Raw genomic sequence first — 288358 nt, 5'->3', positions numbered from 1 at the left:
ATGTAAATAAATGTAGCTGAAGATGGAAACAGATAAAAAGTAGACTGGTGGATGGGTGGGTGAGGAGAGAAAGAAGCAGTGAAAGGTGAGGATTCTTAAATTTACAGGTGCCTTTTTTTAGTTGAAGGGGGGGTAACCCCATAATTTTTTTTTTAAGATCTCAGATTTTTCTACAAACCTGGGGCTTTTCAGGTTTTCAAAAAGATGTGTCTTGTCTTTTCATTTCCCCAGTCTCTGGATTTAAGTATCTACAGGTGAGGACACATTAAAAATTAGATATATTGATATTGGTGGGTGATATTACCATTCCTAGCACGTGTCCATATAATGCTGAGGACTGGGAAGATATGACAAGCAATGGAAATATTGCACTAGAAGAATGTGAAGCATGCCTTCTATTGAAGTCTTCTTATTTTACATCTTTGATGACTGAACTGTCAGAAGTTCAAATGAAGTTATAAAAATGTCATGCTTTGAAATAATTGCTGGAGCCCTGGAAACTGTGTATGTTTAAAAAAATGTGAAATGTACTACAGCCAATAGTAATCTTATCTGGAATAAAATGTTCAACTGTACTGAGTTAGGATGTCCAAGATGAATCCCCTTAATGATTGGAATTTGGAAACGGTCGCATATTTACAACCATCTTGTTCTTCTCATGCAAAGAAGCAGCAAAAAGCCTCTAGCAAGGTAGAAATGATGGTTTTTAGTCCATCATGACAGGTACTCTGCTCAGAACACCTGAGAATTAAGTACCATCTGTGTTCACTGCATGCCAGTTAAAACAATTTTTTCCATCTCACTTATAACATTCCCAAGTGATTCTCATGTTCAGAGAAGAAATTATACTCAAGATTATAGCCTGAGAGCTGCCTTGCTATGTATTAGGCTGTGTGGCCATTAATTATAGTAACGTTGTGACACATCATATTTGCATTTATACGTGAAGCCTGCTTGAGGAAGACAAGAAGAAAAAAATCTATGAAAAGGCTAAATAGAAAAGACAGAATTCAGATCCAACTGAAACAATCTTCATTCTCTGAATGGATAGAAACAATGCCTTATTTTTAATCTTTTTAGATCCACCAGTGGCTTTTGATTATTTTATGTATGTATGTATATGTACATGTATTTACTTCATTTATACCCCACCTTTCCCTTCACTGGAGACCCAGCAAGCTTCTATGGCAGAATGGGAATTTGAAGCAGGGTCTCCGAGATTCCTAGATCCTGGTTCTAACCACTACAGCACACTGGGTCTATTGCTACAACAGACTATATTATTATGGCACATTGAAAAGGGAGTGGGCGGTAATCTGGGACCGTTGTACAGTGGCTTGGATCTCTTTAGCCACATCAAACACAAAGACTTTCCATTGGAAACAGAGAATCATTTGGATGGAAACTTCAGTGTGGTTTGTCTGGGCTCAATTCTTTCACATTTGTGTAAAGCTGTTTAACTTCCTTCATTTATATCCCACCTTTCTCTCCAGCGGGGCCCAAAGTAGCTGGTGTCATTCTTCATGTTATCCTCACAGCAACCCTGTGAAGAAGGTTAGGCTCCAAGTGTGTGATGTTGAGAAAGATGATGTTCTAGAGGGGCATACGATTGATTTTCCATGTTCAGGTGGAGTTTGATTATCTTTGGTGGATCTACATATCCTTTTCCTCTGTGAACTCCCACACCAGTTGCTCTTCTTAGAGTAGTTCTTTGTGTCTCTGTTCCCCCATTACCTAACACAAGCTCCTACTACAACAGCACCATTTCCACTCAATCCTCCTGCATTTACACAATGCATATGTGGTCGGGGTCTGTGAGTCTGAAGCAATTTTATCCATGCCAACACCACCCTTTGTTCTGAGGCTTTTGTGCCCTGTGGCAAGATGTTTCATCAGCACCCCACATAACAACAGCTGTGACACAGGAAAATATAAGGTGCTCTGTATAGCTGCCATGAGGACATCCATTCATCCTAATGATAGTTGGTGTGAGGGTTGATTTGCCTTGGCATGTGCGTCTGTCTCTCAATAGGTCATCACTCAAGGACTGTCAGCTCAAGTACAAACAGTGCCTCCCTTGAAAAGGACTGCTTTTGACATCCGCTCTGGTGACACAAAAGCTCTGTTATATTTCATCTTCTGTGGACGTTTCACACAGGACAAGTGATCCCTTGATGCTGCAGTCAACACGATGCAATGACCCTGAATATGTGAACTCACCTTGAATCTCTCCTTAGACATGAATTCCAGGCGGTAGCAGCTTTTCTGGACGAATTAACCTGGAGTTAAGAAGGGTATAGTGTGGTCAGAGCACTTTCCCAAGGGGTTGTGTGATCTGAGCCTGTCCCACTCTTTAAGCGTATCATTTTTTGTTTTTTGCGGGGCGGGGGGGGGGATGTAGGTGAAAGCAAAACCGTGTCAATCTGTGGCCATCCACCGCGACGACATCGGGTTTCTAATGAAATCGAAGCTAATGGAGACGTCAGTTAAGCGTTGGGAGCGTGTGTGGGTGCGCGCGCACGAGCATATGGGGGGGGGTTACAAACCCAGCTGTCATCCCGGCCCCCTTTCACCCTTCCCTGCAATTACAATCACCGGGCGAGCTCACGCAGGCACATCCCCACAATGACAGCCGAGGTTTCCCCGCTGCACTGACGGCTTGTGGGGGAAGAGGGACTAGACAAGGCGCGAGGGGCGGGCGGCTGAGTGGGAAGGAGGCGGGAAGGAGCAAGCAGGATCGCTGCCGGGCGGAATACTAATCAGGCAGGTTCCCCGTCCGCAGCCAGCCAGCCGCCTGCCTCCGCTGCAGAAGCGCGCCCGGACGCACTTCGGCGAGCTCGCCCACCTCCACGCGCAGCCGAGGGAAGCCCCTCGCGCCGGCGGAAGACGCTCGGCCAGGAACTCCCACGCGCGCGTCCTCCTTCACCTTCCCGCCCGCCTGCCGCGCGCGCCTCTGCTCTCCCGCAGTTGTCCTTTCATGGCCCTCCGCACAGCCCTTCCCGGGAGCCTGCCTTGCCCCACCTGTCGCTACCTGCGGGCTGCCGCCGCCTCGTCGCCCAACTTCAAGGGCGCTCGCTCCGCCGCTCCCCGGCGCATCTCCTCAGAGAGGCTCTGAAGAGAAGGCGAGCGAGAGCGAGGGAGCCGCCGTCCATCCCGCGGAGCCCATGGCCGCGTTCTTGGGCAGGCTAACTTCTCCCTGTCTGCCCCCTCTGCTTCCCAGCGGAGCGCTTCTCCTCGTCCTCCTCCTCGCAGCCGGGGACTGGCAGCTGCGGCAGGAGCAACAGCAGGGCCAAGGGAGCGACGACTTGTGAACGCCCCGCGGGTCAGCCTTCTCTCCGGGCGCCCTGGCGAGGGGGGAGCCCGGCGCCTCTCTTCGCGCCCTCTGGTTGTCAACTTGGCACGAGCCAATGCAGATGCAGCCCGCATTTTAGCGGGGCTCTTTCAGACAGCCGGGCAGTTGGGCTGGCTTCGGATGGTGGGCTGTCTCTGCGCGCCGGGCGCCTTTGCGGGAGACCCTCGGGGATCCAGCCCCGGCGCTTCCGGAGCCTTGTCTCGATAGCCAAATAATCTCCTTCGGCGGCGGCTCTCCCGGGTGTCATGCAGTCCCTCATCTCTCCTGTGACCAAGGCGATTCTGGTGGCTTTGTTCATCTTCGCCATCCTCCTCATCCTCTATGTGATTCTGTGGTACATCTGCCGAGACGTGGATTGCGATCATGGAATCTGATTTGGGATGCTGGGCAAAGGCTTAAGGGACGCTTTCTTATTGACATCTAGAACTGTACGGGCGGACAGAACAGGGGGGAGCGCAAAAGGAAGGAGAAGGAGGGGGGCACATAGCGGCAAGAAATCTTCTGGAACCCCTCGAGGAAAACTACCATCCGATCTAGCCCGAGACTGACCTTCAGAAATCAGGGTGACCCGGTGAGTCTCTCCATTTCTTGTTTGCAAATGGGGAAGGGGACAGAGACAAAAGTTCTTATGCCAGGTTCAACGATTAATGTGCCAGCAGCAACATCAGCCCCTCCACCCACCCCTAACGATTAAGAAGATCGTTAATATGTCTGTTCTCCCAGAAAGGACTGCAGTGCCAGGTTGTTTTGACTGCCTTGCCCAGCTGCTCCGTAGTAGCTACTGCAATACTCGTTTTTGTTTGTGTGAAAAGGGGGAAGTGGACCTCTTCCTCTCCCAGTATGGTCCAGTATGCTTTCCTTGCAGTTTTAAATCTGGAGAACATTAAAGGTAGCTGTGGCCGCTACTCACACTGCTGGGTCCTACGCTGGATTCTCTTTCCTTAAACATGAGTGTTATGAGTTCAAAGCAACACGAAAGTTGATAATAAAGAGTGTTAGTTCTGTCCTCACCCACCCCTTAAACCTTACCTTTAAACTGTCCTGGATGTGTGGTGTTTGAAAGAGCACGAGGCTGCCTGTTACCAAGGGCTGTCAGGTTGCCTTTGCAGCTCCCAAATTGGTATGCAGGAGGTAACTGCAATGATAAACAGACCATAAAGGTAAGCCCGTGTGACAGAAGGAACAAATATTTTACTAATTCAAAAGATGCAAAATCAAGTATTAGACATCATATATATGCACTATTAGAAGGGCAACAAAACACATTTAAAGGTAGTAAACATTTTGGAATGATACTGCTCCCCATATGTTTCTTCCTGCATAGATTTGCATTTTTAAATGTCCTTTGAAGTTTTTGGGGTTTCTGTGTGTGTGTCTGTGTGATCAAGATATTTGAAATAATGGGGGGGAGCGTGATATACCACATGCATCTGTTGGATAATAACTAAGATTTTGTATTTAAAAGAAAACGCGCTTCCTCAAGCTATACTGCTAGTCGGTGCAGTTCTATTCTACTTAAAAAGGTGGGAATTTTGATATTGAATTCAGTGGGAAGTGGATTACACCCACTGTTTTCTGCTGTGTGGAGTCAGTGAATTTGTTGTCATATCATAAGTACTGGTAACACTACAAGAAACATATCTTGCTGGACTACACTGCAAGGCAAATATGGGCATCTGATTGTGGCAATATATATATCTTTATGACCTCTCTTGTTCTAGTTTCCTGTAAAAGGAGGAGGAGGGAACATAAGCTGCAAAATAACTAAATGGAAATGATCAAAACGAGAATTCTTTCTGAAAGGGGGGAGGGAGGCAACAAACCTATTATTTCTGTGACTGACAAGATTTAGGAACAAGAGTAGGGATCATGACATGTATGTCTCTTACTTGGTGCATATGCTGTGTGTGAAAGAAGCTATCCCCTTCTTACACAGCATGTATGGCAGTGAAGGAGAATGCTTGGGTTGGGAGCAAGAGATGAATCAATTTTATTTTAAACTTCCCTAGGGTATCCATGTAGTCAAAGTGCAATTCTGTGATTTGAAATGACATTTCATTGCATTGCCTCAAGGTGCCCCTGGAGCCTTGTTTATATGGGCCTGAAAAGGAAAAACAACCACAACAGACATCCTTTTGAAGTGATCTCCCATTTGGTTTTGCTCTTGCTCAGATTGCACCTCAAAGGTCTCCTGGTCTGTCTGGCTGATCAGTCTTACACATCTTACCAACTATAATGTGATTATAGACAGAGCCATCAGTGTTTACATGCTCAGCAACTACATTGTTAAATCTGTTTATCTTTCTCCTCTTCCCAGCTGAAATGCCTGGCCCTCAAGACTATGAGCGAGTAAAAGGTCACAAGCAAAGGTCTATAACAACTAGCCCACCTTATAGTGAAAACCTACAGATGCAGAGTCCTATGCAGAGTACCACACGACTCCCTCCAAATGGCAACAGCCTTCAGCAAGGAAAACACAATTTATTTATGAGATCTCTCAGACATTGTGCTTATCTGTTTCATAACAAATTGAGACATAGTCCACCGGGAACTCCTCCAGTACGATCCTGCAGACTTCAGTCATTTTCGAAACAAGCAGGAGCTGCAGGAGAGTATGGTGGTGCTTTTGAACAGTTCCTGTTCATTTCAACTAGGGTTGTACTGGATGACTTACCTGTGGATCGCACCCTTGGTGTTAAATCCCACTATGGATGATAGCCGGGCCAGCACTTTTACAGTGCCGTCCTAAGAACACTTTTCCAGGAGTAAGCTGCATTTCCCCTTCAATAGACCTGACTAGGATTATAAGCAGATTTTTGGTATCTCACTGCTGATTTTTGGTAATTAACTACTGCTGTTGCTGTAAGGCTACTGTGAAACGCTCAGAAAAGCTCTAGGAACAAACAACATTTTTCCTTTGAGCCTCTATGAATGATCTCATGGAAGCCTACATAGCGCTTTTTGTACTCATTCCTTATGAATATACACTTAGTTTAATATCTATGGAAATGTTATTTGAGAAAAAAAATCACTCATGTGGTTTTCTCATTTTCTGACATCTTTCTAAAAATACAGTTAGCAAGAATTCTGCATTGGTCATATAACTTTTGCAGTAGGTGACATGAAATCCTTTTAGACTAAGCCTTAATTTTCAGGGTAGGAAGGAAATGAATACGTGCTGCAGATTTGATGAAGGTGTTCTATAGAAACATTTTCTTCATGATTTCTTGCAGTGTGATATAGCAGAAGAATGGCATAATCCTAAGAAGAGTTACACTTTTCTAAGTCAATTGAAGTCAGTGGGCTTAGAATATTTTAATTCTGTTTATGATTGCACTGGAAGCATGTACCTTCAGCCAGGAAGACTTGAGTCCCCAGGTGGGGCTTGGCGATCTGGAAGCTTGGTTAATCTCTAGATGACAGAAACCAGAGAAAAATGGCTGCCTTCAAGGACGGACTCCGTGGCATTACACCCCACTGAGCACCCTCTTCTCCCCAAAGCCTGTCCTCTCCCTGCTCCACCTCCAAAATCTCCAAGAATTTCTCAACCCAGAGTTGGCAATCCTAGTGCAGCCTTATATATTTATCAGCTCTGAAACTCTTCCACAATGGTCAATAAAGATGTCACACCTGAAAAATGTAACGAGGTCTTCAAAATGTTAAGCATTTTAACATGCCTTTCTCATGTACATATAGTGTTGCTGGACCCTACAGCTATGGGCTTATACTAGTAGTGCTCACTGTACACTAATCAAAGTCATGATGAGTCGCAGATCATTTTGCATTGTAAATATCAAAATACTCATTGATTTTAATGGAACAGAACTGCAGTCTCAGTGGAGTACACTGTATTTCCATTTCTTTTGTTTTGTTTGATGAAGAGGTAGATATATTTGGGGATCACAACTGGGATCATAGGGGAAAATGGACTGATGTTCAGGTCTTCTTAATATGTTTAAAAGTTCAAGACTACATTAAATGCTTTTCTTTTCTGATCTCTGCCATAGAATGTATAGGGAAAGGTCATAAATGCTGAAAATAATTTTATTACAGAGGTTTGCTAGGGAGCTTTCTGTCTTTAGATTGGTGAAAAAACCTTTAAAATATCGTTTCTGCCTGTTTAGAATACTTTTATTACTCTTTTTTCAGTGTTTTTGTAGGTGTGTGTACAAACACATGTGAATACCTAATTTCTATCAGTTATGAAAAGTTATGGAATAGGGAGTTTATCTTTCTTGGAAATGTAATTTCAAAGGAGGTGATTCCCAATTTATGTTGGTGTAATCCTGGAATTTCATCTTTTGTAAGATGTTGCTGAATCAAGTTCTAATCATGATACTTCTGACATTTTGGAAAGCTTTAGAGACATTTTGAAAATACTCATTTTGGAAACCTTACAGTGAACCAAATAATGAATGGGTTTGAAAGATGAAGAAATGTGAATACACATGCACACACAAATAGTATAATTGTGTCTGTGTCTGTGTATTTATATATTTTAAATAATTGTGTTCATTAAATTCACTTTCTTCTGGACTGAAGCGTTTGGGTTTTCCACACATTTTGTTGTTGTTGTTGTTGGTTCTGACCTCATGCTTCTTTGATGTATCCCCATTTTTTGCCTTCAGTTTTTGCTCCCTCCTCCCCGCATTTTCCCCCCAGTTCTTTTGAGACTACTTGACCATTTGTACCCTGATTTTTTTAATGGAAGCCTATTTTGAGTCTTTTTTCCTCAAGTGTAATGTTTATTTAGTTTTTTCCCCCATCCACAACCAACTCACTTTGCGATGATTGGACATTTGTCATTTTTGAACCTCTCCCTCACTTCATTTTCTCCCCTCTTAGTTTTATTTTAAACCTTTTTTTTAATCATCAATTTCATATCAATATAATAACCTGCCATTGTAATAAGAGGAGCATCAAGTTCTCTGAATTCCCAGCTGTTATTTTTAAAAAAGTCTCTAGCCTTCCATTGCAGAGATATGCCTTTTTCCTTATATCTCTGCAATGGTAGGGGCTAAAGACTTACTTTTTAAAAAAATGGAATCTGGGGATTCAGAGAACCTGCTGCACATATTATTACAATGGTAGATTGGTATAGTGATATGAAATTGAGAATTTTAAAAACTGCAAAAGACCTGGTGGCCCAGAGGTGGGATGGCCACTTCTAGCACCAGAAAAAGCAGCATAGTTTGAAAAGTGCATAGCCACTGCTGCTCTCGCTTGAGTCTTGACAGGGGTCAGTTTGCCTTGCCAGTTCCAGCCTCCACCTCCTGTCTCTGGATCAGGCTGGGCAAGGCTTTCCAGTTTGGATCAGGGAAAGGGGCTTAGTTACGGGGTGTAGAGCTGCTCCCCTTTTAAGCTTCCCCATGCAAAGACTGGCAGTGTATTAATTTTTTATCTTTAAAAAATAAGCCCTTATATTGCTATATTGATAGAAACACGGCCACTGACGATGACAGCTCCCTCTTTTGAAAATCTTGTTTATTTAAAGCACGTGAGGTAGAAAATAAACCATCTATACAACTATAAAAATGCAAAGGGAGGGCAGACATATGGAAGAACCATACCCAAACCAATCTGAAAGTTTGTCGATTGACTGTTAAGAAAATCAGGAATAAGTTGAGCGTGCAGGAAAACTCTTTCTTTGCTGTGACTTTATATAATGCTTCCATTTATATAAACGAGGAAATAATTTTAAAATGTTGAAATAGTTCATGAAGATGAAAATGAAACAATTTGTAGAATATTCAGATTCTAAAGAAAAATATGCAGAAAGTTGGTCACAAGGACCAAAAATGGACACTTCCCTTTATAAATCAATAAAAATCAACTTTGTATTGCAAATATGCACATAGGATTGAGTGATAAACCTGCATAATTAAAATTACTAAGGATTTTTACATGGTTCTCTTTAAGTACAATCCTAAACTGAGTTATACCCTTTAAAATCCATTGAATGTTTAGAAGGATGTAACTTTACTTCAGGTTGCACTGAAAATTTCCTTTGGCTTGACGTTCAGGATTATTTCTAACCTTCTTCTATACACAAATGCCCTGAACCAGTAAGGGGCATCAACATAAGTAAACTGACTTCCACATGCATAGCCAGTGCAAATGCAGATTCATGCCTGGATATGCATCTTAACCTCATTACAGTACTTATCTAGGCCCTGCTGAATTGGTTGAATGAGCTGTTTGATGTGGAGGAGAATCCTTGTCCAGGGCCACCAGTTGCACATGGTTAGTTGCCCATAGTTACAGTTGCACAGGGCCCAAGATATGTTCATACCAAGATGGTGATAATTTATGTAGGATTTTGGAATGGTATTAAAATATGTCATGCAACATTCCCCCATGGGTCAGTAATGACTTGGTGCTTGCACAAGGGACTACCCTTTACCTTACCTTTTTTACCTTCACCTTACCTATGATGACAGAAAATTATCAAGATAGCTTTAGTTTCATTACCAGGATTCAGAGGTATTAGTTGGCTGGTTTGCAGCACGATTATCAATGCATAGGAGAGAAATCCTGATTTTGTTTCATCTGGAAGCTGTAATGATTTTAGGATTAAAGATGTAAGGAGATCATAAAAAGGTTGGGAGAACAGAGAAAAAAATCACATCCTAAAATGGTATTTCACTTTTTTTCCCATTATGTTTGTGACCCAGATAGAATCAGGTCTGGAAAGATCTCTGCCTCTAACAGGAAGCTGCAGCATTGCTCTGGAATTGGTGGTGGGTTTTTAAGTAGTCATACCAGGAAGGCATGTATCCCAGTCTTGCCTCTCTGGATGGAAGTGCTGGGGGGGGGGGGCGTTTAAAAGGTATCTATCCTGTTCTGGAGGTGTGTGCCCTGGTGGGGATGGATGGCTTCCTGTTTCTCCTGGACTTGGCAGGGTTCTGGTGAAGGCCTCACTGAGGTTCAGGTAGTTCTGGGTTCTCTGAAATCAAGGAAGAAGGCAGGGCTCAAACACTTCAGGGACAAAAGGTGAAGGATCTTCACTGTTCAAGTGAGCTCCTTCTCTTGAGGTTCATGCACCATCCTCTGTATCTTCTGACCCCACCACTAAGAGAGGTTCAGGCTGCTGGAAAATGACATGTTGCACTGGGAAATGAGATAGGGGGGATTCAGGGCTTAATTTATGAACGGAAGCCTTACGAGAGTAGGGGCTTTCATTAAATCCCGTTCCTGATCTAGAGCAATTTAGCATCCCTGTAGGTAATGTGACTGTGAGCCTCAGACCCAGAGACTGAAGTGAATATACAGTAGAGAGAATGTATGCTGGCCTATCTCTTTACCCTCAAAAAGTAACCAACTGGATATGCTGTTTCAGGCATCCAATCCTAACAAACCTAATGGTGCACTTCAGTATAACAAACATATTGTCAGATGGATAGCTGTGTTAGTCTATAGCAGTAGAAAAGAGCAAGACTCCAGTAGCACCTATAAGACTAACAAAATTTGTGGTAGGTATGAACTTTCGTGAGTCACAGATACAGCTAGAATGTGAGTCCATATTATCAGGTGTGTAGCCATGTTGGTCTGCAGTCGAAGAGCAAGATCTGGGTCCAATAGCACCTCAAGTATCCTGTACCACAAACACGTACACCCCATTGACAATGTTTGATCACGGTATGGGCTAAGCTAAATTTTATTTAACTTCACACGTTTAAACTGCCTTGTATTGGGCTCATAACATTTTTAGCATGGGTTCCCTAGGAGGTTACCCAGTGGATTCACTAATGTGTGAGCAGAAGTAGGAGTAGTAATTAGAGATGGGCACGATCCAAAAAAAATTAACGATCCAGCTGATCGTGGATTGGCGGTGGCGACGATCCCAAATTAATGATCCACACCGATCATCTCCCATTCCTGAACCGTGGATCGTGGATGCCAAAGCGGGGCATGCTGGTATTCCCAGCTATGTGGGAAGGTGGGTTGTGGCGGTGGCCGACTCTCTCAGTCTCTCTCTCTCCCTCTCCAAAGGCTAGCAAGTAGCAAGCAAGAGCTCTGTCCCACTCCACTACTCGCAGAAAGTGAAACCCAGCCTGGGAGCCCATGGCATGGGTCCCATTCAGCAACACAGGAGGTCTGTGTTTGGCCATCAGAGCTGCCTATCAGGGTTTGCAGGGATGACATTGGAGTGCCCGTGGCTACAGAACACCCCCTTGCCCCTCTCTCCCCTGGGTGTCTTCTCCCAACTTGTGACTGCTTTGCTGCCCCGTGGTTGGAAGGAAGCCCTGCTGATCAAGGAAAGCTGGGCTTCCATTTGGGTTTCCAGGGCGACAGAAGGAGGGCAAATGGAGCTCAGGCATTCCCCTGGCTCCATTGTCAGGGGAATAGATTGCTGGCGCCTGAGTGTCTGGATCCCCGATCCGAGCCCGATTGCCCCGATCCAGGCCTCTCCCGACCGCTGGATGGTTGGCCGTGGACAATCATGATCTGCCGGGTCACGATCGCGCGATCGCCATTATCGTGGGGTTTTTTTGATCGTAATGTGGATCGTGCCCATCTCTAGTAGTAATACAAACATACCTCCTTTTCCCTTGCTGTTCTCTTCCTCTGATGTGGACTTATCTTCTTACTCGATTCCAGGGCAGTCCATAACACTTGTCTACACATCAGAATTGTGCTGAGAGATGTGCAAGTTCAGCGATAATGTTGAACACCAAGACCCCACCCCCCAGAACTTCGACTGGTCAACCTACAGTGCCTGGCTTTGTCAGCCTCCCACCCACCCCCCTCAGCAATCCAGAGATTCCTCAGGGTAGTTGCCAATTGAATTAGGCTGAAGTACCTAACCTCATCAGTTCTCTCAAAGTCCTATCACACCTGCCTTAGGGCTTCCTGTGTTACTTCTAATTTAACACCAAAAAAACAAAGTAGAAGTATAAGAAATTCCATTGTAGATGAGCTGAGAGACTGGGGCAGAGAAGAGTAGAAAAATTTCAGATGTAGAGTACAAAACAAATACTATTGAAAATGTTTGGGAATAGTTTAAGCAACATAAAAAAAAGCTCAGATCATCAATAGACTTTTATTGCTCTATTAAATGAAGACTTTGAGTTTTGGTATTTAATAGATTTTTTAAATAATAAACCTGAACATATTTATTAATTTCCTTTGGTATGAACAGCAGTTTCAGGGATCCTTCTTATAATGTGCAAAGTGCCCCTTAGATCTCTGGAAGTTAGATATAAAGCCGATACGTACATAATTCAGAACATTCAATTCATTCTTCAGTCCTATTATGGGTCATTCAGTAAGCCCCACTTAATAAACACTTGACAAATATATTTGACAAATGGATTGACTATACCTACAGTAGTCATTGTAAGGTCTCCATTAATTATGGTCTTCAGGGAAAATAAATTGACACAATTAACTAACTTGTAGAACAGATTTGTTTTTTAAAAAAAGACTCTTAAATTAATGCACTTAGGAGATAACGAGTTATCACTACCACCCTTATAAGATAAGTATATAGAACAGGGATTAAACTAAGTTGACAATCAGTTTCTGTCTTAATGACTTGTTTTTATTTCATACAGTAATACTATTCTATTAAGCCTAGTGGGAATTTCAGCTAAGTGGGAGGTTAATAGAACCATGTATTGGTATAGATAAAATACAATGCTGTGAGCATACAGAAAGCCATTTGCTGGCCTAGTTTTATAACAACTGAAGTCAGTGTTGAAGAATGTGCATTTAGCCACCAATTGCTACAGGAAATCACAACTCTGCCTCACCCAGTGATCTGCTGAAATTATATTGAGAACACAGATGGAATTAGGAAGTAGTGGATACTTTTTCTTAGGAGCCATAAAGAAGATTTCCCCCTCAATTGCTATTCCCTCCAAGATACGAAGGACTATGAAAATGGTTAAAGTGAGCTAGGAGATACATTCAGTAGTAAAATACCAGCACTTGCATCCTGTGCAATATTTTTGCTTATTTAAATTGCTTGTTGTACCCAGTAGGTCCAGTGCAGCGTATCTACTGAAAGGAAGAATCTCTCTCTCTCTCTCTCTTTCTAAAAACACACATACTATAGAAACTCTCTCTCTCTGTAGACAAGAGCGGTAGAACTATGACAGGGCAAATAAAAGTGTTTTGGATGTGATACACCGGACAGCTGTCTGTAACATAACATCTACAAGGAAATGAAATGACAGCTTTTGAAAGCTGTACAAATATGTTAAAAAGGTTTCATAGGCGTCTTGGTACATTCAGACATCCACTCCACATGCATTTTGCTCTTTGTCTGAAAGGATCAAACAATATTTCTCAAGAACTGCAATATTCTGCAATAACAGCAAAAAACATGGACAATTCTAGCCTCTTGTAAATGGAGTTCAAAGTGCTGTTTTCCAGTGCTTTTTTTGCTCTTCCTTCCTGTGGTGGGAGATTTCCCAGAGAAATCACACTTTAGATTACTTTCACGTGAGATAGCACAGGAATTTTTATTTATTAATTATATATTTATATCCTGCTTTCCTTCCAAATGGGGAACCCAGATCATCATACAACATCACTATCTTCTCCCCCATTTTATTCTCAGATCAACAATCCTGTGAGGTAGGTTATGACGAGAGAGAATAGCAGGCCCAAGAAAAGCTCTTATGGAAGAGATATTTATAGAACAGGGTCTCCAGGATTCTGATCTGAAGCTGTAAACACTATTCTCTGCTGGTTCTCATGGAATCTTAGGCTGTCTTTGAAGATCTGCATATTTACATTTGCAGGCAGAAAGCAGCAGTCAATCAGCATTGAAGGTGTTGTCCGCAGAAATTAGCACAGATCCAGGATGCAACAGACTAGAAAAAATACTTATCCACTTTTGCCATCTCTCTAGTTCCAGCTTACAAGACATTTACAAACTATTCTTTTTCATTTTATTTTCAGATACATTCTGAAATATGGTGGACAATAAGGACAAAAGTTAGTTTATGGGCTTAAGTAGTCCTATATCCTAAACAGGATGCAGATTGAAAAAGGAGTAATCCCACAATGCATTTCCGTCTCCTGTAGAAGCCATTTTGGGTTTAGCGTCACCTCTTGTGGAAGCCATTTTGGGGTGGCACTCATCACCTCATCTCAAAATTCAAAAGGTGCCCACAAACTCAAAAAAGTTGCAGAACCGTGGAGTAGACTGTGCCAAGTTGTTGGAACACAGTGGTGCTGATCTAAACTTACTTGACTTCAGTAAAAACTGTGGCTTCCTGTCAATTGTGCATGTCCCCATCTGCAAAATGCTTTGCCCCTTGCGAGGCCCAAATGTGCAACAAGGTACTGAACCCAAACAGCACATGAAAGCCAGTAAATTAAGAATCACAACATATTAAAACTTCCGAATGCTAATAATGAAATAGACAAGTTTTGTGCTTTTGGAATAATTCTCTGAGTTTGCCTCCACTAGAATCATGAAAAGCAAGTCTACCTGCCAATATTTGTATATCTTACTCCGTTTTTTTCAGTTGAGGTGTTTCTTCCCTTGATTCCCCCCCCCCCAAATGCTCTAGTATACTTTCTTTTAGTATTTTCTGTCACATATGAATGCTGGTACTCACTTTCTAGTATCCCAATCCTCTTCTCTTCACACACCAGTGCTTCCCTTCAGTTGTTAACTGAGAGCCAAACTACAAGTGACGTCTTACACAGGTTGGACACTAGTCGGCTTCCCTCAAGTTTTGATGGGAAATGTAGGCATCCTGGTCTTGCAGCTGTAATGAGAGCCAAGCTGTAAAACCAGGGCGCCTACATTTCCCATCAAAACTTGAGGGAAGCCGACTAGTGTCCAACCTGTGTAAGACGTCACTTGTAGTTTGGCTCTGAATCTGAAGGTCTCCACAGGCAGTTTCCAACCACAACCAACCAGGGATCTCTTCATTCTGCAAAGTCACCTCCCTGTTTGGCTGGGTAGGGGAAATCTTCTGTCTTTAGAAGATCTATCCCCTTCTGTGGCCCATTTGGGATTCTGGACCTACTTCCCAAACCTCCTTGCCAACTTTCCCCAGTTGTTCTGCTGGCATAAAAACTGCTCTATCTCCATGTCTCAATGCTTCACACATGATTCCACTCTGCTAGGACTGAAAATAGATCCTCCTCTTTTCAGTTCATGCTACCCAATTAGATCCCTTCAAGTAGCTGTCACTCACAGCTCTCTGATTCTGTGAGGGATTAATCCTTCAAAAACATGCTGCTGTGTGTACAGCACTTCCAGGCTTTTTAAAGTATGCTGTCCATCACAGGCCCACTTGAGCCATGGCTTCCTTCATGTTTGTGCCACCACCAGTCACCTTGTATCCTGTGGTGATGCTGCCCTCACCCACCCCTACCCAGTCCAGTAATTCCGTCTTGATGGTGGCAGCAATGTTCTCCACCATGTGCACGTTGTTGAGAACCTCAGCATGGAGCAAAACCTTGCAGTAGCCACCCCAGCAGTTTCCCATCAGGCCCTGCCTGATGCTGATCATCCCACCCCCCACCCTGAAGTTCATCGGGTCACCACCAGTGCACAGTAAGTGAGAGGTATGCATGCTGCAACTGAGGGAAGGTCCAGATGTCCAATGTGAAGCGCACAGTTTTCCTGGCAGCATGAGAAAACTGTGCCTTCACCTGCTCCTTGGCAGCCCTCTAAAGGGAACACACCATGGTCCTGCTCACATGTTCCTTTACTATAGAGAAAGGCTGCTCATCTATGGTCATCTTCTTGGCAATCTTCTGATCCTAGATGCCCTCTAAATTCCTCCTCTTGGCACAGTAGTGCCATGTGCACAAAACATCTTTGACAGAGATGCTTGGTGTTCTTTCACTACAGGCATCCAGAGGCGAGAGCACCAGAGGAGGTCATGAGATGACCTCCCCTTGTGGCTTGCTGGCAGCCGTGTGGTGCCAGTCTCTCTCTCCCCCCAAAGAAGCACCATCTGGTGGTGCTTCTTCATGTGGTTCCTCGGGTTGGTCATCAGTAGATCATTCACATCCTTCCCTTGACTGACCCGGACCCTACTGTGCTTGCATTGTGCATACTGGGGGTCCTGCGTCTTCTGGAAATGCTCCCTGATATTGAAGGATGAGGGGGGGCACACTGCGGGCACCCCAGGAGATGCCTATTGTGAGGCACTCAGGCGAGACACACCATGTCTAGGCTGGGCAGAAGAAGATGGCTGAGGATGAAGGGGTAGGGATGTGGGGGTCACCACTTCCACAATCTCTTCCTCTTCCTCCACCATACTTTCCTCATGCCTCACCCTGAAAGACCTGCTGCTGGCCTCAGAGGAAACTGGAGAAGGCTCATCAATGTTGGGCCCCTCCACCAGTTCCTCCAGCATCCTCCCTGAGGTGAGCACAAGGGATGGAAAAGTCACATCCCCTAAGCCCACCCCAAAAGACTCCTGATGGTGCTCCTCCTCTTCCTGCTGGGTTTCAGCAGCTGGAGGAGTCGTCGTCTCAGCAGCAGACTCCTGCCTTAGGCACCTGTGGTGGAGGTGGCTCTCCTGCAGCTGCCTCAGGAAAGAGGACCTTGCGAACCCTCTTGCTGTCACCAAAAGCCAGGCTACTGAATGGCAGCCGTGCTCTGGCAGGCCTCCTTCACACAGGTGGGAGAGCTGAAGCCCTTCCCCTCCTCTCCTCTCCCTTCTACTCCTCTAGTCTTATCCCTCTCCTTACCCCCAGGGCCCCTCTCAGGTCTCCTGTCACTTATTTTTTTGCCCCCTGGAACCTACACAAACTGGAAACTAACCCTATTAAATAGTTAAATTACCAAACCACTTCTTAATTCCTACACAAGTCTATTGAGGGTGGGGGGAACTCTTTTTGGTTCCTAAAACTTACCAATTAAGTTTTACTTTACAAAATCTATAACTAGCTTATCTCAAAAACACTTTTTAAAAGTCCACACTTCACAACTCTCAAGATATCCAAAAAGTACACCCAGGCACCACTAGGTAATTTAAGCTAAACTGAACCAAGCACCCCAGCAAATATCCCTCACATCCTTTGAAGAACAACAACCCTGAACCTACAAGAATTGAACACCAAACTATACTTGCGGCAACAGAAAACAATCCAGAAAAAAAACACCAAGCAAAAACACTATAAAGAAATGGCATCCCAAGCCCCAACAACAGGGGAAAACACACACACAACAAACAGCAAAACCAGGTGAATTTAATACAATTAACTGGAACTATAACACCAAACAAATCACCCACAACAGGATAAAACAAAAAGACTGCCCTGCAGAAGAATGAACAGTAACCAACTTCAAACCAACCCCCAACACACAAAAGCCCAACCAAAGCACCTCTCCCATACAGCAAAAAAAGAATTTTTAAAATGCAAATTAAAAAAAAAACTTTTTCCCTTAACCCCCAAAACCTATCCCTCCCAGACACCAGGCCAACCCCTCCCCCCGCCAATAGAGGAAAAAACCGAGTGAGTCTACAACTCTCAAACCAGACAGCAACAAAAGTCCTCCAGGTGCAGCAGCAGCGGAATTCCTCCAAGAGCAGGTTTCAGCAGGCAGCAGCATGAAGGAATTCACTGGGTAGCACAATCCAGTCACAGTCCACATCAAGTTCAAAGCAGGCCAGGCCAGGCACAGACCAGATCCCTGAAAGATAGTCCACAGCTAGCAGCAGGCAGGGTCTCAGATCTCTCTAGGCAGCCAGAGCACACAAAATGGAGACTACTCTGAGACAAGCTTGCCTATTTAACTCCTTGAAGGGTAGTTTTAAAAAGGCACTCTTCTTCTAGAGAATTCCATTGGCCAGAAAAGGAAAGCTCCTGTAATGACTGGTCACTCCCCCTCCCTTCCTCCTGTCTCTGCCTCACTCACCTCTCCCTTCTCCTCCTTTTCACCAGTGTTTCTTTGCTGTTCTTAGTAGAGCAGGGGTGGGCAAATTGCGGCCCGCGGGCCACATGTGGCCCGCTACAGAGCCACATGTGGCCCGCCAAGGCAGTCACCTACCGGGCGCCAGGCACCGAAAGAGCAACGCTGTGCAGCTTTTCTCCCTCACACAATAAATAAATTGAATAAAACTACCACTATTTTATTTAAGTTATATTTATTGATTTTTATGATACAATTTATACCTTTTCTGAAATGCAAAGTTAACTAATGAATGCAATCATTTTAAAAGGTGCGGCCCTCCACTAACCTCCGCTCCCACAAAGTGGCACCCGAGCCAAAACAATTGCCCACCCCTGTAGTAGAGGAACAGTAAAGGAACTACCCAGTTGCTATGACTGAAGTTTACCCAATTAACTCAAATTAATTCAGTAAACTTGAGTTTGGGAATACTGAATCTAATTCCGAATTCTATTTGAGTTCAGTAATACTGAATTTTACTAAATTGGGTAACATTCAGTATTTTTAAAAGAATACTGAACCTGCATTGCACATCCCTACTTTGAAATCTCATTAATTTCAATGGTACAGTGTGAAGCACAAGTCTATTGCATTGATGGTGATGGCCCATAAAAGTGCTTAATGGTAGTTGGATTACTTGTTGACATTTTGAATACTGAAGGAGACCTATGGATAATTGTTGGGTAATTTATATTTGGATCTCTATTTGGTCACAGGAAGATGACAGAGGAATTTAAGATTTTGTATTATTTTTTGTTTTAGTGATAAACTGAATTATTCAAGCAGCATTCCTCTGAGCATGGAAGTATGCGCCATTTGTCCTCCCCCCCCCCATTTTAAAATAAAGTAGCTTCATTAACATTCTCAGCATATGCATGATTATATAACTACTGCTGTTGTGATAAGTTTAAGGGAAATTGTTACTGCGGATTCCTCTGCTGAAATTGATGTCCATTATGAGGTATATTTTAAGAAAGAAGAATACATGACTGAAAAGTATACTGTCTTGATGCTGAATGCTTGCACTGGCTGAAGTGTGTCTTTACTGGCATAGGATTTTTCATTACTATAACATAATTAAGCTTCATTAATAAAGGAGTTGCTATTAACCATTTTAAGTATTTATTTACTAGTTCAGCAAATCTTATGAAAGATACTTGCAGTGCAGGAATCTTATGGAGCGTTTGAAGATATGCATATTAATATTTGCCGATGGGAAGTAGCAGTCAGACAGCATTGGGTTTTACTGGGACATTTGGTTACTGCTGCCACCTCTTACAGCTCAGTACACTGCTTCTCAATATAGATTAGGTAGAATATAAATAAAAATAAATGGTAAATCATGAGAAATAAGGCATCATAATTTATCTACATCTACAGAACTCTGATTTCAGAAATATTCTATACTAAAATAGTTTTTATTGGAGTTACATGCATCCTTCTTGCAGCTGATTTGTTGAGTGCTAGTATTAAATCCATCCTTTTAATTCCATACATAGAATCCCCATTGATTTAAATGAGAGTTTTGTGCATTATGTGCTTATAGGTGTTAACCCTAGATAAAAATATTCACTTGAAGTTTTCCAATTCACTCCTCACCCACACTTTGAACAACATGTAAACATGCAATGAGTTGATGTAATACAATGCAACAAAGTAAATAAACAATAAATAATCTTTCTTGCTCACCATCTAGAACACAAGTATCATACATAACACATAACCTGACTAGGGTGTTGTTTTGATGAGCCAGCATTTGGAATAAACATACAATGAGTGTATGTGTCACAGGTGGGGCTAGCCCAAGCAGGGTGGTTCAAGTCCAAACCTTAAGGCCAAAGTCAAAGGGGAGTTCCAAGAGCAAAAGCCAAGTCAAACCAGTGGTCAGAGCACAAGATAAAGCCAGGAGTGAGTCCAGATTCCAGAGTCCAAGAGCAAGGTCAGGCACAGTCCAAGGTCAGTCACCAATAGCATCAGGTCCAAAAGCAGGCGCAGGCAAGGTCCGCAGACCACAGAGTGGTTGCAGGCAATAGAGACATTGCTTCCACACCCAGCAGTTCCTCCAGACTGGCTCTTATAGCCAGGCATGGTTTTCAGCCAGCTGCTGGGGCTCCATCCTGATGCTACTCATCGTCACTCTCCAGCAGCTGGCGTTGGCTCAAGAGGCGAGCACTGCGCCGTCTCTCCTGCAGTTCCAGTCTCTGGCGCTGCCTGCGGCGTTCCTTGGGCGTGGGTGAACCTGGGGGGGTGGAGGCTGTTGGCTGCGCTGCACCTGTAGAAGTCCCTGGCTGAGCTTCCCCTGTGGTATTGGAGCTAGAGGGTGCTGGTGTCTCAGCTGCTGGCTGCAAGCTCTGATCAGCCAGCAGCTGTTGCTCCTGATTGCTGGCTTCTGCTGAATCAGGGCTAGGGCTGGCTACACAGGGCTCCTCTTCTCCTGAGGAGTCCTGGCTGGCTACACAAGGCTTCTCTCCTCCAGAGGAGACCTCACTCTCGGACTGGGCCATGACACCGTGTGTATGAGGATGTATAGCATAATATGCAACTTCTCACATCAAGACAACTGTTGGGCTGTTTTTTGTTTACCAAAGCAATGGCCTACATGCATGAACCCTACATCTTCACCCCCTCATGGCATGAGCATATTGCCCATCGTATTGATGACCGTTATGCTAATTTGAAATAAAAAGTGGTTTATGTTACATCTATAACTGGCACAATGGTGCAGCTGTTCCAGTGAGACTATTCTAGAAATGTTCGTGTTTGGGCTTTCTTTTCAGTTCTTAATGTTTTGTTTTCTGTCTTGATAATGCTCCTCACAGTTGTCATGTAACATCTGTCTGAATCTCCAATGCTGATAGAGTATTGTCATATTTTCAGAAATCAATAAGCTGTTTCTGAAATCAGTGACTTTTGAATCAGAGTTTTGGGCTTGCAGTGAAATGTACTTAAGAGTCAAATGAATGAACTTAAGAGTAGTCATGGGCACGAACAGGAAAAAAAACCCGAACAGACTGTTCGGTGTTCGTTCCCGACGACTAACATGAACAGACGAATGGAACCGAACATGTCCCATTAACGAACGTGTTCGGTGTTCGGCGGCACCAGAGCAGCCCCCTTAGCACTTAGAGAGCCCATATTCACAGGGAATGTGCTGCAGGCTCTTCTACAGCCACCACCCAAGTTTGGTCAAGATTGCAGTATGGATCTCAGAGTTATACATTCCCAAATTCGACGCCCCCAGGAAACTCCCAATCAACACAAATGGAGCCACCCTCCCCAGTTCACTGGTGCCCCATATGGTGGTCCTGAAGGTGTGTCGCCTCCCCTCTTGGAGACAGGGGGTCTGGCCACTTGCTGGCGGCACTCCCCATGTGCCCACCCGCCATGCCTGCGGGTGGGAGGCAGACAAAGCATCTGCTTGTGCAGCAAGGTGGGTGAAGACTGCAGCCACTGGGCCTGGTGAGCATTGGGAGGTGGTGGTGTGCCGCCTCCCCTCAGGGGGTGGGGGGTCTGGCTGCTCGCCAGTGGCACCCCCATGTGCCTGCCTGCCAGGCCTCTGGGTCAGAGGCAGACAAAGCATCGCTTGTGCAGCAAGGTGGTTCATGACTGCGGCTGCCGGGTGATCAGGGAGCGGAGGCCCCAGAAGTTCCAGGCATGGCGATGATCCTGCGAGGGGGACGGGAAGACCCCGAATCACAGAAATGAGGCGACGGGGTGGTGCAAGTATTGGGGAAGGGACTCATGGCAGTACCCGAGAGGGAGAGGAAGAAAGAAGGAACACGAAGTGGTCAGGGTGGGAGAGGGGAACCCAGAGGTTCCGGCCGTGTCGACAAGCCACACCTGGAAGATCCTGCGAGGGGGACTGGAAGACTCCAAATCGGCGGCTGCAGGCATCAACCACCTCGCTACCATCACGGAAATGAGGGGACGGGGTGGTGCAAGTGTTGGGGAAGGGACTCATGTCAGTACCCAAGAGGGGAAGGAGGAAAGAGGGAACACGAAATGGTCAGGGTGGGAGAGGGGAACCCAGAGGTTCCGGCCGTGTCGACAAGCCACACCTGGAAGATCCTGCGAGGGGGACTGGAAGACCCCGAATCAGCAGCTGCAGGCATCACCCACCTCGCTGCCATCACAGAAATGAGGGGACGGGTTGGTTCAAGTGTTGGGGAAGGGATTCGTGTCAGTACCCAAGAGGGGGAGGAGGAAAGAGGGAACACGAAGTGGTCAGGGTGGGAGAGGGGGACCCAGGGGTTCTGGGCGCGGTGATAAGCCACACCTGGAAAATCCTGCGACAGGGCCTGGAAGACCCCAATCCATCAACAGCTGTTGGCATCAACCACCTCCCTGCCATCACGGAAAGGAGGGGACAGGGTGGTGCAAGCAGTGGGGAAGGGACTCCTGTCAGTACCTGGGAGGGAGAGGTATGGACTGGGAACTGGAAAGCTCCCAAGCGAGAGGTAGTTGGGAGGGGTCGGAGGGGTCCCAGAGAGGGAGGGGAAGAAATAGGGCAGTGGCAGCAGCTGCCATCGCCCACCTTCCTGCCTTTGCGGAAAAGACGGGAATTGTGCGACACATTCCCACCTGGCTCAAAGGGGTCCAGTCAGTCCTGTTGACAGAGTAGCCCCCATGCTGTGCAACCATGCCGTATCCCTATACAATACAATCATCTGCATGAACACAGTCAAGCTGTCCCTCATGACCAAGGAGGGAGCAGTAGCAAGTTAGTCCCTCATAAAGCGGGGGCTGACATGACCCGCCATCCTGCATTTGGGGAAAGAAGGGGATGGGCAGGACAGGCGACATTGCTTGGATGGGTCAGAGTGGTTCCAGAGAGGGAGAGACAGAAACGGGACAGCAGCAGTAGGAACTGACATAGGCCATCTTCCTGCCTTTGCGGGAAGGACATGAGTCGAGGGACTCATTCCCCCCTGCTCAGAGGGCACAGCGTTTGCAATGGATAGGGGCACTGTGCAGCTCAACTACATGTTCAACAGCTCCTGAGCTGTTGCGCAAGTGCCCAAAGGAGGCTGCCGCCAGCATCACCCACTTTCCTGCCTTCGCAGAAAGGAGGTGTCATGAATGGCTGTGCCAGGAAGGCCTATCAAGGTCTCAGAAGCTTGTTAGCAGTGGGAGTGGACCTGGCTAAGCCTGATCCAAATGTTCCAGCCCTCATTCGAGATACCCGCAGGACTCAACGGGCAAGGGTGCATGGCGACAGTATGGAGAACCAAGGGGTGAAATGTTTTAGTAGCCTGCGGAACCCCATGCACTCCACGATGGATATGGGCAAGCCATGTAGGGCAATCGTCTCTGCCAAGACGCGAAGGCTCACTTCCTGAGCCCTCAACCTCGACGTTCTAAGCAGCGCTGTTGCAGACTCCGAGGGGACAACCTTGTTATGCACAAACTTGTGCCTTAGGTGTCCCTCTTGCCAATCACAATAAGAGGCACACACACCACGGAGTCCTGCAGAATGAAGCAATATATGATTGTTTAATTTAAACAATGGAGGAGCCCCTTTTTCACAGGAGTAGGTGGTCTCCTTGTGTCCAGAGCTCATCAAAATTACAATAGAAACACAGGCAATTAATACTTTCAGATAATCATAACAATATTACAATATTCTAATATTTGATATCTTACTGGCTCGTAACATATCTAGGGTCAGTTCTGATTTGAAGATGCAATTCTGGGCTGGCCCCTCTATTTGGGGGAATTCCAGTCTTTACAGTTTTTTTTCCTCTGCCCTCATTTTGGAAGGACACTGTCTAACCTTTTACCTACTTTCTTCTGGGCATAATACTTTCAAGGGCGCCAATGAGTCTCAATCTGGTGCCTTGATATCTTCTGATAACTGAAATCTGTGGATAGGAAGGGATGTTTTCCTATTCGTGCCCTTTTCCCCACTTTCTTCTCAGCTTTAAGGAAGATAATACCACAGGTGGCCAAAACCAGCTTGCTGCATCAAATCAGTTTTCTACAAAAGGCTCTCTGGTACTGATTTCTATAGGAATCTATAGAATAATATAACATATAATATAAGTGCAGCCCTAAAAGCAGTATATCAGTTCTTACAGAGTTTCAAGTCTTCTTGTTTCAAGTGTCAAATTCTTACAGGTTACATTACAAGTACTACTTTGGCTCCTGAGCATAGAAAAAGTGTAAAGCATGTAATACTGAAAAAGCATAGGTTTAATATATAAAAATAAGTATATAAAAAACCTCCAAATCTATATCCATCAACCTCCATGAGCGCAGCCTGCCCGAGCGCCAGCGTCACCCTCAGGGCAAGATGACCTTCCCATTGATCCCCACTCAGAAGAGCTGGTCGCCCCCTTTCTCCCCCCAGTGGATGTTTCACTGGGCGAGGACGGAGACCACAGGCTTGGGTGGTGCGTCTTCAGGTGATGAGTCAGGACCATTGACAGGTGCTTCTTTTTTTTTTGCCTCTGCACCTGGACATCACAAGCACAGCACCGCACCACACAGGGGTCATTAGGAAGGGCCTGAAGGTGCCTTCACATGGAGGCGTTAAAACATGGACCACTAACTGTCCCAGGGGAAGGAGGACGAATGGTTACAGGCTGCCCTGCGGGCTGGCCACGGACGACGGGGTGAGGGGTGGACTGCAGGTGGGGACACCACCAAGAGTTTGGGATGGGGATGGGAAGGATCTTTCATAAAACACAAACCATTCCTCCAGGGATCCGTCACCCACCCCCTCCTCAAAATGTTGAGAGAGATCCTCTCCCCCCAAGTGGAAAGACCTCTTTGGCCTCCTCCACAGCCCCCACAGGTGAATTTGGAGGAGCGGGAGGACTCTCTGCTGCCCCTGAGCCACACCCAGTACTGCTTTCCACAAGTAAACCAGGAGGACTGCCTTCGCACTTCACCCCACGTCCACCCTTGGCAGCCAACGCAACAGGAAGACTCATTGTGCCAACAAACTAGAATTAAGGAGGACAGAAACAGAGAGAACACTGTGAGCCCATAGCCAAGGTGCCCAGTGAGCTTGGCCCCAGGGCCTGGCAGCAGCCCTGGAACCAGAGGAAATGGGCTGAGCACTAGCCCAGCACTCCCAGAGACCTGACTAGATCAGGCAGTGATAATAATGTGAGCCCTCAGCCGAGGGCCGAGAAACCTGACCAGGCACTAATAATCAGGGTGATCCCTCAGCCAAGGTGCCCACTGAGCTTTGCCCCAGTGCCTGGCAGCAGCCCTGGAACCGGAGGCTGGGGCTAGAGCACTAGCCCAGTACACCCTGGCCACCAGATAAGGCACTGTCTGATACTGATAGTAATAATAATCAGGGTGAGCCCTCAGCCGAGGTGCCCACTGAGCTTGGCCACAGGGCCTGGCAGCAGCCCTGGAACCAGAGGGAGGGGGCAGAGCCCTAGCCCAACACTCCCAGAGACCTGACCAGATCAGGCACTAATAATCAGTGTGAGCCCTCAGCTGAGGTGCCCGCTGAGCTTTGTCCCTGGGCCTGGCAGCAGCCCTCGAACCAGAGGGAGGGGGTACAGCCCTAGTCCAACACTCCCAGAGACCTTACCAGATCAGGCACTAATAATCAGGGTGAGCCCTCAGCCAAGCCCTCAGGCTGAGGCTAGAGCACTAGCCCAGCACACCCAAAAGCCTGACCACCAGATCAGGCACTGTCTGATACTGATAGTAATAGTAATAGTAATAGTAATAGTAATAGTAATAGTAATAGTAATAGTAATAGTAATAGTAATAGTAATAGTAATAGTAATAGTAATAGTAATAGTAATAGTAATCAGGGTGAGCCCTCAGCCGAGGTGCCCACTGAGCTTGGCCCCAGGGCCTGGCAGCAGCCCTGGAACCAGAGGGGATAGCTCCCTATCCCACCCACCACACACAAAAAAAGCCCAGCTCCAATGCACTCTCCCACTCTCTCTTCCAAAACACTATTAACAGCTCTCCCACTCCACTACTTGCTGAAAGTGAAACCAGAATTTGGAGCGCAGTGCCCTTTTATAAGCTGAGGACTCATTGAGAAATGCAGGAGGCCTGTGGTTGGCAGTCAGAACTGCCTAACAGGGTTTGCAGGGATGAGATTGGAGTTCCCATGGGCACAGAACAACCCCCTCCTCCCTCCCTCCCCACTGGTGTCTGCTCCCACGTTACAATTGTAACCAATTTGCAGCTCCAAGCTTGGAAGGAAGACCTGCCCATCAAGCTAAGTTGGACTTTGATTGGGGTGTCTGGGGCGACAGAGGGAGTGCAGACAGAGTTCAGGCACTCCCCCCCTCTGTTGCCGAGGCAATTGATTGAAGGCGCCCCAAACGGCGGCCAAGCGCAACGAACAAGGCTTGCGCTGACCGCCTGTTCGGCTGGAATGGTGCATCACGAATGGTCCGTTCGTGAGCAGCCAAGCGGCCTGTTCCTTGTTTTTTTCCATTCGTAATGCTGTTCATGCCCATGTCTACTTAAGAGTCAAACTAGATATGATGGTGATAGACCCATGTGTCAGAATCAGCTCACTCCTAGATCTCCGTAAAGCAGGAAACCTTTCAAAGAGCTTTAAGGTCTTCTCTAAAGGGAAAAAAGCATAGAGGTAGAAGTGGTTTTTGGAGGGAAAGCAGTGGTGGGGAGGGGGAAGGGGAAGGTTTGACCATGACTCTCGCCAATACATACCCCAGATCATTTATAGAAATGTACCACAACCTAACTTTGGTCATATTCTGCCATAATGTGCAGCCTTAAAAGATTTCCATTATAGACATTTTAAAATCAAAGTGTATTTTCACTGGAAATATTAAAAGGCCTATTCCCCTATATGTAATGGGTTGGTGACTTGATTGTATAATGAGATGGGAAACCTAGTCACAATGAATAAGGTTAGGATTGGGTCACACAAAGTCAAATCGATGCTCAGAAAGAGTTTATAGATAAGGTCTAAGGCATGTTACTAACTGTTAGTCAAAGTCTCTTATATGGTTGTTACAGAGCTGTAGGAGATAATTATAAATCATTATGTGCACTGAAAATTGCTGCAGAAATTATTACTAATACTTGTAACATTTTCATGCAGCAACTTGTGTTAAGACCTTTTCACTGTTAAGGGGCAAAGACTTACTGATTTGCATTTTTAATAGAAACTCATGTATAGAATGTATTATTAAAATTTGAAGACAAGAAATGTTTGACAGTATCTGTGACCTTGCATCCTCTAGCATTTTACATGGAAACAACAGATGGTAGTTCTGAATGCTTAGAACTGCATGAGTGAGCAAGGTTAGGATAGATGAAATGCTAATAAAATTTATAAATCCAGAAGCATATAGAAGGTTGCAACTATTTTATTAAAAAAGAAACTGCCCATTAATAGCAGTGGCCAGATAGCCCATTTTACCTGACAGTCAGCCATAGAACCTGTTTTTCAAAGTGGAGCTCAGACCTAGGCCAAACTCTAATTAGACTCTTATTTTTGGATCTCATATTACATGACACATCAGCCAGCACTGAAAGGTAGACTATATGGCATTGTTGCAGTACTTGAGCAGATTCTTGAAACTCCCCAACCGTTCATTCTACACGATGTTCCATTAGCTCATTATGTATCCTCCTGCCATCAGATGGGGGAAGCTGAAGTTCCTCCCCTTGGTAGTTTTGTAGCTGGGCTATGTTGTTCAGGAGATCTCTAAATAAAGCCCATTCCTTTTAAGCATTAAACATTGTTTTGCTTGATGGTCAACATGCTTTGATGAGAAAGATGCTTCCTGAGAAGTATGCAGCCAAGCATAAGGAGCCTGTGATTCTGTGGAACCCAATCTGGGAATCTCAGAGCCAAGCTACAAATGATGCCTTACACAGGTTGGACACTTGTCAGCTTACCTCAAGTTTTGATGGGAAATGTAGGCATCCTGGTTTTACAGCTTGGCTCTCCATTACAGCTGCAAGACCAGGATGCCTACATTTCCCATCAAAACTTGAGGGAAGCTATTTGCTATTTAATGTTTATTGTTATTGTCTCCGTTCTATAATTAATAAAAGTTGTTGATTTTTTTTTTAAAAAAGGCAAAAAAACCCAAAACTTGAGGGAAGCTGACAAGTGTCCAACCTGTGTCAGGTGTCACTTGTAGCTTGGCTCTCAGTCAAAATCAGACCATGCTGGACAAGAATTAAAGCTTTTAAAAAGCAGCCAGCAACCTGAAATTAACACGTGTGCATGGCAGAAGGCCACTGAAGTCTTGAGGCCCATTTTGCTTCTTCCCGCGTAGAACCATCAGGACAAAGATAAGAAATTATACAATACTCAATCAGTGATCCCCAACCCAAGATGTAATTCCACTACAAAAGGATTAAAATTAGCTGTAGGAGTAGAAATAAGTTGATTTGATCTGATCTGACAAGAAAAGTAGTTGTGGCCTGTTTTCTAACCAAGTTCTGAGTATGTAATGATTGTTTTGCTGTCCCTCTTTCCCTTCCACTTCAGGCAAAATGGATACTGCTGCTATGATTTGACACCTGGGCTGTTTCCACACGGCTTACCTTGTTCCGGAAAACAGCGAAATGTCGCACGAAACCGCGCGAGAAGACACTGTTATTGCGCAAAATCACACAAGAAGACGCTGTTATCACATGAGAAGACGCAATAACAGCGTCTTTGTGCGCAATTTCGCTGTTTTCCAGAATAAGGTAAGCTGTGTGGAAACGGCCCTGGATCAATCCAGGCAGTAGGTACAGCAGTGCGGTGATGCATGTGTTGCTGTAGTTTTAGAGTATAAAGTTAAAAGAGTTCCTTTTCGCTTACTGTTGGCTCTGTGTGTACAGGTCAGAAAGAGAGAAACAGCAGACCTCAATCAGGGCAATGGGTCTCCCTGTAGAATGTGGTTGGTCACTGATTGACAAAGGGGAAAAGTAATTTTTGTTATCGTTGGTGACTGGCCACAGACGCACAGGTGTTTGTTGTCTTTTTCATATTAATCCTACACGGGTATTTATTGTGACCCTGCAAGGGAGCTTGTTAACAACTCATCACAATTTTTTATGCAAGGAAAACACCATGGATTATGCAAAGGCCGAGCTTTTAAAGTGCTAAGTGGAAGTGGCACCTATGATTTTCAAACGGGGTGCTCCTAACAGGCTCTGAGGACAGCAGCACCTATATGGGTCATGCAGAGAGTATCAAAAGCTATACCTCCACTAGTTGGTGAATGGGAACATGCCTAGGCTGGCTAATCATCATGTAGGTGGACATACATCTAGCAATTATCACCATATTTTCACCCTCCCTTTCAAGTAGCTTAGAGAAACATATATGATTCTCACTTCCTCCACTTTATCCTATTCTGCGAAGTATGTTAGGCTACTAAAGAATAAGTGGCCCAACATTGCCCACTGAGGTTTTTTTTTAGCAAGTGAGAAATTGAACCTAAGACTTTTTGGTTCTAGTCTGACATTCTAATCATGCTACCTTGAGATTATCTAATGCGTGTACCAGATCAATAAACATATGGCTTGTTTTCTAATCTGACTCTAAGTGGCGGTAAGTGCTTGTCCTCTCTCTTCTGTTTTAGGCACAATTATCTTGACAGTGCAGCAATTCCAGCCAACTCTAGGAATCAGTGTAGATCCCATCTCTTTATGTATGTTGATGAACAGGTGAAACTAAGTGGTATGCCTTTTACAGCACAATCCTATGGAGAGTAACTCTCGTCTAAGCCCCTTGACTTCAAGAGGCTTAGACTGGAGTAACTCACCATAGGATTACACTGTTAGTCTGGAACTCCAGTCAGATATTGGAATATTAGAATGTAAAACAAAAAAAATATGTTAGCTAGAGAAGTATCTTTATGAAGGAGGAAAAGAAAGAACATGAGTTGGAGATATATATTGACAATTATATTAAAATACTGGTTCTATGGCTACTTATGGTAGTTTAGGATTGCCCCTAACTCCATCTTTAGGGGATATTTGCATAGTCTTATTAATTTGTGCACCTTGATCCTAAAGAATGTTAATTTTTTACTTTCATAGGGCTGAACATTTTTGGAGGCGGAATTTACAGATCACTTTTCTAATAATAGTTTATATTGATGGTTGTTGTGGGTTTTCCAGGCTGTATTGCTCGTGACACTGAGAGATCTCTGTCTTTTGGTGCTACACCTCTGAAGATGCCAGCCACAGCTGCTGGCGAAACGTCAGGAACTACAATGCCAAGACCACGGCAATACAGCCCGGAAAACCCACAACAACCATCGTTCTCAGGCTGTGAAAGCCTTCGACAATACAATAGTTTATATCACTAATTCTTAATTTTTAGTCTATTCCTTACTTATTTAAAATATTTATATACCCATCTTTTCCCAGGCATCTTAAGATCGGGGGTTGGGGTGGGGAATAACAACAAAAACAATACAATACAGTTTAATAAAACAAGCATTAAAACAATACATTAAACACAAGACTAAAAACAACTCAGTAGGGTATTCCTTCTTTTCCCAGCCTCAGGCTGCCCCCAAAGTAATCTGAAGTGGCTCTATTTTGCATCCTCACTAGAAAGCCAGGACGATTGGGGTCACCTCCTGAACTCTTCTGGGAGACTGTTCCAGAGGCATGGGGTCAGCCACTAAATAACTGGAAGCCGAGATCATGGCAGAACATGCCTTAGATAATGGAGGAGCTGTTACCAGTTGGTGGGAAGAGTAGAGCTGCTGCATAGAAGCCATCATCAACGGAAGCCCTTAGCCACTATGCCCTGTTTGTTGGCCCTACAGGACAACTGGTTGGCTGCTGTGTGAAACAGGCTGCTGGACTAAATAGACTACTACTCTGATCCCGCAGGGCTCTTATGTTCTCATGTCTACAAATAGAGTAGAATAAATCGGTAGAATATTGAGGTGGTAAAATCAGCTTGGGGATGGGGAAAATCACACTTTTAATGTTCCTACATTAAATGTTTATTTAAAATTTAAAATATCATTCAATGTTCCTATATATATATATATATATATATATATATATATATATATATATATGAGAAGGAGCTCCCTTCTAATAGGTCACCAGCACCATCTTTCGCCCTGATGCTCTTGTTTTCTGTTTGCAGGGAACTTTTTTTTAATTAAACATTTTATTCTCTCACCAATTGGTCTGCAGTAGTCCAGTCCATTCTACCACCTCATTCCCACCTCATTCTGCTCCTAAATGAAGTGAGAATTAGCTGACAGAATGCCCATGGCACAGTTTACGTACAGCAGCTAAGACAAAATATTCAGGCTTTATGTATACAAAACAATTCCAAAAGGAAATGCATATTTTGGTCTAATCAGCTGACCAGCATGTCAGTAGCTACTTTTTATATGCAATCATGAATAGGCCTTAGTCTCAAGTGGCAAGAGTCTTCAAACTAAAAGTTCAGCTCGTGAACTGAATTGACTTCGGCATCCTTAGGAAGCAGCTGGTGACCTGTATGTGTGGGGGTTGCCTAGCAATCCTACACTGCTGTGTAAAAACTTGAAATGGGTTAGAATGATTTACAGGAGGAGAAAATGAAATGCTAATTTTCTCCAGAAGAGGCTGGCGTCTGATCAGATTAGAAACAATGTTACTTCACAACACCTTTTTTTAAAGAGAAAAACCTGACACTTTATAACACACTATAAAATAAGGATCATCTGTACAAAGTGAAGACGGTTTCCTTTTTTTAAAAAAAATCTTTTCAGATATCAGTATGTACCAAGAATATATTTTTCTACAAAACCTAACAGATATATTCTGGTTTGCTAAATTATGAGTAAAACATATCAGGTCTTTTTTCATTGTGTTCTCCGCAAAACAGATGAAGATGCATACAAAACAAACAGATAGACCAAAAAAACCCCAAATCCTCATGTTGATGAGAATGTATTTTATGACCAAGGCCATTTTCACACTACTAACCTGCTTCCATGATGTTGCGAAATGTCACGCAAAAAACGCGGAAGATAGTGTCTTCTTGTGAGAGTTTTGTGTGATGTCGCGCAAAACTCTCTTAAGAAGATGCTATCTTCTGTGTTTTTTGCATGACATTTCGCAACATCACGGAAGCAGGTTAGTAGTGTGAAACTAGCCCTGATCAATGCACCTTTAACTTGACAAACAACAGATTATCAATTGGGCTGCATAGTGAATGTTCAACGTTAATTTAGTGGTCAGACTGTTTAACAGTAAGTCATTCTCCGGTGCATCAAACAGGGATCTGGACTAAGGAGACATCTTAAAAGTTCTGTTCAGGGATTATCATTATAATGAATCTAATTCTTAACATGATCAAATATGTGGATACATAAATCCAGAGACTAGAGTCAGGGACAGACAAGAAAGATCTTTCTATAAACCTGAGAAAAGCCTCAGGTTTGCAGAAAATATGAAATCATGGAAATAATATATGATATTATTGATGATAGAAACGGTACCTTTAAGAAATCAATGATTTCAGTGGCTGTTGCTAAACAACGACAACAGTATTGGCAATCTTCCAGTTTTGGTTTCTGCCAGTAAAAAGTGGAGGGAGAGGGCAGAGTCCTTTCCAGGGCTGTTTTGATCTTTGACAGAGGACTCATTGGGGCCAGGCTTGGCAGCAACCACTGGGCAACATGATACCATGTGACTTGCATGAGTCACCCAGGCCTGGCTTCATGCTACAGTTCAACAGCAGCTATGCTATGATAACCAGTGTGGTGTAGTAGTTACCCTTGCAGGGTAGGATCTGGGAGACCCAGCCTTGAATCATCATTCTGTTTTAGAAGCTCACTGGGTGGCATGAGCCAGTTACTCTTTCTTGGCCTCACAGAGTTGTTATGAGAATAAAATGGAGGAGAGGAGACTATGTAAGCTGATTTGGGTCTCCTTTGAGGATAAAGGTGGGGTATAAATGAAATAAACGCAAATATAACCAGGGGTCATTTCGTAGAAAAAGAGCCGGAGGAACTCCTTAGCATAACTCATTAGCACATGCCACACCCCTTGACATCACCAGAAATGTGTCATTAGCATAACTGATTTGTATATGCCACACCCCCTGACACCACCTATCCTGGCTGTTTTGGACCCAATCCTGGCCAATCAGGGCCGAAATTGGGCCCAAAATGGCAAAAAGGGGCTGAAAATGGCTGAAAAGGGGCCCAACATGGTCAGGATCGAGCCGCTGCTGAGTGGGAGAGTGGTCCACCACCCGTCAGAGGCCCAATCCAGGCTGCTTTGGACCCAATCCAGGCCAAAACAGGCCCAAATGTCTGAGAGTCAGGTGGGCAGGGCCACCTGACATGTGACCTCTTTGGGGAACTGCTGGAACTGCGTTCCTGCATGTTCCTCCTCAAAATGAGCCCTGAATATAACTAAAGATGGGAGGCAGATAAAATGGCTTTATTGGTGGGTGGGTAAATGAAGAAAGGTTAGGTATGAAGTTGCCAGGATAAGGCGAAAGAGGAAATTATGTGGGGAGAAGGATACAGTTGAAAGTGAGGTGCCCCCCACAAATCCTTGTGGGTTCCCTACTGCACAAATGGGCCCAGCCCAGCAGTTGTTGTAACTGCAGAGTTTTCTCAGGGAAGAGGTTGCCAGGGGGAGGGAAGGAAAAGGTGAAGATGTATGTGTGTGGGGCGGTGGGGGGGAGTGATAAAGGATGGTTGCTTGGTGAGTGGGAAGGAGAGAAGCAGCAGCAAAAGAGATGAGGCTATGAGGGCCTTTCAGGAAAGAGAAATAAGAATTAGTGGAGGAGGGGGAAATGAGATGCCCCCCTGTCGCAAGTTCTTGCAAATCTTCTGTTGTATAATATAGAACAGCCATATATCCTGACCTCACCTCCTTGGGGGGGATATGCAGTACATCAGTGAGACAAATATAGCAATAAAATTAATAAATATATAACAGGACAATTAGTAGGAATATTATATCCTCTAACCTTTACAGTGGTTTTAAGTGTCAATTGAAGAGGACAGTCTTTAGAAAATTTTAAATTAATCATATAATGAAGGCCTGTAAACACTTACTCAAGTCTGTTTGTTTACAGTACTTGTTACGTACATTCCAATAATGTTCAAAGCAGCTTGGAAATAACAAAATAAGAATAAAATATAACAACAGTGAATTGGATAATATGGTCACATGAGCAACCATATTATCTTCTTCCAGCAGCCCCACAAACACTCCTTAAAATACTCTGGTGAGGTTCAGGGGGAAATCATAAACAAAATGTACCATGGCACAGGAGGCTGCAGTGAAAAGGAGGTACTGGGGAAAGCAAAGATTGGTAATTTTAGTAAACTATGTAAAACTTTTTGTTCCAAAGGATTTTTTCATGTTGATTCTGAGTTACTGGTTCTGTCTGCTGGGCTGTGAGCTGTCAGTGTTGAGATGTTTGATTGACAGTTTTTGCCTGTTTGTTCTGGTGCGATTATGTGAACAATCCTGAACTTTGGAAGGCATGAGATATGCATACTTAAAAATTAAGAAGTAATGTTTTGTTTAGATTAAATATTTTTATTTACAGTTTTATATTCGGTTGTGGTGTGGTAATGGATCATCACCGATTCGGTTTTGTTTTCTCGGCCATGTTGGACGCTCCTCTTCGCAGGTCCGAGAGGAAGCGCCCAAGCAGCCTGACCGGGCGGCTGATCTGCAAAGATTAGCCCCCAGGACTCCCAGGGAGGGAGTCAGGGTCCGGGACGCTGCGGGAAGAGCCCTCTGGCAAATCGATGCAGGGGGTAAATTGCCCATTTGTCCCCATGGAGGCCGGCAGATGTGCGCGGCACCTTGCGTGCTGCCGGGCCACGGAAAACGGCAAAGAACAGGACTAGGCGGAAGACTGTAAGTAAGCGAATCCCTTCTGTTATTATAAGCGTATGCGAAGGAGTGGTGGGATCTGAAGTTAAGAAGACTCGGATTTCTTCCCCCTCGCTGCGTTTCAGAAGGTTGGTGGTCCCCCCCCCTAAAATGGCAGCGAAAAAGCAGAGTCCCGCTTCGGGCAAGTCAATTTCGACTGCCCTGCAGGGAAAAGGGGAGTCGCTCGAGGATTTGGTGAAAAGGTCGGTCATCGAAGCCATAAAACCCTTTGTTGACAAGCTGAATGAAACAGATCAAAGGGTGGGCTTAATTGAGAGTGATGTGAAAGCCATTAAGGAAGTAGCGGGGGGGGGGCAGAGAAGTCTGCTCGGGAAAATGCATCACTCATGAGAGCAACGAACAAGGAGCTAAAGCTGGTGGAAAACCAGCTGATTGGGCTGCAAGTGGAACGAACACAGACTATTTTGCGTCTCCAGAATGTTAAAGAGGAGGAAAACGAGGATCTAAGGGAGCTTGCCTCGGAATTATTGGCGACACCCACGAGGGCAACTAAGGAAGAGGTAAAAAGCGCCATTTTGGAAGTCCGTTGGGCTTCTTCAAAATATGCAATGAAGCGGCAGCTGCCTCGCGAGATTTTTATTGAGTTTTCATCTAGGAGGGTCTGGGACACTATCCTATTTAACTCATATAATGCGGATTTGGACTTTCTGGGAAACAAAGTCAAGATACTGAAGGACGTTCCATTTCTAGTTCGGAAAAGAAGATTTAAGTATAAAAAGCTCGCAGCTCTCCTGAGGGAACGAGGGATAAAGTATAAATGGCTATTTCCGGAAGGAATTTGGTTCAATTATAAAGATCAAGCTTACAAGATAAATTCAGAAGATCAGCTAAGGGATTTTGTGGACAAAAATCAAGAATTTGGGCAAGACACCAAGCAAAAAGAAGAAGATTTGAAGCCTGAAGGGAGGGGGGAGGCAACGAGCGCAGTGGCTGCAGCTGCTCAGAGAGAACTGCGTCTGAGGCCTAGGGGGGGGAAGAAAATTTAATTTGGGCTGTAATTTGTATTTTGTAAGGTCAACCACTCCATCATTACTTTATGAAGGTTTAAATTTTTTAACTATGGCAGTATGAAGGGAAAACATTGTAGTGTAGTGTTTATTGTTTGCATGTTACCTCCCCCCCTTTCCCAGCCCCCCTTCCCTTTTTCTTTCTTCTTTTCCCTTTCCCCTTCCCTTGTACTTTTGTAGTTTTTTTTTTGTAGGTTTTTGCCTTAGATATTAAAAAATAAAAAAAAATTCAAAAAAAAAAAAGTAATGGATCATCACCAAAACTGAATGTGTTATCTGGGAGAAGACAGAGATAGGCAACACACACACGAGAGAGAAGTGTTAGCAGGTGGAATGTAGAAGCGGCAGAGATGAGTAGCAGTGAAAGCAAGTATCAGGAAAGGAGGAAGAAAGGAAAAAGACATAGGAGAGAAGGAGGGGTCCCCCACGACCCAGTGATTAGCACCATTGTTTTTCTTGGAATTTATCAGCCACGCTCTTGGCTAGGGTAGAGGTCTTCAACTCATGGATCAGGATCCTCAGCTGGTTATGAAGCTCTATCTGCTGGGTCACAGGCCCCTGTATAGCTGCCTTGTTTGTTGCTTTGACCTGTTGCTAAGGTGTATGGATAGAAGACAAGGGGGTGGATCCAGCTCAAAAATTCAACTTGGTCTAGAGCTCTCGAACAAGCAGAAATGGAAGAAAAATACTATGGTGACCACTTGTGCTGTATTAAACTTATTGCATCCCCATTTACATTTCCACTTGTGCAAGATATTGCGCAACTCAGAGCCTTGCTACAAGTGACATTTTACACGTGAAGGATAAAGGATCATTTTCGCAAGTCTTTCTGGGAACTGAAGTTCCTCTCCCCCACCCCTTTTCCTTTCGTTCCTTCCCCTCACTGCCTGAAGAGACAGAGAAAGCCTGCAGCAACAGCAACTTTTGCAAATCGTTCCTCCAGTCACAAGCCTGCTCTCAATCATCTTTGGGGCAGGCAGCTGCAACTTTCTCAGCTTTCTCCGGAGCATTCCCCCCACCCAGCAAGACGATTTGCAAAAGCTAATGTTGCCGTAGGCTCTCTCTGTCTCTTCAGGCAGCAAGGGGAAGGAACAGAAGGAAAAGGGGTGGGGGAGAGGAACTTCAGTTCCCAGAAAGACTTGCGAAAATGATCCTTTATCCTTCACGTGTAAAATGTCACTTGTAGCAAGGCTCTCAGTTATGGGCATGAGCATATGAAGCATTGTTATACTGAATCAGGCCACTGGTCCATCCAAATCAGAATAGTCTACTCAGGCTGATAGTGGGGATGCTGGGGGTTAATATGGGCCCTTCTGCACGCTGAGCAGATGCTCTACCACTGAGCCATGGCCCCTCCTCACAGCATGATCATATATATGGAGGAAAGTGCATTAGATCTTCCAAAGCAGAACTGTCCTAAATCTGTTTATGTTTCTGCTTGCACTTTGCTAGATCTTAACCAAGGGCACCACTCCCTATACTTCTCTTTGAATGCATATTGAGAGGAGCAGTAGATCAGCAAGACGAGTCACTCAGGTGTGGGAAGGAATCCATTTTAACAAAATCACATCTGGAAAGTTCAGCTCCTCCTTATCCTGTCTTGTGATACTGAAACCAGAAATTATGTTTGCAGCTCTATGGATCCCTGCTGCCACCTGCAGGTTACAGGTGGGTCCTGAGTGTGGGGAGGTTAGAGGATTCTTGTATCCAAAGAATCTTTCCTTTGTTTATGCACTCAAGATTACTATTTTTTAAGTTGTTCCATTGTTTGATCAGCTGTATAAGAATATAACTCTAACACAATAAAACTTACTACAAAATAAAGTCAATATTAGGATGGAGTCAATATTTCTGAGAAATTGTTTTTATCCAGTTAGATTTTGATTTGACAAGGTAGATTTACTACTGTTGTAAAAATACAAATTAGCAATGCTTTTTTTAAAAAAAGGTACTAGTACTCAAACATATATCTGTACTGATTTCTACCAGTTCCCCTCTTGGGACTAAGGCAGCTCCTCCGAAGGTACTGGTACTCGGTATCAGTGAATACTACCACACAAGAAAAGCCCTACACATTCAAATATTTCAAAATATTAGTGGTTAGTAAAAATGTAACATGGTCTTCGGAGTTCTGCTCCTTTAATCATAACTGCAACTGGAAACTTAGTCTGACAACACTTTTATTCAGCTGTTCCATTGTTTGATCGGCTGTATAGGGATATCGGTAACTCACTGAATAAAGGAATAAAGGTAATTGAAAATTTACAGCAAGATACAGACAGCAAGATACTTTCAAGGTCTCTTTAAGGTAAAGAAAATGTATTACAGGTATTTCATAATGCAGTTTGGAAACAACTAACCTCACCAAACATCACTGTGGGAGAGAGTTTTAAAAAATTACAACATATACCTAAATCTTGCTATGGAAATACATGCTTCCCATAGTGAATATTTGCAGTTATCTTCAACATGTTCCCCTAATATTACAGATTATTCCTTAGATGGGTACAAATCAAGGGCTGATAGGGAGGCCAAAACTGTCCTGGAAAAAAGCCACTCCTCCTCTGCCACACCCTCCCCACCCCTTCACCTGATGGAGGGCTGAAGAGTCAGCATAAGGGTACAGAGGTACCACCCTGCTGCTCTTCACCAGCCCTACTCTGTCTGAGCACATAGGTTGCACGGCAACATAGGGTGCCACCATGCTCCAGCTATAGGTTCTCTTCACAGCCCCTGGCTGCTGGCTGGCAAGCACTGCTGGAGATGGAAGAAAGCACAATGGCTGAGCAGGACCTTGCTTTGCTGCAGTGCTTCCAGCCTAGGCTCACCAGCTTCAGCAGTGCTGCCTGATTCTAGAAACGGTGGCATGTCCTCTGGTCCCACCTGGCCCTATCACTCAACAACAAACCTGAGACAGCGCATCAGGAAAGCTTAGGGGAACAGGGAAGAGTTATCAATATTACGTGCTGAAATCAATAAGAATAAGAGCCTCGTGGTGCAGAGTGGTAAGCTGCAGTACTGTAGCCCAAGCTCTGCTCATGACCTGAGTTCGATCCTGGCGGAAGCTGGGTTCAGGTAACCAGCTCAAGGTTGACTCAGCCTTCCATCCTCCCAAGGTCAGTAAAATGAGTACCCAGTTTTCTGGGGGTAAAGTGTAGATGACTGGGGAAGGCAATGGCAAACCACCCCGTGAAAAGTCTGTCAAGAAAACATCGTGATGCGACATCCCCCCCATGGGTCAGTAATGACTCGGTGCTTGCACAGGGGACTACCTTTACCCTTTTAATCAATAAGAATGTTTTTGACAAAGTAGTTTTATTCCCCCCCCCCTTACACCCCTTCTCCACATATTCCATTGAAAATAATCTTATTGCTATTGGCATGTTTGGCTTTGAGGTAGACTATGATAAGAATAAATTGCCCAAAGTAGCAACCACACACTTAAGTACTGACATCTCACATCCAATGTAAAGAAACGAGGGGATTATTTCATCCCATTTTTTTCTATAAGCAGCATCCAAAAGCCTAAATAGTTAGTGTTTCTCTTTACTGAGGCAAAATTTGCAATATTCCCCGATCGTCTAACAACGCTGTGAATCATTAAAGAAGAACAGGTTGGAATGACTTGGATGTCAGAATAAAATCACAATCAGCATAGCTGCCTTTGTTGTCGGCTTCAGTTTGTTCTCGGTGATTCACATACGAACTGGTTTCCCTTGTTCTGCTTGCCTACAGATTAGATAGCTACTGTTGGGTTTGGAAGTTCTTCCTGTTCCATTTGGGCCTTGATTCTAAGCATACATACTAAGAAGTCACATTTAAATCAACAAAGTTTGCTGCTGAATAAAGATACTTAAGCTTGGCCTGCAAGTTGTTATGACAGAAAGAAATTTGGCAAGCTTGATGCAGAAGTGTAGTTGCCCATTTGTGCCAGCCATCCCCATCAGCTGCTGCACATGGGTCCCTTTTCACCTTCTGTCAACGTTATTCCCCTTAATTTCCCCCCTTAAATTCACATATCTTATGTGATATATTATTAAAACAATATAAGGAAATGGACTCCAGAAAACATCTGGAGTGCTATGCATTTTGACTGGCCTTGGTAGCTGCCAAAATTTGCAGCTGTCAAAAATCACAGACAAGAACCCTCCCCTTGACCCCATCCTCAGAGAAAAGGAGTCTAAATGGCTCCAAAGCCCAGTACAACAGCAAGGAAGAACCCCTATTCTTCTTCCATGCTGTGTTTGGCAAATCAAAACATAACATCACTTTACTTGTTGACCTCAGGAAAAAAATGAAGTTTCAAATATTGCTATATGTAAAATAATCACACACACACACACACACAAATTAAGGTCTCTCTTGCAGCATTAAAAGCCCTAAGGATATATGCAGTTTGGGCAATCTAATGAGAGAAATCCTTTTCAGGATATTCCAGGCAAGCCTGATGTCGTCAAATCTCAGATACTCAACAGGGTTGGCCTTGGTTAGTAATTGGATGGAAGACCTCCAGCAAAGACCAGGGTTGCAGAGGCAGGCAATGGCAAACCACCTCAGTTAGTCTCTTGCCTTGAAAAGGCCAGCAGGGGCCACCCTAAGCCAGCTATGATTTGACAGCACTTTCCACCACAAATGAGAGAAAAAGAATCAGATCTCTGTGGCAGCTGTGCAGATATCTCAGAATGTAAAACCATGGAATAACTAGATAGGAAACAAGGGAATAGGTGCTAAGTGGGACCATTATCCAGTGCACTGATCAAGAATAGGATTTGGAGGTTATTAAGGGAAAAGCATTGAAACTATCAGGCCATTCTACTGCAGCAATAAAAAAAGACAAACAAGATAATAGGCTACAGAGGAAGAGACAGCATACAGAGTAAAGCAGTTATATTATGTGAGCAGGAACACTGGGGAGAACATTTTTCTCCTCTAAATACTCCAGCAGGAAGCTAAATTGACACGGCACTAACAGCTATCATGGAATCATATACTGAGCTCAAGGAATGTGCTAATTTACATATAATCAACATCATTTGTGTAACATAACATTTATTGGCACCCACTAGATGTTAAGTTACAGCTGGTTAAAATATTGTGGTTTTGGACGTTTAAGAGCCAGGGCACAGTTCATGACGTTGGAGGACTGAGTGAAGGCCACCCTCAAATCATTTGCATATTTCAGTAACTTAGCATAAACAAGATACTTGCTGCTCTTAACCCCTCAACAGAAATCATGACAGTTCCCAAATGGGGCCTGTGTTACCATGCTAGACAAGGCAGCAAGTATTTTCCAGTTCACCTGCACCAACCCCATCATCTTTGGTTGCTCAGATACAAATATTAAACTCAAACATTGAGCTTCCAGTTCTTTTCTGCATCACAGAGTGCTCCACATCTGCATGGCATCCCTTGGCTCATAGGAAAAAAATACCGTTCATGTATCTGAAAAGCTCTGTATGAATCACAGAGACCCTGTTTTGTGGTTTCCTTAACTATACCTATGTGGAATATTCTCTATAGCAGTTGCTATCAGGGGGAAAACTGGGGAGTTGAAATGGCCCAGGAGCAAGCCAATCCCCAAGGGGCTTCAAGTCATGTGATGGCCGAGTAAAAGGAACCAACTGGTGACCTGAGATCAAGGACAGCCTGTCCACCAGGTGCCCCTAGAGCACTAGTGCTGCAAGTGAGCTAAACAGCCTTGCTGCCTCCCCACCCCACCCCAGCATTAGGGTCTGCTCCAGGAGGCACTGGCTCCTTCCCTCCCTCTAGTGTCTGTGTAGGGATCTGACCCCTTCTTACCTCCACCATGTCTCACCTGACTATGGTGGGGTGGTGAGGGGGGCCAGTGGTAGCTTCTTGCTGTCATGGCAGGGGGTGGGGGGAGAACTGGTGCTGTCTTCCTGCTTCCTCATGACTTGGCAGTGGATAGGGTGATGATGAAGTTGGATGCCATCTTCCCGCCTCCCCTGCAGCACAGGGTGGTAGTGGTGGTTTGAGTGCCCAGAATTCTTGGGATGGCCCTGGCTGAGAATGATAATTGTTGTTGCTGAATGGTCCAAGTCAAAGTGGGCCCTGCAGTTCTGGCCCAGGGGGAACTTCCCAGTAAGTTAAATGGTCCACCCTCCCTGGTTGCCATACCCATAGCATTCTTGTAACAGCATTGCTGAATTGTAGGCAGTAGGTGTTTTGTTTAAAGTAATCAGTAATCTTAAAATACATTCATTGGTATGCATGTGATAAACTAGTGAGTTGATTGTGCAGAAATAAGCAGAGATAATATGCAAAATTTACCTCCCAGCATGGGTAAATCTTTATGCCCATAAATCAAAACAGGTTATTACAGAGCTCTCAAGGCACTAAAAATCCTGGGTAGCAACAGAAGATAATTAAAGGGTGAAGGCTTCAAAATTAATTGCAAGGCCTCTTTCTCCCTGAAGTGTCAAAAATAAATAAAAAATGTAAAATGAGACAGTGTTGGAAAAAATACATGGAAATGGTGTTGATGGATACAGTTAGTGAACAGGGCATGAAGTCCCACGACAGATTCTGAAACCCCTTTTTCTACTACATAGCTACCAGATGTTCTCCAAATAATTCTAAAATATTAAATAAAACAACAGTTCACCTCCATCTGGATTTTTATGCATATTCTTATTAATCACCACACAAAATGACTTGTATGCTAAATGATTGTGCAAAGAAATTACACTATATTATATATATAACATTTCAGGAATCTTTAATAGAAAAGTAATATTAGCCAATATTCATTGCATTTTCATACTACATGTCTATGCAGTGTTATAAATCCATGGACTTAGAAGGCTGTAAATCTGCTAATAGGAAATTCCTATCAGATCTGGATAGTCCAGGCAAGCCTGATCTCACCTGATCTCAAAAGCTAAGCAGGGTTAACCTTGGTTATTAATTGGATAGAAGACCTCCTAGGAAGACTAGGGTAGCTGTACAGAAGTAGGCAATGGCAAACCACCTCTATTAGTCTGTTACCTTGAAAACCTCAGAAGGGGTCGCCATAATTCAATGATGACTTGATGGCAGTATCCACCTCCACCACCTGTCAATGTATTTGATCAATCAGAGCTCCACACAGTCAAGAGTTAGTTGTTTTCAAAGATAAGAAAATATTCAATTTTATTCCAAAGTAAGCATAAGCTGATGCAGTTCCACTGCTAGAGCATATTTTTCAGTTAACCATTTCATCCAGAATAGATGTAAGCACTGATTTTGCTATAGAAAATTGTTTGACTTTATAAGAAAAAACAAATAGGAACTTGAAGCAGTGGTACCCTGGCCTGTGTATAGGGCATTTTAAACAGGTTAAGAAGTCCAGAATTGTGGAAAAGAAAAATAATCTTGTCAGTTGTTTAATTATGTTCGTTTTCCCATTTAGTGAAATTAACTCTGCAGCCAATGTTTTTATATCTATACTGCTTTCAAGGTTATCTACTCAAACTGATTTAGCATCATAGAATACTGTCCAAGCATTCTGGAGTTAGATCTCAACTAGACATGGGCACGAACCGCATTACGAACCAAAAAATCCCATGAACTGCCTGATAGTCTGTTCACGATCCGGCAGTTCGTGGGGGTCCATGGCCAACAAACCAGCGTTCGTTGGAAGCCTGGTTCGTTGTGTTCGCCCGCGGTTCGTGAAGCCATACAGTCAGGCACCATCAATCAATTCCCTTGGAAACGGAGCTGGGGGAATGCCTGAACTCTGTCTGCACTCCTTCTGTCACCCTGGAAATCCGAATCGAAGCCCAGCTTACCTTGATCGGCAGGTCTTTCTTCCAACCATGGAGCTGCAAATTGGTTACAATTGGTTACATGGGAGAAGACACCCGGGGGGAGGGAGGGGGGTGTTCTGTAGCCATGGGCACTCCAATCTCATCCCTGCAAACCCTGATAGGCAGTTCTGATGGCCAACTCCTTGTACACTGGGCCAACGTCAACTGGTGGCTCTAATTGTATCGAGTGGGAGTTTCTTGGGGGCCTTGGATTTGAGAGGGTATAACTCCAAAATCCCTATTGCAATCTTGACCAAACTTGGGTGCTGGCTGGAGGAGAGCCTGCTAAGCGCTCCCTGTGAATATGGGATCTCTAAGTGCAACGGGGGCCATTCCGACACCCATGAACCACGAACCACGAACCGGTTCGGTAACAGGAAATGTTCGTTACGGTTCGTTTGTTCGGGTGCGGTGGCAGCACCGAACCACGAACTGCAGGTTCTTTAATATTTTTTGGTTCGTGCCTGTCACGGGCTGGGCAAGCCCAAGCAGGGTGGTTCAAGCCCAAAGTCCAAGAGCAAGGTCAGGTACAATCCAAGGTCATTTACTGGTAGTGTCAGGTCCAAAAGCAGGCATGGGCAAGGAACAGAGTGGTTGCAGACAGTAGACACATTGCTTCCACGGCCAACAGTTCCTCCAGACTGGCTCTTATAGCCAGGCGTGGTTTTCAGCCAGCTGCTGGGGCTCCATCCTGATGCTACTCATCCTCACTCTCCAGCAGCTGGCGTTGGCTCAAGAGGCGTGCACTGCGCCGTCTCTCCTGCAGTTCCAGTCTCTGGCGCTGCCTGCGGCATTCCTTGGGTGTGGGTGAACCTGGGGGGGTGGAGGCTCTTGGCTGCGCTGCACCTGTAGAAGTCCCTGGCTGAGCTTCCCCTGTGGTGTTGGAGCTAGAGGGTGCTGGTGTCTCAGCTGCTGGCTGCAAGCTCTGATCAGCCAGCAGCTGTTGCTCCTGATTGCTGGCTTCTGCTGAATCAGGGCTAGGGCTGGCTACACAGGGCTCCTCTTCTCCTGAGGAGTCCTGGCTGGCTACACAAGGCTCCTCTTCTCCAGAGGAGACCTCACTCTCAGACTGGGCCATGACAGTGCCCATGTCTAAACTCAATACCTTTTTCCACTAGCAGTTTTCAGGTGCTCCACATAAAAGGCAATGCAAAATTTAAGGTAAAGAACTGGCTTTTCCATATACAATGGGAGAGTTAAGAAATCATAGAAAAGAGTTGAAAACAGAACTGTATTTAAATAAAAGTGAGGTAGAAGGCAACCCTGAAGGCAAGACACATTGTTAAATAATTGAGTAAAAGTTTATTTCTTTTTTTTTTTTAAGTCTACGCCATTTATGGCACAAGCTAACTACATTTTACGTGGTGATTTTTTGTATTGCTGGATTTTATTGGCTTCTGTTTGGCTTAGCTGGACCGTAAAGCATATTTGTACCTGGTTATCAGCTCCCTCCATAGTTCTCATGCTGAAATGAATTTTGCAACAGTTAGGTTATCTCTGAAATTTTATAACGGCAGTTACTAATTCCTGCATTCTTTTTGATACTCTTATCTTTCTGGCAGAAAGTGTGCCACTGTACATCTGTGTAGCAATTTTGCTTGTTTCTTTATATATTTTTTCTCATTTAGAACCTTGTTGTGAGTAACTCTTGCAATTTTGTCAGATATTACGGGGGTGGGGGCTCACATTTTGAAACTTGGAGTAAGAAGCCTTGATGTTGGATCTATTCACATATCATTTTGGGGGGAAACTGATCTCATTTCACCCTAGCTTGATTTTCAACACCGCACCTACACCACTTCCTATGCATTCTTGATGAAAATACAAGATCAAGGCAGTTAAAATTAACAAGTCTCAAATGTGCACTGATTTCTTGATGAGGCAGTGTGTATTCTGTGATTCCACGCAAACATGCAACTGGGTGTAGAAATCAGCATCATATGAATCCTTATAACATAAAATAAACTAGTCCTATCACACTTAAGATTGAAAAGGTAGAATTTAAACTTTGTCCGCACCCGCCTAAGCAGAGAAAACATTTCAGTATGATTTCCAAATGGCAGGGTGCAATCTTCCACGGTCCATGTTCTTGAACTTCTCCATCCTTCGTAGAAACACAATCAGTTCTGGAAAATGAGCAAATATTAGTTGGCTTAATTTGCATAACATACAAAATGCAGCATCAAACTTTTCTTAGCTCTGACTGGGAGTTTTGCTTTGTTTTTCTTATCCTTCCTAGGATCATGATTCTTAGGAACTTATTCGTAAATTAGTTCAGTGCAACTATTCTCTAAAGACTTTACAGTGGAATCCTGGGTGGGTGGGTGGAGCTGAAAGTGCTTAGGAAGCCAATGAGTCCCCATGACAGTGTATCTACCCACTATGCCAGTGCAGATTCGACTTATGTTGGTGGTTCTCTTTGGCGCTGCTGCACCTGGGTTCTTCACCTGTGCTCAGCTGCCATAGCCAAGTACATCTGTGGCATAAATCTTTGTACCAGTGAGCCGGGGGGGGGCACGGGGGGGGCATGAGTTAGTTGGTTCCCTAAGCCATTTCAGGTTTGGGAATGCCCCCTGCAATGGCAGAAAGTTATGCTACAAAAAATGATGCCGTAGTCCATAGGTGCCCATTGTAAGAGAAAAATTGTCTCCCCCACACACCCCATGCCTGGCTCTGCCCATGTGGCCCAGTGGAGCATAAGATGCTGACTACCATAGTGACTAATCCACTCATGCCCCCAGGGCGCCTGAACCCACTCCCCAGCACCCAATCATTCCAACGCCCACCCTATATAACCTCTGGCTGGGGAGACCATGAACCCAGGTAAGTCAGGACACAGCCGGAGGTTCTGCCTGAGAGCCCTCTACCACTGGAAATTAGAACATGAGGCGGGAGAGTGTGTACACAGTTGTGGGGCAAGGGTGCACAGAGGGAACTTTGCAAAAATTGGGGTGTACCTTGCACTCACACATGGGAGGAGAGCTAAGTCTAGAACGTCTAACAACTAACACCTAAGTTCCTTTACAGGTCACCCATCTCCTGAATCCTGGCTCAAGGAGGGCCAAGGACATAATGACAGGTAAGAAGGAGCTGAGGAGTTGGCTGCCCTGGCTTGCTTGTTCACACTGGTATCCCCTCTCCCCTTGCCACTCCCCCAAACTCTGACCTCTGAGATTGAGGCTCACTGGGAGGGGGCATGGCCCCTGCTCACAAGCTGGTATGGCCCATGCCTACCAAAGAGGCAGTTGCCCAGGGAGCAGTGCTCAACATAGCTGTTTCAAGAGGGGACTTCTAGCAACCCATGTCAGAGGTCTATTCAGAATCCCTCAGCCAGGCTCCCCTCTTGGGCAGAGGAGAGAGTGTGGCTGTGGGTTGGGGTGACTGGGTGCTCACTCTGGTAACTCCCTTGCGATGATGGGCGTGCAACCCAATGACTGTCTCCTTCACAAGCAGCTCCAAGAAGCCATGGCAGCAACAGAGCATCCAGATGCTGATGAGAAGCACTTTCTCACCAGAGAGGTATCCATCATCTGGTTGCTGGCAGTACCTGTGACGATGCTGCTGCTGTCTCTGCTCCCAACTGTGGAGATTCTCCCAGGACATGGCATTCGTGGCTGTGGCTTACATGAAGCCAGGCCCCTCGCCACCCATCTCCATTTCCCTTTCAGCAGTTTGCGACCTGTCAGGGAGGCTGAAGAGCATGGCTCCTCTAGCCCCCAGTAATCCTTCTTGACTGCCATTCAAGCCCAGACCATGCAGCTGTTCCCCAGGCAACCCACAACTGATCCTCGCTCCTGAGAAAGCAACATGAGGTATCTCCTGGACCCAACTGCTGTGCAAACAGGCGCCGCTGCCTTCCCGGGCAAGGGAACTTGGCAACACACATCCAGACATCCTCTTCACTTTTGGCAGTTCAATAAAGTCTGTGTCAAACAACAACCTGCTCCCTGTCTGTTTGCTTGCCTGTGCATGACTGTAGCCCCCCCCCCCTTCACTTTTCCCTCGTGCTGCCCTTTCACACATCCTGGAGGAGAATCTCTGGTTCTGGGCTGGTAAGGATGAGGTGGCCCTAAAGAGGTTCCAGGTGCCTTCACACTTTTGTGTGGCTCCAGCCTCACTTAGCTTTCCTCCCACACCGCTCCCCTTCAAATTCACTGCGGGCAGCAGGGTGAGACTTAGAGTGTTGCCTGTGTGTGTCTGGCCAGGGGCTGCCATAGAGTACTTTCATTCTCTAATAGTGCTGCTGGCATCTGATAAGCCAGGCAGAAGACTGCTGCATGCTGGGGGTAAGGTTGATGTGGTGTGTGTGTGTGTGTGTGTGTGTGTGTGTGTGTGTGTGTGTGTGTGTGTGTGTGTGTGTGTGTGTGTGTGTGTGTGTGTGTGGAGCAAAATCCTGGGATCTCAGGGGCTGCTACCCCTCAAGGCCAGACCATTCTCCTTAGACTTCAGGAATTTTGCTCTGAGGATGGGGTGATGGTCCCCAAAGCAGTTTCTCTGGTCTTGGGGAACTCCATTCCATTCTGGGGGCCATCATTCCACTCTAGGTGCTGTCATCTGAGCATCAGGGCATGACTCTCAATGACCACCCTGCATTTTCCTTGCATCTTTTTGATGCAGTAATGTGTTTCAGTGGAGCCACTGCAAGTTGATGGGTATTTGTGCCTTCAAGCCTCTCCCATTGTTTTCAATGGGCATTCTCATCATTCATTTAAGAACCACCACTCCAGCTTGTCTCTAATGAGCTGCCTCTCCAAGACTTGGGCGGCAGGGGGGGGGGGGCTGATCCTGAGTGCCAGGGGCTGTGGGTGTGACCCTTGCTGAGTCCCATTGTCTTTCTGATCTTACTTTTCATGGAGGGGGTGCATGTTTCTCAGAGGAGTAATGTGGAGGGGGAGTTTGCAAGCAAGAAGTGCTTCAGCTGCCAGCCTGGCCTTTGTCAGAAATGAGGGTTGGGTGAGTGGGTGGACAGGTGGCCTGTCTACACAATCAGTCTAAACCCCCCTCCCTCCACGGGGCAGAGCTTCTGTCAAGGAAGATGACTCTGTTGGGGTGTGGCAAGCCTGATCACTGGAGTCTTTCTGCCCTGTGCACTCACTCTCTGCAGGGCAAGGGAATAGCATTGGCAGCTGGCAATGGCAAATGCAGTCTGGCTCATGGAGTGGCTATGCCTTTGCCTACCACTCACAGTGCTGTCAACTGCAGCTCCTCTGCAATTGGTGGATTCTGCCAGCATTACCAGGACAACTAGGAAGCATTCTCTCCTGGCCATGCCTGGCCGAGCTTACCATGCCAGTGTTATGTGCTTGTGAATGTCCTTTGGGAGGGAACAAGTGGCTCCAGGGTTCCATGGGCACCTGCACGATGGCGAGGAAGCAAGGTTTAGAATTGCACTGTTAGGGTATCATCTGTGTATATCATATGGGAAGAAGGAAATTGTATTCTAGTTGGTTTGGTCTTATTGCCATATAGGGTCACCAGTCTCCAGGTGGGGCCCTGGAATTCTCCTGTAATTACAACTAAATTGCAGACTGCAGAGATCAGTTCCCCTAGAGGAAATGGAAACTTCTGAGGGCATTTCTTGGAGGAACAAAAGTCCTAGAATGACATCACATTCTGTCTGAGCTCTCTTTTCTCCCGAAACTCCACCCTCCCCTGGCACTATCCCCAAATATCCAGCAGTTTCTCAAGCCAGAGCTGGCATGTTCAGTGCATATTTTCCTTGTAATTAATAATGGAATAATTATCTCCTTGTAATTATAAACAACAACAACATCTTATTATATCTTTTTTTGTAAAATGCAGCCTGGGGTATCATGAGGAATAGCACCAGCTCCAAGATCTTCCCTTTCAGGATCCTGTAAGCTCTTATATGCTGGAGCAGGCTCATTCACCCTCTCCATTTTCTGATACATGTAATTGCTCTCAACATCCCATGCTTTTGGAGTATAGACAGTCCTGATCACGATTTTTTAGGTTTTTCATTGGGGGGGGGGTACTTATTTGTTTAAAATGTTATACCTGGGGTGCCATTTCCCTTGGGTGATGTGGCACACCCTGGGGTGGTGCGGTGCACTCCCGCACCCACAGAAGCTCGATTTGGGCTGAAATGCACCCTGTAGTGGGCTCGTTTCAGGCCAATCCAGTTCACAGGAGTGCTTCCAGCTGCCCCTTGACCCGACACGTTGACATCACTGCCTGGAAGTGATGTCATCACACAAGCCGGGACACAGGGCACAGCAAGGTAGGTGCTGGGCTCCCAATCTCCCGCCGGGGGAGTCAAGGGACTTGGCAACCCTAGTTACACCTCACTTTCCTCCATTTAAAAACAAATACAATGGAACCACAGCAACCTTGGCTTTTAGAACGTAACAACATGAGAATATGTGCAGAGAAACCATTGTACAACTAATATTGCAATAGGCTTACCGGCCTTCCAATGGGGGATCTCTTACTCCCTGCCTTGGCCTCCTACCACCTCTCACCTGGACAGTGGGTGGGAGGGGGGAGGCCTGGGAACAGGGCTGGAAACTAGTGTGGAATGCTTCCGTGTTGTGCTGGGAATGACATCATTTCTGACACAATGTGGAAACTGCAGGTTGTGATGGGGGCTGATTCAGTAAAAATCAGCCCCATTGGGGCAAAATCCCACCGGCAAGACCCCACCAGTAAGACCCCCAATAACGCCCATCCCATTTTCAGTCCTGGAAACCTTATGATGCAATCCTATGTGTGTTTAATCAGAAGGAAGGCCTTCTATATTCAATAGGATTTTCTCACACAAAGCAAGTGTTTATAGTGCTGTAGCCTGAAAAATGGTTGGGATTTTTTTGAGCAGGGAAGCTTATATTGGGAAGAAGCACCAGCCCTTCCCCTAAAATAGATTATTTGTTCACTTGGATCTTTATTTCCCTTATTTTGAAAACTTCTCAGAAGCAATATTCTTTTTAGGGAGGGGCTTGCCTGCTAACAGTGATGAATTAAACAAAGAGCGGAATGACAACTAGCTGAGGAAGAATGTAGGAGGCAGGTAGGAAGGGGCTGTGGTGGACCTCAGCTGATAGAGCACTGCCCCATTTGCCTTACTGGACCGGCCTCTGCTGCCTGTATTTGCTTTATTTTCAAACAGGAAAATATGTTAGTTCACATTGATTTAAACCCACAAAATTGTATTTAAACCTGGATCATTCTAGTCTGGAGATATGAAAAAAAGCAAAAAGTAATTTTATAAAAGAGGCTTTTACTCAGAGTTAAGCCTCTTTACAAGTCATTTTAAAAAAATCTAAACCCCAGTGCAATTTTTAAAAAATTTCCAGAGTTCATTTCAGAGCATATTTATTTAAGATGCATTGTATAGGTTGCTGAGCTATGGTGTCTCACTTATATAATTTATTGAGCAAAGGAAGGTATCATTATACAGCCATTCCTAAGGTCAGATCAACAGGATGTCAACAAGAGTTACTTCTTGCAGTGATGCAAGCTTGTAAGTAGCTACTCTTAGTGCTGCATCAGTATAGCAAAGAAGTTTTAAAAATATGCAGTGCAGGAATTATGAGACTCAATAACTTCAAATGCTGTAGATCAGTGAAACTGGAGCACCTTAGTATAAAGAAGTTTTCGTTTTGATTTTGATGGATAACATCAATTCTAATCTACATATCTGTATACACGGGATTGCATTCAAAACCTGCACCCATTCTTTAAATAATAATGTTCAGTGTCAGATCAATTTAGCAAACTCTAGGATTAGAACCTGGGCCATTCAAATGTTTGTTAACTCTATGGCTGCTACAGACATGTAACAGCAACCAGTCATTTCATGGATACCATTATGCCTATAACAGACCTGGTGAATGTATTTCCAAAGGCCCAGGCCCAGTTTCTAGCACCCATAGTTTAGAAGGTTGGTAAAAACCATCGTCTGAGTTCTGGAAAGCTGTTATCAGAGAACTTAGCCCTGGCCAGGAGAAGCCAATGGTCTAATTCAGTATACCTTTAATTTAGGTCCACCTCAGCTAGAATTTCCAGATTTTTCCCATTGCCATGCCCGGCGCCTAATGGTAAGTTCCACAGAGCTGGCACCTGCAAGTTTCCACATTGTGTCAGAAATGATGTCATTCCCAGCACAACACGGAAGCATTCCACACTAGTTTCCAGCCCTGTTCCCAGGCCTCCCCCCTCCCACCCACTGTCCAGGTGAGAAGTGGTAGGAGGCCGAGGCTGGGAGTAAGAGATCCCCCATTGGAAGGCCGGTAAGCCTATTGCAATATTAGTTGTACAATGGTTTCTCTGTACATATTCTCATGTTACTTTCTAAAAGCCAAGGTTGCTGTGGCTCCATTGTATTTGTTTTTAAATGGAGGAAAGTGAGGTGTAACTAGGGTTGCAGGAAATGGCAGCTTTGGATTGCAGAATCTATGGCATCACATCCCTGCTCAGCTCCCTCTCCTCCCCAATCTCCATCTTCCTCAGGCACCATCCCGAAATTTCCCAAGCTGGAGTTGGCAATCCTAGTGTGGAACCAGGCCATGTAGGTATATGGTAACTCTGCTATTTTGTGTCCGATTTGCTAGAGTTCAGGGACACATTCTTTGGAAATCCAATTAATGTAAATAATATGAAATATAGCAACTAAAGTGCCCTAAGGTATCTGTGAGATGCATTTAATGCTTTTTCTCTAAGAAATGAGACATACATATCCTTCTCCCATTTGTAATTGAGCTTGATTTTAAATGTACCTTGGGAAATGATTCAGGTAGCAGAGGGGTGCTTAATAAATGAATGCCTATTTCATTTTCTGATATTTCTTTTATTTTCTGGTATCTCTTTATCTACGGGTAGCAATAGCAATATGTTCTATAGCTCCTTTCATTTTGACAGCAATTAGAAGTGCAGGAAATAGTGTGAAGGAGGCTCTGAAATATTTTAATGAAGGATCTGAAAGTCTTACACCTTTATTTGTAGAACTATTACATGAGAAGTTCTTGCTTGTAAAATAAATATTTCTCTGTTGTGTCCTCCAGTGGGGATGGGATTTTATGGCTTCCCTGTTGCTGGTGCTACTGCAGATAAAGCACAGATTTCCTTGCAGTTTCCCTGTCCCAATCTCCTGGAAGTGGTCTCCCTCCTCTTTGGGCCACAAGGGATTTCGCAATTTTTAAAAAATGGCACAAGAATACCGTTATATTGCTACATCACTGTGACCAGTGGGTTTTTTTGGTGCTGGTATTCATATATAAAGTTGCAATGATTTCCACCAATCCCCCCCCCCAGGACTTCAGAAAGCCCCCCCCCCAAGGTGTTGGTACACATTACCAGGGAGCATCACAAGAAAAAAAACCTGGCTGTAACTATAGAAGGTACACAAATGTACCATAATGCTATAGGAGGTACACAAATGCTATAGGAGGTACACAAATGTACCATAATGCTATACGAGATACACAAATGTACCATAATGTAGGGAAAAAACTGCTTTCCCCAAGCTTTGAACGCAGGGCACATCACTCATGCAGAACAGGTCTGCGTGTATGGGTGTGAGGGGGCAATTTCTTCTAATTTTCTCCTTCTGGTGCTGCCTCCTATGCCACACACCACACAGTGGCACAGAGGGTCCTAATCTTCAGAAGCAGCTTTTCAGGAGTTCAGGGGGTTGCAGCGCCATCAGCATTTTGATGGGAAAGTGTATGTTGTCAAAGGTCACTTCCAGATTGGTGCTGTTTTCCTTGTCAGCCCTTGTCCAAAATGTTCCTGTAGAACATCAGAGAAAGAATGCAGGAAAAATGTCAGCGAATGAGGATAAGTTCACAGAAAACTCTGTGGAAACTCTGCATGCATGCCTCTACATTTGCAACAGCGATGAATGGAAAACAGAGAATCTTGCAGTGTGAATGAGAGAATGGGTTTTGCAGCAAAATCAAAAAGAGTCCAGTAGCACCTTTAAGACTAACCAATTTTATTTTAGCATAAGCTTTCGATAATCAAGTTCTCTTCGTCAGATGCCTGATACAGAGACTGGTCAAACACAGAAGAGCAAGAGAGGGAAGAGGCAATTGGGGGGGAGGGGGAGGGAGCAATCAAAACATTCCTTTGCTAGTATATGTAAACATCTCCTTTTGGTGTGTGTATCAGTTGGCTTCAAAGGAGTTTGCCCTGTTAGTTTGTAGAAGCCAAACAGCTAGACCATCCAGCGTTATTAATACATTAGTGTAGATGTAACTATCAAATTAGCCAGATTAAGGACAAGGCCTATTAACACTTTATGTACAGGCTTTATGTACACCACATCCAATGTTTGTTCGAGTACAGCAATCAGTGGGGTTAATCCGAATTAACTGACCTGCAATAACAAACCAGACAGTATGTACTAACACGAAGAGGCAGCTTGGAATATTATTGGAATTTCGTTCTGCAGCCCTAATAGTATGCAAGTCTTCTTTCTCGCTCGTGCCCATTCTGCCTTCAGAACAATATCTACGGAACTGGAAACCGGGGGGAAAACCCGAGCGTCTGTTGCTGACAGCTCGCCCAGCGGAATGCGCACATGCCCAGAAGGGAGCAGAGCGGCAAGAGAGGAGAGGCAGCCGGGGCGGGCGCTCTCTTGTTCCGCTGGGTGTGGCGGCCGAGCCTGGAGCTCCGAGGCGCGTGGCTTCGGAGGCGTGCCCTTCCTCGTGTTGGGGGGCGGTGGCCGGGCTCCTTTTCCGCGCCCACGAAGAGAGCAAGGAGGCTATGGTAGTGGCGGCGGCGGCTACGGTAGCAGCAGCAAAAGAACCGGAGACTGCCAGGCAGCCATGTCGCTATTGTCTCTGCTTCTGCCTGCCCTGCGCGTCTATTATATCGGCTTTCGTGTCGTGCTGCATCAGTTACTCCGCCGTTTCCGCCCGGGCTGCCCTTTCAAGCCAGGTTAGTGGGTTTCGCGCCAGGGGCTGCGGCGACAGTGGGCGCATCTCTGCCTAGCGCGGAACTTGGGTGCGCCTATGCCTCGCCACCCGCCGTGGGGTTAGCGTGTGATCTGTAGGAGGCAAAAAGGGGAAATGCGGCCATCAGGACTCCGGGCTCGTCTATTTCTTTTGCCTCCTCCCGCCCAGCAGAGAGGACTGAAAATGCCGTTGTGCCGCTCAGCCCGACTCTGCTTTCCTGAAAGAAGGCAGGCTGAGCAAAACGTACCCCAGGGCTTCAGTTCTTCGCTAGGAATCACCCAGAGGGAACTTCCCTTCCTCGGCCCTCGTATTGCAGAGCAAAGGCAAAGTTAGGCCACGTTGTCAGCGGTGCCAAACTCCGCTCTGCAGGCGCTGCCCGCTGCCTTGGCCTCCCGAAGGCGTTCTGCTCCTCAGCAAACGTACACACGCCCCCTTTCGAGTTTTCTGCTCCTGGGCAAGAAACTCCAATTACTTTCCTGCAGGAACTGCGCTGCCAGTTCACTCTCGTTGGTACGTGGACGTTGTGTGTACATCTAACACTAAAATGGGGTGCTGGACCCCTAAGCCCTGCCTAGTCCTCCTAAAGAGCTGCATCTGACGAAAAGAGCTCGAAAGCTTATGCTACAATAAAGTCGGTTAGTTTTAAAGGTGCTACTGGACTCTTTACTATTTTGCAACTACAGACTAACACGGCTAACTCCGCTGGACCTAAAGAGCTGATGTCTCTTAGGGCTTGCCCTTTGTGTATACCAAAAAGGAAGCAGTTGACATCCTTAAACTTCTACTGTGTATGTAAATCCAAACGAGTTTTATAGCTAAGTAAGGTTTTAGCCCTAATACATCTTTTGGGGGAGAACAGCACTCTACCTTCCTTGGTACTGATAGAGGGCCTTCCTCTGCCTCTGCAGGTTTGGGTACAGCTGTGGCTGGCACATCCATGCATGCTGTTTAATGCCCAGCCTGAAGTGGCTGACTTTCACTATGACCCAGGCTTGAAAAGAACTGCAGGTTAGGATTTCTTCATAGTCGCCCAGGACTATGTAAATAATTTAACGGCACTTTCCTACTTAATATTACAAGCTGAAGTTAAACTTTCCTAGTTCATGAAATCCGGTCTAGGGTAGAAGAGAGAAAGCATGGGTTGCAGTTAATGTCTGCGTGGAGGTTTTTTGTCTCCTTGCCTTTTCTGTTGCTTACATAGGATCTATGCAGTACCATGCATGGCTTCTGATTTGTCATTTTGGATGTTTTAATGAGCCCCTCCCACACACCTTGATCATCTAGGACTGGACAAAGAGCCCTTTATCTTCATTTGGATGCTCTTCAGGATGCTCTTCAGGTTTTCATTACTGGCTTCCTTCCAGGCTTATCTAGTCCCTTGCCCTGTGGTGTGATTTCTTGTGAAAGCATACAGAGTTGCAGAGACATGACAGGATAGCTATGCTTTTTCATATGTCTGCCCATTGACATAAAAAGTAGAGGTGGGATTGTGTTACTCATTTAATATGAAAAAGGAGCATGTTAGTGAGAGGAGCTAAATCTTCATTTGCTTGATCTCTTCCACGCTGTCACTCCAGGCAGTTTTCTCATATCATACTGCACTTTTGATAGTCAAGCTATGTGGGAAAAAAATTCCTTGAGATATCAACATGGGGAGGATGGAACATCCTATTTTTATACTTTAAGAAGACTTCTCCCACTTTAACCATGACTGTGGTGGGCACATGAATAATGCACATGGCCTATGTTCAAAATAGCATATATTTGCCTTTTATCTTGAGATTTCTAGTTACTTTCCAAGTAAGGAAGTTTATGGATACTCATAGAGTAAGGCCAGCAGTGTCTTTCCTCATGTGAGATTGATCCACATATTAGTAGAACTTCTAGTTGTTATTCCTGACTGTCAGCATCTTGAGTGGCATTTGGGATGGGCACCTTGATCTAAATAACTATTGAGAAATATGCCCTCCTGAAAGCTTCCAAGCCATTATTAGCTAGGTGCGTTCTGCTTTCTTCTGTGACAGTTCCACTTTTATGCCTTCTTGAGTAATTTTATAGTAGTAAATATTTAACATGAATAATAATGACAATAATGATGATGATAATAATAATAATAAAAATTTCTAACCCACCCTTCCTGCAAGCGGGCTCAGGGCAAGGTACAACAGTTATAAAAATTACAATACAGTATAAAACAAGAGTTCATATCATAAAATCAACAATTAAACAGATATTAACTGTCCCAAGATGGGGTCAGTGCTAGGTTCCTGCCCATCAACATACAGGGGGAGGTAAGCAGACAGATAATGTACTGCAACCCATACGTGAGTCAGCTAATGAGTGGACACTACATAGCCCCGTGCTGTACCCATACGTCAGGCAGCCGGCCAGTGGACGCTGTATAACCCCACACTTCTAAATATATTTAGAAATGTTTTGAGAGATTTTGAAACTAGGGAATGACCCTTTTTATTGGTTTAGGGAAAATTAACATTTGGAGGAAAACTGAATAAATGCAACACTTAAACTGACTGTCATGGTTTGAGAACTTGAAATGTGTCCAGAAACAGGATCTAAGATGGCTTGAGCGAGTGTGGCAACGATGTCGGGATGAAGAGGCAAGATCATGAAAGCCTATGAGGTGGCAGTGAAGGCTGTGAAGAAGGATTTTTACACAGCCTCCATCGCGTTAGCTAGCTCTCGCTTGGCAAAACTTTTTAATGTGGTTCGATCATTGGTCTCCGTTATCAGGGAGGATGCCAAATTTTGAATTCAGATATTAGCTGTGAAGCCTTTGGGAGCTTCTTTGCTGATAACATTTTGTCTCTCCGCCGCGACTTGCCAGCCATGATTGATACAGTAAATGAGCTAGAGACTCCTTGGCCATCTTCTGGGCCGATACTTGATCATTTCAGACCACTCTCTGGGGATGAGATTGACATGACCCTGCGAGCAGTGAGGCCCATCACGTGCCCCTTGGACCCATGCCCGTCATGGCTGGTGAAGGCCAGTGCTGATGGGCTATGGTCCTCCTTGGAGGCCATTGTTAACTTATCTTTGGACTCCAGGGCTTTTCCCGGGGCACTAAAGGAAGCCGTGGTGAGGCCTTTCTTGAAGAAATCATCCTTGGACTCCTCTGACTCAGTCAATTACCTTGCCCTGTTTCTGGGCAAGGTGATGGAGCAGGCAGTGGTGGAACAGCTGCAGGGTTTCCTGAAGGATACCTCAGCCCTAGATCCCTTCCAGTCCAGGTTCCACCCAGGACATGAAACAGAGACATTGCTGGTTGCCCTCACAGATGATCTTTGCAGGCATCTGGATTGAGGTGGTTCAGCGCTGCTGATATTATTGGATCTTTAAGCAGCGTTCGATAATGTTGATACTTTTGACCCACCGCCTTGCCAGTGTGGGGATACGAGGGACTGCCTTGCAGTGGCTTGTCTCTTTTCTCCACGGTCGGGTGTTTAGGTTCAGGACTCTGGCTCCCAACCCTTGATGGGGCACCACTTGTACCAGTTCTGAGGGTTAAGAGCTTTGAGGTGATTCTGGATGCCTCCTTGAAAATGGAGGCGCAGGTGGCAGCGGTTACCAGGTCCTCTTTTTTCCATCTACGGCAGACCAGGTAACTTGTCACTTACCTTTCAACCTGCGACTTAACTGCAGTGATTCAGTCAGTGGTCATCTCCAGACTGGATTACTGTAACTCACTCTACGCAGAGGTGTCCTTGAGCCTGACCCGGAGATTACGGCTGGTCCAAAATGCAGCTACACATGTTATTCAAGAGGGCCAAGTGGGATTCATATAACACCTGTACTACGCCAGCTGCATTGGTTGCCAGTGGAGTATTGGGTCAGATCCAAGGTTCTGTGTTAACCTACAAAGCCCTATGTGGATTGGGACAAGCATATCTGTGGGACCTCCTCTCCCTATATATTCCCCGGATGATGCTCCAATCAGGAGAGAAACAGCCTACTTGATCCTGGCTCTGACCTGGCGGAACTTTCTGTCTATGGAGACCAGGGCCCGGCCAGATTTGTTATCCTTTTGCTGGGCCTGTAAGACAGAGATATTCCACCAGGCATATGGTTGAGGCTGAGCCAAACCTCCACCAGCATGGTAGAGAGGGAAGAAAATGATCTGAACCCTCCCAATTAGGTTGTCCATCATCCTGTTTCCACATTGCTTAATATTGACATCTCTCGCTTCTGTTTTAATTAATTGTCTATAATGTTGATGGAATTTAAATGTTTTAAATTGTTTTTATGAAAATGTGATATTTATTGTGGCTTTTAAATGATGTGATCCGCCCTGAGCCTGCTTGTGGGGAGGGCAGAATAAAAATCTAAAATAATTTTAAAGAAGTATAACTGGTATTTTTTAAATATAAAATAATTACTAGAAATAAACCTAATACCCTAAACTAACTAAATATATCTTCACTTTTGCTAGCTGGCAAAGTAAGAGAAAATAGTTGACTATAGATGTCATGGAGTTAGCAGTCAGTAAGAGTAACAACAGGTAAATTTGAGTCCAGTTTCAGAGAATGGCAAATAAAAATATGGTTAATAATTACATTTCTTAACAGTACTGAACTGTGTATCAGCAGGTGTCATTGTAAACAAAATTAGCTGTCCTGAACCTATATTTATTGTGATTTGTTCCAGTAAATAGTATCTTAGGAATATTAGCATAACTGAAATTCGTTTCTTCATTCAGAAGGAGGATCTGATTCTTTTGATTCTAAACTTTTAATTCATATTCCCTTTTTGTACATAGTCGGTTTGAATTAGATTAACAAATGCACACCTTTCAATATCACTTTACTTCCCTGTGTCTTTACTTCCCTCATCAATATTGTACTTTGAATTAATCTCTCTTATTATAATATAATTATAAGCAGCATTCCAAACATTTTTATTTTTCAGTCTTCAATCAGAAATCTCACAGAAAGAAGGAGCAAAAAGCTAAGAAACCTATAGATAAAGTCATTCTGAGTATCAAAACAGAGTGAGAGCATAAAAAAATCCTCCCTGTTAAAAGGGAGGGTGGATTACTTTATGGAGACTGGAATTGGGCTCATTTGCTGAAAGCCTAACTAGATAATATGTTAGGAGTTTCCAGTGCTTTTAAAAAGTCTCACCACATGTGCAGCAATACACCTATGTTTTCACAACAGGCCACATAGTGCCCCGAGGTAGTTTTCAATTGGGTATGTGGAACAGGAGGAGGCCTAACCGCCCCCCTCCACCTCACAATGGTCCTGCTCCAAAACAGGCCCTCACACTCCTAATAAGAGATTTCTTTTGCTATTTCTCATGTCAGGTTGTGTGGAAGAAATTTTATTTCTTCTGAGTATGCTTAGAATTGAAACTGCCCAGTAGTGATGATGGCAGTGCAGTGAAGAGTTTAAATACAAAATTTCATAAAGTACATAAAATTCATAAAGTACATAGTTTCATAAAGTGCTGAATTCAAACCAAACCTTTGTGCTTGGATGCATAAACTGCCTTTATTCTGTACAAATATTGATGAATAAACTGCCTTTATTCTGTACTAATATTCCTGCTGTGATGCATTTTGACTAACTTGTTTTATGTCAGGCTTAGAGTTTTGTATGTTTTCTAGAAGATTTCAGCTACTTTCCTTATGTATTAAGAGAAACAAATGGCAGATCTTTTGTTGAGTCGAGCCTATAAAACATGTCCGTGTGACTGGATTCATAGAATTCTTTCTCTTTCATTTTAGATAATGTTTGTACTGTTTGGTGTAGTCTTAGAGTAGGAGCTAATCATTGATCTCACTGGGACTTAAATCTTCATCAAATATATTTAGAGTTTCAGCTGTAAAGTTTTTGCGTCACTCTTTGTTGAATTTTTTTTTAAAACCCTGCTTCTTGACAACTGTTCTGTTAAAACCCTGATCCAGGCCTTTCTTTAGTTATTTTATACCACTTTACCACTAACGTCACTTGGCTGGAGAGTTGTGAACCTCCTCACCATCCACACTATATCGGATCCACTGTCAACTTTAGGTGCATAAGGTAAAGTGGATTTCTTTTATACGTGTTTTTAAAAATATATATATACACACAGGGCTCCTTAATCCTGTACCAGAGACCATAGCAGATACAAATCAAGACTTCTTTTCTGGGGTCTTGCAAAGTGTGTAGTGGATTATGTGGATAACTCAAATGGTTAAGTAGTTGGTCTGTGAATCAGCACTCTGCTAGTTCGACTGCCACGAACTCTGTACCCAAGGCTATGTAGCCTTGGGTAAACCGCTCCCCTCAGCCCCAGCTTCCCAGCTGCATTGTGGGGATGATAACAGCACTGATTTTGTTCACTGCTTTGAGTGTGGCCCTAATCTGTCTAGAACAGCAGTATATAAGCACAGATGTTATTGTTATTATTATATAATAAAGCATATAAATTGTTTAGTCGGTAAGCATGAGCTGTAATCTCTTCCCACTTTAGTGTGATGACTGACCCAGTTAGCAGAGCTGAGAGGTATGTTATGCTTAATGGGCACAATGTTTGTTCTTTCAGCATTTCAGACTTGAAGACAATAACTGGACAGCTTTGACAATTCATTATTTTTATCAAGGAAAAGTATCCAAACCCTGGCTGTCTAAAATCATACACTATAGTCCCTACTGGACTCCATGACTAGTTGGGATATCTCTGAGTCCTGTCCTTTCTCTCTCCAAACCCCAAGTCCTCTTTTTGTCCGTTGGTTGACTGTTAAACTCTTCAATTTAACACTCCTCACTTCAAGCTTTCAAATCTGATTGGTGTGCTCTGGATGGGAAGAAAATAGGGTGAAATTATCACACCTTTTTATTTTTTATTTTATAAATGAGGGCACTCCTCTGTGCATCAAATCTTTGGAAATGTAATGTACCTTCTTTTCTTATTTTGATCTCAGTTGTTATTCTATGTTGGCCTGTTGTCTAAGAAACCCTAAAGTTTCCCTCTTCGTTAAGTCACCCCCCCCCCCCAAGATGTCTCAGTAGAAATTAACATTTATATAACTGTTACATTGGATGTGAAATACGTGCATGTATTTTATAGTGAAGACAGTTGTAGTGCAGGCATCTGTAGGTAGCTTCAACAGTCTCAGGTTTTGCAGAATTTCCATACAACATACCTATGTTCTACTCAAGGGCAGAAATTGCATCCATGTTCTACCATGATGCAGCAGAAAGTGTAGGGTAGGGCAGGTCTGTTCAGTGTGAAGACCTCTGACCGATTGTGGCCCTTAAGTAATTCCAAATTCCTATTATCTGTGTTTTTTCCCGTCTCTGGGAATGTATGTGGCCTATGAAGGGATGGGGATAGAATGCTTACATATATTTTGTATTGCTTCTTGAGATTCAAAAGTTATGTAGTGGATATGCTTCAATAGCTGGCCAAAACTGAGAGTTATGAGAAAGGGCGGGAAGTAGAAACTTCAGGGTTCTTCCCCCATCCCACCCAGCTTTCCAGAAGCCCCTAGTAGCTTTTATCTGTGGTCCAGGGAGGAAAGCGAGGTTGATTGTGGAAAGGTATCAGCAAGTTTAGAAAAAACATCATGGGGTTGCTTTCTGCTCATTGCATAGCTAACCAACTGAACTGCAAAACCGTGACAACATTAATTTGTCTAATTTATCTCCATTTCCCCTTGCTTGTTTGTTTGGAGTGTGACTTCATAGCCATAAGTACAATCTGTACAACAGTATAGACAGATTTTTGTTCTTCAGCTACTAGATTGAAGGTGGGTTGACTGCAGGGCATATCTTAATTGTGAACTCAGCTTAGTTTGTTTGCAGCAGGCTTGTTGTAATAATGGATTCTACATGCTTATTAAATACCAAAGCCTGCCAGTTGTTTTATTGGTCTCCTTTCTCTTGCTTCTGAGGTTCTCTGTATTCGAAGAGGCACTCTGTAGCTGAATTACAGTTTCTGGTAATCCCCCAAACACCTTAACTTGGACTGAAATGGAGGAACTTGAAACAAAAAGTAGATGCTGATATGAATCTTCTTAATATGGAACTGTTCAAGCCAGAATGTATTGCATACTTGTGTCAGCTTAGCTTAGAAGCTGTGAGAAAACATAGCGAGGATCAATTAAACAGATGCCCTCTTGGGAATGATACAGCAGAATGGTATTGGGTCAGTAATTTGTGTCAGCAGGTTTTCAAGCACAGATATTAATCAAAACAGCCATTTTTAAGCAATGAGGTTCAGGCTGTCTCTTGTTCAGCAGCAAATATGATTGCAACTGTATATTTAGAGGGTTTTAGAGAACTTGTTGGAATTCTTAGTTCCCGCTCAGAAATTAGTATTGCTAGCCTTGAACATCCAACAAATAAAATAAATTGTGCTAATGTAGCCGACTCTAAGAATGTAGCTTGGCATAGAAAAATGGTGTGAGTAGAAACAGTTGTCAAACAAAGTTATGCAGCTTGACTGTGAGGGCAGGGCAGCCGAGTGGCTTCTGGCTGGATGATCTGTTCCCCCAATGAATAGGAATTATGGGCTGGAGGTTTATATCAAGGAAGTATAGGTGTTTGCTTATTCTTGAGCACCTGACTTTAGTCAATTGAGGGACTTTCATTTTTTTCACCCTCATCCCCCAAACAGTTATTTTGCTGCTGAAAGAGTAAAGAGGTCCGTGTAGGCTCCCAGGGACTCGCATAAAGCTGCTTTATATGAGTCGGAACATTTGTCTGTGAAGGTCAGCATTGTCTACACTGTGGCTGCACTCTGAGAGCCAGCATGGTGTAGCTGTGAGAATGTTTGACAAGGATTTAGGAGACCCAGGTTTGAATCCCCACTCTGCCACGGAGGCTTGCTTGGTGACCTTGGGCCAGTTACACACACTTAGCCTAACCTACCTCACAGAGTTGTTGTGAGGAGAAAATGAGGGAGATGAGGATGAAAGCACCTTGGGGCTCCTGTTGGGGAGAAATAAATAATAATTTCCAGAGATCTTCCCTAGCACCTACAAACTGATTCTTTTATCTGAAGATGCCAGGGATAGAAGCTGGGACCCTCTGCATGCCAAGAAGATGTTCTACCACTGAATCATGGCCTCACCCCCTCAAGTTCCAGATCTGGCTTCCAGATGGAAGTCTACACTTTTCAAAGTGGTATAAGAAGCAGTATTTCATTAGGTACTTCTTACATGTTTTAATTAATGTATATGATATTAAAAAGTCAATTATAGGTAATAAAGATTCAATACAAGAAGAAAAGTATCAAAGCATTTCTTTATACTACACAATATTTTGTCTTATACATTGTATCACATTCTTCCATCTTTTATCTAACCTTTTTGTCTTGAAATTTCTTGGAATCTTAAGTTACATACTTTATCAAGTCAGTCTCTCTTTTATGGAAAAATTGATCGCTTTTGTAGCCCTCCAAAGAACTGAAATATATAAGTAGATTGTTTTAGATGGGTAGCCTTGTTGGTCTGCAGTAGAACAGCAAAATCGAGTCCAGTAGTACCTTAAATACTAATAAGATTTTCAGGGTATAAGCTTTCGAGAGTCAAAACTCCCTTTGCTTGATTCTTGAAAGCTTATACTCTGGAAATCTTGTTGGCCTTTAAGGTGCTGCTGGACTCAAATCTTGTTAAAATTTGCAAAATTCTTTGTCTTCGATCTTCCCAGAAAATAGTGAAAACTTTGTTTTTATAAATAACCCTTCTAGCCTCATCTCAAGAAAACAGTCAAACGTGGAATTTTCTTACCATCACCTAAATCCCTTTTTGTTCTGATCCTGGTTGCCGTTGTGTATGCCTGTTTCTCATAGATAGCCACTGTGATGGCGGTGTAGTGGTTAGAGTAGAACCTGGTCCAGAACACAAGAGACCCAGATTTAGATCTCCACCCTGCCTCAAAGATAAGTTATTGATCTTGGATCAATAACATACACAGCGTAAGTTATCACACAGGGTTGCTATGAGTGTAATAACGCAGAAGGGAAAACATGTATTCCACCTTTTGGAGGAAGGGCAGGATAAATATTTTAAATTTATGTAGTTCAGATACAAGCAGGATATAAGTAGGCTCTTGATTTTTTGATGATCCTAGGTGTACACAATTATTAGCTTCTTTCTTAAGATTAAAAAAAGGGTAAAGGTACTCCCCTGTATATGCACTGAGTCATTACTGACCCATGGGGACGTTTTCTTGGCAGACTTTTTGTTACGGGGTGGTTTGCCATTGCCTTCCCCAGTCATCTACACTTTACCCCCAGGAAACTGGGTCCTCATTTTACCGACCTCGGAAGGATGGAAGGCTGAGTCAACCTTGAGCTGGCTACCTGAACCTGGCTTCCACCAGGATCGAACTCACGTCGGGAGCAGAGAGACTACAGTACTGCAGCTTAGCACTCTGTGCCACAGGGCTCCTGGTTTCTTAAGATTTGTTCTTATCAAAAAGTCATATTCTGTTTCCTGCACACACCACACATATGAACTGCACTCATCCTTGTGATGGCACCAGGCATCTTCCCATAGGAATTTGGCAACTATAATGCTAGTAAACTAAGATCAGACAGTTGGCGAGAGATGCTGATGTTGTGTGGTTTGAAAGTCTGTGCCTCCCATCATGCTGGCATCTGAAATACCATCTGGCACTGCTGCTAATAATTACTAAAAACGCTAAAAAGGGCACCAAGTGCAGCATTACTCTACTCTGTGTTAAATGCAGTGTGATTTTGGCTGTCCATGATAATATTCAATAGATTGGTGGCCTCTAGAAACCTATCAGCATTAAATGTGAGGCTATCCAGATAGGTGGATAGAGAAGCTGGGTTTCTTGAGTTGGCCAAGTTATGTTGGGTATCTTACTGTATCCTTATGTTTTCTCTTCTCTTCAGATAGTTGTAACTGATATGTGAAGTCTTATGTTTTGAGAGAGTCTCTGTGTTTGTAGGTTTAACAGTGTGGAAAGTCTTGCCACTTTCAGTAATAAATGTTAGAAGGATGATTTGCTTCTCCTACCAGAGGACTCTTTCTTAAAAAAAAAAGGTCTAATTTTCTGTTTCCTTGCCTAAATTCAAATTAAACTTGTTTCACCGGCAATATTGCTTAATATTAGTGAGAACAGTGTCTTCTGTTGCTCCTTTCTAAGAACCAAAACATATTGTAAGAAAGAAAGTGGCCCCAAACCTTATTGTTACAAGTTCTGATGATGAAATCCCATGTAAATGAATTCAATAATTGAATAATATTGATTCAGGGAAGTGGCTTAGGCTGCAGTCCCACAAACTTGTGCCTGTGCACACACATATAAACATATGAAGCTGCCTTGCACTGAGTCAGATCATATCAAGGTCAGTATTTTCTACTCTGGCAACAGTTTTCCTGGCCCCTTTATCTGAATGTCCTGTGGACTGATGCGTGGGAAAGAACGTACTGGAGGGTTCTTTTAAAGGTTCTACTTCAGTTGTTCACGCATTCTAATAGGCAAGCTGCTCTAAAAGTCCAAAAAAGCTATACACAGGCTACAACAAACCAGTTTGGTTACTCCCATTGTTGTCTCCCATATTGGTTCTATGCTCTGTACATTACGTTAGTCGTTGGCCTCAGAGAGATGGGGGAAGGGGAGGATTGAGAACCAACTTTCAGTTTGTAAAAGCTTCTCTGCTGCTTGACCTTGAAGTAATTCTTACCACAGGTGGTCATGAACGTATTTACTTACAAACAGAGTGGATTTGATTTAAATTGAATTAATTTAAATCACTAGTCAGACTAGATTTAAATCATGGTTTTCTACATAAAGACTCATTCTTTTCTACATAAAGACTCCTCACACTTAGCTTCTTGTGCTGATATATTCTACTCCCAACAATCTTCTATTCATTGAATTTTTTGAAACTTAGAACTTAAGAGGTAAAGGGTTGGTTCGGTGTACTGAGAGCAGAACCACAAGTGACAAAAGGCACAGATTGGACACTTGCCAGCTTCCCTCAAGTTTTGATGGGAAATGTAGGCAGCTTGGCGGAATGTTGGACAAGTGACAGTTGAAGAGTCCATTGGACAGCAGTCGGACAGCCAAGCTTCAAGACTAGGATGCCTACATTTCCCATCAAAACTTGAGGGAAGCTGACAAGTGTCCAATCTGTGCCTTTTGTCACTTGTGGTTCTGCAAAGGAACAATGGGATTAAGGTATTTTTCTCAACTCTGCATGTTTATTTTGTAACCTTTTTGCTGTGAAGAAGAGATGTGATCTCTGCAGACACAAATTCACAGTTTTGAGAACTGTAAAACCAAGCATCTGTGATAATATCTTCTAGATAGAAAAATTGCCCAATAATCTTACAGCAACCTCTGGAAGAACATGACATTGTGAACTGATTAATGGAATTCATTTACAAAAAAATGTAAACATTGCATGAATATACAGCTCATATTACATAATTTAAAAAACTAACCCTTATTTCATGATGATAACCTTTGGACTATAATGTATCTTAAATAGAAAACTATCTTTAGATAAATTTTTCCTCAAAAAACATTTTATTTAAAAAATCCAATTTAAATTTAAAAATCTGATTTAAATAAAAAAATCTTTTAATTTTTTTTTTAAAAAATCATTGATTTTTATCCACCCTGCTTACAAACCTGAAGTTGAACATTTCCAGGGCCCCAAAAATGTGCTTTCATGCTGAACATTTTTCCTCTTGCCTGTGAAAATGATGGGCCCTTTTCTTGAGCTTGGAGCCATGGCATAAGGAGAGGGATGGCCCCATTGAAATGGTAATGAAGTTTGATTGGCTTCCAAGATCACTCAGAGTCTGTGGACTCATTAACATTACCCAACTCCTCAGTGGAAGAGCTTCTTGAATGAAAGGGATCAGTGTGAATTAAAATGGATGGTTTGTTCCTAGTTCCATTTATAGTGCTTTTTAATTCTACTTTCAATCAAGCATTTGTCTACAACCGGAATTCGTGCATATGTCTACAATGCTATTATATTGTCTCACTTTACAAAGGGGGCATTGGGCTACCCTCAGACGTATTCATATGTTAATAATAAGGTACGTTATGTTTATTCACAGAAGCACTGACTTCACACAGGTGACAGACGTGTGCTTTCTCATTTTATGTTTATCTGCTGCCTTTATCAGGTACTCCTTAATGAGTGAAGAGGCAAAAGACTGGGACAGTGGCCAAGAAGCAATGGAGAATAAAAGTTTGGAAACTTCACCATCAGACCTAAAATTAGTGGCCCATCCAAGAGCAAAGAGTAAAGTATGGAAGTACTTTGGCTTTGATACCAATGCAGAAGGATGCATTTTACAGTGGAAGAAAATCTACTGCCGTATTTGTATGGCACAGATTGCCTATTCAGGAAATACATCCAACCTCTCTTACCACCTCGAAAAGAATCATCCCGATGAATTCTGTGAATTTGTGAAAAGCAACACTGAGCAAATGCGGGAGGCCTTTGCAACTGCATTTTCAAAACTCAAGCCAGAATCATCTCAGCAGGTTGTTCAGGACACTTTAATTATGAAGATGAGTCACAACTATGAGAACAAAAAGCATCAGGAGCTGACATCTGCTGTGATCAGCCTGATATGCGAGGGCTTATATCCTCCTTCTATTGTAGATGAGCCCACCTTCAAGACTCTCCTGAGGACGGCTGACTCCAGGTATGAACTTCCTTGCAGGAAGTATTTTTGCACTAAAGCCATTCCTGAAAAATATCATGCTCTTAAGGACATTGTGCTAAAAGAACTCATTGATATCCTGTGGTGTGGCATATCCACTGACATGTGGAGAAGTGAAAACCAGAACAGATCCTATGTAACACTGTCAGTTCATTTCCTCAGCAATGGCTCATCCAACTTCCTGGTTATTAATTCCAGGTGTTTAAAAACATTTGAAGTGCCAGAAGAAAACACTGCGGAGACCATTACACGTGTCCTTTACGAAATATTCATTGAATGGGGACTTAATTCAAAAGTTTTTGGTGCTACAACGGATTATGGGAAAGACATAGTGAAAGCTTGTTCTCTTCTGGACATTCAAGTGCAGATGCCTTGTTTGGGGAAGACTTTTAATGTAGGGATGCAACAAGCTTTTCAGCTTCCTAAGCTGTCCAGTCTCCTATCCAGGTGTCGTAAACTGGTAGAATATTTTCAGCAGTCTGCGGTAGCCATGTACATGTTGAGTGAGAAACAGAAGCAGCAGAGCGGTGTGCACTGCATGCTTGTGAGTGATCGTGTTTCCTGGTGGGGAAGCACTCTTGCTATGTTACAGCGACTTAAAGAGCAGCAGTTTGCTATTGCGGCTGTTCTCGTGGAGGACAGCAACAATCACCATCTCATGTTGGAAGCCAGTGAATGGAATACAATTGAAGGCTTGGTGGATTTGCTTCAGCCATTCAAGCAGGTTGCTGAGATGTTGTCTGCTTCTAAATACCCAACAATAAGTATGGTGAAACCCCTCCTTCATATGCTGTTGAATACAACATTAAACATCAAAGAAAATGACTTGAAAGAAATTAGTATGGCAAAGGAAGTGATAGCCAAGGAATTAGCTACAACATACCAGCATACTCCTGAGATAGATACGTTTCTTAATGTTGCAACTTTCTTGGACCCAAGATACAAGAAACTACCCTTTCTTTCTGCATTTGAAAGGCAGCAGGTTGAAAACAGAGTGGTAGAGGAAGCAAAAAGTCTTATAGAAAAGGTAAAAGAGAACACATTCAGGCCTGAAGAACAATTTTTTACAGTTTCTGAAGAGCCACCGCTGAAAAAAGTGGTAGTTGCTTCCCCACCTCCCCCTCCGCCTATCAGTGCTATTAATAATATGCTTGCAGAAATCTTTTGCCAGACTGGGGGTGTTGAAGACCAAGAGGAATGGCATGCACAAATAATTGAAGAATTGAGCAATTTCAAGTCACAAAAAGTCCTTGGCTTAAATGAGGATCCACTAAAGTGGTGGTCTGATAGACTAGCCTTATTTCCTGTTTTACCGAAGGTGCTTCAAAAGTACTGGTGCATTGTGGCCACAAGAATCTTCCCTGAACGTCTTTTTAGCTCTTCTGCCAATGTTATTAGCGCCAAGAGAAATAGATTGGCTCCAGCTCACGTAGATGAACAGATCTTTTTGTATGAGAATGCTCGCAGTGGGTCTGAAGCAGAACCTGAAGATGAGGATGAAGGGGAATGGGGCTTGGAACAGGAACAGAGTATTAATTTAAGTGACACAGCAAATATCAATAGCAATTTCTTTAATATGCGAGACAGTGGTTTCATATAAATTGAATATTCCTGGTACATTTTAAGCATCAAAGAGAGGATATTTGTCTTACATCACCAAATATTTCTCATGATAAGTATACTGTAAATGCTGAGTGAATGTCACATAGCTTTCTTTGTACTTATATATAATATGTGTGAGTGTGCATGTATAAATAATGTCTGGTTCTTGTCTTAAAACTTTATTGTGACCTTTGACTCTGAAACACTGAGACAGGGAAGAGAATTAATTCTCATGAAACCCAGACTTAGTTTCCACTGCCTTCAGTAGAAACATAAGTAAAATCATTGGCGTAAAAGGTAACTTCTGAGCAATTTACACAGCACTTTTTACCTTATAGAGAGATGCTATGAATGAGCAGTCTTAACAGAGTGTTCTAATTTGCTTGCAAAGCTGTTTGAAGTAGTTTTAAATTTTGAACTTTGATTTAAAAACTTGTTCTCATAATGTGTCAAATCATCAAGAACTATTAAAGTATCTTTTTCAATGGCCTGCTTCACATGTAACTTTCCCCGGCAAATAATGTATGTGTTGGAAGCCATACTTGCCTATGCATTCTCTCTCTTTTTCTCTCTTTTTATTTGAGTGGATATTGTAGATTCCTGATACGTACTTGAGGTCCCATGCCTCAGATATCCTTCAGGAAAATAAACATGTAAAGCAACTCTTAAGATTTGCTGTACCAGCATACACATACTTAAGCTTGGCTGGACCACTAGCTACCACACTGCAAATCATGGGGGTTTTTTTGGTGTGTGTTAAAGGTATAATATCTGTGTTGATATTTAGGAATCGGTGACAACCTTTGCTACCCTCCACCACACTGATGACAGCTAGTTAGTGTACCATGTTGCCAAGACCTAGTGTTTTATGCTACAGCTGTAATTTGGTATGGGCGTGAATACCCCGTGATCCCAGTTGGCTTAAGTATGCCAACTGTGTGGTCTTTATTCTATTACCCCTTTACAAATAAGTAAATACAGGTTTGAAAGTTCTGATTTAGTCCATTTTGGACTTTTTCCCAATTCTGGAACTGAAGTAAATGTTTAATTCTAAAATGGATGTTAACTCTCCTGTTACAGTAAATGAGGAAAGGGTCTCCTTGAGATCGAGGAATTAGCATTCAAGGAGATGCAGTGAGAGGAGGTAAATAGGGACCTTTCTACCAACATAAACCAGGATTGTTCCCTTAGACCACTCTCTGAAAGAACCAGGCGAGTGTTCAACAGGAAAGATTTTATTAAAAAACACACACAAGAAATCACACAGCATACACACAAAACTAACTAGAAAACAGGGAAGAGGGAGAGGAGTACAGGGTTGGGCGATGTTTACCAGTTTAGGGGATAGAGGACGTCTGTAGAGGGACGTGGCTGAGAGACCAGCGCTTTGTGGCAAGAAGGCTCAGACATGCATCTGAGCATGTGCTTAGGATCCCAGGACACACACAGTGAGCACATGGCCGGGCAGTCCAATTATACTGTGGGACGTACCATGGGGCAGGATTGCGTCTTCTGCCTCAAAACAATAGCTTAATGGCTTTCTCAGGAGGTGAGACAATGAGTTGAGAAAGGCTTGATTGTACTTTCCTGGGTGTCACTAAAGGTAAGAAAAGTGATTGGTATCCCATGATTGCTGGTTAACAAGGGCTATCAGTTTCCTGAATAGCCATGATTAGGAAGGGAGAAGAATGAAAGGGTGTGGATGAGATGAACTCAGGAACTTCTAGAAGACCTCTTTAGTCTTACATCTCTGCACATCTGTGGGGTATGGAGCAGCCAGTCAGCCTTGCCTATGACTCACATTTCAGTGATTTTCCTTCTCCAGCCAGGTTGGGATCCATTCTGCCCAGCCAGGCACCATGTCTTGTGCTCAGGGCACATGAGGAGAAGGGGTTTATGATATAGCCATATTCATAAACTTCCCTATTAGTGTGAGGATAGGGTTTGACTGCTAAGCACCCCCCCCCCAATTATAGAATGTTCAGTTCCTGTCAGATCTTCATGTGGAAATACCCTCTTTCAAAATGAAATTTTGGAAGGATTTTTCAGATTACTTGAAAAATTCCTTTCACGTCTAGCAATAGGTCTTGACTAAATACTGGTTTCTTGTTTTCACTACTGATTAATACTTGCAACAAAAGTTGCAAGTTGCGTCTCTCACAAAATCTTTGTTAAAAATCAGTCAAAAATCTATGGCTTATTTAGAGGAAAACTGTATGCCTTCATAACTACTCTTTACCTATTCAATTTCCCCATTACTCCAATTAGAAATGGTCTGAAAGGTCACTTTACTGAATAGAATACAGATTTTACAGGCCTATGTGACCAGTTCACCAGGAATTAATTTGGAGCCATATATTGTTTTGTTTGGCAGGTGTTTAGTACATGCGTGAATCCAATCATGAGACTTGGTTTCATGTAGCTTGGCACCATTGTAAAAAAGTCCCTTGTTGAGAACAGTTATGCGGATTGGTCCAAATGCTTACTGTTCCCCAAAGGAGGTGCAAGATGGACTCTTCAGTCTCTTGTAGCATTAGTGTAATGTATCAGTTTTGAGATTGCAGGACTGTTGATAAATTTGGTTATATCAATATACAAACCAGTATTTTTGTCAATTTGTAGAAGTCTTCAGAATCTTGTTAGAAGCTCCTAAGAACTTTAAGATAGCTTGTAAACTTTCAGTTGATCACAGATTTACCCATGTGGGTGTGTTCTTCTAAACAGGTGTTTCAATTTTATGAATCCTTAAACATATCATCAGTTCTGTTCTTATTGAGAGAAGTAATGATATAATCCCATTTTCATATATTCCTCAGGAATCATTCATTCCTAATGACTTTATCAAGTTTCTTCCTAGCTTCTAAGCATACCTACTAAACATAAACCTTCATGTTCAGGAATGTATGCTATATGGAATGTGATCAAGACAGATACCAGGCACTTGCTCGTAAAGCTCTATAAAAGTAACTACTGCCCTTTGTCTTTATTCATGCAATCACTAACATGGTGTAAATTTCCTTCTGCAACAATCATAGAACTCTTTGGTAGAGCCTGCTGAATATTGTAGCATAGAGGTTTTAATTAAAGCTAGATAAATCTTTTAATGAAACACAGTCTATGTAAAATGATCAAAAGCAATATATTGAAATGTTTGTAAATGTGTCTGACATGTAATTTAAGTTTTTGGGGTGGTTCTCATTTGGTGCAATCTTAAGCAGCTAAAGCAGGGGTCCTAATGTGATGCCCATGGGCACTGTGATACCAGCCAATATCCTTCTTGGTGCCTACCAAGTGTTTTTAGAAAGTGTCTGGGGCCAGGTGTGGTTCTTCCCCTGCAAGGCTTCTGATTTGCCCCTGAAAATGTTTTGGAAAATCCAGATAAAAATAATATTGTTTCAGAGGCAGCTGCCACTACAGTGTTTGTTTTATTCTCTCTGTATTTTTAATTACCTTCCTCTCTCCTACACTTTGAGTAGGCTGCTTTGAGTGTGTGGCTCTACCTCCTTTGGCAGCCATTTTGTGCTTGCGCCTACCACCCTGTGTCACAATTTTAAGAGTGGCTGCAAGCTCAAAAAGGTTGGGGGACCTCTGAGCTTAAGACAGAAAGTATGTGATGAAATAGTGGTATTGATCTGGTTTGAATAAGGGTGCAGTTTCCTGAATCTTATATGTATGTGTAATCTCAAGGTGAAATTTTAGAACATTAAGAGTTCTCTTGTTGCAATGAAAACTTTATTCCATTACAACTAAATACCAACTTACGTTTGTTAAAAATATTCCTACACCTCTATTCTACAATGGCTGTAATATTATAAAATGAGTGACTCTATATTTCATTATCTGGCCTAGCTAGTAAAACTCAGATCTGCCGCTGAACAGCAGACGTTGCCTTTCAGTCTGTTAATGTCCTTTGCAGAAGGCACTAGGTTTCTTTTTAACACAGGGAGGTGCCTTTACTGACCCCTGGACCCATGTAGCTCATACTGACTCCACTGATTATAGTAGCTCTCCAAGGGTGTGCGCTAAGGCAGTAGTTCCCAAAAGATGGATCAGGAGGACCCCAAAGTGGATCACAATTCTCTCTCACAGGTAGGTTGTGCAGGAGGAGGTCGAGGAAGAGGAGCTAGAAGAGGAGACTCTGGGGGAGATTGAGTGGCAAATTTGGTTTGCCAGTGCATAATATGTGCAATGGCCATGAAATTCAACTTGTTGCTCAGAAATGCTTTGTTTGTGTGTGTGTGTGTGTGTGTGTGTGTGTGTGTGTGTGTGTACACACACACACACTAAATATGAAAATAAAAGTTGTTCAGTGTTATCTGATGTGACAGTGTTGTTTATGCTGAGGAAGAAGAAAGTGTGGAGTGACTTTGCAGGTGGGCCCTGAAAGCACAATAAGTTTAGAAATCGTTCAGAACTTCAGAACCTTTGAGAGCCAGTGGTCTATTTTGCTCAGCCTTGCTTGGAGATAATTTAAGTGTACGTACTAAAGATTGAATTAGGGATATAATGTATGCTGGATATGTACGCTTACACTGAACTGTTACCCTATTCCCCTATTGTATTTCCAGAGCTGTAAATTGTCCGCTGATGATTGTACTTCCAGCTCCCATATCCTTTCTGCCTTTTCTTCCTTTTTCTCCTCAGCTCTTCATCTCTGTCCTGTCATCTCTGCCAAACTCATCCAAAAGTTTCTTTTCTGTTTAAATCTGCCCTCCTGACCAAACTGACCAACTACTGTACTAACATCTCATCCCATTCACTTCTGTTTTAAATCTCATATTTATTGAGAGAGAAGAATATAAAGGTAGTCTAACTGAATCCACAAAGAGAAAGTCAGAGTAGTGAAAAGGGGTGAAAGTAGGAGTAAAATTAATGAAAGCATGGAAATACGTTTTAAAACATGTCAGTCAAATGTAGTAAGATAATTAATGTTAAGCTAATGTCACCTCATTATGCCTTTAGGTATATGGGGCTTTTTTTTTTTTTGCAAGAATGCATATTCACACAGAACCTTAAAGGGCAGTAAATGTGGATATAGGGAAAGATTGATCTCTCAAGTTGGGGTTGAACCTCCCATGGGAGCTGTACTTGGCAAAACACCAAATACTGCGGCTGTGTATTCTTCCTTCATTTCAGTAAAGCTTTTAAGAGAATTGCAAGTTGTTTCACATAATTTGCTTCACATACATTTTGGATCTGCTTTCCTACTGGGTTTAACTACTCTCCCCAGTTCTGATGTTCCAAACACCCTCTTCCCCAAAGCCTGTCAACTTTCTCCTGTTCTGAACTGAAATTTCCTATTATTAAAAACTCTTCATTTCCCTAGATACATTCTTCTTGGTGCCATGGTAATGTATTTCTGGCCCTTTTAAATTTTTGGTATCCAAAATAAAGTTCTAAATGATTTACAAGACATGTCTTAATGATCCAAAAGCCAATGTTGTGTGTTGTCTTATTTAATGCTTTAAGCTTGGATTATTTACAAAAATGTGTTCGTAGCTCTTCTTCTCTTAAGCTTTGTTCCCGCGAATAAGTTCTTCAATCTGATATTCTGTTCATCCTGTAACGCACTGAAACACACAGGCATCTGTTGTAGGACTCCAGAGTGCGAACACAAATTCCATTTAATTCCCAGCATTTCCGCATAGACTTTTTGTTGCTCAGCTTCTTTACCACTTTGTTTTTTTTCTCAGATGTTATGGACAGTATCATTTGCCAGTCAGTGCTGTGCCAATTTTGCCCCACCCCCCTTTTCCCTCAGTCCATCTTTGCACCAATTTTTGAATGGATCATTTTTAAAGATTTGGCGTGGGGGGGGCATGGGACTGTACATTTTGAGGCATTTTCAAAGGTTCTGCCCACAGTCAGCAGCTTTCACAGTCTGCTTTCTAGCTCATCCTTTTTTCAGAGCTTGCTACTATTTTTCCTTTCTTGCTCTTGCTGTTTTTAAAAAAGCTTTCCTATTTATATCAATAGGGCAGCACAGCCCACTATTATGGTTTTATTATACTGAGATGTTGCTGCAACATCTACAAAATCAGGGAGCATGGTGAAGATCATTCTCTTACATGCACCACTTCCTCCCACCTCCTCCCCAGTAAGGGTCCCAGTAAGCCTGTAAAGGTTTGCTTGAGTTTTTTTGGAGAGGGAACTGGGAAGTTAAAAAATGCAACCTTGGGTCTAGAAAAGTGGAACTCTTGTCTGCAGAATACCACTTTACATTATCTGTGTTAATATAGCCTGTGCAGAAAGTGGGGTCGGGGGCACATAGTTGCCTCTGAGGTGATGAAATTGCTGACGTAGCAGAAGTGCGATCCTTCAGTGGATCCAGTGGGCAAAGGAAAGCCCAGCCCAAGAACTTAGAAACAGCAGGGGGGAAATCAGAGGGAGGCTACCAGTCTCGAAACAGCATTTGGAAACGCTTCAGCTGGGAATGGAGCAGCAACAGAAAAGTAAAGACCCTGAGTTCAGTTTGGAAATGACCACCATTCTCTAAATGGGAACTGAACTAAAGTGTAACTCTGCTAAGTACGAATTTGTTCCTGCTCTTCCATTATTTCACAAATAGAGGGATCTATTTATGCAACCTTTTCTCGAACTAAGTGCAGAATTATTCTATTCTGTGATGTCAGCAAGCTGCCTCTACGTTGTTTTGCTTTGCTTTTATATGAAAAAAGGATACACTTGAAAGTACTTCCTGCTCTGTGTGTAAGCTTTCCTGGATCTAGATTGTAGTGGATGTTGTGTTTTGCTGCTCAGTGGAATGGAACACAGCTACAATTCAGGAGTCTTCTGTTAATCCTTATATCTTTGTCAAAAGGCCACCTCACATAATGAAGCCTCGAGGCTCAAGTGGTTCAGCTGGGTATATATCTCAGCCAGTGACAGCCTCTGCTGTTTGTACTTATATCAAAACATGTTTATGTTTGTGTGCTTACACATATTGAATCTTGGTAGAATCCAGAGGGGCCTGAAACTTGTTCTATGATCTCGGTGAGTTTTGAAGAGTCTGTATGAGATCTGTTAGTCAACCTTTAGTAAAAATCAGCGGAGTGGTAAAGAAGAGTTTGGTTAGGTGCACCCAAATCTAAAGTACAAGACAGAGGATAGAGAAAGCTGCTTGCATCGTACAAAACAGCCTGAACTGCTGTTCTCCCAGAAAGTACTTCTGAGAACTGGAAATGGTAAAGAACAAACCACTCCAGAAACTGTTCTGTTAGTCTCTTAGGGTTGCCTCCTATTTAGGTGACATTCATTGTTCAGCATTGAACAGCAATACATGCTTCAGCAATCTGTGATGTGATGTAGAAAATAATACTTGTCAAGGACATGGCAGATCTGTGAGTGTGTTTGATTCAGATAAAAATGAATTACAATTTTAGTCTATTGAGTGGTTATAAGAATGGGTTGAAAAACTGCTTTGAAATTTGGAGCATTAGTGAATTAGGGCCTATTATACGACCTATTCTGAGATAACTATACCTGAATCCCTTTCATTGGCTGGTTTTGTTTATATATACAAGAGATAATGTAGCAATAAAAATTGGATGGAAGAATGAAAACCTGTATGATCAGGGCTCTTGAAGCCTCTCTTTCACTTGGATGGATAAGTAAGTAGCAAGACTGCTATTCTTGGTGGCTGGTGTAATGGAGCAGCCTTACTGACCTGCAAACACTTGTTCTGTTTGGCCCTCTGAGATGTCTAGGCACTTAGTGACTGTCCCAAGTTTCTGCTTGGCAGCACACCATTCTTCTGGTTCACCTGGCGGAGTTTTCTATGAGCAGAACCACAAGTGACAAAAGGCACAGATTGGACACTTGTCTGCTTCCCTCAAGTTTTGATGGGAAATGTAGGCATCCTGGTCTCGCAGCTTCGCTCTCCGACTGCTGCCAATGGACTTTTCAACTGTCACTTGTCCAACATTCCGCCAAGCTGCCTACATTTCCCATCAAGACTTGAGGGAAGCAGACAAGTGTCCAATCTGTGCCTTTTGTCACTTGTGGTTCCGCTCTATGTCTCCATTTCTCTGGAATTCTGCTACCAACTGTTTGTTTTAGGAATTACCTGCTGAAATGGCCAGTACTCCCACCTTCACTTCCCACATTGCCATTGTGAGGCTCCCTCTAATGCCTGCATCTCACTCTACCCAGCAACTGGTTACCATGGGGACAGCTTACCACACGCATGCACTTCTGCAGAAATAGCAATTTAGAAACAGCTGCCTTTCTTCCTCTGGTGCCCATTTTAAATAGCATGTTTGAACAGTGGAGGTCTGTATGGCACAGAAAACAACTACTGGCATTCAAAATAGTAAATTTGTTAAAAGTAAAAAGTCCATACACATACCCTCTGCTAAGCAACGGATTGAGCAAGGAATACAAAAAAAGGTGTAAGCCTGCAATTCCCCTGCTCCTTGCAAAGAGATTGGATCCAATGGAGAAAGTTATTGAAATACATGTCATCCTTTTCCCCTTGGTGATGAAGAGTACCATCATGTCACATCTGATTTATGGCATCTCTTGTTGGGGTTTTCATGGCAAGAGACGAACGGAAGTGGTTGCTCTGCAATTGCGGTCTTTGTTGGAGGGCTCTTATCCAATTACTAACCAAGTCCAGTGTTGTAGTGCTTAGCTACTGAGATCTGTCAAGATCGGGCTTGCTTGGAATATTCAGGTCAGGGTCTCTTCCCTCTACATTCTTGTAAAAAAGCCACCTGTAGGGTCCATGAATCCTCAGGAACTAGAGTGGGATGCAACATCTGCCCTGTGAGCTATAATCTGAATGGAGCTAGAGCTTCTACAAGTGTATGCAGGGTTGCCAGCAAACTGAAAAAAAATGACCCGCCCCACTAATGTGTGGAAATGGGCAAGTGAAAGTTTGTAATATCAGGGAGGCACATAATATAACCTGGTATACAACATCTCATTAAGCTTCTTTTAAGGGACTCCCCACCCCAGTTGGCAACACTTAAGTGTTTGGTGTTTCTGCTGATTGTCTTCTATTGTTCCGCTCCAGTCCATGTGCGTCATTCCCGCTGTGTTCCTCAAGGTGACCTTACTGTTTCAGAATCAGCTTTTCAGAATTTAAGGAGCTGTTTATGAATGATTTTATTTATGGGTCATTCAGTCTAACATAATTGGTCATGGATTGGATCAAATAGGTTGGAATTTGCTACAAAAACAGTTTTGTTTTTAACGTGATGAGACCAATTCTTCACATTCTGGAAACTTAAATTTAAGAAGTTTCTACTGCTGATATAAAAGATAAGGGAATAAAACCATGAAAATGCTGCAGTTTAAAGCATCTGCTAAATGGTGCTTCTAATTTGGAGGCATGGTACAACCAAACTGAAAAAATAAATAATGAATATTAAAAAAAACCCAAAGTATTTCACACACAATATATTTATAATTTTATTTTACATTTTAAGATCTTCCAATTTAAATGACAGCTATGGTATACAATGGAGCTATTTCTATTAATCAAGCTTATTCTTATGAACCAATATATTCTTTACTGGAATAATACACTTTTAGCATTGATAGTATAAAACTGTTTCTCTTCATAAAAAACAAATGCAATCAGTATGGGATCAGTGAGTTTAGAAAACCATGTTTGCAAGTCATCTCAGGTGCCAACAACTTTGTATAGTTGTCCACAGTGCAATCTTATGCAGCGTTACTCCAGTCTACGCCTATTGATTTCAGTGGCCTTAGACTAGAGTAACTCTGCGTAGGATTGTATTGACAGTGATGTAAGGCAACATGAGATCTGCTTTATTATTACACATATGACACGTGCTTCATTATTCCATATGATAGTTGTGCTTAGATACTTCAATTGTCTGTGATTCGTTTTTTCAGCGGGTGTTATAGAGACTTAGTGTGACAATTGGGGCCTGCATGAAAGTACCTGAATAGGAATTAATGGAAGAAACCTGCTGTTTCAAATGGGTATGGTAATTCACAGGAGATACTGGGCTTTCAGCAGCTATTATCTGTGATAGCTAAAAATGGAACCTTTTATCAGAGACGGGGGACAAACAGCGGGGAGATTGCTTTTTCCAGCATGTCCCGCTTGCAGCATCCAGGCATATAATGATACCGATGGAGGTGAAATAGTGGTCTAGATGGCCTGATCCAGCAAGGCAATTCTAATAATTGGTTGTCAGCTAGAAGTGTCTTTTCTTTTTGTCCCTAGGAAGTGGGAGTACATCCACTCCACCTGAAGGCATCTGCCTGAATGCAGCTGGCTGGGGACCTTAGGCTGGCATGGATGCCTCTGGCAGGAAAGGGAGAAGGAAAACGGCAAAAAAAAGTAGATAGTAGAGTCCACATACACCTGGTTTTCTTTTTCTTTTTGGACTGTTGTGAAGAGGCTAAAACAAGACCAAGACTCTTAAATCCAGGCATATGGATAAATTCACACACTGCTGCATTTACTTATTTATAGAACTAGATCACCTCACTATTTTATGGTCACACCTCAACTCCCAAATGAGCAGCAAACCAGTCTTCACTGGGACGTATTCCACTGAAGATTCACTGATGAAAGAGGGAGGAAGTGTTATCTTACCCAATTTTTCTTATAACATTCTCCTTATCTTACATAGCTTTTTGTCTGCAAGGATTCTTCAGCTCTCTGTAGAACCCTTTATAGATTACAGGGCGCTTTTTGGTGAAGGAGAAGGGGAAAGAAATCTGTTTCTGCTAGTCCAGTGTGCATAGGGTATACCTCTTCATTGATAATTTCTACTAAGAGTGCATTATATTATGAATTTGATGCCTGATGTGATCTAGAGCTTAAGGGGTTCCTAACACCAGTGAATATGCTGTCCAGTAACTTTTAAGTAGAGATGGGCATGAGCCAAAAAACACACACCCCGAACCATGTGATTCGTGGTTCGTAGCATTCCATGGAACCTCAGACCACGAACTTCTGGCCTTTTCCTAGCTTGTGGTTCGTTGTTCCGTGGCATTTCAACTGCCCTACATCAGCTGCTGAAGCCCTGTGCCGGGCGTTTGAAACAGACAGCCCCTTTCTTCTGCTGCCTGGGCTGCAGGAGCCAGAGAAGCAGGAAAAGAAGCTGTCATTTCACAGTCCCCATGCTGGAACTGGTGTGGGGGCTGTGAAACTGACAGCCTCTTTTTCTACTGCCAGGCTGTCAGTTTTGCAGACCCCATGCTGGAACCGGTGTGGGGTCTGTGAAATGACAGCTTCTTTCTCCTACTGCCCAGGCTGTCCATTTCACAGACCCCGCGCTGTGGGGTTGTAAAACGGACAGCCCGGGCAGCAGGAGAAACGGGCTGTCCATTTCACGCTGGAACCAGCACGGGATCTGTGAAATGATAGCTTCTTTCTTCTGCTGCCAGAGCAGCAGGAAAAGTGGCTGTCATTTCACAGACCTCGTGCGGGAACCAGCATGGGGGATGTGAAACTGATAACCTCTTTTCCTGCTGCTGGACTGTCAGTTTTACAGACCCCACGCTGGAAGCGGCACAGGGGCTGTGGAATGGCAGCTTCTTCCTCCCGCTGCCAGAGCAGCAGGAAAAGAGGCTGTCATTTCACAGACTCTGCACCGGTTCCAGTGTGGGGTCTGTGGAATGACAGCTTCTTTCTCTTGCTGCATGGGCTGTTAGTTTTACAGACCCAGCACTGTTCCAGCCCCTGCGCAGGAGAAAGGAGCTGTCAGTTTCACAGACCCTGTGCTGGGTTCAGCTGTGAAACTCCGAACCTGGCCATGGAACGGCTGGAAAAATTCATTTGTTCTGTAAACACAGATTCCCACTGAACGCGTATTTCGGTGCAAACGAACCAGCCATTCCATATGGAATTTTGTTCTGTGGTTCGTTTCTCGTGCCCATCTCTACTTTTAAGACATGTAATGTTTTGTTAAAGATATATTTAGTGCAATCCTAAGAAGAGTTACTCCAGTCTAAGCTCACTGATATTAATGCACAATTGTCCTTAAAAAATCAAAGTCAGTCTCTTATGTGGTAGTGTTGAAGAAATGAGTCCACAGAAGAAGAATTATGGTGATTTATTGTGCATTTGCCATTGAAGGTGAGGCTGAACGAGAGCTAAAGAGATGATAAGCATCCCCCCCTTTTTGCTTCATACAACCCTTTAACAAAACTGCTTTATGTAGCCCTTGAGGCTATAAACACATCCCTACATAAATTGTACGGTGGCCTTGAGATAGCTGGTATGTTCTTTCAGCTGAGTTTTGATGCCACAGAGTGCTGGGATGTTATGCTTTTATTAGTCAGTTGCTTGTTTGCATTTATTCTAGACTGCTGCTGTTATATAAATTGCCTGTGTTTAAGTCTACTTTAGGAATTTAAATTGGCTGCTCTTTTAGAACTATTTAATGCTTATTTTTAATGTGCTGCTATTACTATTACTGTTTTGATTAACATTACTGGTTTATGCTGTTAACTGCCTTGAGTGTTGATCTTAGGCAATAGGAAGATATATATTTTCTAAAGTAAGTTAAATATGAGCATGGGCTACCAAAAGTGATAAGAACACAGAAAGGTACATATTTCAAGTTGCTTTATCGGGAGAGAAAAGCTTACAGAGCATTTCTGTCAGAGGGCAGTCAGACATGCAACCTTCAAGAATTGCCAAATGAAGAAACAACTGCTGGTTGGAGATGGACACTATTAAATGGTATGGGAAATAGCATAGCACTTGGATCCAGTGAGTAAGATTGGCTCTGTCTCCACCTTCCCTTTCCTCAAGCAGCCTGCTGTTTGCTCTGAACCCCCTCCTAAGAACCAGGAGAGCCTCACTAGCAAAAACTCCAGTTACAATGTGATTTTACTACAGCTGTCAAAAATTTAGCCACAGAAAAAGTTACTTGTTTATCTTCATCTCTTAATAGCCAAGGTTTATCTTAAAGAGAAATAAAATCCTGTTTAAAAAGAGGAAGAATAAGTTTAGCTCTCCAATCTAAAAATTAAGAAACTCCAAAAGAACAGGGCTCCAAAAGAACAGGGCTTTTTTTCAGCGGGAACGCATTGGAACGGAGTTCCGGATCCTCTTGAAAATGGTCACATGGCTGGTGGCCCCACCCCCTGATCTCCAGACACAGGGGAGTTTCGATTGCCCTCTGCGCTGCCAAACGGCACGGAGGGCAATCGAAACTCCCCTCTGTCTGGAGATCAGGGGGCGGGGCCACCAGCCATATGACCATTTTCTCCAAGGCCAAGGGTTTGCCATTGTTTCCCTCTGCATACCAACTCAGGTCTTCTAAGTGTTAACCATGTCCAGCTCTGCTTAGCTTATAAGCAATGATGACCTTGGGCTAGTCTGGGATATTCAGGGTTTTTAAAAATCTTACCAGATTCTGTATCACGGATAGCTTTTATGTTGCTTATCTCAAATGGTTTGTTTTTTAAAATGACTTCTTAATATTGCAGTTTTTAATTGTAAGCCATCTCAAGCAATACTCTGAAGAGGAGACACAGAAATATTCTAAATAAATAAACACACAAATGGCAGGTTTGAGTGTTGATAAAAGCAGCCATCCCACACAATGGGCTTGCTGAGCCAACTTCATCTTGCTGATTAAGTTATGGTTGCTGGTGCAAACCAGGGCAGCTAGGACATACACCAGGAAGTGATGGCAAGAAAATGGGACAAAAAAATAACATACCATCAGAAACATTTCTGTTGATCAGCAGTTGCAAAACTATTGTGAATGAAGATGTTATTCTCTATATGTTGTAGTTAAAGAAGAATGAATTACTCAAGTAATGGGAACTTATAAAGAGTTTTCTAGCGTTTACTGAAACTACTGACCTTTAAGACCTACTAATAGCATAGAAAGGCATGGTCATTGAAAATGAATTAAAACAGGTCTTCAGTGTTTCTTATTTTAATGACCCCATTTTCTAATCATTGCTACCATAAAACCAAATCCAACTCTCTTCAAACTTTCTCCTAATTTTATTAAAGTTGGGACAAAAGATATGGATAAATAATATAATCCTGGTTGTGATCACAAAAGCAAAATGCTAACCTGTAGGTAGAGGTGGGCACGCACTGGAAAACAGACCTAAATTTAACACAGTCTAGCCTGGTTCGTGGTTCACAAACGTCGTTCGGGGGCCCACATTTTTCACGAGCTTTGGTCTGTTTGGGCCGGTCCATGAGTCCAGACATCCTGGCGCTGATCTATCAATTCCCTAGACAATGGAGGGGATGACCGCAGACCTTCTGCAGCCCTTGGAACACACCAATCCTAGCCCTCAAAACTTTGATAGGCAGCTCTGGCTGCCAACCAGAGAGCTCCTATTCTTCTCTATGCGAGCAAGGGGCAAGAATTAATTCCATAGGCAACGGAGGTGATGGATGTTCTGCAGCCCTTGGATTGGTTCCCACACCAATCCTAGCCCTTAAAAACTTGATAGGCAGCTCTGCCTGCCAGCCATAGAGCTCCCATTCTTCTCTAGCAAGCGAGCAAGGAGCAATGAGAAGTCTGTCAGTTTCAAAACACCCCTGCAGGCTTCATCTGATTGGGTGAAGCCGGCATGGGGCATGTGAAACTGACAGCTCTTGTTCTCCTGTCCCCCAAGTGGCAGGAGAACGGGAGCTTTCAGTTTGACAGACCCCACACCAGCCTTAGCCCGTGGGCTGAACCCAGTGCCGGGTCTGTCAAACTGACAGCCCCTGTTTCCTGCCGCCCTGGGCAGAAAGAGAACGGGGGCTATCACTTTGACAGACCACGCTGGCTTCAGCCTAGGGGCTGAACCCGGCACCAGGTCTGTCAAACTGACAGCTCTCATTCTCCTCCAGCCCAGGGTGTGAGGAGAAAGAGAGCTGTCAGTTTGACAGACCTGGCACTGGGTTCAGCCCATGGGCTGAGGCCAATGCAGGGTCTGTCAAACTGACAGCCGCTGTTTTCCTGCTGCCCTGGGCGGAAAGAGAACGGGGGCTGTCAGTTTGACCCCGCGCTGGCAGACAACCCAGGTCTTGCTGCTCCCCAGAGGCAGGAGAAGGGGGCTGTCAGCTTCACAGACCCCGTGCTGGCTTCAGCTCATGGGCTGAACCCGGCGCGGTGTGTGTGAAACTGACAGCCCCCTTCTCCTGCTGCTCGCTGGTGGCAGGAGAACGGGGCTGTCAATTTCACACACCCCTCAGTGGTGCCAGCCTGTCTTGGGTCACAATGCTCATGACCTGCATGAACTGGGCCTGAAAAAGTCATGGGGGTTCTGTAACATGCAGCTCCACGAACTGCATGTTAACGAACCACGAACTGGCCTGGTTCATGCATTTTTTGGGGTCGTAATTCGATTCGTGTCCACCTCTAAATGGGACCCATTTCTCCTCTTTTCATCAGTAAAAAACCAGCTAGACCAACCCTTTGTACTTCTACTAAGAATATGTGAAAGAAGAAACAATAACAATCATTTCTGAAAATACTAGGTGCCACAATGAAAGTTTTAGGCATCCTGGCACGTAGCATTTATTAAACCCTGAATTAAAATGTGCATAATAATCAGTTCACCAAAAATATTGTGATTTCCATGCTTGTTTCAAAGAGTGCCTGACGTATTCTCTTAAATGTTGTTAATTGGCTCAAAGGCTCAAAACAAAAGGCAATACTGCATAATGATTCCTTTGCTCCCTGCTTATGGTATACAGTGGTATGGATAGTGTAGTTTAGGTGACATTCTAACAAACAGACTGTGGGGAAGGTCAGTATTCTTTTGCTCTATTCCATTGTTTTCCAGTTCTTCAGAACAGTTTGGCAGGTTCTGGGTTTTAAGAGCTGAGATGCAGAGTTTACGTTTGTTTAAAATCTGTTCCGTTTATTCTGTCTGGTTGACAGAAGTGCCAGCAGCTGCCCTATGAAATTTGAGCAGTGTGCGGAAGTAATACAGGCTCTTCTAACTGTGTGCAGGAAGCTGCGTGGAGGAGGATTTCTGCTATTTGTTTACTTCTTGTTGTGGTTCTCCCCCTCCCCCATAAGTCAAAGCCGCCAGCAGCCCTGTGCCACCTCTTTTTTCCTCTGATCTTTTGCGCTGTCCTCCAACGCAACCATTTTATCCATTGTTTCAGGGTTGCAAGGCTGTTCTTGTTGATATCACAAAGATGTCTCCCAGCTGTCTTCCCCGCCTTGTTTCATCTTTGCCTTCAAAGGCTGTATTGCTTTATGCTGTGTATGCACCTGCCTGTTCAATGAGGACAATTTTTCCCCTGTGAGTTGCAATCCAGAAGTTTAAAGCAAGTAGTAAAATCCAGATTTTTAAAGCAAGTATAAAATGTGTGTTGGGTAAATATTTTTCATATTGTTTTTGCACTCCCCCCCTCAACTTATGCATTGTGTTTTTATGTATAAATAAAACTTTTGCTGTAAAATGTTTGAAAACCTGAAACACATTTTAACTTTCAATGATGAATTAAATTAATGTGCTGGACTTTTTCCTTCTTGTCCACCATTTTTACACAATAGTTTGATTTGATGAGCCTAATGCTTTAGGTTATAAAATCAACTCAGGATTGACTGAATTCCTGTTTTTATATTCAGTAATTACAATGAATGGCTTTTTTATATTGTAATTTTCAATTGTAAGCCAATTACAATTAATTAAAGAGATGACATAGAAGTATTCTAAATCAATGAAACTTTGTTTGCCTCCAGTCATGATCAGTGAAGTCTACTCTACAAAAAGGCTACAGGTAAATTAACAACCTGCTTCAGAAGCCACTGTCAGGAGTCCCCCATTGTTTGTTGAAACTGTGGGCTCCGAAATGTTGAGAACAGGTAGTGGGCACTGCAACAAAATGGCAGCTGTGGAGGGGTGACCATTCACAGCATGGCTGACAAGGGGGCTTGGGCTAGTCTCAAAACACTGGGAGGTTCAGCAAAATGTTAGGTTCCAAGCCAAGTGCTGGCATTCTCCTATAATGGAAGCATCTGTATCCAAATTGGGGCTCCCTGCAGACACAAACATGCCTTCTGTGGTCTTCTGAAGCGCCTCCTACTCCAGTTGGAAGAAATAGCCATGTTGCCCACGAGTACCATTTAGAGGAGTCACTGCAATAAGTGGACTGGCTGAGGGCCAAGCTACAAGTGACGAATGACACTTGAGCGGCAAGTGAACAGGGAGGAATAAGCTTGCCGTTCAAGGGTCATTCGTCACTTGTAGTTTGGCCCTCAGACTGCACATGTGATATCTGAACCAGATGTAGGTATTAATGTATCACAAAAATGATCTGGAGCCACTTTTCTGATATGTTGAAGAACCTTTGAATAATTCCATGTTATATATAATGCCATAGCAGGTACAGTTCTTAACAATTTAGTTATTCTCAGATCCATTTGCTGTATATCCTTTGGTGTAGTCATAATGAAAAATGAAAATACAAAATTTGATAATTGTACAAAGGGACTAGAGATGGGCACCTGCCAGCTTGCCGCCTGCCAGCTGATAGTTTAAAGGGACCTGCTGCTTGCAAGCCGCAGGGCCTTTTAAACTGCCCAAACCGCAGCCTCCACCCCCACAGTCACAGCCTCACACTTACCTTGCCCTGTGGGCCCGCGGTGCCCTCCTCCTCCAATGAGGCGCGGGAAGGCCTTTTTTGGCCTCTTCTGCTGCCACGCAGGCCCGCAGGGTGGTGGAGGAGGCCAAAAATGGCCTTCCCGCCCCTCAAATGGCTGCCACAGCCCACGCGGTGGCCATTTGAGGGACAGGGGAGGCCGTTTTTGGCATCCTCCGCTGCCCTGCGGGCCCACACAGTCGCAGAAGAGGCCAAAAATGGCCTTCCCACCCCTCATGGGAGGAGGGGAAGGACACTGCAGGCCCACAGGGCAAGGTAAGTGTGGGGCTGGGGGCTGGGGTTTGGGCAGTTTAAAGGGCCTTGCCGCTTGCAAGGGGCAGGTCCCTTTAAACTATCAGCTGGCAGGCAGTGAGGGGGGGATCCCTACTGCCTGCCAGCTGATAGTTTAAAGCAGTGATGGCGAACCTTTTTGAGCCCAAGTGCCCAAACTGCAACACAAAAACAACTTATTTATTTCAAAGTGCCAACACCGCAATTAAACCTGAATATTGAGGTTTTAGTTAAGAAAAAAACAACTCATACAGTTGTCCGAACTAATTAACATCGCTCTCTCTCTCTCTCACTCACTCTCTTTCTCTCTCTCACTCAGGAGCAACGAATGAAAGTAAAGCAAGTTAAATCAAAGCAGTTTGCCCTTCTTTACACCAGCAGCCCCGCTTGCAAGCACTCTCTCTCTCTCTTTCTCTCTCTCTCACTCTCACTCAGCCACGACTGAAAGTAAAGCAAATTAAATCAAAGCAGCTTACTCTTCTTTAGAAAACCAGCCCCAGCAGCCCGGCTGCTGCCTCCGCTTCCTGCTGCTAAAGAGACGGGCAGCAGGGAGGCAGCCTTGAGGAAAAGAAATCACGTGGGCAGGGCCAAAACCCATGTGATCTCTGCTCAGAGCTACTGGAATTCTGTTCCAGGCATTCCCCCTCCAAATGAGCCCTGGACCTAGCGATCGGCGACTTGGCTCGCGTGCCCACAGAGAGGGCTCTGCGTGCCAGCTGTGGCACGCATGCCATAGGTTCGCCGTGGCTGGTTTAAAGGGACCTGCCACTTGCAAGGCAGGAAAGGGCCCTTTTAACTGTCAAAATGCACCTTTCCCTGCCGCTGCTAAGCGGCTGGAAAGGGGCATTTAAACCCCATGAACCATGAACCACAAACTGGTTCGTAAACTTGCCCCAGTTCGTGCCAGTTTGTGGTTTCTGGTTCGTGAAAACCCACGAACCTCATTTTTTGTTTTTTTTGTGGTTCGTACCCATCTCTAAAAGGGACCATTCTTACAATTGCATGTTGTGGCCTCAATCCAGCAACCAAACTGGTGACTAAATTTAGTTGAAAGGAATGGGATTTGTTAATTGTAATTAGCTTCTTCCATTGGTTTCAGTGGGACTTGGTCATCATGACTACTATTAGCTGGATAGGAATAAGTTTTTAAGAAACGAATAATTGGTTTTTACAATTTACTGAACTTACAACTCAAGGAATTGTTTATGTGGACAGGGCTTTAAGTTCCTGGTTTAAAAAAATCAAATTTTTAGTTTCCTTTTTCCTGTTTGAAAGAAAAACCCTAACTTTGAAGCTTTTCTCTGTACGCACTTGACTCTTAACTTCTACCATGCTACATTCAAATGATGGAAAGTCTAAGCTTAAATAATTGAAAAGCCAGTGAGTGTGGCTTAGCTCGAAAAGGGCCACTGTGGGACTTCTTCAGCTTAGACTCTTTTGATGGCTGGGTTTTTTTGGTGAGTGCATAGTCATCTTTTGATCAGATCCCATGGCTTGGATTTAAATGACTGTCTCAGTAATGATATTCAGTCATTGATTTTTATCAGTACCAGTGCTCCAGAAACATAAAGGATATTTAGTTATCAGTTTAGTCACTTTATCCTGATTTTTGACAAGAATCTCTATTTATTTATTTATTTATTTATTTATTTATTTATTTATTTATTCGATTTATATTCCGCTCTCCCCACACCAACAGGCTCAGGGCGGATTACAACCATATACAATTAAAACATTAAATAATTGACACCAGTTAAAACCATAAAACAGTCAAAGTGACACAGTTAAAAATACATATATATACATAATCATAATACTATTCATAAAGTATTTATTTCTTGTGCTTTTCTCCTTATAAAGATCTCAAAGCAGCTTACAAATTATGATACTACACTACAATACTATGATACTATACTAAAATACTCTAAGTTAAAGGCAATATTGGAAAAAATAATCATAAAAAGTCCAAGAGTCCACTACACAGAGTATGTATGGTTATTTTATTATCCCAACAATCCTGGGAGGCAGGCAGAGCTACTTGGTTAACTTCATGGCTTAGTGCACATTTGAACCAGGTTCTTGTACATTCAAACCCATGCTCCCGTTATTATGCTTCATGCTTGGTTTACATTTTTACAAAAGCTATGTAGCTGTTGCAAACACCAGAGTTACGATGTCTCTCACAAGCTGCATGGTCAAACACTTAGGTAACTATCACAAACCCAATTGCTGCATAAAATGTGAAGTAGCTCTTGCTGATTCTTGTTATGATGAGTAATGGTAAGTCTTGTTGTTCTGATCGGCTGTCAGTCTTTAGTCTCCAGAGTTGGGAGTGGTAAAATGGATCTTCTTCTGAATTCCTTTTTCTTCCTTTTTTTACTTAGTTTTTCCTCAGCAAAATGGGAATGTTGCCATAGTGACTGGAGGCACTAAAGGAATTGGTTACCATACTGTGAAGTATCTGGCAAGACTCGGCATGCACATTATAATAGGTACTGTTGTTATTTCTTTGTTACGCATTTGTGTGATTTTTATTTTGTTTAATTTCAGTATTCATTACATATTGCTAATGCTTCTCAGAGTCATATTTTAATCTCACAACCTTCCTGTAAAATAGGTTAGGCTGAGAGGTGGATTAACTCAAACTAGTCAGTAGAAATAAAATTAACATCTAGCACCATTGACAATGCAGTGAAGTTATGGTTAGTCAAGATTATTGTATTATTATTCAAATACTTCCATATAAGGACATACTTAAATTTGTTTCCCTATCTGCCCTTCTAAGCTTTGCGGTTTTTTTCCTGTAAGAAAATCTTTATCAACTCGTCCTGTACAGACTTTTTTTTATATGCTGTGCTAGAAAATCTTTCCCGTCAAGCTTCTTTGCCACTTATTTTCTCCCTTGTGTGATCCCTTCATGGTTTCCTGAAAATGCTGGACAACTTCCCAAGTTGTTCCTCAAAGCTGGCCTGTTCTTTTTTCGGTGCATGGACAATTTATTGATAATATTATCTAGGGCTGTTTTTACATCACATGTTTTTCCAGTTAGCTTCCAGACTGGAGTACTTCCTTTCAGTTAAACTTCCTTAGCAGCCTCCCCTCCCCCCAAATCCTATTCAGGATTTTAAGTCTGATTGGTCTGGGATCAATGGAGAAGAGGGCAGAATGTTCTCCTGTCCATCAGACCGATAACAACCTAGGATCTGCCTTTCCTCACATGAACCTGTGAAGCAATTGTGTTCTGCCCAACAGCATTTTTGGTTGCTCCACCCTTCCACCCATGCAGTGTGGTTCTGCTGCCACTGCCTTTTTGAGGGGTGGTTCCAACCACATGGCATGATCTCTCAACTGAATTAAGGCAAACCCCATTGTTACACTTTTGGAAGGCTTGCAATTCAGAACTTTTACAAAGACCTAGGAGGGTCATGTGGTGGCATTACAGTTTGTCAGGGCACTTTGGGGGGGCAAACTTTCTAGAATGATTATTATTTATTTGTTATGCTCACTGGTTCTTTCTAATGTGTTTCACTTTCTTAATCCCCCTCCCCCCAATTTTGGAAGTTTCTTTCATTTGAAATGATCTAATTTTGTTACCCAATTTGGGTCCCATTTGCTTGGGAGAAATGTAGGCTGATAAATATTTTAAATGAATAAACCACTATTTTCCATGGGTTACGCAGAATGTATAAGTAATTATATGTATAAGCTCTCAATCAAATGACTTGAAAAAATCCAGAACAGTGAGAAAGTTAAGAACCCTTTAGTGGCCTTCATTGGGGTAAGACTCTGTGGAGCAAACAGTGAATTTGTACATATTCTTATAATGCTTCATTATAATGGAGGGTCTACTGATATACATGAGCCCCGTTGTGTAATTCAGTAGTCATTACTTTTGTCTACTAGATGTTTGGCCATAATCTTGCTCTAGCACTTTCTCTTTTAACCTTCATCAGCAGTCAATTCAAGTATTCACTGTTTTCTGTCAGTAATAAAGCAGGCTGGCTGGTGAATATTTAATCTGCATTTGCCTAAGGTTCACTGTTACTCTGCTTTTAGCATGGGAAGGCATTGTAAAATACCCCCAATAGCACATTTCAGAAGAATTTTTAGCAATGCTATTTCTTTAAAACTGTACCCATATGGAAGAGCTTCTGTTGTGAATGAAGCAGCAAAGTTGTAAAAATACAACATGTTGCCCAAATGAAAATAATATATCAGACATTGAACAGAGTGCTGGTGGCCTTAATAAAGGTGGATGTTGTCTTGCAAGCTAATGGAGGAGGAGGCTAAAATATGGAAAACCTTGCAGAGATTGCAACAGAATTTCCCTTCTCCCCCTGCCCCCTCCCCAACACATTATATACAGTACTATGAAACATTGGAATTGAATTCCTTGCTGTAGAAAATTACTTAGGTTGAAAAAGTGAGGAGACTTGATCTTATGCCCATAACTTCTTTTATAGAGGGCTCCACAGATCTGGCAGTTCCACTGGAGGGTTTATTTGTTGACACTGCATCTATTTCTAGAAATTAGGATCAAACTGGATATTTGCTCTCTGCAACCCTGGATTATTTCTATAGGGGAAAAATACTGTAGGAGTTCATGTTTTTAGTTTTAGTGGTCAAAACAAAGAAGCATCCACTGATCCACAGAGGTATAATTGGAAAGCTAATCTAATATATGCATAGCCAGCTGCAAGGTAATGCTCATGTCAAGAGTTCATAGGCAAAAACTGCTTTTACATTTTAAATTAAATATTATAAGGCTAACTATTTGAAGTGGTTGAGAAAAAAGCAAGTAAGAAAATAGCTGCTGCAAACTATTAAAATGTTGGTGAGTTGGAAATTTCCACTTTAAAAAGTATGTAAAATTTTCCATATTGTCTTTTTGCATACTTATTGGATAATGTACCGAATGGTCAGACTCAAAGAGAGATATTTTAAACTTGTGGCAAGAAAATTATGGCTATTAGGGAAGGAGGGAAGGATGTGAACAGGGCCTAAGCAAGTATTTTATAAACTTGTACTTGCATTTTACAAGTACAAGCTTGTAAAATACCCCCATATACCCCAACACCAAAATCCCTCATCCTGTACATACAGTCTGATGAACCATGAAAACAGTTTGTTTTGGTTATGAAATTACTGAGACATATTCTACATTTCTGAAAAATGCCTGCTTTTGTTACGTTGTTTAATACTGTCCTAGCTGTTGATTATATTATATTGACTTGTGCTGGGTAATCTGCCTTGAGCCTCCATGAGAAAGGCAGACTATAAACTGATAGATGATGATGTTGACGATAATGCCTAGCCTGAGAGTCCTACAGGCTTGCTAACTATTTTGTTACCTTTTGGTCACTGAAAAGGGTTAATCCTGTCAGTGTCTTAAAAGAAAATTCTAAAGGGCCAATGTGGCTGCAAAGATTAGGCCAATTAATTTTAAAATCATTATTTTCCTACCATTTTTAATTGCAAAATCATGAGCTAGCTGTAAGGCCACTCTGGGTGGTGTGACCGCCAACAAACAGCTGCCTGAGGATCCTATTTAGCACATTGGGACATAAGGAAGGAGACGGTGATTCAAATATGTTGGTCCCAGATCATGAAGGGCTTTCAAGGTCATAACCAGCATCTAGAATTGAACTTAGAAACAAACTGGGAGCGAATGTAATTTCAAAATGGGTAACATGCTCCCGGTGGCTAACTGCTGACAATAGTTGGGTTGCCACATTCTGGACCATTTGTAGTTTCTGGGTTGTCTTCAGGGATAGCCCCACGTAGAGTGTGTTGCAGTAATATAACCATGAGGTTAGAGAAGCATCCATCAGTGTGGCTAGATCGCTGAGTCTCGGTAGCAAGAGAGTAGGTGCACCAGATGCAGCTGATAAAAGGCACTCCAGGCCACAATGCCAACCTGCTTTTCAAAGAGCAAGGCAGGTTCCATGAGCACCTCCAATCTCTTGACCTGCTCTGAGAAAAGTCAAGTTAACTCTATCTAGGACAAGAGGGTTCAGTCCCTTTAGAGTATCAGTGTTCCCAACCAGCAGTATTTTCACTTTCAGTTTGTTCTGCCTTAGCCGCCTGACAGCAGCCTCAAACTACCAATGTAAAACCAAGATGGATATATAGAGCTGGATGTCATCTGCATATTAATGACACCCAGCCCTAGAGCTCCAGACAATCTCATTCAGTGCCCTCATTATATTATATTATATTATATTATATTATATTATATTATATTATATTATATTATATTATATTATATTATATTATATTATATTATATTATATTATATTATATTATATTATAGCACGGATGAGAGAATAGAACCCTGTGGTATGCCACAAGACAAATCTCATCCCGTTAATTCTACACCTCTGGTGGAAACTCTTTATGTCTGGTCAGACAGAAAAGTGCCATACCTTTGAAGGGCTATGTCCTTAATACAACTCCATATTCCAGCCAGTGGATAACTGTGTCAAAGGCCTCTAACATTATCAAGAGGGAAGAACCAGTTTGGTGTATTGATTAAGAGCAGCAGTACTCTAATCTGGAGAACTGGGTTTGATTCTCTACTCCTCCGCTTGAAGCCAGCCGGGTGACCTTGGGTCAGTCACAGCTTTTTTGTAGCTCTCTCAGAACCATCCACCTCACAGGGTGATTGTTGTGAGGATAATAAAAACACACTTTATAAACTACTCTGAGTAGTTGTGAAGTTGTCCTGAAGGGCAGTATATAAATCTATTATTATTGTTGTTGTTGTTGTTGTCCCCAGTCCAGTTTTAAGCAAAGATTGTCCTCTAGTGCAGCTAAGGTCCAAATCCAAGTCTGAAACCAGATTGAAATGGGCCGAGGACAGATTAGTCATCCAGGAAAACCCTGGAGCTGTTCTGCCACCCCACACTTATCACCTTCCCTAGAAAAGAAACCAGAGACTAGCCTATATTTGGCCACCTCATCCCTCGTTATTGAAGGTTTTTTGAGCAGCGATCTAATAACTTCAATTACAGAGGGTCCCCTCGATCAGGGAGGAGTTGATCGACTCAGGAGGCCCAGCAATTCAGAATGTCATTTGAGACTGCTGTGCTAACACTGCTTCCAATTGGATCCAGCAAATTTCACAGGATCTGGACAACAAACTCATGAATATGTAAAGTGCCCTTAAGTCACAACCAACTTATGGCAACCCCAGCAAGGGACTTTCAAGGCAAGTGATAAGCAGAGGTGGTTTGGCCAATGCCTTCCTCTGCAGAGTCTTCCTTGGTGGTCTCCCATCCAAGTACTGACCCTACTTAGTTTTCAAGATCTGATAAGATCAGACTATACCATACTGCCTTCCCTCCCAATGGATACATAGATACAAGGAAATAAGTTTCTGTAAATATCCTCAGGCATGATCTACAATTTATCCTTTTTTCCCTCATGGCAATGATGTTTGCTGCCTGGGCTAGGCCCCTTTGGCCCTCCAGGCCCCAGTAAAGTGCATCCTTCCCTCCCTCTATGTGGGGGCCCTGTATGGGAACGTGCTCAGAAAGTCAAACCATGAAGGCACGGTGAAATCTGCCCAGTCTATAATATGAGGCAGTCTCATCAAGCAGTTTCAGTGGCACTTGAACCAGTTAGCGGATTCAGTTGGGCCAAGAGGCTCAGCTCCTAATATTTTTGATCTTCAGATCTCAACTCAAAAATTATGTTGAGGTAGGTACAATTTACTGCTCAAGAAGAGAGTGCATTATTCTGTGTTTCTCATCCTTCCTGTCCTGACTGGAAAAGGGTATAATATGGAACTTATATTTGTATCCTGAACAGGTGTACTAAACATTATTATGTTGATGTTACAAACATAAAAGAAAGGTTGGTTATGTGAGATGGCCTGACTTCATTTGGCCAATAATACTTCTTTTTCTATTGATGGACTGATCACCTTTATGGTCAAGAGACACCCAATCCTCCTCCCCGCTTTTTATACCAACAAGTCTGCTTCACTCTCCTGAAGAGGCAATGTAAGATTTTGGCTGTGGATATTTGCAGAAATGAATGTTAACTAGGTTTCATTCTGACATACTAGTAATTGATATTATTTTTTCTCTGCCTTGATTCATAGCTGGAAATAATGATACTGAAGGCCAAGAAACTGTGATGAAAATAAAAGAAGAAAATTTGAATGCAAAAGGTACTTATTTATGTAAAAAAAATTTGGGGTGTATTTTTTCTTGAGTTCACTATTAAACCTTTTTAATTTAGTGTTCATCACTTTTTACATACCAACCTTGCTCAAAAACTAGTACATTTCTACTTTTGATCTGAAGTAGATGGGGCAGGAAGAGTGATGGCTACAGACAATACTGAGGTTCTAAATATGTTCGGAATGTATGGTTATGAAGAGCGGTGTGTTAAGGAAATAAACAGAGAGACTTACTAGGGTTCATACATTGTCTAATCTTGATCCCATCCTCAGATACTATGATAGGACTCACATTGAACCACATTTTAAATGCCACATTTTAAATGAATAGATCTACTTTGTGGCATGATCTTCTGGTGCTGGATTAAGTATATCTGGCATGTATGATGAAGTTATGGCTGGATGATGGTAATATGTAACTCTGTCTCAAGTCACTCTGGCTGGATTTGGGTCCTGCGTACTGTGTTTAAGCTTCTGAAATGAACAGTTTTCTGAGGTCTGCTGAAGATGTTAAAGATGCAACATTTGTCATAGTTGGACTATTATCTTCTGATGGAATGGGTGGTTGCTACTCTTCCTCCTTACAGGATTGGCAGGCTTATTAAAACATCCAACCTCAAAGACTGATGGATCCAGTTGGATTCTGAAATATTCAGAGGGATTTCAAGAATCAGAGCAGCAACTGCACTGAGCCATTGTCAGGAACTTGAATTGCTAGGCTTCCTGGAGTAACAGATGTAGGTTGTTCTCTATTGTCCTCCTCTGACTTTGAATAGAAACTCAGATCCATAGTTTACTGTGGAGTTGTGGAAACTGAAGCGGCTAGGAGTTTCCTGGATCACTGTAGTCATAAAAGGTGGACTGAATCTGATAGAGCATGCTAGAGAGAACATTAGCATTCATAAGAATATTAGCCTATGAGATAGCAAATGACAGGGTTGAAGAAGTTCTACTTTCTGATATTATTGCATCAGCTGAAATGTTCAGTACAAAAATTTAATTTGGTGATTGATGACTCGTTGAGTGTGGCGTTCCAGAATTGGTATTACCTGTGACAGTTCTGAATGAGCCTTCACAAATGAAATCGCTCAGGTCCTCACCAATATGCAACTGTATGGTTAAACTTGCTACATAGCATAGTAATGGAAAATTAGCATAGCGTAGTTACCACCCCCTCAGCAATCAAATTATCGACCTTTCTACAGGCAGCAGCAACAACTACCATACAGAGGTTGCTACCACAGATACCAACCTTACCAGCATCAGTATCCCCACAATCTCCCAACATCTACCGGTCAAGAGCAGTATCTGATGCATAAGCCCATTCATAAGTCAAAGCACGGTGTCTCATTAATGAGGAGCAAGAATCCAAGCCAAATCAGAAGCAATTCTGACTACCGCAGGAGAAACCTATTGATTTCAGTGGTAGACTAACCCACGTTTACGCAGCCTGGGTGTCTGTTACCACAGATTTTGGTTATTAGAAGCTATGAGTGGTTATAAAATTGAGTTTAACACTTCCCCATATCTGAATCTTCCTCGTAAACCTATTACCTGAGCTGGTGAAAAAATTGTCAGTGCTGCTAGAGAAAGGAGCGGTACGAGTACCAATGTCTGAAACTAGACTGGGCTTTTATTCAAGATTCTTCTTAGTCCAGACGAAGGACTGGTGTTTTTGAATCAGACCTGAAGGACTTGAGTAAGTTGGTCAGAATGTGTACATTTAGAATGGTTACATTCAATACGGTGTTGCTACCCCACAATTCTTGGTTTGCAGTGTTGGACCTTAAAGACACTTATTTTCATATTTCTATCTATACATCCCACAGAAAATATTTAAGATTTAAGTTTGAGGAGACCACATATCAATACCAGGTCCTACCATTCGGACTAGCTACAGCCCCAAGAGTATTTACCAAGTGCATGGCTATAGTATTTGCACACCTGAGAACTAGAGGTTATTCTATTTATCCGTATCTAGAGGATTGGTTGATTTCTGCCCATTCTAAAGAGGCCTTACAGGAGCACATAAACCTGGCTTTAGAGATGTGTTAATGCTTGGGATTAATGGTTAATTTTTAAATATCCAACCTCAACCCTTCTAGGAAAATGCTATTCATTGGTGCATGACTAGACTCCTCATTAAATAAGGCTTTTCTCCCACTGGAGAGAACACGAAAACTAAACACTTAGTCAAATCTGTGATAAGCTGTATATTCTAATCAGCTGTGAAAATTCAAATGCTTCTTGGACTGATGGCTGCAACTACAGTAGTGATTGATACAGCAAGACTGCATATGAGGCTTACAGCCATGGTTTCTACCTGTCTACAATCCCTCGATACACTCACAGAATAGAAAACATTGCATCTACAGAGCAGTGGTTAAGTCACTACGCTGGTGGTCGCTAGATCCCCATCTATTTAGAGGGGTTCAGTCTGGTTCTCCAAACCATGGTTACTACAGATGCTTTGATGGAAGATTGGGGGGCAAACTGTGACCATCTCACAACCCATGGTACTTGGTTGAAGGGTGAGAGAAGTTTACATATTAATGTGTTAGAAATGAGGGCAGTTCGTTAGGCACTTATCTCTTTCACAGATATTATGCAAAGCAAACATGTCCAAATACTTATGGGCAAGTGTACCACCATGTTCTACATAAACAAGCAGGGAGGCACTGTTTGCAGGACTCTGTGTCTGGAATCCATGTTGATCTGGGACTGGGCAGTGCAACACAATGTCTCCCTCCAGGCCATCCACATTCTTGGGGCATCCCATCTCATTGCAGACAGGCTGAGCAGGCTAGAGTTTTCCACTCACGAGTGGTCACTGAAGGAGTCATGTATACGGCCGATTTTCCAACAGTGGGGATTCCCAAACATAAACCTGTATGTGACAGAGGAGAACAGAAAGGTTCCATTGTTCTGTTCCAGATAGGAAATGGACTCAGGATTCCTGGAAGACACTTTTCAGTTAACATGGTCAGGGGTACGTGTTTTATGTGTTCACTTCCTTACCCCTCATAGTTTGCTCTGTTGTCAAAATACAGATGGAAAAGACGAATTGCATAGTAATAGCACCATTCTGGCCATGTCAAGCATGGTTTCACAGATTATGGCTCATTCCACATGGCACACTTTAAGCCAGCAATGCTGAGCATTCATGCCAATCGGCGCTGAAATGGCTTGGAGTCCCATCATTCTGCACTGCACGACCTCGAGGCGATTTAGTGTCTGCTGAGGAATTGAGATGCGTCTGTTTGGAGCTGCATTTTGTGGGGGCTGGAGCTGATGTCATTTTTTTTAAAAAAAATTGCATGTGTGGTAATGTTGCAATGTTGGAACCCATTCCCCCCTTCCCTGTATTTGCTGATTGGGCTGTCCCGTGCCTACCGGAAAGGCAACTGATGGTGGAGTTCTGAAGGCAAACATGTACTTTTTGTGCTTGTTCCACTCTCATTTTTTTAAAGCCATGCCAAGAAAGAGTTAATACGCTGCTGCTTTGTTCCCTCCTGGCAGCTTCTCTGCAGCTTAGTTTTGTAAATGGCTGTGCAAAGCACTTGGGTTTTTTCCCTCTTTAGCATTAGGAGGGAGGGAAAAGCAGCTATTTAACCCTTTCCTGGCTTTTAAAGCTAGAAAGGATGAGCAGTAACATTACAGCTCATTCCTAGTTTTGAAAAAAAAAAATTGTGTGCGCTCATACCACCAAGGGAGGAAGGGAAAAACAGCCATTTAACCCTTTCCTAGTTTTTAAAGCCAGGAGAGAATAAGCAGCAACATTACAATTCATTCCAAGCTTTGAAAAAAAATTAGAGTGTGCTCATATCACCAAGAGAGGAAGGGGAAAGCGGCTATTTAACCCTTTCCTGGCTTTTAAAGCCAGCAGGGAATAAGCAGCAATGTTAGGACTAGTTCCTGACTTTGAAAAAAAAAAAGTGTGCACATACCCGGGAGGAATGACGCAAATAGAGAAGCAGCCTTATGACCCTTACCTCACTTTACTGATAAAAATGGTGGAAAAGGAGTTCAGAGAGCTGAGGAGAGGGGGAGTGGTTACCAGCAGACAGGCCAATCAGCTCCTGGGGGAAAGGAAGAGAAGGGCAAAAGAAGCAGAATGGGAGTTTTTGATTCTGCACGGACATAACACATGCTGGTAGTGACTGAGCAGCATCTTTAAAAAAATCGGGGAATGTGTGCAGAGGGGAAAAACAGGGAAAACAGCCAAAAACTGTTTATGTTTCCGATGACTCTCTTGCACGTGCGGAACTCTGGAGAACATGGGAAGCAGAATAGACTCTGAAACGCTGTAAAGTGGCTGTGCAGAAAACACCTGTTTCTAATGGCCAAGGGCAGATTTCAACACATACCATTGGTAATGGATCTCCTACTATACTGAGGTGTGAGGTATCATCACAGACTCAGACTCAGACTTACGGCATGGTTGATTCTGTAGCAGAAGATCTCTCTTAGGAGGTAGCTGAAATTATATTGAATGCTAGAAAACCTAATACTAGGAGATATTATTCCCATAAATGGGATATATTTGTAGGATGGTCCCAAGAGTAGAGGCATTAATCCATATACGTGCCCTTTAGCCTTTGTTCTGGAATATCTGTTGAATCTTAAACATACTGAACTCTCTTCATCTTCCATCAAGGTATATTTGCCTGCAATTTCAGTATTTCACTCCCCTGTAGACAAGAAGACAGTCTTTTCTCATTATACATCTAAACTGTTTCTGAAAGGTCTTCAGAACATGTTTCCTCCGACAGCTCGAATAGTACCTTAGTGGTCATTGCAGCTGGTTTTGGCAATGCTGATGACTAAACCATTTGAGCCCCTGGCCATTTGTCCCTTAAGACTCCTTTCGATTAAAATAGCATTCCTGGTACCTCTGCCAGGAGAGTAAGTGAATTAGTGGCACTACGCATGGATTCTCCTTTCCTGAAGATCCATACAGAAAAAGTGGTGCTAATACCTAGCTTGGAATTCTTACCGAAGATATTTTCCAAATTTCACAACTGACAGGAGTTAATGCTGCCTGTATTTTTCCCTTCTTTGACATCCGGGGCAGAGAGGACACTACATACTCTGGAAGTGAGGAGAGCTATACTCCTATGTAAAGTGCACAGCATCGTTCAGGTCAGATGTTAAATATTATGTTTGTTATGCAGGCCCAAATATGGGCAAAAAAGCTACTTCTCAGACCATTGCCAGATGGGTAATTCAGGTACGAACAAATTGACTAACCTTGTCCACTGGGAGTCCATGCCATTCTACCAGGTCATGGGCATCTTCAGAAGCCCTGCTTAACGATGTTCCTCTTCAAGACATCTGTAGAGCTGTGATATGGACATCAACTGATATCTTCATCAGACACTACGCTCTAGATGTACATAACAGGAGGGAGGTAGTGTGGGTCACGCAGTCCTGCAAACACTGTTCTCATAAAGAACGCACTTCTCCTCCATAAGTAAGTGGCTTGTTACTCAGTCCATGTGGGACTGCTCAGAAGACCAAAAATAAAAACAGGGTTGCTCTTACCTGTAACTTGTTCATTGAGGTCTTCTGTGCAGGCCCACAGAAGACCTTCCCTGCTGTGTGAATTTTTAGCTATAGAACCTACCAGTCAGCAGGCCTGCATGTGTGCAGTCCCAATGAACAACAGTTACAGTTAAGTGCAACCCTGTTTTACTATGGTTTAAAATGCAGGCCTCTGAACTAAGGAGAGGGGGCTGGATGGGTGAATGAAGCACGCTGTGATTGGATGGTAGCTGTACCCTAGGGTGCGGGGTGAACTGCAGTTTTAATCAGAATGATGAGGAAATGTGTTAAGTCAGACTAGGGCCTGTTTCTCACAGCCTTGTAAACAGCTTTGGCTGCTGGTTGCTAGTGGATTTTTTGCACCATTTGAGAAACAACCAGTTTGGCTGCTGGTTGCTAATAGATTTTGTTTACAGACAAACTTGTGTCCCAATTGTAAAGCGGGGTTAAACTGTTTTTATTAAAAAAGCCTGTTCTCGTTTTCAATGCATTTCCCATTCACTGCAGAGCGCTGTTTGAAATGTCCATAGTGTTTTCAACACTGCCTCATTTTTTATTTTTCCATCCAATTCCAAAGTGTTCTTTTTGCAAATATATATAGATTTGCGCTGTAGAGTTGTAATGATAGATGTAGCAAGTTATCTGAATCACAGCTTTCATTAAAATAAAGTTCTCTACCCCGTTCCCTTGTGGAGATATGCCTTTCCCCTTGTATCTCTTCAAGGGAAGGGGCTAGAGTCTTGCTTTTCAAAAAAAAGAAAGCTGGGAATTCAGAGAACATACTACACCTATTGTTACAATCAGGGCTTTTTTTCTGGGAAAAGAGGTGGTGGAACTCAGGGGCACCATATGCAAGCGCAGTCCTTGGAACACGCTATGACATCACTTCCTGGAAAGTGAAATCACTTCCTGGAAAGTGCCATCATCGTGCAGGGTGCAGCCAGCCCCCAGGAGCATGGGGAGGTGAGCAGGCAATTTGGGCCTGCTCGTCTCCCTGCCCCTTACCTGGCAGCAATGTTGCCTCTAAGCGGTGCAATGTTGTGAGCCAGAAATCTACTTTGTGAGCAGAAATCTACTTTGAGGGTGTACAGAGAAATCTGACTGTGTATCAACATACAATAAAATGAAAACCAATTTTTAAAAACAAAGAAGTGGGAAAGAAAGGGGTTTTAGCTCGAAGCAATGTCTTTGTATTTCATTTCCTCTGTGCGTATTGTTTCTTTTAGATGACTTTTGCTCTCTCCCTCTCCAGACATGATCACATACACAATTAAATACTTCCAATCATATTTTATTCACACCCAACCAATTGCTAAAATTCTGTATTGTGTCCTGGTGGTGGATATTAAATTAAAAGTTAGGGGCAGTGGGACTAGAGAGAATTGTTTGATTCATTGTTAAATATTCCACAAACTCACAGTCCACTCAAAAGATTCTACCAATACAGGACACTGTTAACTGGATTCTAGTTGTTTTCACCACATGGAAGGTTTTGCATGAATTATTTTTTGGGGGGAGAGGGCAATTTAAACTTTAACCTCCCCCCCATAAGAGCCACTATACGTGGCCCTGCTTGGACTGACACAGAAACAAGGGAGGGGGAACATGGCATGAGGGGAAGCTTCTTTGGTCCGTTTATATACAGAGTGGCACTAACACCAATGAATTCAGCATTATCCTGTCCCATTTCATAATATGCACTTGCCAATATGAAGCAGACCCAGGTTCCACCATGAAAATGGAAGTGACTGAAGAGATCTAAATATCAGCCTGATTGTACCAATTTGCAATTGTTCTAGTTCAGACACTGGAACAGGAAAGAGTCTGGCTCATGAAAGAGTCATGTCTCATAATAAGCACTTGGCTTAGATCTATGGACTACCTAGCTTAGTGTTCTGTTGACTGGCATAGGTGGCTTTGAGATCAATGCCTCTGTCCATGCCCACATCCAACTCCAACATCTCTAAGAAGGAAGGGTTTATTTTAGCAGCAACTATCAATATAGTGTCTATAGTAAAAAAAAAAAATCATTATGCAGCAACGAGTTCCAAAGTTCAACTGCAGATTGTGATCCACTTGAAACTTGCCACCTGTTTTATGAGCACTGATTCTGATGTAGTCAAGTGTCAGAAACAGCACACCGGTCACAAATCCATGCATTCATGCACCTATCAACTCCAATCTAATTTCTGAAAGGATTATGCACAGTGTCACATATAGAAGATGTCACCTGCAAAGACTGAAGACATTTCCAGAAAACAGCCCTATCCACCCACCCACCGGTTTTCTCTCAGAAGAGTCCCATAAGGCAAACAAGAGGCAACAGAGCAACTCTTTTAAAGCAAGGCACAGTTTTTTAGCCACAGGGGTATTTTTTATGAAGACAAAAAGTTCAAGCAAATGTTGAACCATCAGTACATCTCAAACTACAAATTATAAGAAACCAGAAAAACACCTTGGTTCTAGAATACCTGAGCAGCAAAATTAAGCCATCTTCTTTAATTGGTTAGTAGCTCTCTCCACCTCTTGAAGGGGGATGTACTAAAAAGAATGACAGGATTGTCCATTAGAAATAATGGGAGAGGCTTGAAGGCCCATCGGAAATAATGGGAACCAGGAATGCCAATTTACTTACATGGACTCTATTGAAATATATTACAGCAAAAAAAAAGTTGCAAAGAAAATGTGGAATGGATTTTACAGAAAGGTCTCTGGGCCCAGATAGATTATTCAGGGACTGGAATGACAGGCCCCAGAATGGAGTAACAACCCTTGGGAGTATCAGAAGGGCTCTGAGGCTAGAATAACAGACCCCTGAATAACAGACCCCTGACAGCCCCTGGGAGTATCAGAAGGGCCCTGGGACTGGAATGACAGGACCCTGAGTGAAATGACAGCCCCTGGATGCTATAATGTATTTCAGTGGTGCCCATGCAAGTAAATTGGCATTCCTGGTTCCCATTATTTCCAATGGGCCTTCAAGCCTCTCCCATTATTTCCAATGGGCAAATCCTGTAATTCCTTTTAGTACATCCCTCTTGAAGGATAGCAACAGTCAGTATCCTATGCATTATTACTCCAATGTCAACCCCATAGAATTCAATGGGCTTACACTCAAGTCTGTATGATCCCAGTGCAAACCAAAGGGCATCATCCCACTGAGGGATCTGGGAGAATTTTGCATAGGAGGATCATCAGCACTAGTCACACCAAACATCAAAGAAGGATCATCTTCCAATCAAGTCCCTGCTTCTGTTCCTTCCCCAAACGTTTCAACTTCAGATAGCCTACTCAGAATCTATAAATACAGCTAGATTTTAATGAAGCTGCTTAGTTTTCAGCAACTCACAAAATTTTCACAAACAGACCTGCAAATCAATTACATCCCTCTGCTCTGCTGAAGCAGCAAAAGGCAGCTCAGCTCCCCATATTGCCGGTCTGTTGCTTTTTTCTGCCTCTCTCACTTCCCATACAAGGAAACTTTGCCACACCATTGACATACCAAGCCTAGTGCTCTTGCTGCTTCCAAAGCAGCCTTAAAAGCAAGTCCTTCCAAAAATTGGGGGGGGGGGGGATGATTTTTACACAGTCTTGGAAGGGGGTGGGGGAGAAGGGAGAGAGGAAGAGTTTCGGAGGGAGCCCCTTTACCTGAACAACCAGCTGCTTGCACCTTTCGGCTTGGTTCAAAAAGGGCACTGAAGAGAACTGCTAGCAAGTGCAAATGGGGCTGGCTGGTGCTAAAATGAGGCATTTGCATTTTGTAAGTCTAACAACAGCCCCCCCCTTCCCAGAACTGCCATGTGGTCTTTTTGAGCTCTCCAGGACGGGAAGAGAAGGGGTAGCCCTGTATGCTGCAAGCTCCTGCTTTTTTCTTATGCTAATGAAGGCTTGGGGCTCTTCTAGTCTTAAGAACAATTTCGCCTACACATTCTTCCACTACGGAGGTGAAAGTTTTAAAAAACAGCTTGCAAAAAAGGTGGATATAGGGCTGTGTGCACAAGACCAAAGGCTCTAAGTAAATCTGCTTGCAATATTCCTGCAAAATATTTATGCATTTAAACTTTAACACACACCCTTCCAGCTGGCCTGTGGGGATTGTAAAGTGTCCCTGCAAGCTGGGGCAAGCTAGCAGGAAGGAAGGCAAAGGGGACTCACCTCTAAATGGTGCAGACTTGCAGAACTGTTAAAGAGACGCTGGGGCTCCAGGAGGAAGGGGAATCTGGTGGGCGGGGCCACCAGACATTTGACCTCTTTAGAGAGGTTCCGGAACTGTGTTCCGGAGCATTCCCCTTCAAAAAAAGCCCTGGTTACAATACTTTAGCTCTGTAAATGATATGTTTATGCGGATTCTTTTTTTAAAGCAAAAGCCCCGGTGGCCCGGGGTGGAATAGCCCCTTCCTGTGCCAGAAGAAGCAGCACTGGCCACAGTGATTCAAATATGGTTCATAAATGGATGTAAATGCTGTTTGAAACTGCCACCCCCACATTGTTTTACACAAAGTCCAGGCAGCAATGGATAATATCCTGGTTAAAATGAAAATGAGAAAGGGGCGTAGGTCAGTGAGTCTGCCAGGTTCAATCAATTTGTGTGTTTTTACTTGGTGGAGGAAATGTGGTAGGTGAACTCAGAGAATTCCATGTTCTCTTTTGGGAATATTTTTTTTAGCTTAAGTGGCAACTATGTGGATAATTAGTCTTTGTGACTTGGTCTGTGAATAAATATTTAAGGATCTGTATCTGTTTTGAAACCACCTAGCTTATGAACGTATTCTGAAACCGATATGCTTATACTCTGTATCCATTATGCATATGTACTTATAAATAAACCCTGTTTCTGGTTAAGCAAAACGCCTGTTTCATCTAGTGTAAAGGATCCTGTTTTCCCCCTCACAGCCACCTCCATGTGCTGACGGTTCTGTTATGCTACTAAATGTAAGTCTTACTATACAATATCAGCCTCAAAGAGAACTAAGATGAAAGCCTTTGTTGGCAGTGAAAATCTAAGAGAATACGAAGGAAATCAGGAAGGCAGCAATATATAGGTCGCAAAAGGGGGCAAAATGCCACATTTGTTGTCTTCAGTAATGTTGCTGATGACGATAATTTACCAAGAGGGAAAAGTTTAAAGAGCAACTTGAAATGGGCCAAGTGGAAGAGTATGAAGAGTGAATTGAAATGGGCCAAAAGCAGAACCTTAAGGGACCTCACTAGAGACTGAGAACTGAGGAGAGAAACATTTACTGAAACTTACAAATAATTATTTTAAAGATATAATAAAAACAAGAAAGCACAATGCCACAAAATTTCAAAGAATGAAGAGAACTAAGGGGAGAATGTGAGGCTATATAAAAATATTATAAGATCAAGGAAAATAAGAATAGGAGATAGAGAAGGAAGGAGGAAGAAAATCTAATGGCAGAAGGAGAAATATTGCAGCCAGAGGAAGAGAAAATGATTATTTTTGCACAGTATTTTTTTGCTAAGAATTATTGGGATAAATTTATGAAAGATAAACACAGTAGGAGGAGAATTGAAAGTAGTAAGCATTAAGGACAAGAGATAGAATGCTAAAGACTTGAGAAAAGATTGTATAGCAAAAAATGGTTAAACAGGAAGAAAGCATGCATTAATAATGAATCAAATCAGGCAGGGAGCAGGATTCATGCCAGGATATTCAGCAGCTCTGGCACAAGAATTAAATTAACATAAAAGGAGAGATGACCAAGTTGAGGAGGGGTGAACCAAAGCAAATGAATAGCAACAGGAGAAAAGGAGTCTAAAATAGGGGAAAGTGCAGAAATGGTGAGAGAAGAGTGTAGAAATTGTGCAGAGTGCAGAAATTGTGAGAGAAGACATGAGAAGAGAAGAACTGAGCAATGTCTAAAGAATGAAGATCTAAAGAAGGTATGCAACCTCAGGGAGTAGTAATGTGAAATACAAGAGAATAGGATAGTGAGGAGAAAGGATCATAGAAATCAGGGTCAAAGCACTGTGAAACAATGACCCCAGTTTCTAAGATGTGACCATCAAAATAATTTGGAATGTTGGGAAGAGGAGCAAATGGTTCTAGTCTGAGAGCAGAACCACAAGTGACAAAAGGCACAGATTGGACACTTGTCAGCTTCCCTCAAGTTTTGATGGGAAATGTAGGCAGCTTGGTGGAATGTTGGACAAGTGACAGTTGAAAAGTCCATTGGACAGCAGTCGGAGAGCGAAGCTGCGAGACCAGGATGCCTACATTTCCCATGGGCAAGAAAATAAGCCCCACCCCTTCACTATGTCCTGCAGGAGAGGAAAATAGAGGAAAGGTTTCTAAATTTTAATGAAGTTTCAGCTGCAGACATCCAGCTATTTGGAAAAAAGTATTCATATAGAATAGTTAATTTGTTAGCTACAGAATGACAATGTTGCAAATCAAGGAAGGCAAAGGATTTACAAGAAACATGAACTAAATTAAGATGAGATATGTGTGTAGGATGGCTAACATTGCAAGCAAAATTATCATTACCAAAAGTAAAATAGAGAGGAAAAGATAAGTGTAATACAGAAAAGTAGCAAAGCTTAAAACTCAGCAAGGTAAAGAAACTGCAGAGTGAAAAGAACCAGTCTTAATCCTGGGAATAAAGCAAGAATAGAATGAAACATTTTGCAGACTGGCTGGCAAGTAGTAGCTAGCTCTCCTCTTCTGGTGGGTAAATGTTAATGGCTTCGACTTTAACTGCTTATTTTAGTTAACTCAAATAAAACAATTAACTTGGAGGGCATTTCATGAACAAAGGTCATTTTCTGCAAAAGAAGCTACCCTATTTGTCTTATTAATGCTAGCTATATCAATCAGTATCTACTGCTTCACATATTGGGTTAGCTTTTTTGATGGTACTAGCACGGGGTGATTTCCTCAACATGTAAACTTCAAAATAACCTTCAGACAGTGTAGTTATTTCGTTTATTTACTTCATGTATACCCTACCTTTTCCCTCAAAGCAGCTTATGTCTTTCTCCTGTCCTCCATTTTACCCTCACAATTTCTCTGTGAGGTAGGTCAGGCTGAGTGAGTGTGACTGGCCCCAGGTGACCAGCAACATCTCATGGAAGAGTGGGAATTCAAATATGGCTTTCATTCGCTCTTGCTTTGCTTATACTGACTTTTCCATCCTTCCTCCCTTCACTGGCCACTTGTGGTTTGCATTGTAATCTGTCCTCCTTGTAGCTCTGCTTGTTTGTTACATTTTATTATTTTCACGGTTGCAGTTGCAGCCAAACTCAGCAGTAGCAACACAGCTTCTCTCTCTCTCTCTCTCTCTGTCTCTCTCACACACACACACACACACAAACTCTCTCTCTCTCTCTCTCTCTCTCTCTCTCTCTCTCTCTCCAAGATTTAATGGTCACTGAGAGTCTCTCTACATGAGATGCCTTGGTGTGTGTTCATCAACTGTAGGGAGATGCAATGTTAGCCGGGAAGCATAGTTTAAAAAGATAAGAGTAGGCAGGGATCACTCCTCAGAGGGTTTGTTAATTTCATCTTCACCTCCCCAAAGGCTCTGTCAGTTTCACCTTTCCAGTCTAAAACCCTGTGGAAATGGAGCTGCCTTCCAAAGCCAGGCTTGGACCTGGAGAAGTTATAATGGGTTGAAGTTTCCCTTCTGGCATTTCACAGCCTCTTCACACAGCTCCAGTGTATAGCAAAGCCTTTACCCTGCCACCGGCTCTGTCTTTTTAAACTACTCTTTCCGGCTAACACTGCATCTCCCGACATGTGTTCTTCATACCTCAGATGTCTCGTTTAGAGAGAGACTGTGACAGATGGAGAATGAGTTTCCACAGCCATTGTAGTCCAGACTCTGTATCTTTGATTAGATACAACAGCAGGTATGGTGGTAGAAACGATGTAGAAGGGAAGTGTGTACAAAGGCCACAAGAGGGGTAATTGGGTAAATGGTGAACTGCATGGTTTTTCATGGATATTTCTACAGATTACGGCTTTCTACTGCAGTAACACTGTTCACACCTGTGTTTCTTTATGAATCTGCAGAGTGTAAATTAGAACAGTAGTGGGAATAGCACAGGTGATATTTTCTTTTGATTGTGTAGAGACAGTATGTATTCATAATTAGATTTGAGTTTGAGAACTGGAATGGAAGATGTTTAGATTTTGCTTCTTTTAAGAACCAAGAGGGTTTCTATATGTTATTTTTGTCCCTACTTTCCAAGCAACTAAGGGCAATGTACATAGTTCTCGCCGCTTCCATTTTATCCTTACAACAACACTGTGAGGTGAAATAGGGTAGAGTGCTGAACTAAGATGAGGAAGACCTGGCCAGTGACACTCTGATCTTCATAACTGGGGGGATGTGACCCCAGGGTTTCTTGATCTTAGTCTGGTATTCTAACCACCAACACTGCATTAGTGTATCAAGTGTATAAAGAACACTTGAAACGTGACGCAAAGAGAACATGTTGTTTCTTTGCACTGGGAAGATGTTTTCAGATCACAAGAAGAGAGTATTCCATATGCAATGAATACAAAATATTTACACTTTTAAGGTAGCAGTTGTGACAAACCAAAAGGAACTAGAATATCAGTGTGATGGTAAACAAACCCTAATAAGGTTCTTATGAAAACTTTTTAAAAATAACACATTTAGACATTTTTAAGCAACTTTGTGCTTTCTAAATATATTTGTACAGAAGGTTAGAATAGAATAGGGGAAAGGGAGAATTTTTTTCCAGCAGCTGTCTTTTAGCTTAAGCCAGAGTCATAAGCCCTCTGTGATCCCTAGTGTGGTAGTCACCAGTTTGTCTGAAAGCCTCTGCTCTCCCTCCCAGCCCAGCTTGCAAGGGATCCTTCTACTATGGCTTTCTTCATAATTGCAGCACTTTCCTGTTCAGGCCACATTGTGCAAAGATCAGTTCAGTGGTGACCTTTTCTCCCAAGGAGGGAACAAGAGTACAGCCTTTTCCATTGTCCTGTCCCATGACCCTTATTTGTCTATGTGGTGCTTGAGAGGTACAAAGATGACATAAATCACACTGCCAAGAAATCTGATCCTGAGGAAGACACTCTTTCCAAGAAAAGGGAGGGGGCAATAAAATGCTCAAGTTGCCAGCTGAGTGGAAATGAGTTTTCTACCAGCAGGTAACCATTTGGCCTTGCTGCCAGGAATGACATGGCCAGTTGCTATTTGTGTAAACTCACTGGGCCATAAGCCAGAAGACTGTGCACTTGGCTGTGATTGGAAGGAGGCTTGCCTAGGGGCCATGAGGGATACAGTTCCAAATCCACAACTGGGAAGGAGAAAAGTCTGCCCATTGGGCGAAAGGATTTAAAACATCTGAATATGTTTTATATGTGGGTAAGCCATGTTTGACCAGGACTAGGAGCAGGAGAAATAGAGGGGCGTTTTGCCTCTATTGCCTATGTCCTGGAGAAGCCCCACACGCTTTCCGCTGTTTGGGGAGATAACATTTGTAATTCTCAAGTTAGCTTAGCTAGAATTCTTTTTGTTAGCTCTGCAATAAATTGTGTTATATTATTTTCTCTATGTTTCTGTGCTTGGTAGTGTATTTTGGTGAAGTATAAAGATTCTCTGTTTGAGAATGTAGACTGTGTCAAAGTCTTCCACTTGTGCTTTGACATTCGTTCAGGCTTATCCATGGAGTTCTGGCTGGGATAGAAGAAATAGGAGGAGGGATTTGAGAAACTGAGGACTTTTCTACTCTCCGCACACATGCTCACTCACTCACTCACTCACTCACTCACTCACTGGAGCCCCAACTCACTAGGGAAGGTTGGTGGAGGCAGAACTGAAGGTACGGTGGGACAAGAGGGTAGAAGTGGGGGAATGGCTCTCTTGTTCATGTGCTAGCTCACCCAGATGTCCCTTGGGGCATAAAACCTCTTCCTTCTAAGATTGTATAAAAGGTCAATTCCACATTGTGGCCATTCACCACAAACAATCAGTGCTGTACTGGCTTTAGCTGCATGTGGAATTACAATCGAGATCTATATACTGGTGAATATTGTGCGATTGCAATCATGGCCTGGCAACCAGTGGGAGTCCGCGAGAGGCAGGGACATGGGAAGTGCTGTCAGCAATGGCAGGATGTCACTTTCAGGGGCAATCTGGAGGTGATGTCATGCTGTTGACCCAGTGTTTTTTGGGGGGGGAGTGGGGGTTATCAGACAGAGAGCAGCCCTAGCTCTGGCCATTTGTCATTGTGATCTGGCTACAGTAATGCATGTTCTGATTACAGGTTAAGTTACTGTAATGTGTTCTTTGAGGGCTGCCTTTAAAAACTTTTCAGAGACTTCAGCTCGTCCAAAATGCAGTACCAAGACTACTGTCAAAGGTGGGAAAGATCTGGGTTTCTGCTTCCAACCATAATTTGAAATACTGGTTCTTACCTTTAAGGTGCTAAACAGCTTGGGGCCACGGTACTTGAAGGACTGCTTCCTTGCATATTGTCCAGCTTGCTAATTAAGATCCTGCTTACAAGCCCTGGTCTCTGTGCCCCCACCTGCAAAGGTGGTGGTAACCACAGAGAAGACTTTTTCGGTGGTGGAACATCCCCTGTGCAATGTCCTTCCCCTTGAGGCTCACTTGGTGCAAACATCACACCCTTTTAGGTGCTAGGCCAAAATGCTTTTTTAAATTTCCCAGCCTTTTATTTTAGGGATTGATCTTTGTAAATCATTGTCTAATTGTAGCCTGATGCTCATTTTAAACTGCCAAAAGTTTTATGCTGTTTTTATGCTCTGTTTTTAATGCTGGGGCTTAATCTTTTTTAACATTACCCTTAATTTTTAATTATTTTGTGCTGTTTTTATCACATTTTACATTACAAGCACATTTTCTGGATAAGCAGCCAGAAATTTTCTAATTAATATATTTATTATTATTTTATTTATGTCATTTATAGTCTGCCTTTCTCACTGAGACTCAAGGCAGATTACATGGTGTGAGATTAGTACAGTCAATATCAAGAAAATGTCCGTAAACAATGCCATAGGGTAAATAGATACAAGTTCACAAAGACATAGTGTTAACACAAATCCAATACAACATAGTGGTGACGTCTATGGTTCCTAACTCATTAGTGGATCATCTGAGATCTCCCTACAATACAGCCCTCCTATCTGAGTAAAAAAGCCTTTTTGGATAATTTGGTTTTGCATCGTTTGCAAAACAGTGGAAAACCATAGTTTTGCAAACCAAAATCCTTGACTAGGGCTTTTGAAAAAAAGAAGTTAAAGAATTAGTGAAATGGATCTGGATTATGAATGAGGAGGGTAATAGGATCTGAGCCCCGCTGCCACTGGAATTCTAGGCTGAGTTTGGGTTGAATGAAAGAGGGGAAGGTAAAGCAATCTGGTAGAGAGCGGGGACTATGAATTCTTTAACTCAAGCCAGACTCACGTACTGTCACTGGTAAACTTGGTGTTATGCACAAGACAAAAATGGCAGATCCTCTTAGAGCTTATACATTGGGCAGCTAATAGAGGGAAGATACTGGCAAAGAATGCAGATGGGAGAGCTTCAAATGACAGTGGAAAGATAGGGATGATGACACAAGCCTGGTTTGAGATAGGGTGAAGGAAAGAGAGAGGTGAGTCTGTTACATTGTAGCAGCATGGCAGAGCAATAGGATTCTACAAGTGGGGGATTCACAGGTAGGAATTTTGTCTCCATGCTCCATTTGTCTCTGGCTTTTGCTGTTTGCCTTCCACTGTCAGTGTCTACAGCCTCTCCCTTTTCCTTCTCTTTATCTTACCTACCTTTTCCTCTTACCTGTTCTGTTTCTTTCCCACTCATTCAACGTTTTCTGCTCTCCTTCCCTGTAGTTAGCTTTCCCTTTTTACATTTTTGCTCCTGCCCTCTCCAGCTTTATCTTCTCTTCCTTCTATATTTCTCTTTTCAGTTTGTCTCCCCACCATTCCACACTGCCACTAACTGAGGCTTGGAATTCTTAGCAGTTCGTTGCACGTTGCCTAGCAACCCTCTAAATGGCCACCAAGAGCTCACTACAAAATCTTGCAAGATCTCAGTGGCACACTTTTCTTAAAAAGCAAATGTTGCTTCTATGACTTTTGAATCTTACTAAACCTCAATATCTTTTTTTAACATTCATATTTTCCTGCAACCTTAGGGCTTCCCCCAGATGTGTAGAATAATACCCCCTTTCTGTCTGTGGCCTCATAGCATGGAATTGTTTATTCATGTTCTGTGGCTCAGTTCAGAATTAGATATAATAATGATCACAGTCTAATGGTTGTTGTGACAGCTTAGAAGCGTGGAAAACACTGGGAGCTTAGGGTGGCTAGGGATGCCAGCCTTCAGTTGGCAACCCCTGTGAGCTCTGGGGGAGCAGAGACGTCTTGGAAGTCATTTCTTATTTTGAAACATGTTTTTACCATATTTGAAATTCCCAAAGCATCATAATGTAATAGGAAGTGATGTCCACATGCTGTTCCTCCCATTTCTCCCCACTGCTCCATTGAGTGGGGGACAGGGAGCATCACTGGGAGGTGCCCTGCCATTTGTGGTCAAGCGGCAACCCTCCCAGAAATTGGAGAAGAAGGTGTTTTTGTCCCTGTAATGGTCACAGACCCCTATTATTTGGCCTTTATTAGAAAGCAAGCCTATTTCAATTTTATTAGGTAAGTATAGCAAAACTTCATGCCATATTGAGTGCCCTTTTAATCATAGCACCACCACTACTGAAGTCCTGTTTCCCAGGGGATAGCTCTGCCTGAAATTCACAGTTCAATGGGCCTGTTGTCAAGGTCTGTTCCAGTGTGAGTAATTTATGTCATTTCACATAATATTGGTAGACTCTTCTAAGTTTGTGGTAAGTAAACATTATACTGATGGAAAAATCTTGAGATCTTCATACATAAAGATATAGGATATGATTTCTACTGGATTCTTCATCATCAATACATAGTCTGGGGCATTTTAATATTTTGTTGAATATCTGACATTATCTGTCACCACTGTCTGATCTATTTCCTTTTCATTGCCTACATCTATGACATACAGCGCAATCCTAAAGATTTCGATAGGCTTAGACTGGAATAACTCTTTTTAGGATTGCATTGTTTGTCTATTATTTAGCATTCTGTATACCACAATGCTCTCTAGCTAATATTAGTGTTGAAGATCCAGGTAACTACTGACCCATCAGCTTGACATCAGTACCTGGAAAGGTTTTATAATGTATCATCAGTCAGTCCTTGAGCATTTAGAAAAGATGACTGTGATTACAACAAGCTAGCTTGGGTTCCTCAGGAACAAGTCATATCAGATTAACTTTATCTCCTTTTTTGAGAGAGTTACTACTTTGTTGGATCAGGGGAATGTCCTACCATAGTTTATCTTGATGTGAGTAAGGCATTTAATAAGGTTCCACATGATATTTTTGTTGACAAATTGGTAAAATATGGCTTGGACTCTACTACTGTTAAGATTTGTAACTGGTTGACAGATTGTATCCAAAGAGTGCTTGTTAGTGGCTCCTCATCTTCTTGGAGAGGAGTGACAGTTGGAGTACTTCTGGGAGGGGAAGGACAGGTTCATATGAGAGAAGGCCATCTTTAACGTATGCTGGTTCCAAGTCATACAGGGCTTTAACTCCAATCCTTACAAAGATAGTCACATTTAGCTTATTACACATTTTTGTAGGGTTTTAAAAATTACTACTGCACAGGCATATCGCAAATAAAGAGCGCCTCTATGTACAACTGACCAGGAGACAAACAAGGTTGATGAATAAAAGTTTCCTGAAATTAAACAAATATTGGCTGTGACTAAATATCTTCCTCATCCTATACCGGTGAAATGTTGCAACTTGGCAAGTTTTGTTTTGAGCATCTAGACAGTACTACTGATGAAGATGACAGGATGAAACAAAATTATTCCAGTGGGCCCCACTTCATGGCTTACAGAAAGCTGCATTTGCAGTTAGTGTCATCTTGAAGAGCCATGTGACTACTATGTGTCCTTTGCACTACCCACCAAACACACACACACACAGATATAAGTATTAATATTAAATGTATAACTATAGCCTGAGCATGTATGGTGGTCTCTTCCTACCATTGTTGAACCTTAGCCATTCCGTTAATATAAGGAATGAGAGGAAGGGCTTTCAAGTTGAACTTATGACTAGAGATGGGCACGAACAGAAAAAAAACGAACATGATGTTCATTGTTCATTGTCATCCACGAACAAGGACTCACGAACAACCACGAACATGGCCCTGTTCATGAACATGTTTGTGGTTGGCTGTTGGAACTTGAAGGGGTAGATCCCTACCGCACCACTCCCAGAAACCTTACCAGAGCAGGCAGCAGGAAAGGTACCAATAATAAATAATAGCTTGACCCAGAGCCTGGCAGCAGCCCTGGAACTTGAAGGGGTAGATCCCTATCCCACCACACACAAAGAAAATTCAAGCTCCAATGCACTCTATCAAAATGCCAACAGCAACTCTCCCCACTGTCTGCAAAGTCAGAACTGGAAGCCCCCCTCCCCCCTGCTCTTTGCTCCCTTGTTGTAACAAATTTGGAGCTCCACACTTGAAAGGAAGACCTGCCTATCAAGCTCAATTGGGCTTAGATTGGGGTTTCCAGGGCAACGGCAGGAGTTCAGACAGAATTCAGACAATCCCTGCCTAAGTTGCCAAGGGAATTGATTGCAGGTGCCAGACTGTCTGGTTTGACGAACATCAACGAAGGAGGCTTGCAACGACCACCTGTTTGTTTAGAATGGGGCCTCACGAACAGCTTGTTCACAAACAGCAGATTGGGCTGTTCATGGCTTTTTTTTGGTTCGTATTGCTGTTCATGCCTATCTCTACTTATGACACAAAAAGGCAAGCATTCAGGTTCTGTAGAATTCTTCATTAGGCTAGATATTAAAAGATAAATGCTCTATTGTGTTATGTTAAAAGTACCTTTCCATTTGAACTCTAGAATTGCAAGAAACAGGGTGGTTAGAACCTCTCTTTGTGTTAAATGAGAATTACCAGCCAAGAGCGAGAAACTTGGGGTTTGTTACTTTATTTTGTTATAAATTAGAAATGGTTTTTAATTATTATTGTAAACCACCTTGAACCACTTGGAAAAGCAGGACATACATGAACAGAAATAAACTGTACCCCTTACAAGGCAACAACCTTACTCAGTTTCCTGAAGCATGGAGCAGGTGTCATGTTGGTGAATGGTGCTCAGAAGAGCCACAGTTGGCATGTCAAAGAGCCACACGTGGTTCCTGAGCCACTGAATGTCACTGATCTATTCAATTTACAATGCGATCCTGAACAGAGTTACAGGGATAACTCTGCTTACAGAGTTACAGGGATAACTCTGGTTTCTCTTCAGATCGCATAAATCTTTCGCCTTTTACTTTTATTGTCTTCTAATGATGCTTAAAATCTTATTTTATTTCAGACAGAAAAAAAGCAGATACTAAAAATAGCTTCATCTACCTTGCTTGTGCTTTCAGGAGACTGAAATGCTAGTGTTATATAGACACAGCAACAGCAACAGACGTCCACTGACGTTACACAGCTGCGGTCCCGAACTCCTGAGCTCAAGCGATCCGCCGGCCTCAGCCTCCCGTGCTCAGGCTGGGATTACGCCCAGCTACTAGTGTTATATAATAAGGTTACTTTTTATTTCAGCCAGTCCTAAGACTACATGGTGTGTAGAAGATTCCAAAAAATAGGAACATTTTTTTAAAAAAAGGTTTATTCCAGATACAATACAGCAAAAAGAATCTACCATCTGAATCACAAAGAAATTATTTTACTATTTTAAATAGCAACTGTGCTTGAATGAAAGTGGGACCAGGACAGTAAAGTAATTTGCACAACTTGTTCTATTCCAGATGGATTTTAAATAGTTAAATAGTCATGTTTTCTATCTGTTATGGAGTAGAAGGCTCCCACTTGAACCTATTCCTTACCAACTTTCAGACGAGTTCAGTAGAATAGTCTAATCATATTCCAGTGCAAATACTATATACATGTTATGTCAGCCAACAACATAAGAACCTTACAAGCTCTTTTGTCACACACAAAAATATAAATATTTGTATGTGCTTCACAGCAAATAAATGGAAAAATGTATCTGGAATGACAAACACACTCATCATGAAAATTAGCTTGACATCAATGTTTTTGTTTGTTTGTTTGTTTAAGTGTACAAGAATATCCAGCCTGTTCTACTTTCAAATTTCTTCCGGTTTTAAGAATGATCACAAAGTTACAGCAGCAAAAAAAGGAAACGACTAGTATGGCAAAAAATAATATGAGCTAGAAACCTGACAGTCAGCTGGGCAGTGTAGGGCTGGACTGCAGTAACGCCAAAGCACAGAACAAGATTGTCCTCAGTAGTTGTACAAGAGGAAGCAATTCTACTGTGAATGTTCAGCAATTAAAATAAACCTACAGCAGCAGCCATTCTTGTTGCTTAAGAATTGCACAGTTTAAAGTTTATTTCATAAGCCAGTTTTCATTGGATACATTTTATATCAGCAATAATATTCTTATTTTCAAGTCAGTTATGAGTAAATGCCCTCTCTCACTCAGGCCGATTTTTCTAATTCAAATAGCTGGAACAGAATGGACAACTAGTAGCAACAGAAATATACTTTGGATATCTTCTTTGAGAGCCAGTTTGGTGGAGTGGTTAAGAGCATGGGACTCTAATCTGGAGAACCAGGTTTGATTCCCCACTCCTCTACTTGAAGTCAGCTGGGTGACCTTGGGTCAGTCACAACTTCTAGGAGCTCTCTCACCCCTACCCACCTCACAGGGTAATTATTGTTGTGGGGATAATAATGACACACTTTGTAAACTGCTCTGATTGGGAATTAAGTCATCCTGAAGGGCGGTATATAAATCAAATGTTGTTATTGTTATTATTATTCTTTGTAATTTCTCCCCCTTCTCTTCACCACTGGCAGAAGTTTCCGTTTGGAAATGCCTTTATTTCTTTGCAGTAGGAAGCAATTTTAGCTATCATATACATATCTTGAAATTGTTCAAGATTTTCTATTCCTTGGCTCAATCATCAACCAAAAGGGAGACTGCAATGAAGAAATCAGAAGGAGATTGAGACTTGGAAGAGCAGCTGTGAGGGAGCTAGATAAGATCCTTAAAGATAAAGATGTCTCTCTGGGAACCAAGAGCAAAATAATCTAAACTATGGTATTCCCTATTACTATGTATGGATGTGAAAGCTGGACAGTGAAGAAAGCTGACAGGAAGGAAATTGGTGTGGTGTTGAAGGAGAGTTCTGTGGATACCATGGACAGCAAAAAAGACAAATAAGTGGATACTAGATCAAATCAATCCTGAATAAGGGGTAAAGGAGGATCCGGTTAACTACCAACCCATCAGCTTGACGTCTCTACCTGTAAAAGTTTTAGAACAGATCATCAAACAGTCAGTCCTTGAGCATTTAGAAAGGATGGCTGTGATTACTAAGATCCAGCGTGGGTTTCTCAAGAACAAGTCATGCCAGACTAAACTTACCTCTTTTTTTGAGAAAGTTACTACCTTGCTGGATCAGGGGAATGCTGTAGACATAGTTTACCTTCATTTCAGTAAGGCTTTTGATAAGGTTTCACATAATGTTCTTGTTGACAAGTTGGTAAAATGTGGTTTGGATCCTATAACTGTTTGGTGTATTGTAATTGGTTGACAGATCACACCCAAACAGTGCTTGTTAATGGTTCCTCATCCTCTTGGAGAAGATTGACAAGTGGAGTGTCTCAGGGATCGGTCTTGGGACCTATTCTGTTCAACATTTTTATAAATGATTTGGATGAAGGAATAGAGGGAATGCTTATTAAATTTGCAGATGATACTAAATTGGAAGGGGTAGCAAATACGATTGAAGACAGAGTAAGGATACAAGATGATCTTGACATGCTGGAAAACTGGACTAAAACAAATAAAATGAATTTCAATAGACATAAATGCAAATTTCTGCATTTAGGAAGGCAAAATCAAATGCATAATTATAGAATGGGGGAGACTTGTCTTGGCAGGAGTATGTGTGAAAGGGGTCTAAGGGTCTTAGTAGACCATACACTGAACATGAGTCAGCAATGTGATGTGGTTGCTAAAAAGGGAAGGGCGGTTTGGGGCTGTATAAACAGAAGCATAGTGTCCAGATCACGGGAAGTGATGGTATCGCTCTATTCTGAACACCTAGAATACTGTGTTCAGTTTTGGGCACCACAATTTCAGACGGATATAGACAAGCTGGAATGTGTCCAGAGGAGGGCAACAAAGATGGTGAGGTGTCTGGAGACCAAGTCCTACAAGGAAAGGTTGGAGGAGCTCAGTATGTTTAGCATGGAGAGGATATGACTGAGAGGTGATATGATAACCATCTTCAAGTACTTGAAGGCCTGTCATATAGAGGATGACGCAGAGTTGTTTTCTGGTGCCCCAGAATGTTGGACCAGAATCAAAAGGCTGAAATTAAATCAAAAGAGTTTTTGGCTAAACATTAGGAAGAACTTTCTGATAGTTGGAGCAGTCCCTCCGTGGAACAGGCTTCCTTGGGAGGTGGTGGGCTCTCCTTTGGAGGTTTTAAAGCAGAGGATAGATGACCATCTGACAGCAGATGGTGGTGTAATATAGTGAAAGGATATGTAAAGTTTATGTAAAGTAGTTTACCTGTGCAAATGGTGGTGTAATACAGTGAAAGGAAATGGGGGATTGTTTCTGCTGAAATGTGATTGGGCAGCATGGCCACAATACTTTATGCACCTAACTGGTACTTCTTTTGAAGTCATCACATTCTCCCAGTTTGGTTTTTTTTATAATTTGGGTGGAAGTTGATAGTAACATCATTAAATTTTGTTCACTTTTCAAAAATCATTTATGTTCCCATCTAAATCTGACCAGGATCACTTTCTGACTGCAAGGATCTCTCACCGGCTCTTCAGCATCAGTTGACATTGTTAAAAGTAATAGTGCAGGATAAAAATGGTTGGGTTCATGAGAGATGGGAACATTTAAAGGAGAAGAAGCATAATTTCCTTTTGCTTAAGCGTGTTAGATGCCTGTAAAATGAAGACTGATACTGTCAGATAAGGTTTTCTTAGCTGGGTCAGTATTTTATATATATATATATATATATACATACACACAATACAATATTTTTAAAGAATATTATAATATTCTTGTGTGTGTACAATAAAATATTTTTAAAGAATATTAATTTTAAAATGATCGGAGGGGAGTAACGTCAACACATACAAAGCACAATCCCAGCAAAATAACTAGCTTGCAGCAGCCATTTCACAATTGCTTCTAACACTTTGTGTCAGAATTCCAAAGGTGTGTGCAGACTCAGAAAGGTATACAGAAATGTTTGACTGGTATTGGGTGAGCTTTAAGGGGGTGGAAGGGTATTCCAAAGGTTAGGTGCTACCACTGAAAGCCTTGTTTGTAGTTGCAACCCGCTTCAGCTCTGTAGGCCAGGGCACAGATAATAGGACTTGGGAGGAAGATCTTAAGGTTGACCAAGTTGCTTCTCTCTGTCTCTCTCTGTGTGTGAGCTTTGACTTATTTGGATGAGAGTATAAAAGTGGTAATTAGATTTTTTCAAAGGTTTTGGTTTTGGTGATGGGCCCTGCCCATTTCTACCCCTTCTTCCCCCCTACTCATTCTACCCTCCGCAGGCCTTAAGCCTTTCTCCATTCTTTATTATCCTACAGAGTTTTTAAGTGTTTATGTTCTGAGTGTTTTGGGGTGGGGAAGAGAGAGGAGTACCTGGGAAAACACCAAGGCACAAGGGGGATTTCTGCTAGGAGCAGGGGAGTGTTTCCTGTCAATGGCAGTCGTCCCCCCCACGTGCCTCCTTTCCCCCCTAAACTGTACTATAGATCCTCCTCCCCTTTTTAAAGATTCTGTCCTCGATTGATAGATTGGGATGTAGTTCCTGCTGTATATTTGAATTTGTTTTTTAAACTGTATAGGACCAAAACCATGGTGAATTCATTAGGGTTCCTCTTGTGCAGAGAGGCACCTCAATACGTGGCACCAGAAAGGTCTTATGAAACAGATTAAGAAATGTTTCTTGCTATGTTTAGTTAGGGTTATAAGTAAAAATAAGGTTACAAATAAATATCTAAATAAATAACACAAATTATAATTTTTCCTTAATCTTTCTGTTAGTTGACCGAGGCCATAGGTATGTCAGAAATTTTGAGAGAGAGTAGATGGAACCATGACAAAATGACTGGCAATGGGGCATGATCAATACGAAAATGGCTGTCATGGGCATGGGTTGAATCACAAAATGCTGGGAGATGCAAAGCTAAGCTTCTTTCTGTGTTAGAGACAACTGCTTCCAAATGGACACTTGCTGAATATGTAAATGTGATGTCTCCTGGGATTCTTCTGATGAACTCACCTGGGAGTGATGGGTTCTGTACTTTGGAGAAGAGTTGCCATTTGGTCTCAATTTACAAAGAAGGGAAGGCCTAGTTCCCTGTGCACCCCAGAGTCACAAGAAAATTCGTGTCTATGTCCAAGTTGAGGCTTCTGACCTATGGCCTTGGCATGAGCTCAGGACTTTGGTAGTCAGTGAGCTGGAAGGGGGGCAGGGTAACCTGAAACTATTTTTCATGTTCCATCCAAGAGTTTATCCCAAGCAGCCAGTAGGCACCATGACTAAATCAGTGGGCACTACGACACTTTCCTATGTGGTAAAAAGCCCATTTGGTCCTCATCAAAATAATTATAATTGTTCTTAATCTAGATTCAAGATTAATACATATTTTAAAGCCCTGGGTCCACAAAGTGATTAGCCTGTGTAACTCAGTATTAAACAAATCTTTCTATATAGAACTTGCCCTGTTTTAAAGTGATTCTTGTGTCTTCCATAATTTTGAAATGTGAGTGCATGGCATATATTAATTTATTTAAGTAATAACAAATGGGGATCCAGAAGACTTGTGGGAGGATCCTATCTTTGCCCTCCCTTAGCTCTCATGCCCTCCCTTCTTTGGCCTGGTTTCCCATCCACTCCCCACAGGGACCAGAGAGGAACACTTGGGCAGTGGGAACCTTACACACCTCCTTTCCCCACTTTGCTTTCCTGCCCTTTTCTGTGCTGGGCCTTCTGCCTGCTCCCTGGCACTCTGCTCACTGGCCCCCTCTCTTCTGTTCTGCCTACCCAGTGGTGGGAAGCAGCGGAGGCAATAACTTACTTTCCTTCTCTAACTCACATACAGGTTTTTTTGGTTTTAATCCAGTCCTTTTAAACTTTTCAGACTTTCTGCAACCCCCCACTTTCTGAAATATCTCCTTTCTTTCTCCATAGTCCCAATTGAAAGATTTAAATATACCTGCTGATGAGAGAATGTGTTGGCGGGTATATTGATAATATCATAACATTTTTATAATACTCATCTGACAAACTGTTGAACCTGGTGTCATCCTATTAAGTAACTTAACTCCTTCAAGGTTGGAACACATTTATAATTTAGATAATGCAAATGGTTGGTTTTGTCAAGCTTCATTAATTAATTAACTAATGCCTTTGGGAGAAAAAGCGCAGGGTTTGATTAGAGATATTACAGCTTATACAAGACTGAATTCAAGAGTAGTGTCTTAGGTAGAAAAAATTTCTCCCTGTTGCATTTCTGCATAAGCTACATATTTTTGTAAACATTAAAAAAACCTGAGCACTTCCACATTCTGAATTTAATTTCTTGTTTTGAAAGATCTATTTGCAGAGAAGGCAGACTAGTTTCTCTGTAGGGAACATATGGTGATAGTGGGAGGAAATATGTGCATACAACAATTACTTTGATCTTCAGATATACTGTCAGAATTTCAGCAAGCAGTTGTACCTATTTGAAGTAGTGCATATCATTTCAAAAATTGAACATATTAACTAAGTATATCCTTGAGGTCAGAAATTTTATTGAATTGAAAAGTCATCCCAAATATATGTTTAATGACTTTGTCCTGTTTGTGCCATTCTCAAATATGTATAAACACAACAGATGACCAAGAAGACCCTTTCTTGAGTTACCACCTGTCTAGCCTCAGATGTCAGGGGCATCTGAAGTAAGATCTCCAAAGATGACCAGAGTTGATGAGTAGGTTCATAAGTAAGAAGGTGGTCCTTAAGGTATGCTGGTCCCAAGCTGTATAGGGCTTTAAAGGCACCTTGAAATGAGCATGGAAGCAAATTGGGAGCCAGTGTAGACAGAACAAGACTGAAGTGATATGGTCCCTATGATCCACTCCAGTCAACACTTCGGCTGTAGCATCTGTACTAGTGGTAGTTTCTGGACAGTCTTCAAGGGCAGCTCTACATAGAGTGCATTACAGTAATAGAATCTGGATGTTACCGGGATATGTACAACAGTGGCAAGATATTTCCTGCCCAGGAAGGGCCAAAGCTGGTGAAAGGCACCCTGGCCACCCCTGCCACCTGCTTATCCAGGCCTGGGTCCAGTAGCACCTTCAAGCTACAAACCTGCTCCTTTAGGAGGAGTGTAACCCCTATAAACAGAACAGGAGATATCTCCATTCCAGGGTCAAACCTTTCTCCCATCAGTAGCACCTCTGTTTTGTTAGGATTAAGTTTCAGTTTGTTAGCCTTCATCCATCCCAAAACTGCCTCCAGGCACCTGTTTATAGTTTGCACAGCCTCTCTGGGATCTACTGGAAGTGTGAGATAGAGCTGAATGTCACCTGCATACTTGGTCCAAATCTCTGAATGACCTCTCCTAGCAGCTTCACATAGATGTTGAAAAGCATAAGGGACAAGACAGAACCTTGTGGAACCCCATAGGCAAGAAGCCAAGGGGCAGAGTAGCAATTCTTCAGCACCACACACTAAACCCTACCTTCAAGGCAGAACTGAATCCATTGCAAAACAGTGCCTCTTAGTCCCAACCTTGAAAGGCAGCCCAGAAGGATATCATGGTTGATAAGAGATAACAGGAGAATTAACAGGCTCGCACTCCCTGTTTAGTACTGTGGAGGGCGGGGGGGGGGCATTTTTTTGTTTTTAAATGAAGTGTTCCATATTGTTGGTCAACCTGACAATGTTGTTATGTCTAGTGATAATATATATAAAGTACAAGCAACATTTTAGGACCATGAATTATTAGTATTTGATGATGGCTAAATGCTGTTGGAGAAATATGAGGGGAAGGTTGTTTTATTCTGTGTATATCCACACTACAAATTTAAATGGATTTTTATAGCAGTCTGTCATGGCTTCTTCCAAAGAATTCTGAGAATTCAAATAACAGAATTGTCAGGTGCTCAGGATCACTTGTCATGTTCAGTACCACTTGCAGCTTGAGCCAGGCAGCCAAAGCTGATGCTGTCAGGGTGATTCTGTTATTTGAACTCAAGGCAGGAAACTGAGAACAGGAGGTGTTTGTTCCTGTTGTAATCTCTCCCAAGTCTGGGAGCCTGCCTGACCTTGAGAAGTCCATGAATCACACAGCCTGTTTTCCTACTTGCAGAGTTAGAGGATTGTTAGGAGAAAGGGAGGGGGAAATTAGGAGTAGCCTTGGGGAACCTATTTCTGCTTGATACTTGTCTGTAGCCACCAGTCCTAGCAAGGAGGGCATAAGTGTACGATACTGGCAGCTTTTCATTAATACATTTTACTCATGAAATGAAGTCTCTTGAGAGGAGCCTGGCATCCTTACAAGAATTGCCTTTTAGAGTGCTCTAGATGCCTTCAAAACAATAGTGCATGGATTCCCTGAGAAGAAGAGAATTTAAACAAATTGTTTGTGATGTCGCTATATCTAAGGCTACAGAAAATTATCTATAGAAAGTGATCTATCGTATGTTCATCTCCCCAACCGTCCCCCATTACTAAAATGATAATTAGACTGGGCTGATAAGCAGGGCTATAGAAACCATATAAATGTGTTATGTTCACTAATGGGAAATCTGCTTCAAACATGTATTATTAGTTGCTGCATAATGTATACCTTTCAGCAAATGGGTGGGATTTTACTCCTCAGTCTCAAATTTCAAATCACATTCTTGTTCTGCTTCTGACATCCCTTATCTCAGTCCATTTTCAGTCTTAACGGACCCCAATACAAACTTATCAATTGAGTTTGTTATGAAGACAAAAAAAAATGACAAGTTTTAAAACATGCTGTATGAATTTGAAGAATTCTGGTGCATTAGGTATCATCTGAGTTCTGTGATGTTACACACACAGTGTTTTCAAGCTATTTATATGTTGTCCACCCCATGAACTTCCTTTCTTATTTTAATGGTTATCAAAATGTTTCCTAATAAACCCTCCCCCCAAATGTCTTCTTGAGTTATATTTCAAAGTATGCTGTTTTAAACAACAAAGGACTTGCAGTGTAATACAGGCTTTTCCTGCATCTTGATCACTGAATAAAAGCTGGTTCTTGTTATTGAATAAGAATAGCACCCTTCCTGTAGAGCTTCATGGGGATTTTTCTCATTTTCACCAGTCTGTTTTCATGCTGCTGTTTTTACTCCTTTCTGCTGCCTGCAAACCTCCCACTAGTTCTTTGTTATGTTGACTGTTGACAGATTTCCAGACATTTTGTTTCTCACCACTGTCTGGCAAGTTGTCCTGGCAAAAATGTTTTCGGCAGCCAAGTTTGCAACAGACTGTTATGGGGCAGGAAAATTGGATTGTTCTGGCAACTGATCTGAGACAGAAAGGAACTATGCTGTAGCAAATAATTCATTCATGTTTTTCTGCAGTTGATGGAGGACTCCAATTGTAATAGTATATTAAGGAGAAAGATATGATACTTAGGACTATTGGCTATGGAGGCACAGAGTTGTAATATAGCACTGGGTTCATTACAGTCAGTTGAAATAGTCCTATAGAATGAATCTACAAAATACATATTCTGAGTTGAATTCCCATTAACCAACTTGGTTTCAAGCATGTTGATTGGGGTAGGGTTCAAATAGTAGTTCTCAAACATGTTTCTAAAATCTGTAATCCAAAGCACACTGAACTGAAAGCAGTTTTATTTGAAACCAGGGGGCCTTGTTTTCACAGGAATGTATTTCTTTCTTTCTGGGAAAAACTACAGTTTGCCAACTGAAGAATAATAATACTATAGTGTAGTGACTGATGTGTCTGACCAGAACTTGAGAGACTGGTTTGGATACCCAATCAATCCTGAAACACTCTTGGCAGCCTTGGGCCAGTTACCTTGTCCAGCCTAATGCACTACACAGGGCTGTTGTGAGTGCAACTAGAGGATCGGAAGAGGGCTGTATTTGTTGCCCAGATCTCTTTGGAGGACTGACAGGATAAAAGGGTGGGTACATGTGAAGGGGAAAAAATGCAAAATTGGGAGTAAGGGACATGTGCTCCCATTTTACCCTTACAAGTTTGTGAGAGAAAGTGACCCAGTGAACCTCATTTCTGAGTGAGTTCTTGAATTCGGGATTCCTGGATTCTAGTCTAACATTCTAACCACTATTTTATACTGTTTTTTGTACAGTTCAGATTGGTAAATAATGCAGGAAAGCAATTATCTCAATTTGATATCAGCATAAGAAGATGGATATCAAGAAAAAGCCAAATTTAAAGCATGTAATATTCAACTGTAGAGGAAAAATTAATGTTGTAATACGTAGACATTTACAGCACATGGTTTGCATATGTGGTTGCATGTGGTGCATACAGTTCAAGAACAAGAAAAAAGCAACCCTTGCTCTGTAATTTCTGGCAATTACCTTAAACAGCAGGTAGATCTGTGTTGATGAATGCTGTTGTAAACAAGGTACTGATGGAATTAACTGCATTTGACAGGTTTTAAATCTTGTACTAAATGGTGCTTTTTCTTCTGTCTAACCAGGTTATCGAATAACTTTGAAAATGTAGTGGTTTCTTTAATAAAATGTTTTGAAAGATAGACATTTCTGCCAAGCATTTCAGCAATCATTCAGATTTATTATGCCTTTTTCCGGAGCTACTATTAAATTTCAACCCTATCTGACAAATTCCAGTTATATTATAAACGGGGAAGATTCTTCATGTATTTAGTTTTCAGGTTATAATTGGACATGGGCACAAACAGAAAAAAACCCAAACACCCTGCTCGTGGTTCGTTGCCATCCACAAACAACAAACATGAACGAACATGACCTGTTCCTGAACATGTTGTTCGTGGGGACCAGAACCCCCACCCCAAACCCCCACACTTTGCCCCTCCTCCCCTCAGACCCACTTACCTGGCCCTTTAAAGATCCCTTTATCAGCTGGCAGGCGCAGGAGGAGAATTCACTCTGCCGACTGCCAGCTGATAGTTTAAAGGGCCAGGAGAGCAGTCACACAGCCAGGCTGCCTGCCCAGTGCAAGAGAGGTGGGAAGATTCTCCCCGTCCCTCTTGCACCCAGGAGAATCTTCCTAATGTCCAATACCCACCAAATTTGCAGGGGATATAGTCGGCACTGTCCTCTGAAGACCCCCCCCCCAGTTTCAGAGAGATTGCACCCCGGGAAAAGCATGATCCATGGCTCTCCCCCTTTAGTCCTCACTGTCCTCTGAAGACCCCCCCCCCAGTTTCAGAGAGATTGCACCCCGGGAAAGGCATGATCCATGGCTCTCCCCTTTTAGTCCCCACTGTCCTCTGAAGATCCCCCCACCCCAGTTTCAGAGAGATTGCACCACGGGAAAGGCATGATCCATGGCTCTCCCTCTTTAGTCCTCACTGTCCTCTGAAGACCCCCCCCTCAGTTTCAGAGAGATTGCACCCCAGGAAAGGCATGATGCATGGCTCTCCCCCTTTAGTCTCCACTGTCCTCTAAAGACACCCCCCCCAATTTCAGAGAGATTGCACCCCAGGAAAGGCATGATCCATGTCTCTCCCCCTTTAGTCCCCACTGTCCTCTGAAGACACCCCCCCCCAGTTTCATAGAGATTGCACCCCGGGAAAGGCATGATCCATGGCTCTCCCCCTTTAGTCCCCACTGTCCTCTGAAGACCCCTCCCCCAGTTTCAGAGAGATTGCACCATGGGAAAGGCATGATCCATGTCTCTCCCCCTTTAGTCCTCACTGTCCTCTGAGGACCCCCCAATTTCAGAGTGATTGTACCCCAGGAAAGGCATGATCCATGGCTCTCCCTCTTTAGTCCCCACTGTCTTCTGAGGACCCCTCCCCCAGTTTCAGAGAGATTGCACCACGGGAAAGGCATGATCCATGTCTCTCCCCCTTTAGTCCTCACTGTCCTCTGAGGACCCCCCAATTTCAGAGTGATTGTACCCCAGGAAAGGCATGATCCATGGCTCTCCCTCTTTAGTCCCCACTGTCTTCTGAGGACCCCTCCCCCAGTTTCAGAGAGATTGCACCACGGGAAAGGCATGATCCATGTCTCTCCCCCTTTAGTCCTCACTGTCCTCTGAGGACCCCCCAATTTCAGAGTGATTGTACCCCAGGAAAGGCATGATCCATGGCTCTCCCCCTTTAGTCCCCACTGTCCTCTGAAGACCCCTCCCCCAGTTTCAGAGAGATTGCACCACGGGAAAGGCATGATCCATGTCTCTCCCCCTTTAGTCCTCACTGTCCTCTGAGGACCCCCCAATTTCAGAGTGATTGTACCCCAGGAAAGGCATGATCCATGGCTCTCCCTCTTTAGTCCCCACTGTCTTCTGAGGACCCCTCCCCTAGTTTCAGAGAAATTGCACCCCAGGAAAGGCATGATCCATGGCTTCTACAAATAGTAGTAGAAGAAAAAAGGGTGCTGGGTGATTGCATTAAGAGAAAGAAAGAGAAGATGTTTACAGAGAAGAAAGTTAAAGGTACAAAAGACAAATATGGGGAAAAAACATGGAAAAACCTTGTGGAGGCTTGGCAGGTAAACCACTGCATGGCCAATACTTGAAGAATGTTGAGAGTAAAGTTGACAAGAGTAACAGCTGGAAATGGCTAACACAAAAGATATTTTAAAAAGAGATAGAACTTGTATCAGCTGCACAAGAACAAGAATTAAGAACAAATTGTCTGAAAGCAAAAATTGAGAAGGCCACAAATGACAGCAAGTGTAGTTTATGTAACAAAGCAGATGAAACAGTCAACCATCTCATCAGCGGATGCAGTAAAATTGTACAAACTTACTATAAAAAAGCCATAATAAATGTATGGCATTTCATCTGTAAAATATAAGCTGAGGAAGTGTTAAAAATGAGAAAGTTAAGATTTTGTGGGACTTCAAAATCCAAACAGTTAAAACAATACTCCAGATATTACTGTGGTCAAACTGTGGTAAGGAGTTCAAATTTACTGATATGGCAATCCCAGGTGACAGTCCAATTAAAGAGAAAGAGATTAAAAATATAACAAAATATCAAGATCTAACATTTGAAAATCAGTGTTTCTGGGAGAAACATATAACGATGATTCCAGTAATGATAGGAGCACTAGGGGTGATCCTAAAAGGACTAACTAAACATCTAGGTGATATTGGTGTAGACAGGATAATAACAGACAGTTATAAACAGCCACACTGCTTGGAACATGCCACATACTCAGATAATACCTCACTGACTCCTAAATTCTTGAATAAAATCCGAGTTGGTGAGGGACAACAAATCCCAGCCCAAACATCCAGTGGACTGAGATAACATCACATAATAATGACAATAATTATGATAATATAATGATAATGATGATGCATTTTTATATCCTGTTTGTCTTCCAAAGAGCTCACAGATGTTAATGGCTTCCAAGAGTCTTGTTGGCCCAGACCTGAATAATGCAACAGCAAAACTGTACTGTGTTCTTCAAATTTACTAAGCCCCAGCTTTGTTACATTCAAATGAGAATAGACTGAATTTATTTATGTACCTTATAGTCCATCTTTCTTACTGAAAGACAAAGCAGATTATGCAGTGTAACTCAGTGCAATCAATGTAGTATTACAGCAATCTGGAACAAGGCATAAACTGTTAAATTTTATGATTATACTATGTAGAAAATGGTATTACATAAGTATAAAAACAAAGCAACAACAGTAGCAGATCAACCAGTATAAAAACAAAGCAACAACATAAAGCACAAAGCTAAACATACTGTACACATTGGTACAGTTCATAGGCCCACTCCCTTCATAAAAGCACTCTCCAGAACAATTTTGGTATATGAAAACCTTATAAAAATGTCATCCTGAACAATTGTGTTTTACATAGTTTGCAAAAAGACAGAGGCATGGAACTTTTCTTGACCACCTCGGGCAGGCCATTCCATAAGGTGGATACCTACTTCTCTATCTCGATGTCCCAATAAGATAGCGTGGTCCACTGTGTCAGAGATGTATAGAAGGATTAATGTGAAGTGATTACTCAGGAAACAATCTAATTACAGTTTTTAAAGCTTAATAAACAGTTGTGATTCTCTAGGTTGTCAATCACATGGTTCAGAAACAGTTGTTTAGAGAGGTGTTGTTGATCCTTGAACTATTGAAGTTCATGTATAATTAGCATTAATTTACATCATCATCATAATCATACATATATATATATATATACACCTTTATTGGCATCATTAATTTACAAATAATTAATTCTTGTTTCTTCTATGTATTTCGATATCATGCTTTCAAACATGATGGAATTGATTAAGTGGAGAGGGAAGAGGGCACACCACATTTACAGCTACAATCAGTGTGCTCTATATAAGCCATATTTGTCAGAATTTATGGACTACTTTCATTCATTTGTTCTTAAATTTTTCATAAACTCCTAGTGAAATTTTGATATCCCTTGCCTCTGCAGTATTGCTGCTAGTTTTTTCCTGCTTTTTTCAGCCTAAGACAATTCAAATACCTTGCTAAACATAGTTGCTATGTTGAAATGGAATGGAGGCAGGATACGAAGGAGTTGGTTGTTGTGAAGTTTACATATTGAGTTAAAGTAAGTGGCCAAATTGCTCATTACAGTTCCCCATTGTATTTAAATCTGATGCCTTCTTTGAACTTTTACATCACTCCCCCACCCGCCTTCCCATTACCCAGGAAAACCAGGGATATTTTTTCTGTATGTGTTTATTTCTTCTGTTCAGCCTGCATATTATCTAACTCCTCTGAAGCTGGTCACCTTCATTTGGCGTGATATGTTTTTTACATGCACAGTTTTTAGATTGCCCCGTAAGAGCATCTTTCAATATAGTATCACACCTTAGCTTTAAAAATGTTTTGAGAAAATGTTAATATCTGTATGAAAACTTTCCTTTTCCACATTCCTGTCTTTTCGCATAAAAGATCTAGGAAGAGGCAGAAGACAGTGCCTCAGAATGTCTCCGTGAATCATTGTTCTGACTTCACTCTTTCATGCAAAGGGCACCCTAGAAATGGAACTTTCACAAGGTGTCACAGTCAATATTTCTGTTCCCCACACTGCTGTGGAGAGAGAGAGAGAGAGACTTTAAAGGCGCTTAATGATACTTTCAGACACATCCTTTCAAATTTCATTTAATGACATCAAGAAGCCAGGTTGTATTTAAAAGAATGAAATCTGAAAAATTAATAATGTAGCTGATGGTTAATCTCAAAATGGATGAGACGTCTTTGAACATCACGTTTTTTGGCTTCTATCATGCTGAGAGTCTCACAAAATATGAACGCCCTACATTGGTCATAATTGGTGATAAGGAGTCAATAACTACTGAACTAGCCACTAGATTGCTAAACTTGCAAGATACCTGTGACACAAACTTCAACAGTGCTAAAAACTTTATTTAACCTGTCTGGTATGGTCTTAAAAGTTTATTTTCTTGCATCTGCTAGAATATCAACCCTTTAAAGCATGTAAAATAAGTTTACATCTTTAACTGCTAATATTTTAATTTTTCTTAAAGTTATACAATTTTGTTTCAGATAGCAGTTGTTTTTTATATAAGCTCTAATTGCCCTACCAGATTGATTTTGTCAGGCTACCTGCTTCTTTCTATCCTTGCTACCTCTATCTAAGTGCATACTTTGTTCTGCTTCAAGCCCATATTTTGAGCATGATTTGGTCAGGCCTTTGGCTTTTATATATCCAGAAATTGTGCTTTTCTTAGCTGCACTTTGAAGCATTGTTCTAGTTAGTAGGGGGTATGGCTTCATGATTGCCACAAGGACCAGCCAGTCAGTTCTGCCAAGCTAGCTTCTTCTGGAAATAAGAGCTGAGTTCTCCTTGGCTCAGTTGAGTTGGAAGTTTGTACATCTGTCCAATAAAAAGGGGTGGTTACAGATCCATCGCAGGCTCATCACTCAGTCTGTGGCTGCACCCACCATTGTTTCAGCCAATCCACCTAAGAGAGTTCATTTGAAGTGTAATCAAAATCAAAAAGAGTCCAGTAGCACCTTTAAGACTAACCAATTTTATTTTAGCATAAGCTTTCGAGAATCAAGTTCTCTTCTTCAGATGCCTGATGATTTTTGATTTTGCTACCACAGACTAACACGGCTAACTTCTCTGCATTTGAAGTGTATGCATGTATATGTGGTTTTACTATTATTGGTAGGGGATAAAAATAAGAGTAGCTGATACTCTAAATTTGAATATCTAGGTAACGGTTGTAGAGGATCGTTTTATTTTAACCCTTTTTCTGTCTGTGTCAATACGCTTTTTCCTCTCAGAACTGAGGACCTGTGTGTTTCTTTGTTTTTGGTAACAATTTTGAATACACGCTAATAAAGATGTGCCTCTTCAAAGACTGTGCTGTGTTTAATTGTGGGGATGGATCATGAGACTCGTTTATTGGATTGTGAACTAACCAGAGGGTCACACCCACAACCTTGTCTTTTTTTTTTCTTCTCCAGCACTTCAAATTGGTAAGGTGTGTGGTAAAACTTTATCTCACAAATCAGCTGAAAAAATGTTAATGAAGAAGAAAGACTGGTCAGGGGCTAGGATGAGGGACCATTGCCAGGCTTCTCAAATGTTAACATTGTTGTATGTTACATATTTGTTTTATGAGGTGTGAAATATTTCTTACACACACAGGCACAGTTAGAGGAACAGAACTGGTTTGTTCAATAATATTTCCAATTCCAATATCTGGTTGTTAGAGGTTACCTACTTAGCTTTTTCACAGTTAATAATTCTTAAAATTATCCTTCTGAATTCTGTTGCAAGACCCAACTAAAGGAAAAGTTGGTGAGGCAGGGGGACTTTGAATGGAAAAAGCAAGTGGGGGAATTCTCCCCCCCCCCACTTGCTCTTTCAATCAGACTTGCAACCTTCTGCAAGTTTTTTTTTTAATTTAAAAACAAATTAATTACCTGAGCTTTGTTACACACATTTGTGTGCAATGTTTCCTGTCCAAATGCTGAAGTCAGTGCTGGAAATGAGTTGTATTAAAATCAACTGATTTTATGTTGCATTTAAATGCATTTAGTATCCCATGCCATCTTTACATCATGTTCCTCTAATGCAGAGTGAGTTTTGCAAAATGTGGTTACTGCTCCTTAGTGATTCTCCTGCTTAATAAGAAAAACCCAGGGCTTGATATTAGTGTGATGTTGGTAGGCTAGGAGGATCTTTCTTGTCTGATCTTTTGTGCACCCAGTGTTTTGCTTAAGCTAAGCTTTCAGTTGCGTGACATACAACTGGAGCATGCCAGAGATCCAGGTGGAATCCACACGGACCTGCATAGCGCTAAACTGTCGGAATGCCACGAGAGTGGCATTGTGGCGCAATGACATCATAAATCGCACTAGGAAGATGCGGACATCCTGACATTTAGCACTATGCTGGTACGTATGGATTCAGCCCCATAGCCTTTGTAGCAAGCTTGCACATAGAGTGAGATTTGTATCAGGTGTGTGGCATTTCTAAGATTGCACAAGCAAATTCTTCTTGCCTGATAGGCTATCATTTAAATCAGGTCTAACTATTTACAAGTAATTTTCTAAGCCAATTACTTCTTGAGTAATCTGTTACGAGCATTTTCATTACACCTTTTTAGTTGAAGTGGAGCATTTAAAGTAGGCAGCAATGCTAAGGTGGCATAGGTTGTATTGGCATTTAAACTCAAACTTTGCAACTGTTTTGTACTCAACTGAAAAAAAATGAGGGGATAGTGGTATTATGAGGAGTCTGTAAACATTGTGATCTGTAAAGGTATCTTGTGTAAATTAAGATCACAACGAAAGTTGTTGGTCCATGAAAAAGACCCATAGGAGAAATATGTGTTTGGGAACAAGTATGCTTTTTAAAATTTTAAGCTTGATCTCTTAATGCATTATGCCACACCTTAATCTCCTTGCTAGTACAGCATTTGATATGAAATTTGTTAGCATTTATGTTTACAAATACCATTTCTGAAAATATAAATTATCCCATTCTAATTCAATAATTCTTTAGTCAGTGTTTGTGCAACAAGAACTACTTTAATTTCCTTTCCTGCTCCTTCCCAAAACACCGATTTTCCACATTTAGAAAGTAACTTTTGATGTAGAAAGAGATGGAGGCTGCTGTTAGAGATTGTGCAGTTCCTAAACCAGTACTTTATCATCCTTGAAGCTGCAGTCACTGGTTATTTGGGAACGGATAGGGGAGAGGTTACAGAGACTTTACCTATGATTGCTAGCTATATTGATTTTTTTTATTTCCTTTTTGCTGGTAAAAAGACTGTACATTTCACTTTAAAATACTAAATAGGGATCAGTGGGAACTATCTAGTTATTTATTTTTTACAAGCAAAACTAAATGTATCTAGAATTAGGCTCATCTTCAAAGAGTGTGCTACATACTCTCAACATCTATTATAAATATTTTTTTTAAAAAAAAATCTGGTTTGGGCTTTAAATAGCTGTTTCTTGCAAAGGGCAAAGGCAGGAGCAGAATTGTTTGCTAAGGAAAGGCAGTTGCAGTTGTTTCCAAAATGTGGGAAGAGAATACTTGCGACTGCTTACGGTCTCCTTCACAACTCACAGAACTGTCAGGAGGTTTGCAGTCATTCTGGTTCATCTCATTCTGGAAAGGTTACTTTGAAACAGAAATCTTGGCTGCTCTTGAAAGTCAGCAGTAAAAATATATAGGGTAGAAGGATTTCATGAGGAAGAAAGCCTTCTAAAGGCAGAAAATTATCTCTTTATTTCAGCCGAGCTGCAGATTTTAAAAATTGTAGGTGGTTTATTAGATATTTTAAATCATTCTCTAGAAAGCATTCTCCCCTGCTAGTTCCATTATAACCCTCGGCAGCCATTAGAATTAGGCCCATCAGTAAAAAATATCCAGGAAAAATACTGTATAGATCTAGGTAACATCCAGTGAATAGGAGTGCCATTCATACAGTGGTTTGTTTTATTAGTTTTCAACTGCTCTTGGATTTTTTTCTTCTTTAATTCTGCCATTCATAAAAATATATTCCTTGAACTGGAATGGAAGACCGAGCAAGAGAAGAATGGTAAAGCTACTATATAGTTCTAGAAACCTGGATTCTAAAATTGCAGTTAGATGCAATAGATTGTATATGCAGAGTTTCTTTTATATAATCCCTTTGCCTGTGCACTTACAAATGTAAAGTGTCAGTATGAAAAATACACATTGAGGTTCTCTTAGATTGTGAGGGTTAGCTGTGACTAGGGTAGGAAAAATTAGGGAAAGATCAGTATTTTTCAGACTGGCATAAAATCAGCATTCCCTATATTCAAGTCCTCCCATACCAGTTTGATATTCAGAACTGGGTTTTTTCCAAAATACCAAAATTAACCTGTGGGGGAATCCGTCTGGGGAGAGAGGGCACTGGAGTGGCTACTTTTGAAGCTTATGACACCAAAATTTTACCAGAGTGAGGGCTGCCTGCCCACTAAAGACCCCTAAGTTTCAAGGGGTCCAATTCTACAGGACCATGAAGAAGACCCTAGCTACTCCCCATTTTTTTCTATGTGGGAGGGAATCTGACACTTTCTCTAGGACAAAGAAGCTTTAGCCAAACACAAGAGCAACCAAAAAAAACCAGCAAAGCCCAACAGAATCAATGTCAAATCACAAAATCCCAGCAGAACCAACTTGACAGTAGACAGCAGAAGGCAAGCACTCCAAAACAATATAGCCATGAAGCTGTAGCTGGTTGCAGTAGCTTGGGTCCCCCCCCCCTCTTTTTTCAGCTTTCCTGGGCAAAAGGAGGAACAAGAGAGGACAGTGACTCTTAGAGGTGAATGGCATCCAACATTAGGGGGAGCTCAACTGTCTGTCCAGTCATGGTGATTCTTTCATGTTGTCTATGAGAGAATCATCATGATTGGGCAGACAGTTAAGCTCTCCTTAATGTGTGAAGCCATTCACCTCTGAGAGCCAAAACAGATGAGACGCCTGATGCATGGAGAACATGCATCAGTTTCCCACAAGTTTCCATGGGAAGTGTAGTGAGAAAGAACCTCTTCCAAGGAGAAGGAGAGAATCCCTCTTTTCCCTGGCAGAGGTCTCTTCCTGCTGCTTGCTCCCCTAAAAGCACTCTGCAGCCAGAGGGAGCCAAGCATGCTGGTGGCAGCAAGAGGGAGCCTGGCAGCAGCAACGAGACAGAGCTGGTAGCGGCGATTGGCTCCTTGTCCCTCTTGCCATTGCCATTGTGATCGGCTCCCTCTGACTGCTGCCGGCACACTCAGCTCCCTCTCGCCACAGCCAGCGCACTCCCCTTGCTCCCCTAAATACACTTAGCAGCCAGAGGGAGCTGAGCGCACTGGCAGCAGCAAGAGGGACAAGGAGCTGACCACTGCTACCTGCTCCCTCTGACCACCGCCAGCGCAATCAACTCCCTCTCACTGCCACCAGCATGCTCAGATCCCTCTGGCTGCTGAGTGCATTTAGGGGAGCAAGGGGAGTGGGCTGGCAGTGGCAAGAGGGAGCCGAGTGGACTAGGCGAGACACCTAGAGAAAGAACATCTGCCAGGGAGAAGAGAGATTCTCCTCCTCTTCTCCGTGGCAGAGGTTCTTTCTCACTACACTTCCCGTGGAACCTTGCTGGAAACATGCGTGTCTTTCACATGTGAGGTGTCTTGTTTGATTTTGCTCTGAGAGTTGCCTCTGTCCCTGTCCCTTTTTTTGCTCAGGAAACCTCCAGAAGCAAGGGGGGGGGAACCTGGGTGCAATCTTTAAAGTACCAGTCTTGGGTTATCAGAATATTTGGGGGATTATTTGACACCAGCAATACCTGTCTATCAGAGAATTCTGATATCAAGTCAGGATTCCTGATTATACTTGAAAAATATCTAGGTATATTTTTATACTGGTTATACCTGATCACAAATTCTTACCTATTGTGCATACCCATACAAGCCATATGATTCTGCTGTTTATTGAGTAGAACTGCCCTCATTAAGGATCAACAGTTATTTCCCATGTCACTGAAAAACAATATAAATCTGTCTCTTTCCAATTTATTTATCAATTACCTGAATTATTTGTCAATCCCAGGGAGCTACATAATTTAAACTAGATATCTCAAAATTCCCATAACAGCTAGGATTCTCACCACTAACCAGTACATTAATAAAGAGTACAAATACATTGACTCAATTTGTTTCCATACTGGTGTCTGAAGAAGTATTGTAATATTAGTATTGAAGACATGCTGCCTCTGTCTTTAAGCAGAAGCTGGTTGGCCATCTGTCAGGAAGGCTTTAGTTGCACTGAACAAGAGATTGAACTGTAATTCTCTTCAAGATATCTTCCAACCTTAACACTCCATGACTGACTTCTCTGTCTCTATCCCACCCACATCAGAGGGTGTTTTGTTGTGGGGATAATGATAACATACTTTGTAAACCGCTCTGAGTGTGTGTTAAGTCATCCTGAAGGGTGGTATATAAATCAAATGTTGTTGTTGTTGTTGTTATTGTTGTTATTATCTTTCTACAACTGGATTATTTAACTTTAGTACCCAGTGACAGCTGTGAGTCTTAAGATTAATTCTTTAGCAGAATCATGTATGTGCCAGACACATTTTCTTGCAATAAAAGCCAAAATCTGAGATTTTTAAAATGTTGCCCTAGGTTGCCTCTAGATTAGTTATTTCGTTTCATTATTTTTGTTTGTTCCTTCAGAAAGCTGAATTCCTGGGCACTGTGGTCTAATTCTAAACAAATTGAACAACTTTAATTAACAATAGAAAACCTAACCGAGCCTCTTTTTTGGAAGAGTCTCCAAGGGTGAAAACGTGTAACCATACCTTAACAGCAGTTCAGTGCACATTGTTTTACTTTGGTGTAGTGTTGCCAATCTCCAGGGTTTGATCCAGAGGTCTCCAAGAATTATAACTGATCTCCAGGCTACAGTGATCAGTTCTTCTGGAGAGAATTGCTGCTTTGGATGGTGGGCTCTATGCCATTATACCCCACTGAGGTCCCTCTCCTCCCGAAATGTGCCTTCCCCAGGTTCCACCCCCAAATCTTCCAACCTGGAGTTTGCAACCCTGCTTTGGTAGGAAGGTTGGGATGAAATGGGCGCATCTTCCATTTATCTCCCATTAATCTCCTTGATTATAATCTCCCACCTACCTTCCCTGAACATTTTGTATTTATTAAGGGTACAAAATCAACATTACAAGAACTCAAAAACAGCCTAGCAAGAACACTCCTAATTTCATCTTAAAGATAAAGCAAGTATTTTCTGCTGTTTATAATGCTTCCCTGATTAAAAGATGTCCCAAGTCTGATTTGATGGGTTAATTTTTGATCTGCTGCTTACCATTTCATTCTATTACATTGCACTGAGAAAAAGTGTGTATGCTGCCCTACATGAGGCAGTTTACAAGTAAAAAAAACTACAATAAAACCATAAAAATAGCAACATAAGGAATAAGGAGTGGACTAATGAAACAAATCATAAAGATATATAAAAGGATAAGATCCATCTCACTCACAAAAGAGGAAAATGGCTCACTGAGCCATACTGTATATTATCAGATTTGACATGGCATGCTTTCCTAAATAAGTAAGTAAGAATGTTTCACCAGCAATTCTATAATAGCAAAATGCATTCTTTGCTTTAAAAAAATCAGTTAATGTGACTTGTAAGAAAATTTGAATTATAGTCGCTAGAAATTTATCTTTAAAACTGAGCAATATATTGAACACTCATTTTCATGAGCAACAGCAGAGGTACAGATTTTGTGGCAGTGAACTTTGAGTTTGCAGCTGAGTGTATACTTGACAGGGAGCAATAGCAATGAGTACAGTAGCGTCTTTAAGACTAACCAACTTTATTGTAGCATAAGCTTTTGAGAGCCACAGCTCTCTCATCAGATGCTGTGGCTCTCGAAAGCTTATGCTACAATAAAGTTTGTTAGTCTTAAAGGTGCTACTGGACTCTTTACTATTTTACTACTACAGACTAACACTGCTAACTCCTCTGGATCAAAGAGCAATGGTACTAACGGCGTCCAAAGAGTACCAATACAACAATCCAGACCTTTAGCCAACAAAATAACCCCCTGTATCCCTAAACCATGAATAGATACCAAAAGGTCTGTTAATAAGCTCGTTCTTCCAGCCTCTTTGAAATTCTATTAGGGTTGAAACCCTTCTCAAATCCTCTAGAAAAGGCCGGGGTAGCCACTGAAAGTCTGTGACTGGGCGACAGTAGATCATTCTTTCACGGAGAGGAACAGCTAAAAGTTGTTGCTGAGCCAAGTGAAGATGCCGGGTGAGCTCACACCTTTATAAAACAGAGTAATTTCAGAGATCTTTTTGGCAGCTTGAGCATAGCTGGGAGGGTATAAGGGTTAAGTATACGTAACTTGTTGCTGAAATCAGCCACTGTACCAGAAGACTGCAAAGTAGCAAACATTGCACCAATTTTTTGAAAAGGATTCCAGGGGGGACCCATGATATTACAGGTCAGTTTGGCTAATGTCTGTCCCAAGCAATTTAGTGGAAATTGTAATCAACAATAGAATTATTAAGCACAGAGAGGAAGGAAGCCTTATGAGGGAAAATCAGCAGCGTTTCTGCAGAGGGAACTTCTGCCTCACCACCTTTTTGGTGTTGTTTGAGAGAGTGAACAAAGGTAATGGCAACTCAGTAGACATTATATACTTAAGACTTTTGACGAGATACCTCACCAAGAACTCCTGAATAAGCTTAGCACTCTTGAGACAAGAGGACAAGTTCCCTTATGGATTAAAAATTGATTAAACAACAGGAAGCAGAAAACAGGCTTCAAGCTGGGCTGAGAGGAACAGTAGATACAAGCCATTCACCTGTAAGTGGTTCCATTTTACTTCTTTATCGGCCATCAAATTGGCTGTCTGGAAAAGTAGTAAATGTTGATGGAGCTCATTAAGAATGGTGGTATTGTTTTTATCTGTTTCATTTCATGTTACTTACCAATAGAGTAGCACTTGGAGTGAAGTTAACCTGTAAATCTCAAAGGCATTGAAACGTTCTTAACAAAGTAGCCTATAAAACAGAAATCTGTAATGTAGTGACACTGAGCAGAATAGGATACCAAAGCAGCTGGCAAGAGTGACAACATGTGCCATGCCAGAACTGCTGGAAGGGCACTGATCAGAAATCTGAGCTGTATTTCTTAGAATTTGCCATCTTCTCAAAACGTGTCATTGCAGAACAAATATCCTTTCTCGAAATGTCATAATGCCTCCAGCACATATTCCTAGTGGCTATAAAGGACAACTTCGTTGATTTCATGTTAGAAATGACTTAATATTGAGAAACAGGAGAATTGAAAATGAACTTGCTACAAAAATATACTCTGAAAAATTACTCTCAGCAAAAGTCCATTAAAACATTGCATTAACCTCACCAATGTCATGGAGGAATGTATTTCTCTACTAGAGATTTCTACTGCGTATGAAAAAAAAGTATTATATGTGGATGGGTAGCTTGTGAACAAAAGGGAAGTGAAGGTCATGGAAAATAGCCAAGATATAAACATATCGGAGAAAGGTGAAGTAAAAGTAAAGGAGCCAAGCTTTAAGGAGTCTGTTCATACATCTGTGCACATTCTTTTGCAACTACATTCATTTACAGGCTCAATGTAGTGTTGTAGTTGTAGCATTAAACTAGGATGACCTCAGATTAAATTGTTGCTCAGCCATTTTATTTATTTATTTATTTATTTATTTATTTATTTATTTATTCATTCATTCATTCATTTATTTATTTATAGTCCACCTTTCTCGCTGAGACTCAAGGTGGATTACATAGTGTGAGATTAGTACAATCAGTATCAAGGACATTTCCATACAGTGTCAAGGATATTTCCATAAACAATGCCATAGGGTAAATAAATACACGTTTACAAAGACACAGCATTAGCAAGGATCCAATACAGAGCTGAAGAAATGCTGAAACAGAACATAATTCTAGGACTGACATTAGACAACATGAAGCACAGGTAGTATATAGGAGTACATATTTAAAACAACAGATAATATGTAAGGCAACATAATGGTGAATGTTATGGCCCCCAAGTCATTAGTGAAGCATCTGAGTCCCCTTCCCTACAATACAGACCTCCTATCTGAGTAAAAAGCCTTTTTGAATAATTTGGTTTTGCATCATTTTTGGAAAGCCGGGAGAGTGGGTCTCCTGACCTCCTTAGGCAGGCCATTCCACAGGGTAGGGGCCACTATAGAGAAAGCCCATGCGTGGCCTGCTGTTGATTTCACCCATGTGCAGGCTGGCACCTGCAAGAGACCCTGTTCAGATGAGCGAAGCTGCCGTGGAGGGACATATGGAAGGAGTAGGTCCCATAGGTATGTCAGGCCAAGGCCATGAAAAGCTTTGTATGTAATAACCAGTATCTTGAATGGAGCACAGGAACTGATAGGTAGCCAATTGAGTGACTGTAGGATGGGAGTGATGTTCATGTTCCTGCTTGCTCCTGCTAACAGTCAAGTCACAACATTTTGCACCAATTGGAACCTCCTAGTTAACTTAGATGGGAGACTGATGTATAATGTGTTACAATAGTCCAGTTTTGATGTTACCATAGCATGGATCCAGGTGGCCAGGTTGCCCATGTCGAGGTAAGAAGCCGTCTTCCAGGCTAGAGTGACATTGTAGAAAGCATTTTTGCAACTGCCTTAACTTGTTTTTCTAGTAGTAGCACTGGATCCAGCATAACTCCTGGAGTCTACAAGGGTCAGACAAACTCCATCAAAAGTGGGGAGTACAATGTCCTTCAAGATCTCTGCCTTCTCAACAAACATCACTTCAGTGTTGTCTGGGTTCAATTTCAATTTATTCTTTTTTAGCCATTTCATCATGCCTGTCAATCTAAGATTTCTACTACGTCGTGCGGGGACCAGGATAGCGAGTTATAGAGTTGGGTGTCATCTACATATTGATGACATCCAACTCCATAGCTGCAAATGAGTTCTCCTAAAAGTTTTACGTAGAGGTTGAATAACATGGGAGATAAGATTGTGCCCTGTGGAACCCCACAATATAGTTCCCAGTCTGGAGATGTCTGATCTGTGACAGCAACCCTTTGAGTCCATTCTGTGAAAAATGATTTAAACTAGTCCAGAGTGTCAGGGCTTGTCGCTGCCGCCGCTGGGCAGGGCGCCAGCTGGGCCAGCCCTGACATCAGAGGGGCACCAGGGATGCTGCAGGACCCTGCTCTGTGGAAGGAGGGGCAGTATACATCACCCTGGCTCCCTCTCAATCCACTCGCTGGCCTGCTCAACCTGGCCTGCTTACCCCCTGCGTCCTCCATCATCTCCTCCTCCCAGAACTCTCCTCCATGCCCCCATTCTTGCACTACTCTGCTCTCACTCCACACCATCACTCCTTACTCACACCCACCACCTCAGAGCTCTTCCTAGCCACCTTATATAGGGTTTCCTTTCCCCACCCAGCCCTCCTTCTAGGCTTGTTCCCTCTCCTGACTTGGCCCAGCTGTGCCTTCCCTCAGGTGTTTCCCTCCTACCACTAATCCCTTCTTGGCTTCTTTGCCTTGCTGGCAGAGTGGGGTTGAATGCGAGCCATCCCCAGCTGAGGTCTCCTTGGCCTTGCTCACGAGGAACTGCCCCAGCCGGCTTCTGTGCTGCTGAGCATGCCTGGCCTTGCTCGCGAGGAGCTGCCCCGGCCAGCTTCTGGGCTGCCTGCTCATTGATGCTGGGTGGGGCTCCCCATCTCCTCCCCCAGAATGCCTGTGGCAGCTCCACCTGGAGGGGCTTGGCTCCTAGCAACTCCTGAGCCAGGCTGCTGTCCTCTAGCCAGGGTGTGGCTCTGGGCTGTAGTGGCTGCTTCTCCTCCTTGGCTGGTAAGGGCTCTGTTTGGGCTGCTGCTGGGTCCCTATTCCCCCTGCCTTGGCCCTTTTCCTCTGGCCTGCTTAGCCCCCTCTCTTCCCCCTGGAGGGTGGGACTGGCTGGTCTCCCCCTGCTCCCTCCAGCCCTCTGAGGCTTTGGCCTTTTGCCTCTTCCCACTGGAGTGGGCAGGTTCTGGACCTGGTTGCTGGCTGGGGTGGTAGGGCCACTGCCTCCCGGTTGCCTCCCACTGCTCCCTCCTGGCAAGTCTGGGGGCTGGGAGTCAGACCCCGGACACAGGGCACATCCTTTGATGTCCATTTCTGTTTCTAAATGTCTCAACAGGATGACATGGTCTACTGTGTCAAAGGCTGCAGATAGATCCAGGAGAAGGCTTTTGTCTATATTCAGACAGAGATCATCCACTAACACTCCTAGTGCTGTCTCTGTCCCATGTCCTGGTCTGAATCCAGACTAGAAAGGGTCTAGAGCACTAGAGTTTTCCAAGAAGATCTGGAGTTGGTCAGCTACTGCTCTCTCAATCACTTTGCCCAGAAAGGGAAGATTAGAGACTGGACAATAATTGGCCACATCAGTTTTGTCTAGGGATGTTTTTTTTAATTAGCAGACGGATAACTGCCTGTTTGAGTGGCTGGGGAAAGGTGCCTTGCATTAGCAACTGATTTGCAATATCTCAGTGGTTCACTTTACTTGATTTTAACAGCCAAGATGGGCAAGGATCAAGCACACAAGTAGTGGCTTTCATAGATATCAGGATCCTGTTAAGGTCTGTCATTGTAATTGGTTCAAAGCAGTACAAATGTAGGCCAGATGGTGTATTAAGCATTTCTTCTATCTCATTTTCATTGCAGCTAGCATCTAGATCAGAGCATATTTGTGCTATTTCATCAGTGAAAAACTTAGCAAACGCCTCACAGCGAATTGTCTGTTCTTGGGACTGTAAGGTTCAAATTTAGGGGTTAGAAGGTGTTTGGATATTCTGAACAATTGGAATGGTCTTGAACTAGTTTCTGCAATGGTTCTTTTGCTACTTTCATTTCCGCTTCATAGATCCTCCAGTGTGTTCTGTAGCAAGCTCTATCAGCTTCCTTGCACATTTTTTGCCAGCGTCTTTCTAGATGTCTTCCAACCCTCTTCAGGTCAGCCAGCTCCGTGATAAACCATGTTGCTGGCTTCCATCCCAAGGGCTGGAGGGGTTGACAAGGAGCAATTATTTCAATAGCTTCAAGGAGCTTTATGTTCCATGCTCCTACAGCAGCTTCTGTGGAGTATGTGTCTGGAATTCTAAAATCCCCCAAGGCATTTTGGAATCTGGAAGGGTCTATGAGCCTTCTGGGTGAATCATTTTAACTGGACCTCCCATTTTTAAGGGGTGTTGGGGCTTTATTCACTTTTGCCTTCAGCAGATGATGGCCTGACCATGGTTCAGGTTGAATCTCCAATGTTGAAACAAGGTTTTCCCTCAAAGGCTCAGGGAAAAATATTAATCCTAGTGTGTGGCTTCTTTCATGTGTAGGGCCTGACACTATTTAAGAGAAGCCTAAGATTGCCAGGGAAGCTATAAATTCCTGAGCTGGGCCTGACTTTGAACACTCGGCATGGTCTGAAGTCTCCCAGGACAATAAGTCTAGGTGACTCAAACATCATGTCTGCTAGTAGCTCTGCCAGCTCGGAAAGGGTGCTTATGGGGGAGCCGGGTGGTCTGTAAACAAGCAGGAAAACCAGTCTATCTTTAATTTCCAGAGAGACAGGAACATGCAGTCAATACCAGCTATAGCTTGTACTGGAGATCTGTGGAAGTTGACTAGTACCTTTCTCTCAGCATAACCTATCTTCACAGACTTTCTGAGGCTAAAATAAGACAAGAGAGAACCAATATCACTACCCCAAGCTCTCTGTAGGAAAAGTAAGACTGTGAGTAGCCCTCTCCATAGATATCAATATGGTAGCCTCTTGTTGTAGCTGAAAGTTTCATTGGTTAGTAGATCATTACATATGTGTGTCTTGTCCATACACAAATTACTTTTTTCTGTCATTGCCAACAATGGAATACACCAAGATATTTCCAAGACTTTAGTATGCTGCCGTTTGTTTTGTGGCTTGCATGGAGGACTGTGGAGCCCTGTTTCCCAGATGGTGCCTTTATCTGTAAATGCTCCAAGACTTTACAAATCTGCTTTAGGGTCAAGGCAGTGGTCTTTTCTAAAAAACAACTCCTGTGTTTTCTTCCCCATTATCCCACCAAGGCATGAGAAGAATGTGTGTATGAAGGAGGGAAGGATAAAATAGTGGATTGACATACAGAAGAGTAGCAGATGCAGTGACTGGGTCTTGTTTTGGTGCCATGGACCATTTAAAGGTGTAGATGAAGGCCTTGCAGATCCCCTTTCCAAGCCACCCTGTAATGAGGAGGTTACAAAAAGCATCGCCAGTATCAGGTCTCTTCCCAGAAAAATGCTCTGTAGCACTGACTTGTATCCTATGGGATCTGTAAGCAGTGGTGCTCATGCAGAAGGATTTTCTCCTAACTAGAGGTGGGCACTGACTGGGGAAAAAACACAGACCCTGGGTCCTTGGTCCATTGATTTTCATGGACCACGGACCACTGATGGATCCGTCCTGGTTTGTGGACTGGTTTGTTGATCCATGGTCTGTTACTTCTGGGGGCCATGGTACTGCCCCCTTCACATTCACAGATGCCAAACTCACAGCGAGTCTTCAGCAGGCTCTCCTCCTGCCACCCTCCAAGTTTGGCCAAGATTGCAGTTTGGACATCTGAGTTACAGACCTCAAAAGCAGCCACCCTAGGAAACTTTCAGTACATAGAATAGGAGCTACAACTTACATTGGCTTGCAGCACCAAAAAGTTGTAATGAAAATGTGGGATGGAGTTGGAGAATCTTCCTCTGAGAACGGAATGATGGCCCCCAGAGTGGAATGACAGTCCCTGGGCGCAGAAAACCTACTTTGGGCTGGAATGGCCAGGGAGAAAAGTACTCTTTTAGGGGACAGTCATGAAGATGATTTTGGGGAGACAGCAAGAATATTCTTTTAAAGGACACGAAGACAGAGACAGTCTATGAGAGGAGGTTAAATCTGGGGGGAGGGAGTGGATTTGTTTGGGGAGACAGGAATATCCCTGTACAGAACAGGACAGAGGTGATCCTGGGGGGAAGGAGAGTCTCCTTGAGGGAATAAAAATCTTCCCATCAGGCTGAAGAGTGAGCCCTCAAGGAGCCCAGTGAGCTTGCACTCAGAGCCTGACTGCAGCTCTGAGACTGGGTTGGGGGCACAGCCCTGGGCTATACCACCATCCCTCAAGCAAATAAGAATTGAAAGGAAAAAAGGAGAAACAAGAGTGAACCCTCAGCTAAGGAAACCCAATAAGCTTGCTCTCACCCAGAGCTTTGCTGCAGCACAAGCCCCAAGCCTCCCTCTTGCAACGTGCAATGCAAAAAAACCATCCTGCAGCAAGCAGTTCCTCGCTTGGTAACTGCGGGCTGGAAAATAAAACCACAGACATGCTGTGTCTTATACTAAACATTCACATAGAGAATAATGGGAGCTCTCTGGTTGGCAACCAGAGCTTCCTATCAAGGTTTTCAGGGCTAAGATTGGTGTGTTTTGAAGGCAGCATAAGGTCTGCAGTCAGCTCCTACATTGCCTAGATCCAGAGGAGTTAGCCGTGTTAGTCTGTAGCAGCAAAATCAAAAAGAGTCCAGTAGCACCTTTAAGCCTAACCAACTTTATTGTAGCATAAGCTTTCGAGAATCACAGTTCTCTTCGTCAGATGCATGGAGGGCAAGACCTTCTTGCCCTCCATGCATCTGACGAAGAGAACAATATCCCTTCATCATTGGGAACAGAAGGTAAGATGCAAACCATTGTCTTGAGTGAGTATTTGGCATTTCTGCTCAGGATCCTTCTCAATAGGGAGTTGCTATGTATTGACTGCAAAAATCATAGCCATGGTGGGATGAAAATACCTGAGAGAGTCTGCATCTTGTGTGCCTTCCTACTCACAGTGGCTGTCAATGTTAATTGTGTCGCTCTTATGAATCATGTTGCCTAGGTAAGAATGGGAAAAAAGCATATCAATAGGAAAGAAAGAAGTACAGGTGCATTTGTTGCTGCGTGTGTTAATGTCAGAAAAAAGCCTGACTCTGAATGGAATTGATTTCAGAACAGAGGATAATTTAGCAGCATGTATTACTACAGTTTCCATTTTTAGATACCATTTTCTGTTCTTCTTAGTTTTTTTCTTTAGAGAGTTTTAGACCCACATAGCAAAGCACAGGACAGATTTGATTTAAAAATCCCTTTTGCTAGTGAAGTTGGAGCATAAGCAGTTGCTGTTATTAATAATAATGGGGACATAAATTATTTGAAGATTAATAGGTGGATAAACTGAACCTATTCAGCATAAAGTTTGCCTAAGTGCTTACACTGTAACTAGGGATAAATTGGAGGTATTGAATTGTTTGTATTCTGTTTCTCTCTTTTGCTTTCTTTACACAGAATAATTGGCTGATTCCACACACGTTGGATAATGCACTTCCAATCCTCTTTATAGATCATTTGGAACGGATTTTTTCATGTGCGGAACAAAAAATCCACCTCAAACGATTAATAAAGTGCATTGATAGTACATTATCCAACATGTGCGGAATCAGCCACTGACGCATTCAGAAAGTGTTTTCTCCTCATAGTGATAGAAGTATAAGCCATTCTGCCTATTTTATTATATGTGCAATAGCCATTAGACTTGATCACAGCTCTTAAGCATATTTGCTCAGAAGCAGGTCCTGCTGAAGTCACAGCTGTGATTCGACCATTTATTTATACCCCACCTTTACATCATTCTCCTCTCTGCCATTTTATCCCCACAACAATTCTGTGAGGTAGATTAGGCTGAGTATGTGTGACTGGCCCGAAGTCACCCAGCAATCTTCCATGGCAAAATGGGGATCTCCCAGATTCTAATCCAGTACTCTAACCACCACACCACACCGGCTCTCTACAGTGTCCTAGTTTTGTTTATTTCAATGGGGAGAGCTGTTCCCACCATTTCAGTCCCCCCACCTCAATTCCAAGGCTAGAATAAGCAGTCCTATTTCTTAATTGCTCAGATACTCTTTCAAAGGATCTCAGATTGGCTTGAGTGGTGTTTTCACATATGTTTATCCTCAAAACAAGCATGAGAGTAGAATAGGCTGGAAGACACTGACTATCCTAAAGCCATCCCAATACACTTTATAACTTAACAGAATTTGAATCAAATATCCCTTGGCTGCTGTTCCATAAAATAAGAGATCTATTTATTTTATTCATTTATACCCTACCTTTCTCCCCAATTGGGGACACAAAACAGCTTACATTGTTCTTCTTTCCTCCATTTTATCCTCCCTGTGAGGTAGATAGGCAGTTAAGATTTTCTGAAAGAATATTATGTGCTAGATTCCACAAATGCTTACCCACAGCAAGAATTTCTGGTCTGAATATATCTTGCTCTACTGTACCACAATGTTGTTGATTTATGATTAAATAAGAACTTCATTTAGTCTTACTAAAGTAAATGTACAAGGATGTAATGTTTATAAATGCATTTACTCACAAACATTTTCTGTTCACATAGTGAAGGTGAGTTTCTCTGCTTGTTTTTATGATGGTGTGTCTGAAGCTGACAAACGACATTTCTAACTCATTCTACCTCACCCACCTCTCCCTCTATTTTGAAGTCTGGTCTTTGCAGTCCCACTTTTATAAATGCATCCAACTCTTGTTGCATTTTATTTTTAACCCTGGTTGTCTTAGAATTTAGCTTTGCCTATTTTCCATGTTCTTCCTACTGAAGCAGTTCTCTGTGATTGTGTTCAAATAAATGCTGAATTTATTTACATGCTCTTTATACAACTATGCTAATTTTGGTTTCATAAAACAAAGGAGCAATTTTACATGCAATTTATACATTTTAAAAGAAATTGCCAAGGAATAGATTCAGGGGACCCAAATTTTCCATTAATTAAGACAACAGGACATTGCTTATAATGTGTGACCGTGCAAGATTTGGGTACAGAAGCTTAAAGCAAAGCAAGCAGTATGAATGTGTGCCATGGCAGTTTCTTATATGATATTCTTATCTGAAAGTATGGAACACTCTTGATCTACCCGTACATCTAGTGTAAGGGTACAGGTTGTGAGTTCCATAATCATGAATGTATTTATTTTTCTTTCAGTTGATTTAACATTGTTTTCCCCCCTTCTTTCAGTGGAGTTTTTATACTGTGATTTGGCTTCCATGAAGTCCATACATCAGTTTGTTCACACATTTAAAGCAAAGAATTGCCCTCTCCATGTCCTGATCAATAATGGTGAGTTTTTTAAAAAGATGTTTATTGTGTAAACTTTTACATATTGAGTTTGTACTTGTTTCATTTTTTTCTCTTTTTTTTGAACTGAAGAATACAATCTGTTTTTCTTTACAGAGATTACATGACTGCTTTATAGTAGAAAGTGTTGAGAAGTATTCAGAAAGGCATTGCAAATATGATAGCCAGGATCATGATTCATGATACCTCTATAGTGTAGCATTTGGAATATTATGTACAGTACCAGTTGGTCCATCACGGAAGCTCCTCCCTGGTGAGCCTCAACCGCAGAGACCAGCATTTGTGGGGGGCATGGGTGAGAGGAGGGGGATGCCAATGTGAACAAGCAAGCCAGGGCAGACGCCTCCCCAGCTCCTTCTTACCTGTCAGTGTGCCCTCGCTCCTCACTGAGCCAGGACTCAGGAAACGAGTAACCTACAAGGGAACTTGGGTGCTAATGGTTAATCAGACATTCTGGACTCGGCTGCTGTGGGGGTGTGAGCAGATTGGTCCCCACAGTAGTCAGCATCCTATGCTCCACCAGGCCGTGTGGGCAGGGCTGGGCTGGGCGTGGGGGGGGGGATAGAATGAGTGGCTATAAGCTACATAGTTTTTCATGGCATAACTTTCTGCCACTACTGGAAGCGTTCTTGGGCCCAAAATGGCTTAGGGAGCTGACTAAGAGCGGAACTACAAGTGACAAAAGGCACAGGTTGGACACTTGTCAGCTTCCCTCAAGTTTTGATGGGAAATGTAGGCATCCTGGTCTTGCAGCTTGGCTCTCTGACTGCTGTCCAATGGACTTTTCAACTATCACTTGTCCAACATTCCGCCAAGCTGCCTACATTTCCCATCAAAACTTGAGGAAAGCTGACAAGTGTCCAACCTGTGCCTTTTGTCACTTGTAGTTCTGCTCTAACTCGTGCCTCATGCACCTGCACCCTCCCAGCATGCCAGCATGGGGATTTATGCCACGGTCATGCTTGTGCCCAGACGCCACAGCTGGGCACTAGTGGAGGCTGTGGCAGAGCGGTGCCAGGCTGCTGCACTGGCATAGAGGGGGTTTATGCCAACATAAGTCTGGGATACACTAGCATAACTCCTAGTTGGCTCCCTGAGCGCTTTCCATCCCCCTCCCCTCTGAGGATTGTGCTGTCAATTAGGTTGGGATGAGGAAAAAAAGAAAAATATGTGACAATGCTAGATTAGTGTTCTGAAACTTAATGGAGCTCCCAAAGGTACTTTCTAAACAGAATGATAATTTGTTGTAAGAAAAGTTCTGTTTCGTTGACACTTCCATGGAATCATGCTGCTGATGTTTCAAAATCCTCTGAAGAATACCCAAATTTCCACCTGTGCATCCCACAAACTCAAAACTCTTTTCTGTTTATTTGGGGCAATGCGATAAGCTCATAGCAGGGTCATATAACACCCTCAGAGACCTCTCAGGGTCACATGTATCGGGGTCAGTTTTTCCCATGTAGGGTAGACCTTTCGAGGCAAAGGAAAGTGAGATTTAGGGCCCTGGGAGGGGCTTGGACACCTGTCAAAACTGTTTACATTGCTTTTGATGTGAAAGCAATGTCCTTATTTCTTCTACACATCATATAAAATGAAGAAAACCCAAAATACATTAGGGGTATTTTTTTTAAAAAAAAAACCAAAATAACACAAGCAGCACATGTACCTTTTAAAAAAGACTATCTCAGTGATCATTATGGGGGTTGCTAGGCAGCCACAACCATGTTCAAACCTTGGTTTCTATCAGTTAAAAAAGGGGAAGGGCCCTTTCCAGAGTACTTTTGGCCTCCCAGTCCATTCTTGCTAACCTCCCTTCTGCCCTGGAGGGAGGACTCATCGGAACCAGCCCTACCAGACAACTTGCTACCATGCAATTTGTGTGAGTCACTCAGGTGCACTGTTGGCCAATGAATGACTTGATACCACACACCTGGACCCAGTGGCAGCCTCTGCACAACTTGTGCAATTTGGCCCCGCCTGGCTGCAGCCACTACACAACTTATCTGAGCAAGTTGCTGTTGCATGACTTTTGTAATTTGGCTGGACTTTTCCCTGGGAGAGGCTGCTAGGTGGAGGGAATTTTGGAAAACTGAAACACAGTGTTGTGTAGGAGTTAAAGTGTCACACTAGGATCTGGGAGAGCCAGGTTCAAATTTCTGCTCTGCCATGGAAGCTTGCTGGGTGACACTCTCTCAGCCTAACCTACCTCACAACACCTACCTCACAATCCACAACAACCATCTACCTCACAGGGTTTATATGAGGATAAAATAGAGAGAAGGAGAACAATGTAAGCTGCTTTGGGTCTCCATGGGGAGAAAAGAAAATTAATAATAAATAAAGCTGAAAACTGAGTAGGGGACAGATAAACATTGGTTGGTAAGTGAAAAGGAGACAAGGAAACAGGAAAGGGAGAGCATATGGGGGCTGCCAGGAGTAGAGAAAAAGAAATCTTGTGGGGAAGGGGATACAGGGGGAAATGAAGTGACTCCCACAAGTCCTTGCAGGTTCCCCAGTTATACAATCATAATTATCATGCTGTGGCCATTGACCACCTATTGATATGATTGCTGATGCCAGAATATTTAGGAATGTAAATGAACCTATCCACCTAAGATAGGCAAAAGTGTTGAATGTAGTTGCATTATATATTGTAATGGCTATGAACTACCAGTTGCACTTATGGGAATTCCTTGATCATGTAAGTAAGCAATGATATACTGTAGTAATGATCAACTGAATTTCCTTAAAGGCCCTACAAAATGGATGAACATTGTTAAGGTGGATGGGGTCATGCTAAGGGCTGGGACACACATCTACTGTTTATTATGTTTCTCTACTCCAAAAGAACTGAAGATTTATTGAGTACATTTTTAAAAAGAGTTCCCCAAACAAGCTGTGGCTGACAGAGTATACAGTTTGAATTTGAAAGAAAGGTCAGATATGGCATTCTTAGTCTTGAGTTTTGCCTCAAGGCATTAGTGCTGCAGTACAAAAAGTTCATTTTCAATGGTTAATTTTCAAAGTAACAACAAATGTATAGCAATTTATTAGTCTGTGTTGCAGGTACCACCCTGGCTTTACTAGATGATGCAAGCAAATGTGTTTTCTCGTTCAGCTGTAAAACACAGACACCAGCCTATTCTAGCCACTTAATTGTTGTTTTCGCTGTAGTATAAAGTACTAAAGATGGTAGAAAAAATGTATGCATAAAATGCTAGATTATATTTTAAAACATGAAGCAATTCAAAACCATGTTAACATCTGTAAATGCAAACCACTGACATCAACATATAAAACAAGATTTCATTAAAAAAGCAGCACCAAGCGTGCAAATTTTTTTTTTTTTAGTCAGCGAACTATTAAATGCTTGGAAAGCAACTGTTTTATGTTGCCCAAAACTGCTTAGATTAAGAAGTCTTTGTGATAATCTGGATTGCAAATCGAAACAAATAATTGCTGCTGTGCTATGAGAGATGTGGAAGTATTCCCAACATTTACAGCAACACACAATGCCAGGTTTTTTTCTAAGTAAACTGTGTCTGTTTCTATATTCCATGTTCATCTCACCCTGAAAAACATCTGTATTTTCTTAAATCTATGAAATAAATATTTATAGTAGCTTTTTTAAAAAAACACACCAGCCAGAGGCAGATTATCTATGCTAAAATGATGACCTTTTCTTGACTTTTTATCTTTATCTTTATTGCATTAGATCCTAAATGGGGTGAGCTAGTGGGAAGGATAATTACTGCCTTCTTATTTGTACTTCACCCTTGAAAAGCTGTTTTGAATGTTGGTCATGGCTTGGGATGTCCTGAGTCTATAGGGGGAAACCGCAGAATCCGCCCACCTTGCTTTTGTGTGAAAGCCCTGGGTGGGGGGCATTCTGTCAGTTTCCCTTTCGCCTTGTAGTCTGCATCTGTGTTGATGCCCTCAGGGGTCATTCCCCTTCCACATACACAATGGCCATCCCCTGCATTAGCTCAAATCATTTTCAAAAGAATCAACCTAGTTGCCATAGTAGAGTACAGAAGTAACCATGCTTTAACGCCAAACTGAAATTTGTTTTTGTTTTTAAGTGGCTGTGTCTTTACTGGTACAGGTGTTTTCAGTTGTAAATATGGTCAGGTGTGGTAAAGGATATTGAAGTCTAGTGAGATTTAAGAGAGTCACTATGAGTGTAGTTTGTGGAAGTCAGATACTTTATCAGCTATGAATATCACGACTTGTCCTTGGACCAGTTTGGCAGAATGGTTAAGAGCAGCAGGACTCTAATCTGGAGAATTAGGTTTGATTCTCACCTCCTCCACTTGAAGCCAGCTGGGTGACCTTGGGTCAGTCACAGCTCTTCTGAGCTCTATCAGCCCCACCCACCTCACAGGGTGATTATCATGAGGATAATAATAACTGCTCTGAGTGGGTGTTAAGTAGAGATGGGCACGATCCAAAAAAAATACCAATTAAGCCATTCGTGGATCTGGGCCGCTGCCGAACCCAGGCCACCGATTCTAACCGATCAAGTCCCATTTCCGATCCGGAATCGGGAAGGCCAAAGTGGGAGGGCGCCCCGCTGTTTCCAGCGATATAGGAATGGTGGTTGGTTGCAGCGGCCACCAGGCACGGCGATGAGCCGTCTCCCTTCAGGGAGAGAGGGGACATTCACACACACACACTTAGAGTAGAGGGGGGGGAGTTTTTAACCCGGCAATAAGCCGCCTCCCCTCAGAGAGGGGACATTCCCAGGGACGGATCTACGGTTGCCAGTGCCCAGGGCAACCGTAGTCAGGCTCTTGCACACGTGCGCACGCTCCTGGGTCGCCCCCCCTCCACCCACGCAGCAAGTCGGCTGTCCCGGTGCGCTGTGGACCTGGCGGCAGTGCGAGTGGCTCGGCGGCTGCCCCCACCGTTCACCTGCCCTGCAAGACAAGGGACGGCCAGCTTGCCCACGCGCCCCTTGTCCTGGGGAAAGACGAACGGCACGGGCGGCCTCCCAGCCTCCCGCGCTGCCTTTTGCCTTTCCCCAGGACAAGGGGTGGCCGGCTTGCCCACGCGCCCCTTATCCTGGGGAAAGACTAACAGCGCGGGCAGCCTCCCAGCCACCTGCGCTGCCTTTTGCCTTTCCCCAGGACAAGGGGTGGCTGGCTTGCCCACGCGCCCCTTGTCCTGGGGAAAGACGAACGGCGTGGGCGGCCTCCCAGCCACCTGCACTGCCTTTTGCCTTTCCCCAGACAAGGGGCGGCTGGCTTGCCCACACGCCCCTTGTCCTGGGGAAAGACGAATGGCGCGGGCAGCCTCCCAGCCTCCCGTGCTGCCTTTTGCCTTTCCTTTGTGCCCATGGCTTCAGAACACCCCATTCCCCCTCCCTCCCCTGGGTTGTTGCTCCGTGGTTGGAAGGAAGCCTGCTAATCAAGGAAAGCTGGGCTTCCATTTGTGTTTCGAGGGCGACAGAAGGAGGGCAAACACAGCTCATTCCCCTGGCTCTGTTGCCCCAGGAATAAATTACTGGTGCCAGAGTGTCTGCAATTCCGAACAGAAACCGATACATCCGATCAAATCCCGAACAAGCAACCCCCCCGACTGCTGGATCAGTTGCCGTGGACGGAACCGATTAGCTGAGTCACGATGGCGCAAACGCCAAAATCGGGGGGGGGGGGTTTGAAATCGTAATTCAGATCGTGCCCATGTCTAGTGTTAAGTTATCTTAAAGGGCCGTATATAAATCAAATATTATTATTATTCTCTCTTAGCTTGGCCTAGCTGATGGAGTGATTGTGGGAACAAAATAAGTGATACTCACTCTTGGAAAATAGACCCGGAATGAACATATGCCCAAATCCTGGCAATAGAGAGAGGTATTTACAAATTTCCTGTGTTAACAGGTTAAGAGGTTTTAAACAGGCATTAGGGCCGTTTTCACACACCTGTGAGCCTCCAGAAGATCACGTGAAACTCACGGCACAAAGCGTCTTCCTAGCGCGATTTCCTGACATGATCCTCTTTAATGGTGCAATGATGTCAGGAATCATGCCATTAAAGAGGATCATGCTGGGAAATTGCGCTAGGAAGATGCTGTGCGCTGTGAGTTTCGCGTGATCTTCCAGAGGCTTTGAGCGTGTGAAAACGGTCCTAGAATGTTCACTACTAAAATAAGCTATTTTAAAAATTGAATTAATATTTAATATTTTATATAATCTGATTAATATTAAAGGACATTTTTATATTATTTAAATTCTAACCTGCCTTTCAAATGCCCAGGGTCATTTAAAGCATAGGTTAAATAATCATTATGAAATAGAATTTTTTAAAATAATAGCTTTAAAACCTAATAACTACAGTGAGGCAAGATTCCCTCCCCCCCACACACAAACACCAAACCTTAGCAAATATATAGATTTTATATACATTTTAACCTTTGTTAACATGTGGGTGTTTGGATTTGAATCTTTGGCAGTGATTTTGTTTCTCTCTCCCTCTCCAAAAACAAAACCTAAATTTATGATATCCATTCCTGTTCTTTGGGATCATGTGGAAAATATTGACCCTGTGGTCTTCTTTAGAATTTTGAAAATGGGGAATGGGAGCCACCATGAAATGGCTGACATGGACGGATGGAGCCAATCAGAAAATGGTTGCCATAGGGCACTAAAAATATTCACAAAACACTGGGAAGTTGCAAGCCAAGCATCTTCCTGCTATGAAGTCAGTTGTTTCTGAGTTTTCTTGTTCCAATGAGGTAGAGGAAAGCTAGGATTGCCTCTGCTTTGAGGAAGAGATACTTTGGTGAAGAAGCAAATAGATAACCAGGAAACCCATTGCCCAGTACCATGGTGCCCACGGGCACTATGTTGAGAATCATTGAATGCTGCTGTTTGTAAGAATGTAGATGAATGCACTGTGAACGGAACACAATTGTTCTAAGGGACAGTTTAAGGATTAGAACAAATATTTATTGTTAAGTGATTCGTTTTTGCAATCTTCCCCATATTCCTTCAGAAATGTGTTTTTGGATTACTCAGACATTGAGCTATTTTTCCATTTCTTCCTCTTTACTACTGAGAAATATTATTTCCTCAATACTTTTTCCTGAGAAATATTTTTTTCCTCTCCAGTGCTCTAATTAATCTTGCCACAGCTCTCTGGTTTTTCTTTGTAGGGAAATGTATAACATATGTTATATATGAACTAAGGCACAGTTGATTTGAGTGTGATTCTAATGACTGCTTCAGTGAAATCTTAGTTGAAGATAATTGTTTAGCATGGCTGCCCCCTCTTGCCCTCTGTGCTTTCCCCTTGAAAAGACATTGCAGTACTGAGCTGGTTCAAGTACTTAATTCAGACTGTCTTGCAGAGTGTCAGAATTAATATGTAATTATATGGATTGCCTAAGTGTCCTCCTGATATCTGGCAATTCTGCTACCATGTACACTTCCAGCAGACAGAATTGCTAAACAAAATCTGCATTGAACACATGCTGTACAGATTATTCATAAATTCTGTTGCTGCTGCCTTACTCTTTCTGTTGATGTCTGTTTAATCAAAGGCTTTTGAAATCAAGCTCGCTAAGCTAAATTAGTAAATTGCATATAAATGACAGTCCTATCAAAACAGAGAGGTTTTTTGTTAGGTTTTTTTAGCGATACTATCATTCTGTATGTTGCTAATTCTTTTTTAAAACCTATGGTCATGTGTTCACAAGGTTTCAGAAAATTAGGAATCCCAAAGCAGTTCATAATGAGATCTACTTTATTTTTCTCATATAGATTTCCTAACAAAAGATCATCCAAATAAGTTGTTTATTTTTCTCATATAGATTTCCTAACAAAAGATCCTCCAAATAAGTTGTAGAGTGGGTGGGAGATGGAAATTCAGCCTGTTCATGGAAACCAATAGTTTCCCTAGTTACTGCATCAGGAAAATAGCATTGGTCTATAGTTGTAACTTACTGCTTTAGGGCAAGTGAATATAGCTGGTGACATGTCAGCATGTTAAAAAAAATCAATAACACGCAACTTGTTAGTGCCTACTGAATGCTGTGTACTTAATAATTTAAAAAGGAGAGTGTATTCTTTTGAGTCTTTGTATTTGCAGACAGTGTTCTGTGTATTTATATAGTTGCTTTTGCTTTCCTTTCAGTACTTGAAGAAATTGTAAAATGCAATGAGGAAACTTTATACATTGCAAGACAAAATTTTGTTTTATGCATTTGCATCTCTTACGAGAAGGGAAAAAACCCCTAGCAATGACAAAAATATTTTGTAATAATTTATTGAGGGGTGAGCTATCAATTAGAACTTCTACAAATGAAATAAATTGTAGTCAAAACCATTGTGCAGACATGAATAAATAGAGGAGTACCAGACTAATATTGTAGGTGTGACTTACAATACCTTGCCTTTCCCCCCAAATCTTTATCCAGACTAATTTGTGGCCAGTTCCCCTGAGAAAAATTAATAGTGACAGAGCAAACAAACAATCACTTTGCCACTCAATCACTTGTAATGTCCTTCTCTTTCCTCCTGCTGTTCACATTTTGGTAATAACAGAAGTGCCTGAAGGAGATTATATGAGGCCTATAGTGCTTCTGCTAGGTCTTCTTGGTTATGCCAGTCAGGTGTTAAGGACTATATAGAGCAGAAACATGTAATGTGTTGATAAAAGGAAAGTATTTGTATTTTCAGCAAACAAGCTTTCATTGGAGTATCCAATTATTTCAAAAATCTAAACTGAACAAAAATATAGCATTGGTGTTTATAGAATAGTTAAAATGTCTAAAGTGAAGAACATTTTTAAAAAAGAAGAGAGATTCTTCTTATTTTAAACATCAAACACAGATTTGCAATACTTCTCTTTGGTTTAATGAGTCTCAAGACTCTCCCAGTAGCTCCTGGCAAACCAGATACAAAAAACTACAATATTAGGAGAAGTTCAAACCTCAGCAACCAGAGCAGAATCATCCCCCATTTGTCTTATTCAGAAAAAGAAAATAAAGGCTAAATTAGAGTAAACTAGCTCTTGTATTGCTTAGTTTAGTGTTTGGATCTCATAAAGGCTGTTGTGTGTTAGTCTTGTATTTGCAGCCTAGTTCCAGGACCAATACGTAATGGTTGAAGGCATGTCACCTGCATATGCTGTTTAAGCATTGTGGTTCAGGATTGGGCTATTGGTCTTCCTTGTCTCTCAAAATATTTTATACTTTGAAAGTGGGAATTTTTAGTGTGGAAATAAAAAACACTCTGTATATTTCTGCAATATACTTGGGAATTGAATAAGAAGTGGCCTAGTTTTTCAGGGCACAGAGCAACTTAGCTTTTGATGTACTTTGCCATCTCTGAAAACAGGATCATTTTATTTTAGAACGGATTCAAAGTTCCAATCATAACATACATATTTGTCTCAAAAAAACTTCTTATGAAACATGTTTAAGATCTCGGGCACAATATGTTTGTGGAAAAGGATCCACTTAGACACCCATCACTGAGAAAAAAATGTTTCTCATAAGAACATAAGAAGAGCCCTACTAGATCAGACCAGTGGTCCATCTAGTCCAGCATCCTGTCTTACACAGTGGCCAACCAGTTGCTATGGAGGGCCATCAACGAGACATAGGGCGATTCTGCATGTCCTGGCATAGCGCTGTACTCATGCAACAAGGGCGTCTTCCTGGCGCGTTTTCTGACATCATCGTGCCACGATGCCGCTCTCGAGGCGTGATGATGTCAGAAATCGTGCCAGGAGGACACCCTCGTTGTGTGAGTATAGCACTATGCCAGGACATGCAGAATCACCCATAGAGGCCGAGGCCTTCCCCTGAAGTTGCCTCGTGTCATTGGAATTCAGAGGTTTACTGCCACTGAATGTCACCATGACTAGTAGCCACTGATAGATCTATCCTCAGTTCCTTAAATGTTTCTGTTTTAAGCAAGGCTGCCCAGATGGAAGGACTAGGGGGAAACATTCCAGGAGCCCTGGTCGCTCGGAAACCCTTTGCTCTGAGCAAGTCATATGATGATTAGATTGAGTCTGGGTGCTCAGAGAAAATTTTGGCTGTGGTCCTTTGGTTGCTCTCAGAATAGTAGGGAGGGGGGTGGGTCTGCTACTGTTCAGCCTGGGTCCAAGTCATCTGAATCATAATGAATTCATGAAAACTGAACTTTTGCATTCCACAGCTGAATTCAGATTGAGGTACATAAAATTTCACCTTCTGCTGCCAGTGAACAAGTCAAATAGTGACCTATTCACCACAGCTAGGCACCTGTTCCCCATAACATTATTTTTTTTATTACTCAGCTGCGGTGATGCTGGTGCCTGAAAGGAAAACGGAGGATGGGTTTGAAGAGCACTTTGGTGTTAATTACTTGGGACACTTCTTGTTGACTAATCTTCTCTTGGAAACACTGAAGCAATCAGGAACCCACAGCCACAATGCTAGAATTATCACCATCTCATCAGCTACCCATTATGTAGGTGAATTGCATCTTAATGATCTACAAAGCAGGTATGAAAAATATTTGACCATATTAATTGGGTTAATATACATCTACAAAATTAGAAAACAGTATCCTAAAACTTGCTTTACAGAACAAAGAAATATTATGATAAGTGTGTATATAACACTTTCTGTTTTCAGAGTATGTCTCACACATTTTGTCCATCTAAATATGTCAACCTCATTTATTCCCTGTTGTGCCATACCTTTTTCTCCATGGTCACATACATGGCTTCACGTATGTGGCCACATATCATTTTACTGCTCCCAACCTTAGGAGACATTGGCTGTTGTCACACAGCCATAAATTTAGCGCCATCTACCACTGAATGCTCACCTTATTCTGGTTCTGTTTCAATTTCGCCATTCTCCCCAAATCACGCTTTGTGACTCTTTATGTCTTCCTCATCCGCTTCCATGTGAATGCCCTGGATCAACTGTGAACGCTTTGCAACGCCAAAGCACTCACTTCCCCGATCATCTGTCCCTCCTAACGCTGCTTCTCCCACCCCACACTCCGACAAGCCCCAGCGCAACCCGCAATTTAGCCTCAAAGTATTTTTTTTTAAAAGTAAGCCTTATCGCGCTATTGCGATATTCTGCCATGCAAGAACAACGGAAGCAGTTTATTCTGATTGACATTTCCTCTACCATTTTATTGCCAAGTAGTCATGCCCGAGGGCGGCTGTCTTGCCCTCCAGCCCTCCCCGGCGCTTCTTGCGGGGCACTTTGGAAGCCGCTTCCTCCTTGGTGTGGGGCTGGGAAAGCGAAAGGGACGGCTGGGAACGGGCTGCAGCTGAGCCAAAGAAGTCGGGAGGGCAGCCGAAGCCCCGAGGCCCTGGCGGGCGCCCTTTTCCTGGCTCTGCGCACCTCTGCTCCCGCAGCCAAAGCGCCCCAGCGAGGAGCACCTCCGCCTCTGGCTAGTCAGGCGCCCCAGTTAAGGGAGAAGGTTCTCCTGCAAGGGCTCGGAGGGCCGCCGTTTTGTGCATGTCCCAAAGTCTGCCGGTCAGCGGCGACTTTCCCCCTCTTGGTGTAGTTGCAAAACTGACCGCCGCATGCTTAGCCTTGTTGGGATGAGCTGCTGCCTGATATAGTGCAAATATGCGGAATTTTTATTTTTTACAAACAAGGGGGACAGGGTTTTTTGCCCCCTTTAAGGAAGTACTTTGACTGACTGTCAAATTGCGCTTTTCCCTTTTAATGAGACCGACTGGAAGCGCAAGCACTCGACAGACGATGGGGGAATCTATTATGATAGCGATAACGGAGGATACAATTTCGAGTACAAAACTGATGAAATAAGGGACCGTGTGACGACGGCCCTTATGGGGTTAAGTATTGTTGGAAGTATCAGCTACATTAAGTCAGTAAAAAGACTTTACAAAAGTGAATGACTTCATGGTTCACTATTGTTACACAACAAGTGCCCTTCTGCCCTTACCCAGATTCTTCAGAGCAAAAGGAGGAGACAGACAAGTTCTTCTTTCAATGATTGTATTGAATATTGCAAAATGGGTACCCATCTTTCAAAGGAGCCAAAGAACATAAAGCTTACAAGCAGTTTTAAAGACATTTTTTTCCAGTACAAAAGGAACTGCCTGCAGATTAACTTGCAATTGGTCATTACATACATATGATCTCTACAGTTCTTTCAATTGGCTACTTCTCAGTTCTCTCACTAGTCTCGCGATCAATGTAATTTTCATTCCCCTTATTTGGTCACTACTACCTATTGTTGACTCTGAATTTCTCCTTGCTGACTTCCAAACCTTAGAATCAAAAGTTATGGATACAGTGAATGTGCTCTTCTTGTTGTATCTTTTTCTTCCTTCTCATGAGACAATAGCCTAAACAATGTGGCCTTATCTTTAAGTTTCCTAAGCAACTGAGAAAAGAGAAACATTTTCGGCCTGTTATGCTGTTCTGAAGCAACTTTCAGCAAAGATGGAACAGTGAAAGAGAGAAAGGGTGGGTTGCAAAAAGGCACTTTGCACTATTAATTCATTCTAAGAATATATGTGTATAAAAGCATGAAATTCTATGAAACCCTTATAAGGAAAAGAATATTAAATCTTAACTCTACACTATTAACAGAGGGATTATGCTGGGTGCAAATTTCAGCCCACCTCTCATCATTGCTTTTGGAACAGTTTTTAGCTTAAAGCATAAAACAAAGCCTTTGCATGGATCCTACCAGCTTTTCCACACAACCTTGCCTGGTTTTCCATGAACCGCTCATCTCAGCCTGATTTTGTCCTATTATCCCCAGTATAGCTTTTTCATCCTCTTCCTTCTTTTGTATCAGAAAAGCTGGTAGGATTCCACTGCTTACATTCTACTTAAAACATGGATTTTAGGTGCTTTCAATGTGCATACAGTCTAGCACTTCTCCACTGACTTTCTCATTAGCTGTGTTCAGTTCGCAGCACACCCTTGCCAGCTGGCAGTCATTTCAGCATGAGGTGGATTACATGGCTCTCATTTAACCTCTCCCTTCGTTCGCCTGCCTGTTTTTCAATCACTGAGTTATTATGCTTATAGTTGCTCCTGAGTGATTCCGCACACATTGGATAATGCACTTCCAATCCTCTTTATAGATCATTTGGAATGGATTTTTTTGTGTGTGGAACAAAAAATCCACCTCAAACGACTGATAAAGTGCATTGAAAGTGCATTATCCAACATGTGCGGAATCAGCCCCTGTTTTCTCTGCCCATGTCTACCACTAAGTCATCTTTCTACTCTGGCTTAGTTTAGCCCTTTCTCGGCATTGTCAGGACCATGCATTCTAAAGTTGCACCATGCAATATCAAAATGAACTCTAGCTGCACAAATCAAGCATCCCTTTTAAAAACAAACTGTTCATTTCAAACAGAAGTTCCATATCCTTATGTCTGGGGAAAGTGGCTTGGGTAATGCCTTTTTAAAAGCCAGTTTGGTGTATTGGTTAAAAGCGTGGGACTCTAATCTGGAGAAGCGGGTTTGGTTCCCCACTCCTCCCCTTGAAGCCAGCTGGGTGACCTTGGGCTAGTCACGGCTCTCTGGTGTTTTGTTGTGGGGATAATGATGACATTCTTTGTAAACTGCTCTGAGTGGGTGTTAAGTCATCCTGAAGGGCGGTATATAAATCGAATGTTGTTGTTGTTATTAAATCACAGGTGCAAAAAGGGACTGGATATATAGTGGCAATAGAGTGGGGCATCATCTTCTTATATTCCTCTGCCTCATTTCTAGCAGAAGATGAATAAATGTTGCAGTTGTTCAGAAAAAAATATGTCTGTTTGCACAAATATTCTGGTTTTCTTGGTCAAAATTTGAATTATCCTACTGCAGAATTTTCAGGAGATTTAAAAGATGCAGTTTCTATCGTCCAGCTCATTCCTTAAATTTAAAGTAACTGCTTAACTTAGTTTAGCTGTGGTGTGGTCAGTTTGCTCAACACTTTGCTGATAAAATCTCTCATATCCATTCTGACTTGGACTCTAAATTAGCAGTGACGAGAGTGGATCGTCCCAGGATGCTGACTTTTCCAATTATGTGGGATGGCTTTCAACTTTTGCAAACTGAGGATGTGGGTGGGATTCTTGAAAGTTTAAGGCCTACCACCTACTTGTATGACCCTTGCTTCACCTGGCTGCTTAATTCTGCTGGATTTGGGAGCTTGAGCAAGGTGACTAAAGAAAATGGTGGCTGGCCAACTTCAGGCATTCCTGAATAAAGCAAATGGTTTGGATCAATTTTAGTCTGGTTTGGGCCTGGTTATGACACTGAAATGGCCTTGGTCATCCTGGTAGAGGGCCTACTCTGGGAGATGTACACTGGGAATGTAGCCCTGTTAATTCTCTTGGACCTCTCAGTGGCTTTCAGTACCATCAATCAGGGGGTCCTTCTGGACGAACGTTTGGGATTGGGAGGAACCCAGTTGTTTTGTTCCTACTTCGAAGGTAGTTTTCAGAGTGTGGTGCTCTGGCAGACAAGTTCCTGCGAGATTCCATCTTGTTCCCCATTTTTAACATCTACATGAAACTGCTGGCAAAGGTCATCCAGATATTTGGACTGAGTTGCCACCCATATGTGGATGACACTTAGCTTTGTCTCATGCTTCCATCAGATCCCAACAAAGCTTTGGAAACCATGAGCAGGTTCCTGGAGTCAGTTTTGAGATGGATGGGGGCTAAGAAGCTAAAACTTAACCCCAACAAAATGGGGATGCTACTGAGGGAGGGGTCTGACTCAGGAGCTATGATATCTCCTGTTATGGATAGTGTTCCACTCCCCGCTAAAGGAGCAGGTTCGTAGCTTGGGGGTGCTTCTGGAATCAGGCCTCCTGTGGAATAAACAGGAGGCAGCAGTGGCTGGAGTACCTGGTGAGCCAACTGCAGCCGTTCCTGGGCAGGAAAGATCTTGGCACTGTGGTGCAAGCCTTGGTAACATCGAGATAAGATTACTGTAGTGTGCTCTACGTGGGACTTCCCCTGAAGCCTGCCCAGAAACTACATTTGATATATAATGCTGTGGTCAGAATGCTCTCTGGAATGGGTCATAGAGATCATATCACTCTAGTCTTGTTCCATCTACAGTGGCTCCCAGGCCTAATTCAAGGTGCTGGTATTCCCTTATGGCTTAAGGCCAGCATATTTTATGGACTGCCTTCTCCCACATAAACCTACCCAATCACTTCAGTCATCTTTGGCAGCCTTACTTTGGGTGCCCCCACTATCTGAGGTTAGACGGTGGCAACCCAGTAAAGGGTCTTCTCGGGTATGGTGCTGAACCTTTGGAACCCCCTCCCAAGGGAGAGCCATCTGTCTCCTCCTATTTTGTCTTCTGCCAGTGGGTGAAGATTTTTTTTGTTTTGTTTGGCATTCCCTCAGCAAAAAGTTCAAAAAGTTTTAATGTTTACCTCGTTTAGGACCCTGAATTGGTTGTAAGACAGTATAGAATATTTTAAATAAATAGTTTATTTTAAATAGTTTATCTCTTAGTTATATGATGGATTCATTACCACTACAGATTTCAGTTACCAAAATCACAGAGCCTGGTTTCCCCAAGCATAAGGTAGACTTAGAAAAGGATCTTGATTTGTAGAAATCCTACTTTCTGTAGGGCTCAGAACAGCATTATACTTCTTTGTTTAATCAAAGATGGACTTCGCAGTTGCAAAGGAACTTTTGTGGCTCTTCTAGTAATGGCTGTTGCCTTATGTTATTTATTATCATTATTTTACAAAATGTTTACCCTGTCTGACCTCATAAGGGCCATCAAGGTGATTAGCAAATTAAAAACATACATAATAAAAGCACATCTTAAAAACCATTAAAACAAAAAAAAATCCACATCATTAAAATAGTTAAAAGCAAAGCTAAAATACAGGATCTAAAAGCAACAGCTAAAATATTGGGCAGGAAGGAGTTATCAAAGAGAGAACACCAAATGAAACTCAAAAGCGATGGTTGTTGTGGGTTTTCCGGGCTGTATTGCCATGGTCTTGGCATTGTAGTTCCTGACGTTTCGCCAGCAGCTGTGGCTGGCATCTTCAGAGGTGTAGCACCAAAAGACAGAGATCTCTCAGTGTCACAGTGTGGAAAAGATGTAGGTCATTTGTATCTACTCAGGAGGGGTGGGGTTGAGCTGAGTCATCCTGTAAGAGTTTCCCAGGGTGTGGAATGCTAATGGCGGGAGGCTTCACTGTATCCTGAGGAGGTTCTTTTGCATATGGATTGGTACTTGATGTGCTAATCTTCTCTGCAGGGCTATTGTCAAGGATAGAATGTTTTGTTAGCCTGGTGTTTTTCAGAACTGGCAACCATGCTCGGTTCATTCTTAAGGTTTCTTCTTTCCTGTTGAAGTTTTGCTTATGCTTGTGAATTTCAATGGCTTCCCTGTGCAGTCTGACAAAGTAGTTGGAAGTGTTGTCCAGTATTTTGGTGTCCTGGAATAAGATACTGTGCCCTGTTTGAGTTAGGCTATGTTCAGCCACTGCTGATTTTTCAGGTTGTCCAAGTCTGCAGTGTCTTTCATGTTCTTTTATTCTTGTTTGGATGCTACGCTTTGTGGTCCCGATGTAAACTTGTCCACAGCTGCAGGGTATACGGTATACTCCTGCAGAGGTTAGGGGGTCTCTACTGTCTTTTGCTGATCGTAGCATCTGTTGTATTTTTCAACAGATGCTACGATCAGCAAAAGACAGTAGAGACCCCCTAACCTCTGCAGGAGTATACCGTATACCCTGCAGCTGTGGACAAGTTTACATCGGGACCACAAAGCGTAGCATCCAGACAAGAATAAAAGAACATGAAAGACACTGCAGACTTGGACAACCTGAAAAATCAGCAGTGGCTGAACATAGCCTAACTCAAACAGGGCACAGTATCTTATTCCAGGACACCAAAATACTGGACAACACTTCCAACTACTTTGTCAGACTGCACAGGGAAGCCATTGAAATTCACAAGCATAAGCAAAACTTCAACAGGAAAGAAGAAACCTTAAGAATGAACCGAGCATGGTTGCCAGTTCTGAAAAACACCAGGCTAACAAAACATTCTATCCTTGACAATAGCCCTGCAGAGAAGATTAGCACATCAAGTACCAATCCATATGCAAAAGAACCTCCTCAGGATACAGTGAAGCCTCCCGCCATTAGCATTCCACACCCTGGGAAACTCTTACAGGATGACTCAGCTCAACCCCACCCCTCCTGAGTAGATACAAATGACCTACATCTTTTCCACACTGTGACACTGAGAGATCTCTGTCTTTTGGTGCTACACCTCTGAAGATGCCAGCCACAGCTGCTGGCGAAACGTCAGGAACTACAATGCCAAGACCACGGCAATACAGCCCGGAAAACCCACAACAACCATCGTTCTCCGGCCGTGAAAGCCTTCGACAAAACTCAAAAGCCTTCGCCCACTGGCAAAAGATGGTAACAGAAGTGGACAGATGAGTTCCCATGGAGAGAGAGTTCCAGAGTTTTGGTGCCACAACCAAGAGGTCCCTGTCCAGCTTTACCATCCACCTAATCTCAGAAGGTAGGGGCACCTCAAGCAGGACATCTGAAGGTGACCACTGTGGTCAGGTAGGGTCATAAGGAAGCATAGGTGATCCTTCAGGTATGTAGTCTGAAACCATGTAGGGCTTTAAAGGTCAACATCAGGACCTTGAATTGGGTGCAGAAACAAATTGAGAGCCAGCGTAGATATGCCAAGACTAGAGTGATATGGTCTGCACAACCAGCCCCAGTTAACATCCTGGCTGCAGCATTCTGCACCAGTTGAAATTTCCAATAACTTTTCAAGAGCAGCGCATGTTGAAATCCTATGAATGGCTGGCATGTATGGAAAGGCATAAATGGCTGCTTTTTATTCATGTAATTTATGAATAAAGCTACTTTTCCAATAATATTGTCCAAAGTAGCAATTTTATGCCACTAAATAATCCATAGAGAGTACCAGAACACTCAGCATGATTTGTAGTTTCTATTTCTTAAACAGTGCTAGGAAACGTGTGATTCGGTGATTAGATGAATTTAAATGAGAGTTTATGATAACATATAAAGTATAATCTGGTTTTATGGTATAGTCTTCTAAGAACCTGGCCATATCAGCCTCATCTCTAAAGTGTATAATGTGCAGTATGGGAGCCGAGTTACAGTTCAGCAGCATAACTTGCTTGTAAATGTTCTCTGTTGCATTTGTTTGGCGACTGGCGCTTTACATATACTAAGAATTGCTCTTTGATTATTGAATTCTTTGGTTTTATATTTCATGTGAATATATTTCATGTCTTAGTTGTAAGGTAGTAAAGAGTCCAGTAGCACCTTTAAGACTAACCAACTTTATTGTAGCATAAACATTCAAGAACTACAGCTCTCTTCGTCAGATGTAAGTTCGTTAGTTGTAAAGTTATCACATAGGGTCGACTCTTCGTCAAACAAAATGTTTATTGTCCTGTTTTTGCTTATGATGAGTGCAGACTTCTTCTCTTTTTTTGCTTAAAAAGAGAGGAATAGGTGAAATTGCACATCTCTATGTACATTGCACATGCCTAGAATATTATTACAAATTCACCATCTGAAGCTGCATCTTGGAGCAAACCATCATTTGCCCAAGACACACAAACCATGAAAATGGATCAGGTTCTATTGATCGGTATCCAAAGAAGTAATTTAAATATTCTAAGAACATGGAGACAGTGTCTGGAATTTTTAGCTTTCCCCTCTTTTTCTCTTTGAACAGCAGACCCAAATCCATGGGTCTGCTGCTTGTAAAATGGGTAAAATCTATTTATATATCTCAGACAGCACAGATAGTTGTAACCTGACAGTTGACGAAACCATGTGGAATACAAAGAGGTACAAGACAAGGGTGCCCACTGTCACCCCTGTTGTTTATACTTGAAGTATTGATAGAGATGTGAAACAAGATGAAGGAATTGGAGTGCTAAAGGTTAAAAATGAGACTTATAAGTTAAGAGCCTTTGCTGATGATTTGGTGCTGGTTTTGGATAATCCTCTAAGGGGAATCAAAATGTTAATGGTTAAACTGAAAGAATTTTGGTACAGTAGCAGGTTTTAAGGTTAATAAACTGAAGACTAAAATGTTAACAAAACTGGAAAATCAAAACTGGAAAATAAAACCGTGTAAAATTCAGAAAAAGGTAACATATTTGGTTATTGTTTTGACGAATATGAATTGTATGTTATTTCAAAATAATTACATTAAGACCTGGAATGAAATTAAAAGGGATTTGGAAAGATGGGAGAAAATCCAATTATTTCTTTTGGAAAATATAGCTATGATTAAAATGAAAGTTTTACCCAGAATGTTATTTTTATTCCAGACAATTCTGGTTTTCATAAAGAAGGCACCATTCAAACAATGGCAGAAAGATATCGCTAAATGTATATGGCAAGGGAAAAAAACAAGAGTTAAATCTAAGGTGTTGCAGGATCCAAAGCAAAGAGGAGGGTTGGGCCTACCTGATTTGAAATCATATTTTGCCGCAAGTTGTTTTGTATGGATGAAAGAATGGATTTTGTTAAAAATAGACTATTGGATTTAGAATGACATAATTTAAGATTTAGATGTCATGGTTACATTTGGTATGAAAAAACTAAGGTTCATGCAGAATTTAATAACCGCTATGAGAATTTGGAATAAATATAAACTTGGAATTTGCCCCAAAATACCATTGTGGCTATTACCACAAGAAGCTGATTTTAGAAGGGAAATGACAAGTTCATTTAAATGGTTAACATATTGAGATACGTTAGTATTCTCAAAAGTTGAAGTTAAAATAAAATCAAGAGAGGATTTACTAACAGCAGGCCACACTTGCCAATAGTTTACTTATAAAAGTAAACCCTGTATCACCTCCCAGAGCCCCTGAGGATGGGCAGTTTATAAATCGAAATAATAAAAGAATACTTATAAAAGAATGGTTTACTTATGTACAGATTTTGGAAAGGTTTAATGTTGACAAGAAACAATATGATTTTGAACAATTTAAGACTGAATTTGAGACAAATTTGTGTACAAATGATGAACATGTTATTGCCAAAACATAAACTCGGGTTGAAATTTGAGACAGAGATTTGAGAACTACATTATTTGTAGTCCACCGTTCTCACTGAGACTGATTACACAGATTGAGTCAGTACAATCCATTCCAATACAATAAAGGTATATAAATGCAAATTTGTGAAGATTCTAATACAGAGCTGAAGAAATACTAGAACAGAGCATAAGCAATTCTAAGACTGACTGACATATTAAACAAATAGAAACTACCCAGTAGGATCCAAAGAACTCTTCAAACATTGCTGTTTAACTTAGTGTTTATGTATTGAATTTGTGATTAGTCTTACTTGTGAAATTCAGGGTCATCTACTTACCCTCTCAGTGACTTTCTGAGAGCGGTCAAGCTAATAGTGATTTGGACAAGGTTACCTGCATAAGCTTCACAACTGACTTGAGCTTACATTTACCAGGATGGAGCTGGCAACCCTGTTTCTGTCTCTGATCATTGTGCCCCGCCCCTCCCTACAGAAAGAAATAAAAATAATGGCATGCATCTTTCTAAATGACAGGACAAAGCTTGTTTTTTTCTGGCACATGTAGTTTAGGAGCAGGGGAAATGCCTGTTCTTTCAGTACTGTTATTGAAGGATAGCCTTACACACATCAAATATCTGTTAAGCAATTGTAGTCCGGGCCATTTTAACAAAACTCATAGATTATTCATAGAAATAGTAATGATAGTTTAGTCATTTTTTAAAAGTTTTTTTTTCTTAATTTGAATTTCAGTATGAACTGTAATATTATTATAATAATCTCAGTGCCCTGTTGAAGGGTACATAGTTATTTATTTATTTTATTTATTTACTTTATTTATACCCTGCCTTTCTACCCAGTGGGGACTCAAAGCAGCTTACATCTCTCTCCTCTAATTTTATCTTATAACAAACCCTGTAAAGAAGGTTAGGCAAAGAGAATATGTGACTGACCCAAGGTCACCCTGAAAGCTTCCATGGCTGTGCAGGGATCAAACCCAGGTTTCCCAGATCCTAGTTTAACATTCAAACATTTACACCTCACTTGGTTCGGCAATCTTACTAAAGCATTGTGGACATGATGAGTGACTGGATGGATGAGCCCCCCCACCCCAAGTAAGAAAAATGGTGATCACAGTAGAATGATTTTTCTTTTAACCATAGTGAATGGTAGGGTTGCCAGCCTCCAGGTAATGGCTGGAGATCTCCCGGAATTACAACTGGTCTCCAGGTCACAGAGATCTGGTCACAGAGATCTGGAGAAAATTTTGGGGGTAGACTCTATGGAATTATGCCATGCCAAGGTCCTTTCCATCCCCAAACCCCACTTTCTCCAGGTTTCACCCCCCAGATCTCCAGGAATTTCCCAACTTGGATCTGGCAACCCTAGTGGATGGGTGGGTGGGTGGATAGATTTGGACAAGGCTATCTGCCTAAGCTTCACAACTGACTTGTATTTACATTTACCAGGATGGAGCTGGCAACCTGTTTCTGTCTCTGATAATTGTTGTGCACACACACACCATGGTATGTATATGTGTGTGTAAGCATGTATGCTTACATGCAGGTATGCAGGTATGCTTACACTGACCTGGGTTGCCCAGGTGAGCCTGATCTCGCCAGATTTCAGAAGCTAAGCAGGGTTGGCCTTGTTTAGTAATTGGTGGGAGACCTCCAATGAAGACCAGGGTTGCAGAGGCAGGCAATGGCAAACCACCTCTGTTAGTCTCTTGCCATGAAAACCCTACCAGGGGTCGCCATAAGTCAGCTATGACTTGAGGGCACCACACACACACATAAATGCATACATATACATACACATGTTGGGTCTATAGATATGTCTGTCAAGCTATATATTCTGGTTTTAAAAGAGATAGAGGGCTGGGCTCAGTGTGTGTCTGCTTAGCCATGTAGAGTTCCCTTATGGGATACAGAGGTGGAACACAAATATTTTAATAAATAAATATGAGAAATGGTGTGCCTAAGATTAATGCAGTCACAAAGTACAGACACTTTTGCATATTTCTATGTAGATGGGGAAATGGTTTCAAATTAATTGAGAAGTTAAGTTTGGTGGGTTGAACTTATTAGTGGGCTCCAGTTGTTTTTACTTAGAAGACAAATAGAAAGAGAGAGAGGTGAATGGAAAATCAGTGGAAAAATAACCAAAAAAGATGTTCTTTTATAGCACAAGAGCACAAATAAGAGGAAAAATAACATTCTGAACACAAGATGGCAGGTCCAGGCTTATATCGGAGCTAACAGCAATTTAAAGTAGGCCTATGATAGAGGAGCAAAGGTAGGAAAGGATGACAGTATGAGAAGAATGTACATCAAGTTCTTGGATGATAAAGGAGGAAGAGGCAGTCTCAGTAATACATGAAAGGTGGAGACGAGGCAGAGTAGGTGGCTGTGTGGGATGTTGATCAAAGAGTAGAAGCAATCCTACACAGCAAAGAAGATGGCAGAAAAAGAAATGACCATATATTTATAAAGGATAAAATAAACTATATGTCAAAACTTATTTTAGATGATTTCATCATTGTAAAAATGCCTTTGGAGCAAAAACTTGTCTGGAATTTATAGCCAATGCAAAACTATTTTGAATTCAATGATGGATTTGACAAAATGACTATGTGGAAGTCATTGCTCCTTGATAAAAACAATGGGCACTGCAGGACTTGGTGCCAGCAATAGCTTGGAAAGATCAGAAGCAATCAGTCCCTCTCAGACAGATGGTCATGATGACCATGTGGCTGTGCCACTTCATGAACAGACAGTGGTCTTCATGTATTACAAGACAGTTTTGAGAGCTCACTGCTGAGTTGATTGGGTGTTTTATAAAAAACATCTTAAAGCCTTGAGCTATATATTCCACAAAAGCCGAGTTTTTGAATTGACTAATCATTTCCACTTCTTTACAATTTAGAAAAGATTGTCTAAATGGCTTAATAAACACACAACAGTTCTGGCTGCTAACTAGATACTGGAGAAATCATGGCTAGACATGGGCCCGATCCAAAAAAAAAATTCCAATTCAGCCGTTCGTGGATCTGGGCTGCTGCCGAACGCAGGCCACCAATTCTAAACAATCAACTCTCGTTTCTGGTCCGCAATCGGGAATCGGGGAGGCCAGCGCCCAGGGCAACCGTAGTCAGGCTCTTGCATGTGCGCACACGCTCCTGAGTCGCCCCCGCCCACGCAACTGTCAGGATCAGAATGCTCTTTTGTATACTTATGCTTAACCGACTCCATATTTAATCCTTTCAGTGTCCAGTGCTTTCTTCCCCAGGTGCAGAGGTTCCCAGGCAGCTATCTCACAAACCAGCATTGTTTTGGCTACCGACGTTCCACCAAGAACCGGCCTTGGGGAAGCTTTCGCTTTTGCAGCTTCAAAGGGAATATTTTGAGAACTGTGGGGGGAGGATGGGTCAGCTATGATATTTAATATGTATCTCTTGCTTTGCCTGGCATTGGTAACAATGCATATGTACCAACCTGGATATTGCATTCAGGCCAGTGGACTATAATAATCTTTTTCTTCATTAAATGCTTTTTGGAAACAATGGACTTTTGTCTAATTGCAGAAGGCAGATTGGAGTAAGGATTTTATCTAGCCACAGTTCTGACATTTTGTTACCAATCATCTTTCCAATGCCTCAACCGGATCAAACGGACTCCAAAGCTGTCCCGCCCCGGGACCCTTTGTTCGATCCGTATGTCTCTCCCGGTCCCCGAGGCTCGGAATCCTCTCAAGTTGTACCAAGGAGACAAGGATCCACGGTTACAACCATTTTTACCCTCGCTCCCAGTACGGAGAGAACGAGGCCCAGCGCATCAGCCGTTCCATTGTTCAGCGTGCCGACCCCGACGCAGTGGGGCGCCCGGCCCAGAGAGACGAGGGAGCGGAGGATCAGCGCGATGTTTACCCAAATACAGTTGGACAGCCGGCGTAGCCTGGGATCTATACCGGAGCAAGCTGAGGGCCGTCCATGGCTGTTCTGGAACCGGACGGCTGAGCGAACGGAAGGGGATACTTCCCAACGAAGTGCTCTGAGCTGGGACTATGCCAAAGTCACCCCGAGAGCGGGGGAACCAGATGTCGGAGAGCACCAATGGGCACAGCTCCAGAGTAGAACCATTGCCATTGATTCTGGGATTTCAGCAATCACTGGATTAACCAAAGGTGTACTTGCTGCGCGGTCACAGGAGGAACAAGGGGTGGAAGCACCCCTGCCGTGGCAACAGACGCTGAGCACGGACCACCCGACAACCCCTCCAACCACTGGAGATACGGGGGATCCGCAGCAGTCCACAGACAGAGTACAGAGGTTGGAGAACAGACTACAGAATATGGAAGAGAGTCTAGCCAACGCTGTACATCTGCTTTCAGTCTTAGTGGCGGGAGACAGAGACAGGGCCCTGCCAACGGGCCTGTCTGGCATTAGCCAGAGTCTGGCTAACTTGCAAGACCAGATATGGCCGCAGCAACCGTCGGAAACGGGTGAGGAGATTGGGGCCACTGGAGGGGGATCCCTCTTGACGGGAGAAGGCGGTGAACCGTGTCCGGACGACTGGTACCCAGACCAGCCTGCAACCACTGATACCAGCAGCAGCGAGGAGACGGAGGAGGAGGAGGAAGAACCGCCGCGCAGACCGGCTTCCCCTATAATTCCTCCGCCAACCACCCAAGCAAGTCAGCCCACCACACCGACGGTGGTTCCAGGAACTTTGCCGGCACAACCACACGGGCCGACTTCCCCTATAATTTACCCACTGACAACCCAAGCAAGTCAACCAATTACGCCGAGGGTGGTTCAAGGAACGCAGACCTCGCCGAGGGGACCTCGCCCCACCCGACCAGCGCCAACCCGACCGACGCCGCGCCAGCCGACACCGAGGGGACCCCTGCCATCTCCGGGGTCGATACCGCTAACGGGGCCGGTGGCCCCTCCGCCCCTACAACCTCTGCACCCGCAGCTGACGCCGAGGCAACCGACCCCCCAACCTCAACCGTATCCCCACCCGCGGCAGCCCCCGCTGCAACTGGGGCCAATGGACATTTATCCCATGCCAGATCAAACCCCCAGACAGGATTTACCCATGGGATGGGTCAAACTGGACGCTACTTTTGATGGAGACCCTTCCAAATTGGGATTTTTCCTGGTACAAGTGGTGCAATTTTTTAATCATTGGGGACACCTGTTTGGAAGCGAAGCCAGTCAGATAGAGCATCTGGGATCGCGTCTCCAAGGTAAAGCTGCTGACTGGTACGTGGGATTATATAATGTGGGGGCCCCCGAGTTAGAAACTCTCCAAGGGTTAGTGGATGCCATTCGGGCACAATATGAAGATCCCTTGGAGGAAACTCGGGCTAGAACGGAGTTGCAAGCAATTAGACAAGGCAGCATGTCGGCTAGAGACTATGCCACACAATTCCGACAGCTCGCTGCCAAATGCCCAAGGTGCGAGGAGTCCACCAAGATCATCTTGTATAAACAAGGATTGAATCCAAAATTACTAGACCGAGCGCTCATGCAAGACAATCCGCCTACACTGTTAGGATGGATACAGTTGACTTGCGAAGTTGAAAATCGACTCCTGGAAGTTCGCCTAGCGGAACAACATCAGCAACCCCCGAGCCAAAGACGCTCCTCCACACCTTTGTCTCTGAGAGGGAGCAGGGGAACCGGGTATGCCACCCGGGGAGCGCGAGATGCTAGATGGCAACAGGGATTGTGCTTACAGTGCGGCCAGGGTGGCCATTTCGCAGCGCAATGCCCATATCGGCCTGTTCAAAGACCTCCGCTCCAATTACGACGCCCAGCTCCCCTAACCAGCCCGGTGCTACCGCGCCCTTCTCCGGTACCCAGAGCTGCCCCGAGGAGTAGGGGAGCACCAAGGAAAAGTTTCCCAGATAGAGGACTGGAGTTGGAGGAGATCACCAAGGACGATCAAACAGCCCTAATCGGGGAAGGAAATCCCGAGAGCCCGGAGTCGGGAAACGAAATGGATCTGTCGTAAAAGGACCCAAACGGCAGATCACACGTAAGTCTGGTCCGGTGTTGAACCGACCCCCGGGGTCCATACTGTTCATTCCTGTAACGTTAGTAAATGCTGACAAGAAGATGCACATCCGTGTGCAAGCACTTATTGATTCGGGCTGCTCTAGAGACATTATTGCACCTGCCTTAGTTAATGGGCTAGTACTCCCAGTGAAAGATTTGGATATACCTGTCATTTTTGAACAAATGGATGGCACTAACATGAATCCGGTTACCACAGAGACTGCTCCGATCATAACCGGCATGGGACCACATTGGGAAGTCAGATCCTTTGTCATTAGTGCCACAGCTAAATATCCCCTGATACTGGGAAGCCAATGGTTGTGTGATCACAACCCCCACATTGATTGGGCAGAAGGGAGTATTACTTTCACCCATGAATCGTGCAAAAATCATCGTTGGGATCAAAACTGGGGAAGAAATCCCACTATGTCTGATTCAGCTCTACTCACCCAAGAAGAAATTAACCAAATACCTAAACAATATAGGGCATTCACTAAAGCCTTCACAGAAGAAGAGGCCAATACGCTCCCTCCGCATAGGAGGACAGACTGTGCTGTCGAAATTTTACCAGGGGCCTCACTGCCGAAGGGTCGGTTATACCCTATGAGCCCCAACGAAAGAGATGAACTTCGGAAGTTCATTGATCTCAATTTGCAAAGGGGGTTCATCCGCCCAGCTAATAGTCCCCATGCAGCCCCAGTGTTATTCGTGAAAAAGAAGGATGGGGGCTTGAGACTGTGTACTGACTTTCGAGGACTAAATGCTGTGTCCGCTAGCAACGCCTACCCCATTCCACTCATCAAAGATCTACTCAACGTCGTGGCCCAAGGTAAGATCTTTACTAAATTGGACTTAAAAGATGCTTACTTTCATGTCCGTATCCGAGAAGGGGATGAATGGAAAACCGCGTTTAATACCCTACTCGGACAATATGAATACTTAGTAATGCCTTTCGGCTTGACTGGCGCCCCGTCGGTTTTCATGTCCATGATCAATGAAGTCCTACATGAATTTCTGTACCAGGGGGTAGTGGTGTATCTTGATGATGTGTTGATTTACTCACAAGGAGGAGGAACATGTGGAACTGGTACAAAAGGTGCTAACTACACTCATGAATAACAAACTACCTATTAAACTTTCAAAATGTGAGTTCCACAAAACAAAACTCACTTATCTGGGCTATTGTATATCGCCAGAGGGCTTGAAAATGGACCCAGAGAAAATACAAGCTGTATTAAATTGGCAAGTCCCCTCCACCAGAAAAGAATTGCAGTCGTTTCTAGGGTTTGCCAACTTCTATAGAGACTTCATTGCTAATTTCGCCCAGACCACGCTCCCCTTAACTGAACTGTTAAAAACGAAAGACAAGGGGGAGCAAGCAAAAAAACCTGGTGCGAAGCTCTCATGGACCCCCGAATGCGAGGCAGCATTCAATCAATTGAAAGAGCAATTTGTCTCAGAACCCGTCCTACAACACCCCGACGAAAACCGCCCCTTCATAGTACAGGTCGATGCCAGCGATATGGGAATTGGGGGTGTATTATTGCAGCGAGGAGAGGACGGAAATCTTAAACCTTGCGCCTTCCTTTCTAGAAAGTTTTCTGAGGCAGAGAGAAACTAGAATGTGTGGGAAAAGGAAGCCTTCGGTGTTAAAGCAGCGCTCACAAATTGGAGACATTGGCTAGAAGGCGCCCGACATCCGTTTGAAGTCTGGACGGATCACAAAAACTTAGAGGCCCTGCGCAGCCCTCGCAGACTAAACGCCAAGCAATTGCGGTGGGCGGAATTTTTCTCGAAGTTCAATTTTACCTTAAACTTCCTACCAGGCAAAACTAACTTCCTCGCTGACGCTCTATCACGCATGCCCCAACATAAAAGCAAAAGGGAGGAGACGGTCGACACGGTGTTTTCGCCTACGCAATTAGGGGGTGTGATGACTATGCGCAGCCACGCTAAGCCCTTCCCGTCACCCGATCAGGGGTGGAGAGAAAAGCTGAAAGCCGAGGTGGAGAAGGAGGGGGGGAGGCGCCCAAAGACAAACTGCAACAATCCGCCATGGGGGAATGGCTTTGGGGAGACCGTTTTTATGTGCCTAAATGTCTGAGAAAGGATGTTTTACAACGATGTCACGATGCCCCCACGGCGGGTCACTACGGTTACTTAAAAACGCTCCACTTGGTGCAACGCCAATTTTGGAGGCCAGGCGTGCGCAAGGACATTTCCCAATACGTAGCCTCTTGCCCCATCTGTCTCAGCGCCAAATCCCGAAAGGGCAAGCCTCCGGGGCTTTTGCAACCTTTAGAAACGCCAAGTCGACCATGGGAGATTATTTCTATGGACTTTATTACTGATCTACCTCCCTCTAAGGGACATAATTGTATTTTGGTCGTAGTCGATTTGTTTTCCAAGCAAGCACACTTTATACCGTGCACCACCATTCCCTCCGCTAGAAAACTAGCCGATATTTTTATGAAAAACATTGTGAAAATACATTCTTTTCCATCCAAGGTGATTTCGGATCGCGGCGGGCAATTTGTTGCCAACTTCTGGCGGGAGCTTTTGCAACTACTGGGAATTGAACAAGGGCTTAGTTCAAGTCATCACCCAGAAACCGACGGACAATCCGCAAAAACTAACCAGATACTAGAACAATTTCTAAGATGCTACATTAACTTTCAACAAGACAATTGGGTTGATTTGCTCCCGTTAGCAGAGTTCTCCTATAATGACAGTGTACACGCATCTACCGGAGAAACTCCCTTCAAAGTAGTTTATGGCTTCCACTTTAAGCCATTCCCGTTCGAAGCGCTCCCCCCTCCAACTACAGCTTCTCAGGACGTCACCGAGTGGTGGGGGGAAGCAGCTCAACAATGGACTCTAATCAAAAAACACCTCGACAAAGCCAAACAGGACTACAAGAAATACGCAGACTGCCACCGTATGGCGGAATGGGATTTACAACCTGGCGATCTTGTCTACCTGTCTACAAAAAACCTAAAATTATCTCAAACCAGCAGGAAACTAGCTTTAAGGTTTTTAGGACCTTTCCCAGTGCGTAAAGTAATCAACAAAGTGACTGTTGCTTTAGATTTGCCAAAAAACCTACGCTACGTGCATGATACTTTCCATGTCAGCCTCCTAAAAAAGGCTCCAACAGATAACCAGTGGCACATCAAAGGCCCCCCTATTCCAACGTTAATCGATGACCAGACCCACTACGAAGTACAACAAATACTGGACTCTAAAATCAAACGAAAACAGCTGTTTTACCTAATTAGGTGGAAGGACTTTGATTCTGGGTTTGATGAGTGGGTCAGTGCTGTACATGTCCATGCCCCTAGGCTGGTAAAAGCGTTCCACTCTCGCTATCCACATAAACCGGGGAGGGGTTTCTTAGGGGGGGCAGAATGTCAGGATCAGAATGCTCTTTTGTATACTTATGCTTAACCGACTCCATATTTAATCCTTTCAGTGTTCAGTGCTTTCTTCCCCAGGTGCAGAGGTTCCCAGGCAGCTATCTCACAAACCAGCATTGTTTTGGCTACCGACGTTCCACCAAGAACCGGCCTTGGGGAAGCTTTCGCTTTTGCAGCTTCAAAGGGAATATTTTGAGAACTGTGGGGGGAGGATGGGTCAGCTATGATATTTAATATGTATCTCTTGCTTTGCCTGGCATTGGTAACAATGCATATGTACCAACCTGGATATTGCATTCAGGCCAGTGGACTATAATAATCTTTTTCTTCATTAAATGCTTTTTGGAAACAATGGACTTTTGTCTAATTGCAGAAGGCAGATTGGAGTAAGGATTTTATCTAGCCACAGTTCTGACAGCAACAAGCCGGCTGTCCTGGTGCGCTGCGGAGCTGGCAGCAGCTCGAGTGGCTCGGAGGCTGCTCGCGCAGTTCACCTGCCCCGCAAGACAAGGGATGGCTGGCTTGCTCACGTGCCCCTTGTCTTGGGGAAAGGCAAACGGCGCAGGCGGCCTCCCAGCCACCCACACTGCCTTTTGCCTTTCCTTTGTGCCCACCCCCTTCCGCCTTCCTCCCCTGGATTGCTGCTCCATGGTTGGAAGGAAGCCTGCTAATCAAGGAAAGCTGGGCTTCCATTCGTGTTTCGAGGGCGACAGAAGGAGGGCAAACACAGCTCATTTCCCTGACTCCATTGCTCTGGGAATAAATTACTAGCGCCAGAGTGTCTGCAATTCCGAACAGAAACACCCATCTGATGTCCCGAACAAGCAAACTCCCGACCGCTGGATCGGTTGCCATGGACAGAACCGATTAGCTGAGTCATGATGGAGCAAACGCCAAAATCGGGGAGTTTTTGAAATCGTAATTCAGATCGTGCCCATCTCTAATCATGGCATCACATTCCGATAATAACTATAGAATAGTCGTAAGAAGCATATGCTGTCTACTTCTTTCTCCCCCTTTTCTATCTAAACAAATTAGTGTAAGCACACATTGAGATTCATAGCACTGCCCCAGTACAGTTAATCAAAGTATATTCAACTCTTTATGCACAGAAACTCAGTCTCATAATTACAGGCCCCACAGGTTCAACAGGCATGGATGAATGTCTGCAGGGAGCTGTATGCATACAAGCTTTATACATGCAGTTGGGAGGGACCACTGAAAAATAAAGGATCCTAATAACATGTACAAGGCCACTTGTATGTGCATATTTATCTGGAACTGGGGCCAACAGGCACGATCCTACTCCTTTCTACGTAGTTGTGTATACTCTGCCGTGTTTCAGTTAATTAAAGAAAACTTGTGATTTCCTTTAGCTATTTCGTTTGAGTAAGTTTTTCTATATAAAGAAGAGGAGAAAGAAAAGCCAGTCATGTGCAGAAAAGTCCTGTTCACAAGTCTATTATAAAGAGCATAATTCCAGATGGGTAGTTGAGTTAGTCTGTAGCAGCAAAATAAATAAGGAATCCAGTGATACTTTAAAAATTTATTCCAGTATAAGTTTTTGGAAGTCAGAGCTCAATTCCTCAGGTACATGAAATGTTCATCTGTTACATACTGTAGATCTATTTGTATGCTAAGTGGCAAACAACAGAAAGATATGTTTGGGGTGTGGATGAACCTTAAATTCTCCTTAGAAGTTAAAATGACAAACTTGAGGTTGTCATTCTTTGGTCACATAAGAAGACAAGACTCACTGGAAAAGACAATAATGCTAGGGAAAATTTTAGGCAGTATGAAAAGGGGAAGGCCCAAAAGGAGATGGATTGACTCAGTAAAGAAAGCTATGTCCAGCAGTTTGCAAGATCTTAGCAAAGCTGTTAATGATAGGACATTTTGGCGGTCTTTCATTCATAGGATTGCCGTAAGTCGGAAACAACTTGATGGCACATAAAACACATACACAGACTATGCACACATGTGTTCACCTTAAGTAGCAACCTGATTGTCATTCCCAGGTATTTGTGCTAGGTAAACAGTTCAGTATGAAACTACAGATTTATTTGTGGGAGATTCTCTTGCAACAGGAAAGCACTGCATGGAACACTTCATTGGTGGGAATCACATCTGCGGTTCAGAAGTCATTTTTTCAGTCATGTCAGAGTCAGTCTAGGCATGTGCCTTTAATACTTCAAATATTGATTGTGATTTCTCCCAGAGGGGAAAAGTGGTAAAATCTGACATAGCTTTCTACTAGAGATTATGCAAAATATTCCAAATTTATGCAACGAAAAACCTATAATTGCCAGTTGAAAAGATTTAACAGCAATTTGAGGCAGAGAAGGTTAGACAACAGTTAAGGTTATAAACATGCCATATATCATAAGGCATAAATCATTAAGAAGCATTTTTGGGTACTTACATGCCTCTCTTCCTTACAGAGAGCTAAAGCTGAGGCATATATCAACCTTTTGTTATAAGCCATGTTACAAAATGCACAATATGTTGCCATATCAGCTGTTTTCAAGGCATAGCTGTCTCCCTGTACTTCAGTTTATTCTTAACATACTATTGTGCCTCGTAGACAGATTAGCGCCTTGGAAATTGGAGGGAGTTAGATAGCGGAAGGAAGTGTCACAGTTTTTGACGAGTAAAATATACAAGTGCCAGCCAGGAAAACCTGACTACTGGCAACAGTGAGGTTAATTATAGCTGTCAATCATGAACTCAGCACAATTATGTCTCTCCGAAGCATAAGCTCAAAGAAGGCAAATGGGGGGGGGGCTCTAGGAGCTTAGACGTGACATCAAGTGGCTACTTGTATTATTCTGACCTCATGTCAGTCAATATGCGTCAGTCTCCCTTCAGGTGTGCACATTTGTCAGCAGTGGGAAAACCAGATAGGAGAGCTCAGTACAGAAGGTACCATTACAAATGCATAAAGCTTGGTAGGCTCATGTTGTACTCTCTTTTCCCATAGTTACAGTACATATTATCTTGTGCTCAGCTGAGCATGAGCATGCAACATCTCGAGTACAACATAAGATGCTGTAGCAGCTGAAACAAGATTAATTACGTTCTGTGTTGTTCTAGAAGGAGAAACAGTTTATAATGGCTATCATAATGGTATGTGTGCTATTCTTTGCTGAGGACAGAGGTAGTTCAATCGGGATGACTATGGGATGGGTTTCTGGCTGCTGTGTCATCTCCAAAATTCTACCCATATTTCCCCTGAAAAGCCACTGATTTTTCATTTCTAGAGAGAGATGGCTGCTGTATGCCATCCCCATCTGTTCTGAGAGACTTCTCTTGCACCAGTGACAATCTCTGTTAACCCTTCTTCATGAGATTGTGGTGAAGACAATTTGGTTATGTGCGTGCCTTCATAATGAGTAAGGGTGTGGTACTATATTTTATTCACTTCATTTATACCCTACTTTTCTCCCCAATGGGTCCCCAAAGTGACTTACGTCTTTCCTTCCTCCATTTTATCCTTGTGTTAACTCTGTGAGGTAGTTTGGGCTGAGTGTGTGTGATTTTTCCAAGGTCGCCCAGGACATTTCTATGACAGAGCGGGGATTCAGATCGGGGTCGACCAGATCCTAGTCCAACACTCAAACCACTATACCACACTGGCTGTCATCATACAAATCATACTTATTATACAAATATTATAATAATTTGATTTTGAAATATACAGGTATTGTGTTTGCAGGATGCATAAGTCCCTTGTACATCCAAATGTGTGTTATTTTTTAAGCTTATTGCTGTTTTGTTTCTATATTGTTGTCACTGGTCTCTGAGGATTTTTGAGATAGTGTAGATTAGACAGCTAGGTAATGAAGGGGAATATTTCATTTCACAACATTCTGTGACCAAAACAGGCTGAAAAAAAATTTAAGCAGTGGAGGTTAATCTTAATATTTATTTTAAAAAGAGAAATTGGGTAGGACACAAAAAGAGTACTAGTAAGCAAAAAATGGCAGCTTAATATCACTTTTCTAAAGGCATTCCAGCCAAAAGTAGGATTTACCAGGTATATCAAATCAGTTGCCACATCTCCAAAGGCATTCTAAATGAGGATAAGGTTGCCAACCTCCAGGTAGGGCCTGGAAATCTCCCAACATTGTAACTGATCTCCAGACTTCAGGGATCAGTTCCCTAGAGAAAATGACTGCTGTACTCTATGGCATTATACTCCTCTCCTGGCTCCACCCCCCAAATCACCAGGAATTTCCCAACTTGGAGTTGACAACCCTTCATAGGGACTGTGTTGATCTAACTGCAAACAGCAACTTTAACAGTGCTGGCAGCATAGCACAATCTATCAAGCAGACTGGAGAAAAGGTGTTGCGCAAAACAAACTGAAGTTCAGTCCAGACAAGACAGAGGCGGTATCGCTCAATGAAGAAGCTGCTCAGGGACTGCAGAGTCCACCTATCCTGGAAGGGGTTGTGCTTCCCCAAAAGAGCAGGTTCTTAGCAGACAGAGCAGTAAATTCCTATAAAGACAAGAAGAAAAATGGCAAGTGATTGAGTGGCTTGCTTCCAAATTTGAATGTGCTTTGAATTAATAATCTTATACCCAAAGAGAGAGTATGGACCTGATTTTTTTCTACCTCTTTACCAGTTGTGACCATTTGTATGTGTTCAGTATGGCTATAAATCATTTGGCCACTTGTGAATTTCAGTGGTATTTATTGAAGGTAGAAAGCTGCCAGTGATTGCAGAAACCAGCAAGCTGCTTTGGGAATCACTTATTTAACCCACTTATTTAACCCAGCTACTTATTTCACCCGATGGGAGGGGGAGGAGGGAACCCCATCCTCCCCCTCCCATCAGCAGAAATAAGAGGCAGGAGGTAGATTAAATCCCACTGTCTTCCGTGCTGCTGCGCGATGCCACGAAAAGGGGCATTTTAACCCCTCCCCCCAAATCAGCTGTTTGGCGGGGAGTTCTGTGTCAAGCAGCTGAGTCAATCCAGCCTTCAGCTGGTTGGGGGGGGGGACTTCTCCTCCCCAACTGAAGGTGCAGGGTTAAAAGGTTGCTTTCCTGCATGGCTTGCACGCCCAGGAAAGCAGCTCGTCCAGAGACCGGGCGAGGAGAAACGAGGCGCCCTTTCTGCTGCTGTGCACCTTAGCTGGCCAGGCAGCAATTAAGCCCTGGCAAAAGGCAGTGGCCGGATCCCATTTTGAAAGAGCGGGGAGGGAAGGGAGGCGGGCAGAGAGGCAGCCGGCACAGAGGTACTAGCTGGGTTGTTCAGGGGATCGCTCTCTCTCTCTTTTGGTAAGTTATTTCCAAGAGGATCCTCCTCCTCGCCAAATTGGCTTGGAAGGGGTGGAAGCCTGCTCCATTGCCCCCCCCCCCACACAAAGCAGACAGAGACCGGGGGTGGGGGTTTGGGATTGGGAAGCAAAGCCACTTTTTCAGCGGCATGCACAGACAAACCATTCCTCCAGCCAACTGTTTATATTGCAAAGTAAAAGGTTGCTCCGTGAGGAGAAGCCCTGAGCAGAACAGCCCGCCTGACACACAGTCGCTTCTCAATAAGAGATGGAGAGGGAGTTCCCCCTCCTTTCACTAGGAGAAGATCTCTCTAAAGATACGCAAAGCACTTGTGTAGCTTGCCCAGATTGAGGCACAAATTTTGATTTTATTTCTTGTCAGACAACTAAAATAATATCCACAAGGACTTAGATTCCCCTCCACTTATAAGGTATGCTTTCTGAATTCCCTGCAGGATAGTTGTGCTTTCATTATATTGGCTGTTATATATTGAATTTTGATTTAGGGTTGTCAGCTCCAAGTTGGGAAATTCCTGGAGATTTGGGGGGGGGGGGGTTGAAGCCTAGAGAGGGTGGCATTTGGGGAGGGGAGGGACCTCAGTGGGGTATAATGCCATAAAATCTATCCTCCAAAGCAGCCATTTTTTCCAGGGGGAACTGATCTCTGTAATACCAGGATATTTCAGATACCACTGGAGGTTGGCAACCCTTTGCCCAGTAACTTTCTAGGGTTGTGCTCCTGTGCAGCTTGTTCTCCTCTGTACACCAATGCCCTGCAAGTTGCAATTTCCCCCTTCTTCCATCTGCCTGATTTCCTTATCTGGTTAGTGTCTCATGATTAGGAGGGCAGCTCCACTCAATTGGTGTATTGTAGACCTCTGTTTACTTGTTCTGTACTTGTCAGTTCAGCCTGAGCTAAGGTTCACCCTGGAGGGGGCTGGTTTCTCTGGGGCATATAAATTTTTCATTACATGGCTTCACATGTTTTCCCATAAACCGGGAGAGGAATAATGCATCCAAGGCCGACTGATAAGCCACACATGAGCCAAATGTCCAATACTGTCCCTGTTAACTCTTATGCTACAATAACTGAATAGACTTTTCATTTACACATTTCTCTAATCATTTTTAAAGTCCCTAATACCCTCTAGCAGTTGTCATTTCATGTGGCAGTGAACTCCATATATTACAGATGCACTCTTTAATATCCAGAGGAGTTAGCCATGTTAGTCTGTAGTTGCAAACTAGTAAAAAATCTAGTAGCACCTTTAAGACTTTAAGCTTTTGAAAACCGCATGCATAAGTGGGTGTCATCAACATGTTGATGGCATCAAATACCAATGTCTCAGAAAATCTAATTCAAAAGTCTTTTATTCAGTGGATTCTGGTTTTGGAAAAGGCATGCTTAAAACTTGCAAGTTGCTGCTCACAAAATAGATTTCTGGTTCACAACACTGCACCACTTAGAGGGAAAAGTAAGGGGTGGGGAGGCAAGGGGGCCCGAATTGCAGGAGCACTCCCAGGGTGGTGGTGTCTGCACCCTGACGTCACTTCCAGGAAGTGACATCATCACATGGACCCAGGAGTGAGTTCCGCCACCTCTTTTCCCAGAAAAAAAAACCCTGGTAAAAGCTTTAAGGATATTTTCCTGGTAGTAAGCCCCATTGAATTATATGGGGCTTACTTCTGAGCAGGTCTGCTTGGAGTTTTCCTAAAATGTATGTTAAAATATCCTCAGTATTACCAATGGTGTATTATAAAATTTCTTTAGATGGCATGCAAAGACCTAATTGCAAAATAATGGTTGATATGCGTTTTGGAAATCCTACTTTTTCACACACTGAAGGCTAACTAGATATGAGTGAAAGTTAGGTGACTTTAATCTTGTATTAACAAGGAGATGCACTTGACAGACACAGCCTTCAGTGTGTGAAAAAGCTGTTCACATCTTATTCTTTATGTTTGCTTTCTCCATATTATTCAAGTCAAATTTACATTTTAAAACAAAGCTCGCATTTGCTGCTGTCCTATTTTGTGAGAAATGTGAAGCAGGGACTGTCTGTATTTAACAAAATCAAAAAGAGTCCAGTAGCACCTTTAAGACTAACCAATTTTATTGTAGCATAAGCTTTCGAGAATCACAGTTCTCTTCGTCAGATGCATGGAGGGCCAAAAGAAACTGGTCAGATATAGAGGAGGAGAGGGGAGGGCGGGTTAGATGCAAACAGCTCCTTCTGATATGTAGATGCAAACAGCTCCTTCTGATATGGAGATCAGTTTGCTTCTGTAAAGGTTCAAAGGAGTTAGAAATGTTAGGACTCTTTTTGATTTTGCCACTACGGACTAACACGGCTAACTCCTCTGGATCTATGTATTTAACAAAGTCTAAAAGAGGCTTCTGAAAGTCACACAATACTGAATCTCAAGGCATAAAGAGTAATGTATTCTGAGCTTCATATTGTTACACTGCAAGTAAGTCCGTTACCTACACACTGTTAACATCACAATTTATGGTAAAAGCTACATTTCCTCAAAAGTCCTCCTACAAATCACTCAATGAGTTTCTGCAACCAACGTGATAAACCCATCGTGAAGCCCCACTACTAATGTTGTTGCTTTGTTCCATGTATGCAACTATACAATATCTCTAATTGTCTTTCTTTTTCTTTCTTACAGCTGCTTCTATTCACCCCACGGAGCCTACGCTCAAAGCAAACTTGCCCTTGTATTGTTCAGCTATCGGCTGCATCATCTCCTGACAGTGGAAGGGAGCCATGTGACCGTTAATGTTGTAGATCCTGGAGTAGTGAACACTGATCTGTATCGGCATATCAGTTGGCCAGCACAATTGGCAAAGTGGATAGCAGGCTGGCTACTTCTTAAGGTACATGATTTTGTTTTATGGTGATGAATTTTGTGCATGGTTAATTATGATTTTGATACTGTTTAGCAGAGTCAGCACTTTTAAGGACTTTTTCTGTATTTGTTGAGATTTACCTGTGCTGACAACAAACATGAAACAGAAAGAACTCTGCCTCAGGAACATTTATCTATCACAGGGATAGCCATCTGGCAGCCCACAGGCCACATCTGGTCACCAGCTAGTTCCATCCAATTCCTGCCAGTCAGAGGTTGTGCTTGCCCATTGCTGCTATTCCGTGTTGGGTTATGTTGCCCAACAGCTGCATATTGATGACAAATTTTGAAGCTAGTTGGCCAGCTGTCTCTCAGCCTTTTCAAGAGTAGAGGTCTTGGGACACCCTTTCCTTCATTGCCCGACCAACCAAGAGGTGACCCATCTAGCTACCACTCCTCTAAAGCATTGAAGAGTAGCATGTCCCAGAAGTTCCTGCATTACTGCAGAAGTTCTGGTACATCTGCTGCTTTTGTATGGAGATGATTGTTCAGCCCAGGAGCCTAAGGTGCCTGGTGGGAGAAATGGTGATACCATGACCAGGAGTGTCCAGCTCTTGAACTGCTTAATTCAGGTTGAAGATGAAGAATCTGACCATCCCTAACGTAGCATACAGAAGTTGGTATGTACAGAGAAATTTTGCTTACCTGCCTGTTGCCTGTACTGCTGCACCATTCTTATATTTACACAAAATTTGTGTATTTTAGAGTTTTGATAAATAACATTCAGTTTGTCAGTCTGATGTGTACAATGGTAAAGTCCTGACAAGATGATTTTTACAACAGGCTTATTGAGCCAATATTCAGTCATATATTCTGTGGTGAGCAGATGGGAAGAAGTGAGTATACCTCACTTGCTCAACCACTTGGCTTGCTGCCTGTTTCTGATTCCATCAAACTTCCATGTGGTGGTAGAGTACTCAAATTTGTCCAGTGAGCATAGCCCTCATAAGTGTCAGTTGACCTTGATTAAATCTGGGAATCATTTGAGCGTATGAAACTTGCATACATTGGTTTTTGGAAGGCTTAGATATTGCACCACCAAGTGGATGACCATTAGTGTATGAAGTGGGTCACACACATTAGGTGAGCATGGAGGTAAAGCACACTCTGCATCTTCCATTTTCTCTCTGCCACAAGTATTGTGATTATTTGAACTGGCCCATTATCATTTTCTTAATATGACCCATGTAGTAACAACTGGTGTTTACTTGTGACTTGTTTTGCAGTTCTCAGCCCTTTTACCTTTAAACCAGCTGCTGTTACTAAGAGCATTTTCACAACTGATGTTAAAATTATTTTTCTCTTTAAAAAATGGGTGCAATGGTGCCACCAGTATATTTCCTGACATCTCTTTATTTCCTGACTCTTGGGGATAAAATTCAAAGGCTCTTGAATGTGGTGGCACCTACTATCCCTTCTCAAAACTCCAAAAGTTCCAGCATACTGAATACAGTTGGGGATTCCTTTAACTTTATTAGATCCATACATGTTGGATGTTGAGCAATCATTCATCAGTTAGCATATGAAAATCCAGAAAGTAAAGGATTATAAATAATAGTGCAGTATCCATCGACATAAATTCTGCCTTTGAGAATATTAATGCAGGGATAGGTATGCTAGCCAGCCATTCAAATAACAGATATGAGAAACTAAAAAATGGTTTAACTGTCACTTCTCAATAGGACTGGTTATTTAGTGGTTAGAGTATTGGACCTGAGAGATCCAGGCTCATATCCCAGCTCGAAGCTCATAGGATGAATTTATGCCAGACACTCTTTCTCAAGTTGACTACCTTGCAGGAATAAATAAGGGAGGAGCAGCAAGCAATGTATGCTACTTTGAATTTCTTGGAGGAAAGGCAGGATAAAAATGCGTAAATAGGACTTGAGGATTTTCTGAGCTGAGACAATAAACTTGCTATGCTGATGTTACACTCCTGGTTTTAGACAGAACCGCAGAAATGAAGGGGAAATGTTTCTCTTCTTCAGCCTTTTATGTTAGAGAGGGTTAACACAAATAATTCTGCAGTGCACTCAAAGCTTCTTTTTCCAGGCAGAAATTAACAGTGTTAAACGTAGGTCTAGATCAGGGGTGGCCACACTTGCTTAATGCAAGAGCCACACAGAATAAACCTGAGATGTTTGAGAGCCACAAGACATGATGCATTGAAGAGACTTCAGAGGAAGAGGCGGGTTTGGGGGAGTGCCCTGAAATGACATCACAGGAAGGGGTGGGGTTTTGGCACAGTATGCTGGGAGTGACATCATCAGAAGGGGTGGAGCTTGGGAAGGACCACCACCTAACCTTTGACCTGTAAGTGACATCACAAAAAGTGATGTCATCCTTGCAAGGCACCACCTCTAAAGTATTCTGGCTAAAGACTCCAGGTATTTTTTTAGTTGGAATTGGCAACCCTAATGTTTTATTGAAAATAGGAAATACATGGAAAGAAAGAAGGAAGGAAAAAAGGAAAGGGAGGGAAAGACACGGAAAGATGGAAAGGAAGAAAAAGACAGACATGGAAAGAAGGAAGGAAAAGACAAAAAAGAGAAGATATGGAAAGAAGGAAGGATAAAAGAAAGAAAGAAGGCATGGAAAGAAGGAAGGAAAGGCATAGAAAGATATGGAAAGAAGTAAAGAGGAAGGAGTCCTCCCTGCAACTAACGAGGCTTCCACCCATGCAAAAGCCACCCCCCCCCCCCACACACAGGCTGTGCTTCATGCCATGAGCGGCTCTCGGCAGCTGCCTTTTCGGGAGTAAGCCAGAAAGCAGGAAGTCCTGGGCCACCTCTGCCTTGGCGCTTCCTCATCGTGTCTTCACTCCTCTCTTTCCCCTTCCCCCCAACTGCCTTTCCCGGGTGCTCTGCAAGCGCGGGGCCGGCAAAACTCATTGCCTGCAGAGGAGTGCCCGGCAAGGCGAGGAGGGGTGGGCTGTCCTCAGCCCTGGCCCGCCCCTTCGTTGCTCCAGCGTTGGGAAAGGGGAAGCACGCTGGGTGCATAGATCGGGTGAGCAGCTGGTCGGCTCTGCCCCTTAAAAGAGCCTGGGGGTGGAGTGAACTTGCAAGCCTCTGGGAGCCAACAAATAAGACTTGAAGAGCCGCATGCGGCTCGCGAGCCGCCATTTGGCCACCCCTGGTCTAGATTATTGTTCACAGTTGGCTGTCAATTTCAAACCTTTTATATGGATACAGCAGTAATCTAGTAAAGTACATAATAATCTGTAATAGAGGGTAGAGAAACAATTTTATGAATACAATAAACTTATGGTTGATAATGCTCTTCAAAGTACAGCTTTTGTTCTGTTTGCTTATTGCTTTGAAAAAATGAATAGTAATAAATATGGAAAGAAACTATTTTTTTTAAAAATCCAGTTTACTTTTAAAAAGAATCCGCTTTTATTACTTAAGTATATGGGGGAGGGTTGTTGTTGTTGTTTTGCCTCTCCTACTGACATTAATTTTTTTTTTTGGAATATTCAAGTTGAAGCTGGCACTTTCCACAAAGCTATTGCAACAGGAGATTGAATATGTAATTGTTTTGCCTGCTTCTTAAGACATTCTGCCTCACCTGTGCGCCAGAATAGACAATTGGCCTTATCAGAGGAGTGAGCTGAGTACTAAAAGCTGTCATAGTCCCAAGCCCCCTCCTCTTTTCTTTCTCCTTGAAATAGCAGTCTAGCTCAGACAATTTAAAATTCACAGCTACAGAGGCTATCACTTTTACAGGGAGGAGAGATGTATATGTTGTCTGTTCAGAGACCTGATCTTGGTGGCTCACAAATAAAATAATATTTGATAATAGTAAAATAATATTTGATCATAGTGAAAAGCCTGGGGCCATAGAAGGGGAACACTTTGGAAATTCCCACTCCAGATTCTATAGCTCTCAGTGGGTTGAGCCTTTTCTTTCCTTTAGCTGACATGTAACTGCCCTCAACATTCTGGGCTTCCTGAGGCGTACTGAGCTCATATCTTGTGTTCGCTTGTTTTCTTTTTTTGGCTCTGTTATGAAGTCACATGATTTTTCTTTCTTGGTTCTTTTATGAAGTCACATGTTTTTCCTGTAAATCTGGAATGTTCTCAATGACAGGACCCCTGCCTTCTCTGTTTTGCTGCTTTTGTTGTTGGTATTGTTTGGAATTTGAGCCAGCCATATTATTGTTAGATTCAGCGAAGAGACTGTTGTTATGGACTTTGAGTCCCTAGCTCCTCAGCCACTCAGTTTCCCCAGTTTGGGGGGGGGGGGCGGTCACAGCTCTAAGAGTAAAATCCATTTTACTCTTCAGGGAAAACTTCAGTAATTAACACTACCGGAAGAATCTTTGGGGGGTTGGGTTGAGTCAATACAAGATCTGTATAAGTATTGATCCACACTGCTTCTGGTCAGCTCCTGAGTTCCCCTAATTTGAATGTAAACTCAAGCATATATGTGTGCTTGCATGAAAGAAGAGGCTTGGCTTTTCCATTTCTCCCCTTTTTGCTATCAATTTCAGCACCTCTTTTAAAGTAAGTAAAGCTGGTTAGTGATTAAGCCATCAACTTATGGGTGAGTTTTCCTGAAGAGTACTATCTCCAAAACCAGTCCTTAGATTTTAAGGGTTTTGTTGTCTAACCATAACTGGGGACAACTTGTATAGACAGGTGGGATAATACATAATTCATCTTTGTTCTTCTGTTCAGTCCTACATTGGGACTCTGTGTACACAGGCTAGCCACTTGGAAAATTTTCTTTTGCTACTTTTAAAAGCTCCATTAGAGGCCGCTTCTCTCCAACCATTTAGGATCTCACTTTTCTGCCTAAACGGTCATGTGCTTTGACGGAGAAGTGATCCCTTCTCTCAGTTCTGTCTTAGCTGCTGCGAGGAGAACAACATTCTTTGTGAGCTCCTAGTTGTTTCTTTCTCCTAGGCACACATTCCCTCCCTTCTGCATCACTGTGAACTCTCTAGTGTGAAATATCCAGCATGAACTTGTGGTGTCTCAGGAGAACTGAGGGAAGGGGCTGTTTCTCCTTTGGAGCATGTGACTATTTAGGCAGGAAAACGGGCTCCTATATGGTCAGAGAGAAGTGGCTCATAATGGAGCTTTAAAGTAACTAAAGAAAACTTTTCTTACTGGCTGGCCTACACATGCAGTCCCAGTGTGGAACTGCACAGAAGAATTCGATGAACAAAGGTTACATATAAGTGCAACACTGTTTTCTGGTAAAACACAGGATCTATTTACAATCTCTAAGCTAGTGATGCACGCTCAGTGGCTCAGGAGCCACATGTGACTCTTGGATATGCCACCTTTGGTTCTTCTGAGTACCTCTGCCCAACATGGCACCTGTCATGTTTCAGGAAAGTGGGCAAGGCCCTTGTCCAGTGGGTCATGTGGTTGGCAGTAGAGTCCCACCTTGAAATAGGTGCCGCTAGAGGAATGGTAAGCTGCAAGACTCCCTGAGATCTAGGCATCATGCCAGGTATGTAAGTAAGGCTCTTTCGGTTGATGTTAATTACAAATATAGCTGTACGTGAGCCGTGGAATGAGTATCATGTGTCTAAGCACCCCTCTCCCTAGGAATTGTTTCAATGTGTAACACTTTGTTGAAAAGCTTACTAAAGCTTGTCCAAGTTTGTGAACTCACTTCCTGGGCCAATGGGAACTTGAGGTACAGATTTATAGTACCCTCATAAAAGACTTTTGAGAAGTGTACTTTGCAGAAGTATAGATTATGGGGCGTTGCAGTCCTCATCAAAATTAGTTTCATGGGACTCAATGGTGCTAGGTAGCAAGAGGTGAAGACCAGGCACGGCTTTTTTTCTGGGAAAAGAGGTGGTGGAACTCAAGACTGCACAGTGATGTCACTTTGGCTCAGCTGGAACAAGGGGGGAGTTTTTTCAAGTTTAAATTGCCCTCGGTGAAAATGGTCACATGGCTGGTGGCCCCACCCCCTGATCTCCAGACAGAGGGGAGTTTAGATTGCCCTCTGCGCTGGCCATGTGACCATTTTTAAGAGGTGCTGGAACTCCGTTCTACCGCGTTCCCGCTTAAAAAAAGCCCTGAGACCAGGAATACTTGCAGTGCTAGTATATTTGTTATGTTGATGATACTTCTCCTTTCCTCCATCCATCAGAGTAAAGCTGTCAGCCCTCATCTGGAAATGTAGCTTGTGTTCTTATTGCCCACTTCCAACAAATATGCTTGTGTTATCCTAAAATCATATGAACTAGTATGTAACAGGTTCAATATCCTGCTGAAGTGATCTCAGGCAGTAATGCTGTCTGAGAGTTCTTTGCTTTAAAACCCTGGAGAACTGTGCCAGTTTATATTGCCATTTGATTGATTCATGATAAGATAGGTTAAGCGAACATGAAGCATAACAGATTTTTGTTGGGGCCTCTTGCTCAGTGGACGAAAACAACATGCAGAATCTGAAGGTTAATGAAAGAGGGCATACAGTGTGGATCTCCAAATAGCTACCTCATATATTTACAGTGGTAGATCATACAAAAACCTGCCACATTAAAAAGATGTTAGGCAAAATATGTCTAGGATATCAGTTCCTCTTCATAACTATCCCTGTAATTTTTTCAAGTATGCTTCTGATATGGTCTGCATAACAAGTAAATTTGCAAGTTTGATCATTATTCTGCCTTATAACAATTGTAAGAGAGTTCTGTGTCTTGAGCAGATTTTAGAAATGGACCGCTTAATTTACAGTAAATCAGTGGGCATAGTTATCCATTAACACATCACAGAATTACTGAACTATACATTGGCCCTTTGATGTAAATCCATGCTGAAATGTGAAACTGATGAGGCTGTTGGATCATAGTGCATATTTCAGCTGTCAAGAAACAAATGGTATACTGGACTGAGGCATAGGATTTATAGCCCTGAATCTGGAAGCACTTCCGTAATCTCTGTTTCCCCTTTCTGTCGCCACTGCCAGTAGCCTTTAGGGCTTTCTGTGATACTTGCAATGGAAATGTCTTGCATAATGCCTTGAGATTTATGTCGTACTGCATCTCTAAGGTATTAGGCAAGCAAGTTTTTTTTCTAGTAAATAACTACTACATTGCAGACCCATTTGAACCAATAGTTTTAGTCCAGATATATTTCTCTTTAAAAAGGAGAGTTGGTGAGAATAAATCACATGGCACAAGAAGTATGCATATCTGTCTTTATGCTACTGTGGAATTAACAGACTGAAGACATGTGGAATTCAGTTGCCTATAAAATTAGAATGTTTACATTTGGGGCACTATTATGATCTTTGTCTCTTTCTCTGTCTCTCTCTCTCTGCTTCAGTTTCCCACACATTCTGTTATCTTCTCTGTCCAAAGCTTTGACCAGCTACTTCAATCAGTATGTGAACTTCATGTTCTTTCAGGGCTGACTGATTGCTTGTTCCAAGCTTTTGTCCCACTACAGTATTTCCACAAAACAAGATATAATGTTTTTTGGACCCTAGTTGGTGTGTTCACCATTGCAACCCCAGCCGGATGGAAGAGACAGACACAGGCTTGGAATAAAGGGCCGTTTATTAAAATGACCATAAAGGTAATGCACGGCAAGAGCTAACTAAGCGGTACAGGTCAAGCCCTGGGGTCAGCACACTGACCACCACCTTGCCTGTCTGGGCGAGCCCCAATGCCCCGGGTGTAGGCCATCTCAGGAATGGCTGCAACCTGGCCAGCTAGGCCATAGGATCCCCACTCAAGCCCCTGTTGCGCCCCAGCCATCTAGCATGAGGTTAGGCCTTGTGCCAGGGGATCCCCTCAGGCATCTGCCCCCCCTGACGGTAGCCGCCACAAGCATACCGCCCTAATGACAGACCCTGCTCCCCAATCTTGGCGAATGCCACGGAGGCTCACTGGCCCACACCCTATTCCCAAAATCTCCTACCACCGCAAGGGTCAAGCCTCTGCTTAGACCCTTGTGCCCCACAGGTGGCCTAGAGCCACCTGAAGCCCTTGCCGTAGGTCATCTAGGAATATATCATTGCCCTCAGGTGACAGATGGACACCATCTCCTCTGTAGAGGTGGGCAAATTCGGCCCTAATCTTGGGGTGTGGCACATAAATGCCCAAGCCTTGCCCCAAAGACCTCTTAATGGCGTGGTTAGCCTTGCGTCGGGCCCTCTCTATTGCCCTGGGATCTAAGGCCTCCCACCAAACCCGTCGTTGTAGCGTCTCTGACCATATTATAAGCACACCCGTCCATCGGTTGCTTATGTATTCAAGGTCCTCAGCTACCTGCGTCGACAGGGCCTTGCCCTGTACCAGCCCAAGGTCATTACCACCCAGGTGAATGACCACAATGTGTGGGGGTGGCTTCGTCCGCCCCCTAAACAGGATGGGCAGCAGGCCTGGCCATCTGAGGCCACGCCGGCCCTGCCAGTCGACCATGGCCACAGCTCTCAATCCCAGCTGGGATCCAATTGGCTTGCTCTTGGCTTGATTGGCCGCCCAGAACACCATGCTGTGGCCACAAATCAGGATTCTCTTCCTCGCTTGGCCCATCACGGCACCTGAGGAAAGAGCAATTAGTTCGCCATTTAAAACTGCTGCAGGGGCTGGACATAGGACTGAAATGCCCTTGACCACCACCTGCCCACTCTCTGAATCGCCTGCTGAGGGTATCCCATAGCAGCTGCTGTGGAGGCCGCACCAATCTGGAAGGAGTGGGTTCCGAATTTGACCCCCGGCAAGCCAATTTTCTTCAACGCCCTCTCTTTCACCGCCCAAAATTGATATTTAGTCAAAGGGGCTTGATCTTCATGGCGGAATAAGACCCCTTGGGCATCCCCACAAAGCGTGACATATTCCCTGAGGGCCTTAACAGGGCACAGCTCCTGCTCAGCGCAGGGTCCCAAACGCAAAGTGCTCTCCCGCTGCCGCTGGTCCGTCTTGGACCGTCTAATCCCAATAGAGACTTTGTCCCTGATAAATTTAACGTCTTGAGCGGTCAGGGCCCGGCCAGAAGCGTCCGTACGTGATGAGGCCACCAGCTCACTGACTTGCAGGGCCCCAAAGAATGCTGTTAAGGAAGCAGCGTGAAAAAACTTCCTTTCAAACATCAAAGAGCACACTTCCACCCACGCAGTCCCCAACCCCCTCAATACTGATGGGGAGATGGGCTGCCTCGGGTCACTCGCCATTTTGACTTCCCTGGCTCAGCCTTCCAGCATATTTCGAATCCTGAAAACACCTGTGAATTCAGGTAAGCCACGTGCTGTGCTGACATGGCTGAAGTGGCCAGCTGACCCCTTATAGAATTCACAGCCAAACCCCTCTCACGCTGCACTACACAAAGTTCATCAGGTGCTCAGGCGGGATGGGCCACGACTGCTGGATCCCCGTCGTGCCCTAAACTGATCAAGCTGCTCCACCACACAGTCGTAGGCCCAGCACGTGCTGGGGGCAAAGGACAGCTGGATCACTCTATTTACTGCTGCCGTCCAAGCTCACATAGCTCGTGGGGCATCCTTGATAGTTGCCTGTCAGCCCAGGGGGGCAAGCTGCCAGAATCGTTCCATCTGTTGGTGAAACAAAGCGTCTGCCACACCATTGTTAACACCTGGAATGTGTCTGGCCCTAAGTAAAATGTTCATCTGCAGACATTTCAATGTAAAGGCCCTCACTAGCCTCATCACCCTGGGGATCTGGAGGCCAGGGTGTTGACCATGTGCACTACAGCCAAGGTGTCACACCAAAAGTGGACAGGCTGGTTAGCCAATTGTGGTCCCCAAAGCCACACAGCCACTAACTAGGGAAAGACCTCCAAAAACGTAAAGACTTTGGACAATCCCTGGGCTACCCAATCAGCAGGCCATTGGTCAGCACACCAATGCCCCCTAAAAAAGACTCCAAAGCCTGTAGACCAGGAGGCATCAGAGGTGACTTGAAGTTCGGCTTTAGCAAAAGCTCCTCCCTCCAAAAAGTCACCTCATTAAAGGTGTCAAGGAATTCCTTCCCCACCAACAGGTCATCCTGCATGCCCTTATTAATTCTTAAACGCTGATGGGGAAACTGTAAGGCCCTCATAGCATCGCACAGCCTCCTGAGGAAAGCCCTCCCAGGCGCAACTGCCTTACAGGCAAAGTTTAAATGGCCAACTGATTGCTGCAACTCAAGGAGAGATATCTTGGCTCCACTCAAGCAGCCCTCCAATCGAGCCCAAGATCTACCACCGTCTCTAAGGGCAACCTTAAGGTCTGTTGTACTGTGTCTAGTTCTATTCCCAAGAATGTTATGACAACAGATGGTCTCTTGGTTTTCTCATGAGTTAAAGGAACCCCCAGTTCCTCAGAAAACTCCATGAACCCTGCCAAAAGCCTGGCACACTGCCCCAAGCCAGCTGGCCCAGACATCATAAAGTCATCTAAACAATGGACGAATAGTCAGCATCCCTGTGCCTTGGGGAGACCTGAAGAACCGTTCAAGTACCCTCAGCTTTACTGGGCTGGGCCCCTTTTTCAGGCCCTTGTTGGCCACCACTGCCCCCAAAGCGTTTCCCACCCTGTCTTCCTTTGGGGCAGGCAGATTATGGGTGGGTTCCCATGCATGCAGGGCAGTCATGCATATACTTGCCCACTTTCTTGTTGCAAAGTTCCTTGGACGTGAAGTCCCAACAAAGCAGCCGTAATTAAACCTGCTGCCCTGCAGAAGTGCGGGAACCTGAACCCTGAGAGGGCAGAATAATATGACCACTCTCGCTCCTATTTCTGAGGTTGGACTTGGCAAGGGCCATGACCTGCACCCACAGCTGTATAAACCAGGAACCCAGACAACCAGTGAGTCCAGTTCCTGTCAATCTGCCTGCAGCGGATCTTCTCCTTATCCCTATCGTACAGATCATCTATATCCTTCTTCTCCAGTTCCCTGAAGAGAAGGGTAAAGACATCCACGTACTAACCCTTTGTATATCCCCCCCCGCAGGCAATGCCATATCTCCCGGGGGAAGTGTCCTATAAGGAACCATGCCATATCCCTGGGGTCCATAAGGGGCCAGGCCCATCTGCTTGCCATAACCAAAAGGCCACCCAGTCACAGACAGAGGGAAGGCCTATCCATCCCAACTGGTAGCACAGCCCAATACAGGCAGTACTTGCACCTGCTGCAGGTGCAAGAAGCCACTGGCATAACTAGGCCAAATAGTTGGGCCTGCAGAAGGCCAACCAAGCATGGGATATGTCTCCAAAACAGAAGATGCAGGAGCGCCGGTAGCAGCTACCTGCCCCCAAGAGCCCCAGGGCCAAGTGGCACTCCGTTTGGGCAAAGGATCCTTACCGTCAGGCATGGGTTGTTCCACTGCTATGGCAACTTGCCCACTGTCAGCTGACCATTCCTGGTCAATGTCAGCCACACTCTCAGTTGATGTTGGATGGTCCTGGCTGCTGCCTCCATCACTTGCCACCACTCCTGATACTCCCTCCAGGGCAGAAAGATAAGAGGCAAAATCCTTATTAAAATCAGCCCTTGTAATTCTTTTAGCACCCTTGAGTGGCTGAACAGGTGCATCAGCTGATGCTGTACCACTCCTAGCCCTCTCAAGAGCAACAATGCGCTCCATAAGTTCCTGCCTGCTTGGGCCATCGTCCTCGTCTGAGGAAGACAGAGCCCGAGTAGGGTTCTGCGGCACTGGCCTTTTTACAGGCCACTTCCCCATTGATGGGCCACCCCCTTTTCTGGGCGGCATAAACATTCCCAAATGATGACACAGCAGCCGTTAATAATGTGTTGGACTGGCTCACAGCTTTACCCCTTAACCAACTGTTAACGCTTGCCCTGACAGGTAGCACTAAGCCCCTGCAAAAGTAGCAATTGCAAGGAGCAGTACCAAGCTGCCACACAAGATGGCGCCGAGCACAGCCCTGAGCAAATCTGCCTGCCAACAGAATGGCTGTCAGGCAGAGACAAGCCACCAGTAATTCTCCACCACAAGATGGCACCGAGCACAGCCCTGAGCAAATCTGCCTGCCAACAGAACGGCTGTCAGGCAGAGACAGGCCACCAGTAATTCTCCACCACAAGATGGCACCGAGCACAGCCCTGAGCAAATCTGCCTGCCAGCAGAATGGCTGTCAGGCAGAGACAGGCCACCAGTAATTCTCCACCACAAGATGGCACCGAGCACAGCCCTGAGCAAATCTGCCTGCCAGCAGAATGGCTGTCAGGCAGAGACAGGCCACAGGCCCTCTTTTATGGCCCACAAGAATATAGGCTTAGGTGCCGCTTTACCATTAAGCCAAAGTGAAGAACACAGGCTCTGTTTTTAAGTTACTTTATTTTACTTCTTGCCGGGGGTGAGGGGAGGCTAAATGGAAACAAACAGGCTTATGGCAGGAAGAGTGGTTTATGTGTAAGTGTGTGGGGGGGGGGGAGAGAGGGCTCTCACCACCCACTCTCTCCAAGACAACTATTAAGGGGAGCGACCACATCCAAGTTGGGCCAAAGTCCCTCTGATACAGCCTAGCTGCCCGCTACCCCAGTGCCCAACCAGCCTGCTCAATTAAACCGCTCAATTACTCTAGCCCCAAAAGGCCCTGAAGCCCTGGCCTGTATTGTGCGCTGCAGCTGCAGGTGCCAGCTGCCTCCGACAGCCTCCAAGAGCTGACTGCTATCGCCGCTTTCCAACTGCCTCCACTGCCGCCATCAATGCTTGTTCAGCACACATTCCTCCCTTCAGCTTCACCACTCAAAGGAAGGCAGAGCAAAGAGCTCTTGTTTCACCGAGCACTCAAAGAGACTGCAGCCGGGAAGAGAGGAGCCGCCTGAATCAGGCTCTTGGCTCTGCCCCCTGGCTAAGGATGCCTGGGAAGGGAGTCTGTCTCCTTTCCTCCAGGGCGGGGCCGCAAAGGACGGCTCCCAGCTTGAGCGGCATTCTGCCGCGCTGGGAGAGCCGCATTACCTGTGCCAGTGTGCCTCCATGTCTTAGATCACTTCTAGCACTTCTATTCCCTTTTTACTAAATTTGGAAGCCAGTGTTGATGGCAGTACCCTTATATAATGTGCTTCAAAAGCCCTAACCTTGAGATTAGGCACATAGCATTCTTTACTAGCAGCCACTACCCTGGTCATGTTGAATTTTTATAAGCTGTAACCCCTGTATGTGAACCATCATCCCATTGTTCCTTGCAGAGAATATTCTAAACTTTTAGTCACCACGTAAGAGTAAGTCTTGGCATACATGCATCTTTTACACTGAAGAATGACAAAGCTTTGAGAATTTTGGCAGGTTACAAAACGCGCTCTCACTTCTACCTACTATTTGTCACTGTCAGTACAACACAAGCTGTAGAGAAGAATCCTTGCAGTTATTCCCCAGTAAATAGACTTTCAGATCAAAAGAAATGGCAGGAACCATGACATTGCTGATGAGCAATTTACTAGCTTTCATGCTGCCACCTCCCACCAACCCCCAACCCTTCTAAGGGTTCCTTAACTGTAGAGACAATAATGATAGAAAATGAAAGGGTAATGTCCTTTTCATTAAGGGTAAAAAAAAAAGACATGATGGGGCAAATGTATCAATATCATTCACATGTCTGCCCCCATCGTATAAACAGTAGGCTGTAGAGGAGACTATATTACTTAACTGAAAAAGAGCAAGGAGGGAGACTAGTCTCCACAATTTTGTCATTATGTTCTGTGTTATTAATGAGGCAGGATGGAGCTGAATAGCATGCTAAATGGAAGTTTTCAAGTAGAATAGAAGTTTTCAAGTAGAATAGAATTCTTTCTATAGATGAATGTTTTTTAAAAGGAAAAGAAACTAAAAATAAAAGAAAACGTGGTCATTTTATTTTAACTATTTATTGTGTAAGTTTCTATTCTGTCCCACAGCCCAATGCATGGGTGGTTCACAGTATAAATTAATAAAAATATAAAAACAGTATTATACAAGTTAGAACTCACCATAATTCAATAGTGAATATAACAGTAATATGCATCTAAAAATAAATAGCATATAAAACATAAGCTAAGAAGAGATAGTAAGCAGCAATAAAAGCTGATCAACAAAATTATAATACTCTAATAACATAATAAAACAAAAAAGGAGGGGGAAGGGAAGAATCTAAATTTTCCACCTCTGAACAAAAAGCTTGAGCAAACAAATACATTTTTACTTGCTGCTGGAAACTCAATAAATCTGGTGCCATGTGAGAGGCTTGGTGGTGCCACCACTGAAAAGACACCATTTTTGGTACTAGCTTAATTTGTGTAAATTCATGACTGTGGCATGTGAAACAAGGCCTGTGATGGTGACCTCAGGTGACAGACAGAAATGTATCAGAGTAGGTAGATCTTCAAGTAGCCTGGTCCTTAGAACATTTAAGCCTTCAAAGGTCCAAAACAGCACCTTTAATTGGGGCTGGAAACAAATTGGCTGCTATTTTAGTGGTTGCTTAAGGTCATCGTGGTCAAAAATCAATGGAAGTCAGAGTAATATTAACTCATTTTATTTAATTTTTCCACATAAATTTTATTGAAAGGTTTTTAAAAACAGATACAAGTTTTTAAAAGATAATAAAAAAGAACCAAAAAAAGAAAGAAAATAAAGGAAAAAGAAATAAAAAAATATAGGAAAAAAGTTTTTCTGTACGACAAATATCGGCATAATTACAGAATTCACACTTGTACTCTTGTTGTCAGAATAAAGCTTCTCGTTTTTCTATAGTCCTTTCCATTTCACTCTTACACTTCAAAGCCACAAATCATCAGTTCATTTTTTCAGTTTCATGCACAAAGTCAATAAGAGGTTTCCAGTTTGTTATAAATGTAGATAGTGTCAAAGCGGTAAGTTTGGCTGTCTAAGCTAACTCCGTCATCTTCACAATCCACTCCTCTGTTGTAGGCAATACTGTACTCTTCCATCTTTGAGCATGTAATAGCCTTGCTGCTGTTGTCATATATAAAAATAAAATCCTATGTCTATTTTCTACCAGTCTAGCCATTAATCCCAACAAAAAGTTTCCAGTTTAAACAGAATATTAATCTTCAAGATTTTCTGTATTACATGGATTTATATCCAATTTTTTTAGCTTTGTCAACAAGTCTACCCAAGATGATAAACAGTGCAATCCTAAGCAGAGTTACTCCAGTCTAAGCCCACTGAAATCAATAGACTGGCATAACTCACTTTAGGATTGCACTGAAAATAACCCTTCACGTTATTTGGAATATTTTAATATATTTTAGCTAGTTTTTTTGGAGACATATACCAATGATACATCATTTTATAAAAATTCTCTTTGAACGTAGAATTCAGAGTAAATTTCAGAATCTTCATCCACATATTCTCCCATTGTTCCAAATGTATATTATACCCAAAAATTTTAGCCCATTACATCATAGAATCTTTCACTCGTTCTTCTTCTGTCTTAGATTTCAACAAGAGTTTATACATTTTCACAATAACATGATCATTTGTACGTAATTCTGTTTCAAATTCAGTTTTTTTTTATTCAAAACTCGATAATTTTTATCTATTTTAAATCTCTAACAATTGTGCATAAAAAAAACATTGACACCTGTAGACTTTAGCTGTCAGATCTTCTCTTGACTTCATTTTACAGTCCCCTTGGGAAAAGTCTAACAAGGTTAGACTAAACAAGGTTAGCCACTTTTGTTTAGTTACCAGTTCACGCCTATAAAATGCTTTCTTCTTTGAGAGCCACAGTGGTAATTTCTGACATGGTCTCCGTTTATATTTGTCCCATATTCTCAAAAGGGCACATCTACTATAATGGTTTTTTAAATCCACATTAACTTTAACTTTATCATACAACAAATAAGCATACCACCCAAATCTCAAGTCATGTTCTTCTAAGTCCAAGAGCCTATTATTTCTCAACAGCAACAATTCTTTCATCCACAAGCAACAAGCGGCAAAATAAAATTTCAAATCAGGTAAACCCTATCCTTTTCTTTCCTTCGCATGTTGTAATGCCTTATATTCGACTCTTGGTTTTTTCCCCTGCCATATAAACTTAGAAATATTCTTTATCTTCTTTAAATAGTATGTCAGTTGTTAAAATAGGCATTGTCTGAAACAAAAACAACATTCTATGTAAAACATTAATCTTAATCACAGATATCCTCCCCAACAAAGAGAATTGTAATTTGTCCCATCTTAACATATCTTTTTAATTTTTTCCCATGTCTTATAATTATTTTGAAATAACATACAATTCATATGTCAACATAATATCTAAATATTTTACCTTCTTTTCAACCTTAAAACCCATTTTTCCTATCAATTCTACTTAATTTTCTGTTTTCATGTTTTTTGTTAACATTTTTGTTTTCTGCTCATTAATTTTAAAACCTGCTAATACACCAGATTCTTTCAATTTAGCCATCAATACTTCAATCTACTTAAAGCAGTCCTCCAAGTCATCTGCAAAGGCTTTTAACTCTTTTTAAATCTTTACTCGCCCAATCCTCTCATCCTGTCTTATATCTATTCAGTATCTCAAGAACTAAAATAAACAGCTTCTGGTTTATTCCTTTGACAATAGGCCTCTGAACTTAATATGCCAAGTTAACATTACCCCCAAACAAATAATTGTGTATTTCTAATCTATGTTTACTGGGATTTCTTTTTCTTTTTAGTTTTGTTCTATTATAATAATTTGTTTAGCACATTTTTATCCCATTTCTGAAGACTCGAGTGGAATCTATATAACAGCTAATATTATGTTATGGATTTTATTAGGAGTCATCACCCTGAGCCTTCTCTGGTGATCCTTAACCAAACCAAGAAGTTTCATAAATTTATTTTTCGTGTAATTGTATAGATCCTTGCTAGAAGTTGTAAGCTGTGAGGTAACTTGTGATGGTTTAAGACTTCCTTCCCTTCTTCCTTGAGGGATACAGGTTTAATAGACCTTTTAGTCTCTTCTCCTGTTTTACTTATTAATCAGGAAAATATCTTGTCCACTTCAAAACCACACAGAGGTCCTGAGTAGAGATGGGCACGAACAGCAATATGAACAAAAAAAAGCCACAAACAGCCCACTCTGCTGTTCGTGAACAAGCTGTTCGTAAGGCCCCATTCTAAACGAACAGGTGGTCGTTGCAAGCCTCTTTCATTGCTGTTCATCAAGCCAGACAGTCTTCGGCAGGGATTGTAGGAACTCTGTCTGAACTCCTGCTGTTGCCCGGAAACCCCAAGCTAAGCCCAATTTAGCTTGATAGGCAGGTCTTCCTTTCAAGTGTGGAGCTCCAAATTTGTTACAACAAGGAAGCAAAGAACAGGTGGGAGGGGGGCTCCCAGCTCTGACTTTGCAGACAGTGGAGAAACAGTTGCTGTTGGCATTTTGATAGAGTGCATTGGAGCTTGAATTTTCTTTGTGTGTGGTGGAATAGGGATCTACCCCTTCAAGTTCCAGGGCTGCTGCCAGGCTCTGGGCCAAGCTATTATTTATTATTGGTACCTTTCCTGGTGCTTGCTCAGGTCAGGTTTCTGGGAGTGGTGCAGTAGGGATCTTGTCTTGAATGATGGCTGGAGGAGAGCTTGCTGACCCCCATGAACAGCCAACCACGAACATGTTCGTGAACAGGGCCATGTTCATGGTTGTTCGTGAGTCCCTGTTCGTGGATGGCAACGAACAATGAACATCATGTTTGTTTTTCTGTTCATGTCCATCTCTAGTCCTGAGTTTAAAAAAATCATTCACAGGAGAGGATTAAGGGCTTAGAAAGAACAGCAAAGCTTGAAAATATGTACAAATGTAACTCCAAGTTTTTGCTGGGTACAGGACATTGAAACAGTTGTGCATAGATCAATGTTTTGAGGATAGTGAGAAAATAACAGCCAGTCTCCCCTTTGAGAGGAAATAATGAATCACTGGATCCAGCATTACTGAATCCAAGTTCAGATCTACTAGAGTACTATAGAATAGGGCCACAACCTGTCCAGTTAGCTTTCTTTCTCCTTGGAAGACTAAAGAGTGATACAGAATCCTTAAGTGAGACTCTCTGTTGGACACCACATTTGGACATCAGCCTGTTTCCCCTGAAGTGAGACTCTGAGACAAATGCTGTGTTTTGAGATTAAGGTTTCTCTAACCTGCGTCACTGGCATATAAACTTTCTTTGAAAAAAGATTAGCAGTTTAACTGGTTTTTGTTCAAACTCCCCTCTTCCATCTTCTCTCAAGTTTCAGACTTACCAAACATTCCAGTTAGAATTTAAAGGGAATTGGTAGACGGCAGAAAAGTGCAGACTGTGATCCATCCACATAACACTCTTCCTAGGGCTGCCATTCTCCCACCCAGGGTGGAGGACCCCTGCTACCACCTCCTCCCCCTGACCCCACTTACCTGGCCAACAGCGCACTACCGCACCCCCCCACCCCACTGTGACACGCTTCCGCACCCCACAATGGGCCCGTTTCAAGCTGAATTGGGCCCACAGGGGGGCAATTCAGCCCTTTGACGAGCACGGGAGTGCACGCTGGACCGCCCTGTGACCCGTATGATGATGTCACTTCTTGGAAGTGATGTCATCATGCACACCGGGAGCGTATGCGTGCAAGGACAGGCTACAGAGACTGTGGAGGGTGAGTTCCAGGTTCCCAGTCCCTCGCCGGGGGACTCAAGGGACCTGGCAACCCTAACTCTTTCTCCAGTTAGTTCACAGCAGTGTACATTGGTCTCTCTGTCTTCATTTTACCATATCTTAAATTCCCATTTCTAACCAATCATATAGAGGTTCTTCTACTTAGTTTACTTTTCGGTATATAGCCATGTTGATCTGCATTAGAAGATTTGAGTCCAGTATCACTACAAAATTTTGAGGGTATGAACAGAGCCCTACTTTCTCTCCTCTCCTGCTGCAGTTCCTTTCCTTTATTTGTTGGCTCATTTGACCAAAGGTCTCAAACTCAGAATTTATAACACATATCCACAATTGAAAACAGCCTACAGTGGTACATACATACAGAATCACTACAACAAAATGCTGCAGTTCAAAATGCCCGTCAAATATACTGCAAGATTTGGGGTGGGGAGGTAGGGGCTTCACTGGGAGGGGAGAAAGTTACATGTTATGGCTGGAAATCCTTCTATCCTCAGAAAATGCTCCATAGGATCCACCCTAAACCAGCAGTTTAAGAAGCAGAGATTAATTTTATAAGGTATAGTTGTCTTAGTATGTAAATAATACTCAAATATTGAGATTGTAAATAGATGTAGAAGGGTGTAACTCTTTTTAGGATCGCACTGTAGCATATTGATTCTGTGTGAAGATATTGAAGCACCATAAATGTGAACATGAAATTATCTTTAAATAGTGTGAATTTTAACTGGGAGAAAACTTGCTTGCTTCAAGGCTTCAACAATTATTTGTATATGACAACCAATTTTTACTCAAAACAGAGCAGCTTCTCATTAAATGCAATTATCCTCATTGATTAGTCTTGAAGGCACTTCCATGTAGCAGAAACCCAGATTGGGCGGTGAGGGGGGGGAGAGGAATACATAATCTATGGGTGTTTGAATCAACTGTAACAGCAGTAATTAAAAGCAGTAGAGCTGGCAAGGACTTTAGCCTTGTGAAGAGGCTCTAATGATTTCTGTTTTAATTAAATAGCCATGTGATATTCCAAAGTGAGAACATGGTGGCCCTCCTGTGGGGCTCGGCACTCTACATAGTTTCCGTTGTTTAGCACTTCACCTGAAAGCAATGTAGTAGCTAATTGTGATCACAGTGTTTGTTTACCCATTCTCCCCAGCCATCTGTCAGGTTAAGGTGCTGTAAGAAAGTACTTACTGAACCTTGGCCAGTGTCCTGTGCCAGTTTCTGCTAGGATTTGGCATTGTGAGTACTGAGCACTAAGTTTTAAGTGGGCACTATGGGCACATTATTTGCCACAGGAAAAATATTTTTATTCAAACTCTCCATCAGTTTTCAAGCACCTAATTTTAAACAGTTGTTTTGAAACCCCAATATATGCTGCTAGGTAGTTATACATTTTCTCCTTCACAGATTCTTTGCCGCTACAGAGAAGTAGAATTAACCACTGTGTATATATAATGTTAATTTATTTATTACGTTTTATATCTTGTTTTTTCCTCCATGGAACTATATATATGTATCATCTTTACATAGGATTCCTAGTCAGCCACTCAGCCCGGCATAGGGCACATTTAGATTTGTTTAGCTCCTGCAAGGTCTTGATTAGATGTGTTCCCACCATGCCCCAGAATGTAAGTGTTATGAAATTAAGGTGTGTCACATCTCTCTAATACCCCACATCATAATCAGCAACACTGTTTTAAACAAATCATTGTTAAGTTTACACTGACTGCTGTCATCAGGATCATGGCTTCAGCCTTTCCAAGCTATAAGCCATCATCCTTCAGCTTTTACTTACTTACATTTGTCATTTATAGTTCATCTTTAACAGTGAGTGCAGAACTACAAGTGACAAAAGGCACAGATTGGACACTTGTCAGCTTCCCTCAAGTTTTAATGGGAAATGTAGGCATCCTAGTCTTGAAACTTCGCTCTCCGACTGCTGTCCAATGGACTTTTCAACTGTCACTTGTCCAACATTCCGCCAAGCTGCCTACATTTCCCATCAAAACTTGAGGAAAGCTGACAAGTGTCCAATCTTTGTCACTTGTAGTTCCACACTGAGACTCAAGGCAGATTACATAGTGTGAGATTAATACAATCAATATCAAGGACATCTCCGTAAACAATGCCATAGGGTAAATAAATACAAGTTTACAAAGACATAGCATTAGCAAGAATCCAATACAGAGTTGAAGAAATGCTGAAACATAGCATAAGCTGTTACCAGAACTGCTCTTTATTATAATGGGGAATTAGCTATAGCAGTCTGTAACTATTAATATTAAGCGAGGATCATAACCTATGTTTACGGAGGTCCCGATCCCAGACACTCTAGTGAAAAAGAGGCAGACAACAAATAAGTTCCAAACACGTGTATTGAGTGTAGTGTAAGCCTAGCTTGCACAATCATACAAGGAACATACAAGGTCTAAGAAATACAGAGTAGGAAATACAGAGACGTTCGCATTAGCTGGTTCCCAACGATGATAGGGGAAATACTCACTTATCCTGGAGCGAAGCAGAGACACAGCAGCGAGGGTGGCCCAATGCCAGCACTGGGACCACAGATGGACAGCAAGGAAGTCTGGATAGGGAATGGCCTGAGCACCGAGTGGTCTGGGAGACCAGCTTAAATACCCCAAAACGTACCCTGGGGCTGGTGCTGTACTTGGTGGTTCTCACAGATTAAAACAAAGGGTCTAATGGGCTACTGAATGGCTTGGATGGGCCACTTTGGTAATCAGATTGTGATAAGTGACACCTCAGGAAGAGGGGACAAAGGAGGGAGGGGGAAATCCAAGTGGGCTGAAAGGATGTTCCAGCGGACAGGGCTTGTCCTGATGTCATCAGCTTTGGAATGCGGAGGTTTCTTTGAGATGCATTCTTTAAGTGCTTGGGATGGTCGGCACTTAGTTCCTTCTCCGGGGCGGCTCCTAAGATATGCAGAGCGGGGCGAGGGGCTCTCGCTGCGGACGTGGTGTGCCCGCTTCGCCGAAATGGCTTCTCAAAGCAGTCTTCTTCCCAGGGTCTTCTGGCTGCCTGAGAACATGGATGCCGGCTGGGCATAGCTGGGGCTGGATAGCAGGCTGCCCGGTAGCGAGGGCAAGCTCGGCGACCGGCTCGCGGGAGGCTCCAGGCGGGAACTGACCAGGGAGCGCCTAGCCAGGCTCGCTGGAGGTTTCCCCGGCAGGCGCCCGGCTGCTAGCAGCGGCTTGGGCCCATATGAGGCAGGCTTCCATGGAGGCAGCGGGAACAACACTTTAAAACACAGTCCAAAGCAGGGAACAGGCACGGTCCGTGGCAGATGGCAAAGCAGGCATGGGGAACACAGTCCAAACACACACTGGGAATTCCAGATATAGGTCCGGGCAGGGCTGCCCAGAAAGAGAGTCCTTTTGTGCAGTTACCCAAACATGGAGTCAGTAAACTACACAGTCTATTACAGCAGCAGGGTAATTGACACGCAGGCAGGAAACTGACACGTGTATCAGAACACACACGTGCAAAGCATTCTTTGGTGTAGCAGTGAAACAGCAACGCAGGAAACTTTAGCACAGTTCATAGCAGGCTTCAAAGCAGGGGAGGGGGCCTACTTGGCAACAATTCCCCCCCTCGGAGACCCCGGGACGTCAGGCGCGCGGGTCTCCGAACTTGACTTCAAAGGCGAGGTGGTCGGCAATGTCCGGTGGTCGAGCTTCGAGCGAAGAAGGAGTGGGAAGGGAAGGAGGGGGAGGCGTCACTCAAAAATTTAGTTTGGAGAACCACCTAACCGAATAAGTGCAATTTAGATCAGCCAATGGGCTGCAGGTCTCTGGGTTCACACCAGGGGGTGTGCTAAGTGCAACCGTCAGAATAAATAGTAATAATTCATAGCAATAGTAATTCATAGTAATAGGCAGCAATGACCAATTCATGCATATAAATAGCAATAATTCATAATTGTGTACATTGATTAATTCATGGATGAGGGTAATTCATACGGAATTCATGATGGGTTAAAAGCATTAAAAACCAGGAGCAATTCATATACATGGATTAATTCATAAGCATAAGATTTAAAAGCAAAGACAATTCATGGTTCAATTCATGAATGTAGGATTAAAAGCAATTCATACAAGGTAAAGTGAAATGTGCAAGCAAGGCATAATTCATTGAGGGTAGGCTAATTCATAAATGGTTAAAATCATAGATACATAGATACATAGGGTTTAAAATGATAATTCAGGAAGTTAAAACCGATTTCATAGATGATAGCAGCAATAGTAAAAGCAAGTGCGGAGAAATAATTCATGAGGGGGGGGGAGCGACGGAAGGGCTCATGGGGGACAGAAAAATAAACTCTGCAATTAAAAGACCAACTCATGCGGCCAGATTAAAACCAAATTCATAGAGCTTAAAAATCAGAAATAAAATAACCTTTAAAAGAGACTGCTCAGGAGAAGTCCCGGATAAAACCCAATTCATAAAATGATAAGATAGGCTAGAATTACCTCGGCGGAGGGAGTCAGGTTAAAAAGGCAATCCATAAAGTTAAAATCAAATTCCTAGGGATAAAGTTAATGGGGGGGGTGATAAAAGGGTCCCAGTTCATGGGAGGATCATGGGCGCACTTGCAGTAGATAGAGGGGGGGACTAGTTCGGGGCTAAATTCATGGGGGTAAAATTCATAAAAGGTAATGACAAGAAATTCATAAAACAATAGAGCAACAAAGATCACAGACGGCTCAGTCCGCAGTACAGCTGCTGGACTGGGTTGCATATTTACAAGAACAAGCAAGCTTAGTCCATGTGTTCCAAAACACACTTCCACCCCCCCTTGCTGTCTGTGTCAATCCGCAGAGCAGGGTCGGCAGGCGGCGAGAAGGGCTCCAGGCACACAGTTCTAGTCCTCATGGAGGTAGTGCCGCTGGCGGCCGTTCGTAGGCGGGCCGTGGGCTGGGAGGCAGAGAAACAGATCCCCCCCTAGTCCGCAAGAGGGCCTCGGAGCGGTGTCCGGCAGCAAAGCGTCCATGGGGCTGGTTCAAGATCCGTACACATAAAGGCACAAGTATAGTTCATAAGCACACAAGCGACAAAATAAACAAGGGCTAAAAGCGGGGCGCCAAGAACAACCACTAAGGCAGAAGGAGGTCGGGGTTATAGTGATCCAAGCGGTAGGACAGTTGGAGTTGCTGGAGCTGTCGGCGGCTCCAACAGCCCAAATAAAGCAGTGAGGCACATAACAAAACTTGAAAGGCCAAAATAACAATGATCGGGTGCAAAGCCAAATTGTAAATTCCAGTGGCAGTGGGGCTCCATCCAAAGAGGGTTTCCCACCACGAGTGCTCTCCGGTGGTCTTAATCCGCTGGACAAGATCCAAAATCTCCTTTCCGTTGTGGGACACAACCAAAGCAGTGGTGTCCCCGTCCCTCTGGATGCTCTGGAGGGTGCGGTGGAGCTGCGGGTGGGTCAGGAGCTCGTGGATTAGCTCCAGACCGATGCCGAGGGAGACTGGCTTCACATAACGATAGATGGAGGGTGCCACCAGGATCTCTTCTTGAGTCCAGACCGGTACCGTGTAGGTGAAGTCGCAGGCTGCTACCGACGATAGGTTGCAGAAGCAGCGGTTGACTCCCGGGATCACGGGCTTCAGCTGGAACGAGTTCAGGACCACGAAATCGCAGGCCGTTTGCACGCAGGCACATCCTTTCCCAAGGTAGACCACAGCGGAGCTGTTTTCCCGGACGACCTCAAAAGAGCACTCGTTGAGGGCGTCGACTTGCGGGGCTACACAGGGGTGATGAGGTGCAAAGGCTTGGTCTTGGCAAATGAAGCCGGTCTGGTCTCGATGCTGGCACCCTTGGAGGCTGACGAGCTGCCATCCGGTCGGGGTGAAGCGGGCCCAATGGTCAGGGTGGCGGGCGTAGAGGACTTCGGAGTCTCTGACTTGGAGTCCCAGAGGCACGACTGGATACACATGGAATGACTCGTGCGCACTGGCCGTTAATAAAAATAGTTTACGCTCCTGGGTGGTCGGTGAGAATGAGGAATTTACGAGAGACCACCAGGATTCAAGCTCCAGTTCTATGGGTGACAATTTGGGCATAATCAATCTTTTAATTTCCAGGGGCAAGTGCCCGTCCATGGCTTGCCGAATTAGCCCCATGGCCACAGCCTGATTTAATTGTTGGGCTTGCATACATGCCATGGCTATTGACACGTTGCGTTCCAAAGACTGTGTTCCCTTGAGCAGCAGAGAAAAATCTCCTTCAATTTGACTCTCCCAGTTAACTAAAATGGAGCTGATCTCGTGTTGCCCATTTGAAATGGAATTTAAGGACTGCACCACCGGTTTACCTAAGTCGGAGATGCTAGTCGTGACATGGGCAAACTTATTAGCGAGAGTCTCTATGTTGACCGAATCCATGATTGCTAAGCCTCCGGCTGCAGGAGCAGTCCAGTCGGCAATGCTTCGTCTGGCACGCGAGAGAGAGGGGGAGGGATCGATCCACAGTTGCAGCCATGCATTCCAACCCTTGCTACCGGCCTCCAGATAGGGAGCGCACTGCGGCAGCCTCTGGGTTACATTTAGCTCAGCTAAGTCTATGCGGATCTCTTTTAAAGACATTTGCGGGCGGACTAGAACTCTCTCTCGAATGTCAGTTTTCAAAACATGGGAGCCCACTATTTGCGTGCCGCCTTGGCTTACTTGTTCATTGCTAGCAATCAGAGGGTCAATTTGGATGGTGTGGGTCTCCTGGGTCCGGATCAGCAGGGAATAATTGCCTGGTTCGTGAGTCAAATTTACAAAGAGCAGCCCAAGCCGGTGAAATTTCTCTACTAGGGGCTTGGTTTGGCATTCGGGCGTCTGTTGAACCAGTATCCAATCGGGTGGGCCGTGTTTGGCTAGGTCTTCTTCTTTTACAATCCAGGTCAGGTTCTCCCAGCGTTCTATAGCAAAGGAGAGAGCTGCGCCTGAAGGGGGCGTGATAGTGACTGCTGCCGATTCAGTGGTAGTAGTGCCTAGTAGGATGGTCATTCTAAAGGGGTCTCCTGCCTTCCATACTGTGGCCGACACTAAAATAACTTCACAGTATGGTCCGAAAGCCTCAGTGACAAATGGCGAGGTTTCGAAGTTGGCAGGGGTGGTATATTTGTCTACCACCGGGACTGCTGTGGGGGCTGGCCTGATACGGGGAAGAAACATACATGGGATCGGAGCGAGAGGTGAAACTGTATCAGTAGGTGAATAGCATACTAATTCTTGGGACATGGTTTTCACTCCCACACATAAAATAACAAGCTCTGGGGGTCGGATCCACTGCTCTTCACAACTGCGGAAGTTAGTGCGATCCGTCGGGGTGGTCATATTGCTCTGCTGCACAACCTTGCAGACCATCATTTCATTCCCTGCTAGGGTATTGATACATCTCCAGTGGGGGTAGGGCATTAATTTGGACGGGCGTCCCTCTGTTAGGGTGCCTGTCAGCACGAGCAAACACAGAGTGGCCAGGTGCCTCATCTCCTGGCCTTCCTTTTCCTTTTGTGGTGAAAATATCCTGGGGAGACCTGCGGATATAAGTACAGGTTCCCTGAGTTGGTTGCAGCAAAATAAAATAAAGCGGAATGGGGGGAAAAGGGAGGGCGCTTTTCTGCCAGCACTGTATGTTAAGCGGGGTTTGAACGAGAAGTCCCAGTGGCACTAAGCGAGCCTTCCAGCTTGTTGCTCTGGGGAACTCCTGTGCGAAGGTTTCTTTCTCAAGCATGTATATTTCAGAGGGTAACGTCTTTACGTCGGGCAAGGGTCGGCTGTGCGTTAGGCGGGATTATGCAAACTCGCCCCAGGGGTCCCTGGGTGCCTAGACTATGTGGCCTTCAGGTGCCCCTTGCTCGGTGGCGGGCTGCTTTTATTTTGCGGGCTGAGAGCTATCGGTCCGGCTCGGCCTGGCCTTGCCGCTTTAAAAGGGAAAAAACTAGAGAGCGGTATCCAGTAACTATAAGGGTTGCTGCAGACGGGGACCTTCGTTCTATTTTTCTAAAATAATTTTTAAGTAGGGGTGGTTAGGGTTGAAGGTATGTTTTATGATGGTTTGCTTTTGCTTTGCCTTTTTCCCTCTGCTTTTTTGCAGGACCTCTTGTATGTATTTCGGCGGACCATTTTTTCCTAGGATCAATTTTTGGAGGGACTCCCTCGGGAAGCCCCAACTTCATGTTAAAAGAAAGAAACACTCAAAGCAAAAGCACACGGGCGTGGGTTACTTTCAGGTTGCCCTCACTTGGAAGGCCTGGCAGGGTTTCGTTATAACTTCAGTATGTCTCCCCCCCTTCTTTTCCCTTATACGGTACGGGCAAGGGAAAAGATTACGTGGGGCGGGCGGCTGCTGGCGGAAAGGGCCGAAGTGGAGCCGAAGGTGCTCGGCAGCGTTTATCGAAAAGTGGCGGAGGCGGCCGAGATCTGCCGGCGCCACTGTGTCTGGGTTATTCGAGGGTCATCTTGGCGCGGGGGATCTTGGCTATGTAAATGAGGCACGCTGCCCCTTGTGCGTGGCGAACGCACCTCAATAACACATTCCAGGGGTAACATATTTACAAAATACTGGCGGGTCTTTTACTTTTGCACTAAAGCGTACTGGCTGGTGGCGCCGTATAGCAACTCACCATGACGAATATGAACATTAGTAAAAGAGGGATATTGGGCTATTTGGGGATCCTTTTCCAGGGGAGGCATGGCCCTCAAAGCCAAAGCCGACCATCATGCGAAAGCGTGGGTCTGGCAGGTGAGACTCCGAATCTACGTAGATGCGGGATCTTCACCAGCACGGTGGGTGAAATGTTTTCAAATACAGAGATCACCTTTATTGGTGTGTCTCCAATATTGGAAATGCACTCACTTTTGGGCTAAAGCCTCTCCAACCACTTTCACACAGCAAATCTCTTTTGCCTGTGCAATTTTTTCCCGAACATGCGGCTTACAATCCAATTAAGAATCACTTTCGGTGGTGGTCCTATTTGGCTTTGGTTGCCATGTTCCCCCCAAGGGTCCCAACTGTGGGGCCCACCTAATGAAGTTAAAGAATAGAACTGACAAGAAATAAATAAAACACTAAATGATTATAGGAAGCTAAGTTGGCCTTTTACATGATTATAGGAAGCTACGTTGGCCTTTTACATCTAAATTCAAAAGGGAATTGGGCTTCAGGTTCACACACACATAAAGTTAAGACTGCACAACGAAAAGGGAAGGGGGCTGTGGGGACTTGAACTCAAGTCTCCTTAAGGTGGCTTTTCCACTCCTGGTTCCAATCCCTTCCAAATCCTGACAGGGAACCAGTGATTACATTTATTTGGGCTTACTTCAGCCTGGGAGAGGACAAAAGGAAGAATTGGGAGGAGGTCAGAATCCTGGTCTGGCCAGTTTTTCCATTTCAATGAGGGGTGGGGGTATAGCGCTGAGTGGGAACAGTCTGTTTGAGATGCTGCTAGCAACTGGGATTCTTTCTGGAATTTGCTCACTTGCATTATTACATTCCTGACTGCACTTACTGCTGGAGGCTCTACCTTTTCATTAAGTTTTGGGCTTGAGCATTTTAAGATGAGGAAACAGATACACAAATATCTCTGAATTAGCTCAAGCACTACTAAACCACACAGGCCCAACATGAGGTTTTCTTCAGGGGTGTTAGTCAGGGAAGGCTGAGAGAAAGCTATTTGGTGTGTAGTTGCAAGCACTGGATTCTCAAAGCATTTTAAATCTTTTAAAGGAACTGCATTTTTACTTTTATTTACCTGTTCTTCAGGGCCATTGCAAGAGGGCACAGTCACGGTGGGCTGTGTATAGCTTGGCTGGGGGCAGTCTATGGGAGCCAAGACAATTTCTTGGGGAATGACTTTTAAACTCTGCACATGCTCAGAGGCTAAAGTGAATTCTGGCTTCTTGGGCGTGGGGGCTGAGGCAGAAATTGGAGGCAAAGGTGACTGGCTACCTGTTTCACTGCCTTTGGCGGGGCGGGGTGCTGATTCAATCATTGATTGTTCCTCTAAAGTCTTTAATCTGGCCTCAGTGAGTCTCTGGGATTCCAGGAGATTTTGCATCAGGGTTTTTAAAGTGGCGGTTTCATTATTCTGGTCCTCCAGCAAAGTCTGCATGCTAAGGAATTTATTGTGGAGCTGCTCTTTCTCTATTGTGCAAGCTTTTAATTTTTCTTTTAATTCCTCTTTCTCTTTATTAAGATCATTTATTTTTAAATTCTGTTCCCTATTTACACTTATGAGTTCATGGATTTTATTTTGCAGCTCTGCCAGGTTTCTTTCAGAGGTGTCTGGCAAAGTTGGTGCTGGGTTCTGGGTGCGAATCACCCTTTGGAATCTTTCCTTCTCTCTTTTAAGTTCCAAGCTATTTTTAGTTCCCGGAGGTCGAAGGCTAGCCTCAACCTTTGGTTTTCTCCCACGGGCAGTTAAGTGGGGAGAAGCATGTGTGACCCCCGGGCATCCCTATTGGAAAAAGGGGTTCCCAGCTGGTGGCGGCTCTCCTCTTACTGTAGCCACTGGCTGTGCATGTTGGGGAGGGCCTTTCCCAAGGGTGTCTAGAAGGGCAGAGAGAAGAACTGAAGTGGGCTGCTGGTGGAAGAGCTCCATGTCTGCCCCATGATCCTTGAGCCGCTTCCAGAGTTCCCAGCGGAGTGAGTCCCTGGTTGGCGGCAGGCCGCCTAGGTCAGAGGGCTCCTCATGGTCCTTTGGCTGCGGTCTCCAGGAGTCAGCCTGACTTGGGGGAGGGTAGACCTGGTGATTGTAGGGGTGAGGTGCCCGAGGGGGCGGGGGCGCTGAGGGCAGCGCAGGTCTCCAGGGCTCAGAGGGTCCCTGTGGGGAGGAAGGGTAGCGACTGGGGGTGGGCGCAAAGGTTACTCCTGGATGAGAGTCCCTTTGGCTGCGGCCCCGAGCGAAGCTACCACTTCTCCCACGCAAGATGCCACCTCTAGGCTCCGAGTACGAGCTATGCCCTTGGGGCCGATATTGGGAGTGGGGACCATGGTTGGCATACGTGACTGTGTTGATGGGCTCACTCTCTTTCCTATGGGGGGCCGGGGACTTCACATGGCGGATGGCGCCGGTCTCCCGCAGCAGGCCAGCAATGCTCCTGATGCGGGATTCCAGCTCTCCCCATGTAATGCTCCCGGGCTCGACTCCTGCTAGGGCTAGGCGAGTGGTGCTGTTGAGTCCATCTATGACTGCTCTCCTGAATTCTAACTCGTCAAAGTCGGGTACATCGCTGGCATCCAGGTCCACTTCGTCTGCTAGCTCTGCAAGAAGCTGTTTCCTAGCTAAATATGCCTCTGGGTCCTCCCCAGGTTTCTGGGACTCCGCAATATACAGGGCTTTCAAGCTCTTGGTGGGCCACAGGAATGCACAAATTTCCTTAATTGCTCCGTACTGGCTGCGTGTGGCTAGCCTTCGGTTAGAAATATAGGCATTGAGGGCCGAGACTATTTCAGGGGCGGCGCATTGGCGGGCCAGTTGGGCCACATCGGAACCACTAGCGGAAGGCTGAGAGGTGGTCACATGGGTGAACCACTGGATGGCTGTGTCTCGGTTTAGGGGTCCCATGCGGTCTGCTATGGCTTGGAGCTCATCGGGCCTCCAATTGCGAGTTTCCTTAACGACCCGGTCCGTTTTCCTGCCATCCTCGTCCATGGATACAATTTCCTTGGTGGCTATTGGGTGGAGGGGCTGTGGGGCTTCCGCAGACTGGGGCGAAGGGGGTGACCAGTTGTCGGTACTACCTTCGGGGAGGGCCAAGAGGGCTGCGGGATGCACGGCGGAAATTACGGCCTGCTGCATCCCCAGGTGCTGCTTTAGGGCCTCTAGCTCCCTCTTACAAGCGGAGTGGTCTGCTGCGGCTATCTTTGCGACTTTCTGCTCTGCCATGAACTGGGCAGCATGGGTTAACTTTGCAATTTTCTCCTGTCCCTCGATTACTGCATGCTCAGCCATGTCGGCACGAGCGGTGGCCACTTCAGCCTTGTGCTGGGCGTCCTGGAGGGCAGCGGCTAGTCCCTGCTTCTCCAGCATGAAGTTAACGCGTTCTGAACGCCACTCGGCTGCTTTTTCCTCATGTTCCTTCTTTTCTTTCCTTAGCTTTTCTATCTCCTGTTCCTGTTCTTCCTGAGCTATCTGTAGCTTATTAATTAGGGACACGCTGTCCTGTAGGGCGGTGAAAAGTGCCCAGGCTCCATACCTATCCTTCTTACTGGACCTAGGTTTCTCTTTTTCGCAAAAATCTTGGAAGGCGCTTCTAACTATTTGGAGCGGGTCAGGTCCCTTGAAGGAACCGGCTTCCCAGGGGCAATCTCCCTTCTTAACTAGCCACTTCTCCAGGCGGGGCATGGTGGGGGCTGCCCGGTACATTTTTCTCCTTTTTAGTTTAAGGCTGATCTCGGGGGAGGTTACAGAGTGGATCAGCGACACCAGGGGTGGGGCGATTAAAGCTGCTCAAGGGTTTTAACAACTTCTTCCTCTCTATGTCCCTTTTGGGAGGTTTATCCTTCCCTCAGGTCCTCAAGGGTTTTTACCAGGGGGTTTTAAGGTCCTACTTTTAGGTTCACAAGGGGATTTTTAAGGGTTCTACACTCGGCTCTTTTCCACCGGGGGAGAAGGAAAATTCCTATTCCCGTTTCAAGCTTGCCTACAAGCCACGGGACCAGGAAAAGTGTACTGGCTCAGAGGGTGCTCTCAAGCTCTCTAAGCCCAAGAACAAAAACGCTCAGTGCTTCCAAGCCTCTGCCTAGAAGCTAAAGCTCAGGGGTCTCCCAAGCCTCTACTCGGAAAACCAAAGCTCAGGGGTCTCCCAAGCCTATGCGCTCAGAAAACCAAAAAGTGTTCCCAAGCCTCTGCCCGGAAACTGCAATTAAGGGGTCTCCCAAGCCTCTGCTCAGGCAACCAGAAATGCTCCCAAGCCTCTGCTCGGAAGCTAAAATGCTCTCAAGCTCTCTAAGCCCAAGAACTAAACTCAAAGTGTCCCCAGGCCTCACGCTCAGAGACAAACGGTTAAACTGTCTCCAAGCCAAGACCAAAAGACTGAAAGCGCTCAAGGACTGCCTCTGCAAGTCCCCAAGCGAAAGTGCCCAGGAGTAAAGCTTACTGTACTCCCAAGCGGAAAAAGCGCTCAAGAGTTCTAACAACTCCCAAGCAGAAGTGTGCCCAAGAGTCCCACTGACTCCCAAGCGAGGTGTGCTCACGAGCCTAACTTAAAACTCGCAAGCGGAAAGGCGCCCAAGAGTCTAACTTAAAACTCTTAAGCACGGTGCGGCCGGCTGCCGCGGGGCTTCAGGAATCTGGCTTTAGATTCCCAAAGCTAACTAGACGAACGGACCAACGATCCCTTCACGTTTCCTCCGGAGCGGGGATTGAAGCCTAAGTGCTGGCAGGAACGGGGTTTGGACGGACTTAGGAGAGACGGGGGAGGGCGGAAAAGAATTTTATATGTGCTGCTTCAGGATATATATAAACCTATAGAGCCTACTTCTGGGATCCCACCCACATAGACGCGTTTAGGCGGCCCGGAAGGTGGCCAGGAACTTCACCAGTTCAGAGGTCCTCACCCACAGTACACCGGTTATAACGGCTGGAGGGCCTCGCGGTGCACCACAAAAGGCAAGTAGTCCAAAGCTGGCTGAAGGAGGAAATGGGGAAAAGCCAACCCACAAGATAGAAATGCTCGCTGGAGCCACACACATTCACACTTTTAATTCCCTGAGCTAAATTGCGCTCTTTACACTGAGGTCTGGAAAATTTTCCTCTAAGTCAGTTCGCCGAAAACACGCGTGTCGACTCACGTGTATTCACACGAACCGGGTTATGCCCGCATATTCTCCACCAGTAAACTGTTACCAGAACTGCTCTTTATTATAATGGGGAATTAGCTATAGCAGTCTGTAACTATTAATATTAAGCAAGGATCATAACCTATGTTTACGGAGGTCCCGATCCCAGACACTCTAGTGAAAAAGAGGCAGACAACAAATAAGTTCCAAACACGTGTATTGAGTGTAGCGTAAGCCTAGCTTGCACAATCATACAAGGAACATACAAGGTCTAAGAAATACAGAGTAGGAAATACAGAGACGTTCGCATTAGCTGGTTCCCAACGATGATAGGGGAAATACTCACTTATCCTGGAGCGAAGCAGAGACACAGCAGCGAGGGTGGCCCAATGCCAGCACTGGGACCACAGACGGACAGCAAGGAAGTCTGGATAGGGAATGGCCTGAGCACCGAGTGGTCTGGGAGACCAGCTTAAATACCCCAAAACGTACCCTGGGGCTGGTGCTGTACTTGGTGGTTCTCACAGATTAAAACAAAGGGTCTAATGGGCTACTGAATGGCTTGGATGGGCCACTTTGGTAATCAGATTGTGATAAGTGACACCTCAGGAAGAGGGGACAAAGGAGGGAGGGGGAAATCCAAGTGGGCTGAAAGGATGTTCCAGCGGACAGGGCTTGTCCTGATGTCATCAGCTTTGGAATGCGGAGGTTTCTTTGAGATGCATTCTTTAAGTGCTTGGGATGGTCGGCACTTAGTTCCTTCTCCGGGGCGGCTCCTAAGATATGCAGAGCGGGGCGAGGGGCTCTCGCTGCGGACGTGGTGTGCCCGCTTCGCCGAAATGGCTTCTCAAAGCAGTCTTCTTCCCAGGGTCTTCTGGCTGCCTGAGAACATGGATGCCGGCTGGGCATAGCTGGGGCTGGATAGCAGGCTGCCCGGTAGCGAGGGCAAGCTCGGCGACCGGCTCGCGGGAGGCTCCAGGCGGGAACTGACCAGGGAGTGCCTAGCCAGGCTCGCTGGAGGTTTCCCTGGCAGGCGCCCGGCTGCTAGCAGCGGCTTGGGCCCATATGAGGCAGGCTTCCATGGAGGCAGCGGGAACAACACTTTAAAACACAGTCCAAAGCAGGGAACAGGCACGGTCCGTGGCAGATGGCAAAGCAGGCACGGGGAACACAGTCCAAACACACACTGGGAATTCCAGATATAGGTCCGGGCAGGGCTGCCCAGAAAGAGAGTCCTTTTGTGCAGTTACCCAAACATGGAGTCAGTAAACTACACAGTCTATTACAGCAGCAGGGTAATTGACACGCAGGCAGGAAACTGACACGTGTATCAGAACACACACGTGCAAAGCAGTCTTTGGTGTAGCAGTGAAACAGCAACGCAGGAAACTTTAGCACAGTTCATAGCAGGCTTCAAAGCAGGGGAGGGGGCCTACTTGGCAACAAAGCAATCCTAGGACTGACATTAGACAACATATAACTACCTAGGAGGATCATACTTGAAACACAGGTAGCATATAGGAGCACATCCCTAAAGCAACAGATAGGACATAAGGCAACATAGTGGTGAAGTCTTATTTCCCTTCCCAAAGAACTGGGGAACTGTAGAGTATGGTATATCTTAGGAATGATCTTGAATCTGATTAAGAAGTACATTAAGAGAGTTTGTTCAGGAACTGCAACTATGATAGAAAGCTGAGAAAAAGAATAGATATCAACTACCTCACTAAACAGGGGGGGAGGGACTTCTGGGAAGAAGCAGGAAGTAGTCTAAGAATACCAATCTGGAGACATGCAAGAAGGACAGAAGAGAAGAGGAAAGAAGGATCCCACTCTATCTAACTGTCAGATTTGCTGTCCCTTGCAGGTATTCTGTGTCTTCTGCTTTCCTTAATACATTATATTTCCAACAGGAACAGCACAAGGACTTTGCCTCACACATGCAATAGGACTTTGCCTCACACATGCAATAGGAGTTCTGTGCCTCACAGATTCACACCAATTCCTTTCTGTTTGGAACTATAACAGACAGGGAGAAACAGCTGTAGCTTCTCCCTCCTGGGTCAAATCCACATTACTCATTCTAAGTCGCATGTTCCCCGCATTCCCCACGCAATCCCGAGTGCCGGTCACATTACCTCATTAAACAGACGCATTTCATTCGCATTTCTCCCGAATATGTGGTCACAGGTTTTCAACGGGAGTTTCACGGTGGCCGTGAACGGGCCAATGCGCAATTTACGTGTTTTTTTTAAAAAACCACCCCCCTTCCTGTCTCTCCGGCCGTTCTGAGAGTTCCTATTGGCTGATTCAACTTGCAAGTGCTCCGTAGTCTGCAAAAGACTGTTTTTGACTTCATAGCATTGGATTTATTGATTATGCTGTTTCTGAATCAAATCTGGCAGTTTGAAAAATCATTTTGGGGTGAATCCACCCTCAGAACGGACTCGCGAAACTTCCTTTTTAACTGTTTTTTATTTTTTTTATTTTATATTACTGTAATATCGAAATTATGAAATATCGAAATAATGACACTCCAAGGAAGTGAAACTTCAGTAAAATTCAGGCACTGAACTGTCCTGCATAGGAAATGCCCACAAAAGCTTCCCAAATGCTTCCAAATTTCCAAAAAAGAAACGGGAGAGAGCCATCAGTGCTGTCAGTGGGGGAAAGAGAGGCATCATTATCTTCAATGATGTTTCTTTATAAGGAAAGATCGAAATAACGGAAAAGTGCGCTCAAAAAAATTTTAAAAAATGGGCGGGAAAAAAAGGTCCCGCCCAAAAAAGCGGTTTTCGAGCGGCCGTGTGACCGGAGGGACGCGCGAGAAAGACGGATTGGAAGCAGGAATGTGAACAAAGAGGAAAAAATCGCGGATTGGAGGCAAACGGAAGATATCCGATAAACATGCGGGTAATGGGTGAATGTGGATTCGACCCTGGTGTTTTGTATCCTCAGACAGTTCTCCTCTTGTAAAAATCTCATTACATATGGCTACATGTAAGTTTCACAACAGAGTAGAGATCGGCATGGACCAAAATACGAACAAAAATCCATGACAAACTAGGCCAGTTTCTGGTTTGTGAACCAGCAGTTTGCCAGATCCCATTTCTGACAAACCTCCAAGAACTTTAGGCTGGTTCATTTGGTTCGTTTTTCAGTTCATCACTGCAGACAGCCTGGTGCCAATCAATCAGTTTCCTAGGCAACAGGGGATGGACTTCCTGGAAACCTTCTGCTGACCCGAAAGTGACCGTCTGCTGACCCAGAAGTGGTGATTTGCTGGCCTGGAAGTGACATTTTCAGGAACCAAAACTAACTGATTTGTGAACTGGGGCAAGTTCATGAAAATTCGTGGTTCGTGAAATGTGACGAAACGCGAACTGCATGGTTGTTTTTTTTCTGGTTCATGCGCATCTCTACAACAGAGCCAATAACAGCTCCTAGAACTATTTGAGGATACAAAAACATAAAGGGGGGAGACTAAAGCCCCTTCTCCCTGTCTGCTGTAGTTTCAAGCAGAAAAGAGCTTGTGTGTGTCTGTGAGGCCCTAAACTTCTGTTGCATGTGTGACGCCAAGTCCTCATATTGTTTCCCAACAAGCTTGAGGATTTCATAATTTGTAGCTTGGACCCTCAGAAGAATTAGGGGGGGAGGACTCATCCCACACTCTTACTGCATAGCACTTTGATTTTAATTCTGATAACCCAAAGCAATTAATTAAAGATAGTTTGACAATAACAGTGGTGTAGGGGAAGGGGGAAATTTCTGTGCAGGTGGAGGAAATTTGCCAAAGGAAAGAGTTCAATCTCCCTTAACATTTATGTACCCCACTCCTACTGTGTAAAAGGAAAGATATGGAGATCTGTTGTGATCTAATTCATAATATTCCAGTAGCATCTTAAAAACTTACAAGATTTCCAGGGTATAAGCTTTTGAGAGCCAGGCTCTCTTCATCAAATACCTGCATAATGTCTTGTTATATACTGGTTTACCTGTGAGGCTGGTGTCCTCCTCTCATACACTATGGTTAATCCACCAAAGAATAGTTTTCCAAAGATCCAGAAGAATCCTTTTGACTCTAAACTTACCCAGAGTCCCTTAACCTTTTTAACCCATGCCTTCCTTAGACTGGCCAGTCTGTGTCATTTTGCTTGGAAAATTCTATTTCACTGCTTTTTCATAGCCTCCCCACCGGCAAAGCCAAGTCTGCATTTCTGTTCACTGCTAGTCTGGCAGTTTGCCTGTGTCTTTCATATGCACCAACTTGCCCGTGTAAGAGGGCTGGGAAGCTTAACCCTTGAGGAGGAAAGGTGAATTATTCATTTGGTGGTAAGCTGGGATAAATTCCTGGATGGTTAGTAAATTTTTTTTTTGTGGGCAAAGAAATGTGCAGCAAAGGGAGTCACATGAGGGATAAAATATAATGTATTCACAGCAAGTGCAGCTGTAGAATGACTCTCATTTGCAATTTCATGTACTCTAAGGATCATGCAAGGCTCAGACACTTGCTCTCATCTCTTGAGTAGGTTTAAAAGCTGTATTATGGAATATATATGGATTGGCTCTTAAGATAACTGGTAAGCCACAGCTTTTGATGTCTGAAACCACAGGCCTTAGTATGCTTTATGCTATCATACAGGACTCTAAGGTAGGGAATATTTTCTTGAATATCTGTGAATTCTTAAAATCAAGATTTAAAACTTAATGGTTGACTGTCATTTGTAGTTAAGCAAGGAATGTCAAACCAGAAAATAAAAATACGTAAAAATAGATCTGACTGAAATAACTACCAGTCACCAAATATCTTTTGAAGCGACTCTTAAGACACTCTGAAGTCTGCATTAAGTAAGCTGCAGTCTTCTTTTTATTAGTCTTCAGTGTTACAAAAGAACTTCTATGTACTACCGAATTGGTTTTTAGTCCCATCCCCCTCACAATGGTGCTTAGCGTTCTTAAAATTTATTTTCCATTCTCAGCTGATTTTATTCTTTAAAACAAGAGCTAAGGCATTGCTTTCTTGAAATGATGGGCATACAGGTTTAGCAAGGGGGAAATAATTAAAGCAGTTTATCTCCCAGAGAGATGCAGGCTGCTTTGGTTTGAATAAAAATTAACTTCATTTTCCTTCTTCCCATCTGTGTTCCAGGCCTAAGGCTCTGCAAAGTTCACAAACAATCACAATCCTCTTTATGAACATAGATTTAAGAACAGAAAGGCCAGTTACCTTTCATTCAGTCATTAAGGATATTATACGATTAGTGAAAAGGCAAATGTTTATTTAGAGTTTTGTTTTCAAATGTGCTGTTCAGGCTATGACTCCAGCTAATTCTTGTTATACCTGGTTAATGTGGGTTTGTAATATTAGTTTCTGTGGGTTTAAATGCAGGCCTCTGAAGTAAGGAGGAGGGGGCTGGATGGGTGAATGGATCGACACTGATTGGATGGCAAAGGTACTCTAGAGGGTACAGTGAACTGTAGTTTTTAATCAGTGTACTGAGGAAAAGTTTTCATTTTCGTTAAGGCAGACAAACTAAGATAGACTGAGACCGTTTGTGTCTGTGTGTTTCTGAGAGAAAGTATTCATTTTGCCAAGATTAGTAAATCTGTATGGAATTCTGAGAAATTCTGGCCAAATTAGGCAAAGTGTGTGGAGCCTGAAAGAGTTAGTCTGTGTGTATCTCTGAGAAAGGCAACCTCTATGTGCGCTTGAGTCAGTTTGTATATATCTGAGAGAGAGATCAGCTGTCTGGTAAAGCCTGAATGAATATATGGCAGTGTGCATGAGATAGATAATAAGTTTATTGCAATTTGCCATTGGCCATAGCAAATTTACAATTAACAATTAAAATATACAGTTGATATATACTCCAGAAACTCCAAGGACTACAAAGTACAAGTACAGCAAGTAATGCTCAAAACCATAAGATATAGAAATATTTATCCAGATTCCCCTCTAGTTACCACAGATGCGCTTATCTTGCTTGCTGCAACTGCGAATAGAGAGACTTTATAAGACACTTCTGTGTCTATATCAGATAGCAATATAGACATTTTCTCGACCTCTGAGTATTGCTTTACGTTATCTAAAATTGCTGCTAGGAATTTGACTGTAGGGGTACAGTACAGTGGACAGGCAAGGATACCATGGGGTAGATCCTCTATTTCTTTAGAGCTTCATATGCAAACATGCTGAACCAGCGGGATATAGTTGAAGTGTCTGTCTAAAACTGTCGTGGGCATTGTTTGAAAATGTGAGGAAGTAAATGATACTCTGAGTGTGTGTTTCAAGATAGTAACTAGAGTAATCATGTTTAAATAATTTGGAGCATGGAGCTGCCTTTGAATTTAAAATTGATGTATGATCTATCTTTGCATCAAAATCATATATCCAGTTCCTGATTTCAAAATTATCAGTTGCTGAACCCAAAAGGTCATCTGAGATAGAATACCTGGAACATATACTGTCAAGAAACACAAGACACTGAGATAGTAACATGTTTATGGATTGTTGGCTAAGAGTGTTAACTCTAGTGTTTTTGTTTCTTATCCAGTATTTTATAATCTTTAAATGGGCTTGTGCCCTGATAGAGGGAATTCCAGTTTCAGCTCTCATCAGGGCAGCTGGCAAGCCCTTAGGGAGGGCTAAAATGTGCCTTAAAAATGGCTCTGGGTACATTCAAGACTGACCAGAGTTGTTTCATTCCACTCCCACACTTCAACCCCGTACAAGAGATGTGGAATAACCTTACTTATATACAGTTTCAGAGCAGGTCTGTAAGCCGCCCTGCCCTGGAGAAATAGAAGCTTAGAACTGACCCAACCAATCTTAAAGCCGAAGATTTTATCCTAGCCACATGGGCAGACCAACTTGAAGTCTCTTTAAAGACTTTAAAAATGACACCTAAGTAATTTAAGGAGCTACATTGTTTGATGGAATTTCCCAGGATACTTCAAAAGGAGATTTTAGCCCTTTTCCTGAAGGACACTACCTTGTTCTTCTCATAATTGATGGTGAGAGCTTCTTCTTTACAATAACACTCTAATTGGTCCGTAAGTCTCCTTAGGCCAATTTTAGTTAAAGAAACTAGGACCATGTCATCAGCATATAACAAGATGGAAATTTTTTGCTGGCCCAATGTGGGGGGAACATATTGCGGGCTAGTAAGGGACTCCACTATATTGTTGATATACAAGTTATATAGAAGTGGGGAGAGCACACAGCCCTGTTTCACTTTCTTCCCTATGGGAATTCTATCTGTCAGGGTGCCAGTGATGTCCACCCTAACTTTGGCAAAAGTATCGGTATGTAGCTCTTGCAATAAGAACAATAACCCTTTGTCTATGCCCTGCCAGCTTTAACCACAGGCGAGTCCTGTCAGTGGACTCTAAACACAGCAGCCAAATCAACAAATACAGCATGTAATGTCTTTCTGGATCCATACACCCCTGCATAGGCCAGTTGAAAGAATGCCTGGCAATTGTCAATGGTATACCTTTTCTAAATCCTGCCTGGCAGGGGGATAAGATTTGCTTCTCAGCAACCCTCTCTTCCAATTTACTTAAAAGATGTTTAATATATATTTTGGCCACAACATCCAGTAAACTTATTGGTCTATAATTTTGTGGAACTGCTTTGTTTTCTTTTTTGTGTATGGGGACTATAATACTTAACTTCCATCTAAGAGGTATCAATCCCATGTTATTAATTTGTGTAAATACTCTAGCCAGAATGGGAGACCACCATTCTAGAAAAGCTTTATATACCTCTGAAGGGATCTGATCTTCCCCAGGATATTTCCAGCTGTGTGTATGAGAGAAGTGTTTATTCTGTTAGTGAAGGTCTGTGTGGAAAATTAGTCTGTATGACTGGGTCTGTGAATATATCTTTAATAAGAGATCATTATTTGAGAAACCATCAAGCTTAAGAGGTAAATGTTTGGGTAAAGTAGAGAACACCTGAAGCTCTGAGTGGAAATAAAAAGAGTGTTGATTATAGGGTTGCCCTGGGGCTCAAACCGTAGGACTGCTGTCGTTGTCTAGCCCCAACAACAGCAGAAGGATCTGCTGCTGCTCTAGTATGCCCTCACTCCAGTTTCTCTCTGGGAGCTCAGGAGCAGGGGAAGGACATGTTAAAGCAGCAGCAGCAGCAGATCCTTCTGCTGTTGCTGCCGCTGTAGCTTCACCGACACGGCAGCTTTCTCTAGAGCAGCTCCCCGGGAGCAGGAAGACCGCATGGCGCCCTGAGAGAGAGTAGCAGCTGCGTGCACCCAAATGATCTTTGGGGGGCCCCGCATCCAGCAGGCTTGTGACTGGAGGAACGATTTGCAATAGCTGCTGCTGCTGCTACCAGCTTTCTCTGGCTCATCAGCCAGTGATTCTCACAGCGAGGGGACTCTCACACACTCTGACTTCACTTCCCAGGTAAACTTGCAGGACCAATCAAGTGTTCTTCACATGAAAGAAGTCACTTCTAGCTTGGCTCTTAGAATAAGCAGATGCTTATCCCTCACTGAACAAGTACAATCTATTTCTCCCGTATACAGTTAGAATTAAGGGACGAAATGCATCTGAGTAGTCTCTTTCCATTTCTCAGTGAGCATGAATAAAAAGAAAGAACTAAATTTCATTTAGCTCTAAGACTTGTTTGGAGAAAGGTTTACAAGAGAAAAATTAATATTTGCGATTTACATGGTGTATCTTGCCAGTCTTTTTGCTTTTATTCTTAGAACTAAAGCATATTTAATCACCAATTATAATATTTGGCATTGTCATAAGTTGAAAAATATCAAGATTCTGGAGGATTATAGGTAGCTTGATTTTATAAAATGTCATTCCTATCTAGGCATATGGTACATGATACGTGTAGTGTAAAAAATACCACCTGGCTGATGCTGCTGAAATGATATTCTTGGCAAACAATTTTTTTATGGGTCAGAGTTCTAAAAATCATGTTGTGGCCCAACTAAATTGGGAGAGTTGGAGGTCTGAAATGGAAACAAGAAGAGTTACATGAATTGTCAAGTTTTTAATATAAAAACTATAGTTTACAATTACTGTACATTGCAAAATGTGGCTGATTTTGTTGATGCAACCAAATTACCTTTTAATATGCAGCAGTTTACAGATAAAGCATGTGTTTTATTAAAAATAATTCCTAACAATGCATTATAGAGGGGAAAATATAAAATCAAATCTGCATTATTTATTAGCTCTGCAGCAAATACCCCTCATTAGGTTTTAGGATGTATGCAGGAGCCAAAACGTATTTGAGGATGCATAGTTTATTGGCAAAATTGTTTTATATTTATAGTTATAACTAGTCTGTGTTAATTTTTAAAATATTTGCTATGGATGTCTCAAGTTTATACATTAATATAAGCCCTTGTTAATTTGCATACAATACTGCCCACCAAGCATTGGTTGAAGGATTTTTTTTAAAAGCTGGAATCAGAAGCACAAACTACCTGCATGTAATAATGCCACAGTGATTTTTTTATGCCTTAAAAAAGCCACTTCAAGAAGGAAGTAGTTTGAGGTACAAAAGTGATAGAACAAGAGGGAACACATTAACCATTCCCTATCTCCCATTTTCCTCCAGCAAATCGGATACACACCCAGCACTTTTTTCTGCCGTGGCTTTTCAGATACCTCACAAGTACATGGTTGGAAATCACAATGAGGGAAAAGCCTTGTTGGTGGTTACAGTGCCCTCCTCAGCAGATTTACACAATTACAATATCAGTGGTCTTAAATAAGTATAATCTGCATAGAATGGCACTGTTAGTGGACAAATAACACAATGCAGAGCTTTCCTGGATGAGGCAAATTGTTTAGAAATCCTTTCCACTCTGATTTTGTGGGACTAAAACAGCTTTAATTGCCCTGGTGGATGACCTGCTCAGGAGAAGGACAGAGGGAGAACGACTTTGTTGATTCTCCTGGACCTCTCAGTGGTTTTTGTATGCTTCTTGAATGCCTTACTGGGCTGGGATTGGGAGGTACCATTCTGTGATGGTTCCAGTCCTACCTAGAAGGTAGGTTTCAGAAGGTGGTGTTGGGGGACTGCTGCTCAGCCCTTTGGCCTGTGGGATCCCGCTAGGTTCCAACCTGTCCTCCATGGTTTTTAACACCTACATGAAACCACTGGGTGAAGTCGTCCAGAGATTTCAGCTGGATTGTCATCAATATGCTGATGACATTTGGCTCTACTCGCACTTGCAGCTGATCTCAGAGAGGCTTTAGAAATCCTGAGACAGTGCCTAGAGGCACTTTTGGGATGGATGTGGACTAACAAATTGAAGCATAATACTAGCAAGATGGAAGTGCTACTGATGAGTAGAAGGTCTGGCCCAGGATTGAAGGTGTCACCAATTCTGGATGGAGTTGCACTCCCCTTGAAAGAAAAGGTCTGTTGTTTGGTGGTGCTTTTGGACCCAGGTCTACTGCTGTATAAGCAGGTGGCAACTATGGCCCAGGGTGCTTTTTACCAGATTTCACTGGTTAGCTAGCTGCAGATGTTCCTGGGCAGGAAAGACTTGGCCACTGTGGTATATGCCTTGATTACATCTAAGTTAGATTATTGCAATGTGCTGTACATTGGGCTACCCTTGAAAAGTGTTTGGAAACTGCAGAATACTGAAGCCAGGATGTTGGTTGAAGTGGGTCATGGGAAGCATATCACTCCAGCCTTGGTCTTTCTACATTGGCTTCCAATCTATTTCTGGGTACAATTCAAGATGCTGGTGCTGACATTTAAAGCCTATATCGTTTGGGACCAACATACCTGAAGGACTGCCTACTCCCTTATGAACCTCACTGGCAATTGTCATTTACCTGCTATTGTCATTCGGCATCTGAAGTCACTCCACTCTCCAAGATATAAGGACACATGGACTCACATTCTAGCTGTATCTGAAGAAGTGAGCTGTGACTCACGAAAGCTCATACACTCACTGCCGGCGTTATAATAGAGGCAGGGTAGGCGATGGCCGCGAGCGCTTCTTTCCGAAGGAGGCGCCGTTGCCTGGCCCCAGCCCCGCCTCCAACAACACCTCAGCCTGACCCAGCGCTAGAGCAGCAGCCAGTGACGCTTCATGCCGTTTGCTTGTGCCTCTCAGTTCTCCCCGGCTGGCAGCCAATCCCCTCCCTGGCTCTCCATGTGGTGTTTGTGTACACACCGGAGCCCCGCTCCACCCTGCCCCGCTCTCATTGTGAGCGTCCTGGTGCGCGCGCCGCGCAGGCTGGCAGAAGCTCTGGGGCGCAGCCGCAGCCCTGCCCCCACTCCAAGCAGAAGCGCGTGCTGGCCTCTTGTGCTGATTAGCAGCACGAAGCGCAGAGGTTGGGCAGGGAAAGTCTGCAATTTCTGCAAGAGACGGGACCTGCCTGCATTGTGGGGCCTGGCGGGGGATCAGGCACAGCACAGTGTGCACACATTTGGAAAGTTTATTATCTGTCTGTGTTGCAGCCCAGGGTTGAACTAGCAGAATGATTCTGCTCCTGATGTAATGAACAGCTTGTAAAGCATTTCTGGAAACTCCCATTCACATTCGGTGTACAGGTGGAACAATGCAAGGTGTATGGGATTTCCATCCTTCATATTTTCCCTTGCATTCCTGCTGTACAAAAGGATGAATGTGCTAAAAAACAAAATTTCACCTTAGAATGACACCTTAATGTCAACCTGGATAGAAGCTCTCTTGGTGATTCACAGCAAAAGAAGAATCCAGGCAAAGTAAATTTCCAAAAATAGTTTTATGAGAATGCACACACAGGTTGCTGACATCCTCCTCCTCCTAATCTCCTGACATCCCCATTTTCATCCTGCCAGGAAAAAAAAGCATGCAATTGGAAGGGGTGTGCATGTTTAATACAGGGTTTCCATGTCTGTGTTGTGTTTGGACAACCTTCTTTATTTATGGTGTTTAAGACATGGTAGGTGACAAGATGCTGCTCCCCCAGTTTGCTCAAAGGAGAGACAGGCAGACCTTTTAAAATCTGGACTTTCCTAAAGCTTTGGTTGCCAACAGCCAGGAGGCAGTAGCAGAGTATAAATTAGTGCTGTCTCTGCCAAACCATTCTGTTCCTTGTGCCATTTATGCATCTGCAAACTCCTGCCACTGTCCAGGAGATCAAAGTTTGGACAGACTACTGTCAGTTCATATTCAACCTTTCTCACTTGGCCTCACCTTCCTCACAGGGTTGTTGTTGGGAGGATAAAAATGTAAAATGAGGAAGAGAGAACCTTGCATGCCCTGTGAAAACCTTGCAAGAGAAAAGGCACGCAAAGTAAGATTTTGACGTGCCTGAAATGAAAACATGCAACAGACATAATTTTGACATTACAGTTCACAGATTTATTCAAAGTTATTTGTGATTTGTTATCTGTTTCCTGTTTAAGAAAGAAAAACAAAAGATTTATTGTTATTTATTCTCACACTTATTTAAAAATTTAAATTTAAATTAAGAAAAAATTAAATTAAAAATGTAAAAAGTTTTAAGTTTTGCAATTTTCATTTTTCCTACATTTCTTCTGTTTTTTATAATTGGTTAGTGGGGGGGGGGCGCAAGTAGGTATCTTGCCTCAGGCGCCAGAAACCCTGGCACCGGCCCTGCATACACTACCACAAATTTTGTTAGTCTTATAGGTGCTACTGGACTCTTCCTCTTTTCTACTGCTATAGGCAGACTAATACCCATCTTGATCTACCTAACAATTGTGCTAAGCTTTGGAGGCCCTGTTTCAGGTGTCCCTACCTTCTGAGATTAGGTGGGTGGCAACCCAGGAGAAGGCTTTTTCTCCTGAGAAAATTGAGAGCCAGTTTGGTGTAGTGGTTAAGAGAGTGGGACTCTAATCTGGAGAGCCAGGTTTGATTCCCCACTCCTCCATTTGAAGCTAGCTGGGTAACCTTGGGCTAGTCACAGCTCTCTGGAGCTCTATCAGCCCCACACACCTCACAGGGTGTTTGTTGTGGGGATAATGATGACATACTTTGTAAAACTGCTCTGAGTGGGTATTAAATTGTCATGAACTTAAATCGAATATTATTATTCGGTATATAAATCTGTTGTTGTTTTTTTTAAAAAAAATTATTGGTGAGTATACATTCCGAATTTAATACATACATACCCTTAATATCTAATTAACCCTGTCCCCCACCCTTTTCCTCCCCCCTCCCTATCGATTTCCAACAGCTTTCCAACCCTTAACCCCTCTTATTACTTAATGGTATCCCTTACTCTAAGCACATTCTAATTTTTTTCAGATATTCTATCAAATATATCAAATATACTATCAATATAGTATACATCTATCAGTTATACTATCAATATAGTATAGTATACATCTTATACCCCTCAATATAGCAGACAAGTATAATACAATATAACATATAACAAGAATCTTAGTTTAAACATATTCTATTTCTTTTAAACATATATTCTATCAGATATACTACTATCAATATAATATGTATTATAAAACCCCTACTGTGTGCCATGCCACCAATGTAGCACAGCACACAACGCAATATAACACAGTCACATAATATAATATACAATCTGGTCTGCTAACATAATGTATTATATATAGTATACCCCATTAGTATGTCTATTTACCTACTCTCATTATCATATATTCTGAATAAAATTCCCCTAACCCTTATACTAGCTTAGATTATTATTACATTTCCCCTAAATGGTAAGATCCCTTCTCTCTTCCCTTTTCGTTGTTTTTCTTTAAAAATTCTCAAACTGCCACAGTTCTCCTTTTACATCCCATAAATCTGTTGTTGTTGTTATTTTCAATCATGGCACCAAAACTCTGGAACTGTCTCTTCCCGGGGAGATTCACCTAGCTCCTTTTGATGCAGTTTTCCACTAAATGGGAAGGACGTTTGTTTTGTTTGTTCCCTCAGTGATTTCTCCTCCCTCCACAGTGTTTTAACTGTTGTTCTTATCTTTTGTAAGTTTAAGTTCTAGTTTTAAACTATTTTAATAATGTATTTGTGTGTTGGTTTTAATGGCTCTTAAGATGAGGTTTTAATTTGTACGTTTTAATTTTGTTAGCCATCTTGGTGGCCCTGTGAGGGTAAAAAGGCAGATTAAAAATCTCGAAATTAAGTAAATAAATCAAATAAATAAATGGTGCTGTCTCATTACTCTGAGCTATATTCACCTTTAAAAACTGGCTTTTCTTTTTTAATACTGACAGAACATTGATATGTCAGTTAGCTGCAATCTGAGTAGTTGCTCTAGGTGCCTTCAAGGGCTTGGGTGGATTTTTCCCCCTTCACTTTGATTGATAGATAACACAACCTTGCCATATTGTAAAACTTCTTTAAATTCTCCTTAGTTCCAAAAGCATTTTGTCTGCAGGCGTGGCAGATAAGCTGCAATTTAAAGAAAAAAATATATAAACCCTTTTGATTCATGGAGCTACATCAACAATATTCGATTTATATACCGCCCTTCAGGACAACTTAGCATCCACTCAGAGCAGTTTACAAAGTGTGTTATTATTATCCTCACGACAATCTCCCTGTGAAGTGGGTGGGGCTGGGAGAGCTCAGACTGATCCAAGTCACCCAGCTGGCTTCAGGCAGAGGAGCGGAGAATCAAACTCAGTTCTCCAGATTAGAGTCCTGCTGCTCTTAAATAACCACTACACCAGATTGACTAGTTGCATCATTATTTGGTTCTTGGATGAGATGAGCTATAGATACAATTAATAGAGAATAATGAATTATAAATTATGAATTACAAATGCAATTTATAAAGTGAATGGATTGTGGTTGGGATTCCCCCTTCCCCCGATCATCACCAAATGGCATTTGTAAGAGCTGGGGTGTGAAATGAGGTGCCTAGGAGAATTGGCAAAAAATGCCCCACTATCATTACTTGCATTAATGTGAGAGGTAGAGGGAATATCTCTGCTGATTTCCCCTTCAGACTGAGGTCCCTGAACCACATCTCATGTTCCCAAAGGTACCCTGACCTCAGGGTACAGCTGTGGGAATCGTGACCAAAACAAAGTAGCAGAAGGTCAGAGGTTCATTTGTTCTTTGCATGATGTGGTATCAGCTATACAACTATGTTTAGACCCCCACTTTTTCATTTAAAAATCATTATTATGAGTATCCATCGTTTATTCATTGTGGGAAGACTAAAGAAAGAGTTTTATTAGGAGAAAATTAAATTCTTTTTTTATTTCTGTCTTCTTTCATGTTTGTTGCGCTCGTCCATGTTATGAGCTTGGATTGATACAATAGCTGTAGAATTAGTGTTATTAGCAAAAGATGACTTTTTCTCTATGATCAAATGTTAAAACTCAGTAGCATTCTAACACTGATCTAACGACAGTATATACACTTGTGATACTTACCCAAGGAGTTTATCTCAGGCCATGGATGGAGAAATGTGCCCTTTATAAGTTGTGAAAATAGTAAAGAAACTAATTAATATACAATCTGTTGACTGTGTTGAGTAATGAGACAGCAGTGAGCATATTCCATTAAGAAGAAAGCTTCCTACCAAGTTTGAAAGGAGTAAAAAGGAGTTGAATGAGACAGCAAGTGTGCCTTTGTACACTGAAATTAATGTGCCATTAATTTTAATGAAATATATACCATAGATGTTTCTGATACAGAAATAATTATCTTGTGTGCCTATTTCAGTTTTCCTCAATATGCTGTTATCTGAAAATCTGAGGTTTCGAGATCCTGCATGAGTACTTATACAAAATGTTTTCTTTGATTTGCTTTAGATATACACTTGCTTCTCTCCAACTTCTAAGTAATTTGGCCAAGCAAACATTTCTAAATCTGAAACAAAAGTGTTTGGATATGGATGACTGCAATACAGATAGTCAGCAAAGGAAGGATTGCCATAAAAAGGCATTTGTTTCAGTTCTTTCAGTCTTTTATATTAGCCTGACTTTGAAAGTTCAATGTAAACAATTTCAGTGTAGAAGGAGACTTCTGTACATAGCAGTGCTAGTTACCTTGAGACTGCTTGTAGAACAAAATGAACTTTTTTAGGGATGACACATAGTTTATCAAATGTCTTTTGGATCCTCTAGCTCACCCTAGATGGAAGGGTGAACAAGGAGAGTTTTGAAGGATAACAAAAGTAGATGATGGGAAATGGAAGCTCAGAATGAGAGAAGTAGTGAGGGGTAGATAAGATAAAAAGGAACAGTGCATGCAAGGCAATTATGGCTTTATAACTGACACACCCCCCTTTTTTTTTTTTAGAAAGTTCTCAGCAATGCTTGAACAAAGGATAGCCTGCAGAATACGGGACCATATTGTCTGTCATTTTCTATAGACTTTGCAATCTTGACTTTAACCATAATGACATTTGCACAAAATATGAAGTAGCTCCCTTATTTAACCTCTTGTCTCTTGAGTAGGGTTGCCAGGCTTCCTCAATCTCCCGGTGGGGGGCAGGGGCCTGGCATTGATCTTTGGGGAGAAGGGGGTGCATGTGTGCAGACCTTGCACGCGCGCACCCCCACAGGTGCGATGATGTCATTTCAAGGGTGACATCATTGCGTGGCCCCAGGCGCTGCAGAACCCACCTGAAACAGGCTGTTCTGCCGTGGATCAGGCCCGTTTTGGGGAGCTGCAGAGCGCTCCTGCACTCCGCAGCTGCTGAAAACGGGCCCGTTTGCCGTGGATCGGGCCCATTTTGAGCACTGCAGAGCGCTCCTGCGCTCTGCAGCAGCCCCGATCCAGCCCAAAACGGGCCTGATCCCGGCGGCTGCAGCACACAGGAGTACGCCGTGCCGCAGGGGAGCATGCAAGGAAGGTGCGCGGGCCCCTGCTGCTCAGGTAAGTGGGGGTGGGGAGCGGGGACAGGAGATCCCCCACCCCCTCCGGGGGTCGGGGATCTCTACTCTTGAGTGTTCCAAAGAGATTTAGCATTAAGCATATAATAAGTTTGTGGCCATGACATATCTTGGCAAGATAAGTCCCCAATGTAGTTTTATAAAGGTTTTATAATAGATATTAGTAGAACATGCATATTTTCAAAATATTGATTTTTTCCTATGTATTATTATGTCTAATATTATCTCTGTCATCTACCAAAACCCCACCTAAATGTTAGTGCAGCTGCCATGATTTTCTTCCAGTCTGCCCCAATCGCTGTGGTGACTCTGCCGTCTCTAGTCCTTCCTATCTCCCCTCACAGCTTCCCTTCTTTGCGTCTAAGGAGTTCAGTGCTGACACTCCCCCTCCCCCGCCCAGCTCCCTGCTTAGCTTTGGGGAAGGCAATATGTTGCTGAGCTGCCCAGCTCCCAAGGCCTTCTGTACCAACTTGCTACAGCAGTGAGCAAAATCCATGAAAATCTGTCCTCAGTGTTTATGTTTGGGAAATGAGGCTGGGAATTGTGTGAAAGTGGGGGAGAGAGAGAGAGAGAGAGAGAGAGAGAGAGAGTGTATAGCGGCTCTTTACAAATAAATTCTCTAGTCAATAATTTAGTAGTAATTGAATTGCACTCCCCACCATCAACTTTTCTGACCTGTAAACGTTTTTAGAGGTAAGGGTTCCTTAGGATTTGAAAAATTTAGGGCGTCCTCTGTAGAAAAAAGATTGTGAAAATGCCTACACGATACCATAAAGGTTCATAATTTATGCTACAGTCCAATTTCGATCCCGTGGTAAGTATGGAGTCAGAGATCTGAGAGGTATTTTCATGTCCTTTAAACTTGGATCAGGCAAGGGCAGGTGTTGGCAGAGATTTTGGCTGCTTTCACACATATTGGAGAATGTACTTTCAATAAATTTTAGCAGTCATTTGCAACTGGATTTCCCTGTTTCACACAGGAAAATCCAGTTGCAAACAATTGCTAAAGTGCATTATCCAATGTGTGTGAAAGCAATATTTGTCAGTATTTCCTTGCAATGCTGCAGACTGCTATAAAGAGCCTCGTAGTCAGTTACTTGCAGAGACAGCCATATCAATTTTAGACCAATATTTCATGTTCCCTTTTCTGGAAAAGTCAGTGAGCTCATGGTGTCCAAACTTCAGTATTCTTAGGTGAAACGCCCCATTTCTATCAGGATTCCAACGTGAGTACAGGACAGAAACTGTATTGGTGGACCTTATGGATGGTTGCACCTTGGGATCAACAAGGTGAAATCCTCCCTACTGAGTGACTCTTGGAAAAGTTTTCCGGCACATAATTAGTTTCTCTTGCACTGTCAAAGTAGGTAGAAAGTCTAGTGGTGCTTCTGGACCACTAGACAAAATGTCACTTTTAATCTATAGAGGCATTCACGGTCAGACTTGCACAAGTTAAAGAATGAGTTCTCTGCTGGTTAGGCTCTGTGGATATTGTCGTACTTGAAATCATGTTCTCTATGGGGAGATCCAGATTGTGGGAGGTAAGAAGCAGAGCTTTTTCTGCAATAACCCTCTGGAATGAGCTTTTAGTGATGGGGTATCAATGGCAAATCTTTGGGAACGGTCCAGCATGTGAGCTACTCTTTATGACAAGTTATTTATTTTCCAATTCTATCCTGCCTTTTGGTTCATGAGGCGTTCTTAAAAGCAGAATGTGCCACTATTTATTTACTACTCTTTTAGTTTGTTTAAGTTGGTTTTGGGATTGAATATTTTTTTTTATTTTAATCAAGTTTAATTATATTAGCAAACTGTCAAAAGGTCAGAGTTTTAAATAACGTTTTAAATAAAGAAATCTCTTGGAGTGAGCTCTTTCTCTGCAAGAGTTTTATATTTTGCCTGATGAAAACAAGTTTGTTTGTTTGTTACAAAATATGGGAACAATAAAAAACCTATAAATATTTCAGTAATACATACTCTAATCTGTTAAATTTGAGGCGAATGGTATTGCATGAATATAAATTGTTACTTTCGTTTTGTTTTGCCTCTGACATGTACTAGTTTTCTTTTTGACAGCATGCCACTTTGATGATAATTCTCTGTGCCAAATAAAATTCTCTAGTTTACCTTGCTGTGTAGAATTAAACCCACAGTCTTCATTTGCTGTCACCCTGGCTGTCAGAGTCTCTAGCTGATAATCATGTTAGTGAATGTAATGCATTTATACATATAACCTACACCTTCATCTACTTGTGGCAGAGTAAAGAACATTTCATCCTGATAAAATGAGTAATTGCACTAGTGATGTCAATATTGTTGCTTGCTTTCCAAAGTGCTTTTTTCTGCTGCTTAGAAAGAAATGACTTGCTGGCATGAACATTGTTGTATAGTGACTAAAAAAATCTTGGACCAAACCCACTGCAGTGAGTAAGCCCCATTTTCCAGCATCCTGGTAAGCATTCTGTGATCTTGGGCTCTATCCATGTTAAAACTACAGCAAAATGCCAGAGACTGACATTTATAAAGAGATTAGTGATTTGAAAACCTCAAGGTTGATTTACCTTGTTTGGCTTACCTAACAGGACCTGATATTTAGCAATGGCTGAAAATTTATCTCATCACACCAGTCCCTTCAAGGAAGTGGTAATATGCACCCTATGAAAATGTGATAGTACTCATTCACCCAGTTGGGGGTGGGGGATCCCCTGCTCCCAACCTCTGCCCCCCTCTGCTGCCACTCACCTGCCCAGTGGAGGAGAAAGGCTTGGGAAACAGGCCTGGGGGGCAAAAAACCTCCGGGCCAGCGCACAGTGGGAACGTTCCCGCCGGGCGTGATAGCATCACTTCCTCAAGTGATATTATTGTGCCTGGTGGTAGGCATGCTCCCACACTGCACAGGGACCAGGGGAAATATCAGGTCCCCTCCTCCCACTGGAAGGATGAGGGAATCTGGTAACCCTATCTTAAAGCCACAATAATCCTATCAGAATTGTTCGATCGTCTTCGTCCTTCTGTGCAGCCCCACATTGGGACTGCGCAGGCGCAGGCCAGCCGCGGAAAAGATTTTTCTAGCTTTTAGAGATGTGAAGGGGACGTTCGGATCCACCGCGCATGCGCGTCGGTGTTCCCGCCAATTTTGAATGCATATATATCCGAACGTCCCCGCCATTCCCTCAGTTCCTTTTTCGCCGCCGTACAAAAAGGTGCTATTGTCTAGCGTTTATTCTCTCAGCGTCTCTTCGGAGTTTTTGGATCTTGATCTTCTAGTCGGTATTTTTCCCCTTGTCGGCGGGAGATACCGTTCGTTATGTCCCAAACTTCTTTGTTTAAGAAGTGTCTTAAGTGCGGCACTAAAATGACGCACTCGGACGGCCATGAGCTCTGCCTCATCTGCCTGGGCGAGGGGCATGTTGTCGAGCGCTGCTCTATCTGTATGTCCTTCACTCCGAAGGCAAGGAGTGATCGGAAGGCCAGGCTCCGTGCCTTCTTGTGGGATGCCAACCTTCTCCCCCCCAAGCCATCGGGCTCTTCGGGAGATAGGCCCCGCTCCGCCGCTCCGTCGCCGGCGCCGTCTCGTAAGTCGCCAGAGCAGCTCCCCACGGAACCGACGGGGCAACCCGTTCCGGAGGCCCGATCTGACTCCGGTTCCGGGGATCGTCCTTCCGACCGGAAGGCCAAGAAGCGTTCCACATCCAAGCCGAAGTCCTCCTCCAAGCCTTCGGCCGCAGAGGCTACTTTGGAACCCCAGCCCAAGAAGGCCAAGACGAAATCGAGGGCCAAGGGCCGTACTTTATCCCCGGCTCCGACTGTGCAACCTGGTACTCCATCTGGACCGGTCCTGATCCCTGACGATGTGGTGAGTCTCCACACTCCGTCTCCTCCTTGCACGCCTCCTCCGTCGGTTCCCGAGGAATTCGTGCCGTTCCCGTCTTTCACGGAACCGTTCCAGTCTTTCGAACGTTCCCTGCCTTCCGCCCCGGCGCCTTCGGAGGCCTCCGTTCCATTGCCGTCTACCTCGTCGGTTCCAATGCCTCTTCGCTGGCCTGCCCCGGTGCCTGCTCCTCTGCCCCCTTGTCAGCCTGTCGCGGGGATTGGGAACATGACCTCCTGGCAGGATTTTGTGGCGTGGTTCCAGCAGTCGGTGCCCTTCCTGCAGCATCCTTCGGTTCCGATGGTTTCCGTTCCGGCTCAGCCAGTCGGGCTCCCGGCATCCGCTCCTCCACCTCCTGGCATGCCTCTGCGACCGTCGGTTCCTGCGGCTTGTCCGTCAGTCCCGACCACTCACTGGTCTTCGGTTCCGACGCAAACCTCGCCGGAGTTTTCGGATTCCGAGGATGAGGACGGTCTGGCGTCCCCATCAGAGTGCTCTTCGGACGCGGCCTCTGATCCTTCCCCGGATGACACCGTGGGTGGGCCCCATTCGTCGTCCCCGAATGACGACTACAGGCTGTTCTCCGAGCAAATGATGCGGATGGCTGCCGCGCTGGAGATAGACGTCTCCTCCACGACCTCCAAGCCCAAGAGTAAGCTGCTGGAGGCACTGTATTCCGGGTCCCCCGCATCGGTGGCGTTTCCCCCTGTGGAGGATTTTGTTGACAGCGCTCTTGCGCTCTGGCAAACACCGGCGTCCGTGTCCGCGACGGCAAAGAAGGTAGAGAGGTACTACCGTTTAAAACAGGATGATTGCCCGTACCTCTTCAATCATCCGAAACCCTCGTCCATCGTGGCTGAGGAGGGTCAGGCTCGGTTCCGTTCCGGTTCCTCGTCGGCCCCGGCGGACCGAGAAGGCAGAAAGCTGGATGGCATGGGCAGGAAACTCTACTCGTCCGCGTCTTTGGGATTCCGTATTGCCAACTTCCAGGCCATAATGGGGTCCTACAATCTGTTCCTCTGGAAACGGCTGTCCTCTTACCTTTCCGATCTCCCCGAGGATCGCCGCCACTTGGTGAAGGCCCTTCAGGCAGAGGCCATAAGGCTGTCAAAACAGCAGATGACAGCGGGCAAGGACGCTGCCGATTCCGCGGCGCGCTCGATGGCGACTTCGGTGGTCCTGCGTCGACACGCCTGGCTCCGGTCCACGGCCCTGCCGCCAGAGAAGAAGGCGAAAGTGGAGGATTTCCCATTCGAGGGGCCCCAGCTCTTCTCGGAGAAGACGGATGAATCCCTCTCCCTGATGAAAAAGAATCAGCAGACGGCCAAGTCCCTCGGAGTCGCCCCCTCAGCTCAGTCGTCGGGTCCGAGGTATCGTTATGGTCGGTTCCGATCCTACCAGGCCCCTTACCAGCCTTACCAGCAGCGTCAAGGGCGCTTCTTCTCGGGCCAGTCCTACGGTCACCGATCCTATTCAGCCCAGCAGCGTCACTCTTCCAGGCGCTCCGGCCGGTCCAAGGGCAGGCAACAGCCCTCTTCACCCAAGCCTTCGACCTCGGTGCAGAAGCCCTCGGTCTTCTGACTAAGCCTGAACGCTCCCCTGTTGGCCTCCGAGGACACTTCCTCTGCTGCCCAGTTTCTGGACAGGCTTCGGCCTTTTTTGCCCTGTTGGCAACGTGTTACTTCTGACACTTGGGTCCTGTCCATTGTGGCCCATGGTTACAAGTTAATGTTTACAGATGCACCTCCTCTCTCTCTCCCTCCCCGTTGTTCTACGTTTTGTGATGTTGTGTTGCACAATAATGTTATGGAGTTGGTTAACAAAGGTGCTGTCCGGGTGGTCAATGTCGCTACTTCCCCATGGGGATTTTACTCCAGATACTTCCTTGTGGATAAAAAGGGTGGAGGTTCCCGGCCCATCTTAGACCTTAGAGGCCTCAACGGTTATTTGAAGGTTGAAAAGTTTCGAATGCTAACCCTGGCACGGGTCATGGAGCTCCTGGAGGTGGGCGTCTGGCTAGCCATTCTAGACTTGAAGGATGCCTACTTCCACATTTCTATCTTTGAGGGCCACAGGAAATACCTGCGGTTTGTGTATGGGAATTCTGTGTATGAATATACCGTATTGCCCTTTGGGCTGGCCTCTGCACCCAGGGTATTCACGAAGTGCATGGCCACCGTAGTGGCATACCTGCGGTCCCAGGGTTGCTTTATCTACCCGTACCTGGATGACTGGCTCCTGGTGGGACCCTCGCCTGACTCTCTCCAGGCCCATATTGCCCTCACTTTGTCCGTGCTGGCTAGGTTGGGCTTGGTGGTTAATGGGGATAAGTCTATCCTGGCCCCGGGCATGGCCATTAGGTTTATTGGGGTCCATTTCGATTCCCTGCTGGGCAGAGCCTACCTGCCCCCAGATCGGTTGGCCAGGCTTTCCGCTTTAGCCCGGCATTTTATGCATTGCCGGTACCAGACGGCCCTGTTGATTCAGACACTGTTGGGCCTTATGGCCTCCTCCACAGGGGTTGTTTTCTTTGCGCGCCTGCGTATGAGGCCTCTGCAAAACTGGTTTGTCCGGAGGTACAACCCCCTCACCATGGGTCAGCACCAGAGGTTTTCCATCCCCAGGGTGGTGCTGCGCTCTCTGGCCTGGTGGGCTGTCCCTGGAAACCTGTCTGAAGGTTGTCCTTTCGGCCCCTTCCTAGCTGAGGTCACAGTTTATACCGATGCCTTCAACTTGGGATGGGGAGGGCGCTGTGGACAGCTTTCGGCTCAGGGCATCTGGTCCCCATCTGAGGCATCCATGCATATCAACCTTCTTGAGCTTAGGGCGATCCATTACTCCCTCGCTTCTTTTGCAGATGCCATTCGGAACAGGAGGGTTCAGGTCCTGTCGGACAATACCACGGCCTGCTACTACCTCAACAAGCAGGGAGGAACGGTCTCGCTCAAGCTCTGCAAGGAGGCAACGACTCTATGGAATTGGGCCATGGTCAACAACGTCCTTCCCAGAGCCGTGCACATTGCCGGGGATCTCAACACCTCGGCGGATGCACTGAGCAGGGTGTTTCTGCCTCAGCACGAGTGGTCCCTAAACAGGGTTTACCTCGACCAGGTTTTCCGCACATGGGGCACGCCTTTGGTCGACCTCTTCGCCACTGCCCGCAACAAACAGGCCCCGCTGTTCTGCTCCCGGGCCGGCATTGGCCGCCACTCCCTAGGGGATGCCTTCCAAATACCTTGGTCCCCAGGGCTCTTTTATGCCTTCCCGCCCTTCCCGCTCCTGTACAAGGTTCTTTCCAGGATCAGGGCCTTCCGAACCCACTGTATCCTCGTTGCCCCTCGGTGGCCTCGCCAGGATTGGTTCCCCCTTTTACTTTCCCTGTCCCAGGGGCGATGCCTCCCCCTGCCTCACGCCCCGGACCTCTTAACCAGGGACGGGGTGTGGCATCACGATGTGGCTGTACTGAATCTGACTGCCTGGCTTCTGGGCAACCGGGAGTGAGCCTCTCTTCTGGAGTGCTTGGGGTGATCTTGAATGCCCGGAAACCGTCCACCAGGTTGTCCTATCAGAGGAAGTGGTCACGTTTTTCCCGGTGGTTGGCCCCGAAGGGGGTTTCTCCCTTTAATTGCCCGCTTCCTGTCATCCTGGACTACCTCCTGGAACTCTGCTCCCAGGGCCTTGCGTTTTCCAGTGTTAAGGTCCACATGGCTGCAATCTCTGCCTTCCATGAGCAGATTGATGGGAAGACAGTTTTTACTCACTGGCTTTCCAAGCAGTTCCTGAAGGGCCTGTTCAAGACCTTCCCTCCTAGGGCCCATCCCATTCCACAATGGAGTCTCTCCCTGGTTCTCTCCCAACTGATGCTCCGGCCCTTTGAGCCTCTATCTTCTTGTCCCCTGCCTTTGCTCACTCAGAAGGTGGCTTTCCTGGTGGCAATCACGTCCTCTAGGCGTGTTGGGGAGCTGTCTGCCCTGCGGTGTGACCCTCCCTTCCTGCAGTTTTTCCCTGGTACTGTCATGCTCCACACTAGCATGGAGTTTCTGCCCAAGGTAGTCTCAAGATTTCACCTACAGCAAAAGGTGTTCCTCCCTTCCTTTTTTCCAACACCCTCATCCCCAGGGGAACGAGCTCTACACACATTGGATGTAAAGCGTGCTTTATTGTTTTATTTGCACCGCACCAAATGTTTCAGGAAATCTCCTGCCCTGTTTGTGTGTTACTCTGGCCCTCGCAAGGGCTCACCTGCTTCTGCCCAGTCCATCTCTCGCTGGATTGTGTCTACGATTAAACTTTGCTATCAGCATGCTGGAGTCCAGTGTCCCTTGTTGGTTACCGCTCATTCTACTCGAGCGCAAGCTGCTTCTGCTGCCTTCCTGCGAGGGGTGCCGCTCCAGGACGTCTGCCAAGCTGCGACATGGTCCTCTGCAGACACTTTCATCCGGCATTACTCTGTGGACGTGCATGCACGACGTGACTCGGCTGTTGGCACAGCTGTCCTGCAGTCCTTGTTCAAGTAGACACTCACACCCGCCCCCATTGGTGAGATGCTAGTTACTCTCCCAATGTGGGGCTGCACAGAAGGACGAAGACGATAAACAGGGTTTCTCACCTGTAACTGTTGATCGTCGAGTCTCTTCTGTGCAGACACACATTCCCTCCTGCCTGCCCCGCTGTGAGTGTTTGGTTAATTTAGTTTCTCCGGCGGCTCAGGTGAACTGAGGGAATGCCGGGGACGTTCGGATATATATGCATTCAAAATTGGCGGGAACACCGACGCGCATGCGCGGTGGATCCGAACGTCCCCTTCACATCTCTAAAAGCTAGAAAAATCTTTTCCGCGGCTGGCCTGCGCCTGCGCAGTCCCAATGTGTGTCTGCACAGAAGAGACTCGACGATCAACAGTTACAGGTGAGAAACCCTGTTTTTTTCTTTTGGGGATACCCAAGTGCAAAATTTGAAGACTTTACTTTAAAAATGTTTGGGTTTTTTATTTTTACATTTTTTGAAATAAGAGATCAATTTAATTTTAGGCCTTTGAATATTTCTTTTCCTTTCTTTCCATTTAGTGTCTGCTTCTCTCTCTTTTCTCTTTGGAATGCAACAGAGTAGTCAGTGTCATGTTGTTGCCTGTAGCAGCTGAACATAAGCATATATATATATGTATGAGCTGTGCACAGCTTGGTATTGAGGTTACCATTCTGGCGTAGCTACCCTTTTGCACCCGGATCCGTGTGCCTGCTGCCAAGATGCCAGCCATTACAGTGAACCAAGGAGAAGCTATGTTCCAGAGACAGCTTAACAGAGCAACTATCTCCCTATTGGAGCCATGATCTGCAAGCGCTCCAGTCACGCAGCACTGGCTTTTGATATACAGACCTTTGACATGCAGATCAGGTCATAAAGGTCTTGCCTCTAATATGCAGAGTGTGACGGACTATCTAGAGATCCAATCAGTTCTCACTCATCCTTCCTTATTGCTCCTCTGATCATTCCGAGGTGTTTGTTGTGGGTTTTCCAGGCTGTATTGCCGTGGTCTTGAATACAGCCCGGAAAACCCACAACAACCATCGTTCTCCGGCCGTGAAAGCCTTCGACAATACATTCCGAGGTGTCACCAGCACCAAATGTTAGATGGTGCCCTAAACCAACAGATCAATCGTTCTGATCACCCCAGCACAATACATCAATTGTTTTCTTTGTAAAAGTACCTGGGAACCTCTCTTGAGGCATGTACTCACCCTGAGTCCTGCCTCCAGATAGAAGTTGGCTATTTAAGACCTAAGAGAGATGCTCTCTACAGAGCTGGTCTCTCCCTTTCCTACCTCACCCCATGTAGTGTACACTGAGCACCCTCGCTGCTAGAATCTCTGCTTCTTGCCAGAACAGGTGCATATTGCCCATCAGCGATACTGCTGCTAATGGATCCAGAGGAGTTAGCCGTGTTAGTCTGTAGTAGCAAAATCAAAAAGAGTCCAGTAGCACCTTTAAGACTAACCAATTTTATTGTAGCATAAGCTTTCGAGAATCACAGTTCTCTTCGTCAGATGCATGGAGGGCAAAAAGAAACTGGTCAGATACAGAAGAGGAGAGGGGAGGGCGGAGTAGATGCAAACAGCTCCTTCTGATATGGAGATCAGTTTGCTTCTGTTGAGGAAATCAGTTACCTCTGATAATGAGATAACCATTCATAGTCCCTATTCAGTCCCAGCTTGACAGAGTCAAATTTACATATGAATTCCAATTCAGCAGCTTCCCGTTGGATTTTGTTTTTTGAAAGGTTTCTGTTGAACTACAGTGACCTTTAAGTCTTTGATGGAATGTCCTGGTAGATTGAAGTGTTCTGCCACTGGTTTCTGGACGTTGCCATTTCTAATGTCAGATTTGTGTCCATTTATTCTTTTGCGTAGAGGTTGGCTGGTTTGTCCAATGTACAGAGCAGATGGACATTGTTGGCACATGAGGGCATATATCACATTGGAGGATGAGCAGCTGTAAGAGCCAGAGACAGTGTAGTTGATGCCATTGGGTCCTGTAATTGTATTCCCTGGGTTACAGGGAATTATTACATTCCCCGGGATGTAGTAATATCCCGGACAAAACCACAGCACACCTCGCCACTGAACTTTGTCACTTCGTACTCACTGACAATTACTTCAAATTTGGTAACAGCTTATATCTACAGGTTAATGGCACAGCCATGGGCACACGCATGGCACCACAATATGCTAACATATTCATGGCAGACTTGGAGCAACACTTCCTCAGCTCCCATCCACTGGAACCACTACTATACTTAAGATTCTTGGATGACATCTTCATCATTTGGACCCATGGGAAGGAAGCCCTTGAGAGATTTCATCAGGACTTCAACAACTTTCACCCTACTATCAACCTGGACCTGGACCACTCTACACAACAGGTACACTTCCTGGACACCACTGTACAACTACATAATGGACGGATAAATACCACCTTATACCGGAAACCCACAGACCGATACTCATATCTACATGCCTCCAGCTACCACCCTAAACATACCACTCGGTCAATTGTCTACAGCCAAGCCTTACGTTACAACCGTATCTGCTCCAATGCTCTTAATCGGGACTCCCACTTAAGAGATTTACAACAAGCATTTTTGGGGCTACAGTACCCACCAAATGAAGTGAGGAAAGAAATCAACAGGGCCAGACTAGTACCCAGAAACAGCCTGCTCCAGGACAAACCTAAAAGAACTAACAACAGATCACCACTGGTTGTCACCTATAGTTCCCAGCTCAAACCCATCCAACGTATCATCAGTGAGCTACAACCCATCCTTGAAAATGATACCTCTCTCTCAGAAGCCCTGGGTGGAAGACCTCTCCTTACCTACAGACAGCCCCACAACCTTAAACGACTTCTCACTTACAATCATGAATCGGCTAGCAGAGTCACCAGCACAGGTACCAGGCCCTGCAACAGACCCAGATGCCAGCTCTGCCCTTATATCTACCCAGGGAATACAATTACAGGACCCAATGCCATCAACTACACTGTCTCTGGCTCTTACAGCTGCTCATCCTCCAATGTGATATATGCCCTCATGTGCCAACAATGTCCATCTGCTCTGTACATTGGACAAACCAGCCAACCTCTACGCAAAAGAATAAATGGACACAAATCTGACATTAGAAATGGCAACGTCCAGAAACCAGTGGCAGAACACTTCAATCTACCAGGACATTCCATCAAAGACTTAAAGGTCACTGTAGTTCAACAGAAACCTTTCAAAAAACAAAATCCAATGGGAAGCTGCTGAATTAGAATTCATATGTAAATTTGACTCTGTCAAGCTGGGACTGAATAGGGACTATGAATGGTTATCTCATTATCAGAGGTAACTGATTTCCTCAACAGAAGCAAACTGATCTCCATATCAGAAGGAGCTGTTTGCATCTCCATATCAGAAGGAGCTGTTTGCATCTACTCCTCCCTCCCCTCTCCTCCTCTATATCTGACCAGTTTCTTTTTGCCCTCCATGCATCTGACGAAGAGAACTGTGATTCTCGAAAGCTTAGGCTACAATAAAGTTGGTTAGTCTTAAAGGTGCTACTGGACTCTTTTTGATTTTACTCCTGCTAATGCAACAGTCTCTGGGGAAATTAGTGAAAGGGCAGGCACACCTGAGAGCATAGACAGCTGGTCAGCATCAGGAGAGGGAAGGAGCTTGGAAGGAAGGGCGGAGGCAGCTAAAGGAAACCCTATAAAAGCTGACTCAGAAGAGTGTTCCTGGTGGGTTGTGTAGGAGCAATGGAGTGGAGTAGGAGTGGAGCGAAGCGTGAGAGGCGGCAAGGAGGAGAGTTGATGAAGGAGGAGATGCAGAGATCAAGGGGGATGACTGGAGCAGGTTGAACAGGCCAGCGAGTGGACTGAGAAGGAGTCTGGGTGAGGTATACCACCCCTCCTTCCACAGAGCAGGGTCCTGCAGTATCCCTGCCACCCCTTTGATGTCAGGGCTGGGCAGGCCAGCGCCCCGCCCAGCGGCATACGCGGCAAGCCCTGACAAGTTCATCACCTCTGCCTGTTCCTGGCTCAGTCAGATCTAGCCACAGTGATTCATGCCTTAGTTACATCTAGATTGGACTATTGCTATGCACTCTTCTTGGGAACTACCCTTGAAAAGCACTCAGAAGCTGCAGCTAGTGCTGAATCCTGCTGATAGACTGCTGGTTAGGACCAGCCATTAGGAGTATGTGACCCCAATATTACAGCAATTATACTGGTTACCAATCTGCTCCCAAGCCCAATTCAAGGTGTTGATTTTGGCCTTTAAAGCCGTATGTGACTTGGGACTGGGGTATCTGAAAGACTTTTTCCTTTATGTTCCTGCTCAGGAATTAAGATCATGGGGAAGAGTCCTTCTGATTGTCCCATCAGCTAAACAAGCTCTCTGGGTGGGTACTAGGGATGGAAAAAAATGAACCCTGAGTTTTGTGGTTTGTCGCGTTCCATGAACCACGAACTTCCACGAAATTGTCCCATTTCATGAAATGATTCAGTAGGTTCATGATTTGTCAGATCCCAGGGACCTACAACGGCCCCCTTCATACTCAGAGATGCCAAACTTTCAGGAAGACTTCAGCAGGCTCTCCTCTAGCCACCCTTCAAGTTTGGTGAAGATTGCAATACGTCAACCGGGAGATTGCCCTCCCTTTTGTCCCCTGGGTGCCATGAGCTCGGGGGTGGGGGTGGGCTCAGTCAAGCTAGGCCCCAGAGCCAGGCAATGCCTTGAGACCAGGGTGGAATGGGATGGAGGAAAAAAGGCACCCTCACCCAACAACCTTCCCAGCAAGGACAAGAGCAGAAAATAAGAAAGAGGCTTTTCAGTCTCTTTTGAAGCAGCAGCAAATCCAACCAAAAGCTCCCAAATCCATTCTTTCTCACTCCAAATCCCAACAATAGCTCCTTCCTTTCCCTTTATATACTGGAACTGAAAGCAGGAGGCACAGAGCTGTGCCTTATATAAGAAACGCTCACATAGAGCAGAACAGGAGCTCTCTGATTGGCAGACAGACCTGCCTAACAGGGTTTGGAGGGATGAGAGTGGTGTTCCCAGTTTGGTGTAGTGGTTAAGAGCGCAGGACTCTAATCTGGAGAAGTGGTTGTGATGCCCCACTCCTCTACTTGAATCCAGCTGGGTGGCCTTGGGTCAGTCACAGCTTCTAGGAGCTTTCTCAGCCCCACCCACCTCATCTCCCCCCCCCCGTGCTCGTTGCTCTCAGGTTGGCAGGGAAAGCTGCCTATCAAGGTTATGTGGGCTAAGATTGGGGTTTCCACAGCAACGAAAGGTCTACAGACATTCCAGGCCTATATTGCCTAGGGAATTAATGGATCGGTGCCAGCCTGTCTGGCATCATGAAGCATTCATGAATCGAATGAATTGGCCCTAAAAGTTGTGGATTTCATGTAAAACGTGGCCCCACAAAATGCATTTTCATGATACATGAATCAGCCCAATTCGTCACAAAATTTGATTTGTGTTTTGATTCATGCCCATGTCTAGTGGATACGTGAGACAGGGCCTTTTTGGTGGCAGTCCCACAATTATGGAACAGCATCCCCAGGGTGGTACACCTGGCAGATCTTCAGGAGGCAGCTGAAAATGTTTTTTATTTAAGACTGCTTTTAATTAACCTTGTTTTTATGTTTATTGGCAGGCTGCATTTTTAAACTTTGGTTTATTCATTTTACAATTATTTTATTTAAATCGTAAGCCACCTTGAGTTCCTGCATGGTAGAAAGGCAGCTTATAAACATTTTAAATAAATAGGGATCCATTACTATGAAAGGGTATAGATCATGAGGAGACTGGATCATCCACATTTTCTTTTCCTGGCCATAAAAATGTAGGATTTTTAACTAAAAAGAAATTATTCTTAAGTAAGTTTCACTTAGGGAAAGAATAATGTTTGTATTCTGGTATAATTAATTACTCAAGATTAAAGAGAAGACTTTTAAATTACTATGTTAAAGCTCTGACTATTAAACTTAAACCAGTTTAATTCCCATGGATTTCCTCCCCAGACACCTTTGGGTATTGTAGAAGATGGTTTTGTTTATGTATGTGTGCTCATGATAATTCTTCAGAAACCAAGACGCTCATAGAATAGCATTCTGAAGTTTTCTTAGAATGATATAGAATGAGGTATGGTTCTGATTCGTGTTTGTAGTATCGACAATTCCTATATTTAGGAAAGGGAATTACAAAGGTTTTGTTTGGCCACATAGGGTCTCAAAACTGATTGAAGGAAGTGGTTTCTAAGCAACATAAAACTCCCTGCCTTCTCTTGCACTCAATCGCATGCAGAATTACAGAGCGAAGTGACAGGGGCAAGCTGAAAGCAGAGATGAGGATATAATGCCTGTATCTGCTTCATATTTTAGGACACAACACTGGCAGGTAGAGCTGACCTTCAGGGTTGTTCTTTTCAATATGTTTTTCAGTATACCCATTCAGGATTAGATTGGTTGAATTATTACAGACTCTGAAAATAGTCTCTTGTTCGTAGAAGAACTACCTCTTAGATCACATATAGCAAATCACAAGAGAGGAAAATCTGACATGTTAGTACTATTTAGATTCAGTGGTGTTCAGTGTCCCCCCCCCCCCCAACGTTGCACTTGAAGCTAAGCTTCCCTACTTTTTTTGACAATCTTGGACTTTTGTGGGCTTATCTGCAAATGTTACCAGATATTTTGCCTCATCCCTGTCAATAAGCAAAATCACAGTGCTTGAAATTAGAAATGTCCAAGTTTCCTCTAGTTCTCCTTGGACTGAAGTTTAAGCAATCTGACCAATCTGGAAGAGTTCATACCAATAAAAAGCACGTGGATGGCTCAGCAGAAAGATAAAGCTAAATTCCATTACATTTCTCCTCCCCACCTTCTATATTCAGCATGTTGCAATGTGTGTTCACTCACAAGTAAGTCCCAATATGTTCAATTGGGCTTACTTTCTGGGTGTATTCATATTTGAGTTTGCAGTTTGTCCGTCACACAATCAAACTCTCTTTCTGATTAGGCTGCAGCAAGACTGGTTTCTTGGCAGAAAGGAAAGCCCCACCAATTCAAATGCCTCCCCCCCCCCATCCAAGCATGTTGTTTATACATTTTCTTGCCCAAAAGACTATGTAAACATGAAAACAGACTGGAAAATGGTCACTCAAAAATTCTGAACAGAAGAGTTCTTTTTGATTAAGTCAGTTCTTAATAGTTCTTTTTGGTTAAGTAATATTTCCCAAGTTTAACCAATGAGGCATAGTTCTGTTTCAAGCTGCAGACTGGTGAAGTTAAGCAGCACTTAAATGCATGTGTCTCAATGAACCTTGCTGTTCTTTTGTTTCCACAGACACCAGAAGAGGGTGCATCCACGTCAATCTATGCAGCAGTTTCATCAGAGCTGGAAGGAATTGGCAGTTGCTATCTCTATAATGAGCAAAGGACAAAATCTCTTGATGTTTCCTATGACGAGGAGCTGCAGAGAAGACTCTGGACAGAAAGTTGCAAGCTTGTTAGGATTCCTGATACAGTCCTGTAGAGAGGCCTAAAAAATAGCCATGGCTTGCTGCATGAATGCAACGTGTCTCACTGGCCTGTACCATGCAGCATCACCCATATTTCCGGAATTCACTGTTGAGTCACTTGGGCAAATATGAACTCTGTTTGAGCTACCAGGCTGGTGGTGGTGATGAGCAAGATATTTCAAACCAGAATTGTGTGTATGGTGGTTTTGAACTTAACCATCCATTTTGTAATCATAATGTTTCAGTCTGTGATTAAAAAAGAGTATCTTTAACCATATGTAGAATTACGGGTTTTCTTTAATATGAAAAAGGGATTGTCCCTTGAGGCCAAAACATATTCAACTCAGGGCGAACTCAGCAGCATCAGATTGCGAATAATCCTCTTTTCATCAGATTAGAGACTTTTTTTTCTTTTTAACGTCACTGGTCTATACTAAATACATAACAAAAACATATTTCTTGTGCACGTACGCTTGGATTCAGACCGCTACTTGAGGTATGCTCGAAATCTTGGGTGTGGCTAGTGAATTTCATGAGACGGACCCTACAGCTGTAGAAGCAGGGGGAGCTTGCACAGCAGGATCTTGCCCACTTCCCCTTAGCACACCTCCCTCCCGTGATTTCTGCTGATGTTCAGCATTGAGAGCTGCAGTGAGGAAGGAGAATCTGGCAAAAGCTCTCTTGAAAGGACACAACAAACAGGGATTGATGCATTTGTGCAAGGAGAGGTAGAAGAAAATATTTCACGATTCCTCCACCTCACTGTGGCTCCCAGTGCTATACTGCCCTTGGTCCATGGGCTGCTGGTAGAAGAAAGAGGTGTGGAAGATCACGTTTCAGGAGTTCTTTCAGCTCATGCAGCCATAGCATTCAACCTTTCAATTCCCCCCATGCGTATAATAAAAACCATCCTTAATCTTCCAAAATATGATTACAAACTTCAGGAAGAGGCTTGCAGTGCAGGCCTCTGCTTGAGAACAGAAGTCCAACCTTGCTTGATTGTGCAGAACTAACCATACTATTCTGTTGAACCAGACAGTAATAATGGCATCCTATAAGTAGTGCATAATAGAAAAAACTACTCCACATTCCAGTATAATTTATCCAATCTTTTCAATTAAAAAAAAGGCCAGGATCTATGAGAGAGAGGAATTGCTTGCTTGCTTGCTTGCTTGCTTGCTTGCTTGCTTGATTGATTGATTGATTGATTGATTGATTGATTGATTGATTGATTGATTGATTGATTGATTCAGCAATGCACCAAAGGTCATCTCTATTTTCTTAGGTGGAATATTCTCATCTACAGGTGAAATGCAACAGGAGAATTTAAAATAACGAAACATTGCAGAATGGCTTTCTTGTTTTTTAAATTAATTATTATCATTTATTTATAGTCTGCATTTCTCACTGAGATCCAAGGCAGATTACACAGTACAAGTGAAAATACAATGTAATCAACAGCTAGGATATTCATTGAACAAAGTACAAAAATGAAAAACGTTTAGGACATTCAGGGAAACAGATACAATAGGGAACGGCAGCAGAAAAATTTTAAAGAAGCATAAAGCTGAGCACAGAGATGAAATCTATCTGAAACATGGCATAACTAATTTCCATGACATGTTTAGCAGCATGGAAACTCTCCAGTAGGTGCATATCTACATCAGCAGACAGTACCCAATAGCACAGTGTTTAATCCCCATCCCTACCAAGGCATCTCTCTCAGCTCTTTCTTATGACACAGCCCTGTGATCTGGGTAGAGAGTCCTCCTGAACAATTCAGTTTTGCATAGTTTGTGGAGATTGGGGTCTTTCCTGACCCCCTCAGGCAGACCATTACATAAGGTGGAGGCTACCACAGAGAAACCACACGTACCAGCCGCTGTTGACTGCCCAGCTGAAAAGTGGTATCTGCAAAGGGTCCTGACAAGATGAGCAAAGCTGCCATGATGGAACATAGGGGGAAAGATAGACACACAGATATGAGGAGCTGAGGCCGTGAAGCGCTTTGAGTGTGACAGTCCCATGTGACTGAGCCCGGTAACTGATCAGAAGCCAGTGGGGTGACTATAATGGGAATGATACACATGCTCTATCTAGCTCCTGAGAATAAATGAGCTGCAGAGTTCTGCACAAACTGCAGTCTCCAAGTCGACTTTGAGTTGAAACCTATGTAGAGTGCATTAAAGTCTAGTCTCAGTGTTACTGTACCTTGAATCCAGGTGGCTAAATCAGCCATGGTGAGGCAGGGGTCACGGGAACTTCTTTCAGGCTTGTAAGAAGGCCTTTTTGCAGCTGCATTTACTTGTTTCTCTAGCAGCAGTGCTAGATCTAGTATAACCCCATGGCTCTTAAGGTTCAATAATTATAATTTATAAAAATTCTGTTCCTATTTAAGGGGGGGAAATGACTCTATTAACATTGTGCCTTTAACACTAATGAGTGGAATTCCATGGGGGCGGGTATGTCTCAGACTTCTAGATTTTTGTTTACAAGGATGGATGTTTATGCAGACACACACAATATTTCACATTTTACTATGCATGAAAGCAATTATGCAATGCATCTCCAAGTTGGGTGGCACAGATTAAAAGGGTGTTGAGGAAAGGAAGATGATGAATGGTGCTTTATTTTTAGCTTGGAGATCCAGCCAACTTTTCCACTAGTATCTCCCAAAACATATGAAGTTATACATTTATTGATCTATTAGTAAATAGGTTTCCATGGTCAGATTTACTGCTGTAGCAGTGTTTAATGCTTCAGCTGCAAATCCGCACTCCACTGGTTTGAATCTCACTACTGCCATGAGCTCAGTAGGTGGCCTTGGGTAAGCCACTCCTCTCAGCCCCAGCTCCCCAGCTGTATTGTGGGGATAACAATAACCCTAACTTCATCACTCTAGGTGAGGCATTAATCTGACTAGAAGAATGGTATATAAGCACAGTTATTACATAGCAACTGGTGACATTTGCTAGATTTCAACACTATAGATGTTTTTATGGGATGTTACAGTGATTAATACTTTCATTTACATAGCTTTGGAGTCTGTCCAGCTGTATTTTTTATTCACCACGCACCACGTTTCATGCTTTGGTTCTGACCCTCAAATGTTGGGGTTTATTCCCAGAGAGACCAATTTAAATCTGAAAGCCATCAGCTAGCCTGCAATTCTTGATGGCTCCTTTCTATGCATAATTGCTAGCGGTAAGTACTGCACATGTAAATTGAAGATGTGAGGCAATAATTTGGCTGGGTCATGGTCATGTCTTGCTTGTCTTGGATGCTGAGCCTATCGTTGACTTCACAATGGAATAAACAGCTGGATTTTTCTGACCAAAGACTTTAGGTAGTGATATGAAAAAGGAATTACTTTAAGGAAACATCATCTTGAGAAGAAGGGTAATCCCAGGATGCAGAACAGCACAGTACATGAGACTTTGAAATATGGAATACAGTAAGTGTAATTTTTTTTTTATTATAACTCCTGCCCAGTATCCCATCTTCATAGTCATTTAGCAGGTGTATATTAGCAACACTGTATTGCCAATACCAGGGGAAAACATATTTTATTTTATTTTATTTTACTTATCCATTCTTACATTTAAAAGCAACCAATGCTCCAGCATGTTGTGCCAGCAGATGCATTCTTTTGCTTTCCTCCTCTTTCTCCGACAGCAGCGAGACCCTAGTCACCTTCACTGTACTTTGTTTCCTCTTCTCGGTTCTACTCCTGCTCTCAGTAATGATGAGGCTAGCTATTCCCCTGCCTTCTGCCATAGCGGGCCAGGAAACAGTGTGACTCAAAGCCAAATTAAGGCCATGACTCAGTGGGTAGAGTCATCTACTTCGCATGCAATAAACTTTAGGTTTCTGGCATCTACAGGTAAAAGGATTAGGTAGAAGGTGATACAGAAGAGAGGTGCTATCAATCACAGTAGACAATACTAACCCTGATAGAACAATGGTCTGACTTGGTATAAAGTAGCTTCATGTATTCAATAACCTCTTTTGTACATAGGTGAAAAATAAGAGTACTTTGAATGCTCTCCTATATAAGAAATCCATATCCCAGAAATCTTAGGAAGAAGACTGGGTTAGATCCCTACTCATGTACGTGCTAGATTTCCAAATGCAGGATGTTTTACTGTTTGACCATCTGTTTGACCAACCAGTCAAACAGATGGTCCACTACCTCAGTTTCAAAGGGACAGCTTGTACCTGTCAGGCTATGGATGACAGGATATGGCAGACAGATCCCTGTACCATTGCAACAAGAAGTCCCGGCTCTTGGTTAAATGGTTTTGTTCAGAAATCAAATCATTTCCATACATGTGTCCATAGGATTACTCAGAAGCAAGGTAAGCGTCTAAGCAGTAAGAGAAAGATTGACAGGAATAGTGATATGTAGAAAAATCCTTCCTCTTAACACACATATTTGCTCCTCCCCCCGCCCCAACAGTAAATGGGACTTTTGGTGCGAACTTGGCATGAGAATGTCTCACATCTTTGTACTATCAAGCTGAGTCACTGAGAAAGCAAGACATAGAAATACACGGGAGTGAGTATTGTACAAGGTCATGGACACTGAAAGATTCTACAGTCCATTAGATAAGCACCTGTACTAAGCCTGTGAGAAAAAACGTTATGGCATTGGCAATATGATATCAAGTTACAGCAAGTTACAGCATGAAACACTGGTTCAGGACAACAGGTTTGCATTAGAATTAGCATTGCAGACAACAGCATCGATATTGGCATGGATGCGGCTCAGACATGACAGTACCAGGTGACATTTCTGAATATGTAACTCAGTCATCAGCCACCAATTTACAGAAATTCCATCAAATGGAAAGCTTAGTTACTCTCTAACAGTTAACAGTAGCAAGCGGAAACAATTTTGCCTGTGAACTGCTGTTTCCAGCTAAAATATACTTGAATAGTTGTGAAAGTTTACTGGAAATTAGATTGTATTAGCCTGGTTTCCATGGTTCCCTTTCATAAACTAGGATTAAATAAAGTGGTTCGGGTATGGCTTCCATCTGAATATCTGCGATGTCCTCTCATTTAAGCCAGATTTAATATAGGTCCATAGTTGCAATGCATCACCTACATCTTCCTGAGCACCCTTCACATTGATGGCTAGTGCCAACTAGGAATCATCCATGCAATACCAATGCTATTGTCGTCACGTGAATGCATGGACTCATGAAGCTGCCTTACAGTGAATCAGATAATCGGTCTATCAGGGTCAGTATTGTCTACTCAGATTAGCAGCAGCTTTCCAGGGTCTCAGGTAGAGGTCTTTCACATCACCTACTACCTCTTCTTTTTTATTGAAAATGCTAGGGTTGAATATGTGCTCTTCTGCATGCCAGACAGATATTCTACCACTGAGCCATAGCTTCTCTTCCCAAAGTCAAAGCAGTATGTAGAATTATATGTCCACAGGATGGTTTCATTGAAAGCAGAACTTCTTCATGGTTTTTAGTAAAGAAAGTCTGCATTTACCAAATTATTTCATATCAAGAACAATTTTGCCAAGCAGTTTAGATATGGCACAGCAGCTACAAAGAACTCTTTCCTTTCAGCCTACAGTAAAAGGATTGGCTTTTGGCACAATTTGGGCACCACCCAAGCTAATCTGCTCTCCTTCTGCCCTTGCCCTTCCTGAACATATCCTGTTTCCATTACTAAACAGGGAACGCCTATGGTTCATCATGCTGCTTCTGCATAAAGAGCAAATACACATTCAAGGTTCCCGAGGTATAAAACAAGAGGAAAGGAAGGTCAATGATCCAGAACTTCATCAGAATCAGAGCAACCCATTTTCTTCCTATGCATCTTTCTCATGAGTTTTGTGCGACACAGATGACCATGCCTTCTCACCAAGATGGGCACAGCTATATGAGAGGATTTCTCAGCTAGGTAAGCCATACCCAGGCAGCTTTATGCTAATAGTTCCATTTCATGTCAATGTTTTGTTCCCAACTTTATGCATCCATATTTGACTTCAAAGAAAAATGATATCGTTTCTGCACTGTTCAATGCAATTTCAAAGAATTTTCTTTGAGTTGGGTCTGTCATTTTGTTTCTAAAACATAGAACATAATTTGGATCACTTCTGCAAGTCGTTTGACATATTAAAAGTTAGCAGGCCTATGGGTAACTTGTTCATACCTGTGCCTTGCTCTATAACATGTGAGGCAGGTCTAAGATTTCACTTCAACACATGCACAAGCAGGGAGAGCTAATGTTGGTCCTAGGTTCCCGCAGCAAGTAGTGAATATCCAGTGCAGTGATCCAGCATGTAGTGAATAACCTGAATATCTATTGTACATAGAATGAATAATACAGTAGGTACATGCAATGTGTATGCTAGATTTGTACAGATTTTTTATACTACTTAGCCTTTAAATAAATGTCACATTTTTAAACTATATGTGAAACAGACCCCTGGAAACTACTACAGTTGAAAAAAATTATCTTGTTTCACGGAAATTTTCAATGGCAAAATTCCCATTATGCATAAAGGCAGTGATTTCATGTTTACAGATAAATAGGTTTTGTAATGCAGCCTTTTGCTTAAATCCTTATAAACTGTATGTAAAAGTTTCCTATCACAACTAGGCACCATCCCATTATTAACGAAATGTGATCATATTCCAGTGCCAAAAAAGAAACCAGTAGTAGCAAAACTTTCTGATATGCTTCAAGCCTTCATTCTCTAGAATGTTTTTCCCTTGACATGCCTCCCATTTTTCTAGTTTTTCTTGAATAAAACTTAGGTATCCACATGTATGATCACTCACACTCCTTAAATGCAAAAATATTAGAAACTGCATTTAAAACAACATAGAGCCTTGGAGCACTTTACAAACCAACACATTTATTGTGGAATAACCTCTGAAGAAGTCAGATTGCTTGTCTTCAAATGCATGAAGTTGCATTTGAAGACAAGCTGTTCAAGAGTGTGTGTGTGTGGACAAATTGAAGGAGAACAGGGAGAGAGGGAACAACCCAAGAAAACAAGATATAGTCAAAAGAAGCAGCGATCAAATAAGAGCTGAAGTTCATGTTTCTCACAATCAAAAATTACAAAGAGGTGATTTTTAAAAATCATTCAGTATTATAACAAATAGTTAAAAATGAAGGTAAAGGTTAGAAATCAAAAATAGATAGAAATATAGTAATTGATATAAACTCTGAGGAATATAAGCAGTTCAGAGGAACAAGGTTATTCTTAAACAGAAGGTGGCAAAGCACATAGAGAGCAGTAAATCAAAATAAAATATAAATCAGTAAAAGGCAGGCTGTAACACTGAGATAATCACCTGGTACCTAAATGTATACAGAGAAGACGCCAGAAGAAACCGAAAGGAGATAGAATTTCACAGTCATTCTGTCGCTACAGAGACAGACGGAACATACAGAAGGGGCCACTTCAGAAAATCTCCATGTCTGGAAGGTTTGCCATGGAGTGCTGCTGGAGCCAATCACAAAATGTTCAGAGGTTGCAACAAGTCAAGTAACCTCTTATGATGGCTGCAGCTGTTTCTGAATGGGTACTTCCTGCAGAAACAAAAGGTGATGGGTGCTTCCTGGGTTCTTCTGAAGTATCCTCCAGACAAAGCCAGGGCTGTCTATTTGTTTTGGGGAAGAGATGCTTTATTTAAGAAGCAAATTGACACAGGGACACCCATCAGCAAGTGCCCATGGGTGCCTTGTTGAGGAACACTGGTGGAGAGTTTCAAATGGCAAAGCAAGATGAATAATGTATAGGTACATCCTTGGAAGTATAACTACTTTCTGTAGCAAATTCCCCCTTCCCTCTATTCATCCCATTTTGATAATATGTCTGCATACAAATGCAAACTTTCCAGTTTAAAGCTGGAATCTTTTTGAATCTTGGGTCCACTCTTAGCTGTATTTGGCATGTGAGCACCCTTCAACTGTACTCATCAAAAGGGAAAAAAATCCAGTTGTACTACAAATGCAAACTTTACTTATATTTAAGCATCCATAATATTTAACAACACCCCCCCCACACACGCACACACAACCCAATTATTGCCCAAACAAACAATCTGCCCAAAGAAATCCTGACCCTCCTGAAATCTTAGCCATATAGTTTATTTTAAGAATGTTATTACTAGGTAATACTATGAACAGTTCTGAATATGTTTGTCTTATTTTCTCTGTGTGATGCATTTCACCATACAGAAAAGTACAAAAGCAGGATACTAGCATATCTAATTTTCAGTAATGTAGCACCATCTGGAAGCAACCATGGGACTACTTTGGCCGTCATGGTAGATTGGAACCATACTGGTAAAAATAGATATGGCCTATCACTTTGCACATGTGCCTCTCTGCATGGTTGGGAATGCAGAGTGGTGAAAATAAGCTACACGAAGCAAAGCAGTCCTAAATAAGCTGGAGACTTTTGAAGACAAATAAAATACTGAGCCAAGTATCAAGTGGCAAACAGAGACCTGGATCTGAGAGGCCTTTGTGTGAATACAGCTTTGGTCTAGATTCACAATGTCGCTTTATCAACTTTAGTTGCTTATCTTTGAAATGGGACTGGTACTGCACAATTAGTAGTGACCTTTTGCATCCTCCTTCATTTAAATTGATTTTGCACAAAAGAACTCCTTTCTCTCTGGATTGAACACATCACAATGACCTTTGTGAATGGTTATGAAGGGGATATATGCAATATAAATGACAAAGTGCTCTGAAAACTGAGAAGCACAACATCAGTTATGACAAGTCTAAAAATCCTGAAAGATTTTTCTGAGATATATATGTAGAAGTGCAATATGCATCCAGCTACTGAATGAGAGGGACAAAATTCTAGGGGCACGGATCATCCTGGCAAGGGACTCAAGATGTTGGGCAAGTCATGGTGCCTGACAGCAGCCTTTATAGATCTCTGCAAGCTTCCCCACAACCTTCTCCTGCCATATTAAGGGGCTTCAGTGGCAAAGCATCACAGTCGTGTGGCATTGTCTGCTGTGGCAATCGTTCCCAAAGTCCTACCTGTCTTCGAAGTTTCTGAATAAATCCTCATGATTTAAGTCTTATGCAAGTCAAAATTATTTCTAGCCAATTAGAGCCCTTGAAACTCCACGGGATGGTAGGGGGTGAGTGATCCTCAGTCTAAGAAAGGAAAAGAGATTTTTTCCCGCTCAGACAGGGATTTCAACGGCTGTGGTTAACAGTGTAAGCCTTAGACACATTTTTTATTTTGGCTTCTAGTTAGAATTTGGGAGCAGGTTAGGGAAGAAAACTTGTTTTTGTTGAAATAAACAAGCACCCTGTTAAGGACTTGCCAGATCTAACTTTCTGTGTACTGGTTCTATAACTAGGATCTCTGAGGGTTAAAGGAATTGCCTGGAATTTGAGTAGCAAACCTGTCAGTTGTGGTAAAAAGTCTGGAGAAAAAAGAATCAATTCTCCTCTCAGTGTTTTGTATGTTAACCCCCAATGGGAAGAGCTAATAATCTCTGGGGAGTGCAGTTGAGTGCAGTTGTGCATTTCATGAAGTGAAGTGGTATATAAATAAAATAAGAATAAATAATACAAATTATTCCACACAAATCATTTGTTATGCACCGTATTTTCTGTAAATAAATGTTTGTTGTTCAGTTCCATCTGTATCTTGTCTTTCAAGTCAAAATAGCTGAGAAAGATTTATATGTACCTCACAATTAAGTACAATATTGTTCTTTTAGGGTCACAAATAAGAATCCTTTAGGGAACACAAAGCTTACATGTTACCAACCAGTTAAAGCATGTGTCTCTTCTTCTACTGATTCTACGTAGCATCTGAAGGAGGTTAAACAAATAAAAAGAGAAGCCAAAGTGTGGACTGCTCTACGTCCAGAGGGCAGTTGCCTCAGAAGCCTCCCCTGCCTCTCTTCTCCTCCCCTCATCCCTTTCTCATACTGCCATTTATCATCCTGATAATTCACCCTGAGCTTTAAAAAAGGATTTGTTTCTAGATTAACTCCCTCTTTCCCTGCCCATGGTATTTATTTTCCTTTGAGCAACCGTTGCTCTATGGATAATGTTTGCAAATGAAAACAGCGCCAGCACCCTAACAAAGTCAAGAGGTGGAAAGAACATTGCTGCCACAAAAGGTTACTAGGAAGAATGAGATCACAAGTGTGATTAGGAAGCTTGGCAAAGGGAAACATGGGTCTTTGTAAGCGGAGGCGGTTGTTATTTGCATATGCTTGATTATATGCAGTGGTACAAGAAAACGAAAGGGTCTGGCACTGCTAGAAGAAAATTAGAGTGTGATTACTTTATGTTAATGGAAACTTTTCTTGAAGGCTCTTTGGATGCCATATGCTAGAAATGTGGCGGATGCGTTAACCACAGAGAAGTAAACACATTTCTTCTTTCAGTTCTAATAAAAAAATGTTATTTATTCCACCAGATGCTTGGCAGTATTGAAATATAAGCTTCAGAAAACAACTGTATGTTGCAACTTAATTTTTAATAGAATCCATTTGTTTTTATCTCTAACTCCTACAGCCAGTAGGAAAGAAGAAAAAAGTTATCTCTTCTGCTGCAAAAGGTAATTTTAAAAGCGGCATACATGGCAAAGCACACAACTATTTGATCGCTCTCTAGGCCTGGCCTTTCACTTCTTTTTTTTCCTGATCGGCGCTACTCAATCTATGCTGCAAGACCTCCAATGAAATATAGCAGCAGTTGAAATCCACCAAACCACTTCATAAGGCTTAAGCCAGACTTCCAGACAAGCCCCTATGACAAGATTTCAGTGTATAATATATATCATGGATTCAAGAAGATGCAAGAAGGCAGTCACAGCATCAAAAGACATTTTTTCTAGTGACACATCAGTCACCTTCAGGCTTAGCAGAAGGAGGTAAAACTTTTTTTTTTTGCATTCTAATTTCTATTTATCCTTTCTTGACAATTTGGTTAGCCTTTCCCCAAGCTTGATAGGCTACAGTTTCTGAGGTAGACTGAGGGATGAGCAGACAGACCTCTTCCAAGTTAGCGCTACTTCTCCCCCCAACCCAAACCTCATGGATTCAGTCAAGATGCATAACTCCCCATGGCTGCCATTTTTAAACTGACAGTGTCATGTAAACTGCTGCCATCTTGTTAATAAATCAGCCTGAAAGTCACTAGGAGAAAGAGGGAAATGGTTGTCCAAAACCTGGGCCTTTCTACTGCCCTTTTCTTCTTCCTGTTGTGCTACCAGCCCAATCTACAGCAGCGGTGAAGGCAGAAATACACAGATGGTGGAGAGTACTTTCAGCTGGTCTGTCCCTGAGTCACAGGTGTGCCAGTTTTGAATCTTCTCAGCAACATGCCCCAGCCAAGAGCTTGCTGTAGAGCAACTATTGCTGCTTTCCTCTGTTTAAACCAAGGATGAGGTGTGGCTCCTTCAGCTCTATACTTGTAAGCTTGCAAGTATACACATGCCCTATTTTTCTATAGCCTCTCAAAGACTCAATCCTCTACTGTACTACCATTCAACCGGTTCCTTCCATCTAATTGGAATGATAACACCAGGATAAGAATTTACTTGGTCCTTCTATTAAAACAATTATTTGTACAAACACCTTACCTTTCACTGTCCAAATTGTAAAGAGACTATGCTACAAGTAGCATGTGAGTTTGATCTGTTCTAGATTCTGATAGGCTGACCCTGAAATCCTAAACAAATCCTAAACAAATATCCTTCTAAAACCATTTACTTCAATGGACTTTGAAAGCAAAACTCTTTTTAGAGTGATACTATAAAAAACCATGGAGTCTGAACAAGTGTAGTTAGATACTCTAGATGTCCTTTTTGGTGGATTGTACCCACCCTGGAACCCAATTTAAGCCTGTTCTTAATACATTTTTATCTCTACCTTTCTCCAGGGTTCATGGCTCTCTTTTCCTTCACTTTTTCCTCATAGTAGATAGGAGAGAAGGATTAACCTGTAGTCACCAAGTGAAATTTACACTGAGTGCGGATTTGAGCCTCAACCTCCCAGGTTTATTCAAACTCCACACATAAATACACCTAACTCACATTGCTGGCAATACAACTGAACTTGCAAGATCGCTGGGAGGAGTAACTTCATTGCACTACTCCCCATTCCTGTCTACTGAACAGATGAGCAGTGCTATCAACAACAATTTGATTGAGACTGTGTGGGGGCATCGCTGGCTCCCAGATGCAGTTTTTTGGCTAGGAAATATGTGTACAGCAGCCCACTGGCTCTCTTCCAGACCAAGCAACAATTTAAAGATTTTGCTAGTTGAAGAGCCAGAAGTCTGACTACATATCAACCCGTTTGTGCTATTTTATTCTGTTCTTTTTGCACATGTCTAATCATTCCCTGTCTTGAACAAATTTGTACTTATACCGTCTGTTCCAGCTTTACTTTGAGTGGAAGAGGTATAGTCAGTTGAGGTGATCTTTTTCATATAGGTCATGTCAATCTTGTATACTTATTATGAGTTGTTCACCCAACAGAAAATCAAATGTGCAATAAGAAGACTAATTAAAACATCCCACAAAAGAATCCAGAGTTGGTTTATGAATATGCTTAATTGATAGTAAAAAATTAAACATGTTCCAGAGTACTCCCACATTGCACTGGGAATGATGATATTCCCAACACTGAAGTGCTGGGTTGTGCCAGGGTCTGATTGACCCCAAATAGTAAGTTAGGGGCTGATTATTAAAAAATTGTCCCCAATTTAGTATATGTGGTCAATTTGACTCCTCCTACATAACCCATCACTTCCTCATTTGTTACCAGAACTGCTCTTTTGAATGGGGAATTAGCTTGCAGTCTGGGTTTTAATTTAGTGCGGATCTTAACCAACTATACCGGGGTCCCTCTCCAGATCACTCGTGTAATAAAAAGGCAGACTAATAACAATAAAATGTGTCTTTACTAGATAGTGTTGCGTATGCTTAAGTTAGCACAGACATACAAGATACATACAAGAGCTAGGAAATACAGAGTAAGAAAATAGAGATGGTTGCATTAGCGGGGTAGCCCACTTGAGAAAGACTGGGTATACTCACCTAGTCACGGCGTGGAAGGAAGACGTAGCAGCAAGATGAGGTGGTCTAATGCCTGCACTAGATCCAAGAGAGTGACAGCAGGGAGTCTGGATAGGAATGGCACACGCCCCATGTGGCCTGGGAGGCCGGCTTAAATACCCCAAAACGTACCGTGGGGCTGGTGCAGTTCCCAGTGGTTCTCATGGGTGAAACAAAGGTTATAATGGCTCTATAACTACCCTAGATGGGCCACTTTAGAATTTGAATATTTTATTGTGACACCTTGGGAAGGGGGGACAAAGGAGGGAGGGGGAAAGCCGGGCGGGTTGAATGGATGTTCCAGGAAGCTGGGCTTGTCTCGATGTCATCAGCTCTGGAATGCAGAGGCTGCTTTGAGATGCGTCCATTAAGTGCTTAGGATGGCCGGCACTTAGCTTCCATTCCGGGGTGGCTATCAAGATATGCAGAGCAGGGCAAGGCTGGCCGCTGCGGATGTGGTCTGCACACTCCCACAAAATGGCTTCTCTAAGCAGGCTGCTTCAGCTGGTCTTCTGTCTGCCTGAGAACATGGCTGCCGGCTGGGCATGACTGGGGCTTGTTAGCAGGCTGCCCAGAAGCGAGAGGCTCCCTGACCAGGGGGTGCCTGGCCAGGCTCGCTGAGAGTCTCCCCGGCTGGCACCTTGCTGCTAACAGCATGGCTCTGGGCCCAGGTGAGGCAGACGTCCATGGAGGCAGGAAACAGTATAAACAACATAGTCCATAGCAGAGACAGGAAATAGGCATAGTCCATAGGAGATAATACTGCAGGCAGGAAACAGACACGTCTGGTAGAGTCCACACATGCAGAGTAATCAGGAAACAGGTCTTTAGTGTGTCTTTAAGCAGGAACGCAGGAACCTGACATAGTCCATAGCAGGCCTCAGAACGGGAGAGAGGGGCTCCTTGGCAACACATTGTACCTGGAATGATATCATTCCTTGTGTGAGGTGGAAAGCACCGGAGCACGCGTGTGCTGCATGCTCCCCCACACTACTCACCCCCAAATCCCTCACCCCCTTCTTTTAACCCCAGAAGACCTGGCAACGCTAAGTGGAATTCCTAGTTATAGGTGGAGGACTGTGATATCACTTTCATGACATTCTCCCCTCCCCTGCCCCCCACACGTTTTCTCCTATTGCTTACTTGATTTAATGTGGGTGAATGAGATGGAGGGTGGGAGTTTCACTGCTGTGAGTGAGTAAATGGTAAGTCAAGTGTCTGCCCCATGCCTCTGGTAGAGCCTCTCAAGAAATCAGCTGCAGTCAGAGCTGCTCCAGAGAACTTTGGGGCCAACCTGAGGCTAGACAAAGAGGGAATACCTCCTGGTTGGCCCGTAAGTTGTTTTAGTTTTTTTAACGTTGGTTTTTATTAAGTTGTTTATATTATTATTATATTATTGTTACCAGCCTTGGGTCCCAGGATGCCTGGGAGAAAGGTGGGTATATAAATGTTTTAAACAGGGCTTCCCAAAAAAGCAGGGCTTTTTTGTGTGGTGCTGGTACTCACTGATGCTGAGTACCAGCTTCTTGTGGGAGGGGACTCTCCCATGTCCTAATGGGGGAATTGGCAGAAAGCAGTACAGCCTTACATATCAATACTGGCAACTAGAGATGGGCAAGATCAAAAAAAAAATACCGATTAAGCCGTTCGTGGATCCGGGCCACTGCCGAACCCAGGCCATCGAATCTAACCGATCAAGTCCCATTTCCGATCCGGAATCGGGAAGGCCAAAGCGGGAGGGCGCCTCGCTGTTTCCAGCGATATAGGAATGGTGGTTGGTGGCAGCAGCTGCCAGGCCCGGTGGGCAGGGGGAGGCAGGGGACATTCACACACACACACACACACTTAGAGTAGGGGGGGGAGTTTTTAACCCGGCAACGAGCCGCCTCCCCTCAGGGAGGGGACATTCCAAGGGCCGGATGTAAGGTTGCCAGCGCCCAGGGCAACCGTAGTCAGGCTCTTGCGCACGTGCTCGCGCGCTCCTGGGTCCCCCCCCCCGCCCACGCAGCAAGCCAGCTGTCCCGGTGCACTGCGGAGCTGGCAGCAGCGTGAGTGGCTCGGCGGCTGCCCGTGCCGTTCACCTGCCCCGCAAGACAAGGGGCGGCCGGCTTGCCTGTACGGCCCTTGTCCTAGGGAAAGGCGAACGGCGCAGGTGGCCTCCCAGCCTCTCGCACTGCCTTTTGACTTTCCCCAGGACAAGGGGCGGCCGGCTTGCCCACACGCCCCTTGTCCTGGGGAAAGTTGAATGGCGCGGGCGGCCTTCCAGCCTCCTGCGCTGCCTTTTGCCTTTCCTTTGTGTCCATGGCTTCAGAACACCCCCTTCCCCCCCCTCTCCTGGGTTGCTGCTCCATGGTTGGAAGGAAGCCTGCTAATCAAGGAAAGCTGGGCTTCCATTTGTGTTTCGAGGGCGACAGAAGGAGGGCAAACACAGCTCATTCCCCCGGCTCCATTGCCCCGGAAATAAATTACTGGCGCAAGAGTGTCTGCAATTCCGAACAGAAACCGATATATCCGATCAAGTCCCAAACAAGCAAACCCCCTACTGCTGGATCGGTTGCTGTGGACGGAACCGATTAGCTGAGTCACGATGGCGCAAACACCAAAATCGGGGTTTTTTGAAATCGTAATTCAGATCATGCCCATGTCTACTGGCAACCCCTACCCCCCCCAACACAAGACACAGAACTGGGTCAGTGGCTCATAGGGATAGAGACCCATTATGACAAAAATGGGACTATCTAAATCCATAGTTGTTCTATGCAAGGATTTTGAGAGGGCTGGTACATGAGGGTAGAGCTTGGGTGGCTGCTGTTGCCTGAACAGGATCCCATTACTTCTCTGGATGTTCATTACTTCCATAGCATCATCTTGTGGTTGTAGAATAGTAAGAAGTTAAATTAATCTTACCAGCTGTTTCTAGGGTGAGCGGAAGCTCCTTGCTAGATGACTCTTGGTCCAGTTACATGAGTCTCATGAAGCTGTCTTACAGTGAATCGGACCATTGATCAATCAAGGTCAGTGTCATCTACTCAGACTGGCAGCAGGTCTCCAGGGTCTCAAGTAGAAGTCTTTCCCATCACCTTCCCACCTGACCCTTTTAACTGGAAATGCCAGGAACTGAACCTGAGACCAGCGTACAAAGCAGATGCTCTGCCTCTGAGGCATGGCTCCTCCCCTAAATATTTGATAGTCAATCTAGCTATAGAGATGCAAACATCTCTTTGCACTGCTGCAGCTAAAATGAATTGGGTACTTGTGTTGTTTCTCCTTTCTGATTTTAGATCAGGATATTGTCAGAATGCCCATTGTTTGAGATGCTACCACCCTCCTTTTATTATGCCAGCTCATGAAAGACAGCCACCTGCCAGGTTTGGCTATCAGAGAACCCCACAGAGTTTCTTATTCTATGAGACACAATGAAACAATGCTACCTATTCTATTCCATTGCAGTTTAAAAGAAGATCATTCTTACCCTGTATTTTATACATTAATGAATTCGCTGCATAGCAGGCAGAGCAGAGCTGGATAAAAGGCTTCCCCACAATGTGGCCATTCACACCTAACAACAATAAATGTGTGAAAGAGATGAGCCATCTTAAAAGGTCCAAGCACAGAAGAATAGGGAATGGAGCCTTTTGAGAAATGGCAGGACTCTTTTGTGACACCGGCTTTTCCTTCCATGTGTGTGTTCTTGAGCCCACTGGGTTTTGGGCAAGGGTGTCCCAGGAGTCCACAGACGCACACGGCGTGCTTTTGCTGGCAAAGAATCTGAATCCCTTGTGCTCTCCTGATACCAAATAACAAATGCTGCAGTGTTTGCATTCCAGTCATGTTCATTCTAGTGCCTGAGCTGCTGTGCCCATCATCTCAGTGAAGAAAACTGCTGAAGGGTCTGACTCTGAGAACCAGACGTGGAAAAGATATTGGAGCTTGTATTAAAAATGGACATAAACACACCTGTATTTCTGTCCCAGTCATTAAACCATGGTGGTATTTTGATGCTAGAAAAGTATATCAACTTGATGGAGGAAAACAAGAAGGTAGGAAACCTGTGGATATGAAAGAGATGCCGAGAGAGTGGTGTGGGAAGATGGCAGGAACCTGAAGGAGGGGGCAGAGTGCAAAGGAATAAAAAAGTAAAGAGTCAAGGGAAGGGAAGGTGAATGGAATGAGAGGTTAAGGGACCATTATTTATTTTAATTTATACTCTGCTTCTCTTCCCAATGGGACCCAAAATAGCTTACAACTGCATTCTCCCTCCATCCATTTTATCCTCACAAATTCCAGTGAGGTAGGATAGGGTGAAAGTCAGTGTTTAGCCCAAGGTCAACCAGCAAGCTGCCATAGCAGAGAGGCGATTTAAACCTTGCTCTCCCAGATTCTAGTCCAGCAACTACCATAACACACTGGCACCAGTACACCACACTGGGACATGAGAATTTAGGATTAGTTAGTTTCTCTTCTTTTCAGATCTCATGAGTGACACTATTATTTTCTCTTGGGGGTCGACAATGCTAGTGTGAAGAGGAAAGGCAGCTTTCACTCTACCATGTCTCTCTTCTTTACAAATGTTCCCCGAATAACTTGGTATCTGGCAACAGGGAGGCAGCAAGCAAGTCATTTAGGTAACACTTGCATAATCCTTTTTCATTTCAGTTGGGTTCATGTTTTTGTTGATTCCAAATGGTCATATGCACTAGTGGCTCTCAGCCAACTTACGTTCCATGATTTGAACAAAAGTTGCCAACTTCCTTCAGATTCAGTTTGCTGGAACTTGATTGACGGCCACTCACAATACAATCCTGATAAGAGTTACACCCTTCTGAGCCCATTGACTTAAATGAATTTAGAAGGGTGTAACTCTTATTAGGGTTGCATTGTCAATCTCCTCTGGCTATTTCAGCAGGGTTATAGACATACATATGTATTACATTTCCACGAGAGTTTGTTTTTTGAAAATGGTTTTGTGCACAAGGTTTCATATTCATTCTAAAAATAGATATTTTGGAAGGCAATGGAAGGTTAATGCTACTAGGCTATGTCTGTGTCTTTGTTATTGTCAAGATCATTACTGTTAATTAGTTCAAAACTGCCACTTCTAACTGTTAATATTTTCAGCAAGAAAAATATCATGAAAGGAGTGGAGGTCTTTGCAGCAAAATAAATCTGCATGAACTTGTCATGTTGCATATGATATAGTAAGCAGATAATATTTTTTTTCTAACATACAGGATAGCTGTATAGGAAAACTATTGTGCATCAAAAAAACCTTTAGATTTACATTGTCTTCTGTTTAATTTGTACTTTAGAGAAGGGCAAACCTTTGGAGATCTATGAGAGCACAACCATATCACAGTCAGATTGCTTGTAAATTACAGTAATTGCTATATTGATTTCATTTATCCCCATTTTGCTTTCCCATTCATTCTGTAATACCTAATGCAGCTTGTCTACATAATTTAAATGACTAATCTTCAGGACAGACAAGAGAAAAACAACCAATCCATGTATACAAAAGGTAACAGTAGAACAGACCTATAAAAATCACCATAGTTATTTCGGTGAGTTTAAGCATGCTGAAGTCTAGAAAAAGTAGAAGGCAAAAGAGGAAGACCTAAAATGAGATAGCTTGACTCAATAAAAGAAGCCAAGTCCTCCAGTTTGCAGGATCTGAGCAAGTCTGTTAATGATAGGACTTTTGGAGGTCTTTCTTTCATAGGGTCGGAGACAACTTGACGGCATATAAGGCACAAGCATGCTGGAGACTTCTGTTGGATCGTGGCATTTCACAACCTCAGCAGCAGGTGGAGATTTTTTGATAAAAACCTTCCCAGTTGATTTTCTACCATTTCCAGCGAATTCTATACCCTTGTGGTTGTGTATTGTTGGTCAGTGGGATCGTCCCCAAAGTCAGTCCCAGTGCATTTATTTAGAAATAAATGTGCCACTTCCCAACACCTAATGAGAGCATGTGCTTATGCTGTGCAGGCTGAGCATTAGAAGTAAGTAAGAAAGAAACAACCCGGGCAGGCATTTTCCAGCATCTGCCACAGTTGTAAAAAGAAGTCCTACAATGAACACATATGAAAACACAAGATAAACTCACCGTTTACTTTTGTATTCTCTGTTTCGAATGCCTGGCTTCTAAAATCAACAACACTTTCTCTAATGAGGTGCCATAAATGTGATACTTTACTACATCATTTATTACATCCTTACAAGAAAAATACAAAAAGGACACTGGAGAATTGGGAGGGGGGGGGAGTGACCTTTCCAAACAAGTTGAGCTGGAAATTCATGTGCAAGGGGAGCTTTAGTTAGCATTACTATGGTAATTTAAAGTGGAAATTATTCAGCTACCGAGCAGTGACTTGTTTTCTCACCACAGCAGACCTGTAATACAAGGATACCAGAGGGCAGAGCAGGAACTCTCCGGAATAGCTGAGAGTGCCTCTAATGTACAACATGCAGCACCAGCCCTTTTCAACTGCTGTGGAAACTAGAATTTCAGTAACCGGTTTGGTGGGCTTCAGCTGTTCAGTTTGCCTCTGACATTGCCACCTCTACATCTCTCACCCAAATCCAATAATGAAAGTTCTTAATAATAATATTAGCATAGTATTAGCACTTGAAAGGGGGCAATGGCTCCGAGGCAGAGTACCTGCACAGCAGGCAGATGGGCCTGTGTCTAATACCTGACATCTTCAGTTAAAAGGATCAGGGAGCAGGTGATGTTTGCCAATGGCTACCTAGCAGGACCATGACAGAGGAAAAAATAACTATCTGAGTCATAGAATCTCTCTACACAAGACATCTTACATGGGGATGCTCAAGTGACTTACTTTCTGTGTACTCAGTCTCCCTAGCAGTGCATGTGTATCCACAATGGGAGAATAAGTGTAAGATCTTTCACTTGAATATTCCTGTGCAAGATGTCTTCTTGTGTAGAGAGATTCATAGTTTAGACAGCTTGTTGCGTAAGTTCTCACTTCAATATACAGTCAGGGCTGGTGCCAGAGGTTCTGGCGCCCGCGGCGGTGTGTGCACGCGCTCTGCGCGCGTGCACGCCATGGACTGCGTGATGACGTCATCACAGACGTCATCACACGCCGCAGGGGGGCTGGGCAGTTCGCGGAGCGCCGAGGACAGAAGCTGCAAGCTGCTGCTGGGCGGCGTGCGAAGGCTGCTCTGTGCGCCGCCCCAGCAACAGCTCACGGCTTCTGCACCCGGCTGGGGCAGAGGAGCGTGCAGCGGAGCTGGCATGGCTGGCTGCAGCTGCTGCTGCAGCCAGCCAGCCAGCTCCGTGCCGCCGCCGCTGCCACGCACCCCAGCTGGGCGCACAAGCCACGAGCCGCTGCTGGTGCGGCACTCGGAGGCTGCGCCCAGCTGGGGTGTGTGGCGGCGGCGACGGCGGCAGCACGGAGCTGGCTGGCTGGCTGCAGCAGTAGCTGCAGCCCAGTTATGCCAGCTTTGCTGTGTGTGCCTCTGCCCCCGACACCCCCTCTGGCGCCCCTCCAATGCCCGTGCGCCCGAGGCGACCGCCTACCTGGCCTCCATGGGCACGCTGGCCCTGTATACAGTCTTAGTGGGACTGGCAGGGGGATAGTAAAGCTCACACCGAGAATATTTTACTAGAGCTTTCTGTCTTCATGCTAGCTCTCTTTCTCTCCCTCTGCCTCCCCCTCCCACCCTGAATATGGGGATCAGGTGAAAAAGGGCCATCTAATCTGCTGGTAGAATGAATTAAGCTGGCAGAATGAGCGGCTTCATCCACTGGCTATTGAATGAGATGGAGGTTATTTTTGTTTATTTCATGGGTCGTTGTATAAAGTTATAAAAGGGGTCAAAAGCTATCATAGCCAAGTACATAAGTTGAAAACAGCATTTATTATTTTATATGTACTTTAGAATATTTGTATGCTACCTTTCAATTAAAAATGTGCATTAAATGGTGCAGAGAAACAACATAAATCTCCCATATTTTCATTAAAATGTAAAATATTAAAATGAGAAGTAGAATTCTAATTAAAAGGCTCTCCTGAAGAAAAAAAGTCTTCAACTGCCAATCAAAAGCCAGCAGAAAGTGAGACAATGTACCTCATCAGGCAGGTACATGCCATAGTCTGTACATACCACAGACCATAGTCTGTGGAGGCCACAAGGAAGCCCTTGTGGGGATCCCTGTACTGTAACCACAGCTTAGAAAGCCTCAGTATCTGTGTAGTCAGAACTATGTACTGTCCCTTTAACAATTGGTACTCATGGGAATTGTAGTCCCCCCTTCAATATAGAAGTTTATTGTAGGCTTCCTGTGAAGGTGTTAAAAACTTGATTGTCCTCTTCCTCCCTTTGTTTGGGACGCTGCTCCTCAAGCAAGGATGCGACAGTTATAACGAATTTACCGCTTGTCTACAACAAATCTGGACCAATAAAGATGTATCTTGCTTATGTTTGAACCATGCTGCATTCACTGGCTAAAACTGTGAGTAAGGATCCCTTTTACGATCTAGGTTGAGAAAGGCAGCGTGTTAGAGCTAATCTGGAAGCTAGCATCTTTCCCAGCTGCTTCCAGAATAGTAAATTCGTTAAAAGACTCGTCTTGATCCTTCACAAAGTAATTTCAGTAAGAAGCATGTTCTGCTCCTTCATAACTACAGCATGTTTGCTCTTGCAAAGATAAAAAATAACATGTGCGCATGTTGCATGAAGATGGGAAACAAAACAAAATCAGCTCCCTCTTCTCCTGGCTGCAAAGGTTCCCTTTGTCCTGTAAATGCTGATACTGGCGCCTTTCAGTTGCTAATTGACTGATCAGCCTGGGAGCCCACCTTCACTAGCCGGAGAAGGAGACCAGCAACTTAAATAAGAATGTTTCAGCCGTTTGCATGCTTTATTCTCAAGCAGAGGAAATGTCTCATGCCTTCAACCTGTTGCTTGTGATTTGAATGCTTCCTAACTCAAAGTGGAGGAGAGCTCCAGTACGGATCACCTCTCTCACACCACTTTGAATATACCTCATGCCTTTGAATCACAAAACAGCAATATTGCTCAGGGCTATGCTTCACGCCAGCCTGCTCTTGTAATACAGAACGCTTTCGCCACAACCCCAAATGCTGAGCACACAAAGGAATTCATACTCTGAGGAGCACACGCGTTTGAAAGCATCTCCAGAATCCAGCACTAAGCTGGGAAAAGTTGCTGAGCGCAAACAACTCCTCAACACAGAATTCTGATTCGCACAGCTACCAAAGGGAACTTGCAAAGTGCCCAGAGAAGAGTAGGCACGGCAAAGGAGCACACCCACACCCCTAGTGGTCACTTAGAGCAACTACAGCTGAATCCTTATAAAGCTCACTCACTGCGCCCCCGGTGGCCAACCTAGGAAGTGCAGCCAACAATTCTGTTCAAGCCATACAGAAGTCACGTGCTTGCGCTACCACAACAGTGCCACCGCAACAGTGCCACCCTAGTGGTCTGAAGTAGTACTGCAGCTTCAAAAAAAAATTTTTTTTTTTAAAATTTTTTTTTGCCAAAATGGAAACTCCTGTGGGACATCCGGCAGGTGAAGAGGATATCATAGATCCTGCCAACACACCCACTACTCCCTCCAATGGCAACGATGAAACTGAGTCCAAATGTCCACCACGGAAAAGAACACTGACTCGCAAGAGGCGAGATTTGTTAACTGCCAAGAAAGCAGAGAGGCTCAAGGAGTCTGAAAAGCATTGGCTACGGATACAAGAGTGTCTGGGAAAACTGGATAAAGCAGCTGATGTAGACGATCTACACAATCTGAGAACACTTCTGACTAGCGAGTTTGTGCACTGGACGGCTCATATGGAACGCGTGCATGACATCTTGGATCAGCTGGACACAGAGGAAGCATTGGCTGAACAGCGACACCTTCAAGAGGTGCACGACACACAGGAAAAGCTCGTTGATGACGCCATGCGTAATTTGGATAGACGCATCAAGGAGGAGACTGACAAAGTTCTTGATTCTGCCAGTGGTGAACCACGTTCTAAAGCCGGTTCTTCATGCAAGTCCAGACATCCGTCCTCCACTACTTCATCGTCCAAGCACAGTAAGTCATCCTCAAAACGCAGTAGCTGTTCTCATCGATCTAATACCTCCTTGTTTTCCTTGGAGGTGGCCAAAGCAAAGGCAGAAGCTGCTGCGGCAACCAAGAGGGCTGAATTTGCCAAGAAGGAAGAAGAACTGATGAAGGAAGCTGCCAACAGGGAAGCTCAGCTAAGGAAGGAAGCTGCCAACAGGGAAGCTCAGCTAAGGAAGGAAGCCGCCAACATGGAGGCTCAGCTACGGAAGGAAGCTACCGACAGGGATGTTCAGCTACGGACACTCCAAAAGGAAGCAGAAGCAGCGGAGTTACGCGCCAAGGCGAAGGCCCTAGAGGACGGCTTCCAGGATTCGGATTCAGATCACAACCTGCCACAGCTGGAGGAGCTGAATCCAACTCTACGGGTACTGACCTATGTAGAAGAACAAAGTGCCTTCACAAAAGGCCTCACCGCACTAGCGCTTGACCCTGCCGCTCCGGAATTCAAACCAGTGGAGCCTACCCAGCCTGTACCTTCCATGCCAGTCCAGACCTCGCTCAGGCTTGTGGAGCCTCTGGACACCCTGGATCCAGACGTTTCGCCCCGGGCTCCAACTGCTATTGCTGCACCCCGATTGCCTCAACCATCTGCTCCTGGCGGCCCAGCCTCAAAGCTCACCGCTCCTGTTCTTATGCCTGTGTATGCGCATCGGTGGACAAAGCGGGATCTTGCTGAAAGAGGCATGCAGAAGTTTTCAGATCACCCAGAGGACTACTTGCTCTGAAAATCGAAGTTCCGTAATGCTACTAAAGACATGGGATTACAGGCAAATGAAGAACTCACACTTCTAGCTGCATGGCTGGGACCTGAGTCTGCAGCCCAGGTGGACCGCATTCATGCAGCTAATGTCGAGGATCCTGAAACAGCCTTGCCGCTAGCGTGGGACCGGCTCGACAAACGTTATGGCGACTCATCAGAGCTTGAGGTCTCACTCATGAGGCGCCTGAACAAGTTCCCCAGAATACCCTACAACGAACCACGTAAACTTTGGGACTTGGCTGATCTTCTTACTGAGTTGCAGGCTGCTAAGAAGAATCCAGCACTACCAGGGTTAGCTTGCCTCGATCAGTACTACACACAGAGGAGCATCATAGAGAAACTGCCACGCCCGCTTCAAGATAAGTGGGGTGACACGGTGAGCTCCTACAAAAAAGTACATCGTGGAGCATACCCTCCTTTCTCAAACCTCGTGAATTTCATCGCCTCGCTGGCGGAGACACGTAATGATTCCCAATGCGGATATTACGCGCACCCCAATGAGCCTCGTGATGAGAAGACTCATTCTCGGGACATCAGGACTGTGCCTTCACGGGATACCAGGCACAAGCCTCTACGGGACTCCAGAGCCAAGACAACTGCTTCGGTGCTAAAAACAGGGGTCTCCACGACGCCTGGCGAAGCCACCGTAAGTAAACCTTCAACATCGAAGTCGCCAGCGCAGCCATCAGCACAGAAGTAGACGGCACGGCCTACGTATTTCTGTCCACTCCACATGGAGGGACACTCTGCGAACAGGTGCTCAACTTTCAGGAAACTGCCACTGACAGTGAGGAAGCTCACGATTTCAGAGCTCAAGATGTGTTCCCGTTGTTGCCAATCTCGAGAACATGCCTCAACTGATTGCAAGACTTATATAAAATGCTGCGAGTGCGGCAGCGACACACATGCAACTGCCATGCACACAGATGCCACACCAACACAGCCAGTTGTGTCGGACAACCCTGCCTCCCAAGGAGAGAAGCCTGTTTCGGCCCACTGCACTCAAGTGTGCAGCGTTGGAAGCAACAACCGGTCCTGCCATCAGATATGTCTCGCCAAAGTCTTTCCTGCTGGCCAACCTGAACAGGCCATCAAGATGTACGTCATCCTAGATAGCCACAGTACCCGGTCCCTGGTCGCCCCAATATTCTTTGAGCTCTTCAACATATCAGGGGATGAACTGCCATACACCCTCAGAACGTGTGCTGGGGTCCAGAGCACGGCGGGGAGGAGAGCCGCCGGGTTCCAAATCGAATCTCTCGACGGCAGTATCCAGTTCTCTCTACCTCCACTGTTGGAATGCGATGCCATACCAGATGATCGCGACCAGATTCCGACACCAGACGTAGCTCTCCTGTCAGAATATAAACTCACTTGCACATGTGTAAAGGCTGTTGTGCCCTTTAACATAGAGCATAGGGTGAGTCAGCCATTTCTCTGACAGTTCACACCTGATCAATTAAGCTGGGATTGCGGCAAGATTGCATCAGCCGTGTGCTGGTTGGCTGACTCCAACTCACCCTATAGGCTAGTGGACACTTAAAAGTCCAGCCAAAGGTTTGTGCATTGCTGATCTGCTCAGCTTGGTGCCTGGTGCAAACCTTTGTCGCTCAGAACAATCTTGGATAACTCTGGTAACTGACCTAAGGACTGGACTCTGGTTTTTGCTCTCTCTGTATGTATGTATGCTGAGCACTTTTGCACCTGTAATATATGGACTTGTATAATACACCATCTGCACTTCATCACAACGTCTTGGCTCCAGTGTTTTTGTTGTTGGGCAAAGCGGGTCACTTGGCAGCACTAATTACAGGCGGTTATTCCGTCAGGGTTATGGGCCCAGCACGCTTCCGCTGCGTCAGTGTACCTGCCGCCTGCAACTGAACCTGTTGGTTTGCTGGAGCATCGTTTGGATCGTTGTGTGGCAGCTCAAGGGTTGGAACAGACGCTGACTGGTTACAAGCCGGTGCCTGGACCCGTTAAGGCAGCTGTGAGTGCGGTGAGTGCATGGGAGTCCTGCAGAGTGCAAGATAACAACCATGGCACAAATGGCTCTCATGCCGGCTGAAAGGCTGGGAGCCGATAACTATTTTACGTGGGCAGTATGGATGGAACATTATCTAAAAAGGGAAGGGCTGTGGACTGCTGTAAGCAACCCTCCCGCTGCTCCCACACCTGCAGATCAGACTAACATTGAAAAAGCCCTGGCCACCATCGTTTTGAGTGTGGATAAGACTCAGCTTGTCCATGTGATGGGTGCTGCTTCTGCCAAAGCTGCATGGGACGCTTTGAGAAGGCTACATGTGAGGCAAGGAGCGGGCTCACTCATTACTCTGACAAGAAGGCTTTACCGGTGCTATCTACAGCCGGGGGAGTCGATGTCTTTTCACTTGACTCGGATGGAGGGCTTTTTCCAACAGCTGGCTCAGAGAGGAAAAATCCTGCCTGAACAGGACAAAGTCTTCGCCCTGCTCAGCTCTCTGGATGCCAGGTTTGATAGCCTCATTACAGCCTTGGAGGCAAGAGACGTGGACAGTTTAACGATGGGCCTCGTCTCTGGGTTGCTGCTTGAGGAGGAATCAAGGCAGCAAGAAGCGAAGACTGCTACGACCTTAAAGAGCTCTGCAATCAACAAACAATGCGGAGGAGTGTCCCAGCACCTGCTGGAGAAAACTTCCAGCGAGGAAACTGCACTGCGTGTCCGTCATTGCTTTGCCTGCGGTTCTACACAGCATCTAAGGAATGCCTGCCCATCCAGCCGGAGGAAGAAAAAGCAGCAGAAGTCAGCAGGAGTCGCAAGCAGTGGTGTGACCCAGCGTACTCAAACAGCACTCGTGTCTGCTGGACCCTCTGTGTCTGGTGGGAGTATCTGGCTAGTCGATTCGGGCGCTACACAATCTTTTTGTTGTGAGCGTGACTTGTTGGTCACTGAAACAGAGCCCAGGCTCAGCCATGTCTCCCTTGCAGACGGCAAAGCTGCTTCAACGGTCTGTCAAGGGGAGATTTGTTTTCCTGCATTGAAGCACTCCCTGGAGGGGGTGCTTTGTGTCCCATCCCTGCAAAATAACTTACTCTCTGTAGCTGACCTTGACAAAGCAGGCTTTGCTGTTTGCTTTGCTAACGGAGAGTGTACAATTTCCAGGGACGGAGTGGAGCTGCTGTCTGGACCACGAACTAACAATGTTTACATGGTTAAGAACTCTCCTACCATTAGCCATGTGAGTAACCGCCCTTACCACGATGGGTGTATACACTTTCTCCATCGCAGGTTTGGGCATGCTTCTTTTGGGGCTTTGGAGAAAACTTTGGGACTGCTAGGGGTAAAGGTGAAGCCTTGCAATGCTTTCCTAGACTGCAATATCTGCAAGGAAGTAAAAAGCAAGGCAGCCCCAGTAGCCAAACACAGCCAGAGGCAGTCAGCCAAGCCTCTTCAGCTGGTTCATATGGATGTGGCTGGCCCCTTTCCTCAAAGTGTGTCTAAGAACCAATATGTGCTTGTAATAGTAGATGACTGTACAAGGTTTTGTTGGGTGTATCCCATGAAACATAAATCCGAGGTTTTTAGTACACTCAAGTACTGGATGAGCAGAGTTCAGAGACAGCTGGACACTGCTGTGGTATCTATCCAGTCAGATAGGGGGGGCGAGTTCTGTTCAAACCAATTAAAGGCATGGTTGCAAAAGCAAGGGGTTGAACAGAGGCTTGCCAACACTATGTCTCCTCAGGAGAATGGTGTGGCTGAGAGGTGGATACAGACTCTCAAAACAAAAATGCAAGCCCTTTTGGCTGATAGTGGTCTGAAGAAACACTTCTGGGCTGAAGCTATGAAGGTTGCCTGCTATTTGGCCAACAGGACTTGGACTTCTTCAATACAGGACATTCCATATCATGCCCTGTATAAGAAGTACCCTAACATAAATCACCTCAGGGTCTTTGGGAGCAAAGCCTTTGTAAACGTCCCTTTGGGTAAGAGACGGACCCTGTCCAAGAAAGCCAGGGAGCTGGTTTTTCTTGGCTATCAGTCAGGTTCAAAAGCCTACAGGTTCCTGGGTGATAGAAATGAGGTGATCTTCAGCCGGTCCGCGGGGTTTAAGGAAAATTCTCGCTGGGAGAGGCTAGGTGATAGCAACCACTCACAATTGCTATTGCCTCTGGCCCCTCCACAGCAGGAGGAGGAAGTTATCACTCCAAAAACTCTCAGCCCGAAGAAACGGCATGCTTCTGTGAAGCAAGAGGAGGGTGAGTCGGCTGTCAGCCGATCTCCCCCTCCTGCAGAAACAAACAGTTCCTCTCCCTCCTCCAGCCCTGCTCAAATGCAGGCTGTGCCGAGGAGGTCACAGAGGGAAAACAAAGGTGTGCCGCCAGACCGGCTGGGCTATTCACAGGCCATAAATTATGTTTACACCTCTGAGCCAGAGGATTTTTGGCAGGTTCAACAACTGCCACAAAAAGAGCAAGAGGGCTGGAAGGCTGCTATGCAAGAAGAATACCAGTCCCTCATTACCCATAAGGTTGTGTCACCAATGTGGCTACCCAAGGGTGAAAAGGTAATTGGGTGCCGGTGGATTTTCAAAAAGAAACCACTGGAGGATGGTTCTGTCAAATACAAAGCAAGACTGGTCGCTAGGGGATTCTCACAAGTAAATCAGATACACTATGACCAAGTCTTTTCCCCAACAGTAAAAACCGAGACTTTCAGAACTGCATTGGCTGTAGCAGGTTTCAAAGGGTGGAAAGCTTTCCACTTTGATGTAAAAACTGCCTACCTCAATGCAGATCTTGAAGAAAGTCTATACCTGGATCAAATTCCAGGTTTTCCCATGGGAGAAAAAGGTATGCATTTAAAACTGCACAAGGCTTTGTATGGGCTGAAACAGAGTGCCCGGCAATGGAACCAATGCCTGCATCAGGCACTAAAAGCTCTGGGTTTCAAGCAGAGCAACGCTGACTCATGTCTGTATACCTTACAAAGGGCAGGTAAATGGGTGCATTTACTGGTTTATGTAGATGATCTATGTCTCATAACAGAGCATGAGGAGCACCTAACATGGTTCCAGGGCAAGCTGCAGGAAAGGTTCCAACTAAAGTACCTGGGCCCCTTAAGACACTACCTAGGGGTGGAAGTGACCAGGCACTCAAATGGAACCTATGTTTTGTCCCAAGAGGGAAAAATCCTGCAGCTCCTGGACAAATTTGGCATGGCAGAAGCCAAGCCAGTTAACACTCCCATAATTACAAATAGCTGTGATGAAGAAGGTGAGCTTTTTCCTCACACAACATTATATCAATCACTGGTGGGATCTCTCCTGTATCTGTCCTCCTGGGTTCGGCCTGATATCGCGTACGCTGTACACCGTCTTTGTCAGAAGAATGCCAGTCCTAGGCAATCTGACTGGGTGGCAGCCAAACGAGTCTTGAGGTTTCTCAAGGGCATTAGCAACAGGAAACTAACTCTGGCAGCCAGCCATACAAACCTGTTCGCTTTTTCAGACTCCAGTTGGGGGGACAGGGAGCAAAGGAAATCCACCACTGGTATAGCTATTTATTTGGGTGGTGCCCTGGTTCAGTGGAAGGCAGTAAAACAAACGTTTATATCCCTAAGTTCCGCAGAAGCAGAATTTGGTGCTTTAAGTTCCTGTGTCACAGAAGTGGAGTGGTTTACTTCGCTATGCCATGATTTTGGTATAGCCCAAAACAAGGTCATTATACACTGTGACAACACGGCTGCTATTCAGTTAGCTAGGGAGCAGAACTTTAAAAGTCGCTCCAAGCACATAGGGATCAGGTATCAAAACGTAAAAGCAGCTGTTGACAAAGGGTTGGTGGACCTGCAATACAGCAACACTGAACAAAACATAGCTGACATGTTTACCAAAGGGTTGGATGTGATAAAACATAACATATTCACTGAACGGTTGTTTGATGGTGTAAATATGTAAGGTCAGCTGTGTATAATATATATAAATGATATGTGACATGTGGCAAGGAGTTTAGCAGGAGTGTCAGAATATAAACTCACTTGCACATGTGTAAAGGCTGTTGTGCCCTTTAACATAGAGCATAGGGTGAGTCAGCCATTTCTCTGACAGTTCACACCTGATCAATTAAGCTGGGATTGCGGCAAGATTGCATCAGCCGTGTGCTGGTTGGCTGACTCCAACTCACCCTATAGGCTAGTGGACACTTAAAAGTCCAGCCAAAGGTTTGTGCATTGCTGATCTGCTCAGCTTGGTGCCTGGTGCAAACCTTTGTCGCTCAGAACAATCTTGGATAACTCTGGTAACTGACCTAAGGACTGGACTCTGGTTTTTGCTCTCTCTGTATGTATGTATGCTGAGCACTTTTGCACCTGTAATATATGGACTTGTATAATACACCATCTGCACTTCATCACAACGTCTTGGCTCCAGTGTTTTTGTTGTTGGGCAAAGCGGGTCACTTGGCAGCACTAATTACAGGCGGTTATTCCGTCATCTCCATCATCCGCACCTACAATCAATAGCAGAGCACCTTCCTGCCCTGGATCCAGATGCACAGATCTTGCTTCTGCTAGGGATAGATGCTACCGATCTGCTAGTTTGCCACGAGGTGATTGTTGGACCTCCTGGCACCCCACATGCCCAGAGGTATGACCTAGGATGGGTCATAGTGGGGAACGTGCGTGTAGATCGCTTACAGATGCCAAACCAGATGAGCGTCTTCGCCACAACCATTATGGATAATGGACGAGCCTCACACTTGAAGCCATGTCCAGAACACTTCACACTAACGGAAGAGGACTACGGCCTTGGAACTACAGTGTTCCAGAATAATCCCAATAAAACATACCCCAGAAAGGGTGGATTCTAGGGTTGCCAACCTGTGTTATTATACAGAAGGTAATCTCTATAAAGTGCCACCAGTTTTAATCAGTGTTTCTTATGCTGGGGGGGGCGGGGGGAGGTAACGCACTGATATCAGGTGTCCCGGCAGTTCCTTGAAGGCTGGCACACTGGAAGATGCCACAATTACTGAAAATGATTAAACAGCCAACCTTTTTATTTATGCAGTAAGATATTTGACCTGGGATCTTGGATAATATACTTTAGAAACCAAATGCAAATATGAAAAAAAAATCTTAATATGTGATTAGATGCAACTGTATCACCCACTAAAAAAGAATTTTGGGCACATATGAACCAGAAAAGAGATGGGCACGAACAGCAATACGAACAAAAAAGGCCACAAACAGCTCAATCCTCTGTTTGCAAACAAGCTGTTTGTGAGGCCCCATTCTAAACGAACAGGTAATTGTTGCAAGCCTCATTCGTTGCTGTTCATTGCTGTTCGTCAAACCAGACAGTCTGGCACCTGCAATCAATTCCCTTGGCAACCTAGGCAGGGATTGTCTGAACTCCTGCTGTTGCCCTGGAAACCCCAATCTAAGCCCAATTTAGCTTGATAGGCAGGTCTTCCTTTCAAGTGTGAAACTCCAAATTTGTTACAACAACAGAGCAAAGAGCAGGGAGGAGGGGGGCTCCCAGCTCTGACTTTGCAGACAGTGGAGAGGGAGACAGTTGCTGTTGGAATTTTGATAGAGAGAATTGGAGCTTGAATTTTCTTTGTGTGTGGCGGGATAGGGATCTACCTCTTCCAGGGCTGCTGCCAGGCCTGGGCCAAGCTATTATTCATTACTGGTACCTTTCCTGCTGCCTGCTCAGGTAAGGTTTCTGAGAGTGGTGCAGTAGGGATCTACCCCTTCGAGTTCCATGGCTGCTGCCAGGCTCTGGGGCCAAGCTATTATTTATTATTGGTACCTTTCTGGTGCCTGCTCAGGTAAGGTTTCTGGGAGTGGTGCAGTAGGGGTCTTGACTTGGATGATGGCTGGAGGAGAAGCTGCCGCCCACAAACAGCCAACCATGAACATGTTCGTGAACAGGGCCATGCTCGTGGTTGTTCATGAGTCCCTGTTCGTGGATGGCAATGAACAACGAACATCATGTTCATGTTTTTTTCTGTTCGTGCCCATCTCTAAACCAGAATCTACAGATTATGAACAGAGTACATATACTAGAATAGGGAATTTAATTTAAATTTAATTTAATTTATTGTATTTATATTCCGCCCTCCCCGCTTTCGCAGGCTCAGGGCGGATAACAGAATACAAATATACACATCATTAAAAACACCTTATGTAACCCCTGTGAGGTTAATTGGTTTAGCCCAGTGGGGTGGAGTCAGAAGCTAGAGGCAGGCTGCTGAGGAGGCTGGTTGCTGGATAGCTTAATAATAATTTATATGCTCTTATCTCCTTGAATAAGGTAATCAAATGTTGTATGTAAAATATGATTTAAAGTGGTGCTTGTGTATTGTGTTTAGTTGGTGTTACTGGGATTGTATTATTTTTGCAGGGCTATAATTCCCCAACAAGAAGACAGAAGCCTGGGCACAGTTGCTTCGAATGGATGAGAGAGGACTCATCACTTCTTGAATGTTGAACTGTTTGCCTTTTCAAGGACATTGCTGATTTGGAGTTTTTTGTATGGTTGCACTTAAGAGTTAATTTTTTTTAAAAAAGTTGTATTTTATTAATTGTTAAACAGTTTAAAAGAAAAAAAAGTTATTTCTTAAAATTGTGTGAAACTTGCTTCCTAAGCCCCATAGAACCCATGAAAAGAGAAGTTACAAAAGTGGCGCCCAACTAGCGTGGGGCTTGGAAGTAAACTTGCAAACAAAGAGATTGCTGAAATGGATGTGTGCAAAAAGCTGGGGTTTGACTTGCATAGGACTATTCTGTTAAGTGATATAGATTCTACTGATGTGAATGCAGAGATAAGAAATGCTGTAGAACTGTTTTGTGCAATTGCTAAAATGCAAAGGCTAAAGGGGCAAGACAATGAAATGTTACTGTTTGAATTCCAGACTCCCAGTGCTGTTTGGAGAATAGGGAGGGAATGCTGGGAGCACAAATTGCATGGAAAGTGAGAGGTAATTCCTGCAGATGTAGAAGTTACAGCATTGTTTAGCAAATAAGCAAACAATGTGGTACAGGAAAGGAAAGGAATGCTAAGTGGAAGTTATAGGGAGGAAAGAGCTCCAATTGCAACCTCTACTCCTGCTGTAAACCTCTGCCCTGATTTGCAACAGCAATTGTTAATCAGGCTGTTGCAGGCTGAAAGTGAAACCAAGAGTGCGCCAGCCGACCTAAGAGTGCAACTAAAGACTTTTTCAGGAATTAAACCCAAACCTATTGGGGAGAGAGATTATTCTGTTTGGAGAGTACATGCAAGAGAGTTATTAGAAGATGAAAACATTCCTGCAAATATAAAAAGGAGAAATATTATAGACTGTTTGCTTCCACCAGCCTTGCATGTATCTTTAGGAGCAGGAAAGAAAGCTACTGCAGAAGAATGTTTTGCAATACTAGAAACTGCATATGGCAGTATTGTCCCTGTTTCTGAACTGAAAGCAGTTTTATTTGGAGATTTTTGTATGGTTGCACTTAAGAGTTAATTTTTTTTTAAAAAAAGTTGTATTTTATTAATTGTTAAAAAGTTTAAAAGGAAAAAAAAGTTATTTCTTAAAATTGTGTGAAAGTTGCTTCCTAAGCCCCATAGAACCCATAAAAAGAGAAGTTACACAAACAATATATATGTTAAGAATTTGGTGTCCAAAATGCTTGTTATTAAAACATGTAAACTAATCTGGCCATCTAAGCTGTATCTTTGTAATATAATTTAAGTATTTTTATTATTGTATCTTTCATACTACAACATTTTCATATGCTCGGTGCTTTCCCCTTCAGTCTCATTACAGCTGTTTGAGATATGATGGGGGTGGGGAATTTGTCAAGGGGGTAAATACCCTCACCCACTTCTCTCCTTCACTAGCTTTAGCCCCATATAGAGAGTTATCATCGTTTAAACAATCCATGGGGCTTCATTTATTGTCATATGCCCTCCTACATTGTTTTAGAAGGCTGCAACTCTGTTTAGGATTGCACTGTAAATCTCTTTCTTTAATCCTACAGTCCACTAGCTGAACCACATGTTCCGGAAACAGAAACTACTTAAAATACATCATTAGGAAAAGCAGTGTGGGGGCTTCATATTCATCACATATCCATGAAAATATCACAGATTGTTAGCACTGAAGTAGCTACAGAACACACTATCTCAAATCAAAGCTGCCATTCAGCATTATGTTTTTTTCACTACAGGTGAAGTATTTACTTCACTCTCTGAGTTCCAAAGAGTTACTAACAGCTCAGCATTGCCAGAGCAGGGAAATCTCAGGGTTCAGAGCTGCCATACATATACTATAATTGATTCACTTGTATAAATCAAGAAGAACAAAATCAGAGAACAAAATCTCAGTGAATACGAAGGGAGACAATGGAACTTGACAGGCTACTAGCAGCCAGCTGCTACACCCACGCTGTTTTTTCAGTTTGTTTCTTTAAAGTATCATGTGAGACAGCCCAGTGTAGTCTTTGGCACACTGCAAGTCCATCCCTATATGCTGTTTTATTTCTCACAACATTGTGTGTCTTGTAATGCAAAATATCTTCTAATTCAACAACAGATTTGTACACTCTGCAGCCAACTTTTCAACGATCTCATTATAACCTCCTTTGCATGTTCCTGAGTTGAGGCAATGCTAATATCAACAGCTACTCGCTCTAAGTAACTCATTTGTTTGTATTGTCGAAGGCTTTCACGGCCGGAGAACGATGGTTGTTGTGGGTTTTCCGGGCTGTATTGCCGTGGTCTTGGCATTGTCGTTCCTGACGTTTCGCCAGCAGCTGTGGCTGGCATCTTCAGAGGTGTAGCACCAAAAGACAGAGATCTCTCAGTGTCAGTGAGAGATCTCTGTCTTTCGGTGCTACACCTCTGAAGATGCCAGTCACAGCTGCTGGCGAAATGTCAGGAACGACAATGCCAAGACCACGGCAATACAGCCCGGAAAACCCACAACAACCAACTCATTTGTTTGTTTATTGTTACTTCTAACCTGCCTTGCTCCTAAAAGACTAGAGGTGAGTGACTTCATTCATTCATTCATTCATACATTCATTCATTGGCATTGTGTGACACCTTTCTCCCAGCAGGAATCCCAGCAGTTTACAAAAACACTGAAACCAATCAATTGCAACAAATACAATAAAATACAATAGTAACAAACAACACAAATATATCCTGGACTGTTCCTGGTTGATGACACTACC

General features: G+C 43.6%; 1 protein-coding gene across 2 annotated transcripts; it reads left to right on the top strand.

Moving 5' to 3' along the window:
• The first annotated feature begins 54591 nt into the window (after positions 1-54591).
• On the top strand, positions 54592-253459 carry LOC129326080 (E3 SUMO-protein ligase ZBED1-like). 2 transcript variants are annotated; one of them, XM_054974187.1, is made up of 8 exons: positions 54737-54795; positions 67936-69947; positions 90310-90417; positions 96033-96101; positions 150176-150277; positions 160586-160793; positions 187784-187991; positions 253008-253459. In XM_054974187.1, exons 2-8 carry the CDS (start codon positions 67946-67948, stop codon positions 253194-253196), a joined length of 2886 nt encoding a protein of 961 aa, XP_054830162.1. In that variant the 5' UTR covers positions 54737-54795; positions 67936-67945; the 3' UTR covers positions 253197-253459. The 2 variants fall into 2 exon arrangements, with proteins under 2 accessions (XP_054830161.1, XP_054830162.1); XM_054974186.1 differs by lacking the exon at positions 67936-69947 and having other exon boundaries at positions 54592-54795.
• The last annotated feature ends 34899 nt before the right edge of the window (positions 253460-288358 follow it).

The sequence above is a fragment of the Eublepharis macularius genome, chromosome 3 (genome assembly GCF_028583425.1).
Source record: "Eublepharis macularius isolate TG4126 chromosome 3, MPM_Emac_v1.0, whole genome shotgun sequence".
In the NCBI taxonomy this organism is placed as follows: domain Eukaryota; kingdom Metazoa; phylum Chordata; class Lepidosauria; order Squamata; family Eublepharidae; genus Eublepharis; species Eublepharis macularius.
Note: the sequence above shows the minus strand (reverse complement) of the source record. Positions and strands in the feature narration are given on the sequence as shown.

What these genes read in the sequence shown, in the direction of transcription:
- LOC129326080 (XM_054974187.1), top strand. Translation starts at nt 67,946, where the DNA reads ATGAGTGAAGAGGCAAAAGACTGGGACAGTGGCCAAGAAGCAATGGAG. An exon ending in TTTGTATGAGAATGCTCGCA is followed by an intron (nt 69,948 to 90,309) that starts GTGGGTCTGAAG and finishes TTTTTTACTTAG; the next exon opens with TTTTTCCTCAGCAAAATGGG. An exon ending in AGAAAATTTGAATGCAAAAG is followed by an intron (nt 96,102 to 150,175) that starts GTACTTATTTAT and finishes CCCTTCTTTCAG; the next exon opens with TGGAGTTTTTATACTGTGAT.